The 261,069-nt window shown below is 45.1% G+C and overlaps 4 protein-coding genes and 1 non-coding gene across 9 annotated transcripts in view; 4 read left to right on the top strand and 1 right to left on the bottom strand.

The window, feature by feature from the left end:
* The first annotated feature begins 19,205 nt into the window (after positions 1–19,205).
* On the top strand, positions 19,206–140,676 carry LOC140722235 (uncharacterized). The gene is given in 12 exon segments (XM_073037022.1): positions 19,206–19,215; positions 22,365–23,014; positions 30,148–30,206; positions 30,345–31,268; positions 33,629–33,662; positions 36,043–36,273; positions 39,195–39,330; positions 49,361–49,497; positions 59,361–61,592; positions 61,650–61,816; positions 80,547–80,557; positions 138,395–140,676. Coding segments are annotated over 12 exon segments (6,051 nt in total). The 3' UTR covers positions 139,855–140,676.
* LOC140722268 (uncharacterized) lies at positions 73,575–98,983 on the top strand. Its single transcript, XM_073037070.1, has 4 exons — positions 73,575–73,930; positions 77,361–77,530; positions 82,613–82,669; positions 96,573–98,983. The coding sequence occupies exon 4, from the start codon at positions 97,415–97,417 to the stop codon at positions 98,315–98,317; it is 903 nt and encodes a 300-aa protein (XP_072893171.1). The 5' UTR covers positions 73,575–73,930; positions 77,361–77,530; positions 82,613–82,669; positions 96,573–97,414; the 3' UTR covers positions 98,318–98,983.
* Positions 140,677–173,211: 32,535 nt separating the features above from the next.
* On the top strand, positions 173,212–208,065 carry LOC140722259 (NACHT, LRR and PYD domains-containing protein 12-like). The gene is made up of 9 exons (XM_073037054.1): positions 173,212–173,237; positions 181,773–181,867; positions 186,556–186,722; positions 195,878–196,049; positions 196,144–196,209; positions 203,145–204,876; positions 206,789–206,875; positions 207,031–207,198; positions 207,358–208,065. The coding sequence occupies exons 2-9, from the start codon at positions 181,858–181,860 to the stop codon at positions 207,443–207,445; spliced, it is 2,490 nt and encodes an 829-aa protein (XP_072893155.1). The 5' UTR covers positions 173,212–173,237; positions 181,773–181,857; the 3' UTR covers positions 207,446–208,065.
* Positions 208,066–238,013: 29,948 nt separating this feature from the next.
* On the top strand, positions 238,014–238,101 carry trnap-ugg (transfer RNA proline (anticodon UGG)). Its single transcript is given in 2 exon segments — positions 238,014–238,049; positions 238,066–238,101. It is a non-coding gene; the product is annotated as a tRNA-Pro (tRNA).
* Positions 238,102–254,745: 16,644 nt separating this feature from the next.
* LOC140722258 (NACHT, LRR and PYD domains-containing protein 12-like) overlaps positions 254,746–261,069 on the bottom strand; it is a 17,776-nt gene continuing 11,452 nt past the window's right edge. For 4 of the 5 annotated variants that reach the window (XM_073037049.1, XM_073037050.1, XM_073037051.1 and 1 more), the window contains exons 6-9: positions 256,359–258,096; positions 255,688–255,774; positions 255,363–255,530; positions 254,746–255,203 (exon numbers count right to left, since the gene is read on the bottom strand). In XM_073037049.1, the coding sequence (XP_072893150.1) occupies positions 255,116–255,203; positions 255,363–255,530; positions 255,688–255,774; positions 256,359–258,096 (2,081 nt within the window). In that variant the 3' untranslated portion in view covers positions 254,746–255,115. Of the gene's footprint in view, positions 255,204–255,362; positions 255,531–255,687; positions 255,775–256,358; positions 258,097–261,069 lie in introns of those variants that run through there. The other variant, XR_012097569.1, reaches the window with a different exon arrangement.

The following is a 261,069-nucleotide window of genomic DNA, read 5'->3' as shown; positions in this document are numbered from 1 at the left end:
TGAGAAAGAGGGACGAGAGCAGGACTGTGCCGGGATTGAGGGTCGAGTGACTGGACTCACTGCAATTGTCCCTCAGTCGGTGTTGTAAAGGCTGACCCAGAAAATCGTTCTTACCTGCGCCGAGTTTCCGAGGCCTTTTGTAAACTGCGCATGCGCAACATTCGGGCACATCGGCATCTTTGACGCCTGCGCATTCAATCGGGCTTCAGCGCAGGCGTCAAAGATGCCGAATTTTTCAAACGCAGCGCTTTCTGGGTAATCACGGTGCCATTAAAAGTTTCTGCAGGCACCAGTTACATGTCCATATCAATTTTTTGGTGTATAGAAAACTCAGCAGCTCTTTTAACACAGAAAGCAGCCCCCATAATGAATACAATTAATATCAGCAAACTTTCTGCGCGTTTAATGCCAAAGTAGAATATTCTTAAAAATGCAGATATGAAACACAAGAGATTCTGCTGTTGCTGGAAATGTAGACACATACACATAAAATGCAGGAGGAACTCTGCAATGCATGCAGCAGCTAAGCAGAGGAGTACACAGTCCAGACATGCTGAAGGGGTTCGGCCTAAATGTTGTCTATTTATTCCTCTCCACATTTGCTTCCTGATCTGTTGATTTCCACCAGTATTTTGCAGAAATAAACCACCTTTTTTTTCGATCAACCAGTTTCCAAATGTTTCTGATCTTTCATTTGTAACGACATCCTGTTGGTCTGATTCCTCATCTTCCTCCTCCTTGTAAACTCCAGGCCCCATCTCTTTCTGGAGCCCCAAAGCCCTGACTCAGGCTGGCAACTCTTTGGTTTCTGACTCTGCTCCATCGAAGATTCACTCCTTACTCTGCTGTCAGACTTTAGAGATGCATTGCAACAGCCCAGCTGTCTGAGGCACAGTCCTTTGAAATTAGTGAAAATCACCCAAAACATTGAAAAGAGCAAGGCTGACAAGTGAATTCAGAGCCAAAGCAAAAGCAAAAGACGGTGTACAAGGAAGCCAGAGCTAATGGGAAGATAGAGGATTGCAGGCTTTTAAAAACTTGCAGAAGAAATCTAGGAAGGTCATTCAGAAGGAACTGATGAATGATGCGAGTAAGCATGGGACTAATATCCAAGAGGATACTAAAAGCTTTTTTAAGTATACAAAATGTAAAAGAGAGTCAAGGGTAGATATAGGACCAATACAGAATGATGCTGGAGATATTGTAATGAGAAATGCAGAGATGGCAGTGGAACTGAATGAGTAGTTTGCATCAGTCTTCACAGTGGAAGATGTCTGTAGTATATCAGACATTCAAGAGTATCAGGGAAGTGACAATTACGACTGAGGAGGTGCTTAGGAAGATAATGGTCTGAGTGTGGATAAATCTCCTGGACCTGATGGAATGCACCCTAGGGTTCTGAAGGAAGTAATTGGAGAGACTGCAGAGGCCTTGACGATGATCTTTCAGCAAACGACAGATTCTGGCATTGTACCAGATGACTGGTAAATTGCAAATGTTGCCCGCAATTTAAGAAGGGAGGGAGGAAGAAGAAAGGAAGCTATAGTCCTGTTAGCCCGGCAAAAGTGGTTGGGAAGTTGTTGGAAGCGATTTTTAGGGATGAGATTACGGAGTACCTGAGACACATGACAAGAGATGCCAAAGCCAGCATGGATTCCTGACATCAGTGGTTTGGGAAGTTGTTGGAATCGATTTTTAGGGATGAGATTACGGAGTACCTGAGACACATGCCAAAGCCAAAGAGATGCCAAAGCCAGCATGGATTCCTGAAAGGAAAACCCTGCCTGAGAAACCTACTGCAAATTTTAAAGGAAATTAAAAGCCAGGTGGACAAAAGACATGAAATAGATATAGTGTACTTGGATTTTCAGAAATCCTTTGACAAGGTGCCGCACATGGGGCTGCTTAGCAGGATAAGAGGTCATGGAATTACAGGAAGTTACTACCGTGGTTGAACATTGCTAGGTCAGCAGAAAACAGAGAGTGGGAATAAATGTATCGTATTCTGTCTGGCTGCCAGTTACCAGTGGAGTTCCACAGGGGTCAGTTTTGGGATCGCTACTTTTTACGATATATATCTATGATTTGGACTACAGCATTAATGGATTTGTGGCTAAAATTGCCGATGATACAAAGATAGGTGGAGGAGCGGGTAGTGTTGAGGAAACAGAAAGACTGCAGAGAGACTCAGATAATTTCAGGGAACGGGCAAAGAAATGGCAAATGAAATATAAAGTTGGAAAATGGATGGTCATGCACTTTGGTGGAAGAAATAAACGGGCAGAGTAATATTTAGATGGGGAGATCCTTCAAAATGCAGAGAGGCAAAAGGAATTGGGAGTCCTTGTGCAGGATACCCTTAAAGTTAACTTCCAGGTTGAGTCAGTGGTGAAGAAGGCAAATGCAATGTTGGCATTCATTACTCAACGTATAGGATATAAGAGCAGGGATGTGATGTTGAGGCTCTATAAGGCACTCGGGAGACCACACTTGGAGTACTGTGTGCAGTTTTGTGATCCTTATTTTAGAAACGATATACTGACATTGGAGAGGGTTCAGAGAAGATTCAGGAGAGTTATTCCAGGAATGAGAGGGTTACCGTATGAGGAATATCTGGCAGCACTTGGGCTGTATTCCCTGGAGTTCAGGAGAATGAGGGGGATTTATAGTAACATTTTGAATGTTAAAAGGCCTGAACAGATTAGATGTGGTAAAGTTAATAACCATAACCATATAACAATTACAGCACAGAAACAGGCCATCTTGGCCCTTCTAGTCCGTGCTAAACGCTTACTCTCACCTAGTCCCACTGGCCCGCACGCAGCACATAACCCTCCATTCCTTTCCTGTCCTTATACCTATCCAATTTTACTTTAAATGACAATACCGAACCTGCCTCTACCACTTCTACTGGAAGCTCGTTCCACACAGCTAGCACTCTCTGAGTAAAGAAATTCCCCTCGTGTTAACCTTAAATTTTTGCCCCCAACTCTCCCGTACTCTCAATGGAAAAGGCCTATCCATGTCAACCCGATCTATTCCCGTCACAATTTTAAATACCTCTATCAAGTCCCCCTCAACCTTCTATGGTTCAAAGAATAAAGACGTAACTTGTTCAACCTTTCCCTGTAACTTAGGTGCCGAAACCCAGGCAACATTCTAGTAAATCTTCTCTGTACTCTCTCTATTTTGTTGACATCTTTCCTATAATCGGTGACCAGAACTGTACACAATACTCCAAATTCAGCCTTACCAATGCCTTGTACAATTTTAACATTACATCACAACTCCTATACTCAATGCTCTGATTTATAAAGGCCGCATACCAAAAGCTTTCTTCGCCAGCCTATCCACATGAGATTCCACCTTCAGGGAACTATGCACCATTATTCCTATATCACTCTGTTCTACTGCATTCTTCAAAGCTCTACCATTTACCATGTATGTCCTATTTGGATTATTCCTACCAAAATATAGCACCTCACAATTATCAGCATTAAACACCATCTGTCATCATTCAGCCCACTCTTCTAACTGGCCTAAATCTCTCTGCAAGCTTTGAAAACCTACTTCATTTTCCACAACACCACCTACCTTAGTATCATCTGCATGGTCGGGGATTTATTAATTTCCCATGGTAGGGGATTCTTGGACAAGAGGGCACGACTTCAGAATTTAAGGACGTCCATTTAGAACTGAGATGCAGATAAATCACTCTAGTCAGAGTGTGGTAAATCTGTAGAATTTGTTGCTACGAGCAGCCGTGGAGGGCAAGTCATTGGGTGTATTTGAGGCAGAGATAGATAGGTTCTTGATTAGCCAGGGCATCGAAGGGTATGGGGTGATGGCAGGGAAGTGGAGATGACTGGAAGATTTTGATCAACCCACTATTGAATGGTGGAGCAGACTCGATGGGACAAATGGCCTACTTCTGCTCCTATATCTGATTGTCTTATGGATTCACTCATCCACGTGTCTCGATCCATTTCCAATTTTCAAAAAGTATGTACATTTCAATATCTTAAACACATGGATTTCTGTAGATGCTGGAAATTCAAAGAAACACACAGAAAATGCTGGAGATACTCAGCAGGTCGAGCAGCATTTATGAAATTAATCCAACAGTCGATATATCGGGCCGAGACCTTTCTTCAGTTCTGGAAAGTTACGGGGAAGGCGCCAGAATAAAATGACGTGGGGAGGGGAAAGTGACAGATGAAGCCCGGTGAGTATGAAAGGTAACGGGCTGGAGAGGAAGCAATCTGGTAAGAAGAGGCAGTGGAGCAATAGCGATACAGTTCCTCTTGTCCCGCCCTTCCAGATAATGACCCTCTGCAATCAACATATTCTGCTCATGTAAGCGGGCAGTTCGCTCCACCTTGTCCATGGAGTTTCACAGCATCGATGTGTGTAGTGAGGTCGACGATGTCCATGCCGGTGTTTCTGTCCACGCCGATCTCTTTAATTCTCTCATGTTACAGCAGTGAATTTTCCTGCAACGGGGAAATATCTCTGTCTATCTGTGCTTCTGTCCATCTATCTATTTTTCTATCTTCCATCTATGTTTCTGTCAATTTCTCCGTCACAAAAATACTTATGTTCACAGGATCTCACACACACACACACACACACACACACACACACACACACACACACACACACACACACACACACACACACACACACACACACACACACACACACACACACACACACACACACACACACACACACACACCACGGAATTTCAATTTCTTTGTCCCAATGGAACTTCATTTTTTCGGTCTTTTTCACCTTTCGATATATTCTGCGCTTATCTTTTCACTGCTCACCGCACTTCAGGTATTCAGGAGTATTTATTGAAATTCATGCAGAAGTGCCAAGTGAGAATTTCAATAACTTTCCCCAAATTAGGCCGGGTCAGGGTGTCAGGAAGCAGAGATCCAGGGGAACTTGGCTTTGTGGATACTGAAATGACTTGACCACAGAGACAGAGGGTGCTGGTAGAGTGAGAAGCGTATTCTCTCTGGAAGCCGGTGCCCAGGAATGTTCTGAACCGATCTTTTCCGACAACCCCGTTCGTTGTGATTTTTACTTCAGTTAGAAGGTGATGCGAACGTGGATGCGGGTTCAATTTCAGCATTGAGGAGAAGTTTGTCTGGGTACATGGTTGAGGGAGGTATTGACATCTAGAGTCTGGGTGTATGTGGATGGGTCCAGGCAGAAAATGGCACAGACCAGATGGGCCGAACCCATCAATGGATTGAGAAACACTCAATGGATGAAGAACATCTGTGGAGATGAACAAAGTTAGTGTTTCAGCTCCAACAGCTTGTGTCGGAATGGCTTCAAACAATTTCTGATGTGATTTCACGTCTCCAGCATCTTGAGTGTTTCTTTAATTTCCAGCTGCTCACAGACAGACGACAGTGAGTGGGAATTTCCAAACACAGTGAGGATACTGAACCCGAGGTAGATAACCAACGATGCAAACACTGATCAGCTCATTCCAGGTACTCTCTGCCTCTGTGTATTGAGATTACCCCGCAGGTCTATTCGATCTGTCTGCTCTTTTCTATCTGTGGCCATTCAGCCCCTCTAACCATCAACAAGATGGCGGCTCCTCTTCCATTTCATTGCATTCTCTATAGCAAATACTCTCTAACAGCTTTGTTAATCCTCTATGGAATTAATTTCCAAATTCTGCAGCCCGGTGTTGCCCCAAGCACTCACCTCCCCCCGTCACTATTTCCACCTTCTCACCTCCCCCTCACCTGGATCCACCTCTCACTCCCCAGCTCTTGCCCCATCCCCACCCCTCACCTCTTTTCTCTGACTATTTCCCGTCCACTCTCAGTCCAGAGGGAGGGTCTCGGCCCGAAATGTTGACGGTCCATTTCCCTCTACAGATGCTGCCCGACCCACTGAGTTCCTCCGGCAGTTTGTTCTTTGGTCTGTATAACCCGTGTTAGTATGGGGAGCGGGATTTTACCCCATATTCCAGGTACAGTCTCAACAAAACCCAAATAATTGTCACTTTGCCCGGACCATTGGCCCCGCTTGCAGGGCAACAGTCTGCCGGTGTTTGCCCTCCAATGTGGTGAATCCCTCTCCTCGCCACCACAGTGGGCTCAGACATTTCCACAGATGAGCCCCTCCTGTCCCCACCGGGACAAACATCCTGTCCGACCCGTCTCTCACCATCTTCATCCTTTCAATAAAATCCCCCTCTCCCTCCCTCACCACGGGGAGCCGGCATCAAACCGACGGGCCGAGCGGTCTCCTCCTACCTCTCAGTGATACATCAGACTCCGGCCGCAGGAGACGCTGCACAAACTCCCCAACTTCCCTCGGAGGGAAATAGAAATCAGAAAGCGGACGTTTACATTGAGATTTGTTCCGCTCTGTCCAGACTCCGGCACCGCAGCGAGAGACGAACTCAGCGGGGTAACGCCCTCTCGGCTTGTCCGCTTTCGCTATTGGGTGTAACCAGTGATTGACATTCCTGCGCACCAATGGAAAAAGCGAAGCTCTTGAAGCTGTGTTTTTCAGCTGTGGGGGAGGGGATGGTCACGTGATTGGTAGCTCAGCTGTTAAACCGATAAAGCTCGAGCACAGCAGCGCGTGGGTGACGTCGACACCGCGCACGTGAGGGCAGATCCCGGTGTGGGGAGCCCATATGTGACGTCAGTCTCGTGGGGGGCTGAGCTGTGTGACGTCACCTGTGGGAGAGCGCTCACATTTAAAACACCTGAATGGACGTTTGTGATGATTTCAGTGGGACAACAACATTAATCACGGGTTTCATCACTGAATCCAGTGTTGTCTGATGTAAACGCCCCTGTTATGTGTCCGGCTGTGCTGTGTTGTTGGTGGAGTGGGCAGCGTGGTGTTTGTCTCGATTCCGGTCACAACAATAGAATTACCAGCGCTGTCCACACACAGTGTATTAGTCAACAGAAAACCTCTCGTCCCTGCAGTCTTTGACTCCTGGTAAACTCAACATCCTGACAAACACGAGGAAATCTGCAGATGCTGGAAATTCAAACAACACACACAAAATGCTGGAAGAACACAGCAGGCCAGGCAGCATCTATAGGGAGAAGCACTGTCGACGTTTCGGGGACGATGTGGAACATAAATACTCCTTCCTTTTTAAAATCAGTTATACATTCAGTCAGCTGATCGCTGAGAGGAATTATATTTATTGGTCATTAAAGTTCGCCCAGATTCGTTTGGACGGATTTGATGTGGAGTTCGGGGTGTCACAGTGAAAGGGCCGGACGGCCGAACTCTCTCCGTTTTCCAAACATCCTTTCAGGTGAGGCGACACTTCACCTGTGAATCTTCCGGGGTCACCTATTGTGTCCGCTGCTCCCGATGCGGCCGCCTCTACACTGGTGACACCAGCTCCTCCGCAGTTGTGCGGGGTAGGGTTGTTTTTTTCGGGGGGCGGATCGATGTTATTGTTCCCTTTTGTGCGGGAGGGGTGGGTTTTGGGGGTCGATGATCGGGATGCCGTTCTTTTTGATGCGGGGGTGGGGTGGGAGTTTGATTTTTCTCTCTGAACGACTTTCATGCTCTTTCTTTGTTTTGTGGTTCTCTGGAGAAAAAAAACGCAAGAGTTGTTCATGGATACCTGCTTTGATAATAAACTGACTTTTCAACTTTCCGCTCCCAGCGGGACTTTGCGCTGTCCAAACATTTTCATTCCGATTCCCATTCCCATTTCGACGTGTCAACCCATCCCCTCCTCTTGTGCCAAGTTAAGGACACCCTCATGGTCCAGGATCTGCACCTTATATTCTGTCTGGGTAGCCCCTCCCCCCAACCCGATGGCATGAATATTGATTTCTCTTTCCGGTGAACAAATCTCCCTCCCTCCCACTCCCTCTCTTCCTCTCTGACTTCTCACGACTGTCGACTCTTTTCGATAGATGCTGCCGGATCTGCTGAGTCCCGCCAGCATTTTGTTTGTGTTGCTGTGGATTTCCTGCATTTGCAGACTTTAAAGAACAACCAGGAGAAAATCTGCAGATGCTGGAAATTAAAACAACACACACAAAATGCTGGTGGGACACAGCAGGCCAGGCAGCATCTATAAGAAGAAGCACTGTCGACGTTTCTGCCCGAAACATCGTCCTGACGAAGGGTCTTGGCCCGAAACGTCGACATCGCTTCTCCCTATAGATGCTGCCTAGCCTGCTGTGTTCTACCAGCATTTTGTGTGCGTTGTTGTTTGAATTTCCAGCATCTGCAGATTTCCTCGTATCTGCAGACTTTGCCGCGTTTGTGATTTGCTTCTCCGTTGTCCCTCCCGCCTCCGATCACAGGAGGCGCTGCAGGGACCTCTGGCCACTAGTGGCGATGTGCAGACCTCCGACCGCTGGTGTCGCTGTACGGACCTCCGGCCACCGGTGGTGCTGCGGAAACCCTCCTGTTAAACGCATGCGCAGTGCCGACTACAGCTGCTGTTGGAGGTTCTCAGACTAGAGCGGGGGTGAGTGGGGTCTGATCTCGGCGGATTTCTGTAAATTGGGGGCCGGTTGCATTGGGAAAGGGCCGGGCCCGTGCTCCGCCGGACAGCTGGAGCAGGGGTGCAATGCCAATTTTTTAGGTGCCGGAGCTGTACGAGCGGTGATTGATAAGTTCGTGGCCTGTGTTAGAAGGCCTAAAGTCATACAGCTCAAAGTTACATGCACTTGCAGTTCAACTCTTTGAGTGATTATGCAGAAAGTTTGAAATTAATAGCTCTTGCGGTATTTCTGTTTCAGATAATGGGAAATTGCTAGTTTTTCTAAAATCTGCTCCTTCCACCTTAGGCCACGAATTTATCAATTACCCCTCGTATGTCACACCTAATTTGTGTACCTGCTCATCTCATGTACTGGGCAACTTCCTTGCCCCATTCATGTGATGAGCAGGTACACAAATTGGGTGTATGTGTGTGTGTATGTATATATATATATATATATATATAGATATATATATATAGATATATGTATATATATAGATATATATATATATATATATGAATAGGGCTTTTTATAATGTCGAACACTAAACAAATATGAAAGAAATATATATGAATTCCAGAGCTCCACAGAAATACAGTGATAGTTAAGACATTAACAAGATTTTTGCCAATCACTGCATTTCAGTATATAACTGGTACAATATAACATATAACACTTAATTTAATAATGTGACAAAGTAATGCACGGTTGCATTCACTAATTATCATAAAATATAATTGTCAAGCAAGTGGAGTAATGTTGTTTGCTTAGAAGCCATAGGGTTGTTAGTGAGAATAATTTACTTTTGTATTAGCGAGTAATCCACGGACCACCACAGTCACAGCTCCAGGATTTCACCAAAAACGATCAAATATCTTATCTTAATGTTATTAGTGATATTTTCCTCACCAGCCACCAACCCCTCTCCCCAACCCCCGCTTCTGTAAAATTCCCTCAATTTAATATGCAGCAGCTGTTAAATTCCCCGCTTGTTTATTTTGATTTTTTTACAGAGGTGCTGGAGTGGTGCTCCGGTGAGCTCCGGCAGCACTGCACCCCTGTTTAGATCCAAGTAACATGGACCCGGGGATCAAGCTGCCCGGGTTTATGAGGTGTTGAGCGAGTATTTCTGCTCTGGGATCAAGTGTTTTTTTTGCTGGAGTTCCTTTGGAAGCAATGCTGCTAATCTGAGGAGAGAATGAGTTTGTATTGCATCCCTCACAAGGAGAGGCTGTGAGTAAATGGGCTGTTCTGTGTTTGAACCAGTAGAAATAGACCTGGGGGGGGTTCAGTGTTCGAACTGTTGTTTGGAAATTCCTCCTTGCTGTCACCTGTCTGTCAGACAGTGGAAATCAAACAGAAACTCAGTTTGTTGGAGATCTGCACTAAAAATGATAAATTCTGAATCCATTCTGACAAATGATTGTGAACCTGAATCGTTAAATTTGTTGCTCTCCCCACAGCAGTTCCATACCTGTTGAGCGACTCTGATGATTCCGGTTTCTTTTTATTCCATTCACTCTGGAATGGTTTAAATTTCCTGATTGTCTGTTATACTTGGGAATGTGTTCAGTGCAGTTGTTGGTAACAAGGTTCACGTGAATAATCTCAGGAATCATCGGCTTTATGTATGAGGAGCATTTGATGGTTATGGGGTTGTGCTCAATGGAGTTCAGACGGGTGTGAAAGGGGAGGGGGTGGTTAAGTAAACCTACCGAATGCTGAAAAGCCTGGATACAGTGGACATGGAGAGGATGTTTCCATCAGATGGATGCTTCCCTTCAAAATTGTGATGAGAAAAATTTATTCAGCCAAAAGATGACTGATTTGTGGAATTTGTTGCCGCAGAGGTTGGTTGAGGCTGCTATTTGGGTATATTTATGGCAGACATTAATATATTGATGATTGCTAAGTAGCTTCAGGGTTTCAGGAGGAAGGCAGGAATATGGTGTTGGAATAAATCTCAGCCATGGTTGAGTGGTGGAGCAGACTCGATGGATCGAATCACCTAATTCTGTCCCTGCATCTTATATCTGACCATGACTGAACGATGACTCCTTCCTATCCCATATCAGGTTTTGTGACGTGTCAGGGACAATTACAGATTTGTTCACTGAGGTCGTTATATTTGTTTTCACTGTTTAGATTTCAGTGAGCAGAAATGTTTTGTTCTCCTTTGTATTGTTAACATGCTTCATTATCTTTCGTGTTAAAGTTAAACCTGCGGTGAGAGATTTATTTGAAGAAAAGCCCACAACTGGAAGCAAACCACGATTGAAGACGAGGGAACAGCAGCAAGTGAACCAACCCGAGGATTGAGAGCACCAACTGGAGAGAAACCCTTCTGACTCAGGGTTTCCAGTGATTCAGTCAGGAGCAAGTTTGGTGAGTCTCATTTACTCAGACACTGGTCCTTTAGACATTACATGCCGTATATTCCGGAGTATAAGCCGACCCCCATTTTCAAGGTTAAAAAAATGACTTTTTCATGTTACCTTTGTATAAGCTGACCCCTTTTTTAGAGGTTTTTGATTTAACCAGAAACGATCACAAGATCTCACGTGCCTGTACTCAGCTTTGCCGGATCCGGAACCTGAAAATTTTGTGAACCATTGAAGAGCATTATGAGCAAATTCTTAATAAATAAATCAGGGAGGGAAATTTTGGATTAGGTCTCCAATGGTAAAGAAGCCTCTGAAATGTAACCCCCGTGAAACCATTTAGTGCCCATCGTAATCTTGTTAAAGCATAACACGGGGTGGCGGGATCAGTACGTGTACTCAGTATTGAGTTTGCGACTGCCATGTACAAAAGATTAAAACGAATGCGATATGATGCTGGCTTCAAACTGAAGGTTGTTGATTTTGCTAAAGGAACGAATAATTCTGCAGCTGCTAAGAAGTTTAGTGTAAATGAGAGAGAGTGAGAGAGTGGAGAAAGGCAGGGGACACGCTGAGGGAAATGCCAAAGATGAAATGTGAAAACCGTGGGAAAACATGCCAGTGGCCAGAACTGGAAGAAAAAGTTTTAGAGTGGGTGAATCACCAGCGATCATCCGGATACATTGTTAACAGAGAAATGATTCGAGTTCAAGCGTTGAAATGGGCCGAAAACCACCGTGGGGTCAGCGAAAATTTCAAAGCTACGCGAAGTTGGTGCACCCGATTTATGGATAGACGTGCTCTTGTGTTGAGACAAAAAACAAAGATTGCTTAGAAAATTCCCGCGAAGTGTTGTTGTTTACGTTCAAAATCGCTGCCGGTTGCTTGACGTGGGTTAAAGTGGTGTGGCGTCGATGTTCCGAGGGTTTCGGGAAGGAAAAGTTGCTACTTGTCTGGGACGTGTTCAAAGCGCACTTGTCAGGTCAGACAAAAGCAGCATTGAAAGCTGAAAACACGGACATTGCAGTCATCCCCGGTGGTTTGATTTCCGTGCTCCAGCCACTGGATGTTAGTTTAAACAAATCATTCAAAGAATTCATGCGACGACAGTGGAACAAATTAGACTCAAAAACAACCAATAAATACGACCTGTCTTCCCTGTATTCGTTTCTCCAAAGTTGGCACCCAAAGTATAAGCCGACCCCTAATTTTAGGACCAAAATTTGGGGCCAAATTCTCAGCTTATACACTGGAATTTATGGTATCTGTACAAAATAAAGTAGAGAATAGTTGAGGTGAGAATGAATGTATCAGTTAAGTCTGTCAGACCCAGTTGCAATCACTCCAGGTCTGGTAATGTACTGTCAGTGTCCCAGCTCTTTAAAGTCACTCACATTCCCTCAGTGTTTGCTCATTTGAAGAGCTTGCATCTTCTGAAGTAGCTTTTGGTCGGTTCTGAGTGTGGAGAGGGAAAGAGGGGTGTTTATATTTACTATCCTGCAAAAGGAGGTAATTGTTTGCAATTACTTGCTGCAAACTCACTACCCGTACCCTGTACATTCTCAACCAGATTATTGACATAGATGACAAGTAGCAATGGGTGTCACCCTGGGGAGCTCCACGCGGCACGGGCCTTGACTCCAATAAACAGCCTCCCATCATCACCATCTGCTTCCTACCATCGAGCTGTTTCCAGACTCTGGGCTCTGTGACAAACACAATGGTAGCAGCAAGATTAGACAGTGATTAATATAAAGAGAGATTTGTTGCTTCCTGAAAGCTGTCTGATGCAATGGACCAGATCCTCCCTTGCTCACAACGTGATCTGCCCTAGGACTCATCCGCCCGGGTCGCACTGTGTCCGATAACCCACATCCCCAACCTCCCTCCACCCCATCGGTAACCCCACAACATTCCCACCATTTACCCCACACCCGTACATGTAGACAGATCCTCGTCACCGACATCCACTCTCACAGCTTGGGGAACCAGAACTAACTGATCCTACATTCCCGGCCCAGACTATGCAGCCGTTTGGCTCGGTCCCAGCCCTTTCCCACTGCAACTGCCCTTCGATTTACACAAACCCGAGATCAGCTCCTTCCTCATCGCCGCCCAACCAGGCTCAGAGCTCGTTAAGAAGCCTCATGTGTGGCACTTTATCAAAGGTCTGAAATTCCACGTACACAATATCTACCAATTCTCCTTTGTCCACCCTGCTTATTATTTCAATCATAATTAAAGCAATCCACCAAATTTATCAGGCAATCCTTCATTGACTATTCCAGTGGGGGTGATCCTGAGGCTGAGCCAGGATCCTCAAGTGTGGCACAAGGTCGGCCAAGTAGCAACAACCACTCCAACTCTCGTCCCCCCTCGAGATCCCGTCTGGTAGGGTGTGGTTCCATGCCGCTGCCCTGTTCTTTCTCCCGACAACCAGGGAGAGGCCCTATTTCCACAAACTCAATAAGCTCCATTTCGTGGTTCAGGGGTATCATAAGTTTGATTCTTGGTACAGTTACTACTTCCCACTTGATAGGGTGCACTCTCATTCTGGTCACACCAACAAGTACTACTAGCCACTGCTGGAGATGTAACTCTTATCCCCGGCCATAGCTTGGAGAAGTCTTGTGGAGGAGATCTACGACTCCAACCCTCAAAGCAACACCATCCCCAGTCTCACCTTCCAGACCTGGATATGGTGCAATTGACAATGCTACCATTACGGCTATCAGAAAACACCATAACTGAATTTACTGCGCTAGTATTCAGGGGCACCAGTGACATAGGGATCATAGTCTGACCATGTTGGGGAATTTCATCACATACCCAACATGCTCCCCGCTCCACGTGCTTAGCCTTGGTGTGGCAGAGGGACAGTAAACTGTTAAACTGGGGGCCTCCCAAGACAGGGACAGGTTCCCTTAGGGTCATTAAAATCAGCATTAACCAGTACATTATTCAGTCCTTATCAGTTCTGCCAGTAACGTGTTTACAGTCCGTTCGATGTATCCGCCGGAGCTGCCCTTCCACCATCACTACAGGAGGTGTTGTCAGTAGCACTTGGTACAGTCCTCTCCACCTCGGTCCCAACTTCCTACCATCCCAGTTCTTGAGCAGAACAAAATCTCCAGTCTCGATGGTGGAGTGGTCACCTTTAGTTTGGGTTTTGTCCTCTCGATAGGCCTGTCGTACCTGTGAATGCAAGCTTTAGAGAGTTTTTGTTAATTTGCATAAGTATTTTCCCATCTCCTCCCCCAAGGTGTGCATATCCAATGTTGCAGGTAAGCTCTCAGGGAGGAGCGGCAAACAAGGTCGGGATCCCCATGGGGTTCTCATGGGCTTCCCGTAGATAATTTCTGCAGGTGACAGCCCTGTCTTACTTGATGGTGTGATTCCCATATGGAATAGGACTAAGGGTAAAACCTTCAACCAGGTCAATCCATTTTCTTGTCTAAGTTTTGCCAACTTATCTTTCAACTGGCTCCTTCCACTATGTCGCTGCATTCAGATGATGGGTGCAGTGGAACTGCTGTTTTATAGCAAGGAGTTTACAGATTTCCTCATTTATTTTGGCCCATTGTCCTAGCTGATCATTTCTGGAAGTCCATAGTGAGGAGTTATTTATTTTAGCAATATTTTCACAGCAGTCATAGTGGTGGTATTAGTTGTAGGAACAGCTTCAATCCATCTGCTAAATCCATCTACTATCACTGAGCAATACCTATAACAATGTACTCTAGGTAATTCTATAAACTCAAGTTGCAAACAAGAAAAAGGTCCACCAGGCAAGGGGGTATTTCCAGAACCACAAGGCATCCCCTTTCCAGCATTTGTTTTTTTTTACAATTTAAGCATGCTTTGGCTCATTTTTCAGCTGCTTTCTGGAAATCAAGGTTGTAATAATGTGTTAACCATTCCTTCCTTGCCCAAGTGTGTACAATTATGTACATAATCTATCAAAATAGGTAAGAACACAGAGGGAACACAGACCTGTCCCGCAGGGGTCTCCCATAAATCGGTCTGTTGTTCGAGGTGGCAACCCATTTGGGACCATAGTTTGTGCTCTCCTTCAGGGGTGTTCGTCCTCCAGTTAGTTACATATTTCACCCATGTCTGGCATATCCATCGTTAGATTTTGTCTAATTGCTCGCTGGGTTCCAGGGGACTAAACGTGTGGTATTCAAGGCTGTCTGTTTGGCAGCAGCATCAGCCCCAGCATTACCCTTAAATATGTCATCACACTCCCCAGTATGGGCAGCACATTTAATAATAGTCAAAACTCGAGGTAACTGTAGAGCGGTGAGTAAGTTGTCTACAAAGGTGGCATTACTAATGGGATGGCCAGAGGAAGTCAGGAATCCCCAAAGCCTCGTAGTCAGTTCAAAATGGGAGTCCGTGTAAAAGTCCGCACTTTAGTCTGTTGCTAGGATACAGGCAGGAGTCAGAGCAAACAGCTCAGCCTTCTGGGCAGAGACAGCCGATTCAAAGGAGGCCTGCTCAATTACACTGGCATGCAAAAGTTTGGGCACCCCTGGTCAAAGTTTCTGTTACTGTGAATAGTTAAACGAGTAAAAGTTGAACTGATTTCCAAAAGGCATAAGTTAAAGATGACACATTTCTTTAATATTTTAAACAAGAAAACTTTTTTATTTCCATCTTTTACAGTTTCAAAATAACAAAAAAGGAAAAGGGCCTGAAGCAAAAGTTTGGGCACCCTGCATGGTCAGTACTTAGTAACACCCCCTTTGGCAAGTATCACAGCTTGTAAATGCTTTTTGTAGCCAGCTAAGAGTCTTTCAATTCTTGTTTGGGGGATTTTCGCCCATTCTTCCTTGCAAAAGGGTTCTAGTTCTGTGGATTCTTGAGCTGTCTTGCATGCACTGATCTTCTGAGGTCTATCCACAGATTCTCGATGATGTTTAGGTCGGGGGACTGTGAGGGCCATGGCAAAACCTTTTGCTTGCACCTCATGAGGTAGTCCATTGTGGATTTTGAGGTGTGTTTAGGATCATTATCTTGTTGTAGAAGCCATCCTCTTTTCATGTTCGGCTTTTTTACAGACAGTGTGATGTTTGCTCACAGAATTTGCTAGTATTTAATTTAATTCATTATTTCCTCTACCAGTAATTGTTCCCCGTGTGACTGGCTGTAACACAAGCCAAAAGCATGATCGATCCACCCCCGTGCTTAACAGTTGGAGAGGGGTTCTTCTCATGAAATTCTGCACCCTTTTTCCCCCAAACAATCCTTTGCTCATTGCAGTCAAAAGGCTCTATTTTAACTTCATCGGTCCACACGACTTGTTTCCAAAATGCATCAGACTTGTTTAGATGTTCCTTTGAACCTTCTGAATAGAACTCTGGGCACCTTGGCTTTAACCCAGGGCAAACTGAAACAGTGACATGGGGAAGGACCAGTCCTGTCTGTCGCCAAAGGAAATCCGGAACTTCAGGCAGTAATGCGCTGCCCTCTTATCCTTTAATCTCTCCAATCACCATTACTGGGAACTTCTGTCCCTCAAGGGGGGCATAATACTGGCTTTCCTCAGTTGAGCACCCCGGAGGGTCATAGCACAGAGTCACATGAGGGTCGGCCGCTGGCAGAAGGGGTTCAAACACAGTGGAGTCCAGATTAAGTGCCCACTGGGGGGGTGTCAGCAACTGGGGAAGATGTCGGTTGTTCACTAGTCCCAGGGTGACACCCTTGTCCACACAGAGAATCTCGACTTCCAACGGACAGAGCAAGTCTCTCCCTGCTAGATTACACCCCGACTGGTGGTGACTGTAAATGAAACTTCACACTGGTTCCCCTGGAATTCCACCTGCTGTGGCTGAGTACGTGAATATGTACGTACCCTGCCTTTGAACCCAGACAGAGTGATTGTCTGATAGCTGTTTTCCCTTTTCCGATACCATTTCCTGATCGAGAGTGGTTGTGGTTGTCCCCATATAAATCAGAAATGGAACCGGAATTCGAGCAACTTGCAATATTACATTGGGCTCTTCCTGAGGGGTGGTACTCTTGGTTGGAAGCATACTTGTTTGTCAATTTCTAAATGGGCTGTTGTCCCCACCTGTCCCTTGGTATGTTTTTGTTCCCATTTCTGATCCCCACATATAGCCCTCTCCTGTCCTCCTTCCTGCTGAACAGATTCATCTTTAATAATAGTTCCCTTCGGGGTTGATCGGGATTTGACAGTTGGGTCAAAGCTCGTCACATTCCATTTCGGTCCTTGTCAGGCCAATCCATACTATTTGTTTTAATCATGTTGGCTAACTTAATTGGTAAGCATTGGAGCCGTTAGGGGTTAAACTGGGGGGATGGATTCCCATCTTTAAATGCTTGGTCTCCTGTGAAAGTGCCGTAGCAGGACATAAATCGCTCCTGATAGTCTGGTCCCGATTCCGCAGGCTTAGGTTTGCATTTCAGTACTTCAGTGATGTTTACAGGTTGCTGGAGAGCCCTTTCCAAGGCTTGAATAATCTGGTCTGTCTGTTCATTCTCATTATGGTTTCCCGTCTGTAACTCCTGATAGGTTTGGTATCTCAATTCTGCCTTCTATTTCCACCCCTCATCAGCTGAGAGAATCATGCAGCAGAGACCGAATAAATCTTGCGGGGTCGCCATTACAGTCACTGTCCCCAAACAGGGTCAGTATGCCAGACATGGGTTCAGGATCCATTGTTTCCCTATCAGTTCGAACTTCAGACTGACATTCCAGCCCTGCTGTCCTATCTAGGCCGGCCTTGGTTTGCTTACGTTGTTTTCCCTGCTCTCGTTTTCGGCGCCAATCCACCCTTTCACGCTCCGCTTTTAGCCTCTCCCAACCTTTGACTTTCCTTCTGTGGCACATACCTCTATCCCTTTGTCACATGCATTATTCCTCCAACTTGCTAATAATGTACCATTCCACTTTATATTTGGCTTTTCCTTCCTTTCCCTTTTCAGTAATTTCCACTTCTTTCCACAGTTCTTTCTCCATATCAAATTTACTGCTTGTTCTCATGAGGTAATATCCCAGGCTCCCCCCAGTGGCCATATTGGGTGCCCGGTCAGTCTCCGCAGTCCCCAGAGTGGTCCACCCACTTACTCAGCCCGTCTGCTTGGCACTCCCTATATTGGGATCCTGTTGGTGACGCCAAATGTTAAAGTTGAATCTGAATAAAACACGAGAGACCAGCTTCTTATCGTCACCACGGTTTATTGTGCATTCTCCTGTAGGAGTTTGAGACCCAGTTGTCAAAGGGAAGGCACGTAAGCACTGCCACCATCTGACAAGTGGACTGACTCTGTCAGGTTACAGCTGTGTATTTATACATGAACCCAGACATTTATACATAGTAACCCCAGACAGTACTATTGCAAGATGTTATTTGAACTGGTATGCCCACCGTCTGTTGGTGTAAAACTTAATTACTTAGATAAGAGAGTTCACTGAATCAAGGTCTTAATTACAGATGTATGTACTGTCCCGTCCTTATCAGTTATTCCCTTTGCAAAGCCCTGACTCAATTACAGACAGATGTTCATTCCTGTCCTTATGAGCAAGTCCTCCTCCCTTTACTCAAACGAGGGTACAATGTATAATGTTATCAGCTCTCAGTGTGTAATGAGCCTGTCTTAGTTAACCGCTGAAGATACAGTTTACATCAGTTCAGAAATTCCTATTCAGTCCCAATTATTCTTTTAGCCAGAGGTTACAGAGGTTCAAAATGATTTTTTTATATATCCTCAGTTCCTCAGGAGTGTTCAGGGGAAATATTTATACCAATATAGAAACTGGTGTTACCTGTGTCTTTTGTGGTGATGCAAAAGTTGCTGGAGAATTTACAAGTGGGAAGAAGTGGAGTGATATTTGGAAATCTGACATTTTAAAGTGCAATTTAGCAAGAAAACCACATATGGACAACGTGCAAAAGCTCTGGTGACAAAATCTTTCATTACCCGTTACAAGCCTGCTACATAGGTTGTGTGAGGGTACAGATGAACTCGATCGAACTCAGAGGAGAGTAAAGTTCTTATGGATAATGCTTTGCTAGCTCTTAAGATGAATACCTCTCTATATAAAATTCACTGTGCACATGTCACTCGGAAAAATGCACAGTACGAGATTTATGTGCACACTGGTCATTACAAATTGGAGGGGACATTGGTGGGAAGATGGGGAGACCTCCAGTGTCCCTGATGCCCTCACCTACAAGATGTACATCCAGCTGCAGCTTGTAACCCTGTAATTTAAGGAGTTGGAACTTGAAATGGATGAATTCCGGATCATCCAGGAGTTGGAGGGGGTGATAGATATGACATGCAAAGAGGTAAGTTACACCCAAGGTGCAGGACTCAGGAAACTGGATGAGATTCAGGAACAGGAATGAGGTTAAACAGCCACTGCGGAGTACTCTTGTGACCATTCCCCACAACAACAGGTGAACCACTTTAGAAACTGCTGGGGGGATTACCTGGCAGAGGAAAGTCAAAGGGGTGATAGGGGATTCATTAGTTAGGGGAACAGAACAAGAGGGGATGAATATCCTTGTGGTAAGGCTTGCTAATGCTAGTGTGAGGGGAAGGGTGATGTGGTTAAAATAAGTTGTAGGGGGATCGGGAGCCAGAATGACAGAACAGATAGTGGAGAGGGTGAATTGAATTGAATTGATTTTTTTACATACATCCTTCATGTACATGAGAAGTAGAAATGTTTTTGTTACATCTCCGTCTAAATGTGGAATATATAGTAATTTATAATAGTTCATACACGGGACAGTGAATATAACATAGAAATCAATGAATCAGTCTGATGGACTGGTGGAAGATGATGTCCCAGAGCCTGTTGGTCCCTTTGCTGTGGTACAGTTTCCTGGACCTAGCAGCAGGAACAGTTTGTGGTTGTGGTGAATAGAGTGTCCAATATCCTTCGGGCCCTTTTTACGCACCTGTCTCGGCAAATGTCCTGAATAGTGGAAAGTTCACTTCTACAGAGTCAGCAATCAAATGGTTAAGCATGGTGCGATGAATGTGCTGAGCTGTGTATATCATAATGCAGGAAGCCTCGTAGGAAAGCCAGATAAGCTGAGGACAGGGAATTATGATGTTGTAGCCATTACTGGGAGTTGGTTGCACCCAACAGTCTGAGGGATTTAGAGGAACAAATTTGTAGACAGATCGCAGACCATGCCAAGAAACAAAGTTTGATTCAGTTGGTGATTTTAAGTTTCCATATATTGACTGGGACTCCCATACTGTAAAAGGACTAGATGGGGTAGAGTTTGTCAAATGTGATCTTAATCAGTACATAGAATTCCCGATGTAGAAGTGTGCAATAAGCTGTTAGGAAATGATCCAGGGTTAGTGACAGATATTAGTGATCATAATGTCATGAGATTCAAAGTAAATATGGAAAAAGAGAGGTCTGGACCCACGGGTTGAGATTCTCAATTGGAGAAAGGTCAGTTTTGATGGTATCAGAAAGGATCTGTCAAGTGTGGTTTGGGACAGGCTGTTTTCTGGCAGAGGAGTACTTGTAAGTGGGAGGCCTTCAGAAGTGAAATTTTGAGGGTGTAGAGTTTGTATGTGCCTGTCAAAATAAAAGTTGAAAGATTACTGGTGCAGGGAACCTTGGTTTTCAGGAGATATTGAGGCCCCGGATATTTTGTTCCTGTAAATGCCTCAGACTGTTGGGTGCTGCCAAGACTCATTAACGACTGACTCATTAATCATCATTCCACATCCTGAACTCATCTGACTTTTTTTAAGTCGTCTTCTGTTGGTTTCTAAACGCTTCCCAATAGTTTTTGCTCTTTTATTTGCCCTCTCTTTGGCTTCTATGTTGGCTTTGGCTTCATATTTCAGCCATGGTTGTGTCCTCCTGCCTTTTCAATGCTTCCACTTCTTTGGGATGTATCGATAACTCAGCTCCCGAATTGCTCACAGAAACTCCAGCCATTGCTGCTCCGTTGTCACTCCTACCTTTCCCCGTCCAAACAAGTTTGTCCAGCTTCTCTGTCACAGAAACCTGGAGAAGTTCAGTACAGAAACAGGCTACTTGGCCCATCTAGTCAATGCTGAAAAAGCATTTAAGCTGTCTAATGCAACTACCTGCACTGGGACCATCACCCTCCATACCCCTACCATCCAGGCTCCCATCCAGACTTATAAATGGTGAAACCGAGCTCATATTCATCACTCGTGCTGACACCTCATTCCACAGTCTCACAACCATTTCAGTGAAGAGCTTTTCCACACGCTCCCGTTAAATTTTCACCTTCGCCACTTACCCATGATCCTCTGGTTATCATCCCACCCAACCTCAGTGGAACATGCTGCTTGCATTTACCCTATCTGTACCCTAATAATTTTGTATACTTCTATCAAAACCTCAAAGCAATGTATGATTCCCTTGTTTATGTTTAGAGCATATTTTAGGTGAAAAGATGATGAGAGGCTTTGATTGTGTGGATAGCCGGAGGCTTTTTACCAGGTCCAACATGGCTAAAATGAGGCTCATAGTTTTAAGGTGCTTGGAAATAGAGGGGATGTCGGGTATTTTTTTACACAGAGAGTGGTGGGTGCGTGGAATGCACTGCCGGCTATTTGTGTGAGAATATTTCAGTTACTGTGGGGCCAGGCACCCATGTAGCTCAGTGGGAACAGGGAATAATACCAATGGAGAGAGTCAAACTGAGCCAGGTAACAAATTGGAGATGACAGATATGCCCCATTCTTATAGAGACAGGAAGTGCATCAGAGAATTTGATGGTTATTCCAGATACCAGCACTGTGCCCAGTTAGAAGATGATTTCTCTCTCCAACTTGGGTTGAACTTCACTGTAACAGTGTGATGCCAGATCACACCTTAGCAAATCAAGTGATCTCATCTGAAATGTTGTCCTTCCCCCACTGATGGATTTTGTAAATCTTTTTCCAGGTTAAAAATGACGAGGAATTTGTCTACAGGAATCTCAAACAGATTACACCAGTTTTGCTGTCTCTGTCCAGATATTTAAGAAGTGCAGCAAGGGATTCACTCAATCATCCTTCCTGCTCAGACTGTGGAGAGGGATTCACTCGATCATATGACCAACTGGCATGCCCGTTATTTTACACAGGGGACAGATCATTCACCTGCTCAGACAGTGGGAATTGATTCACTCGGTCATTTCAACTGAATGTACATCAGCAAATTCACACTGGGACAAGGCCATTCACCTGTTCTGTGTGTGAGAACGGATCCAGTGGTCTTCCCACCTGTGGACACACCAGTCAGTTCACACTGGGCAGAAGTAGGTCATGTGCTGAATTTGTGGGGAAAGCTTCATTCGGTCATCTGACATAATGGCTCACCAGCGAGTTCACACCGGGGAGCGTCTGTTCACCTGCTCAGATTGTGGGAAGGGATCGACTTGCTCATCTAACCTGAAGGTACATCAGCGAGTTCACACTGGCGAGAGGCCTTTCACCTGCTAAGACTGCGGGAAGGGATTCACACAGTCCTCCTCCCTCGTGGCACACCAGGGAGTTCACACTGGTGAGCGGCCGTTCACCTGCTCGGACTGCGGGAAGGGATTCACTTGCTCATCTAACCTGAAGGTACATCAGCGAGTTCACACTGGAGAGAGGCCGTTCACCTGCTCAGACTGTGGGAAGGGATTCACTCGGTCAGCCGACCTAATGGCTCACCATCGAGTTCACACTGGGGAGAGGCCATTCACCTGCTCAGACTGTGGAAAAGGATTCACTCGGTCATCCACCCTAATGGCTCACCAGCGAGTTCACACCGGGGAGCGTCTGTTCACCTGCTCAGACTGTGGGAAGGGATTCAATTGCTCATCTAACCTGAAGGTACATCAGCGAGTTCACACTGGTGAGAGGCCTTTCACCTGCTCAGACTGTGGGAGGAGATTCACTCGATCATCTGACCTAATAGCTCACCATCGAGTTCACACTGGAGAGAGGCCGTTCACCTGCTCAGACTGTGGGAAGGGATTCACTTGCTCATCTAACCTGAAGGTACATCAGCGAGTTCACACTGGGGAGAGGCCATTCACCTGCTCAGTGTGTGGGAAGGGATTCACTCAGTCATCTCAACTACAGAAACACCAGCGAGTTCACACTGGGTAGAGGTCATTTACCTGCTCAGACATTGGGAAGAGTTTCTCACAGCCATCTCCATCAAATGTGCATCATTGAGTTCACACTGGGGAGAGGCCGTTCACCTGCTGTGATTGTGGGAAGCGATTCACTCAGTCATCTCGGCTTATGTAACTCTCGCTTCGGCTAGCAGCTTAATATAGGGGGTGATAGCCCCACAGCCCGGCCAAACTTGAGAAATCTTGTTTGGGTGAATGCTGTGTGATGTGTCCCCTGTTACAAATCAGTTCCCCGAAATAACAAACAGTACACAGTATCCGATTAAACTATTGAGCTTTATAATACTTACTTTGAATACAGGGTTAGCAAAGTAAACAAAAAAAGAAGAAAAAGAGCCCACTGTCTCCATTTGCATCTTTTCATCTCCCCCAGCAAAAGACCACAAAAATCTCTCTTCCAGACTCACAAGAAAGAACATTTCTATCATCGGAAAGTCCCGCACTCAAAAACCCGTATCTCTAGTCGTATTATAAACATTGCTGCTACAGAGAAACCATTACCTCAGCAGTGAAACATTGCAGAGAGGCCATTACATTAGCAGTCAAACCTTACGGCATGTTACACTTGTGACACACTGTTCACATTGAGGAGAAAGTTTCAATGAGCTGCATGCTGGATATTTGTCCGTCACCGTTGCTGAATGCAATTTTGAGAGTGACTGTCGGTGCTGAACTCTGCAATTATTGATGCGATTCACCACACCCAGTTCTGCACCCTGGTCACTGGTCATGGGAGGAGTTTCTTCTTTCACCTTTAATGGGACTGGTGTTTAATATTCTGGATCTGAGACAAATAAATCAGTTTATTTTAAACTCTGTCTCTGGTACTTAAGTGAATTTCTAACACACCTAGTGTACAGTAGAGAGTCAACTCTGGCCAGTTGGACCCTGCCAATGATTCTGTTCCATGACAGTCCTTTCAAATCCTCCCCTGTACGGCCAAAACGGCATGGTTTTCCTCTTCCCAGACAGATCTCTCGGAATTCTTTGGTGAAATGAGAAAGGTGGTGTGTGTTGTTTGTTTGGATTTTCAGATGGTTTTGAACAAGGTGCTGCACCTGAAGCTGCTTAACAAGACACCAGTTCATGGTATTTGATGTCTCTGTGCCTGTTCCCGCTGAAGTTTAGAATTATGGGCGGGGTGTGGAGTTGTGGGGGCGGGGTTCCCAAATACTGTAAAGCTGGGACAGAGAGGATATGGAGAGGATGTTTCCCATAATACGGAGCCCAGGTCCAGGGATACACCCTCAGACTACAGGGAAATCAATTCAGATGAGGAGGAAGTCTTACGATATCATGTTTATTCAGCATGACCGTGTCTGATCTATGCTTCTGTGCCCTTCCCCCTGTATCTCCAGCTCAAATGTACCCAGCCACCCGCCTACACTCAGATAGATAGACACTTCATTGATCCTAAAGGAATTTACATGGAAGATTTAGAATTTTAGAAAATTCCATATGTCTCCATTTAAAATGACTGGCCCTTTTCGATCCCTGTCAGTTTCTCTCTCACTGATCAACAGAGATATCAAAAGGCCCGTCCCTTTCCCTCGTATATCTCCACCGGCTCAATCCCTGGTTTCTATCCCAGTTTAACTCCTCATCTCTCTTCCCTCCCATATTCCCTCCAATCTCTCTCCTCCGTCATTCTCTCCCATGCCTCCTTCTGCCCCCTCACTCGCTCCCTGTTTATTTCTCACCCACATCCATCTCCCTGCCATTCTCTCCCCTCACTGGTTGTCACCACCATCTCTCTCCCCTGTTTCTTGCCTCCACCACTTCCCTCTCATCTCTCCTCAGTCTGTCTCGCTAACACTCCTACTGTCTCTCGATTCTCTCTCCCTCTCTTTCAATACCACCACTCAGCCTGTTCTCTCTTCTCTCTCTCTCCCCCCACTCTCTATCTCTCCCTTTCCCACTTTCCCTTCTCTCCTTCTCCTTCTTCCTCTGTCTCTCTGTCTCTTTCTTTCCCTCCTCTGCTTCATCCAACTCCAAATGCCAGTAAGTTCCGCTGTCACTTGCACATTGAAAGGTGCTATTATGGAGTGAACATGGGCTGAGGATCCGGGTCGGTCTGTAAAGGTGGGGTGTGGTTTGTAGACAGAAAGTGGAGTAGAGAAGTGAGAGTGAGAGGAAGTTGGGGTGAGCAGAGTAAGAGAGGGAGGTGAGGAAGTGGGAGAGGTATTAATAAGATAAGAGTGGAGAGGAGGAAAGGGAGAGTGGGAGTAGATGGAGGAGAGAAGCAGAGAGGAATGTGTGCTGAGGATTGAGAGGAGGGTGAGGGGTAGGGAGAAAGGGACTGTCAGATCTGGTGAGCACACTATGGAGAGAGGAAGGAGCAAGATGTTGAGGGAGCTGCACACACTCAGTGTTGAGGGAGTTGCATTTCCTCTGTCCCACTCACAGTAACTCTTCTAAGGATGTATTTGCATCAACAAAAGCAGGATTCAACACGCTGTGAGTGTGTGCTATTCTGAACTGAAATGAAAGCTCAACCCAGAAAGATGAAGGAATTATCACAATGGAACAGTGATTCCCTCTGGGGGCAGTTACGTGTCCTAAGATGGCTTTAGGAGCAAATAGCACTCGCCGGGGGTGGGGGGCATTCGAGATTCCTGGCGGGGCAATAAGCTGCCTCTAACTTGCGGCATCGGACCTGATCGACCGTTAGTAGAGCAGGTACTTCCAAAAAGGATGTGGCACTGGAATAAAAGAAGAAGCATCGCACTGCAGGCCTTGAGCATTCGTCGTCACAACGGGTCTGACACTTGGCGATCTCGTCCGACCGAACCAACCTAACAGACGTCGTTGGGGATTAGCAACGAGGGTGCTCGGCATTTCGCCTTGACTTGCGGCACTAGGGCTGGGAAACACTGCTATAGAAGAAAGAGTTAGCCAATAGATCAGCATAATCGTCCATGGATGAGATCCCCACGATGTGAGCAAAGGAGGAAAGCGTCCAACGTCAGACTCAAAGCTGGAGACCTCTTCCCAGAAACTGCGTGGTTCCTTGTGTCAATACAGGACCAGGCGGTTGACACAGAAATAACAAAAATGCACATTAAAAGAGTCACAAACTCAAGACGAAGTGTTGTGCTCTAAAGCAGAATATGCCGTTTGATTGCTGACAAAGACGCCATCAAGTGGCAAGCATCATTCACCAAAATCCTGCTTTATGAGACGATCATGAAAGATACTATCAATGACAATCAATACAAGCCTGATCCAGTTTTAGATTCGGAGTGAAACAATTGCATTACTACCGATCCGTTATTAGAGATAGGACGATACATGATCCCATCCGGATATAATATCACAGGATAAACATGCAAATTAGATTTACTGAATAGATACAGCCATTCCGACACACACAGCACGCTGAAATCAATAAGTGAAAAAACCTGAAATATCCCATGGCGTTGATAGCAGTGTGACGTCATTCACTGGCTCTCATTTTGGAAGGGAATCAATCGGCCATCGCAGATACATCAACAGCTTCGCACCCAGAAGCGGCCGTTCACCTGCTCCGTGTGTGTGAAGAGACTCATTCAGTTAACCCACCTTGTGATGCTCTAGTGAGTTCACAATAAATAGAGGCCACATTTCTGTCCGGAGTGAGCAAAAAGTTTTACTCAGTCATCCCAGCTGCTGCAACACCAGCAACTTCACATCAGGGAGGAAGTTCAAATCAGCTCTGTGTTAAATATTTAACCATCACGGTGACTGAAGGCCGCTGCAGGTTCATGAGGGACTGTTACTGTCAGATTCTGCAGTTCTTGCGGCTGCTCATCGCACCCAGGACTGAACCCTGGTCACTGATCATTGGAGGAGTCTGTTCTGCTGATGTTAGCCTTAAACTAGACTGGTGTTTAATATTACGTTCACTCTCTACTACACTCACAATGTACACTAGAGAGGCCACTCAATCCATCTGGTCCCAGTCCATGTTTCTGTTCCATATCAGTATCTTAAAGTGTATCTCTGCCGTTTATCTCTCATACTCTCTGTTGCAAATAGTCACTATTCCGTGGGAGAAGAGATTTCCCTTGAATTTCATGGAATCATAGAAATCTGCAGCAAATTACAGGCCCTTCAGCCAACAATGTTGTGCCGATCATGTACCCTACTCCAGACAACTGCCGAGAATTGCCCTACCACAGAGCCCTCTGATCTTCTAAGTTCCATGAACCTATCTAAGATTCTCTTAACAGACCCTATTGTATCTGCCTCTACCACTTCAAGCAACTTAAAATATTTTCACTCATTTCAAAGGACTGGGCCTCAGACAGCTGGGTTGCTGCAATGCATCTCTAAAGTCTGACAGCAGACTAGCGAGTGAATCTTCGATGGAGCAGAATCAGAAACCAAAGAGTTGCCAGCACCAGTCAGGGCTTTGGGGCTCCAGAAAAAGATGGGGTCTGGAGGTTTTGAGCAGGTGGAGGGAAGAGGAATCAGACCAGCAGGATCTGGCTATGGATAAAAGATGAGAAACATTTGGAAACTGGTTAATTGAAAAATTGGTTAATTTCTACAAAATATTGCAGGTAATCAGCAGATCAGGCAGCAAATGTGGAGAGGAATAAATGGACAGCATTTAGGCCGAACCCCTTCAGCATGTCTGGTCTGTGTACTCCTCTGCTTAGTTGCTGCCTGAACTGCAGAGTTCCTTCAGCATTGTGTGTGCTTGCGTTCCTCTTTTTCCAGCAACTGCAGAAACATGCCCACTCTGGGTGATCAGAATGGTAATCTATACGGGAGACAAAGTAGATGGGGGAGGTTTTAAATAGTAGTTTTACATCCATATTTACTCAGGAGATGGACACAGAGTCTGCAGAAGTGAGGCAAAGCAGCATCAACCTCATGGACCCTGTACAGATTACAGAGGTGGAGGTGTTTGCTGTCTTAAGGCAAATTGCCATGGATCAATCCCCAGGGCCTGAAAAGTTGTTCCCTGGGACCCTGTGGAAGACAAGTGCAGAAATTGTCGGAGCCCAAGCACAGATATTTAAATCATCCTTAGTGACAGGTGAGGTACTGGAGGATTGGAGGACAGCCAATGTTGTTCCGCTGTTCAAGAAAGCCTCTAAAATTAAACTAAGAAATTGTACATTGGTGAGCTTGTCATCAGTTGTGGGAAAGTTAATGGAACGTAAGTGCAGGAACTCGATATACAAGTTTTTGGATAGATGTGGACTGATTAAGGATAGATAGCATAGCTTTGTGCAGGGTAGGACATGTCTAACCAATCTTATAGAGTCTCTTGAGGAAGTTATCAGGAAAGTGGATGAAGGCAAGGCTGCTGATGTTGTCTACATGGACTTTAGCAAGCCACTTGGCAAAGTCTCACATTGGAGGTTGGTCAAGAAGTTTCAGACATTCAGCATTCAAGATAAGATAGTAAATTGGACGAGACACAGTCTTTGGGAGAAGCCAGAGTGTGGTAGCAGATGGTTGCCTCTCTGACCGGAGGCCTGTGACTAGTGGTGTGCCACAGGGATCAGTGCTTGATTTCTTGTTGTTTGTCATCTATATCAGTAATCTGGATGATAGTATGGTTAGCTGGATCAGCAAATATGTGGATCACACCAAGTCTGGGAGTTTAGCGGACTGTGAGCAGACTATCGTGGCTTGCAGTGCGAACTGTACCAGCTGGAAAGATGGTTTGAGAAATGGAAAATGGAATTTAATGCAGACAAGTGTGAGGTGTTGTACTTTGGCAGGACCTATTAGGGTAGGTCTTACACAGTGATTGGTCGGGAACTGAGAAGTGTTGTAGAGGAAAGGAATCTGGGAATACAGGTCTATATTTCACTGAAAGTGGTGTCATAGTTCAAAAGGTACAGAGAGAAAGATTTTGGCCCATTGGCCTTCATGAACTAAAGTACTGTCAACAATAGACGGATGTTATGTTGACGTTGGTGAGGCCTAATTTGGAATATTTTGTGCAGTTTTGGTCACCAACCTACAGGAAAGATGTAAAAGAGGTTGAAAGAGTTCAGAGAAAATTTACAAGGACGTTGTCAGGTCTGGAGGGCTTGGGTTAGAAGGAAACATTGAACTGGACTGGACTTTATTCCTTGGAAAGTAGAAGGGTGAGGGGAGATCTGATGGAGGTATTCCACAGTTTTGAGGGTCATAGATGGGGTAAATGCAAGCCAGATTTTTCCACTGAGATGGGGTGGGACCACAACCAGACGCCATGGATTAAGGGTGAAAGGTGAACTGTTAAGTGGATCAAGAGGGAAAACTTGTTCACTGAGATGGTCATCCAGGTGTGGAATGAGCAGCCAGCACAAGTGGTGCATGCGAGCACGATTGCAACGTGTTAGAGGTTGGTATAGGTACCTGGATGGTAGGGGTATGGGAGTGGAAAGCGTAAATAGCTTGGCACCAACGAGATGGGCCAATGTGTCTGAATCTTTCTATGACTGTGACAAGAATCTTAAACAATACTAATATTCACTCTAATTTCTTTTAACAGCTGTGCAGACCAACCATACACCTGAGCAGGAGATATTTACGTGGTGTTAAAACGGTGGTACTTTAAGTTAACAGTACATAAAATAAAATCCCAGCTGCACATCAACAAAGGGTATTTGCATGAGAGTGTTTCAGTTCCTGTGGGGCCAGGCTCCCATGCAGCTCAGTGGGAACAGGGAATAACACCAATGGAGAGAGTCAAACTGAGCCAATTCACAGATTGGAGAAGGTAGAAATGCCCAATTCTTATAGAGACTGGAAGAGTATCAGAGAATTTGATGGTCATTCCAGACACCAACCATGTGCCCAGTTACAAGATGATTTCTTTCTGCAACTTGGGTTGAACCTCACTGTAACAGTGTGATGTCAGATCACACCTTGGTAACTAATGTGATCTCATCTGAAATGTTGTCCTTCACCCACTGATGGATTTTGTAAATCTATTTACAGGTTAAAAATGACAAGGAAATTGCCTATGGGAATTCAAACCAGTCTTGCTGTCTCTGTCCAGATATTTAAGAAGTGGAGCAAGGGATTCCCTCAATCATCCTTCCTGCTCAGACTGTGGGAAGAGATTCACTCTATCATCTGACCGATTGGCATGCCCGTTATTTTACACAGGTAACATTCAGCTGTTCAGACTGGGAATGGAATCACTCGTTCATCTCAACTAAAGGTACGTCAGCAAGTTCACACTGGGACAAGGCTATTCACCTGTTCTGTGTGTGAGAAGGGATTCAGATGATCATTCCAGCTGTGGACACACCAGTCAATTCACATTGAGCAGAGGCTGGTCATCTGCTGAAATTGTGGGGAAGGATTCACTAGGCCATATCTGACCGAATGGCACACCAGCGAGTTCACACCGGGGAGCGGCCATTCACCTGCTCAGACTGCGGGAAGGGATTCACATGCTCATCTAAACTGAAGGAACATCAGCGAGTTCACACTGGAGAGAGGCCGTTCACCTGCTCAGACTGTGGGAAGGGATTCACTCAGTCATCCTCCCTATTGGCACACCAGTCAGTTCACACTGGGGAGTGGCCGTTCACCTGCTCAGTGTGTGGGAAAGGATTCACTCGATCATCCTCCCTATTGGCACACCAGTCAGTTCACACTGGAGTATGGCCATTCATTTGCTCAGACTGTGGGAAGGGATTCACTCGGTCATGTGATCTGCTGGCACACCAGCGAGTTCACACTGGGGAAAGGCCGTTCACCTGCTGTGAATGTGGGAGGGGATTCGCTCGGTCATCTGATCTACTGATACACCAGCGAGTTCACACTGGGGAGAGGCCGTTCACCTGCTGTGAATGTGGGAAAGGATTTGCTCGGTCATCTGATCTGCTGGCACACCAGCGAGTTCACACTGGGGAGAGACCATTCACCTGCTCAGTCTGTGGGAAGGGATTCCATCGATCATCCGACCTTCATAGACACCAGCGATTTCACACTGGGGAGAAGTCGTTCACCTGCTCAGACTGTGGGAAAGGATTCACTTTATTATTTCACCTACGGAGGCACCAGTCAGTTCATGCAAGGGAGAGGCTTTTCACCTGCTCAGTCTGTGGGAAGACTTTCTCTCAGTCGTCCACCCTACAGATTCACCAACGAGTTCACACTGGGGAGAGGCTGTTCACCTGCTCAGACTGTGGGAAGGGATTCACTCGGTCATCTCATCTACTGAGACACCAGCAAGTTCACACTGGGGAGAGGCCGTTCATCTGCTGTGAGTTTGGGAAGTGATTCATTCAGTCAGCTTATCAACTCAGACAGCAGCAAGTTCACACTGGGTAGAGGCCAATCAGGCTTTGGGAAAAGATTCTCTCAGTAATCTCCACCAAATGTGCATCATTGAGTTCACACTGTGGAGAGGCCGTTCACCTGCTGTGAATGTGGGAAGGGATTCACACAGTAATCTATCCTTGTGACACACTACCGGGTTCACACTGGGGAGAAAGTTTCAATAAGCTTCATGCTGGATATTTGTCCATCACCGTTGCAGAATGTAATTTCGAGAGTGACTGTCGGTGCTGAACTCTGCAATTATTGCTGCTGCTCACCACACCCAGTTCTGCACCCTGGTCACTGGACTTGGGGGGAGTTTCTTCTGCTGCACATTCACCTTTAATGGGACTGGAGCTTAATCTTCTGCATCTGAGACAAATAAATCAGCTCTATTTTAAACTTGGTTTCCAGTACTTAGTGAATTTATAACACACCTTGTGTACAGTAGAGACTCAACTCAGGCCTGCTGGACCCTGCCAGAGATCCTGCTCCAGACAGTCCTTTTAAATCCTCCCCTGTTGTTCATCTCTCTCTCTCTCTCTCTCCCTGTGGTGATGGGTTCCAAACAGTCACCACTCTAGGTGAAGAGGTTTCCGTTTTATTTTCTGCAGACTGAAGAAGTTGAGCTGACTGCAGTTCTGCTTGACATGTTCTTCACCCCTCAAATCTCTGCGCTGATAGAGAATGACATTGGTAGTTAACCTCCTTATTCAGGGCACATTCCACATTATGGGTCATTTTCCCTGCTTCTACAGGGTTGTTATAAAACACCACTCTCCTCTAAAGACTGAAATCAGAATGGAAACCATTAATTGGATGTTCAACTGAGCAAGGTCAGAAACCGGAGGCGGGTCCGCACAGGGCAGAGTTTGGTGTACTGGAGGATGGTCGGGGTAAGAATGTATGATGAGGAGAAGGGAATCAGCAGCGGGACGTGGCTACAAATGACAGAGTGGAAACATTTGGAAGCTGATTGACAGAGAAAATCTTTTGTTTGTCTGACTGATGGCACAAGCAACACCTGTGGTGAGGTGCTCTGCTGGTCGAAGAACATGTGTGTGTTGGGAAAAGTTTTATCTATTGAAGCAGTTGTTCCTGCTTGTTTATCTTGTAATGTTATATCCGGAAGTTTATTATAGATTGTCCTTTGTGAAATAATGTATTGATTATCATATAATTTGTAAGATTTTGACTCTAAAACTGTATCAGGCTGGAATTTATGGTGCCTTTATGAAGTGATGGAGGGCATTCGTGAGTTGGTATTTTAAAGCAAGATTTTGGTGAATGATATTTGCCAGTTGTTAGTAGCTTTGTAAGTAATCAGATTGAGTTAAACTGCTGCAGGATCCTGGACTGTGTTGGATTGTGTCTGGCTTCTCTTGGCATTTTCTGTACTTACTGCCTTGTTTGTTGTATTTAATGTATTTCTGATTTTTTTTTCTTTCTTTTGTTAACTACTTTGTCCTGTTTTTCTGCAAGGGACCCCTCTGTTTCTGGGAAGAGGTCTCCAACTCTCTGTCAGGTGCTCAATGCTTCATTGTCACCATCTCGTCTGCTGAGGTCATTGGGATGTCTCCCATGGAGGGTCATACTCATTCCAGTGGTTGATGTTTCCTTCCATAGTGATAATTAATTTTTCAGAGTGGGCCTCACATTGAAGTTTCCTGGTCTGTGTTACTTATCACAATTGCATATACACACATGGAGTACTGAATCCTGTTCATTTTTGATGAAAATATATACTTAGTTTTATCTGACTCTTGTGTGATTTTTTTTTCATGTGTGTTATTTCTCTTCCTCCTTCTGTCCAAGGTAGTGTTATTCTAGTGGGTTTGAGTGCCAATAGTCTTTTCTGAAGTTCTTATTTATCTTTGTAAATTTTACTGATTGAAATGGGACAAATATATTTTTATAAAAAAAGTTAATGTCGGTATTGATGAAAGTTCGTATTGCCTCTGTTGTATTTGTTAAGTATTGAGCTCCGTTTTGCATTTTTTTAAAGCCTTGAACTAAATTTTGTCAAAGGGTTTTTCTATTTCCACTACTTTCTATTCTTGTTGATTTTCCACATACGTGGGAATCAAGAGCCCCGATGAATGGTCTTGGCCCAAAATGTTGATTCCCATCCATAGATGATGCTTGACATGCTGAGCTCCTGCAGCACTTTGTGTAATGTTCTCTAGATTTCTAACATCTGTAGGTCCTCTTTTTGACTGCTTCTTTCAACGGATGCTGCTCGACCTGCTGAGTTCATCCAGCTTGTTTGTACGTCTTGATTTGACCACAGCATCCGCAGTGTACTTTGTGTTTGCAGGTCCTCTTGTTTCCCAGATCCCTACCTGTTTACTGTAAGAACAAGCTAAGAACAAGCTGGTAGTGGGGTTGTGTGGCTTTGTTGGTAAAATATTAAATAGAATCATTAGAAAGAGGCGGCATAGGGTTGGAAAGTGCAGAATCTGTGGGTAGAATTAAAGAACTGCAAATGTAAAAAAAAACCCTCATGGGAATTGTATAGAGACCTCCAAACAGTAGTAAGTATGTGGTCCACAAGTTACACTGGGAGATGGAAAATGCGTACCAAAAGGGCAATGTTACACTAGTCATGGGGGATTGTCATCCAGGTGATTAGGAAAATTAGGATGGTGTTGGTCTCAGAGGAGGAATTCCTTGAATCCCTACAAGATGCTTTTTTAGAGCAGTTCGTGCTTGAGCCCAGATGGGGATCAGCTATTCTGGATTGGGTGTTGTAATGAACCTGAATTAATTAGGTCACTGAAGTTGAAAGAGCTCTTAAAGACAAGTGATCTTAATATGATCAAATTCACCCTGACATTAGAGAAGGAGAAGCTAAAGTCAGATGTGGAATAAAGAGAATTAGAGAGGCATAAAAGAAAAAATTGGTCAAAACTGATTTGTAAAGAACTTGGGTACGGATGAAAACCGAGCAGCAGTGGCTGAAATTTCTGGAAGCAATTCGGAAGGCAGGGGATTTACACATCACAAAGAGGAAGTAGAATTGTAAAGGTAAGGTGACAAAACCGTGGCAGATAAGAGAAACCAGAGACTGCATAAAAAACAACGAAAAGGCATAGAGCAAAAATTACTAGGAAGTTAGTGGATTGGGAAGCTTTTAAAAACCAACACAATGCAACTAAAATAATTAAGAAGGAAAAGATGGAATACATAGGTGAGCTAGCCAGTAATAAAGAGGATACCAAATTTTTCTTCAGGTACATATAGTGTAAAAGAGAGGCGAAAGTGGATATCAAACCACTAAAAAATGATGCTGGAGAGGTAGTAATGTGGTGGGAGTGCAAGGTGATGGCAGGTGAACCGAATAAGTCTTGTACATCACTCTTATCTGTCGAAGATGCTGACAGGAATATGGAAGTCCCAGATGTCAGTGGTCAGAATGTGTAAAATCACGTTACTCGGGAGAAGGTTGTTGGGAAGCAAATGGTCTGAAGGTAAATAGGTCACCTGGACCAGATGATGTACACCCCAGAGACCTGAAAGAGGCAGCTGAAGTGATGTGGAGGCATTAGCAATGATCTTTCGAGAATCGTGAAGGAAATTCTATCCTAAGGAGTTTTATCCTTCACTAATCCCCCCTCCCAGTTTCACCTATCACTTACCGCTTCTTCCACCCCTTTCACCCCCACATTTCTTCCTCTGACGTCTCATCTTTATTTTTCCCCTGTCCTGATGAAGGGTCTTGGTCCGAAACGTCGACTGTTTACTATTTCCCTTATATGCTGCCTGGTCTCCTGGTTTCCTCCAGTGTTTTGTGAATGTGTTGCTTGGATTTCCAACATCGACAGATTTTCTGCTGTATTTGATCAAAGCAAAAGTGGGGTCATATAATATAGGAAGAAAACAGTGGGAAGTGAGAGGATTGGAAAGCTTTTACATAAACAACAGGAGACAACTAATAAAACACACAGGAGAGACAAGATTAAAAATTAAGGTAAGTTAGACAAAAATATCGTATAAAAAGTTGTTCAGATAGAGAAAGAGTGAAAGCGAGGCAAGAGTGTTACTCGGTGGATGAACCCAAGTGCAGAACACGGATGCGGAGGCAGAGTCGGGAGTCGTTATTAATGGAGTCGGTATCCAAGAGCGATGCTACACCTAGAACTGGTAGTCCTAAGAACCATGAAGCGAGGTTACTCACACCGGAGTTGACCAACGTACTGGCAGCTCCTTGTTGTGCTCACAGGGCTTTTAGACTGCATTTGCTGCTGGAAAGCAGGTGTTTGTAGTTAGTGGAACCTGGGAATGATTGGGAACTAAACGAGGTGACTGAGGCCCAATTCCTGAGGAAAATAGCCAGGTGGGCGATTGCCCGAAGGGACCATGACATCTCCCCTCCCTCAACGGGAGCTGCCAGGCGATGCTCCAGGCCGGTCTGGATGTTCCCGATGAAAATCTTGGATGAGGGATGGGTCTAGGATGAAGAACGCTCTTCTGGACCACACCCTTCCCAGTCTACCAGGTATTGGAGACCCCTGCCCCTACGGCGCACATCCAGTTGTCTTCGGACAGTGTATGCCGGATGGTCATCGATGATACGGGCAGGTGGGGGAGTCTCAGCCGGGGGACACAAGGGGCAGACGGAAACTCCGTTAACTGGGAAACATGAAAAGTTGGGTGGATGCGCATGGATCTTGGTAATTTTGGGCGAACCGCTGCGGGATTGATAACACTTTCGACCTTGAATGGTCACAGGAAGCAAGGGGCAAGTTTCCTATGCTCGTTCTTCAGCAGGATGTCCTGGATGAAAGCCACACCATCTGCCCTCGTTGGTTCTCGGACACCGAAGTCCAGTTTCGGTCGGCTGTCTTCTTATTACGTCTTGCTGATCTGAGTAGGGCCGTGCGTGTCTCCTCCCACACCTTAAAGGACCTGAACCGATGGTACCGCAATATCCTCTACCTGCGCGGGGGACAGCGTGGGTTGGTACCCCAGGGAACACTCAAATGGGGACCTTCCAATGGCTGAGCTTACTACAGAATTGTGGGTGTACTCAACCCACGGGTGGTGGTCTCTTCCAGTCGACGGATTGTTTGCCATTACACAACGTCGTGTCCAATGGCTGAGCTTACTAGAGAGTTGTGGGCGTACTCAACCCACGGGAGGTGGTCTCTTCCAGTCGACGGGTTGTTTGCCATTACACAACGTAGTGTCCAATGGCTGAGCTTACCACAGAGTTGTGGGCGTACTCAACCCACGGGAGGTGGTCTCTTCCAGTCGACGGGTTGTTTGCCATTACACAACGTCGTGTCCAATGGCTGAGCTTACTAGAGAGTTGTGGGTGTACTCAACCCACGGGAGGTGGTCGCTTCAAGTCGACGGGTTGTTTGCCATTACACAACGTCGTGTCTCCTCCAGGTCTTGGTTGACCCGTTCCATCTGCCTGTTGGTCTGGGAGTGGAAGCTGGATGACAGGCTGACCGTTGTACCCAAGGCTTGACAGAAAGCCTTCCATACCAGTGAGATGAACTGAGGACCTCGATCGGAGACGATGTCTGCGGGGATTCCGTGGAGGCGGAAGACGTGGCAGATGAGAAGGTCTGCGGTTTCTTAGGAGGAAGGGAGTTTAGGGAGGGCTACCAAGTGCCTTGGAGAATCGGTCTACCACGGTGAGTATGGTGGTGTTCTCATGTGAAGATGGTAGACCGGTGACCAAGTCTAGGGTGATGTGTGACCAGGGATGACCAGGGACAGGTAGAGGACGAAGTAAACCCGCAGGTGGCCGATGAGAGGCTTTTCGCCGGGCAGAGAAGGAACATGCCGAGACATAGGAGCGGGTATCCGCCTACATGGACGGCCACCAAAAGTGTTTTTTCAGGAGCGCTGGGGTCCGGTCACTTCTGGGGTGGCAGGTGAACTGAGACGTGTGCCCCCGTTGAAGAACCTGAGGCCTGACTGACACAAACAGGTGATCGCCGGGTCCATTGCCGGGGTCGGGGTCATCCGATTGGGCTTCTTTTACTTTCGACTTGATCTCCCAAGTGAGGGTGGCAACCACGCAGGATGGTGGGAGGACAGTCCCTGGGCTGGAAGTGTCCTCCTTGGAGTTGTATTGGCAGGAGAGCGCGTCCGGCTTCCCGTTCTTGGACCCTGGACAGTATGTGAGGGAAAACTTGAACTGTCGGAAAAATAATGCCCAACAGGCCTGCTGGGAGTTCAAATGTTTGGCGGTCTGAATATACCCCAGGTTTTTATGATCAGTCCATACCACAAACGTTTGTTCTGCCCCTTCCAGCCAGTGCCTCCATTCTTCCAGGACTAGTTTGACTGCCAGGAGTTCCGATTCCCCACATCGTCATTCCGCTCGGTGGGGGACAGTTGGCGAGAATCGAAGGTGCAGGGGTCCCAGGTCATGGTACTCTGTGGGGACTCGGGACAAATCGAGGGGTTCCGGAACAGGCGGGGTCGCGGTAGCTCCCCTGAGAGATGGGGCTGACCGCAGACAGTTGGCGTGAGAAGCCTGGCTCCACTTGGCTATCCTCCCGGCAGATCAGTCGATGAGAGATTTGTGTCAGCCATGGATACCTTAGAACTACCGGAGCTTGAGGTGAACGAATGAGACAGAATAGCACCTCCTCCCGATGGTTACCGGATAGGATCACGGTCAGGGGAGGTGTACGGTTGGTCACCCGAGCCAGCAGTCTTCCGTCCTAGGCCCGGGCCTTCAGGGGTGTAGTTAGCAGCTCGCGAGGTATTCCAGCCTGGGAGGCTAAGTCCTCATCCAGCAGGTTGCCCTCGGCACCGGAATCCACCAGAGTGGATTGGGACAGAGACTGTCGTTGGTAATTCACAGTAGCTGGAATCTGCATCCGAGTCTAAGGGGGCTGAAGGGAGTGTCGTCAAACGCACCGGAACAGTAGGAGCGGGAGCTCTGCGAGGAACGGAAGGGGGAGAGAGGTTAGGGCTGGTTGGAGAAGGTAAGGTGGACCGTGGGATGGTCCGAGGAACGGAAGTGGGAGAGAGGTTAGGGCTGGTTGGAGATGGTAAGGTGGACCGTGGGATAGCCCGAGGAACGGAAGTGGGAGAGAGGTTAGGGCTGGTTGGAGAAGGTAAGGTGGACCGTGGGATGGCCCGAGGAACGGAAGTGGGAGAGAGGTTAGGGCTGGTTGGAGAAGGTAAGGTGGACCCTGGGTTGGCCCGAGGAACGGAAGTGGGAGAGAGGTTAGGGCTGGTTGGAGAAGGTAAGGTGGACAGTGGGATGGCCCGAGGAACGGAAGTGGGAGAAAGGTTAGGGCTGGTTGGAGAAGGTAAGGTGGACAGTGGGATGGCCCGAGGAACGGAAGTGGGAGAGAGGTTAGGGCTGGTTGGAGAAGGTAAGGTGGACCCTGGGTTGGCCCGAGGAACTGAAGTGGGAGAGAGGTTAGGGCTGGTTGGAGAAGGTAAGGTGGACCGTGGGATGGCCCGAGGAACGGAGTAACGGGTCTTCTCTCTCAGACGTTCTCGAAGTCGATGATCTAACCGAATGACTAGCGAGATCAGAGAGTCCAGACAGTCAGTGTCGTCCCTCGCAGCATCCTTTATCTGGTCCGAGAGGCCCTGTCGGGACACCTCGCGTAGGGCCTTGTCATTCCACCCAGAGTCTGCGGCCAAGGTCCGGAACTCAATGGAATACCTGGCCACACTTCGCGAAGCCTCATGAAGAGTAAGCAGCCAGAGAAACAGAAGCGGAGACCCGGTCCGCTTGTTCACTGACCTCCTGCACATTCGTGGTTGGTGTCCGAAGGTTTTCCCTGATCTCCCGAAGTAGTTGGTCGTGGGTGCCCAATAGATAGCCCTGGCTGGCCAGGGCCTGGTGTACGGGATCAGTGTCCGCTGGGTTCATCGTGGTCAGTTCGTTCTGTTGCAAGGACGTGGCTCTGGAACGAACCCAAATGCTGAACACGGGCGCGGAGGCCATTTCGGGAGGCGTTACGGTCGTTGCGAGCGCGGAATTGGTGCCAAGGGAGTCTTTAACCGGAGTCTTGGTTTTAGTACAGAATTCAGGTACGATGTTTGACTTAGAACTGATAGTCCTAAGAACCTTGGAACGAGGTTACTCGTACACGAGTCGACCAATAAACTGGCAGCTCCTTGTGGTCACAGGGTTTTTATACTGCAGTTGCTGATAGAAAACACGTGTTTGTAGTTAGTGGAACCTGGGAATGATTGGGAACAAAAGGAGGTGATTAAGGCCCAATTCCTGAGGAAGATAGCCGGGTGCCAGAAGGGACCATGACACCCCTTGGGCAAGCATTTTGTTTCCCCCTTTGAAGTTTGGAAGCCAAATTCTTACCACCGTTTTGGAGTCTGTATTCAACTCCCATCACTGTCGTTTTACCCTTGCAGTTCCTCCCCTCTATTCGTAAAGAATCAGCGTCTTCCAACCGCATGTCTCCTCTTTCGAATAATTTGATTTATTTTTCACCAACAGAGCAACGCCGGCCACTCTACCTTCCTGCTTTGTTTTGATATAACGTGTATCCTTGGACATTAAGCACCAGGCTATTTTTTTCAGCCACTATTCAGTTCAGCCCTGTATCCACCCTTTTAGATTTTTCAGAGACGCCAATAACATCATTCCGATTGACAACTGTGCTGCAAGTTTATCTGCCTTAGTCTGTGTACCGCCTCATTCAAATATAACTTCTTCATTTCTGTATGCACGCTTTTCGATTTTGTCCACCATTTATGTTGCATCTTGTTGACTGCAATTTTGCCCTATCGACAGCCTCTCCTCACTACACGTTGCCTCTGTCTGCCCAACCAGCTCCCTCATCTCCAGCTCGTTACACAACTTGCCTCCGTTACTTCCTGTATTGAAATATATGCAGCTCGGGTCAGTAGTCGCACCATGCTCAACCTTTGATTCATTGCTCTGTCTGCAGTCTTCCCAACATCCGCCTCCACAGCTCAACATTAACTGTTCTGGCATTCTGGTTCCCATCTCCCTGCAATTTAATACAGTGTATTGTGGCTAAGGAAACCTTGGACAAGCCGCTCATCCGGGTCTTCCAACAAATACAGTTCTGTTGCGCCTTAGGGGCTGCGTCTAGCACTATGACAGAAAGAATTGAGTTAAATACTATCACAATGAAATAATAATTTTCTGACACGTGCATCCTCATGAGCGCAATTGCCGTATCTGCTGCGCTGCCGAATCCGTGGTCGTGACAGGACCCCTGGCTAATTATTATTTCAGTGTGATAGTACTAAAATCAATTATTTCTGTCATAGTGCTTGTCGAGACTTGAACCAAGCACAACAACGGATTTTTCACATTTCATATTTCACAACCAGGCGGATATTATGCTGATCCTGATTGTTGCAGGATGTTTATTCCCAGATGCGAGCTGACATTCCATGCCCAGCCTGGTTGTTTTGGTGACGGTGGGCAAAAACTGGCGTACATGGTCTATCTTCCAGATGGACCTCCACTCAGCCTGTTCGACATTTTACGGGGGCAGTTAAATTCCACACGCCTGCAGGAGAGAGGGGTTTGCATCAGAGATCTCTCATCACTGCCTTCCAGTGTGGACTGAATGCAGGGGTCCTACGGGAGATCGCAGTCCGGGACCAGCAGGATAGTCTGGATGAAATGATTAATCTGTCTGTTCCACTTGACGGCTGGATAACCGACTGGCTCCTCGCTCGCCACACGGCATCGAGTCCATGGAGGAGGTTATGCAAGTAGAGCGCGTGCGCCTGTCTCAAGAGGAATCAGAGTGATGCAGGAGAAAAGTTTCCTGACTCTATTGTGGTGATCCAGGACAATTCCGGGCGCATGTTCCAAGCGTTCTGTATAAGAGAATCCCCGTCAGCAGGGAGGGGAATCCTGACGGATTGTTTCTCTCAGCAGTCAGCTTCCTCTAGTTGTGTAATGCTGGCAGCTTCCTTTTCACCCATCGACTGTGGTGCAGATCGGAATCTCATAGACATCTCTCCAGCTCAAAGATGGGAAGTTCAGATTCAGGAATGAAGAGAAAGAAATCAACGTCGAGGCTCTGTACGGTTGATCTCTCTGCACCGGCCATATCCAGTCTTCCACCCAACCCCTCCAACTGAGAGGAAATTCATAAAAACGACAAAATCTGCAGATGCTGGAAATCACACAAAATGCTGGCGGAACTCAGGCAGCATCTATCGAAAAGAGTCAACAGTCGACGTTTCTAATTGAACCCTCCTTCAGGACTGAGATGGAATGGGGGAAATAACTGAATAAAATCGGGGCGGGCGAGGAAATGGCTGGCTGGATGATGACAGGTGAAGCCAGGTAGATGGGAAAGCTGAAGAGCAGAAGAAAATAGAATCTAATAGGAGAGGAGAGTGGCGAATAGGAGCAGTGGACCCAGAGAGACGTGCTAAGCACGTGAGAGGACGTGAAAAGTCAGAGAGGAAGAGAGGGAGTGGGAGGGAGGGAGATTTGTTCACCGGAAGTAGAAATCGATATTCATGCCATCAGTTTGGGGGGAGGGGCTACCCAGACGGAATATAAGGTGCAGCTGCTGTACCCTGAGGGTGGCCTTAACTTGGCAGAAGAGGAGGGGATGGTTGACACGCCGGGTCGGGAATGGGAAACGGAATGAAAATGTTTGGACACCGGGAAGTCCCGCTGGGAGCGGATAGTTCAAAGGTCAGTTTATTATCAAAGGAGGTATCCATGAACAACTCTTGCGTTTTTTTTCCCCCAGAGAACCACAAAACAAAGAAAGAGCATGAAAGTCTTTCAGAGAGAAAAATCAAACTCCCATCCCACCCCCGCATCAAAAACAACGGCATCCGGATCATCAAACCCCGAAAACCACACCTCCCGCACAAAAGGGAACAATAACATCGATCCGCTCCCCCCCAAAAAAAACAACCCTACCCCGCACAACTGCGGAGGAGCCGGTGTCACCAGTGTAGAGGCGGCCGCATCGGGAGCAGCGGACACAATAGGCGACCCCGGAAGATTCACAGGTGAAGTGTCGCCTCACCTGGAAGGATGTTTGGACAACGGAGAGAGTTCGGCCGTCCGGCCCTTTCACTGTGACACCCCGAACTCCACATCAAATCCATCCAAACGAATCTGGGCGAACTTTAATGACTAATAAATATAATTCCTCTCAGCGATCAGCTGTCTGAATGTATAACTGACTTTAAAGAGGAAGGGGTATCTATGGTCCATATTGTCAGGGTGTTGAGTTTACCAGGAGACAAAGACTACAGGGACGAGAGGTTTTCTGTTGACTAATACACTGTGTGTGGACCCCGCTGGCAATTCTGCTGTTGTGACCCGAATCGAGACAAACACCACGCTGCCCACTCCGCCAAAAACACGGCATACCCGTACACATAACCGGGGACTTTACATCTCACAACACTGGATTCAGTGATGAAACCCGTGATTAATGTTGTTGTCCCACTGAAATCATCAGAAACGTCCATTCAGGTGTTTTTAATTACAAGCGCTCCCCCACAGGTGACGTCACACAGGCGAATCCACGCGCCTTACGTCACACATGGGCTCCCCACACCAGGACCTGCCATCGCATGCGCGGTGTCTTACGTCATCCACGCGCTGGAGAGCTCGAGCTTTATCGGTTTAACGGCTGAACTATCAATCACGTGATCACCCCTCCCCACCGCTGAAAACCAAAGCTTCAGGGCCTGCTCTACTCCCATTGGTGCGATGCGATGTCAATCACTGGTTTCAACCAATAGCGGAAGCGTACCAGCTGTGAGGGCGTTACCCCGCTGAAACCGTTTCCCGCTCAAGTGTCGATCTCCCCTCAGAGCGGAACAGATCTCAAAGTAAATGTCCGCTTTCTGATTTATTTCCATTTCCCTCCGAGGGAAGTTGGGGAGTTTGTGAAGCGTCTCCTGCGCCCGGAATCTGATGTATCGCTGAGAGGTAGGAGGAGACCGCTCGGCCCATCGTTTTGATACCGTTTCCCCAGGGAGGGAGGGAGAGGGGGATTTTATTGAAAGGATGAAGATGGTGAGAGACGGGTCGGACAGGATGTTTGTCCCGGTGGGGACAGGAGGGGCTCATCTGTGGAAATGTCTGAGCCCACGGTGGTGGCAAGCAGAGGGATTCACCACATTGGGGGGCAAACACCGGCAGACTGTTGCCCTGCAAGCGGGGCCAGTGATCCGGGCAAAGTGACAATTATTTGGGATTTGTTGAGACTGTCCCTGGAATGTGGTGTAAAATCCCGCTCCCCATACTAACACGGGTTATACAGACCAAAGAACAAACTGCCGGAGGAACTCAGTGGGTCGGGCAGCATCTGTGGAGGGAAATGGACCGTCAACATTTCGGGCCGAGACCCTCCCTCTGGACTGAGAGTGGACGGGAAATAGTCAGAGAAAAGAGGTGAGGGGTGGGGATGGGGCAAGAGCTGGGGAGTGTGAGGTGGATCCAGGTGTGGGGGGAGGTGGGAAGGTGGAAATAGTGACAGGGGTGGGAGGTGAGTGGTTGGGGCAACACCGGGCTACAGAAGATAAATTAATTCCAGAGAGAATGAAAAAAGCGGTTAGAGAGTATTTGTTATAGAGAATGCAATGAAATGGAAGAGGAGCCGCCATCTTGTTGATGGTTAGAGGGGCTGAATGGCACAGATAGAAAAGAGCAGACAGATCGAATAGACCTGCGGGGCAATCTCAATACGCAGAGGCAGTGAGTACCTGGATTAAGCTGTTCGGTGTTTGCATCGTTGGTTATCTACCTCGGGTTCAGTATCCTCACCATGTTTGGGAATTCCCACTCACTGTCGTCTGTCTGTGAGCAGCTGGAAATTAAAGAAACACTCAAGATGCTGGAGACCTGAAATCACATCAGAAATTGTTTGAAGCCATTCCGACACAGGGTGTTGGAGCTGAAACTCTAACTTTGTTCGTCTCCACAGATGTTCTTCATCCATTGAGTGTTTCTTGTATTTGCAGGGTTTTTTTTAGAACGTTTCATTGGAATAATTTAAATCTCCTGCGAAATTGGACTGGTATAGGACGAACAATGTAATTCATTCTCTTACAGCAGAGAATCAGGGCTTTCAGCCCATCTGGTCTTTGCCATTCTCTGCCTGAGCCCAGCCATGTGCACCCAGAATCTAGATGTCAATACCTCTCTCATCCATGTACCCAGACAAACTTCTCCTCAATGCTGAAATTGAACCTGCATCCATGTTCGCATCACCTTCTGAGTGAAGTAAAAATCACAACGAACAGGGTTGTTGGAAAAGATCGGTTCAGAACACTCCTGGGTACCGGCTTCCAGAGAGAATACGCTTCTCACTCTACCAGCACCCTCTGCCTCTGTGGTCAGGTCATTTCAGTATCCACAAAGCCAAGTTCTCCTGGACCTCTGTTTCCTGCCACCCTGACCCGGACTAATTTGGGGAAAGTTATCAAAATTCTCACTAAAATCCAGTTTGTTCTTCTGCATGAATTTCAATAAATACTCCTGAATACCTGAAGTGCGGTGAGCAGTGAAAAGATAAGCACAGAATATATCGAAAAGTGAAAAAGACCAAAAAAATGAAGTTCCATTTGGACAAATAAATTGAAAAACGTGTGTGTGTGTGTGTGTGTGTGTGTGTGTGTGTGTGTGTGTGTGTGTGTGTGTGTGTGTGTGTGTGTGTGTGTGTGTGTGTGTGTGTGTGTGAGAGAGAGAGAGAGAGAGAGAGAGATCCTGTGAACGTATGTATTTTTGTGAGGGAGAAATTGACAGAAACATAGATGGAAGATAGAAAAATAGATAGATGGACAGAAGCACAGATAGACAGAGATATTTCCCCATTGCAGGAAAATTCACTGCTGTAACATGACAGAAAAAAAGAGATCGGTGTGGACAGAAACACCGGCATTGGACATCGTAGACCTCACTACACACATCGATGCTGTGAAACTCCATGGACAAGGTGGAGTGAACTGCCCGCTTACATGAGCAGAATATGTTGATTGCAGAGGGTCATTGTCTGGAAGGGCGGGACAAGAGGAACTGTATCGCTATTGCTCCACTGCCTTTTCTTACCAGATTACTCCCTCTCCAGCCCGTTACCTTTCATACTCACCGGGCTTCATCTGTCACTTTCCCCTCCCCATGATATTTTATTCTGGCGCCTTCCCCGTAACTTTCCAGAACTGAAGAAAGGTCTCGGCCCGATATGTCCACTGTTGATTAATTTCATAAATGCTGCTCGACCTGCTGAGTACCTCCAGCAATTTCTGTGTGTGTTTCTTTGGATTTCCAGCATCTACAGAAATCCACGTGTTTAGGATATTGAAATGTACATACCTTTTGAAAATTGGAAATGGATGGAGACACATGGATGAGTGAATCCATAAGACCATCAGATATAGGAGCAGAAGTAGGCCATTTGTCCCTTCGAGTCTGCTCCACCATTCAATAGTGAGCTGATCCAATTCTTCCAGTCATCTCCACTCCCCAGCCATCACCCCATACCCTTCAATGCCCTGGCTAATCAAGAACCTATCTATCTCTGCCTCAAATAAACCCAATGACTTGCCCTCCACGGCTGCTCGTAGCAACAAATTCCACAGATTCACCACCCTCTGACTAGAGTGATTTTTCCGCATCTCAGTTCTAAATGGATGTTCTTAAATTCTGAAGTCGTGCCCTCTTGTCCAAGAATCCCCTACCATGGGAAATTAATAAATCCCCTACCATGCAGATGATACTAAGGTAGGTGGTGTTGTGGATAATGAAGTAGGTTTTCAAAGCTTGCAGAGAGATTTAGGCCAGTTAGAAGAGTCGGCTGAATGATGACAGATGGAGTTTAATGCTAATAATTGTGAGGTGTTATATTTTGGTAGGAATAATCCAAATAGGACATACATTGTAAATGGTAGGGCATTGAGGAATGCAGTGGAACAGAGAGATCTAGGAATAATGGTGCATAGTTCCCTGAAGGTGGAATCTCATCTGGACAGGGGGGTGAGGAAAGCTTTTGGTATGCGGCCTTTATAAATCACAGCATTGAGTATAGGAGTTGTGATGTAATGTTAAAATTGTATAAGGCATTGGTAAGGCCGAATTTGGAGTATTGTGTACAGTTCTGGTCACCGATTATAGGAAAGATGTCAACAAAATAGAGAGAGTACAGAGAAGATTTACTAGAATGTTACCTGGGTTTCGGCACCTAAGTTACAGGGAAAGGTTGATCAAGTTACGTCTTTATTCTTTGGACTGTAGAAGGTTGAGGGGGACTTGATAGAGGTATTTAAAATTATGACGGGAATAGATCGGGTTGACATGGGTAGGCCTTTTCCATTGAGAGTATGGGAGAGTTGGGGGCAAAAATTTAAGGTTAACACTAGGGGAATTTCTTTACTCAGAGAGTGGTAGCTGTGTGGAACGAGCTTCCAGTAGAAGTGGTAGAGGCAGGTTCGGTATTGTCATTTAAAGTAAAATTGGATAGGTATATGGACAGGAAAGGAATGGAGGGTTATGTGCTGCGTGCGGGCCAGTGGGACTAGGTGAGAGTAAGCGTTTAGCATGGACTAGAAGGGCCAAGATGGCCTGTTTCTGTGCTGTAATTGTTATATGGTTATATGGTTATGGTTATTAACTTTACCATATCTAATCTGTTCAGGCCTTTTAACATTCAAAGTGTTAGTATAAATCCCCCTCATTCTCCTGAACTCCAGGGAATACAGCCCAAGTGTTGCCAGATATTCCTCATACGGTAACCCTCTCATTCCTGGAATAACTCTCCTGAATCTTCTCTGAACCCTCTCCAATGTCAGTATATCGTTTCTAAAATAAGGATCACAAAACCGCACACAGTACTCCAAGTGTGGTCTCCGGAGTGCCTTATAGAGCCTCAACATCAAATCCCTGCTCTTATATCCTATACGTTGAGTAATGAATGCCAACATTGCATTTGCTTTCTTCGCCACTGACTCAACCTGGAAGTTAACTTTAAGGGTATCCTGCACAAGGACTCCCAATTCCATTTGCCTCTCTGCATTTTGAAGGATCTCCCCATCTAAATAATACTCTGCCCGTTTATTTCTTCCACCAAGGTGCATGACCATCCATTTTCCAACTTTATATTTCATTTGCCATTTCTTTGCCCGTTCCCCGAAATTATCTGAGTCTCTCTGCAGTCTTTCTGTTTCCTAAACACTACCCGCTCCTCCACCTATCTTTGTATCATCGGCAATTTTAGCCACAAATCCATTAATGCTGTAGTCCAAATCATAGACATATATCGTAAAAAGTAGCGATCCCAAAACTGACCCCTGTGGAACTCCACTGGTAACTGGCAGCCAGACAGAATACGATACATTTATTCCCACTCTCTGTTTTCTGCTGACCTAGCAATGTTCAACCACGGTAGTAACTTCCTGTAATTCCATGACCTCTTATCCTGCTAAGCAGCCCCATGTGCGGCACCTTGTCAAAGGATTTCTGAAAATCCAAGTACACTATATCTATTTCATGTCTTTTGTCCACCTGGCTTTTAATTTCCTTTAAAATTTGCAGTAGGTTTCTCAGGCAGGGTTTTCCTTTCAGGAATCCATGCTGGCTTTGGCATCTCTTTGGCTTTGGCATGTGTCTCAGGTACTCCGTAATCTCATCCCTAAAAATCGATTCCAACAACTTCCCAAACCACTGATGTCAGGAATCCATGCTGGCTTTGGCATCTCTTGTCATGTGTCTCAGGTACTCCGTAATCTCATCCCTAAAAATCGCTTCCAACAACTTCCCAACCACTTTTGCCGGGCTAACAGGACTATAGCTTCCTTTCTTCTTCCTCCCTCCCTTCTTAAATTGCGGGTAACATTTGCAATTTACCAGTCATCTGGTACAATGCCAGAATCTGTCGTTTGCTGAAAGATCATCGTCAAGGCCTCTGCAGTCTCTCCAATTACTTCCTTCAGAACCCTAGGGTGCATTCCATCAGGTCCAGGAGATTTATCCACACTCAGACCATTATCTTCCTAAGCACCTCCTCAGTCATAATTGTCACTTCCCTGATACTCTTGAATGTCTGATATACTACAGACATCTTCCACTGTGAAGACTGATGCAAACTACTCATTCAGTTCCACTGCCATCTCTGCATTTCTCATTACAATATCTCCAGCATCATTCTGTATTGGTCCTATATCTACCCTTGACTCTCTTTTACATTTTGTATACTTAAAAAAGCTTTTAGTATCCTCTTGGATATTAGTCCCATGCTTACTCGCATCATTCATCAGTTCCTTCTGAATGACCTTCCTAGATTTCTTCTGCAAGTTTTTAAAAGCCTGCAATCCTCTATCTTCCCATTAGCTCTGGCTTCCTTGTACACCGTCTTTTGCTTTTGCTTTGGCTCTGAATTCACTTGTCAACCTTGCTCTTTTCAATGTTTTGGGTGATTTTCACTAATTTCAAAGGACTGTGCCTCAGACAGCTGGGCTGTTGCAATGCATCTCTAAAGTCTGACAGCAGAGTAAGGAGTGAATCTTCGATGGAGCAGAGTCAGAAACCAAAGAGTTGCCAGCCTGAGTCAGGGCTTTGGGGCTCCAGAAAGAGATGGGGCCTGGAGTTTACAAGGAGGAGGAAGATGAGGAATCAGACCAACAGGATGTCGTTACAAATGAAAGATCAGAAACATTTGGAAACTGGTTGATCGAAAAAAAAGGTGGTTTATTTCTGCAAAATACTGGTGGAAATCAACAGATCAGGAAGCAAATGTGGAGAGGAATAAATAGACAACATTTAGGCCGAACCCCTTCAGCATGTCTGGACTGTGTACTCCTCTGCTTAACTGCTGCATGCATTGCAGAGTTCCTCCTGCATTTTATGTGTATGTGTCTACATTTCCAGCAACAGCAGAATCTCTTGTGTTTCATATCTGCATTTTTAAGAATATTCTACTTTGGCATTAAACGCGCAGAAAGTTTGCTGATATTAATTGTATTCATTATGGGGGCTGCTTTCTGTGTTAAAAGAGCTGCTGAGTTTTCTATACACCAAAAAATTGATATGGACATGTAACTGGTGCCTGCAGAAACCTTTAATGGCACCTTGATTACCCAGAAAGCGCTGCATTTGAAAAATTCGGCATCTTTGACGCCTGCGCTGAAGCCCGATTGAATGCGCAGGCGTCAAAGATGCCGATGTGCCCGAATGTTGCGCATGCGCAGTTCACAAAAGGCCTCGGAAACTCGGCGCAGGTAAGAACGATTTTCTGGGTCAGCCTTTACAATACCGACTGAGGGACAATTGCAGTGAGTCCAGTCACTCGACCCTCAATCCCGGCACAGTCCTGCTCTCGTCCCTCTTTCTCAGCCCCACGATCCTTATTCGGGCCCCGGGGAGCTTCCGGCTGATGAGGGAATGGGAACCGATGTGTCTCTCAGACAGAGCTGAGCTCCAGCTATCTAAATGTAAGGATTGGGAACTCGGAGATAGGGCACAACAATCTTTTACATCAGCTGTTGAGAAAATCACATTTGTTTTAACTCCAATCCCAAACAGGAGAAAATCTGCAGATGCTGGAAATCCAAGCAACACACACAAACTGCCGGCGGAACTCAGCATTAGTACTCTTTTCCATAGATGCTGCCTGGCCTGCTGAGTTCCTCCAGTATTTTGTCTGTGTTGCTTTGTTCCACCTCCTCCTGGTCTGAACTTTTCTGCCCGTGAGAACATGTTTTGATTCATTCTCTCTGGGAAGGTAATTATATCAAACAGCTTTTTGCCCTGGGCAACGATTAGCTTTCACATCACAAATGTGCCAGATGTCTCCAATGAGACAGACTACTGCCCTTCCCTTCAGATTCATTGGCATTGCCATCAATGAGTTCACCTAGGGGAGGGTTCGGGGAAATATTTATGTACAATACAGAAACTGGTATTATCTGTGTCTATTGTGGAGATGCAAAAGTTGCTGGAGAATTTACAAGTGGGAAAAAGTGGAGTGATACTTGGATATGTGACTTTTTGAAGTGTAATTTAGCAAGAAAACCACATATGGACAAAGTGCAAAAGCTCTGGTGAGAAAATCCTTCATTACCCGTTACAGGCCTGTTACATAGGTTGTGTGAGAGTGCAGGTGAACTTGATCAGACCCAGAGGAGATCAAAGTTCCTATCGACAGTGATTTGCTATCTGTTAAAATGAATACCTCTCTATATAAAATTCACTGTGCACATGTTGACACTGGATTAAAAAAATGCACAATACAGGCTTCATGTGCACACTGGTCATTAGAAATTAGAGGGGACATTGGTGGGAAGATGGGGCGACCTCCATTGTCCCTGTTGCCCTCACCTACAAGATGTGCATCCAGATGCAGCTTGTAACCCTGCACTTAAGGAGTTGGAGCTGGAAATGGATGAATTCCGGATCATCCAAGGAGTTGGAGGAGGTGATAGATATGATATGAAGAGAGGTGAGTTACACCCAAGGTGCAGGACACAGGAAACTGGGTGAGAGTCAGGAAGGGGAATGAGGTTAAACAGCCCTCACAGAGTACTCTTGTGGTCAACCCCACAACAACAGGTAGACCACTTTAGAAACTGGTTGGGGGGGTGGATTACCTGGCAGAGGTCATTCAAGGGGTTGATAGAGGATTTGTTAGTTAGGGGAACAGAACAAGAGGGGACTAATACCTTTGTGGTAAGGCTTACTACAGCTAGTGTCGGGGGAGGGGGGGCTGATGTGGTTAAAATAAGTTGTAAGGGGAATGGGAGCCAGAATGAGAGCACAGATAGTGGAAAGGGTGAATTGAATTGAATTTATTACATACATCCTTCATATACATGAGGAGTAGAAATCTGTTGGTTATGTCTCCATCTAAATGTGCAATGTGTAATTTGTAGTAATTCATAATAAATAGTTTGCACTTAGGACAGTCAATATAACATAGAAATCAATTAATCAGTCTGATGGGCTGGTGGAAGATGATGTCCTGGAGCCTGTTGGTCCTTTTGCTGTGGTACTGTTTCCTGGATGGTAGCAGCAGGAACAGTTTGTGGTTGTGGTGAATTGGGTCCCCAGTATCCTTTGGGCCCTTCTTCCTCAGTACAGCTGTTCACCCTCTCAACAGCAAAGGGATTTACCCTGTCTCCATTCCTTCTGTAATCCACAACCAGCTCTTTAGTTTATATGACATTGAGGGAGAGGTTGTTTTCTTGACACCAGACAGATGTTGTTCAGACCTGTTAATTTGTAACAGCTTCCCAATATTTTTTGCTCTATTATTTACCCTCTCTTTAGCTTTTATGTTGGGTTTGGCTTCTCATTTCAGCCATGGTTGTGTCCTCCTGCCATTCTAATGCTTCACTGGGATGTATCTACCGCGCACCTCCCGAATTGTTCCCGGAAACTCCAGCCATTGCTGCTCCATCGACATTCCTACCAGTTTCCCCTTCCAATCAATTTTGTCCAGCTTCTCTGTCATAGAAACCTGGAGAAGTTCAGTGCAGAAACAGACCATTTGTCCATCTAGACAATGCTGAAAACATTTAGGCTGTCTGATGCAATGACCTGCACTGGGATGATAGCACTCCATACCCCTACCATCCAGCTGCCTATCCAAACTTCACTTAAATGGTGAAATCGAGCTCACATGCACCAGTGCTGGCATCTCATTCCACACTCTCACAGTCGATTCAGTGAAGAGCTTTCCCACATGTTCCCATTAAATTTTCACCTTCCTCACTTACCCATGACCTCTGGTTGTCATCCCACCCAACCTCAGTGGAAAAAACCTGCTGCATTTACCCTATCTGTACCTTCATAATTTTGCATACTTCCAACAAATCCTCAAAACAATGTATAGTTTCCTTGTTTATGCTTAGAGCCTTGTTTAGGTGCATAAGATGATGAGGGGCATTGATCAAGTGGATAGTCAGAGGCTTTTCCCAGGGCTGAAATGGCTAACAGGAGGGGGCATAGTTTTAAGGCGCTTGGAAATAGATACCGAGGGAAAGTCAGGGGTAAGTTTTTGCATAGAGAGTGGTGTGTGGGTGGAATGCACTGCCAGCAGCGGTGGTTGAGGCAGATACAATAGGGTCTTAGACAGGTACATGGAGCTTAGAAAATAGAGGGCTCTGCGCGAGGGAAACTCTAGGCAGTTTCTAGAGTAAGTTGCATGGTTGGCACAACATTGTGGGCTGAATGGTTTGGAATCTGCTGTGGATTTCAATGTTCTGTGTTGAACAGTGAAATAACTTTGGCTATCCTACAACCCTCTGATAACCACCCTCCCCCCACCCCCCATTCACTAAGGATGATTTGGTTATCTCTGCTAGGGGCCCGACAATTTCTGCACTTGCCTCCTGTAGGGTCCGAGGGAGCACCATGTCATGTCCTTTTCCACACTCCCATAGACCCTGTGTCCATCTCCTGAGAAAATAGAGATGAAAACATATTTAACATCTCCCCATCTGCTTTGGTTGCACACGTGGATTGCCATTCTGGTCTTCCAGAGGACCCACTTTGTGCCTTGTAATCCTTTTGCTCTTAATCTATCGCTGGAATCCCTGATGATTATCCTTCATCTTTTTTGCGACAGCAACCTCATGCCTTCTTTTAGTCATCCTGATTTATTTCTTATGTGTTCTCTTGCATTGCTTATACTCTGTAACAACCTACCTGCCTATCCCTGTTATACAACTCCATTTTGTGCTTCACCAGGGTCTCAATATTTCTTGAAATCCAAGGTTCCCTACAGTTTCTATCTTTACCTTTTATTCTGAGAAGCACATACCCACTTTGCACTTTCAAAATTTCACTTTGAAGGCCTGCCATTTACCAAGCACACCTTTGCCATAAAGGAGCCTGTCCCAGTCCACAGTTGCCAGATCCTAGTGTCATAATTCCAGGTGTTGATCCATGCCCTGAACACATCCGCCTTTCCTACGCTGCTCCTTACATTGAGATATGACAGTGAGAGTAGGAATGGAATTAGGTGGAGGATGAATGCGTGGTTGAGGGATTGGAGCAGGGGGCAGGGATTCAAGTTTCTGGATCATTGGGACCTCTTCTGGGGCAGGCGTGACCTGTTCAAGAAGGACGGGTTACACTTGAATCCTGGGGGGACCAATATCCTAGCGGGGAGGTTTGCTAGGGCTACAGGGCAGACTTTAAACTAGTAAGATGGGGGGGCGGAAATCAATTTGAGGAAACTATGGGAGAGGAGGTTAGTTCACCAGTAGAGCAAGTAAGTAGACAGTGTGTGAGGGAGGAAAGGCAGGTGATGGAGAAGGGATGCGCTCAGCCCGAAGTTGTAGGGGAGAAGAAAGAAAAGGATAATAAATTTGAATGCATTGCTAGGGATGAAAAGAGAGGAGGAGGTGGAGAGTATCTTAAATGTATCTATTTTAATGCTAGGAGCATTGTAAGAAAGGTGGATGAGCTTAAAGTGTGGATTGATAGCTGGAATTATGATGTTGTAGCTATTAGTGAAACATGGTTGCAGGAAGGGTGTGATTGGCAACTAAATATTCCTGGATTTAGTTGCTTCAGGTGTGATAGAGTAGGAGGGGCCAGAGGAGGAGGTGTTGCATTGCTTGTCCGAGAAAATCTTATGGCGGTGCTTTGGAAGGATAGATTACAGAGCTCCTCTAGGGAGGCTATTTGGGTGGAATTGAGGAATGGGAAAGGTGTAGTAACACTGATAGGAGTGTATTATAGGCCACCTAATGGGGAGCGTGAGTTGGAAGAGCAAATGTGTAAGGAGATAGCAGATATTTGTAGTAAACACAAGGTGGTGATTGTGGGAGATTTTAATTTTCCACACATAGATTGGGAAGCTCATTCAGTAAAAGGGCTGGATGGTTTAGAGTTTGTGAAATGTGTGCAGGATAGTTTTTTGCAACAATACATAGAAGTACCGACTAGAGATGGGGCAGTGTTGGATCTCCTGTTAGGGAATGCGATAGGTCAGCTGACAGATGTATGTGTTGGGGAGCACTTCGGGTCCAGTGATCACAATAGCATTAGCTTCAATATAATTATGGAGAAGGACAGGACTGGACCTAGAGTTGAGATTTTTGATTGGAGAAAGGCTAACTTTGAGGAGATGTGCAGGGATTTAGAGAGAGTGGATTGGGTCAAGTTGTTTTATGGGAAGGATGTAATAGAGAAATGGAGGTCATTTAAGGGTGAAATTATGAGGGTACAGAATCTTTATGTTCCTGTTCGGTTGAAAGGAAAGGTTAAAGGTTTGAAAGCGCCATGGTTTTCAAGGGATATTAGAAACTTGGTTTGAAAAAAGAGGGATGTCTACAATAGATATAGGCAGCATGGAGTAAAGGAATTGCTCGAGGAATATAAAGAATGTAAAAGGAAACTTAAGAAAGAGATTAGAAAAGCTAAAAGAAGTTACGAGTTTGGTTTGGCAAATAAGGTGGAAGTAAATCCGAAAGGCTTCTACAGTTATATTAAAAGCAAGAGGATAGTGAGGGATAAAATTGGTCCCTTAGAGAATCAGGGTGGTCAGCTATGTGTGGAGCCGAGGGAGATGGGAGAGATTTTGAATGATTTCTTCTCTTCGGTATTCACTAAGGAGAAGGATATTGAATGGTGTAAGGTGTGGGAAACAAGTAAGGAAGTTATGGAACTTATGACAATTAAAGAGGTGGAAGTACTGGCGCTTTTAAGAAATTTAAAAGTGGATCAATCTCCGGGTCCTGACCGGATATTCCCCAGGACCTTGAGGGAAGTTTGTGTAGAGATAGCAGGAGCTCTGACGGAGATCTTTCAGATGTCATTAGAAACGGGGATTGTGCCGGAGGATTGGCGTATTGCTCATGTGGTTCCATTGTTTAAAAAGGGTTCTAGAAGTAAGCCTGGCAATTATAGACCTGTCAGTTTGACATCAGTGGTGGGTAAATTAATGGAAAGTATTCTTAGAGATAGTATTTATAATTATCTGGATAGACAGGATCTGATTAGAGAGTAGCCAGCATGGATTTGTGCGTGGAAGGTCATGTTTGACAAACCTTATTGAATTTTTTGTAGTTACGAGGAATGTTGATGAGGGTAAGGCAGTGGATGTAGTCTATATGGACTTCAGCAAGGCCTTTGACAAAGTTCCACATGGAAGGTTAGTTAAGAAGGTTCAGTCGTTAGGTATTAATGCTGGAGTAATAAAATGGATTCAACAGTGGCTAGATGGGAGATGCCAGAGAGTAGTGGTGGATAATTGTTTATCGGGATGGAGGCCGGTGACTAGCGGGGTGCCTCAGGGATCTGTTTTGGGCCCAAATGTTGTTTGTAATATACATAAATGATCTGGATGATGGGGTGGTAAATTGGATTAGTAAGTATGCTGATGATACTAAGGTAGGAGGTGTTGTGGATAATGAGGTGGGTTTTCGAAGCTTGCAGGGAGATTTATGCCGGTTAGAAGAATGGGCTGAACGTTGGCAGATGGAGTTTAATGCTGAGAAGTGTGAGGTTCTACATTTTGGCAGGAATAATCCAAATAGAACATACAGGGTAAATGGTAGGGCATTGAGGAATGCAGTGGAACAGAGAGATCTAGGAATAACAGTGCATAGTTCCCTGAAGGTGGAGTCTCATGTAGATAGGGTGGTGAAGAAGGCTTTTGGAACGCTGGCCTTTATAAATCAGAGCATTGAGTACAGAAGTTGGGATGTAATGTTAAAATTGTACAAGGCATTGGTAAGGCCAAATTTGGAATATTGTGTACAGTTCTGGTCACCGAATTATAGGAAAGATAGCAATAAATTAGAGAGAGTGCAGAGACGATTTACTAGGATGTTACCTGGGTTTCAGCACTTAAGTTACAGAGAAAGGTTGAACAAGTTAGGTCTCTATTCATTGGAGCGTAGAAGGTTGAGGGGGGATTTGATCGAGGTACTTAAAATGTTGAGAGGGATAGATAGAGTTGACGTGAATAGGCTGTTTCCATTGAGAGTAGGGGAGATTCAAACGAGAGGACATGATTTGAGAGTTAGGGGGCAAAAGTTTAAGGGAAACATGAGGGGGTATTTCTTTACTCAGAGAGTGATAGCTGTGCGGAATGAGCTTCCTGTAGAAGTAGTAGAGGCCAGTTCAGTTGTGTCATTTAAGGTAAAATTGGATAGGTATATGGACAGGAAAGGAGTGGAGGGTTATGGGCTGAGTGCGGGTAGGTGGGACTAGGTGAGATTAAGAGTTAGGCACGGACTAGGAGGGCCGGAATGGCCTGTTTCCGTGCTGTGATTGTTATATGGTTATATACAGGGCTCAGCATATTCACTGCAACATGCTCAACGTTTTTCATTCCTGACCTTGTCTGAGGTCTGAACAACATCTGTCTCCACAACCTCTCCTCTATCTGTTCTGTCATTCCCCCTGCAACTTTAGTTTACCCACCCCCCCATGCCCCACCCCCCACCATGCAGCTCTATCACCCCTTTGGCTTTCATCTCCCAGATCAATAAAAAGGAGGTGCATACCAGGTACAGGCAGATAGGAACAAATGGGCTACTTATGAGATACAGGAAATTCAAGTGAACACTGATGAAAGAAGGCATGAGGTTGCCCCAGCAGACAAGGTGAAGGAGAATCCTCATGGATTCTGCAGATATGTTAAGTGGAAAAAGATTTCAAGGGAAAAAATTAATCCTTTGCAAAATTAGAATGGTAATCCGTATGAGGAGACAAAATAGATGGGGGAGATTTTTTCTGCATTCGTATTTACTCCGGAGGTGGACACAGAGTCTATAGAAGTGAGGCAAAGCAGCATCAACTTCATGGACCCTGTACAGATTACAGAGGTGGAGGTGTTTGCCGTCTGAAGGCAAATTGCCATGGATAAATCCCCAGGGCCTGACAAATTGTTCCCTCGGACCCTTTGGAAGACAAGTGCAGAAGTTGTCGGGGCCCAAGCACAGATATTTAAATCATCCTTAGTGACAGGTGAGGTACTGGAGGATTGGAGGACAACGAATGTTGTTCCGCTGTTCAAGAAAGGCTCTAAAAATAAACTAAGAAATTGTACATTGGTGTGCTTGACATCAGTAGGGGGAAAGTTATTGGAACTTATGTGCAGGAAATGGATATATAAGTATTTGGATAGATGTGAATTGATTAAGGATAGACAACATGGCTTTGTGCTTGGTAGTTCATGGCTCACCAATCTTATAGAGTTTCTCGAAGTTATCAGGAAATTGGATGAAGGCAAGTCAGTGGATGTTGTCTACATGGACTTCGGCAAGGCACTTGACAAAGTCTCATATGGGAGGTTGGTCAAGAAGGTTCAGTCACTCAGCATTCAAGATGAGATAGTAAATTGGACGAGACACTGGCTTTGGGAGAAGCCAGAGTATGGTAGCAGATGGTTGCCTCTCTGACTGGAGGTCTGTGACTAGTTGTGTGTCATAGGGATCAGTGCTTGATCTGTTGTTGTTTGTCTTCTATATCAGTAATCTGGATGATAGTGTGGTTAACTGGATCAGTAAATTTGTGGATGACACCAAGATTGGGGTGTAGTGGACAGCGAGGAAGACTATCATGGCTTACAGTGCGACCTGGACCAGCTGGAAAAATGGTTTGAGAAATGGAAAATGGAATTTAATTCAGACAAGTGTGAGGTGTTGCACTTTGGTAGGACCTACCACTGTAGGTCTTATACAGTGACTGGTTGGGCACTGAGGAGTGTTGTAGAGGAAAGGGACCTGGGAATACAAGTCTGTAATTCACTAAAAGTGGTATCACAGTTAGGTAGAGACGGAAAGAAAGATTTCAGCCCATTGGCCTTCATGAACCAAAGCACTGACAACAGTAGATAGATGAAAGTTGTAAAAGAGGTTCCGAGAGTTCAGAGAAAATTCACAAGGATTTTGCCAGGTCTGGAGGACTTGGGTTACAAGGAAAGATTGAACAGGTTAGGACTTTATTCCTTGGAATGTAGAAGATTGAGGGGAGATTTGATTGTGATAGAGGGGCATAGATAAAATGCAAGTTGGCTTTTACCACGGAGATGGTGTGGAACTACAACCAGAGGCCATGGGTTAAGGGTGAAAGGTGAAATGTTAAGGGGAACATGAGGGGAAACTTCTTCACACAGATGGTCATCTGGGTGTGGAATGAACAGCCAACACAAATGGTGAATGCGAGCTGGATTTCAACATTTAAGGAGTTTTGTGTAGGTACCTGAATGGTTGGGGTGTGGGAGTGGGGAGTTTAAATAGTTTAGCACAAGCTAGATAGCCCAAAGGGCCTGTTTCTTTGTTGGTACTTTTCTGCAAGAACCTTTAACAGCTGTGCGGACCAACCATTCATCTCAGCAAGAAATTTTTATAAGGCATTAAAATTGTGGCACTTTAAGTTAATAATACATATAAGAAAATCCCAGCTGCACGTCAAGAAAGACTATTTGTGTGAGAATTTTTCAGTTACTCTGTGGCCAGGCACCCATGCAGCTCAGCAGGAACAGGGAATAATACCAATGGAGGGAGCCAAACTGAGCCAAGGCACAAACTGGAGACCACAGAAATGCCCCATTCCTATAGAAACAAGAAGAGCATCAGGGAATTGATGGTTATTTCAGATACCAGCACTGTGCCCAGTTAGAAGATGATTTCTCTGTGCAACTTGGGTGGAACCTCACTGTAACAGTGTGATGCTGGATCAAACCTTGGCAACTCAAACCTTGGCAATCTCATCCGAAGTGTTGACCTACACCCATTGATGGATTTTGTAAATCTTTTTACAGGTTAAAAACGAGAAGGAATTTGTCTCCCGGAAGCTCAGACATGGCACACCAGTTTTCCTGTCTCTGTCTAGATATTTAAGAAGTGAAGCAAGGGATTCAATCGACCATCCTACCTGATCAGACTACGGGGCAGGATTCACTCAGTCATTTGACCAACTGGCACGCCCGTCATTTTACACAGGGGAGAGCCCATTCTTCTGCTCAGACATTGGGAATGGATTCAGACAGTCATCTCAACTGAAGGTACATCAGCAAGTTCACACTGAGCAAGGTCATTCACCTGTTCTGTGTGTAAGAAAGCACTTAGTCTGTCATCCCACATGTGGACACACCAGTCAGAAACTGGTCATCTGCTGATTTTCTGGGAAAGGATTCACTCTGTCATCTGACCTGATGGCACACCAGCGAGTTCAGACCGGGGTGCGGCCGTTCACTTGCTCGGACTGTGGGATGAGATTCACTCGGTCATCCACCCTACAGAGACACCAGAAAGTTCACACTGGGGAGAAGCCGTTCACCTGCTCAGTCTGTGGGAAGGGATTCACTGAATCATCTAAACTGAAGGTACATCAGCGAGTTCACACTGGGGAGAAACCGTTCACCTGCTCAGTCTGTGGGAAGGGATTCACTGAATCATCTAAACTGAAGGTACATCAGCGAGTTCACACTGGGGAGAAACCGTTCACCTGCTCAGTCTGTGGGAAGGGATTCACTGAATCATCTAAACTGAAGGTACATCAGCGAGTTCACACTGGGGAGAAACCGTTCACCTGCTCAGTCTGTGGGAAGGGATTCACTGAATCATCTAAACTGAAGGTACATCAGCGAGTTCACACTGGGGAGAAACCGTTCACCTGCTCAGTCTGTGGGAAGAAATTCACTTTGTCATCCAGCCTGCAGAGACATCAGTCAGTTCACACTGGGGAGAAACCGTTCACCTGCTCAGTCTGTGGGAAGGGATTCACTGAATCATCTAAACTGAAGGTACATCAGCGAGTTCACACTGGGGAGAAACCGTTCACCTGCTCAGTCTGTGGGAAGGGATTCACTGAATCATCTAAACTGAAGGTACATCAGCGAGTTCACACTGGGGAGAAACCGTTCACCTGCTCAGTCTGTGGGAAGAAATTCACTTTGTCATCCAGCCTGCAGAGACATCAGTCAGTTCACACTGGGGAGAAACCGTTCACCTGCTCAGTCTGTGGGAAGGGATTCACTTGGTCATCCCACCTACAGATACATCAGCGAGTTCACACTGGAGAGAGGCCGTTCACCTGCTCTGTCTGTGGGATCGGATTCACTCAGTCATCCACCCTGCAGAGACACCAGAAAGTTCACACTGGGGTGAAGCCATTCACCTGCTCAGTCTGTGGGAAGGGATTCACTGAATCATCTAAACTGAAGGTACATCAGCGAGTTCACACTGGGGAGAAGACGTTCATCTGCTCAGACTGTGGGAAGGGATTCACTCGGTCATTTGACCTAATGGCTCACCAGCGAGTTCACACCGGGGAGCGTCCGTTCACCTGCTCAGTCTGTGGGAAGGGATTCACTGAATCATCTAAACTGAAGGTACATCAGCGAGTTCACACTGGGGAGAAGACGTTCACCTGCTCAGTCTGTGGGAAGGGATTCACTGAATCATCTAAACTGAAGGTACATCATCGAGTTCACACTGGGGAGAAACCGTTCACCTGCTCAGTCTGTGGGAAGAAATTCACTTTGTCATTCAGCCTGCAGAGACATCAGTCAGTTCACACTGAGGAGAAACCGTTCACCTGCTCAGTCTGTGGGAAGGGATTCACTTTGTCATCCAGCCTGCAGAGACATCAGTCAGTTCACACCGGGGAGAAACCGTTCACCTGCTCAGTGTGTGGGAAGGGATTCACTCAGTCATCCAACCTGCTGAGTCATCAGTCAGTTCACACTGAGGAGAAACCGTTCACCTGCTCAGTCTGTGGGAAGGGATTCACTTTGTCATCCTACCTGCAGAGACATCAGTCAGTTCACACCGGGGAGAAACCGTTCACCTGCTCAGTGTGTGGGAAGGGATTCACTCAGTCATCCAACCTGCTGAGTCATCAGTCAGTTCACACTGGGGAGAAGCCGTTCACCTGCTCAGTCTGTGGGAAGGGATTCACTGAATCATCTAAACTGAAGGTACATCAGCGAGTTCACACTGGGGAGAAACCATTCACCTGCTCAGTCTGTGGGAAGGGATTCACTTACTCATCCAGCCTGCAGGGACATCAGTCAGTTCACACTGGGGAGAAACCGTTCACCTGCTCAGTGTGTGGGAAGAAATTCATTTTGTCATCCAGCCTGCAGAGACATCAGTCAGTTCACACCGGGGAGAAACCGTTCACCTGCTCAGTGTGTGGGAATGGATTCACTGAATCATCTAAACTGAAGGTACATCAGCGAGTTCACACTGGGGAGAAACCATTCACCTGCTCATTCTGTGGGAAGGGATTCACTCAGTCATCTAACCTACTGACACACCAGCGAGTTCACACTGGGGAGAAGCCATTCACCTGCTCAGAATGTGGGAAGGGATTCACTCAGCCATCTAACCTACTGATACACCAGCGAGTTCACACTGGGGAGAAGCCTTTCACCTGCTCAGAATGTGGGAAGGGATTCACTCAGTCATCCAGCCTGCAGAAACATCAGCGAGTTCACACTGGGGAGAAACCGTTCACCTGCTCAGTCTGTGGAAAGGGATTCACTTCGTCATCCAACCTGCAGAAACATCAGCGAGTTCACACTGGGGAGAAACCGTTCACCTGCTCAGTCTGTGGAAAGGGATTCACTTCGTCATCCAACCTGCTGAGTCATCAGTCAGTTCACACTGAGGAGAAACCGTTCACCTGCTCAGTCTGTGGAAAGGGATTCACTCGGTCATCTAAACTGAAGGTACATCATCGAGTTCACACTGGGGAGAAACTGTTCACCTGCTCAGTCTGTGGGAAGGGATTCACTCAGTCCTCCACCCTACAGAAACACCAGTCAGTTCACACATTCTGAACTATTCACCTGCTCAGAATGTTGGAAAGGATTCATTCAGTCATCCCAACTACTGGCACACCAGTCAGTTCACATTCTTATTAATTCCTTACTTTTGCTTGCTGAGGACATTCATTTTAAGAGAGAGAGTGATTAAGAAGGCAAATCAGTCGGGCTTGCAGCTTGTTTACATCGCTCACAGCTTGTTTAGTTTTAACCGAGGACTCAGACACTCAGAGTCAGATGGAGATGAAGGAGGAAAAATGGAAGGATCGAAACCAGGGAACTAGTAGCCAAGGGTCACTGTTTAGAGCTTTCCTATGCCCACAAGGGTGGGTTAAGTGTTGATTCACCATACATCGAATGTGTGGTTATCACCTCATTTGATCCATAGGTGTGGATCGGATTTGGGGTATCCTGTGAAGACTACTTATGTGTTAACGCTTGGCTGGGTGTGGTGTGATAATTCACTTGAAGGCGATACCCATTGTGACAAGTCACTTTCGGTGATAATTCGTATGTGGATTTGAAACGATGAAGCATAAAATCTACAGCAACTGTTCTCTCGTTTCACCACAATGGAACCTTTGGAAATCGACGTAATTGCCTTCTCTCGACATTTACCCTGGATTACAAATATCTCTCTCTCATCACCTATTCCGTGGATGAACTGAACTTCCATACTTTACCATCTCAAGACTCTAAGCCTTGTTTCCCCCGAGCTCAATAGTTTGGGAGTTATATTTTGTTACGCCTGTGCCCCAACTCTGAGGGGCTGAAGGGTACAAAGTAGCCCCCACCTTTTTGAGAATCGCAAGATCGCTATTAATTCAGGTCAGGAGACGCAGGAAATGAGAGAAAGACACGCAGAATCCACATGGGGTTTGGAACGTCCTGGCCCCTCAGCAATACAAAGCCACGGGAAATGGCCATTGTCTCTTGGAGACGGAATTGTGTATTGAGTGCTGTACTATTTATTTGAAGCCCTCAGGGAATGAGCCGAGGGGGCTGGCTGAGAGATTGCATCATCCCAACCTGATTGACATCTGAGACCCCATGAGTAAGGATAAAAGAGGGTCTGGGGAACAACCCCTTTAGACGCACCAGGAGAAACGATAGAAATCCCGTGACAGCGTTTAATAGTGACTGCCGGTGGTGACTTGTATGTGTGTCCATCCTTGCTCGGATGACGAGTTTTCCACGGAACGGCTTAGCTAAAGGACCGACTACAAAAACAGAACTCTCGAAGGATCGACATCATAAAAAGGAAAGCAGGCAAGTTTAAAACATCTGTCTCTCTTGACTCCAACAAAAGGCTGCAGCCTGCATGAACTTGAGTGACTTTTATATTTCCATCGGACAATACATTATCCCCTACACAACGATAGAGTTATTTCTTATTGATTATTATTATACCCGCGCTTTTAGATTTAGTATTGATGACGTATATATCTATGTTTGCATTGAGATTATTTTTGTGTATTTTTATCAATAAATACTGTTAAAAATAGTACCATCAGACTTCAACGGACCTCTCTATCTTTGCTGGTAAGTGACCCAGTTTTGGGGTACGTAACAATTTACACACATATATACACATAAAACTGTTAACTTTTGTTTATCTTGCTTAATTTACTTTATTATAAGTAAATACTAATAAAGATAGTGGTTTTAACATCAAAACTAGGCTCCAGGAGTAGTCTATTGTTGCTGGTTAATTTCTAAAGCTTTAGTTTCTAAATATTTGTTCATAACAAAATTGGGGCCTGCATCTGGGATATGAACAAATTTGAGGGCGTGTTGATTAATTAATTATTGATTTCATTGGGGAAATCCCTTTTGATTTATTTGTGTGTGCAAAATCAGCAGCAATGGATGTTGATAAATGTCTGGAAGCACCAACCTCTGAGGCATTAGAGGACGCCAGAAGGATCATGTTGTTGTGTATTGTGAAAAGGTTTAAACTTGCTAAGGTGAAATTGACAATCAGGAAGGCACAGATGCAGAGGATTAGATAGATAGATAGATAGATAGATACTTTATTCATCCCCATGGGGAAATTCAACATTTTTTCCAATGTCCCATACACTTGTTGTACATACAATACTTAACTCAGTAATAATATGATATGCATCTAAATCACTAACTCAAAAAGCATTAATAATAGCTTTAAAAAAAAAGTTCTTAAGTCCTGGCAGTTGAATTGTAAAGCCTAATGGCATTGGGGAGTATTGACCTCTTCATCCTGTCTGAGGAGCATTGCATCGACAGGAACCTGTCGCTGAAACTGCTTCTCTGTCTCTGGATGGTGCTATGTAGAGGATGTTCAGGGTTTTCCATAATTGACCGTAGCCTACTCAGCGCCCTTCGCTCAGCTACCGATGTTAAACTCTCCAGTACTTTGCCCACGACAGAGCCCGCCTTCCTTATCAGCTTATTAAGACGTGAGGAGTCCTTCTTCTTAATGCTTCCTCCCCAACACGCCACCACAAAGAAGAGGGCGCTCTCAACAACTGACCTATAGAACATCATCAGCATCTCACTGCAGACATTGAATGACGCCAACCTTCTAAGGAAGTACAGTCGACTCTGTGCCTTCCTGCACAAGGCATCTGTGTTGGCAGTCCAGTCTAGCTTCTCGTCCAACTGTACTCCCAGATACTTGTAGGTCTTAACCTGCTCCACACATTCTCCATTAATGATCACTGGCTCCATATGAGGCCTAGATCTCCTAAAGTCCACCACCATCTCCTTGGTCTTGGTGACATTGAGACGCAGGTAGTTTGAGTTGCACCATATCACAAAGTCCTGTATCAGTTTCCTATACTCCTCCTCCTGTCCATTCCTGACACACCCCACTATGGCCGTCTCATCAGCGAACTTCTGCACATGGCAGGACTCCGAGTTATATTGGAAGTCAGATGTGTACAGGGTGAACAGGACCGGAGAGAGTACGGTTCCCTGTGGCGCTCCTGTGCTGCTGACCACTGTGTCAGACCTACAGTCTCCCAACCGCACATACTGAGGTCTATCTCTCAAGTAGTCCACTATCCAATCCACCATGTGAGAGTCTACTCCCATCTCCGTTAGTTTGTGCTTTAAGATCTTGGGCTGGATGGTGTTAAAGGCACTAGAGAAGTCAAGGAATGTAATCCTCACAGCACAACTGACCCCATCTAGGTGAGAGAGTGATTTGTGCAGCAAATACGTGATAGCATCCTCCACTCCCACCTTCTCCTTATACGCAAACTGAAGCGGATCCCGGGCGTGCCTGGTTTGTGGCCTCAGATTCTGTATTATCAGCCGTTCCTTGGTCTTCATCACGTGCGACGTCAAGGCAACAGGTCTGAAGTCATTCAACTCCTTTGGTTGTGGTTTCTTCGGTACCGGGACAATACAAGATGTTTTCCACTGTCTGGGTACTCTTCTCTGATCTAGACTCATGTTGAAGATGCGCTGTAGTGGTTCTCCCAGTTCAGTTGCACAGGCCCTCAGTAATCGTGGGGAAACTCCATCCGGTCCAGCCGCCTTGCTGGTACAGATCTTCCTCAGTTGACCTTCCACCTGTGCAGCCGTAAACCTGGGCGTGGGCCAGGTCTCCTGTGAGTGGATATTTTCCTGTGAGGGAAGTAAGCCTGGTGTGGAGTTCTGCAGTGAGGGTGAGATTGTGCTGTCGAACCTATTGAAGAAGCTGAACATCATGTATCTGAGGTGTGTTTAAAGTGGAGGAGTTGGAGGTGTTTCCTGAAAGTAAACCTAGTGAGCTTGAGCTCCATTACAAGTTAGAAAAATTAAAGATGGAGCCTGCGGAAAGGCAGAGGCAGTTTGAGGCTAGAGAGGCAGAAAAACAGAGGGAGGAAGCAGAAAGACAGAGGGTGTTCGAGCTGGAAAACATAGAGAGATTGCAGAAAAGGGGTCTAGCGTTAGACTCTGGTGATAAGTTTGAGGACAGTCGGGAAGTTAAATTGGTACCTCCACTTGACGAGGCAGAGGTTGATAAATACTTTCAGCATTTTGAGATGGTTGCTCGGAGTTTAAAGTGGCCAAAAAAGGGTTGGCCTATTCTCTTACAATGTGTAATTGAGGGGAAGGCTCAGCAAGCCTATTCTGCTTTGACAGTTGATGAAGCAGCTGATTATGACATAGTGAAACAGGTTATGCTCAAACTTACAAGTTGGTCCCAGAATCATACAGGCAAAAGTTTAGAAATTCAAGGAAATCTGTGAACCAGACTTATATGGAATTTTCTTGTGAGAAGTTTGTGTTTTGGCTGGTGCAGATATAAAAATATAAATGATGATTTTAACAGCTTGAAAGAGTTGGTTGTAATTGAAGAATTCAAAAGGTGCGTCCCTGATGACATAAAGACGTATTTAGATGAAAAAGATGCTGCTACATTGCAGGAGTCTGCTAGATTAGCAGATGAGTTCGCTTTAACTCATAATGTTAAATTTACCCAGAATAAGAGTTTCCAAAAAGAGTAGCAGGGATCACTAGGGTAAACCAGAAATTAAAGCTGGGACTAGTGACACGAGTAAGGATGTAGGGAAGCAGTTGAAGGAGAAATATTCAGGTCTTACTTGTTACTATTGTAAGAAGTTGCTCATATGATGGCTAACTGTTCTATCCTGAAGAAGAAAAAGAAAAAGGAGGCAGTCCCAAATGCCTGTGTTCAGTATGTTGAAGCACCTATAACCCCACAGGGTTCTGAACATTCTGTTGAGACTCAGTTAAGGACTGAGAGGTCTGACCGAGTTAAGAAGGTATTTGATTATTTTATGTCTGATGAGTTTGTATTAGTAAAGGAAGGGTCTACGAAGGTACCAGTGAAAATTCTTCAAGATGCTGAGGCTTCTCAGTCACTTATATGAGACAGCGTTCTAAAGTTTGGTGATGAGACTGACACTGGTGAGGTAAATCTTATTAAATGTATTGGGGGCGGCGTGGTTTTTGTGCCATTGCCCAAGGTACCTTTACAGTCAGGGTTGGTTTCCAGACCTGTTAAGATCAGATTGTGCTCCAGTTTACTGGTGGAAGATGTTACTTTGCTGTTAGGGAATGACCTGGCAGATGGTAAAGTTGTTCCTGTAGTGCAGTTGACAACTAAACCAACCACTGACGACCCACAGATGGATGTTAACATTTATCCTTCCTGCGCAGTAACTCACAGTATGGCTAAAAAGTCTGCCGACGCAGACAGTTCTGTGCAGCATGATTCTGATACCAGTGATAGCCAAAATTGGGATTCAAATTATGCTGACTTGTCAGGGACTTTTCTGTCGTCATTGTTTCAACAGGATTCATGTAGACAGTCTGATGAGAAAGACTTATCCCTGTCTCGGAAGGAGTTTATAGCAGAACAGAACCGAGACCCTGAGATTGAAGCTTTAAAAGAAACAGCTCTCTCTGATGATGAGATTAAGAAAGTGCCAGTCGGGTATTATCCCAAGGATGGAGTGTTAATGAGGAAGTGGATGCCACCTGCTACACCTGTGAGTGAGAAATGGGCAATTGTTCACCAATTTGTAGTTCCTAAATTTTCAGTCCTGTAAACTTTAACTTCGCCCCACAGTATGTCCTTAGGTGGCCATTTTGGAGTGAATTAAACTGTAAAAAGGATTATGAACGAACTTTACTGGCCTAATTTGAGGAAAGATGTTGTGACCTTTTGCAGAGCCTGTCACACTTGTCAAGTTGTGGATAAACCTAATCAGGTCACCCCAGTGGCCCCACTCCGGCCTATACCTGCATTCAGTGAACCCTTTTCCAAAGTTATAGTGGATTGTATTGGCCCATTGGCAAAGACTAAAGCTGGCCATCGGTATTTGCTAACTATTATGAGTACCTCATCCAGATTCCCAGAGGCAAAACCTCTCAGGAATATTAAAGCTCAAACTGTGACAAAGGCTCTTACTAAGTTTTTTTACTCTATTTGGTTTGCCTAAAGCAATCCAGACTGATCAAGGAAGTAATTTTACATCTGGTTTATTCCAGCAGGTGGTTTATGAACTGGGAGCTAAATGAATTACATCATCTGCATACCATCCGGAATCACAAGGGGCTTTAGATAGATTTCATTCCACCCTCAAAACAATGAATAAGACATACTGTGTTGAAAATGGAAAATACTGGGATGAAGGAATATATTTGTTTTTGTTCACAGTAAGAGAGTCAGTACAGGAATCACTGGGCTTTAGTCCATTTGAATTTGTATTTGGTCACTGCGTGAGGGGACCTTTGACCTTGTTAAAGGAACAGTGGATTGATGGGATGTACATGTTAACTTCTTAGACTATGTTTTGAAGTTCAAAAACAAACTACACCAGTCCTGTAGCCTAGCAAGACAAAACTTATAGATTTCTCAAAGCAAAATGAAGTTTTGGTTTGATAAGCAGGCTTGTGAAAGAAAATACCAGGTGGGGGGTGAGGTGGTTGCCTTATTTCCAATGTGGATGAATCCAGTTAAGGCGAAATTCAGTGGACCGTATGAAATAGTCTCTTGTTAATGATGTGAATTATGTTATTAAGACACCCGACCGATGCAAACCAACACAGGTGCTACACATAAATATGATACAGACTTATTTTGACAAGCAGGCACCATCTGTGGGTTTTATTATCAAAACATATGAATCTGGCAACCCTGAGAATGAAACAATTAACTCATCTGAGACTTTTCACAAGCCAAACACGGTCCCAGTTAGGCTAATGAACTCGGTTGTTCAAGAAAACATTGATAATAAGTTGGCTCATCTGCAGCCAAAGCAACAACAACAGCTGAAGAAATTAATTCTGAAGTTTAAAGGTTTATTTCCCAATGTTCCCAAGCAAACCGCGGTCTCAGTACACGACGTAGATTTCGGACCAGCCAAACTGATTAAACAACACCCATATTGCATGAAGGTAGAAAAGTGTAAATTGGTTGAGCAAGAAATTGAATATATGCTGAACAATGATATTATTAGACCTGTGATTATGGACTGTGCCTCCAAGAACCATGTCTGTAAAAGAGAGAGAGAGAAGAGCACAAGCAGCTTGTTACAGAGACAGATAGAGCGGAGGGCCTGCATGATGGACAGCTGGTGTTCAGCACAATGGTATTTAAAGGAGTGTTGCTGTTTGTTTCATAGGACAGGCAGACACACAAAGGCTAGTGGGAAGAGTTGTCACTGAAGTTTTAAATGCCCACGGGGGGTGGGGGGAGGAGGTTGAGGATCAGTTAAGAGGAATCAGTATGTGACTATTAGTGCGTGTAAGAGCGGCCCTGTGAAATCTGCTAGAAACCCTTGCCTGGGTTGGTAGACTGTCACTTGAAGACGGTGCTCTTAAGTTGGTCATGTTTGGCTAACTTGGAAGATTTGGAGGACATCGGAAGAGGGTCGACAACACCTGTTTGGATGCCAGATCTCTCACTCACTTCAATCCCGTGAACTGAACTAAATATCCTTACCACACCAGCGTAAGACTGCATCATTTACCAGCTAAGTTTGGAAAATATATATTTACACCTATATATGCATAACACTGCTAGATTTTGCACTGATTATGGAAAGGTAAATGAAGTAACAAAAACAGATGCATATCCTATCCGTAGGTTGGACGATTACATCGATAAGGCTGGAAAAGCTAAATTTCTTACAAAGATTGATCTGTTGAAAGGGTATAGGTGTGTTCCATTGACAGACAAAGGTAGAGAAATTTCTGTGTTTGTGACACCTTCTGGGTTGTACGAATACAATGTTTTGCCCTTTGGAATGAAAAATGCTCTAGGAACATTCCGGAGAATGATTGATTCTGTAATTCGAGGGTTGGAACACACAGATACCTATACTAATGACGTAGTCACAGGGAGTGACACTTGGAATGACCGTATCTCTGCAGTAGAAAAGCTGTTTGACAGGCTTTCCCAGGCCAGACTTACAGTTAACTTACCTAAGAGTGAATTTGGCCATGTCACTGTGACATATCTCGGCAATGTTGTAGGTCAAGGCAAATTGGTTCCTGTTCAGGCAAAAGTCCAGGCAATTTTCTGAATTTTCTATTTCGACTGGTAACAAGGCTCTTGGAAGGTTTCTGGGAATGGTTGGATATTATTGTAAGTTCTTTAAGAACTTTGCTGGTATCGCTCTTCCGCTAACTAATCTCCTGAAGAAGGGTGAAAAGTTTGTTTGGACCGAGCCTTGTCAGAAGATTGATTGAAAGTTATTATTTGAGATTAGGCCAATCAGTGTAGTGTCGTTAACAAATTTAATTCGCAGATTGGAGCTGTGAGTGGCGACACAAGTCATGGGTGCACAGAGAGTAAAGGAGGAAGCCAGGGAGACAACCCTGTGGGGTATGTGTGCTGAGGGTCAGAGAGACAGAAGTGAGGGAGTCCACACTTAGCACCTGCTGGCGATCTGACAGGAAGACCAGGATCCAGCTACACAAGACAGGGTGAAGGCCGAGGTCTCTGAGCTTCTTGTTGAAACTTCACGCCTTGGTATGGCTACTGCTCTGCTCATGACTGCAAGGAACTGCAGAGAGCTTTGGAGAACAGAGAACATCAGAGAAACAAGCCTCCCCTCCATGGACTCTTCCTACACTTCCCCTGCCTCGGAAAAGCAGGATAAGAACTCAAAGATCCTCACAATCTGGACATTCTTGCAGCCAACCTGCTCTCCCTTCAAGGAAGCTATACAAAAGCCTTAAAGTGCATACCAGAAGGCTCAAGGTCGGCTTCCTGTCTGTGGTTATAAGCCAAATGTATGATAAAATGGACTCGAGCTCACAATGTAACTTGACATGACACTGCACCATATGTCTATCTGCACTGCAATTTCTCTGCAGCCATAATGCTTTGTTACAGTTATTGTCTTGTCGTATATCAACTCAATGTACTGTTGTATTGTATTGATCTGTGTGGATGGTACATCAGGCAAATTTTTCACTGTAGTTCAGTACATGATGATAATAACAATATCCCCATTTTAATTGTGTGGAAAGATTAGACAGACTGAGCTTCTGCTTTGGAATCACAGAAGGAAAATTAACTGTTGCCTTTTCTGAGGAATGCAAATAAATAGAAAAGGCTTCAATCTCGCATTACAATCTGCGGTAACTGGGATCAGGTGACCGGTGGTGGGTCTCCAATATCAGAATCAGGTTTAATAGCACCAGCATATGTCATGAAATTTGTTGTCTCTGCAGCAGCAGTAGAACCTAACTCATAACAATAGATATTGACAATTGTGAGTTAAAATAAGAATATACATATTAAAAGGTTAAATTATATAAGTAGTACAAAAAATGTAATAAACTATTTTAATAGTGTGGAACTATTTGACTGACTGGGTTGTTGCTTTGGAAATTCTGGAGTGAAGCTTCGCTGAACTGTACACATTTATGAGAAGCTGAGATAAATCAAAAGGCTAAATTCTCACATAAATGGGTCACACATCCAGAAACATCGGCTGCACTTCAGCAGGTAAAACAGTGGAATGAAACATGCTGAACGTATTGCAGAAAAAAACATTGTCCACCCACCATGAGAGGAAGTGACAGATCTGGATCTCACTGCCTTGTCTGTACGGGTGAAAGATGAAGCTACACATACACGTAGAGCAGTGACCCACAGATGCTGCAGAGAAACGTGAACAGGAAACGGGATCAGGTGGCGGTTGGAGGGTCAACCACCTGAACCAGTGACTCTGCTCCTCACCCTCACACGCTGCCCGACCCATTGGCCGCATTTCCCACATTATTTCATATTTACACCAGATACATATTTCGTTCTTCCCTCCATGTCTTCCCCATCCCTTTCCCTCCACCTCCAGGTCACAAAGTCATGGGCTCGATTCACATCCCAGTCCAAGACACAACTCAGACCCAAACAGGAAGTGCGCAGGTTTCATTTAAATCAGTTTATTCACATTCCTCCAGCCTCACTGGACAGGAACACTGAGACATCAAGTGAGAAACAGCAGGAAGAGGCCATTCAGCCCCTCTAACCATCAATGAGATGGTGTCTGCTCTCCCATCTCAGACAAATGTTTCTGCCCGATCCTCATTTCCTCGATCCCTTTGGTCTCCACACATCTGCTGGCTTCGGTTTTATGTGAGGACGGTCACTGAGGGTGGTAATTTACAGACAGTCGCCACCTTCAGAGGGGAGACATTTCCCCTCATCTCAGTCCCAGACAGTCCACCCCATTTTTCAGAGACTGGGATCCCTGGTTCAACTGGTAATGATGTTGTGCATTTCAATGTGATCACCTCTCAGTCCTCGATTCTCTAAATGAAAGGGTTATCACATTTGATCTTTCTCCATCTGATGATGACCCACCACTCCAGGGGCCAGTCTGGTAAATCTTCATTGCACTCTCTATAACAAATACTCTCTAACCTCTTTGTTAATCCTTTATGGAATTTATTTCCATCGTCTGCAGCAATGGACGATGTTGCCATGTTGCCCCAACCACTCACCTCCCACCCCTGTCACTATTTCCACCTTCCCACCTCCCCCCTCACCTGGAGCCACCTCTCACTCCCCAGTTCTTGCCCCATCCCCACCCCTCACCTCTTTTCTCTGACTATTTCCCGTCCACTCTCAGTCCAGAGGGAGGGTCTCGGCCCGAAATGTTGACGGTCCATTTCCCTCCACAGATGCTGCCCGACCCACTGAGTTCCTCCGGCAGTTTGTTCTTTGGTCTGTATAACCCGTGTTAGTATGGGGAGCGGGATTTTACACCATATTCCAGGTACAGTCTTAACAAATCCCAAATAATTGTCACTTTCCCCGGATCACTGGCCCCGCTTGCAGGGCAACAGTCTGCCGGTGTTTGCCTCCCCAATGTGGTGAATCCCTCTGGTCGCCACCACCGTGGTCTCAGACATTTCCACAGATGAGCCCCTCCTGTCCCCACCGGGACAAACATCCTGTCCGACCCGTCTCTCACCATCTTCATCCTTTCAGTAAAATCCCCCTCTCCCTCCCTCACCCCGGGGAGCCGGCATCAAACCGACGGGCCGAGCGGTCTCCTCCTACCTCTCAGTGATACATCAGACTCCGGCCGCAGGAGACGCTTCACAAACTCCCCAACTTCCCTCGGAGGGAAATAGAAATCAGAAAGCGGACATTTACATTGAGATTTGTTCCGCTCTGTCCAGACTCCGGCACCGCAGCGAGAGGAACGCCCTGTCGGCTTGTCCGCTTCCGCTATTGGGTGTAACCAGTGATTGACATTCCTGCGCACCAATGGAAAAAGCGAAGCTCTTGAAGCTTTGTTTTTCAGCGGTGGGGGAGGGGATGGTCACGTGATTGGTAGCTCAGCCGTTAAACAGATAAAGCTCGAGCTCTCCAGCGCGCGGGTGACGTAAACACCGCGCACGCGAGGGCAGGTCCCGGTGTGGGGACCTATGTGTGACGTCAGTCGTGTGGATTCACCTATGTGACGTCACCCGTGGGAGAGCGCTCCCATTTGAAAACACCTGAATGGACGTTTCTGATGATTTCAGTGGGACAACAACATTAATCACGGGTTTCATCAATGAATCCAGTGTTGTCTGATGTAAAGTTCCCTGTTATGTGTCCGGCTGTGCCGTGTTGATGGTGGAGTGGGCAGCGTGGTGTTTGTCTCGATTCGGGTCACACCACCAGAATTGCCAGCGGGGTCCACACACAGTGTATTAGTCAACAGAAAATCTCTCGTCCCTGCAGTCTTTGTCTCCTGGTAAACTCAACACCCTGACAATGTGGACCATAGACACCCCTTCCTCTTTAAAGTCAGTCATTCATTCAGACAGCTGATCGCTGAGAGGAATTATATTTATTGGTCATTAAATTTCGCCCAGATTCGTTTGGACGGATTTGATGTGGAGTTCGGGGTGTCACAGTGAAAGGGCCGGATGGCCGAACTCTCTCCGTTGTCCAAACATCCTTCCAGGTGAGGCGACACTTCACCTGTGAATCTTCCGGGGTCGCCTATTGTGTCCGCTGCTCCCGATGCGGCCGCCTCTACACTGGTGACACCAGCTCCTCCGCAGTTGTGCGGGGTAGGGTTGTTTTTTTGGGGGGCGGATCGATGTTATTGTTCCCTTTTGTGCGGGAGGGGTGGGTTTCGAGGGTCGATGATCGGGATGCCGTTCTTTTTGATGCGGGGGGTGGGATGGGAGTTTGATTTTTCTCTCTGAACGACTTTCATGCTTTTTTTGTTTTGTGGTTCTCTGGAGAAAAAAAAACGCAAGAGTTGTTTATGGATACTTGCTTTGATAATAAACTGACCTTTGAACTATCCGCTCCGAGCGGGACTTCCCTGTGTCCAAACATTTTCATTCGACACGTCGAATGACACCTGATTCCACGTGCCAACCCATCCCCTCCTCCTGTGCCAAGTTAAGGCCACCCTCTAGGTCCAGGATCTGCACCTTATATTCCGTCTGGGTAGCGCCCCCCCCCCCCATAACCTGATGGCATGAATATCGATTTCTCTTTCCGGTGAACAAATCTCCCTCCCTCCCACTCCCTCTCTTCCTCTCTGACTTTACACGACTGTCGACCCTTTTCGATAGATGCTGCCGGGACTGCTGAGTTCCGCCAGCATTTTGTTTGTGTTGCTCTGGATTTCCTGCATCTGCAGACTTTAAAGAGCAACCACAAAGAAATCTGCAGATGCTGGAAATTCAAACAACACACACAAAATGCTGGCGGAACTCAGCAGTCCCGGCAGCATCTATCGAAAAGGGTCGACAGTCCTGTAATGTCAGAGAGGAAGAGACATTCGGCCCGAAATGTCGACAGTGCTTCTCCTTATAGATGCTGTCTGGCCTGCTGTGTCCCACCAGCATTTTGTGTGTATTATCTGCAGACTTTGCCGCGTTTGTGATTTGCCTCTCCGTTGTCCCTCACGCCTCCGATCACAGGAGGCGCTGCAGTGACCGCTGGCCACTAGTGGCGATGTGCAGACCTTCGGCCGCTGGTGTCGCTGTACGGACCTCCGGCCGCTGGTGTCGCTGTACGGACCTCCGGCCACTGGCGACGATGTGCAGACCTCCGGCCGCTGGTGTCGCTGTACGGACCTCCGGCCGCTGGTGTCGCTGTACGGACCTCCGGCCACTGGCGACGATGTGCAGACCTCCGGCCACCGGTGGTGCTGCGGAAAAACCTCCTGTTAAACGCATGCGCAGTGCCGACTGCGGCTGTTGGGGGTTTCTTCGACTGGAGTGGGGTCTGATCTCGGCGGATTTCTGTAAATTGGGGGCCGGTTGCATTGGGAAAGGGCCGGGCCCGAGCTCTGCCGGACGGCTGGAGCAGTGGTACAATGCCAATCTTTTAGCTGCCGGAGCTGTACGAGCGGTGATTGATAAGTTAGTGGCCTATGTTAGAATGGCTAAAGTTATACAGCTCACGGTACATGCACTTGCAGTTCAACTCTTTGAGTGATTATGCAGAAAGTTTGAAGTTAGTAACTTTTGCGGTATTTCTGTTTCAGATAATGGAAAATTGCTAGGTTTTCTAAAATCGACTCCTTCCACCTTAGGCCACGAATCTATCAATCGCCCCTTGTCTGTCACACCCAGTTGTGTACCTGCTCATTTCATGTACTGGGCAACTTCCTTGACTCCTTGCCCCATTCATGTGATGAGCACGTACACAAATTGGGCTTTTTATAATGTCAAACACTAAACAAACATGAAAGAAATATATATGAATTCCAGAGCTCCACAGAAATACGGTGATAGTTAAGACATTAAGAAGATTATAGCCAATCACTGCATTTCAGTAAATGGTGGTACAATAAAACATATAACACTTAATTTAATAATATGACAAAGTATTGCACAGTTGCATTCACTAATAATCATATAATATATTTACCAAGCAAGTGGAGTAACGTTGTTTGCTTAGCAGCCATAGGGTTGTTAGTGAGGAAAAAATTACTTTTGTATTAGCGAATAATCCACAGACCACCACAGTCACAGCTCCAGGATTTCACCAAAAACGATCTTATCTTAATGTTATTAGTGGCATTCCCCCCCCCATCCACCAACCCCTATCCCCAACCCCCGCTTCCATAAAATTCCCTCTATTTAATATGCAGCCGCTGTTAAATTCCCCGCTTGTTTTGATTTTTTTTTTACAGAGGTGCTGGGGTGGTGCTCCGGTGAGCTCCAGCAGCACTGCACCCCTGTTTAGATCCAAGTAACATGGACCCGGGGATCAAGCTGCCCGGGTTTACGAGGTGTTGAGCGAGTATTTCTGGTCTGGGATCAAGTGTTTTTTTTTCTGGAGTTCCTTTGGAAGCAGTGCTGCTAATCTTAGGAGAGAATGAGTTTATATTCCATCCCTCTCAAGGGGAGGCTGTGAGTAAATGGGCTGTTCTGTGTTTGAACAAGTAGAAATAGACCTGGGGGGTTCAGTGTTTGAACTGTGTTTGGAAATTCCTCCTCGCTGTCACCTGTCTGTCAGACAGTGGAAATCAAACAGAAACTCAAGTTGCTGGAGATCTGCACTAAAAATGAAAAATTCTGAATCCATTCTGACAAAAGATTGTGAACCTGAATCGTCAAATTTTTTGTTCTCTCCACAGCAGTTCCTTACCTGTTGAGCGACTCTGATGATTCCGGTTTCTTTTTATTCCATTCACTCTGGAGTGGTTTAAATTTCCTGATTTTCTGTTATACTTGGGAATGTGTTCAGTGCAGTTGTTGGTAACAAGGTTCACATGAATAATCTCAGGAATGATCGGCTTTATGTATGAGGAGCATTTGATGGTTATGGACCTGTGCTCAATGGAGTTCAGACGGGGGTGAAAGGGGAGGGGGTGGTTAAGTAAACCTACCGAATGCTGAAAAGCCTGGATACAGTGGACATGGAGAGGATGTTTCCATTAGATGGAGAGTCTGGGTTCTGAGAGCACAGTCTCAGAATAAAGACGCTTCCCTTTAAAACAGATGAGAAAAATTTCTTCGGCCAAAAGATGGCTTATCAGTGGAATTTGTTGCCACAGAGGTTGGTTGAGGCTGCCATTTGGGTATGTTTATGACAGAGATTAATATACTCATGATTGCTAAGTAGCTTCAGGGTTGCAGCAGGAAGGCAGGAATATGGTGTTGGAATAAATCTCAGCCATGGTTGAGTGGTGGAGCAGACTCGATGGATCGAATCACCTAATTATGTTCCTACATCTTATATCTGACCATGACTGAACGATGACTCCTTCCTATCCCATATCAGGTTTTGTGATGTGTCAGGGACAATTACAGATTTGTTCACTGAGATCGTTATATTTGTCTTCACTGTTTAGATTTCAGTGAGCAGAAATATTTTGTTCTCCTTTGTATTGTTAACGTGCTTCATTATCTCTCATGTTAAAGTTATACCTGCAGTGAGAGATTTATTGGAAGAAAAGCCCACAACTGGAAGAAAACCACGACTGAAGATGAGGGAACAGCAGCAAGTGAACCAGCCCGAGGACTGAGAGCACCGACTGGAGAGAAACCCTTCTGACTCAGGGTTTCCAGTGATTCAGTCAGGAGAAAGTTTGGTGAGTCTCATTTACTCAGACACTGGTCCTTTAGACATTACATGCCGTATATTCCGGAGTATAAGCCGACCCCCATTTTCAAGGTTAAAAAAGGGACTTTTTCATGTTACCTTTGTATAAGCCGACCCCTTTTATAAAGGTTTTTGATTTAACCAGAAACAATCACAAGATCTCACATGCCTGTACTCAGCTTTGCCGGATCCGGAACCTGAAAATTTTGTGAACCTGCTAAGAAAACAGGCTTACACATTGAAGAGCATTATAAGCAAATTCTTAATAAATAAATCAGGGAGGAAAGTTTTGGATTAGGTCTCCAATGGTGAAGAAGCCTCTGAAATATTACCCCCGCAAAACCATTTATCACCCATCGTAATCTCGTTAAAACAACACGGGGTGGCGGGATCAGTACGTGTACTCAGTATTGAGATTGCGACCACCATGTACAAAAGATTAAAACGAATGCGATGTGATGCTGGCTTCAAGCTGAAGGTTGTTGATTTTGCTAAAGGAACAAATAATTCTGCAGCGGCTAAGAAGTTTAGTGTAAACGAGAGAGTGTGAGAGAGCGGAGAAAGGCAGAGGACACGCTGAGGGAAATGCCAAAGAAGAAATGTGCAAACCGTGGGAAGACATGCCAGTGGCCAGAACTGGAAGAAAAAGTTTTAGAGTGAGTGAATCACCAGCGATCATCCGGATACATTGTTACTAGAGAAATGATTTAAGTTCAAGCATTGAAATGGGCCGAAAACACCGTGAGGTCAGTGAAAATTTCAAAGCTACGCGAAGTTGGTGCACCCGATTTATGAATAGATGTGATCTTGTGTTGAGACAGAAAACAAAGATTGCTCAGAAAATTCCCGCGGGGTGTTGTTTATGTTCAAGAATGCTGCTGGATGGACGAAGCGGGTTGCTTGACGTGGGTTAAAGAGGCGTGGCATAGACATCCTGAAGATTTTGGGAAGGAAAAGTCGCTACTTGTCTGGGACGTGTTCAAAGCGCAGTTGTCGGGTGAGACAAAAGCAGCACTGAAAGCTGAAAACACGGACATTGAAGTCATCCCCGGTGGTTTGATCTCCGTGCTCCAGCCACTAGATGTGATATTAAACAAACCAAAGAATTAATGCGTTGAGAGTGGAACGAATTTGACTCAAAAACAACCAATAAATACAACCTGTCTTCCCTGTATTCATTTTTCCAAAGTTGGCACCCTCTGTATCTGCCGACCCCCTAATTTTAGGACCAAAATTTGGGGCCAAATTCTCGGCTTCTACACTGGAATTTATGGTATCTGTACAAAATGAAGTAGGGAATAGTTGAGGTGAGAATGAATGTATCAGTTAAGTCTGTCAGACCCAGTCGCAATAATGTACTGTCAGTGTCCCAGCTCTTTAAACTCACACACATTCCCTCAGTGTTTGCTGATTTGAAGAGCTTGCATCTTCTGAAGTAGCTTTTGGTCGGTTCTGAGTGTGGAGAGGGAAAGAGGGGTGTTTATATTTACTATCCTGCAAAAGGAGGTAGTTGTTTGCAATTACTTGCTGCAAACTCACTCCCCGTACCCCGTACATTCTCAACCAGATTATTGACATCGATGACAAGTAGCAATGGGTGTCACCCTGGGGAGCTCCACGCGGCACGGGCCTTGACTCCAATAAACAGCCTCCCATCATCACCAACACCCACAAAATGCTGGTGGAACACAGCAGGCCAGGCAGCATCTATAAGGAGAAACACTGTCGACCTCTGGTGCTTCCCCCCTCCCCCTTTCTTTCTCCCGAGGCCTCCCGTCCCATGATCCTTTCCCTTCTCCAGCTCTGTATCACTTTCGCCAATCACCTTTCCAGCTTTTAGCTTTATCCCACCCCCTCCGGTCTACTCCTATCATTTCGCATTTCCCCCTCCCCCCGCTACTTTCAAATCTCTTAGTATCTTTCCTTTCAGTTAGTCCTGACGAAGGGTCTCAGCCCAAAATGTCGACAGTGCTTCACCTTAGAGATGCTGCCTGGCCTGCTGTGTTCCACCAGCATTTTGTGTGTGTTGTTTGAATTTCCAGCATCTGCAGATTTCCTCATGTTTGCTCCCATCATCACTATCTGCTTCCTACCATTGAGCTGTTCCCAGACTCTGGGCTCTGTGACAAACACAATGGTAGCAGCAGGATTAGACAGTGATTAATATAAAGAGAGATTTGTTGCTTCCTGAAAGCTGTCTGATGCAATGGACCAGATCCGCCCTTGCTCACAACTAAATCTGCCCTAGGACTCATCCGCCCGGGTCGCACTGTGTCTGATAACCCACATCCCCAACCTCCCTCCACCCCATCGGTAACCCCACAACATTCCCACCATTTACCCCACACCCGTACATGTAGACAGATCCTCGTCACCGACATCCACTCTCACAGCTTGGGGAACCAGAACTAACTGATCCTACATTCCCGGCCCAGACTATGCAGCCGTTTGGCTCGGACCCAGCCCTTTCCCACTGCAACTGCCCTTCGATTTACACAAACCCGAGATCAGCTCCTTCCTCATCGCCGCCCAACCAGGCTCAGAGCTCGTTAAGAAGCCTCATGTGTGGCACTTTGTCAAAGGTCTGAAATTCCACGTACACAATATCTACCAATTCTCCTTTGTCCACCCTGCTTATTATTTCAATCATAATTAAAGCAATCCACCAAATTTATCAGGCAATCCTTCATTGCCTATTCCAGTGGGGGTGATCCTGAGGCTGAGCCAGGATCCTCAAGTGTGGCACAAGGTCGGCCAAGTAGCAACAACCACTCCAACCCTCATCCCCCCTCGAGAACCCGTCTGGTAGGGTGTGGTTCCATGCCGCTGCCCTGTTCTTTCTCCCGGCGGCCAGGGGTAGGCCCTATTTCCCCAAACTCAATAAGTTCCATTTAGTGGTCCAGGGGTATCATAAGTTTGACTCTTGGTACAGTTACTACTTCCCACTTGATAGGGTGCACTCTCATTCTGGTTACACCAACAAGTAGTACTGGCCACTGCTGGAGATGTAACTCTTATCCCCGGCCATAGCTTGGAGGGGTCTTGTGGAGGAGATCTACGTCTCCAACCCTCAAAGCAACACCATCCCCAGTCTCACCTTCTAGACCTGGATATGGTGCAATTGACAATGCTACCATTACGGCTATCAGAAAACACCATAACTGAATTTACTGCGCTAGTATTCAGGGGCACCAGTGACATGGGGATCGTAGTCTGACCATGTTGGGGAATTTCATCACATACCCAACATGCTCCCCGCTCCACGTGCTTAGCCTTGGTGTGGCAGAGGGACAGTAAACTGTTAAACTGGGGGCCTCCCAAGACAGGGACAGGTTCCCTTAGGGTCATTAAAATCAGCATTAACCAGTACATTATTCAGTCCTTATCAGTTCTGCCAGTAACGTGTTTACAGTCCGTTCGATGTATCCGCCGGACCTGCCCTTCCACCATCACTACAAGAGGTGTTGTCAGTAGCACTTGGTACAGTCCTCTCCACCTCGGTCCCAACTTCTTACCATCCCAGTTCCTGAGCAGGACAAAATCTCCAGTCTTGATGGTGGAGTGGTGACCTTTAGTTTGGGTTTTGTCCTCTCGATAGGCCTGTCATACCTGTGAATGCAAGCCTTGGAGAGTTTTAGTTAATTTTCCCATCTCCTCCCCCAAGGTGTGCATATCCAATGTTGCAGGTAAGCTCTGAGGGAGGAGCGGCAAACAAGGTCGGGATCCCCATGGGGTTCTCATGGGCTTCCCGTAGATAATTTCTGCAGGTGACAGCCCTGTCTTACTTGATGGCGTGATTCTCATATGGAATAGGACTAAGGGTAAAACCTTCAACCAGGTCAATCCATTTTCTTGTCTAAGTTTTGCCAACTTATCTTTCAACTGGCTCCTTCCACTATGTCGCTGCATTCAGATGATGGGTGCAGTGGAACTGCTGTTTTATAGCAAGTTCTTTACAGATTTCCTCATTTATTTTGGCCCATTGTCCTAGCTGATCATTTCTGGAAGTCCATAGTGAGGAGTTATTTATTTTAGCAATATTTTCACAGCAGTCATAGTGGTGGTATTAGTTGTAGGAACAGCTTCAATCCATCTGCTAAATCCATCTACTATCACTGAGCAATACCTATAACAATGTACTCTAGGTAATTCTATAAACTCAAGTTGCAAACAAGAAAAAGGTCCACCAGGCAAGGGGGTATTTCCAGAACCACAAGGCATCCCCTTTCCAGCATTTGTTTTTTTTTACAATTTAAGCATGCTTTGGCTCATTTTTCAGCTGCTTTCTGGAAATCAAGGTTGTAATAATGTGTTAACCATTCCTTCCTTGCCCAAGTGTGTACAATTATGTACATAATCTATCAAAATTGGTAAGAACACGGAGGGAACACAGACCTTTCACGCAGGGGTCACCCATAAATCGGTCTGAGGTTCGAGGTGGCAACCCATTTGGGACCATAGTTTGTGCTCTCCTTCAGGGGTGTTCGTCCTCCAGTTAGTTACATATTTCACCGATGTCTGGCATATCCATCGTTAGATTTTGTCTAATTGCTCGCTGGGTTCCCGAGGGGACTAAACGTGTGGTATTCAAGGCTGTCTGTTTGGCAGCAGCATCAGCCCCAGCATTACCTTTAAATATGTCATCACATTCCCCAGTATGGGCAGCACATTTAATAATAGTCAAAACTCGAGGTAGCTGTAGAGCGGTGAGTAAGTTGTCTACAAAGGTGGCATTACTAATGGGGTGGCCAGAGGAAGTCAGGAATCCCCAAAGCCCCGTAGTCAGTTCATAACTGGAGTCCGTGTAAAAGTCCGCACTTTAGTCTGTTGCTAGGATACAGGCAGGAGTCAGAGCAAACAGCTCAGCCTTCTGGGCAGAGACAGCTGATTCAAAAGAGGCCTGCTCAATTACACTGGCATGCAAAAGCTTGGGCACCCCGGTTAAAGTTTCTGTTACTGTGAATAGTTAAACGAGTAAAAGTTGAACTGATTTCCAAAAGGCATAAGTTAAAGATGACACATTTCTTTAATATTTTAAACAAGAAAACTTTTTTATTTCCATCTTTTACAGTTTCAAAATAACAAAAAAGGAAAAGGGCCTGAAGCAAAAGTTTGGGCACCCTGCATGGTCAGTACTTAGTAACACCCCCTTTGGCAAGTATCACAGCTTGTAAATGCTTTTTGTAGCCAGCTAAGAGTCTTTCAATTCTTGTTTGGGGGATTTTCGCCCATTCTTCCTTGCAAAAGGGTTCTAGTTCTGTGGATTCTTGAGCTGTCTTGCATGCACTGATCTTCTGAGGTCTATCCACAGATTCTCGATGATGTTTAGGTCGGGGGACTGTGAGGGCCATGGCAAAACCTTTTGCTTGCACCTCATGAGGTAGTCCATTGTGGATTTTGAGGTGTGTTTAGGGTCATTATCTTGTTGTAGAAGCCATCCTCTTTTCATGTTCAGCTTTTTTACAGACAGTGTGATGTTTGCTCACAGAATTTGCTAGTATTTAATTTAATTCATTATTTCCTCTACCAGTAATTGTTCCCCGTGTGACTGGCTGTAACACAAGCCAAAAGCATGATCGATCCACCCCCGTGCTTAACAGTTGGAGAGGGGTTCTTCTCATGAAATTCTGCACCCTTTTTTCTCCAAACAATCCTTTGCTCATTGCAGTCAAAAGGCTCTATTTTAACTTCATCGGTCCACACGACTTGTTTCCAAAATGCATCAGACTTGTTTAGATGTTCCTTTGAACCTTCTGAATAGAACTCTGGGCACCTTGGCTTTAACCCAGGGCAAACTGAAACAGTGATATGGGGAAGGACCAGTCCTGTCTGTTGCCAAAGCAAATCAGGAACTTCAGGCAGTAATGCGCTGCCCTCTTATCCTTTAATCTCTCCAATCACCATTACTGGGAACTTCTGTCCCTCAAGGGGGGCATAATACTGGCTTTCCTCAGTTGAGCACCCCGGAGGGTCATAGCACAGAGTCACATGAGGGTCGGCCGCTGGCAGAAGGGGTTCAAACACAGTGGAGTCCAGATTAAGTGCCCACTGGGGGGGTGTCAGCAACTGGGGAAGATGTCGGTTGTTCACTAGTCCCAGGGTGACACCCTTGTCCACACAGAGAATCTCGACTTCCAACGGACAGAGCAAGTCTCTCCCTGCTAGATTACACCCCGACTGGTGGTGACTGTAAATGAAACTTCACACTGGTTCCCCTGGAATTCCACCTGCTGTGGCTGAGTACGTGAATATGTACGTACCCTGCCTTTGAACCCAGACAGAGTGATTGTCTGATAGCTGTTTTCCCTTTTCCGATACCATTTCCTGATCGAGAGTGGTTGTGGTTGTCCCCATATAAATCAGAAATGGAACCGGAATTCGAGCAACTTGCAATATTACATTGGGCTCTTCCTGAGGGGTGGTACTCTTGGTTGGAAGCATACTTGTTTGTCAATTTCTAAATGGGCTGTTGTCCCCACCTGTCCCTTGGTATGTTTTTGTTCCCATTTCTGATCCCCACATATAGCCCTCTCGTGTCCTCCTTCCTGCTGAACAGATTCATCTTTAATAATAGTTCCCTTCGGGGTTGATCGGGATTTGACAGTTGGGTCAAAGCTCGTCACATTCCATTTCGGTCCTTGTCAGGCCAATCCATATTAATTGTTTTAATCATGTTGGCTAACTTAATTGGTAAGCATTGGAGCCGTTAGGGGTTAAACTGGGGGGATGGATTCCCATCTTTAAATGCTTGGTCTCCTGTGAAAGTGCCGTAGCAGGACATAAATCGCTCCCGATAGTCTGGTCCCGATTCCGCAGGCTTCGGTTTGCATTTAAGTACTTCAGTGATGTTTACAGGTTGCTGGAGAGCCCTTTCCAAGGCTTGGATAATCTGGTCTGTCTGTTCATTCTCATTATGGTTTCCCGTCTGTAACTCCTGATAGGTTTGGTATCTCAATTCTGCCTTCCATTTCCACCCCTCATCAGCTGAGAGAATCATGCAGCAGAGACCGAATAAATCTTGCCAGGTCGTCATCACGGTCACTGTCCCCAAACAGGGTCAGTGTGCCAGACATGTGTTCAGGATCCATTGTTTCCCTATCAGTTCGAACGTCAGACTGACATTCCAGCCCTGCTGTCCTATCTACGCCGGCCTTGGTTTGCTTACGTTGTTCTCCCTGCTCTCGTTTTCGGCGCCAATCCACCCTTTCACGCTAAAAGCCTCTCCCAACCTTTGACTTTCCTTCTGCGGCACATACCTCTATCCCTTTGTCACATGCATTATTCCTCCAACTTGCTAATAATGTACCATTCCACTTTATATTTGGCTTTTCCTTCCTTTCCCTTTTCAGTAATTTCCACTTCTTTCCACAGTTCTTTCTCCATATCAAATTTACTGCTTGTTCTCATGAGGTAATATCCCAGGCTCCCCCCAGTGGCCATATTGGGTGCCCGGTCAGTCTCCGCAGTCCCCAGAGTGGTCCACCCACTTACTCAGCCCGTCTGCTTGGCACTCCCTATATTGGGATCCTGTTGGTGACGCCAAATGTTAAAGTTGAATCTGAATAAAACACGAGAGACCAGCTTCTTATCGTCACCACGGTTTATTGTGCATTCTCCTGTAGGAGTTTGAGACCCAGTTGTCAAAGGGAAGGCACGTAAGCACTGCCACCATCTGACAAGTGGACTGACTCTGTCAGGTTACAGCTGTGTATTTATACATGAACCCAGACATTTATACATAGTAACCCCAGACAGTACTATTGCAAGATGTTATTTGAACTGGTATGCCCACCGTCTGTTGGTGTAAAACTTAATTACTTAGATAAGAGAGTTCACTGAATCAAGGTCTTAATTACAGATGTATGTACTGTCCCGTCCTTATCAGTTATTCCCTTTGCAAAGCCCTGACTCAATTACAGACAGATGTTCATTCCTGTCCTTATGAGCAAGTCCTCCTCCCTTTACTCAAACGAGGGTACAATGTATAATGTTATCAGCTCTCAGTGTGTAATGAGCCTGTCTTAGTTAACCGCTGAAGATACAGTTTACATCAGTTCAGAAATTCCTATTCAGTCCCAATTATTCTTTTAGCCAGAGGTTACAGAGGTTCAAAATGATTTTTTTATATATCCTCAGTTCCTCAGGAGTGTTCAGGGGAAATATTTATACCAATATAGAAACTGGTGTTACCTGTGTCTTTTGTGGTGATGCAAAAGTTGCTGGAGAATTTACAAGTGGGAAGAAGTGGAGTGATATTTGGAAATCTGACATTTTAAAGTGCAATTTAGCAAGAAAACCACATATGGACAACGTGCAAAAGCTCTGGTGACAAAATCTTTCATTACCCGTTACAAGCCTGCTACATAGGTTGTGTGAGGGTACAGATGAACTCGATCGAACTCAGAGGAGAGTAAAGTTCTTATGGATAATGCTTTGCTAGCTCTTAAGATGAATACCTCTCTATATAAAATTCACTGTGCACATGTCACTCGGAAAAATGCACAGTACGAGATTTATGTGCACACTGGTCATTACAAATTGGAGGGGACATTGGTGGGAAGATGGGGAGACCTCCAGTGTCCCTGATGCCCTCACCTACAAGATGTACATCCAGCTGCAGCTTGTAACCCTGTAATTTAAGGAGTTGGAACTTGAAATGGATGAATTCCGGATCATCCAGGAGTTGGAGGGGGTGATAGATATGACATGCAAAGAGGTAAGTTACACCCAAGGTGCAGGACTCAGGAAACTGGATGAGATTCAGGAACAGGAATGAGGTTAAACAGCCACTGCGGAGTACTCTTGTGACCATTCCCCACAACAACAGGTGAACCACTTTAGAAACTGCTGGGGGGATTACCTGGCAGAGGAAAGTCAAAGGGGTGATAGGGGATTCGTTAGTTAGGGGAACAGAACAAGAGGGGATGAATATCCTTGTGGTAAGGCTTGCTAATGCTAGTGTGAGGGGAAGGGTGATGTGGTTAAAATAAGTTGTAGGGGGATCGGGAGCCAGAATGACAGAACAGATAGTGGAGAGGGTGAATTGAATTGAATTGATTTTTTTACATACATCCTTCATGTACATGAGAAGTAGAAATGTTTTTGTTACATCTCCGTCTAAATGTGGAATATATAGTAATTTATAATAGTTCATACACGGGACAGTGAATATAACATAGAAATCAATGAATCAGTCTGATGGACTGGTGGAAGATGATGTCCCAGAGCCTGTTGGTCCCTTTGCTGTGGTACAGTTTCCTGGACCTAGCAGCAGGAACAGTTTGTGGTTGTGGTGAATAGAGTGTCCAATATCCTTCGGGCCCTTTTTACGCACCTGTCTCGGCAAATGTCCTGAATAGTGGAAAGTTCACTTCTACAGAGTCAGCAATCAAATGGTTAAGCATGGTGCGATGAATGTGCTGAGCTGTGTATATCATAATGCAGGAAGCATCGTAGAAAAGCCAGATAAGCTGAGGACAGGGAATTATGATGTTGTAGCCATTACTGGGAGTTGGTTGCACCCAACAGTCTGAGGGATTTAGAGGAACAAATTTGTAGACAGATCGCAGACCATGCCAAGAAACAAAGTTTGATTCAGTTGGTGATTTTAAGTTTCCATATATTGACTGGGACTCCTGTACTGTAAAAGGACTAGATGGGGTAGAGTTTGTCAAATGTGCCCTTAATCAGTGCATAGATTTCCCGATGTAGAAGTGTGCAATAAGCTGTTAGGAAATGATCCAGGGCTGGTGACAGAAATTAGTGATCATAATGCCATGAGATTCAAAGTAAATATGGAAAAAGAGAGGTCTGGACCCACGGGTTGAGATTCTCAATTGGAGAAAGGTCAGTTTTGATGGTATCAGAAAGGATCTGTCAAGTGTGGTTTGGGACAGGCTGTTTTCTGGCAGAGGAGTACTTGTAAGTGGGAGGCCTTCAGAAGTGAAATTTTGAGGGTGTAGAGTTTGTATGTGCCTGTCAAAATAAAAGTTGAAAGATTACTGGTGCAGGGAACCTTGGTTTTCAGGAGATATTGAGGCCCCGGATATTTTGTTCCTGTAAATGCCTCAGACTGTTGGGTGCTGCCAAGACTCATTAACGACTGACTCATTAATCATCATTCCACATCCTGAACTCATCTGACTTTTTTTAAGTCGTCTTCTGTTGGTTTCTAAACGCTTCCCAATAGTTTTTGCTCTTTTATTTGCCCTCTCTTTGGCTTCTATGTTGGCTTTGGCTTCATATTTCAGCCATGGTTGTGTCCTCCTGCCTTTTCAATGCTTCCACTTCTTTGGGATGTATCGATAACTCAGCTCCCGAATTGCTCACAGAAACTCCAGCCATTGCTGCTCCGTTGTCACTCCTACCTTTCCCCGTCCAAACAAGTTTGTCCAGCTTCTCTGTCACAGAAACCTGGAGAAGTTCAGTACAGAAACAGGCTACTTGGCCCATCTAGTCAATGCTGAAAAAGCATTTAAGCTGTCTAATGCAACTACCTGCACTGGGACCATCACCCTCCATACCCCTACCATCCAGGCTCCCATCCAGACTTATAAATGGTGAAACCGAGCTCATATTCATCACTCGTGCTGACACCTCATTCCACAGTCTCACAACCATTTCAGTGAAGAGCTTTTCTACACGCTCCCGTTAAATTTTCACCTTCGCCACTTACCCATGATCCTCTGGTTATCATCGCATCCAACCTCAGTGGAAAATGCTGCTTGCATTTACCCTATCTGCACCTTAATAATTTTGTATACTTCTAACAAAACCTCAAAGCAATGTATGATTCCCTTGTTTATGTTTAGAGCATATTTTAGGTGAAAAGATGATGAGAGGCTTTGATTGTGTGGATAGCCGGAGGCTTTTTACCAGGTCCAACATGGCTAAAATGAGGCTCATAGTTTTAAGGTGCTTGGAAATAGAGGGGATGTCGGGTATTTTTTTACACAGAGAGTGGTGGGTGCGTGGAATGCACTGCCGGCTATTTGTGTGAGAATATTTCAGTTACTGTGGGGCCAGGCACCCATGTAGCTCAGTGGGAACAGGGAATAATACCAATGGAGAGAGTCAAACTGAGCCAGGTAACAAATTGGAGATGACAGATATGCCCCATTCTTATAGAGACAGGAAGTGCATCAGAGAATTTGATGGTTATTCCAGATACCAGCACTGTGCCCAGTTAGAAGATGATTTCTCTCTCCAACTTGGGTTGAACTTCACTGTAACAGTGTGATGCCAGATCACACCTTAGCAAATCAAGTGATCTCATCTGAAATGTTGTCCTTCCCCCACTGATGGATTTTGTAAATCTTTTTCCAGGTTAAAAATGACGAGGAATTTGTCTACAGGAATCTCAAACAGATTACACCAGTTTTGCTGTCTCTGTCCAGATATTTAAGAAGTGCAGCAAGGGATTCACTCAATCATCCTTCCTGCTCAGACTGTGGAGAGGGATTCACTCGATCATATGACCAACTGGCATGCCCGTTATTTTACACAGGGGACAGATCATTCACCTGCTCAGACAGTGGGAATTGATTCACTCGGTCATTTCAACTGAATGTACATCAGCAAATTCACACTGGGACAAGGCCATTCACCTGTTCTGTGTGTGAGAACGGATCCAGTGGTCTTCCCACCTGTGGACACACCAGTCAGTTCACACTGGGCAGAAGTAGGTCATGTGCTGAATTTGTGGGGAAAGCTTCATTCGGTCATCTGACATAATGGCTCACCAGCGAGTTCACACCGGGGAGCGTCTGTTCACCTGCTCAGACTGTGGGAAGGGATCGACTTGCTCATCTAACCTGAAGGTACATCAGCGAGTTCACACTGGCGAGAGGCCTTTCACCTGCTAAGACTGCGGGAAGGGATTCACACAGTCCTCCTCCCTCGTGGCACACCAGGGAGTTCACACTGGTGAGCGGCCGTTCACCTGCTCGGACTGCGGGAAGGGATTCACTTGCTCATCTAACCTGAAGGTACATCAGCGAGTTCACACTGGAGAGAGGCCGTTCACCTGCTCAGACTGTGGGAAGGGATTCACTCGGTCAGCCGACCTAATGGCTCACCATCGAGTTCACACTGGGGAGAGGCCATTCACCTGCTCAGACTGTGGAAAAGGATTCACTCGGTCATCCACCCTAATGGCTCACCAGCGAGTTCACACCGGGGAGCGTCTGTTCACCTGCTCAGACTGTGGGAAGGGATTCAATTGCTCATCTAACCTGAAGGTACATCAGCGAGTTCACACTGGTGAGAGGCCTTTCACCTGCTCAGACTGTGGGAGGAGATTCACTCGATCATCTGACCTAATAGCTCACCATCGAGTTCACACTGGAGAGAGGCCGTTCACCTGCTCAGACTGTGGGAAGGGATTCACTTGCTCATCTAACCTGAAGGTACATCAGCGAGTTCACACTGGGGAGAGGCCATTCACCTGCTCAGTGTGTGGGAAGGGATTCACTCAGTCATCTCAACTACAGAAACACCAGCGAGTTCACACTGGGTAGAGGTCATTTACCTGCTCAGACATTGGGAAGAGTTTCTCACAGCCATCTCCATCAAATGTGCATCATTGAGTTCACACTGGGGAGAGGCCGTTCACCTGCTGTGATTGTGGGAAGCGATTCACTCAGTCATCTCGGCTTATGTAACTCTCGCTTCGGCTAGCAGCTTAATATAGGGGGTGATAGCCCCACAGCCCGGCCAAACTTGAGAAATCTTGTTTGGGTGAATGCTGTGTGATGTGTCCCCTGTTACAAATCAGTTCCCCGAAATAACAAACAGTACACAGTATCCGATTAAACTATTGAGCTTTATAATACTTACTTTGAATACAGGGTTAGCAAAGTAAACAAAAAAAGAAGAAAAAGAGCCCACTGTCTCCATTTGCATCTTTTCATCTCCCCCAGCAAAAGACCACAAAAATCTCTCTTCCAGACTCACAAGAAAGAACATTTCTATCATCGGCACTCAAAAACCCGTATCTCTAGTCGTATTATAAACATTGCTGCTACAGAGAAACCATTACCTCAGCAGTGAAACATTGCAGAGAGGCCATTACATTAGCAGTCAAACCTTACGGCATGTTACACTTGTGACACACTGTTCACATTGAGGAGAAAGTTTCAATGAGCTGCATGCTGGATATTTGTCCGTCACCGTTGCTGAATGCAATTTTGAGAGTGACTGTCGGTGCTGAACTCTGCAATTATTGATGCGATTCACCACACCCAGTTCTGCACCCTGGTCACTGGTCATGGGAGGAGTTTCTTCTTTCACCTTTAATGGGACTGGTGTTTAATATTCTGGATCTGAGACAAATAAATCAGTTTATTTTAAACTCTGTCTCTGGTACTTAAGTGAATTTCTAACACACCTAGTGTACAGTAGAGAGTCAACTCTGGCCAGTTGGACCCTGCCAATGATTCTGTTCCATGACAGTCCTTTCAAATCCTCCCCTGTACGGCCAAAACGGCATGGTTTTCCTCTTCCCAGACAGATCTCTCGGAATTTTTTGGTGAAATGAGAAAGGTGGTGTGTGTTGTTTGTTTGGATTTTCAGATGGTTTTGAACAAGGTGCTGCACCTGAAGCTGCTTAACAAGACACCAGTTCATGGTATTTGATGTCTCTGTGCCTGTTCCCGCTGAAGTTTAGAATTATGGGCGGGGTGTGGAGTTGTGGGGGCGGGGTTCCCAAATACTGTAAAGCTGGGACAGAGAGGATATGGAGAGGATGTTTCCCATAATACGGAGCCCAGGTCCAGGGATACACCCTCAGACTACAGGGAAATCAATTCAGATGAGGAGGAAGTCTTACGATATCATGTTTATTCAGCATGACCGTGTCTGATCTATGCTTCTGTGCCCTTCCCCCTGTATCTCCAGCTCAAATGTACCCAGCCACCCGCCTACACTCAGATAGATAGACACTTCATTGATCCTAAAGGAATTTACATGGAAGATTTAGAATTTTAGAAAATTCCATATGTCTCCATTTAAAATGACTGGCCCTTTTCGATCCCTGTCAGTTTCTCTCTCACTGATCAACAGAGATATCAAAAGGCCCGTCCCTTTCCCTCGTATATCTCCACCGGCTCAATCCCTGGTTTCTATCCCAGTTTAACTCCTCATCTCTCTTCCCTCCCATATTCCCTCCAATCTCTCTCCTCCGTCATTCTCTCCCATGCCTCCTTCTGCCCCCTCACTCGATCCCTGTTTATTTCTCACCCACATCCATCTCCCTGCCATTCTCTCCCCTCACTGGTTGTCACCACCATCTCTCTCCCCTGTTTCTTGCCTCCACCACTTCCCTCTCATCTCTCCTCAGTCTGTCTCGCTAACACTCCTACTGTCTCTCGATTCTCTCTCCCTCTCTTTCAATACCACCACTCAGCCTGTTCTCTCTTCTCTCTCTCTCCCCCCACTCTCTATCTCTCCCTTTCCCACTTTCCCTTCTCTCCTTCTCCTTCTTCCTCTGTCTCTCTGTCTCTTTCTTTCCCTCCTCTGCTTCATCCAACTCCAAATGCCAGTAAGTTCCGCTGTCACTTGCACATTGAAAGGTGCTATTATGGAGTGAACATGGGCTGAGGATCCGGGTCGGTCTGTAAAGGTGGGGTGTGGTTTGTAGACAGAAAGTGGAGTAGAGAAGTGAGAGTGAGAGGAAGTTGGGGTGAGCAGAGTAAGAGAGGGAGGTGAGGAAGTGGGAGAGGTATTAATAAGATAAGAGTGGAGAGGAGGAAAGGGAGAGTGGGAGTAGATGGAGGAGAGAAGCAGAGAGGAATGTGTGCTGAGGATTGAGAGGAGGGTGAGGGGTAGGGAGAAAGGGACTGTCAGATCTGGTGAGCACACTATGGAGAGAGGAAGGAGCAAGATGTTGAGGGAGCTGCACACACTCAGTGTTGAGGGAGTTGCATTTCCTCTGTCCCACTCACAGTAACTCTTCTAAGGATGTATTTGCATCAACAAAAGCAGGATTCAACACGCTGTGAGTGTGTGCTATTCTGAACTGAAATGAAAGCTCAACCCAGAAAGATGAAGGAATTATCACAATGGAACAGTGATTCCCTCTGGGGGCAGTTACGTGTCCTAAGATGGCTTTAGGAGCAAATAGCACTCGCCGGGGGTGGGGGGCATTCGAGATTCCTGGCGGGGCAATAAGCTGCCTCTAACTTGCGGCATCGGACCTGATCGACCGTTAGTAGAGCAGGTACTTCCAAAAAGGATGTGGCACTGGAATAAAGGAAGAAGCATCGCACTGCAGGCCTTGAGCATTCGTCGTCACAACGGGTCTGACACTTGGCGATCTCGTCCGACCGAACCAACCTAACAGACGTCGTTGGGGATTAGCAACGAGGGTGCTCGGCATTTCGCCTTGACTTGCGGCACTAGGGCTGGGAAACACTGCTATAGAAGAAAGAGTTAGCCAATAGATCAGCATAATCGTCCATGGATGAGATCCCCACGATGTGAGCAAAGGAGGAAAGCGTCCAACGTCAGGCTCAAAGCTGGAGACCTCTTCCCAGAAACTGCGTGGTTCCTTGTGTCAATACAGGAACAGGCGGTTGACACAGAAATAACAAAAATGCACATTAAAAGAGTCACAAACTCAAGACGAAGTGTTGTGCCTCTCTCGGGCTCTGAAGCAGAATATGCCGTTTGATTGCTTGCACAGCGCCATCAAGTGGCAAGCAGCATTCACCAAAATCCTGCTTTAAGAGACGATCATGAAAGATACTATCAATGACAATCAATACAAACCTGATCCAGTTTTAGATTCGGAGTGAAACAATTGCATTACTACCGATCCGTTATCAGAGATAGGACGATACATGATCCCGTCCGGATATAATGTCACAGGATAAACATGCAAATTAGATTTACTGAATAGATACGGGCATTCCGACACACACAGCACGCTGAAATCAATGTGAAAAAACCTGAAATATCCCATGGCGTTGATAGCAGTGTGACGTCATTCACTAACGCTCATTTTGGAAGGGATTCAATTGGCCATCGCAGATACATCAACAGCTTCGCACCCGGAAGCGACCGTTCACCTGCTCCGTGTGTGCGAAGAGACTCATTCAGTTAACCCACCTTGTGATGCTCCGGTGAGTTCATAATAAATAGAGGCCACATTTCTGTCCGGAGTGAGCAAAGAGATTTACTCAATCATCCCAGCTACGGCAACACCAGCAACTTCACATCAGGGAGGAAGTTCTAATCAGCTCCGTGTTAAATGTTTAACCTTCACGGTGACTGAAGGCAGCTGCAGGATCATGAGGGACTGTTACTGTCAGATTCTGCAGTTCTTGCGGCTGCTCATCGCACCCAGGACTGAACCCTGGTCACTGAGCATTGGGGGAGTCTGTTCTGCTGATGTTAGGCTTAAACTAGACTGGTGTTTAATATTACGCTCACTCTCTACTACTCTCACAATGTACACTAGAGAGGCCACTCAATCCATCTGGTCCTAGCCCATATTTCTGTTCCATATCAGTATTTTAAAGTGTATCTCTGCCGTTTATCTCTCATACTCTCTGTTGCAAATAGTCACTATTCCGTGGGAGAAGAGATTTCCCTTGAATTTCATGGAATCATAGAAATCTGCAGCAAATTACAGGCCCTTCAGCCAACAATGTTGTGCCGACCATGTACCCTACTCCAGACAACTGCCGAGAATTGCCCTACCGCAGAGCCCTCTGATCTTCTAAGTTCCATGAACCTATCTAAGATTCTCTTAACAGACCCTATTGTATCTGCCTCTACCACTTCAAGCAACTTAAAATATTTTCACTCATTTCAAAGGACTGGGCCTCAGACAGCTGGGTTGCTGCAATGCATCTCTAAAGTCTGACAGCAGACTAGCGAGTGAATCTTCGATGGAGCAGAGTCAGAAACCAAAGAGTTGCCAGCACCAGTCAGGGCTTTGGGGCTCCAGAAAAAGATGGGGTCTGGAGGTTTTGAGCGGGTGGAGGGAAGAGGAATCAGACCAGCAGGATCTGGCTATGAATAAAAGATGAGAAACATTTGGAAATTGGTTAATTGAAAAACAAATTGGTTAATTTCTACAAAATATTGCAGGTAATCAGCAGACCAGGCAGCAAATGTGGAGAGGAATAAATGGACAGCATTTTAGCCGAGCCCCTTCAGTATGCCTAGACTGTGTACTCCTCTGCTTAGTTGCTGCCTGAACTACAGAGTTCCTTCAGCATTGTGTGTGTTTGTGTTCCTCTTTTTCCAGCAACTGCAGAAACATGCCCACTCTGGGTGATCAGAATGGTAATCTATACGGGAGACAAAGTAGATGGGGGAGGTTTTAAATAGTAGTTTTACATCCGTATTTACTCAGGAGATGGACACAGAGTCTGCAGAAGTGAGGCAAAGCAGCATCAACCTCATGGACCCTGTACAGATTACAGAGGTGGAGGTGTTTGCTGTCTTAAGGCAAATTGCCATGGATCAATCCCCAGGGCCTGAAAAGTTGTTCCCCGGGACCCTGTGGAAGACAAGTGCAGAAATTGTCGGAGCCCAAGCACAGATATTTAAATCATCCTTAGTGACAGGTGAGGTACTGGAGGATTGGAGGACAGCCAATGTTGTTCCGCTGTTCAAGAAAGCCTCTAAAATTAAACTAAGAAATTGTACATTGGTGAGCTTGTCATCAGTTGTGGGAAAGTTAATGGAACGTAAGTGCAGGAACTCGATATACAAGTTTTTGGATAGATGTGGACTGATTAAGGATAGATAGCATAGCTTTGTGCAGGGTAGGACATGTCTAACCAATCTTATAGAGTCTCACGAGGAAGTTATCAGGAAAGTGGATGAAGGCAAGGCTGCTGATGTTGTCTACATGGACTTTAGCAAGCCACTTGGCAAAGTCTCACATTGGAGGTTGGTCAAGAAGTTTCAGACATTCAGCATTCAAGATGAGATAGTAAATTGGATGAGACACTGTCTTTGGGAGAAGCCAGAGTGTGGTAGCAGATGGTTGCCTATCTGAATGGAGGCCTGTGACTAGTGGTGTGGCACAGGGATCAGTACTGGATCTGTTGTTGTTTGTCATCTATATCAGTAATCTGGATGATAGTATGGTTAGCTGGATCAGCAAATATGTGGATCACACCAAGTCTGGGAGTTTAGCGGACTGTGAGCAGACTATCATGGCTTGCAGTGCCAACTGGACCAGCTGGAAAGATGGTTTGAGAAATGGAAAATGGAACTTAATGCAGACAAGTGTGAGGTGTTGCACTTTGGCAGGACCTATTAGGGTAGGTCTTACACAGTGATTGGTCGGGAACTGAGAAGTGTTGTAGAGGAAAGGAATCTGGGAATACCGGTCTATATTTCACTGAAAGTGGTGTCACAGTTCAAAAGGTATAGAGAGAAAGATTTTGGCCCACTGGCCTTCATGAACTAAAGTACTATCAACAATAGATGGATGTTATGTTGACGTTGGTGAGGCCTAATTTGGAATATTTTGTGCAGTTTTGGTCACCAACCTACAGGAAAGATGTAAAAGAGGTTGAAAGAGTTCAGAGAAAATTTACAAGGATGTTGTCAGGTCTGGAGGGCTTGGGTTAGAAGGAAACATTGAACTGGACTGGACTTTATTCCTTGGAAAGTAGAAGAGTGAGGGGAGATCTGATGGAGGTATTCCACAGTTTTGAGGGTCATAGATGGGGTAAATGCAAGCCGGATTTTTCCACTGAGATGGGGTGGGACCACAACCAGACGCCATGGATTAAGGGCGAAAGGTGAACTGTTAAGTGGATCAAGAGGGAAAACTTGTTCACTGAGATGGTCATCCAGGTGTGGAATGAGCAGCCAGCACAAGTGGTGCATGCGAGCACGATTACAATGTGTTAGAGGTTGATATAGGTACCTGGATGGTAGGGGTATGGGAGTGGAAAGCATAAATAGCTTGGCACTAACGAGATGGGCCAATGTGTCTGAATCTTTCTATGACTGTGACAAGAATCTTAAACAATACTAATATTCACTCTAATTTCTTTTAACAGCTGTGCAGACCAACCATACACCTGAGCAGGAGATATTTACGTGGCGTTAAAACTGTGGTACTTTAAGTTAACAGTACATAAAATAAAATCCCAGCTGCACATCAACAAAGGGTATTTGCATGAGAGTGTTTCAGTTACTGTGGGGCCAGGCTCCCATGCAGCTCAGTGGGAACAGGGAATAACACCAATGGAGAGAGTCAAACTGAGCCAATTCACAGATTGGAGAAGGTAGAAATGTCCCATTCTTATAGAGACTGGAAGAGTATCAGAGAATTTGATGGTCATTCCAGACACCAACCATGTGCCCAGTTACAAGATGATTTCTTTCTGCAACTTGGGTTGAACCTCACTGTAACAGTGTGATGTCAGATCACACCTTGGTAACTAATGTGATCTCATCTGAAATGTTGTCCTTCACCCACTGATGGATTTTGTAAATCTATTTACAGGTTAAAAATGACAAGGAAATTGCCTATGGGAATTCAAAGCAGTCTTGCTGTCTCTGTCCAGATATTTAAGAATTGGAGCAAGGGATTCCCTCAATCATCCTTCCTGCTCAGACTGTGGGAAGGGATTCACTCTATCATCTGACCGATTGGCATGCCCGTTATTTTACACAGGTAACATTCAGCTGTTCAGACTGGGAATGGAATCACTCGTTCATCTCAACTAAAGGTACGTCAGCAAGTTCACACTGGGACAAGGCTATTCACCTGTTCTGTGTGTGAGAAGGGATTCAGACGATCATTCCAGCTGTGGACACACCAGTCAGTTCACATTGAGCAGAGGCTGGTCATCTGTTGAAATTGTGGGGAAGGATTCACTAGGCCATATCTGACCGAATGGCACACCAGCGAGTTCACACTGGGGAGCGGCCGTTCACCTGCTCAGACTGCGGGAAGGGATTCACATGCTCATCTAAACTGAAGGAACATCAGCGAGTTCACACTGGAGAGAGGCCGTTCACCTGCTCAGACTGTGGGAAGGGATTCACTCAGTCATCCTCCCTATTGGCACACCAGTCAGTTCACACTGGGGAGTGGCCGTTCACCTGCTCAGTGTGTGGGAAAGGATTCACTCGATCATCCTCCCTATTGGCACACCAGTCAGTTCACACTGGAGTATGGCCATTCATTTGCTCAGACTGTGGGAAGGGATTCACTCGGTCATGTGATCTGCTGGCACACCAGCGAGTTCACACTGGGGAAAGGCCGTTCACCTGCTGTGAATGTGGGAGGGGATTCGCTCGGTCATCTGATCTACTGATACACCAGCGAGTTCACACTGGGGAGAGGCCGTTCACCTGCTGTGAATGTGGGAAAGGATTTGCTCGGTCATCTGATCTGCTGGCACACCAGTCAGTTCACACTGGGGAGAGACCATTCACATGCTCAGTCTGTGGGAAGGGATTCCATCGATCATCCGACCTTCATAGACACCAGCGATTTCACACTGGGGAGAAGTCGTTCACCTGCTCAGACTGTGGGAAAGGATTCACTTTATTATTTCACCTACGGAGGCACCAGTCAGTTCATGCAAGGGAGAGGCTTTTCACCTGCTCAGTCTGTGGGAAGACTTTCTCTCAGTCGTCCACCCTACAGATTCACCAACGAGTTCACACTGGGGAGAGGCTGTTCACCTGCTCAGACTGTGGGAAGGGATTCACTCGGTCATCTCATCTACTGAGACACCAGCAAGTTCACACTGGGGAGAGGCCGTTCATCTGCTGTGAGTTTGGGAAGTGATTCATTCAGTCAGCTTATCTACTCAGACAGCAGCAAGTTCACACTGGGTAGAGGCCAATCAGGCTTTGGGAAAAGATTCTCTCAGTAATCTCCACCAAATGTGCATCATTGAGTTCACACTGTGGAGAGGCCGTTCACCTGCTGTGAATGTGGGAAGGGATTCACACAGTAATCTATCCTTGTGACACACTACCGGGTTCACACTGGGGAGAAAGTTTCAATAAGCTTCATGCTGGATATTTGTCCATCACCGTTGCAGAATGTAATTTCGAGAGTGACTGTCGGTGCTGAACTCTGCAATTATTGCTGCTGCTCACCACACCCAGTTCTGCACCCTGGTCACTGGACTTGGGGGGAGTTTCTTCTGCTGCACATTCACCTTTAATGGGACTGGAGCTTAATCTTCTGCATCTGAGACAAATAAATCAGCTCTATTTTAAACTTGGTTTCCGGTACTTAGTGAATTTATAACACACCTTGTGTACAGTAGAGACTCAACTCAGGTCTGCTGGACCCTGCCAGAGATCCTGCTCCAGACAGTCCTTTTACATCCTACCCTGTTGTTCATCTCTCTCTCTCTCTCCCTGTGGTGATGGGTTCCAAACAGTCACCACTCTAGGTGAAGAGGTTTCCGTTTTATTTTCTGCAGACTGAAGAAGTTGAGCTGACTGCAGTTCTGCTTGACATGTTCTTCACCCCTCAAATCTCTGTGCTGATAGAGAATGACATTGGTAGTTAACCTCCTTATTCAGGGCACATTCCACATTATGGGTCATTTTCCCTGCTTCTACAGGGTTGTTATAAAACACCACTCTCCTCTAAAGACTGAAATCAGAATGGAAACCATTAATTGGATGTTCAACTGAGCAAGGTCAGAAACCGGAGGCGGGTCCGCACAGGGCAGAGTTTGGTGTACTGGAGGATGGTCGGGGTAAGAACGTATGATGAGGAGAAGGGAATCAGCAGCGGGACGTGGCTACAAATGACAGAGTGGAAACATTTGGAAGCTGATTGACAGAGAAAATCTTTTGTTTGTCTGACTGATGGCACAAGCAACACCTGTGGTGAGGTGCTCTGCTGGTCGAAGAACATGTGTGTGTTGGGAAAAGTTTTATTTATTGAAGCAGTTGTTCCTGCTTGTTTATCTTGTAATGTTATATCCAGAAGTTTATTATAGATTGTCCTTTGTGAAATAATGTATTGATTATCATATAATTTGTAAGATTTTGACTCTAAAACTGTATCAGGCTGGAATTTATGGTGCCTTTATGAAGTGATGGAGGGCATTCGTGAGTTGGTATTTTAAAGCAAGATTTTGGTGAATGATATTTGCCAGTTGTTTGTAGCTTTGTAAGTAATCAGATTGAGTTAAACTACTGCAGGATCCTGGAATGTATTGGATTGTGTCTGGTTTCTCTTGGCATTTTCTGTACTTACTGCCTTGTTTGTTGTATTTAATGTATTTCTGATTTTTTTTCTTTCTTTTGTTAACTACTTTGTCCTGTATTTCTGCAAGGGGCCCCTCTGTTTCTGGGAAGAGGTCTCCAACTCTCTGTCAGGTGCTCGATGCTTCATTGTCACCATCTCGTCTGCTCAGATCATTGGGATGTCTCCCATGGAGAGTCATTCTCATTCCAGTGGTTGATGTTTCCTTCCATAGTGATAATTAATTTTTCTGAGTGGGCCTCACATTGAAGTTTCCTGGTCTGTGTTACTTATCACAATTGCATATACACACATGGAGTACTGAATCCTGTTCATTTTTGATGAAAATATATACTTAGTTTTATCTGACTCTTGTGTGATTTTTTTTTTTCATGTGTGTTATTTCTCTTCCTCCTTCTGTCCAAGGTAGTGTTATTCTAGTGGGTTTGAGTGCCAATAGTCTTTTCTGAAGTTCTTATTTATCTTTGTAAATTTTACTGATTGAAATGGGACAAATATATTTTTATTAAAAAAGTTAATGTCGGTATTGATGAAAGTTCGTATTGCCTCTGTTGTATTTGTTAAGTATTGAGCTCTGTTTTGCAGTTTTTTTAAGCCTTGAACTAAATTTTGTCAAAGGGTTTTTCTATTTCCACTACTTTCTATTCTTGTTGGTTTTCCACATACGTGGGAATCAAGAGCCCCGATGAATGGTCTTGGCCCAAAGTGTTGATTCCCATCCATAGATGCTGCCTGACATGCGGAGCTCCTCCAGCACTTTGTGTGATGTTCTCAGATTTCTAACATCTGCAGGTCCTCTTTTTGACTGCTTCTTTCAACGGATGCTGCTCGACCTGCTGAGTTCATCCAGCTTGTTTGTACGTCTTGATTTGACCACAGCATCCGCAGTGCACTTTGTGTTTGCAGGTCCTCTTGTTTCCCAGATACCTACCTGTTTATTGTAAGAACAAGCCAAGGACAAGCTGGTAGTGGGGTTGTGTGGCTTTGTTGGTAAAATATTAAATAAAATCATTAGAAAGAGGTGGCATAGGGTTGGAAAGTGCAGAATCTGTGGGTAGAATTAAAGAACTGCAAATGTAAAAAAAAAACCCTGATGGGAATTGTATAGAGACCTCCAAACAGTAGTAAGTATGTGGTCCACAAGTTACACTGGGAGATGGAAAATGCGTACCAAAAGGGCAATGTTACAATAGTCATGGGGGATTGTCATCCAGGTGATTAGGAAAATTAGGATGGTGTTGGTCTCAGAGGAGGAATTCCTTGAATCCCTACAAGATGCTTTTTTAGAGCAGCTAATGGTTGAGCCCAGATGGGGATCAGCTATTCTGGATTGGGTGTTGTAATGAACCTGAATTAATTAGGTCACTGAAGTTGAAAGAACTCTTAAAGACAAGTGATCTTAATATGATCAAATTCACCCTGACATTAAAGAAGGAGAAGCTAAAATCAGATGTGGAATAAAGAGAATTAGAGAGGCGTAAAATAAAAATTGGTCAAAAGTGATTTGTAAAGTACTTGGGTACGGATGAAAACCAAGCAGCAGTGGTTGAAATTTCTGGAAGCAATTCGGAAGGCACGGGATTTACACATCACAAAGAGGAAGTAGAATTATAAAGGTAAGGTGACAAAACCTTGGCAGATAAGAGAAACCAGAGACAGCATAAAAAACAACGAAAAGGCATAGAGCAAAAATTACTAGGAAGTTAGTGGATTGGGAAGCTTTTAAAAACCAACACAATGCAACTAAAATAATTAAGGAAAAGATGGAATACATAGGTGAGCTAGCCAGTAATAAAGAGGATACCAAATTTTTCTTCAGGTACATATAGTGTAAAAGAGAGGCGGAAGTGGATATCAAACCACTGAAAAATGATGCTGGAGAGGTAGTAATGTGGTGGGAGTGCAAGGTGATGGCAGGTGAACCGAATAAGTCTTGTACATCACTCTTATCTGTCGAAGATGCTGACAGGAATATGGAAGTCCCAGATGTCAGTGGTTAGAATGTGTAAAGTCACGATACTCGGAAGAAGATTCTTGGGAAAGAGATGGTCTGAAGGTAAATAGGTCACCTGGACCAGATGATGTACACCCCAGAGATCTGAAAGAGGCATCTGTAGAAATGTGGAGGCATTAGCAATGATCTTTCGAGAATCGTGAAGGAAATTCTATCCTAAGGAGTTTTATCCTTCACTACTCCCCCCTCCCAGTTTCACCTATCACTTACCACTTCTTCCACCCCTTTCACCCCCACACTTGTTCCTCTGACGTCTCATCTTTATTTTCCCCCAGTCCTGATGAAGGGTCTTGGCCGGAAACGTCGACTGTTTACTATTTCCCTTATTTGCTGCCTGGCCTCCTAGTTTCCTCCAGTGTTTTGTGTATCTGTTGCTTGGATTTCCAGCATCCACAGATTTTCTCCTGTATTTGATCAAAGCAAAGGTGGGGTCATATAATATAGCAAGAAAATAGTGGGAAGTTAGAGGATTGGAAAGCGTTTACATAACCAACAGGTGACAACTAATAAAACACACTGGAGAGACAAGATTAAAAATTAAGGTAAGTTTGACAAAAATATCAGGTATCAAAAGTTGTTCAGATATAGAAAGAGTGAAAGCGAGGCAAGAGTGTTACTCGGGCGTGGCGGTGGATGAACCCAAGTGCAGAACACGGATGCGGAGGCAGAGTCGGGAGTCGTTATTAATGGAGTCGGTATCCAGAAGCGATGCTAGACCAGTGTAACGGGGGGTTTCTTTTTCTTTGTTACTGTGTATGTAATCAAAATGGCGTCTTTGTTTTGTTAAAAGTAGGAATGCTGGCGCCTGTGTTAATAGTAGGAATGCTAGCGTCTTTGTTATGATAAGTGCTGGAAGCTTGTTTGGGACTGTAAACTGATTGTTGGCGGGGATTTTGGGGAGTCGGCGCGATGGAGTGAGAGAGAGAGAGAGAGAGGACGGGATGCTGGAAGATGGGCGACAGAACGGACCCCGAGCGGGGGGGGGGGGGGGGTCCCCGGCCCAAAGTTTTCGGTGATGAGAGGAGACAGAGACAGAGGAGTGTGGAGCGTCTGGTCGACCACCGTGGGGGTCCCAGGAGGCGGGTCGAGGAAGTCGGAGGGGATCGAATGGTGGCCAGAAGACTTCAGTAATTGAGCTCCAACGATTGTGCACGAAGTGGTTTGGACTTTGATAAGTTTGGCGCCTTTTCTTTTTTTTCTTCTTCATATATACTGTATCGTTAGTAATCGCTTAGTTATAGTAATCTTTATAAATTGTACTCATTTAATCGCATAAGGTGTACTGTCTGTTTTTTGGGCGAGGTGGGGACATCACACAGCACCCACACCAGCTGATTACCCAGTTTGGCGGGGCCGAAGGCTGCTCCCCCTAGACGAGAACGAGCTGAGCGATGCCTGAGGCGACCCAGGGGTTACATTGTGGGGTGTTCGTCCGGGATTGATTTGTGTGGAAGCTGTGTGATCGCCCTCTTTAAATTATGTCTGCGGCGAAGAGCTGGGGTGTCTTTGTGGGTGTGCGATTGCCGGTTATCACTGCATGTGTGTTGGGTGGGGTGGCTGCTGTTGGTAGCCCGGGGGTCGTTGTTCGAGTTCCGACTAGCGCTGACGAAAAGGTGGTGGGGCCATGGGCTGTCCATGCTGTTAAGCGAGCGAGGAAGGTCTGGTTGGAATGTTTCAGCAGTGGTAGGCTCCGCCCGGCTGTTGGAATAATGTCCAGCCCTAAAGGGGCGGAGCAGACCTCTCAGTTGTTGGGTGAGTGGCAGTGCTTGGCTGAGGGAAAGCGACAGGGATTGGTTGAAAGTTTGAGTAGGCGGGCTGGTAGCATTGTTAGAACTGTCGGGCGCAATTACCTCTAAGTGACAGCTGCCAGTTCTGGGAAAGTGTGGGAAAATGCGTGTGGTTCGACTGGCAGTCAAATGCCGCAGCTGGGGGGCTTATCATATCCGTGGCAGGAGATTGGTGGGAAGTTTTTAGGGTATCCCTTTTGGATGGGGGGGCAGATAAATTGCTTGCGGAGCCAGGGGGATCTGTCAAGGGGATCAGTTGTTCCGTTGATCCGAGAGGTGTCGGGAAACTTAGAGGAGGCCCAGTGGGGGAACGGCTTGGGGTCTCTGGGGGAGCACGTTCCCAGCAATGTACCAAGGAACTCCCGCAAGGAGCAGACCCTATTCCTGAAGGCTTAGAGGGACCACGCACTCAGGTGTTGTTACGGATGGATGGAAGTCAAGTTAAAGCCATCCTCGGCACTGGGGCACCGGTTAAGTTGCTGTACAGTTTGTTTTATAACCGTTTTTGGAAGCCTTTACCCTTGACGACATTGACGGCACTGGAGATTTGGGGTACCAGTGCCGGTGATTATAAAGACGACGGTTGTTGGTCAGTGAAAATGGAGTTCTTAGAGGCAAATGTGGAGGTGACTGAGGTTCGTGAATCGTTAATGCTGATGTGTCCGGACACTGTTGAGACGGGCAGCGTTTCGGTTCTGGAGAGAACCAATATCCTGTTGGTGCGCTTGGGGGCCTGCCCGGAGGAGGCGGGTGAGAGCTGTTTGGAGGCATTATCGATGCACCCAGAGTTTCGAGCTGCTTGTGCGGACGTGTGTAGCAGCATTGAGCTGATACCGAATTCAAACAAGAGCCGGTGGTGGTATGGCCTGGAGGAGTATCTGAGGGTGAGACCCTCTTAGTGGACGCTGCGAAATACCACCAGGGAGGGGAGTTGACTGCTGAAGACACCTCGGTGAGGCAGAGGTTGCGGCGACTGGCCCCTACAGCCGTGGCAGACGTAGGCAGCATGTGTGTGGATTATATTGGGCCGTAGAGGCGATGGCCTATCTGACTGGTGCGAAGAGGTTTAAGGTGCTGGATCTGAGGAGTGGATGTTGCCAGATCCCGATGAGTGAGGCCGACAAGGAGAAGACGGCGGTTATAAGTTCCCTAGGAGTCTTCCGGTCCGAAAAGATACCACAGGGTATCTCTGGAGCCCTTGCAACCTTCCTGCAGGGCATGTGGAAGACCATGGGGGTGTGGAGGCGTTTGGAATTTTGACGTATGTGGATGATCTCTTGGTATTTGGATTTGCCTCAGGAGAATATGAAGTGAGGGCATTGCAGGAGCAGCTGAGAACTACAGAGTTAAAGTGTTTTCTGGACATGTGCCAGGGCTGGCGAAGGTCGCAGCTCGTGTCTGTCTGTCTCTACGGAATCAAGTTGGAAATGGAGACTGAGAGACCGGAGAGAGTGATCTGGAACCATTTGAAAGACTTACAAGTTGGAGAGAACGAAGAAAGTTGTTTGACTGAGGGCCACAGCAAACTGAGAGCCTGGAGAAGGGAGTTTGCGGAGGTGAAGAAATTGCGGACAAATCTCGGAAGGGGGAAGCGGTAGCTTGAAGGGAACCTGAAGATGACCATCGACAGTTCAAATGAAGTGCAAAACCTGAAGGTTGATCTGGAAGAAGTCATGAGGAGAAAAAAAGCTGGAGAGAAGTGCAGTGAATACTGAACTGGAGGGTGACCAATCTTTAACTGCTGCTTTTCAGGTTGGGGTGGAAGAAGCTGTTGGAGTAACTGCATTCCAGATTGAGATGGCCGGGATGCGGGAGTCAGAACTGCTGAGCCAGGGGCCAGAGAAGATGATAATCTCAATTGCAGGAGGCTGAAGAGACTGCAGGAGCAGTGCAGGCCACGTGTTTCCGTTTGGAGAAGATCAAACAGCAGCTACCGATCAAAGAAATGAGGAAGAATACGGATTCAAAGACTGATGTGCTGGATGTGTGGTACATGCTACCTTTTGCTGACTTTCCCTCGATTGAGGAAGAGACCTTTGGCCATTCTTCCACTGAGTCAGGTGTAGTGGGGAGGGTTAGCTGTGTGCAGAGTGGGGCATGAGTGAGAGGTTGAAAGAGGAGTTGGTAGTGGACCCAAGGTATCCCCAGCTATGTCCTAGCCTAAGGGTTTAGGTGAGGGGGGTACGGAGGTCTCAGAAGGGTTAGGGAACGCCCAGATAGTTGGCCTATATAGCGCCTAAGAAACAGAGCGTGAGGTTTACTGTGTGGGGAGGAGATGTCACTGCTTGTGCTTGGGTTACGGTGTGTTGGCAGGAAAGGTGACGAGTTATCTAATAGTCATGAGGACATGACTTTTATTTGGTGGGGGGAGAGTGTAAAGGGGGTTTCTTCTTTTTCTTTGTTACTGTGTATATAATCAAAATGGCGCCTTTGTTTTGTTAAAAGTAGGAATGCTGGCGCCTGTGTTAATAGTAGGAATGCTAGCGTCTTTGTTATGATAAGTGCTGGAAGCTTGTTTGGGACTGTAAACTGATTGTTGGCAGGGATTTTGGGGAGTCGGCACGATGGAGTGAGAGAGAGGACGGGATGCTGGAAGCTGGGTGACGGAACGGACCCCGAGCGGGGGTCCCCGGCCCAAGGTTTTCGTTGAGGCGAGGAGACAGAGACAGAGGAGTGTGGAGTGGGTGGTCCCAGGAGGCAGGTCGAGGAAGTCGGAGGGGATCGAATGCCAGAAGACTTCAGTAATTGAGCTCCAACGGTTGTGCACGAAGTGGTTTGGACTTTGATAAGTTTGGCGCCTTTTCTTTTTTTTTCTTCTTCATATATAACCGCATCGTTAGTAATCGCTTAGTTATAGTAATCTTTATAAATTGTACTCATTTAATCGCATAAGGTGTACTGTCTGTTTTTTGGGCGAGGCGGGGACATCACACAGCATCCACACCAGCTGATTACCCAGTTTGGCGGGGCCAAAGGCTGCTCCCCCTAGACTAGAACGAGTTTGAGCGATGCCTGAGGCGACCCAGGGGTTACACTCAGATCCCTCTAAACCTCTTCATCCTCTGCTTAAATCTCTGATCCTGGTGACACCTCTGTCCCAGGATCGAGGCTGATACGGGCATCAATGAGGCCTCTGCTAAGGTTCAGCATGGGAAGTTGCTGTGGAAAGTTAGATCACATGGGATCCAGGGAGAGCTGGCTCACTGGATGCACAGTTGGCTTGATGGTAGGAAGCAGAGAGTGATGGTGGGAGGCTGTTTATTGGACTCGTCCAGCCTAGTGAGGTTCCCTTTTCATTATTCATTGATATTTAATTATATTTGCATTTGCACAGTTTGTTGAATTCTATGCTCTACTTGATCTTTCATTGTGTCATCCTGTTACTATTCTATAGATTTGCCAAGTGTTCCTGTAGGAAAAAAAATCTCAGGGTCGTATGTGGTGACAAATGTGTACGCTGATAATGAAATGTAATTTGAACTTTGAACATTGCTACTTGTCATCTAGATCAAAAATTAGGTTGAGAACGTACAGGGCATGGATAGTAGGTTTACAGCCAGTAAGTTCAAACAATTAGTTTTTCTGGAAGATATTATGTATAAATTCTCCGCTCTGTTTCCCTCTCCGCACTTGACCAACCCCTGCCCTTACTGTCTGCCCTCTCACCCTGACATTGGACATCAGTTCATGGTGAAAGTGAATTATTTTCGGGGAACCTGAAGGGGAATTCTTCACTCACAGTTTGGTCAGAGTGGAATGAGCTGCCAGTGGAAGTGTTGGATGTGGGTTCGATTTAGACATGAAAGAGAATTTGAGTGAGAACATGGATGGGAGGTGTATGTAGGCTCTGGGGCAGATAGTTGGAACCAGGCAGTAACAACAAAAAACAGGTCAGCATTGACTAGAAGGGCCAAAGGGCCTGTTTTGGTACTGCTGGGCTCTGTGACTCTTATAATATTCTGATCTGTAATTTCTGCTGTCAGTGTTTTGCTGCTAATGACTGAACCCAGAAATTCACACAAACGAATTGAAAGACACTTAGCTGGCTACAGAAAGCACTTACACACTATAAAACTCGCTAAAGTGGGTGTTACTAAGTACTGACCATGAGGGTTCCCAAACATTTGCTTCAGGCCCTTTTCCTTTTTTGTTATTTTGAAACTGTAAAAGATGGAAAATAGAAAAGCAATCTTGCTTAAACCATTAAAGAGATGTGTCATCTTTAACTTTATGCCTTTTGGAAATCAGGTCATCTTTTACTCACTTAACTATTCACAGTAACAGAAATTTTGACCAGGGGTGCCCAAACTTCAGCATGCCACTGTGTATATCCTGTGCCTTCCGAATTACTTCCAGAAATTCCAGCCATTGCTGCTCTGTTTTCATCCTTGCCTGCGTTCTTCTCAAATCAATGTTGACCATTTTTTCTCTCAAGTCTCTCTAATTCTCTGAATACCACATCTGACTTTAACTTCTCCTTCTCTTATGTCAGGGGAAATTTCATCACATTAAGATCACTTGCCCCTAAGTGTTCTTTGAACTTAAGTGCCCTGAGAATTTCCAGATCATTACAACACCCAATCCAGAATAGCTGATCCCCAAGTAGGCTCAACCACGAGCTGCTCAAAAAGCATCCTGTGGGCATTCTAGGAATTCCTCCTCTTGAAACCAACACCATCCTAATTTTCCTAATCACCTGCATGACAGTCCCCCATGACTATTGTATCATTGCCCTTTTGGCACGCATTTTCTATCTCCCATTGTAATTTGTGGACCACATACTTGCTACTGTTCGGAGGTCTCTATACAATTCCCATTAGGGACTTTTTTTTTACATTTGCAGTTCCTTTATTCTACCCACAGATTCTACACCTGCCAACACTATGCCACCTCTTTCTTTGATTTTATTTAATATTTTACCAACACAGCCACTACCAGCTTGTTCTTTCAAGAAACATATACCGGTAATTATCTGTGAAACAAGAGGACCCGCAGATGCTGGAAATCTAGAGAACTACACACAAAGTGTTGGAGGAGCTCAGCATGTCAGGCAACATCTATGGATGGGAATCGACATTTCGGGCCAGGACCCTTTATCGAGACTCTTGATACCCAAATATCTGGAATACCAACATGCAAAGACAATAGAAAGTAGTGCGAAATAGGGAAACCCTTTGACAGAATGTAGTTCAAGACTTAAAAATTCTGCCAAACAGAGCTCAATAGTTACCAAATACAACAAAGGCAATAAACACTTTCATCAATACCGACATTGACATTTTTAAATAAAAATATTTTGGTCCCATTTCAATCAGTAGAATTTACAAAGATAAATAAGAACTTTAGAAAAGTCTATTCACACTCAGATACGGGTGAATCTGCAGATGCTGGAAATAAATAAAAACACAAAATGCTGGCAGAACTCAGTAGGCCAGACAGCATCTATGGGAGGAGGTAGTGACGACGTTTCGGGCTGAAACCCTTCATCAGGAGTGATACATTTAGATTAACACTACCTTGGATACAAGGAGGAAGAGGAACAACACACATGAAAAAAATCAGACAACAGTCAGATAAAACTTCTAAGTATATATTTTCATCAAAAATGAACAGGATTCAGCACTCCATGTGTGTATATGCAATCGTGATAAGAAATACAGACCAGAAAACTTAAATGAGAGGCCAAACCAGAAAAATAAATCACCACTCTGGAAGAAAACATTAACCAGTGGAATGAGTATGACCTTCCATGGGAGACATCTCAACGATCTGAGCAAATGAGATGGTGACAAGGAAGCACCATGCACCTGACTGAGTGTTGGAGACCTCGTCCCAGAAACCCAGGGGTTTCTTGCAGAAATACAGGACAAGGTGTTTAACAAAAGGGAAAAAAAAACGAAAATACATGAAATACAAACAAACAAGGCAGTAAGTGCAGAAAATGCCAAGAGAAACCAGACACAATCCAACACATTCCAGGATCCTACAGCAGTTTAACTCAATCTGATTACTTACAAAGGTACAATCAAGTGGCAAATACCATTCACCAAAACATTGTTTAAAAATAAAAACTCATGAATGCCCTCCATAACTGAATAAAGGCACCATAAATTCAAGCCTGACCCAGTTTTAGAGTCAAGATCATACAAATTATATGATAATCAATACATTATTTCAAATAGGACAGTCCATAATAACCATCCAGATATCATATTGCAGGATAAACAAACAGGAACAACTCCCTCAATAGACAAAACCATTCCCAACACACACATGTTCCTCAACCTGTGGAGAACCTCACCACAGGCATTGTTTGTTTCATCAGTCAGACAATCGACTGATTGTCTCTGTCAATCAGCTTCCAAATGTTGTTACTCTGACATTTGTTGCCACACCCCGCTGCTGATACCCTTCTCCTCATCATACGTTCGTACCCCGACCATTGCCCAGAGCCCCAAACTCTGCCCTGTGCAGACCTGCCTCTGGTTTCTGACCCTGCTCAATTGAACATACAAGTGATGGTTTCCCATTCTGTTTTCAGACTTTAGAGGACATTGATGTTCTCTAACAACCCTTTAGAAGCAGGGAAAATGACCCGTAATGTGGAAATTAGTTGTGATTAAGGAGGTTAACTACCAATGTCATTCTTCCTCAGCCCAGAGATTTGAGGGGCGAAGAACATTTCAGACAGAACTGCAATCAGCTCGACTTCTTCAGTTTGCAGAAAATTCAAGGAAAACCTCTTCACCCACAGATGATGACTGTTTGTACCCATCACCAGAGTGAGAGTGAGAGATGAACAAAAGGGGAGGATTTAAATTGACTGTCATGGGACTGAATCACTGGTAGGGTCCAGCTGGGCTGAGTTGACTCTCTACTGTACACTAGGTGTGTTATAAATGCACTAAGTACCGGAGACAGAGTTTAAAATAGAACTGATTTATTTGTCTCAGATCCAGTCCCATTAAAGGTGAATTTGCAGCAGAAGGAACTCCTCTCATGCCCAGTGACCAGGGTGCAGAACTGGATGTGGTGAGCAGCAGCAATAATTGCAGAGTTCAGCACCGACAGTCACTCTCGAAATTACATTCTGCAACGGTGATGGACAAATATCCAGCATGAAGCTTATTGAAACTTTCTCCCCAGTGTGAACCCAGTAGTGTGTCACAAGGTTAGATTACTGAGTGAATCCCTTTCCACATTCACAGCAGGTAAACAGCCTCTCCCCAGTGTGAACCCAATGACGCACATTTGATGGAGATGGATGAGAAAAACTCTTCCCAGTGTCTCAGCAGGAGATCGTCCTTTACCCAAAGTGAACTTGCTGGTGTCTTTGTAGATTGGATGACTGAGTGAATCCCTTCCCACAGTCTGAGCAGGTGAACGGCTTCACCCCAGTGTGAACTAACTGGTGTCTATGAAGGTTGGATGATTGATGGAACCCCTTCCCACAGACTAAGCAGGTGAATGGTCTCTCCCCAGTGTGAACTCGCTGGTGACTCAGTAGATCAGATGACCGAGCAAATCCCTTCTCACATTCAAAGCAGGTGAATGGCCTCTCCCCGGTGTGAACTCGCTCGTGAGTCAGCAGATCAGATGACCGAGTGAATCCCTTTCCACAGTCTGAGCAGGTGAACGGCCTCTCCCTGGTGTGAACTGACTGGTGTCTCTGCAGAGTGGAAGAGCGAGTGAATCTCTTCCCACAATCTGAGCAGGTGAAATCCCTCTCTGCAGTGTGAACTAACTGATGTCGCAGTAGGTGAGATGACCGAGTGAATCCCTTCCCACAGTCTGAGCAGGTGAAAGGCTTTTCCCTAGTGTGAACTTGCTGGTGTCTCTGCAGGTGGAATGACTGAGTGAATCTCTTCCCACAGACTGAGCAGGTGAACGGCCTCTCCCTGGTGTGAACTGACTGGTGTGTCTGTAGGGTGGAAGAGTGACTGAATCTCTTCCCACAATCTGAGCAGGTGAAATCCCTCTCTGCAGTGTGAACTAACTGATGTTGCAGTAGGTGAGATGATCGAGTGAATCCCTTCCCACAGTCTGAGCAGGTGAATGGCCTCTCCCCGGTGTGAACTCGTTGATGTACCTTCAATTTAGATGATTCAGTGAATCTCTTCCCACAGTCCGAGCAGGTGAATGGCCACTCCCCGGTGTGAACTCGTTGCTGAGCCATTAGGTCAGATGACCGAGAGAATCCTTCCCCACAGATTCAGCAGATGACCAGACCAATGTGAACTGTCTGGTGTGTCCACAAGTGGGATGACCGACTGAATCCCTTCTCACCCACAGAACAGGTGAATGGCCTTGTCCCAGTGTGAACTTGCTGATGTACCTTCAGTTGAGATGTCCGACTGAATCCATTCCCACTGTCTGAGCAGGTGAATGACCTCTCCCCTTGTAAAATAACAGGCGTGCCAGTCGGTCAGATGACTGAGTGAATCCCTCCCCACAGTCTGAGCAGGAAGGATGGTTGATTGAATCCCTTGTTCCACTGCTTAAATATCTAGACAGAGACAGCGAAACTGGTGTGTTGTGTTTGAGATTCCCGTAGACAAACTCCTTGTCATTTTTAACCTGTAAAAAAATTTACAAAATCCATCAATGGGTGAAGTACAACATTTCAGATGAGATCATTTTAGTTGCTCACGTGTGATCGGATAATCACACTGTTACAGTGAAGTTCAACCCAAGTTGGAGAGAGAAATCATCTTCTAACTGGGCACAGTGCTGGTATCTGGAATGACCAGCCCTTCCTGTCTCTATAAGAATGGGGCATTTCTGCCGTCTCCAATCTGTGACCTGGCTCAGTTTGACTCTCTCCACTGGTATTATTCCCTGTTCCCACTGAGCTGTATGGGTGCCTGGCCCCACAGTAACTGAAACACTCTCACACAAATAGCCTTGTCAAAGTGCAGCTGGGATTTTTTTTAATGTACTTTTAATTTAAAGTGCCACAGTTTTAATGCCATGTAAATATCTCCTACTCAGATGTATGGTTGGTCTGCACAGCTGTTAAAAGGAATTAGAGTAAATATTAGTATTATTTCAGGTTCTTGTCACAGTCATAGAAAAGTACAACACAGAAACAGACTTTTTGGCCCATCCAGTTTGTGTTGAACTATATAAACTGCCCACTCCTGTACACCTGGCCTCCAGGTACCTATACAAACCTCTTAAATGTTGAAATCGAGCTTGCATGCACCAGTTGGGCTGTTGGCTCATTCCACACCCGGATGACAGTCTGCGTGAAGAAGTTTCCCCTCATGTTCCCCTTAACGTTTCACCTTTCACCCTTAACCCATGGCCTCTAGTTGTAGTCCCACCCCATCTCAGTGGTAAAAGCCAGCTTGTATTTACCCTATTTATACCCCTCATAATTTTGGTATACCTTTATCAAATCTCCCCTCAATCTTCTCCGTTTCAAGGAATAAAGCACAGACCTGTTCAATCGCTCCTTATAACCCAAGTCCTCCAGACCTGGCAACATCCTTGTGAATTTTCTCTCAACTCTTTTAACCTCTTTTACACCTTCCTGTAGATTGGTGACCAAAACTGCACACAATACTCCAAATTAGGCCTCACCAATGTCAACATAACATCCGTCTACTGTACTCAGTACTTTGGTTTATGAAGGCCAATGTGGCAAAATCTTTCTTTCTATTCCCATTGAACTGTGACACCATTTTCAGTGAATTATGGACCTGTATTCCCAAATCACTTTCGTCTGGAGCACTCCTCAGAGCCCTACCAGTCACTGTGTAAGACATAGGTCCTACCAAATACAACACCTCACACTTGTCTCCATTAAATTCCATTTTCCGTTTCTCAACCCATTTTTCCGAGCTGGTCCAGATCACACGGCAAGCCATGACAGTCTTCCTCGCTGTCCACTACACCCCCAGTCTTGGTGTCATCCACAAATTTGCTGATTCAGCTAACCATGTTATCATCCAGATTACTGATATAGATGACAAACAACAACAGATCCAGCACTGATCCCTATGGCACACCACTCGGCACAAGCCTCCAGTCAGAGAGGCAACCATCTGCTACCACACTCTGGCTTCTCCCAAAGACAGTGTCTCATCCAATTTACTATCTTAACTTGAATGCTGAGTGACTGAACCTTTCTGACTCACCCCCATATAAGACTTTGTCAAGTGCCTTGCTAAAGTCCAAGTAGGCAACATCCACTGCCTTGCCTTCATCCACTTTCCTGATAACTTCCTTGAGAGACTCTATAAGATTGGTTAGACATGACCTACCATGCACAAAGCTATGCTATCTATCCTTAATCTGTCCACATCTATCCAAATACTTATATATCTGGTTCCTGCACATACGTTCCAATAACTTTCCTATTACTGATGTCAAGGTCACCAATGTACAATTTTCTCGTTTATTTTTAGAGCCTTTCTGGAACAGCAGAACAACATTGGCTGTCCTCCAATCCTCCAGTACCTCACCCGTCACTAAGGATGATTCAAATATCTGTGCTTGAGCCCTGACAATTTCTGTACTTGTCTTCCACAGAGTCCCAGGGAACAACTTGTCAGACCCTGGGGATTTATCCATGGTAATTTGCCTTTAGACGGCAAACATCTCCACCTCTGTGATCTGTACAGGGTCCATGGAGTTGATGCTGGTTTGCCTCACTTCTATAGACTGTGTCCATCTCCTGAGTAAATACAAATGCAAAAAAATCGAAAATCTCCCCCATATATTTTGTCTCTTCATATGGATTACCATTCTGAACTTCCGGAGGATTATATTTTTTTCCTTTGCAATCTTTTTGCTCTTAACGTATTTGCAAAATCCCCCCGGATTCTCCTTCACCTTGTCTGCTGGGACAACCTCATACCTTCTTTTATTTCTTTCATAAGTGTTCACTTGAATTTCCTGTACCCCATTTGTTCCTATTTGCCTGTACCTGGTATACACCTCCTTTTTATTGATCTGGGATAGGAAAGCCAAAGGGGTGTTAATGATGCATGGTGGGAGGTGGGGGTAGGGGATGGATGTTTAAACTAAAGTCTCAGGGGGAATAGGAGCCTGAATAACAGAACAGATAGTGGAGGTGTTGTGGAGACAGGTGTTGCTCAAACCTCAGACAAAGTCAGGAATGAAAAACATTGAGCATGATGCAGTGAATATGCTGAACCCTGTATATCTCAATACAAGGAGCATTGTAGGAAAGGTGGATGTGTTGAGGGCATGGATCAACATAGGAATTATGACACTAGGATCTGGCAACTGTGGACTGGGACAGGCTGCTTTATGGCAAAGGTGTGCTTGGTAAATGGGAGTCCTTCAAAGTGAAATTTTGAAAGTACAAAGTGGGTATGTGCTTGTCAGAATAAAAGGTAAAGATAGAAACTGTAGAGAACCTTGGATTTCAAGAGATATTGAGAGCCTGGTGAAGCACAAAATGGAGTTGCATAACAGGGATATCAGGTAGGTTTTTAAGGAGTTTAAGGAATGCAAGAGAACACATAAGAAATAAATCAGGATGGATAAAAGAAGGCATGAATGAGGTTGCCCTCACAGAAAAGATGAAGGATAATCCTCAGGGATTCTAGAGATAGATTAAGACCCAAGAGATTGCAAGGCACAAAGTTGGTCCTCTGGAAGACCGGAATGGCAATCCACGTGTGGAACCAAAGCAGATGGGGGAGATGTTAAATATCTTTTTCATCTCCATTTACTCAGGATATGGACACAGGGTCTATGTGAGTGTGGGAAAGTGGCATTAAAATTGTGGACCCTGTATAGATAAAAGGAGATGTTTGCTATCCTGAGGCAGATTAGGGTGGATAAATCTCCAAAGTATGACAAGGTGCTCCCTCGGAATCTATGGGAGGCAAGTGCAGAAATTGTTGGGGCCCGAGCAGAGACAATTAAATCATCCTTGGTGACAGGGGGAGGTACCAAAGGACTGAAGAACAGACAATGATTTTTCGCTGTTTAACATAGAACATAGAAGTCTACAACGTATTACAATGAATGACACAAGGCAAAGAGTGGTTGTAGATGAGTCATATTCTGCATGGAGGTCGGTGACCAGTGGAGTAACTCAGGTATCTGTTTGGACTCTTACTCTTAGTGATTTTTATAAATGACCTGGATGATGGTGGAGGAATGGGTTAGTAAGTTTGCTGATGACACAAAGGTTGGAGGTGTTGTGGATAGTGTGGAGGGCTGTCAGAGGTTACAGCGGGACATTGATAGGATACAAACTGGGCTGAGAAGTGGTAGATGGAGTTCAACCCAGAAAAGTGTGAAGTGATTCATTTTTTCAGGTCCAATATGATGGCAGGATATAGTATTAATGGTAAGACTCTTGGCAGTGTGGAGGATCAGAGGGATCTTGGGGTCCGAGTCCATAGGACGCTCAAAGCAGCTGCACAGGTTGTCTCTGTGGTTAAGAAGGCATATGGTGTATTGGCCTTCATCAATCGTGGGATTGAATTTAGGAGCCGAGAGGTAATGTTACAGCTATATAGGACTCTGGTCAGACCCTACTTGGAGTACTGTGCTCAGTTCTGGTCACCTCACTACAGGAAGGATGTGGAAACCATAGAAAGGGTGCAGAGGAGATTTACAAGGATGTTGCCTGGATTGGAGAGCATGCCTTATGAAATATATGTCAAACTCAAGGCCCGCGGGCCAAATCCGGCCCACGGTGGAATTATCTTTGGCCCGCGAGATAATATCTAATTACTATTAAAGCTGGCCCCAGTAATCGAAGCGCCTATGGTGTATGATATGGCTAATGCTGAGTTTATTCAGGTACCAGGTTTTCAGGGTTTTTAGTGTTTATTCGGCAGTCTTCTTCATAAGAAATGGAATTTGTAAAGTGAAACACTTTGTAGTTATAGCAGAGACTGAGACACACGAGAGCAGGCTGAAAAAACGGAGGCAACGAAAGCTGCGTTCGCACGCGTCCGACTGATCCGGCCCGCATGAAGCTGCATTTTGCTCAATCGGGCCCGTGACCTACAATGAGTTTGACACCCCTGCCTTATGAGAATAGGCTGAGTGAACTCGGCCTTTTCTCCTTGGAGTGAAGATGACCTAATAGAGGTGTACAAGATGATGAGAGGAATTGATCATGTGGATAGTCAGAGGCTTTTTTCCCAGGGCTGAAATGGTTGCCACAAGAGGACACAGGTTTAAGGTTCTGGGGAGTAGGTACAGAGGAGATATCAGGGGTAAATTTTTTACTCAGAGAGTAGTGACTGCGTGGAATGGGCTGACGGCAACAGTGGAGGAAGAAGATATGATAGGGTCTTTTAAGAGGCTTTTAGATTGGTACATGGAGCTTAGTAAAATAGAGGGCTATAGCTAAGCCTAAGAATTTCTAAGGGAGGGACATGTACAGCACAACTTTGTGGGCCAAGGGGTCTGTATTGTGCTGTAGGTTTTCTATGTTTCTCTGTATCGCTGTTTAACATAGAACAGAGAAATCTACAACATATTACAGACCCTTCAGCCCACAAAGTTGTGCCGACCATGTAACCTACTCTGGAAACTGCCTGGAATTTCCCCAACGCATAGCCCTCAATTTTTCTAAGCTCCATGTACCTGTATAAGAGCCTGTTAAAAGAACCTATTGTATCCACCTCCACCACCGACGCTGGCAGTGCATTCCACTCTGTGTGTGGAAAAACTTACCCCTGACATCCCCTCGGTACACATTTTCAAGCAACCTAAAACTCTGTCCCCTTGTGTTAGCCATTCCAGCCCTGGGAAAAAGCCTCTGCCTATCTACATGATCAATGCCCCTCATCATCTTATGCACCTAAACAAGGCTCTAAACGTAAATAAGGAAATTATACAGTGCTTTGAGGATTTGTTAGAGGCATAGAATATTATGAGGGTATACATAGGGTAAATACAAGCAGGCTTTTTGCACTGAGGTTGGGTAGGATGACAACCAGAGGTCATTGGTAAGTGGGGAAAGTGAAAAGTCACGGGGAACATGTGGAAAATCTCTTCACTGAAATGGTCGTGACAGCACAAGTGGTTCATGCCAGCTCAATTTCACTATTTAAGAGAAGTTTGGATAGGTACCTGGACGGTAAGGGTACGGAGGGCTGTGGTCCCGGTGCAGGACGTTGCATTAGAGATTTTAAATATTTTCAGCACTTTCTGGATGGGCCGAATGGCCTGTTTCATGGAACTTCTCCATGTCCCTATGACAGAGAAACTGGCCAAACTTGATTGGAAGGGGAAACTGGTAGGAATAACGGGTGGCTGGAGTTTCTGGGAGCAATTCGGGAGCTGAGTGATCGATACATCCCAATCTTTAAAGACTTTATCAGTCATGGAAGGGATAAAAAAATAATTAAGGAGAATGGGAGATGATAATGAAAAATTTGTTAAACCAAAAAATTTTCTAAATTGAGACCATATCCTTAAAGTTTGCTTAACAATTATGTTACCTGTTGTTTTATTTGCTGAAAAAGAAGAATATGATCCAAGAAGAGAGACAATAGAGGAATTTTTTACAGAATTAACTTCTAAAGAGACCCATGATGGGCAATCTTTATGATAAATATAATAGGACCAGAAAGTAATATTCCTTATATTAGTAGCCCAATAGTAAAACCTAAAGTTGGGTAGGGCTAATCCACCCATCTCTTTATATCTTTGTAAATAAACTTTACTTAAACGAGCTTGTTTATTATTCCAAATATAAGAGGTTAAATCTGCATCTAAAGAATCAAAGTAAGTCTTAGGAACAAAAATAGGTAAGGCCTGAAAAAGATATAAAAAATTTAGGAAGGATCTTCATTTTAATCAAATTAATTTGGCCAATTAGGAATAAAGAAAGCGTCTTTTTCACATAATTCAATGAGGGGTTTAAGTTTTCTTTGAATAAATTCTTGAAGTTTTTAGTAATTGTTACACCTCGATATGTAAATTGACTTGTAACAACTTTAAACGGAAATTTGGCATTTGATGATATTAGGTCATTTAAAGGAAATAACTCACTTTTATGTAGGTGCAGCTTATATCCTGAAAAAGAACTAAACTGGGAAATTAAAGAAAGAACTAAATGTAAAGAAGTTTCAGTGCTAGAGATAAAAAGTAAAATATAATCAGCGTATAATGAAATTTTATGAGACATACCTTCCCTTAGATTGTTCTTCTGGTCTAAGGACCAGAAATGTCCTTAGATTCTCGAAGTGCTATTGCTAAGGGTTCGACAGCTAAAGCAAAAAGTAAAGGACAAAGAGGACATACTTGTCTAGTTCCCCGCTGTAATTTAAAGGTCTTAGAAATTTGGGAGTTAGTAATAACCTGAGTGGTAGGAGACAAGTAAATTAATTTAACCCAACGAATAAAATTAGGCCCAAAATTAAACTTTTCTAAGGTCTGAAAAAGATAATTCCACTCAGTCCTGTCAAAGACTTTTTCTGCATCCAAGGATAATATACACTCTGGAATTTTTTTGGATGGTGTGTATATAACATTCAATAACCGACGTATATTAAAATGTGAGTAACGATTTTTAATAAATCCTGTCTGGGCATGTGATATAATAGATGGTAGAATATTTTCAAGTCTTCGAGTTAAGATTTTGGATAAAATTTTTGCATCAACATTTAATAAAGAAATTGGTCCTTATTAAGAACATCCAGCTGGATTTTCATTTTTTTTTTAAGAATAAGAGAAATAAAAGCTTCATAGAAAGATTGTGGGAGTTTACCTGATTTAAAGGACTCTGATAAAACAGAGGACAAAAATAAGGTGTAAGTAACATAGTGAAAGTTTTATAAAACTCCCCAGGAAAGCCATCAGGTCCTGGGGTCTTACCAGAATGTAAAGCACGTATAGCCTCACCCACTTCCAAAGAAGTGGAAGCATTGGACAGGTGGGAGGACACAACCATGGCAGAAATGAGAAGCCAAAGCCAATACAAAAGCCAAAGAGAGGGCAAATAATAGAACAACAACTATTGGAAAGTTTTTAGAAACCAACAGAAGACAACTGAAAAAAGATCAGGTATGCTCAGGGCATTGAATTATGATTTGTAGTCATTACTGAGTCTTGGTTGCACCTAATGATCTGAGACATTTAGAGGAATAAAATATCCAGGGCCTCAATAATTCTTGAATATCTTCTACGAGTCTGTGATTGCCAGTGCTATCATGTTTGCTGTTGTCTGCTGGAGGGAACAGGCTGAGGGTAGCAGACACCAACAGAATCAACAAACTCATTCGCAAGGCCAGTGAAGGAAGTCATTCCTGCCTGTGGCCATCAAACTTTACAACTCCTCCCTCGGAGTGTTAGACACTCTGAGCCAATACGCTGGTCCTAGACTTATTTCCACTTGGCATAATTTACTTATTAATATTTAATTATTTCTGGTTTTACTTTGCTATATGTCTACTCTATTCTTGGTTGGTGCAACTGTAACAAAACCCAATTTCCGTTGGGATCAATAAAGTATGTTTGTCTGTCTGTCTGAAAAACGATATTCCCTGCACCAGTTAGCTTTCAACTTTTAACTTGGCAAGCTCATACAAACTCCACACCTTGAAAATTCCACTACTGAAGGACGCCCATTTCCCAAGTACTCCTTCCACAGAAAACATCCTGTCCCAGTCCACACTTCTTAGACCCGTTCTGATACCATCAAAATTGACCTTGCTCCAATTTAGAATTTTAGCCTGTGTTCCAGACCTCTCTTTTTCTATATTTACTTGGAATCTGATGGCATTATGATCACTAGATACAAAGTGTTCCCATACGCTAATTGCTGTCACTAGCCCTGGATCATTCCCTAATAGCTTATGGCAAACTTCTATGCTGGGAATTCTACGTGCTGATTAAGGACACATTTGACAAATTCTACCCCAGCTAGTCCTTTTACAGTATGGGAGTCCCAGTCAATATTTGTTAAGTTAAAATTGCTTACCATGTCAAAATTTGTTTCTTGGCACCGTCTGCAATCTCTCTACACATTTGTTTCTCTAAATCCCTCAGACTGTTACATGCAACCAAGTCCCAGTAATGGCGACAACATCATAATTCCCTGTCCTGAGCTCATCTAGCTTTCCTATGATGCTTCTTGCATTGTGATATACACAGCTCAGCACATTCATCGCACCATGCTCAGCCACTTGATTGCTGACTTTGTCTGAACAACATCTGACTGGTGTCAAGAAAGCAACCTCTCCCTCAATGTCACAAAAACAAGGGAACTGGTTGTGGACGACAGAAGGAATGGAGACAGGCTAACCCCTATTGACATCAATGGATCCGGGGTTGAGAGGGTGAACAGCTTTAAGTTCCTTGGCATAAACATCACCGAGGGTCTCATGTGGTCTGTACATACTGGCCGTGTGGTATGTGGCTGTGCGCCTCTTTCACCTCAGAGGGTTTGGTATGGAGTCCCATAACCTAAAAACTTTCTACAGGGGCACAATTGAGAGCATCCTGACTGCCTGCTATAGTAACTGTACTTCCCTCAATCACAGGACTCTGCAGAGAATGGTACGGACAGCCCAGCACATCTGTGGATGTGGATTTCCCACTGTTCAGACATTTACAAAGACAGGTGTGCATAAAGGCCCGAAGGATCACTGGGGTCACAAGTCGCCCCAACTACAAACTGTTCCAGCTGCTACCATCTGAGAAACGGTACCACAGCATAAAAACCAGGTTCAACAGGCTCCAAGTCAGCTCCTTCCACCAGCTCATCAGACTGATTGATTCGTGCTGATACAATTGTATTGACTGTCCTTACTATAATTACTATATATTACACATTTAGATGGAGAAGTAATGTACAGATTTCCACTCCCCATGTATATGAAGGATATAAATCAATTCAATACTCCCTCTCCACTATCTGTTCTGGCATTCTGACTCCAATCCCTCTGCAACTTTAGATTAACCACACAACCTCCCCCACCACACACTGGCACTAGCAAGCTTTACCACGAGGATATTAGACCTCTGCTGGTTTTAATTCCCAAACTAACTAATCCCCTATCAGTCCTTTGACATTCCTCTGCAAGGTAATCCCCCCTTACCGTTTTTAATGTGGTCTATTTGGTGTTGTTTGTGATGACCAGAACAGCACTCTGTGATGGCTATTTAACCTCATTCACCTTCCTAACTCTCACCCAGTTTCCTGAGTCCTGCACCTTGGGTGCAACTCACCTCTCTTCATGTCTTGTCTAAAACCCCCTTCGACTTCCATATGACCTGGAATTCATCCATATTCAGCTCCCTAACGTGCAGGGCTACAAGCTACAGTTGGATGCACATCTTGTAGGTGAGGGTGTCAAGGACACTGGAAGTCTCCCCACTTTCCCACCAATGTCCCATCTAATTTGTAATGACCAGTGTGCCAAAAAATATTGTGCTGTGCAATTTTTACCCAGTGACAACAACATGTGTACACTGAATTTAAAATAGAGAGGGATTTATTTTAAATGCTAGCAAATCACAGTTAATGAGAACTTTGATATCCTTTGGGTTTGATCAAGTTCATCTTCACTCTCACACAACCTATGTAGCAGGACTGTAGAGGGTTATGAAGGATTTTCTCACTCCAGCTTATGCACACCATTTATATCTGATTTGCTTGCTAAATGCTTTAAAAAGTCAGATTTCCAAATATCACTCCACTTCTTGCCACTTAGCAAATTCTCCAGCAACTTTTGCATTGCCATAATACACACAGGTAACAACAATTTCTGTACTGTACATAAATATTTCCCCTGAACCCTCGGCCTAACGGTGGTGAACTCATTGATGGCAATGCCAATGAATATGAAGGGAAGGGCAGTTTTCTATCTCATTGAAGTCTGGCACATTCGTGATGTGGAAGCTAGTTCTTGCCCAGGGCAAAGGTGTTTGATATCATTTTGTACCCAGAGAGAATGGGTCAAAACATGTTCTCACCGGCAGAAAAGTTCAGAACAAAAGGAGGTAGACCAAGCAACACAGACAAAATGCTGGAGGAACTCAGCAGGCCAGGCAGCATCTATGGAAAAGAGTACTAATGCTGAGTTCTTCCAGCATTTTGTCTGTGTTGCTTGGGTTTTCAATTTCTGCACATTTTCTCTTGTTTGTGATTGGAGGTCCCTTTCTCCGAGTTCCTAATCCTTGCACTCAGATAACTGGAGATCAACTCTGTCTTCCCTCATCAGCGAGAAGCTCCCCGGGGCCCGTGTGGGGATCGTGGGGCTGAGAGAGAGAGGCGGTCAAGAGCAGGACTGTCCCGGGATAACGGACCTCAGTGTCCGGAGGTCACAGCAATAGCCCCGAATTCGGTGTTGAAAAAATCTAGACCGTAAACCCTCTCTTACCTGGAGCCGGTTAACCGAGGCCTTTGTTTACAGCGCGCATGCGTAATAATCGGGAGCATCCATATCCCTGACGCCTGCGCATTCGATCGGTGCTTCAGCGATTGCGAAAACTGCAACGCAGCGCATTCTGGGTGATCACGGTTCCATTAAAAGTTTCTGCAAGCTCTGGTTCCATGTTCATACCTCAGTTATTATTTTGTGTAGAAAACTCTGCAGCTCTTTTAACGTAGAAAGCAGCTCCCAGAAACAATAATTTAATATCAGTAACCTTCCTGCGTGTCAAATGCCAAAAAGCAGAACCTACTTACAAATGCAGATTGAAAACACAAGAGATTCTGCTGTTGCTGGAAATAAAGAGAGGCACACACACAAAATGCTGGAGGAACTCTGCAGTTCAGGAAGCAGCTAAAACAGAGGAGTACACAGTCTAGACATGCTGAAGGGGGTCTGCCTAAACATCTATTTATTCCTCTCCACATTTGCTGCCTGATCTGTTAATTTCCACCAGTATTTTGCAAAATTAACCAACTTTTTTTTATCTATCAACCAGTTTTCAAATGTTTCTGATCTTTCATTTGTAGCCACATCCTGCTGGTGTGATTCCAATTCTTCCCCTTCCTTGTAAACTCTAGGCCCCATCTCTGAGCCCCAAAGCCCAACTCTTTAGATGCTGACTCTGCTCCATCGAAGATTCACTCGCTAATCTGCTGTCAGACTTTAGAGGTGCATTGCAACAACCCAGCTGTCTGAGGCACAGTCCATTGAGATTAGTGAAAATGACCCAAAACTTTGAAAAAAGCGGGGAAGAATGAGTTTAACCACCTTAGTCCTGAGCCCTGGGGAACGTCAAAACCACAGTGAGCTCATCGTCTTATTCAGTCTGGAGAAAATCATGCAGGGAATTCATGCAGGTGTATAAGATGATGAGAGTCATTGATCGTGTGGATAGCCACAGGCTTTTTCCCGGGACGGAAATGGCTAACACGAGTGGGCATGGTTTTAAGGTGCTTGGAAGTCGTTGCACGGGAGAAGTCAGGTAATTTTTTTTTACACAAAGAGTGGTGGGTGTGCGGAATGCACTGCCAGCGACGGTGGTAGAGGCGAATAAAATAGGGTCTTTTAAGAGATTCTAAGATTGGTACATAGAGCCTAGAAAAATAGATGGGAATGCAGCAGGGTAATTCTAGGCAGTTTCTAGAGTAGGGTAAATGGTTGGCACAACATTGTGGGTCGAAGGGCATGTAGTGTGTTGTAGATTTATGCGATTCTCTGAAAGTCAAGGAACATCTCTTTGATGGAGTGGTGACTAGTTGTAACCTGTTATCACAGGGAGAGAGAGAGGTGAACGGCAGGAATAGATTTGGATATAGTGATAAGGAACAGAAACATGGGCAGGGACCAGATGGGCCGAGAGGCCTCTCTAGAGTACATTGTGAGTGTGGTAGAGACATAAAGTACCTGAGACACATGATTTGATACAGAACCGATTTATCATTCACAGATCCACAATATTAAACACCAGTCTAGTTTAAGGCTAACATCAGCAGAACAGACTCCTCCAATGCTCAGTGACCAGGGTTCAGTCCTGGGTGCGATGAGCAGCCGCAAGAACTGCAGAATCTGACAGTAACAGTCCCTCATGAACCTGCAGCTGCCTTCAGTCACCGTGAAGGTTAAACATTTAACACGGAGCTGATTAGAACTTCCTCCCTGATGTGAAGTTGCTGGTGTTGCCGCAGCTGGGATGATTGAGTAAAACTCTTTGCTCACTCCGGACAGAAATGTGGCCTCTATTTATTATGAACTCACCGGAGCATCACAAGGTGGGTTAACTGAATGAGTCTCTTCGCACACACGGAGCAGGTGAACGGCCGCTTCCCAGTGCGAGGCTGTTAGTGAATCTGAGATGGCCGACTGAATCGCTTCCAAAATGAAAGCCGGCGAATAGCTTCTCACTGCTATCAACGCCATGGCAATGTATCAGATCAGATCACGGACATGGACACGTGTTCGGGCTCTCCTTCGGGGCGCTGTTCTCCAACATCTCCGCCTCCGCATTCAAGGATCGGTGGCATTCAAGTGCTGGTGAACTGACGTGCTGTTGTGTTTGTGATTCCCATACAGAATTCCTTAGAGATTTCCACACTGTTAAAAGTTTACAAAGCACGTCAGTCGGTGGACATTTCAACTCAGATAATTTTAGTCCCAATGGTGCGTTCTGGTAAAAACACTGTCACAGCTGAAAACAATTTGGAGGAACAAGACTTCATCTTCTAACTGATCACAGTTCCGGCATCAGGGTCAATATCAAACTCTCTGCTTCCCTCTCTGTATCAAAATGGATCATTGCTCCCCTTCATCAGTCTGTGACTTGGCTCAGTTTGTCTGCTTCCTTCGCATTCTGAGCATGCGCCGCACACCGACTGAGATCACATTTTATTTACATGGATGCGACTAGAGACTTTCTGATTATTATGTACCTCCTGGTATCTGTCGGTGGTAAATTCAGAGTCAGCAATGGTATTGATCCTCAGGAGTATGTGATTAGGCTTTTTCGTTGGAGATTGATAAACTGCCGGTGGTGTGTGGCTGGATGAGTGGGTCGTTTTCAGACTGGAAGGAGGTAGCGTTTGCAGTTCCCCAGAGATCAGTCCCTGACCACAGTTGTTCACAGTTTAATGGCCTGGCGGAGGCAGCGAGATGTGAGATGTCCCAGTCTGCTGGTGACGCAGAAAGAGTGGAGTTGGGGTAGGGGAGGCTATTCATATGAAATTTCGTAGCTTTGCAATCAGTACATAGTGCACTGTGGGGCTGCAGTGGCGGGTTCCATTGCTGGGATCAGTGCACAGTCACTGTGGGCTATGAGGATTTTGTGAATAAAGCACCATTCTCCAATTTAGAATCTCAAGCCGCGGAGCAAGCCTACCGTTTGTATACTTAAGTTGTATTTATGGCATTGTGATAACCAGATACCATAGCCCTCCACGAGCTCTCTATCCAGTCCTTTCAATATCCGACTTCATACGTAAATTTGGCCACAGAGCCATCAATACTGTCATCCGATGAATTGACATAGAACGTAAACAGAAACGTTGCCAACTCAGATTCCTGTGGGCCTCTGGGGTAGTAATCTCAGGATTGCTGCCTGCGCCACGTGCTAGCGATGAAAGAATAGCATGATCAGGCGTATTAATGTGTGGCTGAGAGACTTGTGTAGGGGGCAGGGCTTCAGATTCCTGGATCATTGGAGCCTCTTCCGGGGGAGGTACAACCGGTACAAAAAGGACGGGTTACACCTGAATACAAAGGGGCGCAATATCCTAGCAGCCATATTGAATAAAGCTGTTAGTGAGGGTTCAAACGAATTTGGCAGATGGATGGGAACCGGAGTGATTGGGCTAAATCAAAGATAACGTGCAACAGAGTTTAGAGAAAGAACAGGCAGGAGATAAAGTTTAATCAAAACCAGTGGCACGAGTTACAGGGCAATAGAGTCGTGGTGCAATTAAAACAGAAAGCAGCAAATACTGGACTGAGAGTATTGTATTTCAATGCACGCAGCATAAGGAATAAAATGGACACTCTTGAAATCCAGCTACAGATTGGCAAACATGACGTTGTGGTCATCTGTGAAACTTGGCTAAAGAATGGCTGCCATTGGGAGCTGATTGTCCAAGGATACAAGGTGCATCAGAAAGATAGGTGAGTGGGCACAGGAAGTGGTGTGGCCCTGTGTACAAGAAATAATATTAAATCATTGGAAAGAGATGACATAGGATTGGCAGGTGTAGAGTCTTTAGGGGTTGAATTAAGAAATTTACGATGTATGTCAATGATTTGGACGACGGCATTAAAGGATTGTGGCTAAATTTGTCGATGGTACAAAGATAGGTGCAGGAGCGGGTAGTGTTGAGGAAACAAAGAGCCTGTAGAGAGACTTAGATGGTTTAGGTTAATCGGCAAAGAAGTGGCAAATGAAATACAAAGTTGTAAGGTGTATGGTCATGCACTTTGGTGGAAGAAATAAACGGGCAGACTATTGTTTAGATGGGGAGAAAATACAAAATGCAGAAATGCAAATGGATTTGGGAGTTCTTGTGCAGGGTACCCTAAATGTTAATTTTCGGGATGAGTCGGTGGTGAAGAAGGCAAATGCAATGTTGGCATTCATTTCTAGCGGTATAAAATATAGGAACAGAGATGAAATGGTGAGGCTCTGTAAGGCCCTCGTGAGATCACACAGACTATTGTGTGCAGTTTTGTGATCATTATTTTAGAAATGATATACTGACGTTGGAGACGGTTCAGAGAAGATTCACGAGAATGATTCCAGGAATGAAAGGTTTACCGTATGAAGAACATCTGGCATCTCTTGGGCTGTAATTTCTGGAGTTCAGGAGAGTAATGGGGATCTCATAGAAACATTCTCAATGTTAGAAGTCCTGAACAGATCAGCTATGGCAAAGTTAATTTCCCCTGGTAGGGGATTCTAGGACGAGAGCATGACTTCAGAATTAAAGGACGTCCATTTAGAACAGAGATGCGGATAAAGTACTTAAGTCAGTCGGTGGTGAATCTGTGGAATTTGTTGTCATGAGTGGCTGTGGAGCCAAGTCATTGGGTGTATTTAAGGCAGAGATAGATAGTTTCTTGATTAGCCAGCGCATCAAAGGGTATGGGGTGAAGGCAGGGGAGTGGGGGTGACTGGAAGAATTGGATCAGCCCTTATTGAATGGCGGAGCGGACTCGATGGGCCGAATGTCCGACTTCTGCTCCAATATTTTATGATCTTATGGTTTATTCCACTGTTTCGACCTGCCAAAATGAGCCAATATTTCTGGGCATATGGCCCATTCATATGAGAATTTAGCCTTTACTATTTTTCTGAGCTTCTCATCAATGTGGACAGTTCAGTTAAGCTTTGCTCCAGAATTTCCACACAATTAAAACATTAAAAATATTTCATTTTTATAATTTTTATTTTTGCACTACTTATAAACTTAACGATTTAATGTGTATATTTTTGTAATTCATATTTGTTATGAATTAGTTTCTAATGCTACCGCAAAGACAACGGATTTCATGACATATGCCGGTGCTATTAAACCTGATTCTGATATTGATATGGGAGATCCACCACCGGTCACCTGATCCCAGTTACCGCAGATCGTAATGCGAGATTGAAGCCTTTTCTATTTATTTGCATTCCTCAGAAATGACAACAGTTCAGTTTCCTTCTGAGGTTCCAAAGCAGAAGCTCAGTCTGTCTAATATTTCCACGCAATTAAAATGGGGAATTTGTTTATTTTTATCACGTACTGAGCGACAGTGAAAATCTTGCCTGACATACCAGCCACACAGATCAATACATTACAACAGTACCTTGTGCTGATATACGACAAAACAATAACTGTAACTGATGCACCATCAATAACTCTCGGAGACGTGAGGCGAGATATAGGCTTTTATTGGCTGGAAGAAAGAACAAGCAGCAATTGACCACCACACTGCATCCTGGAGACTGAGGCCGGGGCGGTGTCTCCAATCGCCTTTATACCGGGGTCCGTGGGAGGAGCCACAGGAGCAGTCAGCGGGCGGGGGGGGGGGGGCGTCCAGACAGGTATATGTAGTTCACCACAGGAACAAAGCATTATGGCTGCAGAGAAAGTGCAGTGCAGATAGAGATATGGTGAAGGGTCACGTCGAGTTACGTTATGAAGTCGTTACATTTTATCATTCATTTGGCTTATAACCGCAGACAGTAAACTGTCCTTGAGCCTGGTGGTACACGCTTTAAGCCTTTGTATCTCTTCCCCGATGGGGGAGCGGGTTTGCAGCAAGAATGTCCAGGTTGTGAGGATCTTTGAGTACATGGCCTGCTTTTCCGAGGCAGGGGAAGTGTAGGAAGAGTTCATGGAGGGGAAGCTTGTTTCTCTGATGTTCTCTGTTCTCCAAAGTTCTCTGCAGTTCCTTGCAGTCATGGGCAGAGCAGTAGCCATACGAAGGCGAGAAGTATCGACAAGAAGCTCAGAGACCTCGGCCTTCACCCTGCCTTGTGTAGCTGGATCCTGCACTTCCTGTCAGATCGCCGGCAGGTAAGAGTGGGCTCCCTCACCTCTGTCTCTCTGACCCTCAGCACACATACCCCACAGGGTTGTCTCCTTGCCCCCTCCTTTACTCTCTGTATCGCCACCCTCTGTATATTTGTGTATACTTGTATCGCCATTCTTTGTATACTTGTGTCGCCAACCACAGCTCCAATCTGCTAATTAAATTTGCTGATGACACTACACTGACTGGTCTAATTCCAAATAATAACGAGGCAGCCAACAGAGAAGAAGTTATCACCCCAACACGGTAGTGTCAAGAAAACAACCTCTCCCTCATTGTGTCAAAAACAAAGGAGCTGGTTGTGGATTACAGGAGGAATGGAGACAGGAACCAAATTCAACATTTCCAAGTCTGTTATTGCACATTTTAATATTGATCATGACAGAATGCACTGTATTTTATATACGGTTAATGACATATTTATAGATTATGGATTGTTACTGACAGAGAATCATATAATTGGAGATCCGTGTGTTATCCGAATGTACTTGCCTGTGATGCTGCCACAAGTCAGTGTTTCTCTGTACCTGTACCTTCCCGTACTAGCGCACTTGGCAATAAATTCAACAGGACCTGAGAAATCTCAGTGAGATTTGATCAGTGATGATCATCTTGGCAGCTCGGTAGGTCAAATGTATGAGATAGTACACTGTTAAATGCAAACCCCTGAGCAGTGTTGATGATCAGAGGGATCTCAGACTTCAAGTTCATCGCTCCCTGAAAGAGAGTGCACAGATTGATCGGGTGGTTAAGAAGGAAAATGGCATGGTTGTCTTTATTAGTTGAAGCAGTGAGTTCAAAAGTCGGGAAGTTGTGTAGCAGCTGTTACGAGCCTGCAGTCGTACTGTGACTGTTTCTTTAAGAGCGCCGGCGGGAGGAGGGGACTATGACGTCAGTCACAAGCTGACGGCGCTAACTGTGGATTAACCATAAGAGAGAGAGAGAGAGAGAGAGAGAGCGATCTGCAGACAGGCAGTCGGCCATTCTAAAGAGAGAGAGAGAGTGGAAAAGCTGATAGCTTCAGTTTGTCGCAGCTGAGGCTTGGAACTCTCCTCTGCCCACAAGAGTGGGTTGATCATCGGTACACGGAACCACCCACGAATGTGTGTGGCTGTCACTTAGTATAATCCATTGGAATGGATTGTGGAATATCTTGGCGGACCGCTTGTGATAACCATTGCCAGGGTATGTTGTGTGGCAACACCGGGTAGACTGTATTCCTGTGACAGGTCACTTTCGCTGATAACTCGTAAGTGGACAGATTCAAAGGATAAGATCTTCGACGGCGGTTATTTTGAAGTAACGGCCTTTTCTCTACGTTTCACCCTGGATTACAAATATCTCTCTTCCACCATTTATTCCGTGGATTACTGAACTTTCCTACTTTACCATCACAAGACTCTGAGCTTTGTTGCCTCAGGCTCGATAGATTGGGAGTTATATTTACACAAAACACAGTTACCTTTCCTTTATTTCGTTAAGTTACTGTAAGTAGATACTAATAAAGAAGTGGTTTTAACATCAAAACCAGACTCCAGTGTGAACTCTATTGCAGCTGGTTCGTTTCTCAAACGTTACAGTTCGTGACACAGCTTTATAAAACTAGTTAGACCACATCTGGAGTATTTCATACAGTTCTGGTCGCCCCCATTCTTGGAAGGATGTCGGGGCTTTGGAGAGGGTGTGGAAGAGGTTTACCAGGATATTGCCTGGATTAGAGGGCATGAGCTATAACGAGAGGTTGGACAAACTTGTGTTGTTTTCTCCAGAGCGGCGCAGGCTGGGGTGAGACTGGATGGACATTTATAAGATTACGAGAGGAGTAGATACAGTGAACAGACGATATAATTTTCCTGCGGGTTGAAATGTCTGACACATTTAGGGTGAGAGGCGATGTGAACGGCAAGTTTGCTTCTTTACAGAGTGATGGGGAGCTGGATTTTTCTCTGGGGGTGTGAGACCCCACGCGTCACGTGATATCGTCTGCCCCTCCCATTTAACCGCAGATGGGCAGTATCTGGGCGTCTGTGTCCGAGGCCCCGCCCTCCGGATGATGCAACAATTACTTCGCGCATGCTCACAGTCTACAGGCGGGCGGTGTGCTCGCTTTCACAGCGCTGAAGTTCATCTGCTCCCGGATCGGCAAAGGGTTCCCGCCTCCTGGGTGGGGGGCCGGGGGTCGGGATCACTGTCTGCGGGCCGAAGATATCACTTTCCCATCGGTGAGTACTGAGAGCGATCCCGAGCGGGGAGATCCGATGTTGGCCAAGAGCTCCGAACCGAGGGCCAATTTCTCATTTAGTACCCAGTTATCTGGGCTCGTCAGAAATGTGTCGGCTTCACTGAATCTGCATTGAGCGATCCAAACCAGGAGCCCAGGCTGTCTATTTCCACAGAATTGAAACGGACGTCCCGCGAACAGGTCACGTGAGGCTGGGCGCCGCAGATGTGCTCCGCCCTCCGCTTTGTGACGCACGGTCACGTGGTGTGTGCCCACAGTCTCCGGATGAATGGTGATGCGGGATGGTGGGGGAAGTGGAGGGATGTGTGGTGAAGTAAACCTACCGAATGCTGAAAAGCCTGGATACAGTGGACATGGAAAGTTTGCGATTGACAGCACAGTGTCAGAGTAAAGATGCTTCCCTTTAAAACTGAGATGAGAAAAATTTCTTCAGCCAAAAGATGGCTGATTTGTGGAATTTGTTGCCACAGAGGTTGGTTGAGGCTGCCATTTGGGTATATTTATGACAGAGATTAATATACTCATGATTGCTAAGTAGCTTCAGGGTACCAGGAGCAAGGCAGGAATATGGTGTTGGAATAAATCTCAGCCATGGTTGAGTGGTGGAGCAGACTCGATGGATCGAATCACCTAATTCTGTCCCTACATCTTATGTCTTACAATGACTGAATGATGACTCCTTCCTATCCCATATCAGGTTTTGTGACGTGTCAGGGACAGATTTGTTCACTGAGATCGTTATATTTGTCTTCAATGTTTAGATTTCAGTGAGCAGAAATATTTTGTTCTCCTTTGTATTGTTAACATGCTTCATTATCTTTCATGTTAAAGTTATACCTGCGGTGAGAGATTTATCGGAAGAAAAACCCACAAATGGAAGCAAACCACAACTGAAGACGAGGGAACAGCAACACGTGAACCAGCCCGAGGACTGAGAGAACCAACTGGAGAGAAACCTTCTGACTCAGGGTTTCCAGTGATTCAGTCAGGAGAAAGTTTGGTGAGTCTCATTTACTCAAATACTGGTCCTTTAGACATCACAGAACTGTACAAAGGAAGGTAGGGAATAATTGGAGTGAGACTGAATGTGCCCAGAAATACCAGTTATGCCTCTATCAGACCCAGTTGCAATCACTCCAGATCTGCTAATGTTCTGTCAGTAGCACAGCTCTTTAAACTCACACACATTCCCTCAGTGTTTGCTCATTCGAAGAGCTTGCATCTTCTGAAGTAGCTTTTGGTTGGTTCTGAGTGTGGAGAGGGAAAGAGGGGTGTTTATATTTATTATCTTGCAAAAAGAAGTAATTGTTTGCAATTACTTGCTGCAAACTCACTACCCATACCCCGTACATTCTCAACCAGATTATTGACATAGATGACAAGTAGCAATGGGTGTTACCCTGGGGAGCTCCAGGAGGCACGGGCCTTGACTCCAATAAACAGCCTCCCATCATCTCCATCTGCTTCCTACCATCGAGCTGTTCCCAGACTCTGGGCTCTGTGACAAACACAATGTTAGCAGCAAGATTAGACAGTGATTAATATAAAGAGAGATTTGTTGCTTCCTGAAAGCTGTCTGATGCAATGGACCAGATCCTCCCTTGCTCACAACGTGATCTGCCCTAGGACCCATCCTCCCAGGTCACACTGTGTCCGATAACCCACATCCCCAACCTCCCTCCACCAGCCAGTAGCCCCACAACTTTCCCACCATTTACCCCACACCCGTACACACAAACAGATTCATGTCACCAACATCCTCTCTCACTGCTTGGGGAACCACAACCAACTGATCCTACATTCCAGGCCCAGACTGTCCAGCCGTCTGGCTCCTTCCCGGCCCTTTCCCACACAATCGACCTTCGATTTATGTTGTCATGTACCCAGTAACCGGGTAACCAAACCAGCAGAAATGGAATGATACGTTGGAGTCTGGTGGTACTGTAACTAAAGGTGTTTATTAGTAAACTAAGTAATACAGTATCCAAAATGCAAATATACATATACGACAGGTTAGCAATGATAAATATAGAAGTGTAGGAATAAGAATCAAAACCAAGTTCTATCATAGTCAAGGGGTAAATGAATAGTCCTCAGATAATGCAGAGTTCAGTTCAGTTTGGGTTAAGGTAGTTGCTGTTGTGACGTTGGAGAGAGAGAGAGAGCGAACGAGAGATGAGCGGAATCAGCAGGTAAACCTTCCGTTGTCTTCTTGTTCCTTTGTACTGTTGTGGTCATCGATTATGACCCTTCCGTTCCCGGCTAGACCGTTCTTCGGTGCTGGACTTGTCACCCAGGCGAGGACAGACACACACACAAGCCCCTACCGGCCTGCCTTCACACACTGTGAGCTTCAGACTGATTCCCCCGAATCGACCCTCCAAGCCCCCACCTTCCTGTGGGTGCACAACACTCATTCAGTGTCCAGTGGCGTGTCTGCCTGTGTCTCAGCAGACTCGTCTTTTATCTCCCCAGCCGGGGTTCCAGCCATCCATCAGCTGATCATGTCCATCAAACTGGCCACTCCCTCCTGTCTCAGCAGGCACCTGGCATCACTCTGCTGTGTCAGCAAGGATTCACTCAAGCAGGCAAAGTCCTTGGGAGTAAAGTCAACAATCAGCGAAGAAGCCATAATTTTAAATCCTTGTGTCTCTCTCATTATCAGCATGTGCAGCATGGCGCCTCTCCCCATCTTTATCCCTCCCTCTCGTTAGCAGCATAGTTCACGGGGGGCCAACTCTGGACCCCATCTCCCCATGGTTTTCTCATCACACATAACAATGTAAACCCGAGATCCGCTCCTTCCTCATCGCCGCCCAACCAGGCTCAGAGCTCGTTAAGGAGCCTCGTGTGTGGTACCTTGTAAAACATATATGTCAAACTCAAGGCCCGCGAGCCAAATCCGGCCCGCAGTGGAATTATCTTTGGCCCGTGAGATAATATCTAATTACTATTAAAGCTGGCCCCAGTAATCGAAGCGCCTATGGCGTATGATATAGCTAATGCTGAGTTTATTCAGGTACCAGGTTTTCAGGGCTTTTAGAGTTTATTCGGCAGTCTTCTTCATAAGAAACGGAATTTATAAAGTGATACACTTTGCAGTTATAGCAGAGACTGAGACACATGAGAGCAGGCTGAAAAAAATGGATGCAACGAAAGCTGCGTTCGCACGCGACCGACTGATCCGGCCCGCATGAAGCTGCATTTTGCTCAATCCGGCCCGTGACCTAAAATGAGTTTGGCACCCCTGTTAAAAGGTCTGAAAATCCAAGTGCAAAATATCAACCAACTCTCATTTGTCTACCCTGCTTATTATTTCTCAAAGCATTCCACCAAATTCATCGGGCAAGATTTTCCCTTGCGGAAACAATGCTGACTCTGGCCTATTTTATCTTGTGCCTCCAAGTACCCCAAACTCACATCCTTAACAATCAACTCCAACATCTTTCAAACCACTGTCAGTCTAAGTGGCCTATAGTTTCCTTTCTTCTCCCTCTCTCCCTTCTTGAAGAGTGGAGTGGCTTTTGCAATGTTCCAGTCTTTCAGAACCATTCCTGAATTTAGTGATTCTTGAAGGATCATTAGTAATGCCTCCACAATCTCTCCCGCCACCTCTTTCAGAACTGTGTGTGGAAACCATCTGGTCCAGGTGACTTATCTGCCTTCAGATCTTCAGTTTCCAAAGAACCTTCTCTCTCCTTGTGGTCCCTTCTGTACAGGTCCCACCTTCCCTGGAAGAGAGCCATGGAACCAAAAATCCTATCCCCCGCCCCCCCCCCACATGCCTGATGTCATGCATGGGTTTGCTACACCGGGGACTAACATCATGTGTGTGGTACCTTACATATGTGGGTTATTCTCGTGGTTGTGCAGTTTAATCTTTATTCCGTTCAGACAAGGGAGTGAGATCCAAATATATCCCTATTAATGCAAGAAGGAAGCTGAGGAATTCCTGAGGAATAATCAGTTTGCTTATAACAGCAGAATGGAAAATGTCCCTAGGCCTGGTGGTACGTTTTCTGTTTTTGTGTTTTCATTTATCTTCGACCCGATGGGTGGTTGAGAATTGAGAATGTCTGGTCTGGAGTTCTGGGAATCTTTAATTATGTTGCCTGATTTACTGAGGCAGCAGGAAGTATAGAGTGAGTCCATGGAGGGGAGGCTTGTTTCCATGATGTGCTCAGCGAAGTCCACAGTTCTCTGCTATTTCTTGAAGTCAGCAGAAGAGAGTAGCCACACAAAGGTGTGATGTATCCGGATGGGAAACTTTTTATGGTGTAAACTTCAATTCGCCGGATCAATAACCACACCACAATCAGTTCATTATATTTTTCACGAGTTCACTTTATTCTTTTCCATGAATCATGGGAAGTTCACATCTGCAGATGTACCAGGCTGTCCACACCACTTTCTACAGGGTCCTGCGATTGAGGGAAGTACAGTTCCCGTACCAGGCAGTGATGCAGCCAGTCAAGATGCTCTCAATTGTCTCCCTGTAGAAATCTCTTAGGATTTGGGGCCCATACCAAACTTCTTCAACCATCTGAGGTGAAAAACACAGCTGGTATGTACAGACCATTTGAGATCCTTGGTGATGTTTATGTTGAGGAACTTAAAGCTGTTCACCATTTTAACCCCAGGTCCATTGACGTCAATAGGGGTTAGTCTGTGTCCATTCCTCCTGTCCTCCACAATCAGCTCCATTGTTTTTGTGCCAATGAGGGAGAGTTTGTTCAGACCAGTCAGATGTTGTTCAGACCTCAGATAGAGTCAGCAATCAAATGGTTGAGCATGGTGCGATGAATGTGCTGAGCTGTGTATATCACAATGCAAGAAGCATCGTAGGAAAGCCAGATGAGCTCAGGACAGGGCATTATGATATTGTAACCATTCTTGGGACTTGGTTGCACCCAACAGTCTGAGGGATTTAGAGGAACAAATTTCCAGAGAGATCGCAGACCATGCCAAGAAACAAAGGTTGATTCAGTAAGTGATTTTAACTTTCCAGATATTGTCTGTGACTTCCATACTGTAAAAAGACTAGATGGGGTAGAGTTTGTCAAATGTGCCCTTACTCAGTAGGTAGGATTCCCGACGTAGAAGTGTGCAGGAAGCTGTTAGGAAATGATCCAGGGCTGGTGACAGAAATTAGTGATCATAATGCCAGGAGATTCAAAGAAAATATGGAAAAAGAGAGGTCTGGATCATGGGTTGAGATTCTCAATTGGAGAAAGGTCAATTCTGTGGTATCAGAAAGGATCTGACAAGTGTGGTTTGGGACAGGCTGTTTTCTGGAAAAGGAGTACTTGGTAAGTGGGAGGCCTTCAGAAGTGAAATTTTGAGGGTGTAGAGTTTGTACATGCCTGCCAAAATAAAGGTTGCATGGTAACTGGTGCAGGGAACCTGGGTTTTTAAGAGATATTGAGGCCCTGGATATGTTGTTCCTCTAAATGCCTCAGACTGTTGGGTGCTACCAAGACTCATTAATGACTACAATATCATGATTCCACGCACTGAGCTCATCTGACTTTTTTTAGTTGTCTTCTGTTGGTTTCCAAAAGCTTCCCAATAATTTTTCTCTTTTGTTTGCCCTCTCTTTGGCTTTTATGTTGGCTTTGGCTCCTCATTTTAGCCACAGTTGTGTCCTACTGCCTTTCCAATGCTTTCACTTCCTCGGATGTATCGATCACTCAGCTCCCGAATTGCTCCCAGAAACTCCAGCCATTGCTGCTCCGTTGTCCCTCCTACCTTTTCCCTTCCAAACAAGTTTGTCCAGCTTCTCTGTCACAGAAACCTACAGAAGTTCAGTATGGAAACAGGCTACTTGGCCCATCTAGTCAATGCTGAAAAAGCATTTAAGCTGTCTAATGCTTAAATGGTGAAACTGAGCTCATATTCATCACTCATGCTGACATCTCATTCCACACTCTCACAACTATTTCAGTGAAGAGCTTTTCTACACGCTCCCGTTAAATTTTCACCTTCGCCACTTACCCATGATCCTCTGGTTATCATCCCACCCAACCTCAGTGGAAAATGCTGCTTGCATTTACCCTATCTGTACACTAATAATTTTGTATACTTGTAACAAAACCTCAAAGCAATGTCTGATTCCCTTGTTTATGTTTAGAGCATATTTTAGGTGAAAAGATGATGAGGGGCATTCATCGTGTGTATCGCCAGAGGCTTTTTCCCCCAGGTCTAAAGTGGCTAACATGAGGGGCATAGTTTTAAGGTGCTTGGAAATAGATACCGAGAGTATGTCAGGGGTTAGTTTTTTTACACAGAGAGTGGTGGGTGCTTGGAATGAGTACCGGCTATTTGTGTGAGAGTGTTTCAGTTACTGTGGGGCCAGGCACCCATGCAGCTCAGTGGGAGCAGGGAATAACACCAATGGAGAGAGTCAAAGTGAGCCAGGTCACAGATTGGAGATGTTAGAAATGCCCCATTCTCATAGAGACAGGAGGAGCATCAGAGAATTTGATGGTCATTCTAGATACCAGCACTGTGCCCAGTTAGAAGATGACTTCTCTCTCCAACTTGTGTTGAAATTCACTGAAACGTTGTGAAGCCATATCACACCTTGACGAGTCAAGTGATCTCATCTGAAATGTTGTCTGACACCCATTGATGGACTTAGTAAATCTTTTTACAGGTTGAAAATGATGAGGAATTTGTCAACTGGAATCTCAAACATATCATGCCAGTTTTGCTGTCTCTGACCAGATATTTACGAAGTGGAGCAAGGGATTCACTTCATCTTCCTTCCTGTTCAGACTGTGGGGAGGGATTCACTTGATCATCTGACTGACTTCTACGCCCGTTATTTTACTTGGGGGAACCCATTCACCTGCCCAGACTGTGGGAATGGGTTCAGTTGGTCGTCTCAACTGAAGGTACATCAGCAAGTTCATACTGGGACAAGGCCATTCACCTGTTCTGTGTGAGAGAAGGGATCCAGTCGGTCTTCCCACCTGTGGACACACCAGTCGGTTCACACTGGGCAGAGGCTGGTCATCTGCTGAATTTGTGGGGAAGGATTCATTCAGTCATCTGACCTAATGGCTCACCGGAGAGTTCACACTGGGGAGAGGCCGTTCACCTGCTCGGACTGTGGGAAGGGATTCAATTCCTCATCCCAACTGAAGGTACATCAGCGAGTTCACACTGGCGAGAGGCCATTCACCTGCTCAGACTGTGGGAAGGGATTCACTTGCTCATCCCATCTGAAGGTACATCAGAGAGTTCACACTGGGGAGAGGCCATTCACCTGCTCAGACTGTGGGAAGGGATTCACTTGCTCATCCCAACTGAGGGTACATCAGAGAGTTCACACTGGGGAGAGGCCATTTACCTGCTCAGACTGTGGGAAGGGATTCACTCAGTCATCTCAACTGAAGGTACATCAGCGAGTTCACACTGGAGAGAAGCCGTTCACCTGCTCAGACTGTGGAAAGGGATTCACTCGGTCATCTGACTTAATGGTACACCAGCTAGTTCACACTGGGGAGAAGCCGTTCTCCTGCTCAGACTGTGGGAAGGGATTCACTCGGTCATCTCAACTGAAGGTACATCAGAGAGTTCACACTGGAGAGAGGCCATTCACCTGCTCATACTGTGGGACAGGATTCACTCAGTCATCCTCCCTAATGAAACACCAGCGAGTTCACACCGGGGAGCGGCCATTCACCTGCTCGGACTGTGGGAAGGGATTCATTTGCTCATCTAACCTGAAGTCACATCAGCAAGTTCACACTGGTGAGAGGCCATTCACCTGTTCAGACTGTGGGAAGGGATTCATTCGGTCGTCGTACCTGATGGCTCACCAACGAGTTCACATAAGGGAGCGGCCGTTCACCTGCTCAGACTGTGGGAAGGGATTCCCCTGCTCATCCCAACTGAAGGTACATCAACGAGTTCACACTGGGGAGAGGCCATTCACCTGCTCAGACTGTGGGAAGGGATTCCCTTACTCATCCCAACTGAGGGTACATCAGCGAGGTCACACTGGCGAGAGGCCGTTCACCTGCTCAGACTGTGGGAAGAGATTCACTCAGTCATCTGAACTGAAAGTACATCAGCGAGTTCACACTGGCGAGAGGCCATTCACCTGCTCAGACTGTGGGAAGGGATTCCCTTACTCATCCCAACTGAAGGTACATCAGCGAGGTCACACTGGCGAGAGGCCGTTCACCTGCCCAGACTGTGGGAAGGGATTCACTCAGTCATCTCAACTGAACGTACATCAGAGAGTTCACACTGGTGAGCGGCCGTTCACCTGCTCAGACTGTGGGAAGGGATTCACTTGCTCATCCCAACTGAGGGTACATCAGCGAGTTCACACTGGGGAGAGGCCGTTCACCTGCTCAGACTGTGGGAAGGGATTCACTTGCTCATCCCAACTGAGGGTACATCAGAGAGTTCACACTGGGGAGAGGCCGTTCACCTGCTCAGACTGTGGGAAGGGATTCACTTGCTCATCTCAACTGAAGGTACATCAGCGAGTTCACACTGGGGAGAAGCCGTTCACCTGCCCAGACTGCGGGAAGGAATTCACTTGGTCATCTCAACTACAGAGACACCAGCGAGTTCACAGTGGGTAGAGGCTGATCACCTGCTCAGACCTTGGGAAGCGATTCACTCAGTCATCTAGGCGTATGTAACTCTTGCTTCGGCTAGCAGCTTAATGTAGGGGTGATAGCCCCCAGCCCGGCCAAACTTGTGAAATCTCGTTTGGGTGGATGCTGTGTGATGTGTCCCCTGTTACAAATCAGTCCCCCAAAATTACAAACAGTACACAATATGCGATTAAACGATTGAGCTTTATAATTCTTACTTTGATTATAGGGTTAGTAAAATAAACAAAGAAAAAGGGCCCGCTCTCTCCATTCACGTCTTCTCATCTCTCCCTAGCGAAAGACCACAAATTCTCTCTTCCAGACTCACAAGAAAGAATGTTTCTCTCATTGGATAGCCCCGCACTCCAAAACCCTGTTATCTCTAGTCTTAACCTAAACATTGCTGCTGCAGAGAAACCATTACATCAGCAGTGAAACATTACAGAAAGGCCATTACATTAGCAGTGAAACATTACAGAGAGGCCATTACATGAGCAGTGAAACCTTGCAGAGAGGCCATTACATGAGCAGTGAAACCTTGCAGCATGTTACACTTGTGACACACTACCAGGTTCACACTGGGGAGAAAGTTTCAATGAGCTGCATGCTGGATATTTGTCCATCACCGTTGCTGAATGCAATTTCGAGAGTGACTGTCGGTGCTGAACTCTGCAATTATTGCTGCTGCTCACCACACCCAGTTCTGCACCCTGGTCACTGGGAATGGGAGGAGTTTCTTCTTTCACCTTTAATGGGACTGGTGTTTAATATTCTGAATCTGAAACAAATAAATCAGTTTATTTTAAACTCTGTCTCTGGTACTTAAGTGAATTTATAACACACCTAGTGAACAGTAGAGAGTCAACTCTGGCCAGCTGTATCCTGCCAGTGATTCTGTTCCATGACAGTCCTTTTAAATCCTCCCCTGTACGGCCAAAACAGCATGGTTTTCCTCTTCCCAGACAGATCTCTTGGAATTTTTTGGTGAAATGAGAAAGGTGGTGGGTGTTGTTTGTTTGGATTTTCAGATGGTTCTGAACAAGGTGCTGCAGCTGAAGCTGCTTAACAAGACACCAGTTCATGGTATTTGATGTCTCTGTGCTGATCCCGCTGGAGTTTAGAATTATGGGCGGGTTTCCTGACTACTGTAGAGCCAAGATAGAGAGGATGTTTCCCATAATGCGTAGCCCAGGACCAGGGGTACACCCTCAGACTACAGGGAAATCAATTCATAAGAAAGAGGAAGTCTTATGATATTATGTTTATTCAACATGGCCATGACTGATCTATGCTTCTGTGTCTATCCCCCTCTATCTCCACCTAAAATGTACCCAGTCAGCCGCCTACACTCAGCTAGATAGACACTTCACTGATACTAAAGGAATTTACATGGAAGATTTAGAATTTTAGAAATTTCCATACGTCTCCATTTAAAATGAGTGGCCCTTTTCGATCCCTGTCAGTTTCTCTCTCACTGATCAATATGTCTCTTTCCCTCGTATATCTCCCCCGTCTCAATCCCTGGTTTCTATCCCAGCTTAACTCCCCATCTCTCTTCCCTTTCATATTCCCTCCAATCTCTCTCCTCCGTCATTCTCTCCCATGCCTCTTTCTGCCCCTCACTTGCTCCCCGTTTATTTCTTACCCACATCCATCTCACTCTTCCCGCAATTCTCTCCCCTCACTGGTTGTTGCCACCATCTCTCTCCCCTCTGTTTCTCACCTCTAACACTTCCCTGCCTGCTCTCCTCAGTCTTGCTCACTAACACTCCTAGTCTCTCGATTCTCTCTCCCTCTTTTTCACAACCACCACTCAGCCTGTTCTCTCCTCCCTCCCCCTCTTTCTCTATCTCTTCCTCCCCCTTCTCTCTTTCTCCCTCTTCCTCTATCTCTCTGTCACTTTCTCTCCCTCCTCTGCTTCATCCAACTCCAAACGCCAGTATGTTCCGATGTCACCAAGGCTACTTATCTTGTCGATGTCACTGTTGCATATTGAAAGGGATGGGTTGCTATCCTGCAGTGAGCACGGGCTGAGATTCAGTGTCGGGGTGGGGGTGTGGTTTGTAGACAGAAAGGGGAGAAGAGAGGTGAGAATCAGCGGAAGTTGGGGTGACTGGAGTAGGAGAGGGAGGTGAGGAAGTGGGAGAGGATGTATTAGGATAAGAGGGGAGAGGAGGAAATGGAGAGTGAGAGAAGATGGAGGAGAAGCAGAGAGGAAGGTGTGCTGAGAATTGAGAGGAGGGTGAAGGGTAGGGAGAAAGGGAGTGGAAGATAAAGTGAGTGCACTATGGAGAGGAGCAAGCAAGATGTTGAGGGAGCTGCACACACAGTGTTGAGGGAGTCCCATTCCCTCTGTCCTACTCACTGTAACTCTTCTAAGGATGTATTTTCATCAATGAAAACAGGATTCAACATGCTGCGAGCATGTACTATTCTGAACTGAAATGAAAGCTCAGACCAGAAAGATGAAGAAATGATCACAATCGAGCAGTTATTCCCTCTGGGGTGGTTACATGTCCTAAGATGGCTTTAGGAGCAAATAACACTCGCTAGTGGGACATTAAAGAATCTTGGTGGGGCGATAAGCCATCAGATCTGACCGACCATTAGTAGAGCAGGCACTTCCAAAAAAGGTGGTGGTGCTGGGACACAGGAAGAAGCATCGCACTGCAGGCCTTGAGCATTCGTCATCACAACGCGTCTGACACTTGGCGATCTCGTCCGACCTAACCACCCTAGCAGACGTTGTTGCAGATGCATAAGTTAGTGACGGGGGTACTGGACTGTTCTCAACTCGCGGCACTGGGGCTAAAGTAGGTTGGGAAACTCTGCTAAAGAGGATTGAGTTAACCAATGGATGAGCATAACCATCCACGGGTGAGATCCACCATCTGAGCAGACAAGGTGTCAATGTGAAGCGTCTGAGGACAGGCTCAAAACTGGAGATCTCTTCTCAGAAGTTGAGTGGTTCCTTGTGTCAATAGAGGACCAGGCGGTTGACACAAATATAACAAACATGCACTTTGAAAGAGTAACAAATTCAAGACGAAGTGTTGTTCCTTTCTCAGGCTCTAAAGCAGAATATGCCATTTGATTGCTCACACAGTCACCATCAAGTGGCAAGCATCATTATTTCAAAATCAGGAAGGAAGGTGACATTTCTCCCTGGAGTAGGAATTTGGGTATTCCATGGAAATTTGCACAATTATGAACCAAATCCAGGAGTTCTGTAGTGTTAATCATTTCTCCACAACAGCTTTATCTGATACCAAGGACAAGTGCGAGATTTACTGTAAGCTCCTTAGACTGGTGACTTTCTTTTTCATTTCATCCTGACGCAAAAGACTGAAGTAACAAATGAGATGCAATTTTGCTGATTAGGTTTTAAATACCCTTGGATGCTCTCCTGCTTTATCATTAATGACAGGGTTGTGACGGTGACAGGGCTGGAATATGCTGGGCAAATAAACAGAAAAGGTAAGGTGAGATAGAAGGTGGATGTTGCGGGCTGAAGGTGTGAATATGTGTTTGCCTGTGTTGTCCTCTCTCGGGCTCTAAACCAGTTTTATTCTCTCCGCTGTCATGTTCTTCGGTGACCGTCCATTCTGCAGTGTCCAGATGAAAATCACGGCAACCGCCTCTGAGAAGAGGTTAGATATTTTGTTTGTTAATTAGTTGAATGGGAGTAATGACGTTAGAACAGTAGTAAGACAGTCATATCCCACCCACCCGGGATCCGTATAGTATCCCGTCTTTGGAACGCAGTCTCCAGGTATATTGTCAATCACTTTCACAGGTTGCAATATAAGAAGTAGGGCAAATGATTCAAACAGACCAGAACACTGGTTGTTATCAGAACCACAGGCGCAGTTTTCCCGGTGCAATACTTTACTCTCCACCTCTGGCAACAGATGACGACAAACCGATCAAAGGGAAAGCTGACAGTGGACCAGACAGAGGAGTCTGTGGCTGTCTCTGTCAGGGCAGCAATCACACTGCATACGGGGGTGATGGCCAGGAAAGTCCCAGGGAAGTAATAATAACTGAGCGGCCACAGTATCACCACAAAGACAACGGTCAATAGATACACCGTTGTCATGGCCACCAGGTAGCGAGTGGTGCGGGTGGAGAGGCCGCACATTCCCCGGGACAGGATCACAATCGCCACTAAATTCAGGAATCAATGAATTACTCTCACGTTCGGTGGGGCAGAGATAAGCTGTAAAGAGAGAACAGTCAAACCTGGCGGGCGCTCAATACTGGAGGTTTAAAAGGTTTAAATCGTGCTTCGCAGACTCCGCAATGGCGCGCAAGCAGGGAGAAAGGTTACATACTCGGTACTGCAAGAGGAGCAAGATTTGGGAATGAGGCACTGTCAACTGATCGCCAAGAGAGCTTTACGACCGATGTGTAAAGTTTGGATACCTCTGCACTTCCTTGATATCCTGGCACTCATCGCATGTCGCTACGCCCCGCTGCCTCTGAGGTTGTCCATTTACAATGTTCAAAGTTCGTAGCACATTCACTTCCTCTGTTCGCAGGCGTCCATCTCCTTTTCGACTCCCGTTTGTCACCTGCCCCCATGGGCCCAGCTGGGTTCGCTGCTTTTAAATTCTGCAAATACACTGGGATGCGGTTCCTTCAAACTATGACAAGGGATCAGATCAGGAAGTTCCCATTTTCTTTTTATTTGCACATTCTTCCTGACCTGCTCCAAATTACAGAAGCATTATTCCAAATGGTTCAATGTTTATATTTCCAGACCAAAGTATTGCATGTACTTTACCCCATCAGGCATCTAACAGACACCTCTGGTTGGCGAAACCCCTCTTCACTGATAATAAGGCGTGGAAACAAACCCTTGTAAACAAAAACGCACAGCGACACGATTTGAATTTTCAAAACTCCCGATGGTCCGAGATTGAACACACAAGTGAATCTCATCAGAGTTTCGCTTTCCGCGTTCTCTTCAACCTTGCAGCATTTTTTCAAACACAGCACAATTACGTTCAATTTTAAATTAAAGCATCTTGAACTATTGGTGCGGGAAAAAAAACCGCCGTAGCCCTGGATGGTGCCGACCGTGCTGGAGAATTGGAGTTTATTTTGATAGCGGTTTTACCTTGATAAATCAAAGCTGCCTGTCATGTCCACAAACTATATCCATCTCCCCGATCTTCCACTCTACACCTGTTTCAGTTAATGTTTGTTTTTTTTTCTTTTCAGCCTTGTCTACTGACTAAACTGCAAGGAAACTTCTGATGGAACACAAGAGTTCTGTCACAATGACTGCACTACACTCACTAATACACCGGCATCACAACGCTGTTGGTGACTGAATGGGTCCAAAGACCGCGCACATTGAACTGCAAATATTAGTTTGCGTCTGTTCCTACCAGGGACACCAATAACGGCAACGATCAAGTAATATATCTTTCTCATACTGTAGATAGTTTCAGGCATTCCATGTGTGATTCACCCTGTATTCGAGCTGCCCGCGATCTCGCTGAAGAAACTCTGAGCTGATGTATCTCCACGATCATTCATTTATACTCACTCTAGCATGCTAAGTGTTCAATTGTACACAAGGCTGACGTGTTTTCCAACAGCTGGGGTAAAAATAAGCATGATTTCATTCAGGTAAAATCTCAAATATGATGAGGTATGGAGAGCTTCACACGAAATTGCAAAATCCCAAAGACGAAGAAATGATGAATCGAGAATTCAGTGAATGCTGCCGTGAAAGTCTCTCAGTCTCACCTCTCGGTTTCATGATTCTTATTGTTGATCTTGTCCATTCCCAGACTCCTTAGACTTTGTCTCGATTATAGATCCGCTCTGGGAAATTGTCTCAGTTATCGATCTTCCAATAGAAATATAAATAAATATATGTTGTTTGTATGCTCCTGTAATATATTGAAGAACCTTAACCTTAACCTGATATCGCGTCCAGACTTACGAAGATAATGGACGCACGAAAACCGTTAACAACAATAATCACAACACATACAAAATGCTGAAAGAACTCAGCGGATAAGGCAAATTCTATGGAGATGAATAATGTCGAAGTTTCATACAGATGTGCCTTCTTCAGATTAATCAACGTTTAGTCCAGCATCTCAGCTCCAACAACAAAAAGCAGAATTTCCCAGTGGCCAAACATCGTCTCCTTTGCTGCCACATGAGCAGCCTCAGGTTGGAGGAGTAAACTGCAATTAAATTCTGTCTATGGAACCTCCAATTTTATGACATGAACACAGATATCTCGGCTTTCCGGTATTTCCCCTCTCCCTTTTCCCTCTTCTTCATTTCACCACTCTGGCCTACTCTTCTCTTCACTTGCCAATCACCTCACTTCGGTCCCCTTCTGCTTCCCTTTCTCCAATGATCCACTCTCTCCTATCAGATTCCTTCTTCTCCAGCTCTTTGCTTTTTCCCATTATCACCCAAGCTACATTTCGCCCACTATCCCACGCATCCAGTTTCATCTACTACCTTCTAGCTTGTGCTCTTTCCAGCTCCTCCCAATTTTCTTATTTTGGCATCTTCCCCCGTTTTACTCCATCCTGAAAATTCTTATTGTTGATCTTGTCCATAATTGTCAGACCATTATGCTCCCTGAGCACCTTCACAGTCGTAATTTTCACTGCACATACTTCCCTGATACTCTTGAATGTCCGGTGTACTGCAGATGTCTTCCATTGTGAAGACATGCAAAATTCACATTCGGTTCTTCTGCCATCTCTGCGTCTGTCATTACATTATCTCCAGCGTCTTTTTCTATCAGTCCTCTATCTACCCTCAATTCTCTTGTTCTCTTTAGTCGCCAGCTAACTTTCATAATTAATCTTTTCCTTCCTAATGACCTTTTTAGTTTCCTTCTGTAAGTTTTTAAAAGCTTCGCAATCATCTACCTTCCACTAGATCTGGCTTCCTTGTATGCTCTCCATTTTACTTTTATTTTATCTCTGAATTTACTTGTCAGTAACGGTAGTGTCCATCTTCCATTTGAAAATGTTTTCTTATTTGAAATATATTTGTCTCACAATTCCCTAATTTTTCGCAGAAACTCCAGACATTGCTGCTCTGCTGTCCTTCCTGCTAGTGTCTCTGTCCAGTCAACTTTAGCCCGTTTCCCTCTCATGCCATTAAAATTTCCTTTTTTTCCACTGAAATACCGACACATTGACATTTAGTTTCTCCTTCTCAAATTTCAAAGTGAACTCGATCATATTGTGATCACACTTCCCTAAGGGTTCCTTAACCTTAATCTCTTTTATCACCCCCGATCATTACACAAAACCCAATCCAGCACAGCCGACCCCGTATTGGGTTCAACAACAAGCTGTTCTCTTAGACATTCTTCAGTTTTTCTCTCTTGAGGTCCAGTACTGGCCTAGCTTTCCCAATCGAATTTCATGTTAAAATCCCCAACGATTATCATGACATTGCCCTCTTGACACACCTTTTCTATCTCCTGGTGTAATTTGTAATCCAAATCCGGGGTGTTGTTTAGAGGCCCGTATACAATTGCCATTAGGGTTCTTTTACCGTTGCCATTTCTTATCTCAACCCATAGAGACCCTACACCTTCCAATCCCTATGTCATCTCTTTCCAATGATTTAATATCATTTTTTATATATAGGGCTACACCAGCACTCTCCCACCCCTTGCATCTTTCTGATGCACCGTATATCCTTGGGCGTTCAGCTCTCAATGGCAGCCATTCTTTAGCTAAGTTTCAGAGATGGCCACATCCTCATATTTGCCAATTAGTAGCTGAATTTAAAGATCGTCCGTTTTATTTCTTATGTTGCGTGCATTCTACTGCAACACTTTAATTCCAGTATTTGTTGCTTTCTGATTTAACTGCACCACGCCTCTATTGCCCTGTAACTCATCCCACTGGCTGTGATTATGCCTCATCTCCTGCCTTTCATTTCTATCATCTCTGTTGCACGCTATCTGTGACTTATTTCTGTTTTCCCCTTCCTAACGCCTATCACTCCGGTTCCCATCCACCCCCCCCCCCCCCACCCCTTACAGCTCAATTAAGTGCGCCCGCGATGGTATTGGACCTCTTTGGGTTCAGGTGTAATCCGTCCTTTTCGTACAGATTGTACCCCCCGCAGAACATGTCCCAATGATCCAGGAACCGGAAACCCTGCCCTGTACACCAGTCTCAGCTACTCATTATGCCTGATTGTGCTATTCTCGAATCGTTAGCACGAGGTACAGGCGGCAATCTCGAGGATACTACGCTGCAGATCCTGCTTTCCAACTTCCTACCCAACTCCATGTATTCTCTCGTCAGGACCTCCTCCCTATTTCTACCTATGCCATTGGTACCAACGTGTACCAAGACTTCTAGCTGTTCACCCTCTCCCTTCAGAATACCCTGCACCCGATCGAAGACAACCCGTACCCTGGCACCTGGATGGCAACACAGTATGCGGGTGCCTCTATCAGGTTGACAGAATCCCCTGTCTGTTCCCTCACTATGGAATCCCCTGTGAATGCCGCATTCCTCATATTCCTCTTTCCCTTCTGCACCACGGGACCACGCTCAGTGCCAGATCGCAGTGATCGTCCTCTGTCAGGTCACTTCCTCCAGCCGCATGCAAAACAAGATAACGATTACTGAGGGGGGTGGCCACAGGGGTGCTCTCTACTATCTGAGCACTTTCCCTCGCTCACCTAATTATCTAACTCCTGGAGCCTCAGGGTGACAAATAGCTCTTCTCTATCTCCTGTTCACTCTCCCTAATAAGCTGTAGTTCATCGAGCCGCAGCTCCAGATCCCTAACACAGACTCTCGGTGCACCTGGCGTAGATGTGGCCATCTGTGAGACTGGAAGATTCCCAGTATTCTCCCATCCGACACGCAGAGAGAAATACTACCCTTACCGCCATGCTCTCTATTCCTCAAAAACAAAAATCATGTCTGGGTTTATCTGTAACCGCTTCACGCTCCGCCCCTGTTTCTCCTTCTATGACATCCATCTCACACTCCTCCCGCGGTGCTCCACCCTAGGCATTCCCAAAATCCTTTCCTCCCGCCATTTTCAATGGGTCACTATTACGAACACGTCTTCCCCCCGCCATCCGATTCCTAAATAGGCATTAAACCCATGAAACCACCTCACTTTTTAAATAAAAACACAAAATTCTGGCAGAACTCAGCACGCCAGATAGCATCTATGGGAGGAGGTAGTGACGACGTGTTCCTTCACTCCTGATGAAGGGTTTCGGCCCGAAACGTCGTCACTACTTTCTCCCATTGATGCTGTCTGGCCTGCTGAGTTCTGCCAGCATTTTGCGTTTTTATTTATTTTCAGCATCTGCAGATTCACTTGTGTTCACCTTTAAAATATATATTATTTCTGTTTTTGCACTTTTTATCTGTTCAATACCGATATACCATTATTGATTTACTTACTTATTGTTTTTTTTTACCTTTTCTATATTATGCTTTGCATTGAACTGTTGCTGCTAAGTTAACAAATTTCACGACAGATGCCAGTGTTAATAAACCGGATTCTAATTCTGATATTGAATGGAATTTAAGTTCTGTGGTGTTTGTATTTGATGCCCCATTGACCACCTTTCCCTCACCATTTATGAAATTGCCTACTCATCAGTGATCTTTATCTGAGTTATTCACTGCTGATGAAAACCAGGAATAAGCTCTTATCTCGGGTATATGTGTTTCCCTGTTGTCAAACTTTCCATCCCAGGAACATACTGGTGAGAGTCTTCAGCACATTTGTGCAGGGGATCTTCCTCCCGATAGTGCGTTGTTGAAAGCTGTGACTAGCTCTTCAGTCAGAGCTGAAATGAGCCAAGTACATTTGTAATAACATATCTCTGTTCTTGTACATTGTGCCTCATGAAATTAAAGGAACACGTTTCCGGATGTGTAACTACTAAGATTTCATGTTCCTCGTAACGACCTCGTGTGGAATTTAATCTTGCGCTGATTGCGTATGAGCATAAGACCATAAGATAAAGAAGCAGGTGCAGGCCATTCGGCCCAGCGAGTCTGTCCCGCCATTCAATCGTGGGCTGATCCAGTTCTTCCGGTCATCCCTACTCAGCTATCTCCTCCCCTACCTGTTGATGACCTGACTAATCAAGAAAATATCTATCTCTTCCTTAAATACACCCAACGACCTGTCAACAAATTCCACAGATTTACCATGCTCTGACTACAGTAATATCTCCCCATCTCTTTTCTAAATGGACGTCATTCAATCCTGAAGTCGTGCCCTCTTGTCCTAGACTCCTCTACCATGGGAAATAACTTTGCCATATCTAATCTGTTCAGGCCTCTTAACATTCGGAAAGTTTCTATGAGATCCCCTCTCATTATCCTGAACTCCATGGAATACAGCCCACGAGATGTCAGACGTTTCTCATAAGGTAGCCTTTTCATTCCTGAATCATTCTCCTGGATCTTTTGTGAACACTCTCCAAAGTCAGTATATCTTTTCTAAAATAAGGAGCCCAAAAGTGCACACAATACTCCAAGTGTGGTCTCATGAGCCCTTATAGAGCCTCACAATCACATCATTGCTCTTGTATTCTATACCGCCAGAAATGAATGCCAACGTTGCATTCGCCTACTTCACCACCGACTCAACCTTGGAGGGTAAACTTTAGGGTATCCTGCAGAAGGACCCGAAGTCACTTTGCATATCTGTATTTTGAATTCTCTCCGGAGTTCTCACTCGCTAACTGGTTGCATTGGAAGCGAGGGATCTGCTGATCGTTACTGATACCAGATACTGAGCAGGATTCCGAATGCTCACATGCTAACTGGAATTTTCTTCTTGTCTGAGTGTGCATCGGTGTTTAACATCCACGCTGTTCCTCTTTGTTCTGTCAGGTACTTAGTCTCCTTCACTTTTGATCGATCCGTGGCCATTTGTTGCCAAAAAAATATTGCACCACGAAAACCGGGGCAATCACTCTGGGGACAGTGACAGTGATCAGCTGGTTTAGAAACATTTACTGGTACTTTCGTTTCTCACAGTATTATACAATGTTAAATTACTCCATTTATTTGTTCGCCGTCTGTATATTATTTGTTCTTGTCTTTTGCAATGCCAATGAAGTTATTTAATTGCATCCTCACTTCTGTAAATCCCATTCCTGTTGGTTCCCCAGGCGCGTGAATTAACCATCAAGCACGTTTTAGTCACCAGGAGACTCCGGTGCGCTGACGTGGGGCAGGATGACAGAGGATCGCAGATGGTGAATCGCAGGAAATCCCTTGTGCAACGAGGTGCTTAAGGACCGTAAGAAATGCAAGATAACACTTATGAAGGAAAGCAGAAGGGTCAGGAGATTGCATGATGTTCCCTTAGCAGACAAGAGGAAGAAGATTCCTCAGGGTTGCTGCAGAGATGTTAAGAGCTAAGGGATTGCCAAAATCAGACTTGGTCCTCTGGGAGAATAGAATGGTAAACCGTGTGTGCAGCCAAAGGGATGAGCTTAATGTGAATCTGTATTTACCTGGAAGACGGAGAGAGAGTCTGTAGAGTTAAGACAAAACGTCATCAACTTCATGGACTATATAAATTACAGAGGAGTTGTTGGCTGCCCTGAGGGATAATTCTCTGCTGTTTTCAACTAAATCAACGATCTGAATGATAAAATGGTTAAATGCATCAGGACATTTTCGGATGACGCCGAAGTGCGTTCTGCAGCAAGGAATACTACACCGGCTTGCAGCGGACTGATGGCGTCACTGATCAGTGGGGTGGTAAAGCAAGCTGCTGGCACACAGGCCAGAGTACCGAGTACACGCGGTGGGATGCTAAGCTGAAGTTGTACAGGACACTGTCAGAGTCTAATCTGAAGGGTTGAGCTCAGCTTTGGTCAGCTACCCACAGGGAAAATGTAAGTAAGGTTGAAAGAGGACAGAGAAAGTTTACAAAGAAATCCTGAATAATATGGAAAGATTGAATAGATGAAAACTGGTTCTTTAGAATATAGAAGATTGAGAGGAGATTTCACAGAGGTATACAATGATATGAGGGATTGTAGAGAGGGTAAATGCAAGCAGGCTTCAGTCGGTCGTGAGAGCGTGGAACGACCTACCAGCACCAGTGGTGCATGCGAACTGGATTTCAACGATTCGGAGATAGTTTAGAAGGTATGGGTATGGCAGATACCGCCCCGGTGCAGGTGGATGGGAGTAGGCAGTTTAAATAGCTCAGCCGAAGGGCCTGTTTCTGTGCTGTACTTTTCTCTGACACTTTGACTCTGTGACTCTGTGACTCCTGGTGGCTGATTCATAACAGTCCACGGGTTGATTGTACAAAGATCCGAAGTATATATCAGAAGTTGTAATATTCCCTCTTAAATTCGCCAAGTATATCCGCGGATATTCTTGGATATGTTTTGAGGTGATTGAAACTGCCCCACCACTACACCAAACTCTCACCAATCTGGGGAGAGGCCGGATTACTGATTCATTCTGAGGGTTCGGGTGGTTGTTCTGAGAGATATCGGTCTCAGATATGTGTGTGACCAGCGGCCTGTCCGCCCACATTCCTCAGAACAGGGAGCGGCCCTCTGCTGAAATCAAATCCAACCGGTTTGACGATTCACTCTCATTCAGGTGTGAACAAAGTCACTTTAATATTGTATTTAACCATTTCTGCTGCAGGGAGGAGTGATAGGATATTTAACGTGATTCAAGGAAAACGACCTTTGGGTCCCGAACACACAACTTTACCAGTCATAGTTGCTGCCCTGTTTACAGCGAGTTTCCAGCATTTTATCTTTACTCCAGACTCACGTCATCTGCAGTTTTTAAAATATATTTTAAATATAAAAATATAGAAAAAATGAGTTTTAAGGAAAGATTGAATAGGTTCTAAATTGATTCCTTTGAACGAAGAGGATGGAGAGGAGATATGACAGAGGTAGACAAAACTATGGGGGGTATAGATAGGGTAAACGCAAGCAGTCGTTTTCCACCGAGGTCATGTATTAAGGATTGCAGCTGAAAAGTATAAGGGGAACACGAGGGGAACATTTTGACTCAGGGGGTTGTGAGAGTGCGGAACGAGCTGCCGGCTACACACATTACAAGCGAGTTCTATTTCAACCACTAAGAGATAGTTTGGATGGGAGGGGTGTGGCGGGCTTTGGCCCCAATACAGCTCGAAGGGATTAGTCAGTTTAAATGGCTCAGCCGAAGGGCCTGTTTTTGTGTTGTACTTTTCTGTGTCACCCAATCTCTGATTCATAACAGAGACAACGGGCTGATTAAACAAAGATCAGAAGTAAATTTCGGAAGTTTATTTTTTCACAGCTTAATTTCCCAAGAATTTTCTGACAAGGAGGATATGTTCCAAAGACTTTTCAAACTGCCCCTGCTCTCTGCCCGACCCGCTGATCTTTCGTAACCATGGTAACACACAAAATGCTGGAGGAACTCAGCAGGGCCGGTAGCATCTATGGAACGGAGAAATAAGTCGAGCTTTCGCCCAAAGCCCGTCAGTGGAACTGGAACTGAAGGGTAAAGAGGGCAGACCATGGATGCAGGTGGTTGTTCTGTGAAACTCGGAGCTCAGGGTCTGTGTGGAAGCATCTGCTGCACCCGCACTTTCCTCGGAACAGGGGACGGCCTTTCTGCTGAAATCAAATCCAACCGGCTCGACAATTCACTGTCATTCAGGTTTGAAATCATTCACCTTCATAATGTAGTTAACCATTTCTGCTGCAGAAAAGACCGATAGAACCATCAATGTATCTTTACGAAATTTACCTGGGGTCTCCAACCCGCAACATTACCCGATACAGTACGGCGAGGGTTTACTGCGATTTTTCAGCATTTTATGGTCCCCTCGGACTCGCATCATCTGCAATTATTCTGCAGGTATTTTCAGGATTCCTTCAAATATTCAGTCCGTGGCATTCCTAACTGCAACATTAACTTGGCTAAGTTCCCAGTTAAGTTGCCAGTATTTTTAAATGTTTGCTGTAACCGTGATGGTGAGGGAGGAGGGGGGAGAGGCTGATGGAAAGAAGAGAGTGGGGTTTGAAGGGTGAGGAGGCAGGATGATTGTGTGGAATTTGGAGAGGAGGAAGATGAAGTTACGTCGAGAGCCGGCGGAGTGGGAGAGAGTTAAAGAGATGGGAGACATGGAGAGCACGAGAGAGAGGGGAAAGACAGAGAAAGAGGGGGAGTGAAACAGCTGGAGAGAGGGAGAGAAAGGAAAGGACAGATAAAAGGTGGAGAGAGGGAGAGTGAGATAAAGGGTGTGAAGCATCGGGAGGGGTTAAGTGAGAGGGGTAGCGAGCGCGTCTGGGAGAGATGAGAAAGAGTTGGAGAGAGGGCAAGTCACGGGTAAGGAGGGGCAATAGGATAGGAGAGAGAAAGGTGGGAATCAGGAGAAAGGGAGAGGGTTCAGCAGAATGGGAGAGGCGATAATGGAAAGGGTGCGAGGAGGGTTGGGTGAGAGAGAGGAAGGGGTGTGCACGAGTAGGCGAGTGGGAGGTTTGTCAGCAAGAAGGGTGAGTGACCGGGAAGCACAGGAGAGAGGAATGAGTGAGGTGGGCGGCGAGGAGAGAGGGGGGTGTAAGGAGGGAGGGGTGTGCACGAGTAGGCGAGTGGGAGGTGTGAGAGACGTGCAGTCAGCAAGAAGGTTGAGTGACCGGGAAGCACAGGAGAGAGGAATGAGTGAGGTGGGCGGCGAGGAGAGAGGGAGGTGTAAGGAGGGAGGGGTGTGTAGTACTACTCCTTTCATCTTGTGATTCGAAGGAAATATGGAAAAGGGTATCTGCATGGGTTGAGATTAAAATTTGGAAATGACAATTTTGATGGTGGTAGAAATGACCTGGCCAGTGCGGAATGGGACAGCCTTTTTCTGGCAAATGCGTTCTAGTCAGCGAGAGTCTTTCAAAGGTGAAATTTTGAGAGTATAACGTTTGTATGTGACTGTCAGAATAAAAGACAAGGATAACAGGTTTAGGAAACTTTTTTTTTAGATATGTTGAGGCTCTGGTTACGAGATAAAATGAGTTCCACGGTAGGTACAGGCAGGTCGGTAATGATTGAGTACACGGAATGCAAGGTAACACTTCGAAAGGAATCAAGTGTGCTAAATGAATGCGTTGGGTGAAGACCAGTACTAATGGGTTATACAGATTAGAACAAAAGGACTGGAAAGGATAACACTGGTCCTCTGAAAGATGAGAACAATAAACCATACGTGGAGCCAAAGGGGATGGGGGCGATGACGAGATAGAAGAGATGGGTTTTCTGCATCTGAATTTACTCAGGAGATGGACACAGAGTCGGTATAAGTAGTGAGGTCCTGGATCCTATGTTGATTAGAGAGGATGCTTTCTTTAAGAAAGTGTCTAAAGCTCTGTGAGAATGTTATAGGCAGGTGAGTCTGTTATCAGTAGTGGGAAAGATATTGGGAGCTGTACTAAGGGATAGGATATATGAATTATTTGATGGACATTGACTGATTATGAATAGTCAGCATGGCGTCGTACGTGGTCGGTCTTGTCTCAGCAAACTTACAGATATTTTTGAGAATGTTACCACGAAAGTTGATGCAGACAAGGCAGTGGATATAGTCTTCATGGACTTTAGAAGGGAATTGCCATGGTCTCGCATGGAGGATAGTCAAAGATGTCCAGTCACGCGACATTCAATAAACTGAATAAGACGTTGTCTTCGTGGGAGAAACCAGAAAGTAGCAGTAGATTGTTACCTCTCTGACTGGAGGCCTGTGGCTAGTAAAAAACTGCAGAATCAGTGATGGCTCGATTGCTCTTTGTCACCGAAAGCAACAATCTACATGATAATGTAGTTAACTGGACCAGCAAAGTTGCGGAGAATGCTAAGATAGAGGTGTATTTGACAGTGAGGAAGGTTATCAAGACTTGCAGGGGGAATGGTACCAGCTACAAAAATGGGCTGAAAACCGTGAAATGTAATTTAACGCAGACAATTGTGAGGTGTTATACTTCCGTAGGAACAGCCAGGGTAGGACTTAAGCAGTGAAGTGAGGAGTGTGAGAGAACGAAGTGATCTGGGGTTACAGTTCCATAATTCATTGAAAGTAATGTGACAGATAGATATGGTCGTAAATAAAACATTTTCAAGCATTCGCCTTCATAAATCTATGTATTGAGTACAGGAGATGGAATGTTATGCTGAATTTGTATAAGACTTTGGAGTACAGTGTGAAGGATTAATCACCTACCTGCAGTAAATATGTGAATAAGGTTGTAGGAGTACTTATTTTTTTCAAGGATGTTGGTGGGTCTGGATGACCTGAGTTATAAGGACAGATTTCAAAGGTTGGAAGATTGAGAGGAGATTTGATCGAGGTATACACAGTTATGAGGCATATAAGTAGGGTAAGAGCAAGCAAGCTTTTTTCACTGAGGGTGAGTGGGAATGCAACCAAAGGTCGTGGGTGAAGGGTGAAAGATAAAAAGTTTAAGAGTAACTTGAGTGGAGACTTCTTCGCTCAGAGGGCCGTCGAATGAGTGGACAGCAAAAGTAGTGCAAGCGAACACGGTGTCACTGTTTAAGCATCACACACAAAATGCTGGTGGAACACAGCAGGCCAGGCAGCATCTATAAGGAGAAGTGCTGTCGACTTTTTGGGCCAATACCCTTCGTCAGGACTAACCGAAATGAAAGATAGTAAGAGATTTGAAAATAGGAGGGGGAGGGGAAAATGCGAAATGATAAGAGAAGACCGGAGGGGGTGGGGTGAAGCTGAGAGCCGGAAAGGTGACTGGCAAAAGGGATACAGAGCTGGAGACGGGAAAGGTTCATGGAACGGGAGGCCTAAGGAGGAAGAAAGTTGTCCCCCCCCCCCCCCCCCCACCATCCCTTCCCACCGATCTCCCTCCTGGCACTTATCCTTGCAAGTGGAACAAGTGTTACATCTGCCCTTAGACTTCCTCCCTCACCACCATTCAGGGCCCAAACAGTCCTTCCAAGTGAGGTGACACTTCACCTGTGAGTCGGCTGGTGTGGTATACTGCGTCCGGTTCTGCCAATGTGGCCTTTTATAGATTGGTGAGACACGATGCAGACTGGGAGACAGTTTCGCTGAACACCTACGCTCCGTCCGCCAGAGAAAGCAGGATCTCCCACTGGGCACACATTTTAATTCCACGTCCCATTCCCATTCTGATATGTCTATCGATGGCCTCCTCTACTATCAAGATGAAGCCACAACCACGTTGGAAGAACAACACATTATATACCGGCTGGGTAGCCTCCAACCTCATGGCATGAACATTGACTTCTCTAACTTCTGTTAATGCCCCTCCTCCCCTTTTTACCCCATCCCTGATATATTTAGTTTTTTTTTCTCTCTCTCCTTCTGCCCATCACTGCCAGTTCTCCATCTCCCGCTGGTGCTCCCCTCCCCCTTTCTTTCTCACTGGGCCTCCGGTCCCATGAACCTTTCCCTTCTCCAGCTCTGTATCCCTTTTACCAATCACCTTTCTGGCTCTCAGCACCCCATCCCCTCCGGTCTTCTCCTATCATTTCGCATTGCCCCTCCTCCTCCTACTTTCAAATCTCTTACTATCTTTTCTCTCAGTTAGTCCTGACGAAGGGTCTCGGCCCAAAATGTCGACACTGCTTCTCCTTATAGATGCTGCCTGGCCTGCTATGGTCCACCAGTGTGTGTTGTTTGAATTTCCAGCATCTGCAGATTTCCTCGTGGTCACTGTTTAAGCGATCTTTTGGATGGAAGGGGTATGGTGGACTGTGGCCCCAGCGCAGGCCGATGAGATTAGCCAGTTCAAATTCCTCGGCCAAAGGGCCAGCTTCTGTGCTGTACATTTCTATGACTTTATGACTCCTTGATCTCTGATCCATAATAAAGACAACGGGCTGATTAAATGATAGTCCAAAATAAATATCAGAAGTTGAATTATTCATACCTAATTCCCCAAAAATATTCCAACAGTATGTCTGTGTTTTGAAGTTGTTTAACATTGCCTTGCTCACTGTCCCACACGCTCCCTCTCGCAGATCTTTGTAACCACGGTAGTACACAAGATGCTGGTGGAATACAGCAGTTCCAGCAACATCTATGGAACTGAATATTAAATCTCTGTTTCGAGTCGAGACCCCTCAGTGGAATTGGAAAGGAAGGGGGAAAAGGCCAGATCATTGATTTTGAAGATGCGGGTTGTTGTTCTGTTTGACTTTGAGCTCAGGGTATACGTGTCAACAGCTGCTGGTCCGAGCACGTTCCTCAGAACAGGGAGAGGCTGAAAACAAATCTAATCGCTTTGACAATTCTCTCTCATTCGGGTGTGAACAGAATTTCTTTAGTATTGTATTTAACCATTTCAGCTGCAGGGTAGAGTGACCGATTCTTTAACATGATTTAAAGAAAATTGCCTTGTGTCTCGATCCTGCAACATTACCATTTACAGTTGCTGCCCTGTTTGCTGAGAGTTATTACCATCTTGTGTTTACCTCAGACACGTATCATCTGCAGTTGGGTTAAAAATAAATTTCAAAGATCTTTTAAATAAATCAGTCCATGGCATTCCCAAACTCCCTTGATTACCTAGGAACTGGAACCTGCAGAGTTCCCAGTTACACTTCCCACGAAACTTTTAATTGCCATTGAGCTAATGGGGAGGGTGAGGGTCAGGAGAAGAGTGAAGGGTGAACAAGATCAGCAGAAAGCTGAAGATGAAGGTGAGTGTAAGGGGAGGTAGTGGGTAGGGACATGCAGAGAGGAATGGTTAGATAGAACGGGGAGAGAGATAAAGAGAGGGAGCGAGATAAACAGAGACGGAGAGAAATGGAGTAGGACTTTCGGAGAGTGGTTGAGTGAGAGGTGTAGAGAGGTTTGAAAATTGAAAGAAATGGGAGGGGGGATACAAGACAGGGATTGCGGGGATGTGAGCATAAGTGAGAGTGTGACGGATAGGAGTAGATTGGGAGTGACAGCGTCTGAGTTAGGGAGAGTGACAGGGAGACCGGATGAGGATTCAGAGAGTTGAAGGAGGAGTGTTGAGTACGTCTGGGCATGGTGGAATGGGTGACCGAGAGGAGCAGCGAGCAAGAGTGATAGGGGAGGCAGGGAGAGAGGAACAAGAGAGATGGGTGGCAAGAGGGAGGGGTGGGCTATACAGCGAGGAGGAAGGGTGACTGAGTTGGGTGGCGAGGAAAGACGGGTAAGTGAGAATGGTGTCAATGAGAGAGAGGTGAAGGAGCCGGTTTGATGCCGGAGTGAAAGTATGTGTTGCAGAGAGTGGTGTGACTACGAAGGGGCAGTGAGAATGGAGGGATGAGGATGATGGGTGGCGAGGAGAGTGGGGCGAATTGGGAGGGGAGAGTGAGAACAATAGAGAAGGGAGCAGAGTGAAGGAGCCATGGATGCGTGAGGCGCTGTGTCTGGCCAGAATTATGAGACTAACTAACTATTCAACCACAGTGGCAAGGATGTTAATTATGGCTGATCACACATCACTGCACAAATCCACAGTGAGATGTGGTTCCCCGTCCACTATTCCACACGGGGAGTTTTGCCACACTCTCTTCCCCGTCTCCAACCCAGAGCGTGTTTTACCACGCACGGTTCTCGAATTCCGTAACCCACATGGGGAGTATTTCCAGACACGATTCCCAGTCTCCATATCTCATCCTCACCATTACCAATCACCATACCCCATATCGGGTGTTGTACCTTGCATGATTCCCAGTCACCGTATCCTGAACCATGTGTTTTACTGTGCACGGCTCCCGGTCTTCATGTAGAACTGTTAATCTGTCAAATCCCAGTAAGCTGTCCTCCATCTACTCCCATCCATCTAGTTATCCAAGTTTCCCAACTGATGTTGCTAAGACCTTAGACACAGTCCGGAATTGCAGGTTAGTCATGCTGTGACTGATGTTCTGAGCTGCGTGTATTTCAACGCAAGTAGTATTGAAGGAATGGCAGATGTGCTCGGGTCATGGATCAACACAGGGAAGTATGACCACCTAACAGTCGTGGGATTTACAGGAGCAAATTGTAGACTGTTGCAACAAACAGAATTTGTGATGGTAGGTGATTTTAACATTACTCATATGGACAGGGACGTCCATACTGTAAAATGACTCGATGTGATAGTGTGTGTCTGATGTGTTTAGGGATGTTTCCTTCATCTGCAAATTTAATTCCCAATTAGAGAACGTGTGATACGTGATCTCCTGTCACGGGATGAGTCCGGACATGTGCCAGAAGTTTGTGCATGCACACTCTTTTAAAAATCATTAGATTCAAGGGAAATATGAACAAGGATATCTCTGCTCTGTCGGTTGGTATTAAACATTGGATAGTATCAGAAATGATCTGGCAAATGTGCAGTGGGACAGGCAGTTTTTTTTGGAATAAACCCAGAAATTAGAGGCCGGGAATCCTGGTATTAGTAGTGGGAAAGTTATTGAAAGTTGTTCTAAGGGACTGGACGTATGACTAGTTAGATAAACTTTGACTGATTAAGATAGTTATCCGCTTGGTCTTCACATACCTGTAGAATGCCTTGGGGTTTGCTTAATCCTGTCCGCCAAGGCCTTCTCATGGCCCCTTCTGGCTCTCCTAATTTCCTCCTTAAGCTCCTGCCTGCTAGCCTTATAATCTTCTGGATCTCTATCATTAGGGGTGAACAGGATGCGGGGAAGCTGAAGATGAAGGTTAGTATGAATTGAAGTAGATTGGGTGAGAGAGAAGAAGGGAGAGAAGGCGATATAGAGATGATGGGAAAGAGAAGGAGAGAACGCTTAAGTGAGAGGAACAGGCTGAGAAAATTGGTGTGGAAGAGATGGTTAATGGTCAATTGAGTGGGGTACAGAAAATGGAGAGAGGCAGAGGAGAGTGGGAGGTTGTAAGGGGAAGTTCGAGGGTGAGAGGGATTGTGAGGTAAGAGCAGAGAGTGAGTGAGAGGGTGTGTGTTGGGGAGAGTTGTGGAGAGGGGGAAGGAAATTTGGCGAGGTTTGTAGGGTGAGGGATGAGGGTGAAGAAGAAGGTGTGTGCAGAGGTGAGAAGGGGGAGCAAGATTTATGCGAGTAGGAGGTCTGAGTGACCGGATATGCGACGAGTGAGTGAGGAGTGAGATGGGCGTCAATGAGAGGGGTGAGCGAGACGTATTTGATGCAGAAATACTGAAGTTGTGGGGAGCAGAGTCTGGGGTGAGTACAACGTTGTGCTGAGAAAGGAGAGGTGAGGTTGATGGGTGGCGAGGAGAGAGGGGCGTGGGAGGGATGGAGAAGACAGCAAGTTGAAGGAGTGCACCGGTGAGGAGGAGTGGATGAGGGACAGAGACGGTGTGTCTGCTCCACAGTGAAAAGGCTACTCACGTCACAGAAAAACAATCGGTGAGATTATTGTTCCACGTCTCCGATACCACAGTGAGGGTTTTCTCATGCACGTTTCCCGATCCCTGTATCCCACTCGGGAACTTTTATCTCATCCGATTCATAGTCCCCTTATCCCACACCTGGAGTTTTACTGTGCACGGTTTTGGGTCTCCGTGTCGAAATGTTAATCAGCCGAATCCCACTGACCAGTCCTCCATCCCCTCCCATCCATGTACCTATCCAAGTTTCTCAAACAGATTTTGTAAAGACCATAGACAAAGTCAGGAATCGCAGGTTAACCATGATGCCATTAATGTTCTCAGCTGCGTATTCTTCAATGTAAGAAGTGTTGAAGGAAAGGCAGATGTGCTCACATGGAAACATGGCTTTGTGGTACTTTAAGGCACATCGTCAGTATAGTCTCCTCAAAAAGAATCTTGCCTGAAAGGTCTGTTGGAATTTTTTGCAGTGATAACAAGCAGGACAGATAAAGGAGAATCGGTTGATGTTGTCTAATTGGATTTTCAAGAGGCCTTTGACAAGGTACCGCACATGAGACTGCTTAACATGTTAAGCCCACAAGTTCATACGACGTGAGCAAAATTAGGCCTCCCTGCACCTCTGCTGATTTCCCCATTCAGATAATAGTCTGCACTATTGCTCCTCTTACCCAAATGTATTATCATACGTTTCCCAACACTTCATTCAATCTGCCACTTTACTGTCCACTCTTCCAACTTAAGACCATAAGATCATTAGATATTAAAGCAGAAATAGGCCATTCGGCCATCTTGTCTGCTCCTCCATTCTATCACGGGCTGATCCAATTCTTCCAGTCATCCGCAATCCCCTGCATTCACCTCATACCCTTTGATGACCTGGCTAATCAAGACCCTATCTATCTCTATACACCCAATGACTTGGCCTCCACAGCCGCTCCTGCTGTTGTTTAAGTTCTGCTGCAATTGTATTGCTTCCTCAGCACTACCTACCCCTCCACCTACCTTCTTATCATCCACAAACTTTGCCACAAAGCCATCAGTTCCATTACAATCAATGTGAAAAGCAGCTGTCCCAATGCTGACCCGTGGGGAACACCACTAGTCAACGGCAGCCCACCAGACAAGGCCCCATTATTCCCACCCACTACCTCCTGTCTGTCAAACTTTCCACTATCCATGCCAGTATCTTTCCTGTAAAACCATAGTATTTTATCTTGTTAAGCAACTTCATGTATGACACCTGATAAAACTCTTGAAAGTCCAAGTAAATGACGTCCACTTCCTCTTTTGTTGTCTACCCTGCTTGTTAGCTCCTTGGAGAACTCTAACAGATTTGTCAGGCAATGTTTTCATTTACAGAAACCATGCTAACTCTGATTTATTTTATCATTCGTCTCCAAACCTCATCCTTAATAATACACAAACACTTTGTCAACCACGGAGGTTAGGCTAACTGGCCTATAATTTCCTTTATGTTGTCTTCATCATTTAAAGAGTGGACTGACCTTTGCAATCTTCCAGTCTCCTTGGACCATGCCGGAATGAAGCTATACTTGAAAGATCATGACTAATTCGTCCGTTATCTCCTCAGAAACCTGTCTCAGGGCTCTAGGATGGAATCCATCTGATCCAGGTGACTTATCCACCTTAAGTCCTTGCAGTTTGTCTAGAACATTTTCCTTTGCAATACAATTGACACTCTCGTGCTCCCTGTGTTACGGATTCAGCAACAATAAATATATGAGTGAGGCAAGGGTTTTTATAACAAATAACACGTTTATTAAACACTGAAAAACAAACCCCCAAAAGTAAACAAATCACTAACGTAACCGGAAATCGGCTGCTGTGCGGCAGCTTAAACAGTTCTTAAAGCGATGTTGCAAAAACAGTTCTTCAAAGTAGTGTTGCAAAAGTTCAAAATGCTTACAGTCCATTTAAGGGAGAGACTTTTTAAGACGATTTAAATTCTCTTTCACGTCGGGTTGTTGCAGTTCCCAGTCGAACTACTTTTCCCACGAAGAATTTACGAAGGTGAAAAATGAAACGACTTAAAGGCACTGACATTTCCTTTACAAAACTGTTCCAAATCCTTTCTGCTATTCACAGGGATTAACACGGGCACAGTCAACGAATTCCTTCCGAATGAGGATCAAACAAAGTCGAACCCGTTTCACCGTCGAAATAGACGTTCCTCGATCTTTTAACTCCCAAACTCCGATCTTCACTCTCCACTAATTCTCAACTAGCAGTAATATAAAGAAACTGCTGGCAATGACCTTTTAAACTTTAGGCATTAAATAAAACTCCATCTTTCAACCACACTGCGTCATGATATTAAATCATGCAGTGGCATGAAGTCAACATGGCAAATCCAGCCACGAACTGCCCGTCTTCACAGGGAGGTGTCCTCCTTTTATACCCTGTAAAAAAAAAGCCTGTCACCTGACCTCTACTGGCGGGAAAATGACGTCACTCCACCATCACAAGACCATTACCTCAAATCCAGTATAGCTTCAACACCTGTCACGTGACACTCAAGAACCACTGGCACAATGCTAGTTTCTTCCACAGTGAAGACAAATGCAAAGCACTAATTAAGTTAATCTGCCATTTCTTTGTCCCCCAGTACTACCTCACCAGCATTACTTTCTGCTGGTCGATAATCAACTCTCACTGCCCTTTTACTCTTCACATAACTAAGACTAACTGCTATATATTATTGGCTTAAGTGCCCATGGTATTACAGGACCGACACTAACATGGATAAAGCAGTGGCTGATTGACAGGAAAAAAAGAGCGGGAATAAACGGGGCCTTATCGGGCTGGCTGCCAATATCTAGTGGTGTCTCACAGCAGTCCAGGTTGGGAGTGCTTCCTTTTATATTATATGTTAAGGACTTGGATGACGAATTGATAACTTCGTTGCAAAGTTTGCAGACGATCGGGACATAAGTGGAGGGGAAGTTAGTTTTTAAGAAGTCGACAGGGTATAAAAGGACAGACAGGTTAGGCGAATGGGCAAAGAAATGGCAGATGGAATATTGTGTTGTCAAGGGTATGGTTATGCACTTTGGAAGAAGAAATAAAACGGTAGACTATTTTCTAAATGGAGTGAAAATTCAAGAATCTGAGGCAAATGTGGGTGTCCCTGTGCAGTATTCTCTAAATGATAATTTGCTGTTTGAGTGTATGGCGAGGAAAGGCTTTTCATATGAATGGCATTTGATGACACTGTGCCTGTATTCACTAGATTTCAGAAGAATGAGGGGTGACCTAATTGAAACCTATGGAATGCTGAAAGGTCTTGATGGAATGGATGCAGAGAGTATACTTCCTGTGGTGGGACAGTCTAGGACTACAGAGCACAGCCTCAGAATAGAGGGGCGTCCATTTAGAACAGAGGTGAGGAGGAATGTCTTTCGCCAGAGAGTTGTGGATCAGTGGACGTCTTTGCCAACAGGCAGCGATTTCTTTATATATTTTTTAAGCAGAGATTGGTAGATTACTGAGTGATCTGGGCATTACGGGGTGCACAGTAGATTGAGGCTGATAGGAAAAATGGACCAGCCATAATGAAATGATGGAACAGACTTGATGGGCCAAATGGCCTAAGTCTGCTCCTATATCTCATGGTCTTTTCACACATGATAGAAGTATTGTGTAGGGAAACTCTTTGCATCCAGTGATAACAATGCCATTAGATTCAAAGGAAATATGGAAAAACATAACTGTCTCATGGGTTAAGATGGTAAACTAGAAGAAGACCAATGTTCATGATATCAGAAAGTATCTGACAAGTATGGATTGGCACAGGCTGTTTTCTGGCAAAGGTGTACTTGGTAAATGGGAGACCTTCAAAGGGGAAATTATCAGAGTTCAAAGCTTGTACGGGCCTCTCGGAATGAAAGGTAACCTTTTTAGGAACCTTGGATTTCAATAGATACTGCGGCTCTAGTAAAGAAAAACATAGCAGGTATAGATCGGTGGGAGAAAATGATGTACTTATGGAGTCGATGAAATGCAAGAGAACACTTAAGAGAGAAACCAGGATGGTTATAAGAAGGCATCGGGTTGCTCTAGCAAACAAGTTGACGGAGAGTCTATGACATAACACAGATATTTTAAGAAAATCAAAATCAAAATCAGATTTATTATCACAAACATACGACGTGAAATCTGTTAACTTAGCAGCAGTTCAATGCAATGCTTAATCTAGCAGTGGAAAAATAATACATAAAATAAAAATAATAATAAATGAACAAGCATTGTAATTACAGTATAATATATTGAAAAAGATTTTAAAGACGTGGAAATTCTGAAATACTCTGCAAACTGAGGTAGCGTCCGAAGATACAGTGTCCAAAGATTCAATGTCCATTTAGGAATCGGATGGCAGAGGGGAATAAGCTGTTTCTGAATTGCTGAGTGTGTGCCTTCAGGCTTCCGTACCTCCTACCTGATAGTAACAGTGGGAAAAGGGCATTCCCTGGTTACTGGAGGTCCTTAATAATGGACGCTGCCTTTCTGAGACACCGCTACCTGAAGATGTCCTGGGTACTTTGTAGGCAGGTACCCAGGTTAGAGTTGACTAGATTTACAACTTTCTGCAGGTTTTTTTCAGTCCTGTGCACGAGCCCCTCCACACCAGACAGTGATGCAGACTGTCAAAATGTTCTCCAGGGTACAACTATAGAAGTTTTTGAGTAGAGAAAAAGGATTGAAAGGGACAGAATTTGCCCTCTGGATTATCAGAATGGTCATTTATGATGGTAGTGTTTTTAAATGGATTGTTTGCTATTGCATCTGTGTTTACAAACCCAGAATCTATTGAAGTGAACCGAACTAGAATTAAGGTCAAGGAGCCAGTCCAGGTTACAGAGGAGGAGGTGTTTACTGACTTGATGGAAATTAGGGTAGATAAATCTCCAGTGGCTGACAGTTCGTTCCCACGGACCGAGAGAGAGAGGCCATTGCGGAAATTGCAGGAGTCGTAGCAGTTATATTTCAAAAATTTTTAGCGTCAGGTCAAGTACCAGAGAATTATAGGATAGCTAGTGTTCTTCCACTGTTTAAGAAATGCAATTCACTGTTGATGAATGCAAGGCAGTAGATGCTGTCCACATGAAGCTCAGCAAAGCAGTTGCCAAGGTTCCACGTGCGAGGATGATCAGAAAAACAAAACAATTGCTTGACGTACAAAATTGGAGTAGTCATTGGCGCAGTGGGAGAACACAGTGCATGGGAGCGCATGGTTGCCTCTCTGGAAGGAGGCTTATGACTGTTGGAGAGCCGCAGAGATCGGTGCTGGATCCGTTATTGTTGGTCACCTATATCAATGTTCTGGATGGTAATGTGGTTTAGGAAATTTGCGGATGACACCAAGACTGTGAGGAAAACTATCAGATCCTGCAGTGGAATCTGGACCAGCTGGAAAAATGGGCTTCAGATGACTGATTGAATTTAATGCAGTCAGGCATGATATGGTGCAGTTCGGTGGGACACAACATGGCAAATCTTCCACAGTGAAAAATAGGGCACTGAGGAGTGCGGTACAGCAAGAGGGTCCGAGGAATACAGATCAGCTATTTATTGAATCTAGCAGCACAGATTGATGGGGTAGTAAAGGAGTACAGGAGATTGGATGTAACTCTGAAGTTGCATAAGACATTGGATAGGCCGAGTTTGGCCGAGTTCCTGCAACAGTGTGTTACTGTTTCTATGATTCTATGACTTATTCATCACTGATTCCTAACACTGACAACGGGTTGATTAAATAAAGATCCGAAATAAATATCAGTTGAATTATTCACACCTTAATTCCCCAAGAATATTCCAACAGTGTAGATATGTTTATAGTAGTTTCATACTGCCTTGCCCACTGCCCCACACGCTCCCTCTTGCAGATCTTTCGTAACCATGGTAACACACAAGATACTGTGGAACTCAGCAGTTCCGGCAGCATCTATGGAACTGAATAATATATTGATTTTTCGGGCTGAGATCCCTCAGTGGAATTGGAAAGGATAGAGGAAGAGGCCAGATCATTGATTTGGAAGATGCTGGTTATTGTTCTGTTTGACTCTGAGCTCAGGTTTTGTGTGTAAGCAGCTGCCTGTCAGCGCACATTCCTCAGAAAAGGGAGCGGCCTTTCTGCTGAAAGCTTTGACGTCATAGCAGTATATTTGGTACTGAGTTTATCAGTAATTGCTGAGATGGAAACTGATTCGCTTCTGCACGAGTGACGCTGTCAACTATGCATCCGCTGTGCAGCAAACTGTTTAACCGAGCTTGAAAGAGTCGCAGTAAGGTCGTGAGAAATGATGAAAGGCAAAGGATCAACTGAATTTTCCCTTTCAATGCTTCATTCAGTATTATGTTTATTATCATCGGCATGTTTCACGGAATCACTGTCCATTTAGAAACCGGATGGCAGAGGGAACAAAGGTGATCCCTATTCATTGACAGTGTACTTTCAGGCTTCTATACCTCCTAACTGATGGTAAAAGTGTGAAAAGAGGATTTGTTTGATGTTAGAGGTCCTTAATAATGGACACTGCCTCTCTGAAACACCGCTCCTTTAAGGTGTCCTGGGTAATATATAGGTTAGCACACAAGATGGAGCCGAATAAATTTTCGGCCCTCTGCAGCTTCTTTCGTCCTGTGCAGTAGCCCCATCCCCGTATAGCAGATAGTGATGCAGCCTGTTACAATGCTCTCCACGGTACTTCTACAGAAGTTATTAATTTTTTTTGACATAGCAAATCTCTTCAAGGTTCTAATGAAGTATAGACGCTGTCTTCCTTCGTTATAGTTGAATTGGTTTACTGGGACCAGGTTAGGTCCTCAGATCTGGGACTCCACCATTAGCGCTAATCTGGCATCCGTATCAAGAATATAAGTAACACAGAATCCATGAGCCAATCGTAATAAGCTAAGCAAACTTAACAGATGGCACCAGGAGATCGCTGTACACAGTGCTCCAGATAAAGCACAAGTAACTCTAAAGCAACGGGGGTATTGGAAGGTTCCTTTCAGGGCCAGAGGCCCATGACTAGACGTGTGACAAAACGACCAATGTTGTTGGCTCGTTGGTGTTTCTGATTTATATGTAACGTGTGTGAAGGATGAGAAGTGGTTGCATTTACTGTTATAAGGGAGGAGGTGCTCAAAAAGCTGAAAGGCCTGAATGTACATGATATATAAACAGAGAAATCCTACATCACAACACAGAGCTTTAGGCCCACTATGCTGTGCTTAAGTTTTACGTACTTTAGAAGTTACCTTGTTTACCCATAAACCTCTGTTTTTTTGAAGCTCCATGTACCTATCCAGGGGTCTCTTAATAGACCCTATCATATCTGTCCCTACCACCATTTCCGGCTGCCCATTCCACACACTCACCTGTCTCTGTGGGAAAAAAAACATTTCAGCCCTGGGGGGAAAAAAACCTCTTATTCTCCACACCATCAATGCCTCTCATCAACTTATACACCTCTCCAGGTTTTTTGCATCTTCATTCATTTCAAGGAGAAAAAGCCGCGTTCACTCAAATTGTTCTCACAAGGCATGGTGCACAACCAAGCAACATCCTTGTAAGTCTCCTATGATTTCCACATCCTTCCTGTAGTGAGGCGACCAGAATTGAGCACAGTACTCAAAGTGTGTTGTAACCAGCGTCCTATACAGCTGCAACATTACCTCTCGGCACTTAAACTCAATTCCACGGTTGATGAAGGCCAATGTATCGTTTGCCTTTATAACCAGGGAGTCAACCTGCACAGCAACTTTGCCTATCCTATCTACTCGAACCCCAAGATCACACTGATTCTCCACACTGCCAAGAGTCTTATCATCAATACTATATTTAGCCATCATAATTTACTTACCAAAATGAAGCACCTCACACTTACCTGGGTTAGAAGTTTTTGTTTTTTTTTCATATGGAGTGGCAGATGGACTTCAACCCAGAAGTTATCTGGACAAGAGGAACTACAGCATAGGGTTATCAATGAGGTAGCCTTAGAGATTGCTGAGGCACTAGAAATGATTTATTCAAAACATTAGACTCTGGCATGGTGACAGAGGACTGAGAAATTGCAAATGTCACTCCACATTTTGAGAAGGGAGGATGGCAGCAGAAAGAAAATTATTGACCAGTTACCCTGACGTCAGTGTTTGCGAAGATGTTAGAGTCAGTTGTTAAGGATGAAGTGATGGAGTACTTCGTTACACAGGACAAGATCGTACAAGGTCAGCATGATTCCCTTCAAGGAAAATCCTGATTGACAGACGTGTTTGATTGCTTTGAGGACACTGCAAGTAGTTTAGATAAAGGGGAGGCAATTGGAGTTGCATATTGGACTTTAAGTAGGTCTTTGACACAGTGACGCTCATGAGGCTGCTCACCAAATTAAGAGCCCATAGTATTACAGGAAAGTTAACATGGTTAGATAATTGGCTGATTGGAAGCAGGTAGCGAATGGGAATAAAGTGATCCTTTTCTGGCTGGCTGCCCCCTGTCTAGTGGTGTTCCGCAGTGGTCGGTGTTTAGACCATTACTCTTTATGCTGTATATAAATGATTTAGATGCTGAAATAGATGGCTTACTTGCCACATTTTGAGATGATACGAAAATTAATGGAGGGGCAAGTAGCGTCGAGATAACTGGTAGGGTGTAGAAGGACTTAAAATGATTAAGAGAATGGGCAAGAAAGCATCAAAGAAATGCAATGTTGGAAACAAAATAAGGGTAATGCATTTTGAAAGTAGAATAAATGTGCGGACTATTTTCTAAACGGGGAGAAAATCCATGAAATGTGATGTGGAGGGACTTGGATTTCTTGTGCGGAACACCCTGAACACCCTGAACTTGCAGGATAAGTCGGTGTTGAGGAAGGCAACTTTGCATTTATTTCAAGAGTTCTAAAACACACGATCAAGGACGTGATGCTGAGGATTTATAAGGCACTGGTGAGGCCGCACCTTGAATGTTGTAAACATTTTTGGCCCTCTCCTCTGAGAAAAGATGTGCTGACTTTGTAGAGTATCCAAAGAAGTTTCAGAAGGATGATTCCAGGAACGAGGGAGCTATCATACGAGAAAGATTTGATGGTTCTGGGTCCGTGCTCACTGTAATTAAGATGGATGAGGGGGAAATCTCACTGAAACGCCTCGATGGCAAGTTGAGTATTGTGTGCAGTTTTGGCCCCCTGATTTTAGAAAAGATATACTGATATTGGAGAGAGTTCAGCGAAGATTCACAAGAATGTTTCCAGGAATGGAAGGGTTACCGTATGAGGAACGTCTGGCAATTCTTGGGCTGTAGTTTCTGGAGTTCAGCAGAATGAAGGCGGATCTCATAGGAACATTCCGAAAGTTTTAAAGTCCTGGACATATTAGATATGTCAAAGTTGTTTCTCATAGTAGGGGGTTCTAGGACAAGAGGGCACGACTTCAGGATGGAAGGACGTCCATTTGCAACTGAGATGCGAAGAAATTACTTTAGTCAGAGTGTGGTAAATCAGTGGAAGTTGTTGCCACAAGCATTTGTGGAGCCTTTGAGATTGGGTGCAATTAAGGCAGAGATCGATAGGCACTTGATTAGCCAGGGCATCAAAGGTTATGGGGTGCAGGCAGGGTCGTGGGAATGACTGGAAGAATTGGATCAGCACATGATTGAACGGCCTACTTCTGCCCCTATATGTTGTGGTGTTATTGTCTTATGCTGAAAGGCAAAGGCAGAAAAGCTGTGGGAAGGATGTTTCCCGTGGTGGGAGAGTCTAGGACAAGTGGGCACAGCCACAGGATAGAGGGGCGCCCTTTCAAGAGGGAGATGCGGAGAAATTTCTTTAGACAAAGCGCTGTGAATTTGTTGAATTTTGCAGCCATGTTTTATTTAAGGCAGACATTGATACGATCTTTGTTGGATATGGCATCAAAGGTTACGCGGAGAAGGCTGGGAACTGGGGTTGAGGAAAATATTGAAAAGAAAGATCAGCCGTGATTGAATCGTGGAGCAGTCTCGATGGGCCATATGGACTAATTTTGTTGATATGTCTTATGGTAATTGGATGGAGGAAGAAGCCGTTGACTTGCGATTTGTTCCAGTCCACAGGGCTTGAGTCCAGGAGTTGCAGCACCGGAGATGCTTGCAGCACAGTTCCCACTGCATGTACCTGTTCAGGTTAGTGGGGGCAGCTCTGCTCAGTAAGACTCAGCTATCTCTGTGAACACCGTCTCCGACCGGCAACACCCAGAGTTTGTCTTGGGGGAAGAGAAAGTGAGGAGCAGGTTTCCCAACACTAGAGAGCAGAGTAGCTGCATCATTCCCCTATTGTTGCGTCCATGGGGCCATCCGACTGTCTCTCTCCACAAATTACTGTCGGGTAAAATGGAGCATAGAACAGCACAGGAGCAGGCCCTTCGGCCCGCTGTCTGCGAGGCAGCCTGGTGCCAACTGTAACTAAACCTACGGCAGGTATATAGTCTACATCGGTCTATTCCTGTCTGTTCCAGCACTTCTGGCAGCCTTTAGGAGGCACCGACAACCCATTGTATTCGAGATCTTCGCTCTCATTTCCCTTAAACATTCGCCTGCCATTTAAAGCAGTTGTCTCCTGATTTCTGAATGTTCCTCCCTCGGAATATTACTCTGAGATTCTACTCGATCTGCTCCTTTTGAATTGGTATCAGATACTCCACGTGTTCTGAAACAATCTAAATGTTCTGAACGCTCCATGCTGCTAATGCGTTCTGATCGAGGATACAGCACGTGAACCACTTCTACATCTTCTCTAAAGCCTCTTCCTGCCATGTGACAACCGGAACTGCAAACAAACTCCAGACGTAGCCCAGAGAGGATTTTATACAGCTGCAGCATGGCTTGCAGGCATTTCTATCCAATACATCGAACAACTGCTACAAGTATGTGTGCGTTTCCTTTAACTCTCTGCCTACCTGCGTTGCCACTTTCACTGAGCTATGGACGTGCAAGAGGAATTACCCCTGCATAGCCATGCCTCTCAAGGTCCTGCCGTCGGCTGTATCATCTTCTCTGAAATGTAATCTTCCGAAGTGCACAATCTCACACTTGTGTGGGTTAAAATCGAAATGACATCTCTTTGCCCATTTTGGCAACTTTTCTATATCCTATTGAATCCTATGATGGCCTCCTTCACAACCCATAACTCTGCCATATTTTATGTCAGCCACACGCTCATCAATCCGCCCACCAAATTATCAATCGCCAACTTCAGAAGACTACTCTGGCACTGAAACGTTCGGGATTAGAGTGACTACTGACCTCAAGTCAGTGTAGCATGCCCCTGACACTGCCTTCTTTCTTCAATGGCTAAGCCGTATCAGAATCCAAGTATCTATTTCTCCATAGATTCCATGGTCTTTAATCTCCTTTATGAGCCCACCATGAGGCGATACTTTCCAGACCGTTGGCAAACGCCATGTAAAAGCCATCCATCGCACTACCCCCGTCAGTTATGTTTGCCGTTTCCAAAAATATCTTAACTATGTCTGTTAGACTGGACCTGTCCGCTACAGACCTACGGACAAGTGGTGGCTCTTCCAGATGCTGGTGGATACTCTCCGAAAAAAAAAAAAATCCCGACTAATTCATGTCGGGATATGTCTGCAATCCCCTTTCAGAAACAGGGTACCAACATTGACATGTTGTGACAAGTATAACCAACTGGACACAGCTGTAGTCACGGTATTTTCCATGGTAAGGAAGTTTAATGACAGTATTCTTGTTGTTACCGAAGTTAACTTGTCCTAAAATTTGGTTTGTGCATCACAGTGCCTACGTGACTCAGAACATACGCTTTACACGTCTACGGGGAGACCGCTGATAATGTTGTGTGTTTAGTTAGCGATTACCGTTAAGGCCTGACTGATCTTGAACCAGGGTGTGTTCGTTCAACTGCAGAATCGATAACGCAGCCTTACTGGGACGGAATGCGAACAGGATCCAAAGCAGCTGTACAAGGTAAGAGCCAGTATGTACTGAAAATTAAAATCAAAAAGGGAATGTTTATGACCATTTAAATGAGATTGAGAAAACATTGGGTTATTGAACAGAGGAACTTTAATGAATTCATTCTGAAAGGACAAAAAAATTGGGCTAGTTCAGCACGGTAACATAATGTCTAACACAAAGCTTTACAGCACCAGCGACCAGGCGACACGCGTTGAATTCTCCCCGCTGTCTCGAAGGAGCTTGCACATTTTGCAGGGCCACGTGGGTTTTCACCGGGCGATGGTGGACGTCGACAGTGTCGACGTTTCAGGCTGAGTCCCACTGCCCTGACGAAGGGTCTCGGCCCGAAACGTCTACAGTGCTTCTTCCTATAGATGCTGCCTGGCCTGCTGCGTTCCACTAGCATTTTGTGTGTATTGAACAAACACATGGCTTATTTTTCCTTCGCTGGCGGGATCTACCCATTTTCGACTACATTTCAGTAGGTAGGTACGGGGTGTCGAGGGAGGGTGGAGTTAATTAGAAATACATACCTATGTTACAGGTTATAGTGTGTGTGCAGGGGGAGTGGTGATGCATTATAGGATCAATATAGGATGTTTGTGAGTCTTTTTGTGGATATCTAAAAGTGAGTAGGTGGAAGTTGATAGGAATTCAGCAGAGAGATGGCTGGAACATGTGACTTGTCGGATAAGGAAACGTCTGTGATCTTGGCTTGTTTTCAGATATTTAGAGCAAGTCGTAATGATCTGATTTTATGCAGTGACATTAGATGAATAAATGAAGAATTGATTATATGCACTACACTTTTTTTTTAGAAACAGCGCAGGTGATTGCATCCGCAGCAGATTGGTAAAGTGAGTGTGAACTTGTATGAAACATAAAAGATCCCGTCGAGTTTTTATAGGGATGTGATGAAAAATAGTGCCTGTTGTGGGAGAAACTGAACCAGGAACGCGAGTTGAACACTGATGCATGTTCTTTTCTCTTTTGCTGTGGGTCCAGTTTGTCATTGGAATTACCGCCTCAAAAATCAGGAAAATACAAACCCTTTCAACGTATTTTCTCATCCTTCTGTGTTATGATTCTTAATGCAGAAGTGAGTGCGATGCTGCAGACCTGAGGCAGAATTAATGCGCTGAACTCACAGACAGGCCGACATTGGTCATGATGAATGCAGGAATTTTATTAAATCTTTCATCACCAAGATCTGTCCGACAGCGAATTTCATGTTAAGGTGTTTTTCACCACTCAATAAGGAGACTTATTTCAGCTGTCTGTAAAGTAAATGTGATAGCGGAGAAACACGCCAACGAGAGGAAAACTCAATAGACTCATTAGTTATAATTTTATCTGATTTATGAATGATCAGGTTATTTATTTCCTGTAAGGGAACACTAATCTGAAGGTGCAAAATATTAGTATCTTTCTGTACTCTTTAGAACGTAGTTATATGTAGATTGTAATCTGCACGCAGTTGCTATGGTACCACTGGGGACAAATGTTGAACATTGCTCTACAAACCGGCTAACCTTGTGATCAGTGTAGCTGCAGGCAATTGAGGCATAGTCAAATCTGGAATACTGGAATATCCTGTGTTCAAAAGCGAAAATTATTCTAAATGGATAACTTTCGCAGTGCCCTTCCGTCATCTCCGCATTTCCCCCATCTCCCCATCTCCCCCATCTCCCCATCTTCGGTCTGATCTGATGCAGCACAGCATTAGGGCAGTTGCTTGAATATGTTGTTGTCTTGTTCAGTTCAGGCGCAGGGGAGCAGGGTGTGGTGTTATGTGTTGAACAGGCCGAAGTCCAAGTTAACGTGTGTGTTATCAACTGAAAAGGGCTCAGCTGTGTTGACTTACTGTGTGGACCCATAAAATTTATATGATCCGATTCGTGGGAAACAGAGCAGGGAGATCAACGCAAGGTAAGGACAGACACTGTACTGGTTAGGAAAGGTTATGGTATTTTAATACGCCCACTGCTCACGGCAAGATTTCCAGAGTTTATATCTGTTCGATATTGTCTTTAAAATTGTGCGGCTCTACGGATCTATGCGTTTATTTTGTTTATGTAATTTTGTGGCAAAGGTAGGTCACATCACCCAGTGATGTTCAAATTTAAACTTTCTAAAATAAAACTAACTGACAGTTAATAAATAATAATAAAAAAACCCGTTGAAATATTCACTCAGTCGGCATTGGTCTACCTCCTGTACCTAATAATGTGGAGACTGTGTAAGTGTTCGGGTTCTTCTGCCCGTCACTTCAATATTCGACATGCTACATATTCAGCGATGCTCTTCTGCACACTACAGCTGTGGATGTTCGAGTTCCTGTCGCTTTCCTGTCAGATTCAATTACTTTGGCCTTTCCCCTCAGGTAACTCTCATAAACTAAAGGTTAGTAAACACAAAGTACACTGCAGATGCGGTGGTCAAATCAAGACGTACAAAAAACCTGGATGAACTCAGCAGGTCAGGCAGCATCCGTTGAAAGAAGCAGTCATCGTTTCGGGTCGAGACCCTTCGTCAGGACTAAAGAAGGAAGGGGGCAGGTGTCCCATAAAGAAGGTGGGGGGAGCGTGGAAAACCAATCAGCGAAATGATCAAGGAGTGGGGTAGGGGAAGCAGGGAGGGGATAGGCAGAAGAGGTGAAGAAGGAATCTAAGGGGAAAGCACTATGGGTAGTAGAAGAAGGCAGAGTCATGAGAGGTGATAGACAACTAGAAGAGGACACAGAGTGAAGGTGGGATGGGGGAAGGGAGAGGGAGGGAATTACTGGAAGTTGGAGAATTTGATGTTCATACCAAGGGGCTGGAGACTACCCAGACGGTATATGAGATGTTGTTCCTGCAATGGAAGTTTGCCTCATTATGGCAGTAGAGGAGGCCATGTGTGGACATATCCGAATGGGAATGTGAAGGAGAGTTGAAGTGAGTGTCAACCGGGAGAAAGTGGCGATTACAGGCGCAGATTTAGTATGTTAACTGCGCCAGCAGAATCGAGTGAAACTGCTGACAATTCCCTACAAAATTAGTTTATAATGGTAACAGAAAAAAGGAAAGTAATTGTTACTTCAATATTAACCTGCAGGAAGTGTCGACCTTTAGGCTCGATTGAAATTGGGTGGGTATATGGACAGGAAAGGAATGGAGGGTTATGAGCTGAGTACAGGTAGTTGGGACTAGATGAGAGTAAGCGTTCGGCACGGACAAGAAGGGCTGCGATGGCCTGTTTCTCTGCTGTAATTGTTATATGGTCATATGGAGATCATGGAAAGTAGTTCCTCACTCCTCACAGCACTCTCAGGGAAAAACGTCAGGGAAGGCTGATGCTTTTCTGAACTCTAAATAATCTCAGCGTGTAGGCATGTCAAGTTTGGAGATTCGGCCAACAGAAGTCTACTTCTAGTTGATGGCAGTGAAGCAACGACAGTGACGCCTGTGAAGATATGTGCGACTCCAGCAATTCTGCTAAAGACTGGCATGTGGCAAATTTCTTTCTGTGGCCTAGGAAGAGTAGTCAAGACAGACCAGTCAGTCTGACAGTCAGAAGAGGAAATTTACTGGAAGATTTTCTGATGGACAGGGTCCACGAACATTGGGATCGATAGTCTGAGTAGGAGACGCAAGGCATTTTGCATCGAAAATTGTGTTGATCAAAATTTCTTAGGGTTTCTTGAAGAGTTAACTAAATGAGGGCATGGCAGTTGATGCTATTGTTTGGACTTTGCAGAGCCTTTGACAAGATTCCATGTGGCCGGCTGCTCTGAAAAGTTATTTCCCATGCAGTCCAGAGAGAGCTACTAATGCGGTTTCAAATTAGCTTGAACAAAGGAAGGAAACTGTGATGGTTAAAACCTTCACCTCTGAAATGAGACAGGAAAGTAGCAGAGAGCCTTAGGGGTAACAGTTAGAATGGTTGATATTCTTTATTTTATAGCTTTGATTTTGATATGAATAGGCAAGGCTTGATCAGTAAAGATTGCAAATGACACAATGTAATGCCCCGGGAAGCATTGATTAGCTTTCTGTAGCAAGAGTATATCTTGCCGATAGCTTGTTTAGGCTTTAGGTAAAGATAAGGGGCTGTAATGTCCCAGTCGGAATGCTGTGTCAGCTAAACAGGATGGTGGAATTGTGAGAAGGTTCTAGAGAAAGCACGGGAGGGGTTCGTGGTCACTTTGCTCGGAGCTGCAGAGAGGACAGGAGGGAAGCTGTTGTAAGTAACGTCCCTGTTGCACATCGTGCTTTGCATATATGACTGACTCCAAGGTGGAAGGGCCAGTACTTCAGAGACGGCGCCCTTTTGTTCAAGATGTGTTTTGAGAGACTTTCAGGTTGTGTGTGTTTCACTCAGACCGTAGGTGAAGCATTAGTGAAAGACAACGTCAAGATGAGTTCCACTGATGTGCACACTTAGACGAGTTTATTTGTATTGGGCCCATTTATATTTTCCTTACTAAATGTTCGATAAAGCGGAAATGTGTAAACATACTTGCTTTATAATTTAATGCGGTATACGATCTATTACATTTTTTGCCGACTGACAATTGTGCATTCGCAGTATTTAGGCAGCATTCGCTCACATCGGGGCTTCTTTACTCGAATCATGACTACGATCCTGTTTGGTTGAACCACACTTCATGGTGGACGCGTATTGTTTATGAGTGGTGATCTTCTCACCAGTGAGTCCCGTGGCTGTTAGAGTGACCGTAACGAGCCTGGTTTCTACATGAGCCCGAGAGGCTGCTACACAAAATTAGGAGGTGCTGTTGATTGTGAAGTTTATTTTAGATTTAGGGGATTTCAAAAGGCTGATATCTAGTTAATAGATTGTAGTACAAACATACCTCGGAAATCATACCAACATATAAGCACAGAGTGGCCTTCATCGGTCAAGATATTGAATACAGAAGTCGGGACGTAATGTGCAGCTGCATATGGTAAGGTTGTGCGTGGAGAACTACAGGCAGATTTTGCCACATATAAGGTCGCTGTGATAAGGAAAAATGGAGATTAAGCTGCAGAGAACGTAGGCAATAAGCAGCAACTTTATCCAAATGGTTAAATCTATGAGAGGCATAGTTAGGGGCAATGTTAACAGTCTTTTCCCAAGGCCAGAGACGACCAAAGCTAAGGAAATAGATTCTGTCTGTGGGAGAAAGTTTGAAAAGGAACACGAACAGCAACGTTTTCATGCAGAGTTTGGTGATTATGTGGCTAACGAATCACGTGCAATAGCATAATTTAAGATACAGTTGGAGTAAAGTGGCCTGGAGGGTAATACATCATTCCAGTGATTACTGTGGTCAGCCTGGTCTCATTAGGCTGAACAGTCTGTGTACACTGCATATACAGAGGAATCATGTGGGCTGCTTTTATGACTATCGCCCGGTAGCACTCACATCGACAGTGATGAAATATTCTCATATGTTGGTAATGACTAGACTGAATTCCTGCCTCAGCACGGAACTGGACCCATTAAAATTTGCCTATCGCCACAATAGGTCTACAGCAGACGCAATCTCAATAGCTTTTAACACAACTTTATGCCACCTGGACAACAGAAAGACATACGTCATCGACTATAGCTCACCATTTAATGTCACTATTCTCACAATCGTGATTGAAAAGTTGCAGAAACCGAGTCTTTCTACCTCCCTGCAATTGAATCTTCCACTTCCTGATCGGAAAACCACACTCTGTGAGGATTCTGATATCATGTTCTCCTCGCTAACGATCAACAGTGGCGCACCTCAGGGGTATGTGCTTAGCCCACTGTTGAACTCTCAATACACAAATACAATCAATAAATTTGCTTACGGTAGAACTATCGATGGCAGAATCTCAGGTGGTGACGAAAGGACCTATCGGACTGAGATACGTCAACCAGTGGAGTGGTGCCGCAGCAACAACCGGACACTCAGCGTCTGTAAGACGAAAAAGCTGATTGTGGACTTCAGGAAGGGTATGATGAATGAACACATACCGATCCTCATAGAGGATCAGAGGTGGAGAGAGCGAGCAGCTTCAAATTACTGAGTGTCAATATGTCTGGGATCTAACCTGGTCCCAATATTTGGATATAGTTATAAAGAGGACAGGACAGTGGCTATACTTTATTAGATAGATAGATAGATAGATAGATAGATAGATAGATAGATAGATAGATAGATAGATAGATAGATAGATAGATAGATAGATAGATAGATAGATAGATAGATAGATAGATAGTTTATTCATCCCCATGGGGAAATTCAACATTTTTTTCCAGTGTCCCATACACTTATTGTAGCAAAACTACTTACATACAATACATTAACTCAGTATAAGTATGATATGCATCTAAAATCACGCTCTCAAGAAAAAAAACATTAATAAATAGCTTTTAAAAAGTTCTTAATAGTTTACTAAAATACATTGAATGGTGTCTTAAGCTCAGTCCTAACCCCGGCACTTTAACATATCTTGCCCCTGGCAGTTGAATTGTAAAGCCGAATGGCATTGGGGAGTAATGATCTCTTCATCCTGTCTGAGGAGCATTGCATCGATAGCAACCTGCCGCTGAAGCTGCTTCTCTGTCTCTGGAGTTAGAAAAGATTTGACATTTCAACAAATACACTCAAAAGCTTCTAAAGTTGTACCGTAGGGAGCATTCTGACAGGACTGAAAGAAGCTACAGAAGGTTGTAAATCTAGTCAGCTCCATCTTGGGTACTAGCTTACAAAGTACCCAGGGTATATATATTTAGGGAGCAGTGTGTCAGAAAGGGAGCGTTTATTATTAAGAACCTGCAGCAGCCAGAGCATTACTTTTTCTCACTGTTACCATCAGGTAGAAAGTTCAGAAGCCTGAAGGCACACGCTATTTGATTCAGTAACAAGTTCTTCCCCTCTGACATCCGATTCCTAAATGAATATTGAATCTTTGGATCCAACCTCACTTTAAAAAAAAACCGCATTTCTGTTTTTGATTTTTTTTAAAAAAATGTATTCAATATACACAACTGATTTACTTGTTTATTTATTATGATTAATGTTCTTTTATTTTATTTATTATTTTTTTGCTGGATTATGCATTACATTGAACTGCTGCTGCTTCTATGTTAACAAATTTCTCGTCACCGGTCCGTGATTCTGAATCCGATCTATTTCTCTCTGACTCTATCATTGGTATGCGACAGATATCACTGGACAAACATACGGACAGTCCCTACCACTACCTCTTTCAGAACACTCGGGTCAGTTCTTATGATCCGGTTGTCTTATATACCGGTAGGTCTTTCAGATCTTTAATCAACTTCTGCCTTGTAATAGTGACTTCACTCACATCTCTTCCTTCACACACTACAACATCTGGCACACTGCTAGTGTCTTCCATAGTGAAGATTGAAGCATAATTCCAATTTAGTTCATCTGCCATCTCCTTGTCCCTCGTTATTATTTCTCCCTTCTCAATTGCTTTATTTCCTATATCAACTCTCATCTCTCTTATATTTTACATGTTTAAACAAGCCTTTACTATCCACTTTGATATTGCTGGCTAGCTTGATTTCATATTTTGTGTTTTCCCTTCTAATGATATTCTAGTTTTTTCTCTTTAGGATTTGAACAACTTCCCAATCCTCCATCTTCAATCAAATTTTTGTTTTGTTGTATGCCCTCTCTTTTGTTTTTATATGAGCTTTGGCGTCCTTTGACAGCGACAGTTATACTATTTTGCCATTTGCGTATTTCTCTGTTTTTTGGAATATATATGGCTTGCACCTTCCTCATTTTTTCTCAGAAGTTTGGGCCATTGTTGTTCTGCTGTCATCTCTGCCACTCCTGCCGATTTATGTTGGCCAATTCCTACTACCATTGTAATTTACATTACTCCACAGAAATACTGCAACATTAGACTTTACTTACTCCATACCAAGTTTCCAGTTGAATTCAATCATATTGTGATCATAGGCTTCTCTGTGATATTTTACCTTTATCTTCCTAATCACCTCAGGTAACGTTAGAGAAGTGTTTAAAATTATGAGAGACAAAGATAAAGTCAATGCTAACAGACTTTTTTGAGGTCTGGAGAGACTCACTTTGAGACGTGAATGAACGTTTTAAAAGGGGCATAGCCAGCAATCCATGCAAAGGTCTGTGATTATGTGATATGAGCTGCTGGAGGGAGTGGATGTACAGAATGTAAGAGTATAATTTAAGAACAGTTCAAATGGGGAAATGGAGTGAAGAGGTTTGGAAGGAAATGGGCCCCTCGCATAAAATTGGGACCATCTCAGTGTGCATTGTGTACAGCATGGTCTTGTTGGTATAGCATAGGTACATAGATACAGCATAGGTCTGTGTCTATGCTCTGTTGCTCTATCAGTGGGATGCAACTGATATTACAAACATTTAGACATGGTGTTGACGTTGATGTTAACTGGCAATGCTAGATCTCCATCCATAAGCTGCTCTGATACAAGGGATGAAGGTACTGTTAAATTTGGAAAACAATTTTCCTCTCTCTGACTAAATGTTTACTTCTTATTTCAAAGCAGCGCAAGCAGGTTGCGGGTAACTGTACCTGGACCAAAGTGCAATCGAGAGGAGGACATTACACAATCATCAGTCAGAATCACAATGGACACAGGTATGAACACTGAAATCGTTATAATTAAACTTCCGTCCTGTTGCTCACACTAGTTTAGATGAAAAAAACAACTTACACAGGCATTAACGGAACACGGATAAGTTTAATCAAATATGATCATTGACCCACATGTAAATCGGCCTTGAGAAATGTATCAATCCAATAATCCCTGTGCAGGGATCTGACACTAATAATGGTCGAATCACTCCGCTCAGCATAAAAAACTCCACCTGATTGAAAGGAGCTGAAGCACTTGCATCAGGGGCTTGTGAGTGAAACACATACATGAATTCAATAGCAGCCTTACCATAAGATCACAAGATATACGAGCAGAATTAGGCTAGTTGACCCTTCAAGTCTACTCGCCATTTTATCATGGCTGATCCCAGTTTCCTCTCTCCCCTGGTTCCCTCCCTTTTCCCGTTTCCCTTCCTCCCTGATGAATCTAAAAACGATCAAACTCTGACGAATATACATAAAAGCTTGATATCCACAGCTACCCGTGGTAAAATAATTCCACGGAGTTACCGCTCTCGTGGCTAAAGAAAATCCTGCTCACCTATATAGTAAAAAGAACGCCACTCTCTTCTGAGGTTTGTCTTAGACTCTCCCGACATAACAACTATCCTCTCTATTACCAGTCTAAAAGTCCTTTCAGCATTCGATAGGTTTCAATGATGTCACAGTCATTTTTATAAACTCTGGTGAATACATGCCCAGGGACATCAAACGCTCTTCGTGTGACAAGCCGTTCAATCTGTTGAACCCTCTCCAGTTTCAGCATAGCATTTCTAAGATAAGGAGCCAAACACTGCTCACAATATTCCTAGTGAGGCTTCACCAGTTTTTTTTTAAATATATAAATAACCTCCGTTACATTCTTGATTCGATATGCTAGTCCACTTGACGTGAATTGCCTACATTGTGCTTGCTTTCTTCACCATAAACTCAATCTGCAAATTAACTGTTAGCGAATCCTGAATAAGGACTCCCGATTATTTTATACCTCAGGTTTTTGTATTTTTTCTCCATTTAGAAAATAGTCAACACTTTTTTTTCTTTTATTAATTGCATTACCATACACTTCCTAACACTGTATTCCATCTGCCATTTATTAGCCCATTATCCTTATGGGTCAAAGCCCTTCTGTATACATCTCAATTCCTCGAAACCTTTGTCCCCACAACAGTCTTCACATCATCTGCAAATTTGCAGCAAATCCGAAATTCAGTCATGCAATTTAATGACGTATAACATAAAAAGAACCGGACCGAAACGAGACCCCCGGGGAACGCCACTAGCCACGCAGCCAGCCAGAAAATGCTCCCTTCATTGCACCTTGCCAAACCGCTACTGTTTTATCCATGCTCGATTTGTTCCTGTAATACAATGTGCTCGTAACTGGTTATGCATTTTTTTAAAATGCCTTGTGAAAATCCAACTGCAGAATATCAACCGATTCACCATTTTTCATTTGTTGTTTCTTCAAATACTTACAACTGATTTGTTAGGAAAGATTTTTTGTTGATAAAGCTATGACATAAGACCTACTGGATCATGTGCCACCAAGTATTTTGAGACAACCTTCTTAATAGACTGCAATAATTTCCTACCAACTGAGGTCAGAGAAACTACCATATAGTTTCCTTTCATCTGCCTCTCACCCATCTTGAAACGTGGAATGGACATTTGGGATTTTACAAACTTCTAGAAACATTCCAGAATCTAGTGATTCTTGAAAAATCATTCTTAATACCTGTACGATTACTTCAGCCACTTCTTTCAGAACTCAGAGGAGTGCAACATCTGGTCCAGGTGACTTTTGTACTATCAAACCTTTCATTTACTCAAGACCCTTTTCCCTAGTAATGGTTACTTCGCACACATAATGTCACCTGACACCTGGAACTTCCAACATATTGCTGGTATTTCCACTGTGAAAACTGATGCACACTACGTATTGACTTCCCTATCCACTCTTGGCTCTCTTTTACCCTTTTTGTATCTAATCCACTTATAACATTATTGGCTTACTTAGCTCTTGCGAGTAATGGAAGTGCAGGGAACAGTTAAGTCTGATTCACTGCTAGACAGGCCCTGCTGTTGAAGACACTCCAAACTTCATTTCTGAATCTCATCGCCAGATAATTGCAGTATTTCTGGGGTTTCAAAGATTGCGTGATAACAGAGAATTTCGGGTTTTAGAAGGACAGCCATCAATTTTCAACTGGTTTTCTGGTCTGAAGAGCAATGGAGATGAAGGGTGTGTCCAAAATCTGTTTTCGATAGCCGAGCGCAGAACATTACCAGTATTGAGAATGGCCCTGCAGCAGGAGACAGCTCATTGTGAAGAAAATTGTGGTCTGTTTGGACTAATCAAAGTCTGGGCTGTGGACAAATGGTGAATTTCGTTTTCCAGAAGTATGCTTTAGCTCCTTCTTTGTGGAGATGGCGCAGAGTCTTTCAGGAATATAAACGAACAGGAGACAAACACGGATGGAAAGAAGGCTATTAGGAGTATGATTAATGTGAATCCCAAGGCATTTCAACACGGTGACGAGAACACACTAATCCGGAAGCGTTTCAGCAGGTCTGGTAGCATCCAGGGAGGGAAATGAATAATCAATGTCTGGGCCGAGTCTCTGAATCAGAAAATGTGCTCATCGATACAATCTCTTGCAATCGAGGTATTCAATCACAAGCAATACCCTGCTGAATCTTTTCTGCACCCTCTTCAGGACAAATGCATCCATCCGTTTGTATTGATACAAGAACTGCACACGCTATTCTATCCGGCCCAACCAGCTTATAAAGTTGTCAAAAGACCTCCCTGAAAGTGTATTCTGTGCTGCAGGAAATGACATCGAAATGTTAACAATTGCCTTCACACATTGCCTACCTATGTCGCTACATTCACTGACCTTCGGATTTATTAAAAGTTGAAAATTCACTGTCAATTTATTATCAAAGTACACACTGTCACCATATACAAGTCTAGGATTCAATTCCTTGCGAACTATCTGGACAACTGGTTAGAACAATGACCAGGTGCAATGAATCAGATAGTTAATAATAGAGTGCTTCTCTGCTTGTCGACTTGTGAACAGTGGGATCTACGGATGCAGGATCCACTGATTATTATCTGTATTAATAGTTTGGCAGATAAGGTTGTCAATGTTCGTACGTTTGCAAATGCTACCGGAATTGCTGGTACATTGGACAATGAAAGGGATCATAAGATATAGGAGCAGAAATAGGCCATCTGCCCATTGGGTGTGCTCCAGCATTCAATCATTTCGGATCCTTTTTTTTCTGCTCCACCACCACAGTTCTCGATCTTCCCTCCGTAACCTTTGATGCCATGTCCAATCAAGAACCTATCACTCTCTACCTTAAATACAACTAACGACCTGGTCTCCACAGTTGCATGTGGCAACAAATTCCACAAATTCAGCATACTTCGGCGTCCCTTTATCCTGAGGCCGTACCCGTTTGTCCTAGACTCTCCTAACATGGTAAATATTCTTTGAACATCTACTCTGTCAAGGACATTTAAACTTATTATAAAATTACAATGGTACCGAGATGAGCGTGGCAAATGTGCCAAGGAATAAACACACTTGGATGGTTGGTCAGAATAATTTCGGTTTGCTGTCCATAACTGAACTGGATGAGAGGGTGGTTTGGGAGTAGGACTCTGGGGATTTGTCCTTCTGGAAAACTAATGTCCAGAGCATTGTTGTGTCGGTTTTAAAAGATTCAGATTAAGTTTATTGTCATTTCGAAACCACAAATGCAATGCAGTTAAAAATGAGACAACGTTTTCAAGAATGATGTCACAAATGCACGTGACAAAACTGACTACACAAGAATATACACATAACGTATGGCAATCCCCAATCCAGTGTCCGGAGAGGCTGCTGCATATTAATATCACTCTACCATCTTAGCGCGTCACCGGAAAGGACAAAACATGTTACAACATATAGTTACAGCAGTGCAAACAATAGCATAACTTATAAAAAAGTAAAAATAGTCCAAAGATGTTAAAAGACTATAAGTTCAAAAGAAACCACCACACATTATCCACAAGTCCTCAGGGTCCCCGATAGATTCGTCACCCCACGCCGGCGGCAGTAGGGAATAACCCCGCTGTGGACTTCCATGGCGCCGCCCGACTCAGCCTCGCAGACACAGCACACACTGAAAGCTCCGTCGAACCCAGCCTCGCAGACATAGTACACACTGAAAGCGATCTGACTGCAGCGGAGTCCGAGTCCGTCGAACCTCCGAGCCTCCTACCATCCCCTCCGGCACAGCTTCTCCGAGCATCATCCTCTGCCGAGCGTATTAAGACGCCCCCGCCAACGGCCATCGGCAACGCGACCTGTTCTTCCCAGCAGAGACTCGGACCTCACAGCAGCAGTAGCAACGAAGGTGGCCTTCATGGAGATTTCCAGATATTCCTCCGTGCTCCCACGTCCGTTTTTCATCCGATTATGATTGCGCACGGCACCTATTACTAGGGAAAAGTGTCTTGAGATCGCGAGAAAATCCGTGTTTTGTAGCTAAAGGTCGTTGAACACTAAGATTCGAGACATGATTGGTTTGCTGCGTAAAGTGACAGCAGTGGAGACGAGGCATATTCGAGTTAGTCTCTTACTTATCCTTTTTTTTTATATTCACAGCTACAGGATCTGCAATCTCTGATTTCCTGGCACAGTGGGAAGAATATCGTCTGTACCAACTGACGAAGTTCTACAGGGACAGACTGAAACAGACGATTGAAGGGAGGGTTGAAAGACTGGGTTGGATTTTGACAAAGGAGGGACATTTCAGTGCACAAGAAAATGAGGTCAGTATTTAATGTATTGTCACATAACTGTTGATATCAGAGGGAACAGTGATAATCGCCTGCATGTTCTATAATTTCTACGTGACTCTGAGAATTATATCTCTGGCTTGTCTCAAGCAGATCTGGTTTGAGCTGTAAAAACCTGTTAAGGTGGGGAGCACTGGGAACTGCAGGTTTAGCGTACCCTTTTCCTCTCGTGTCTGCTGTATTTATCGTTGTGATAGAAGAGCAGGACTGCGTACCTAGACTGTAGAGCATGCATTCGGTCAAAAATAAACCACATCTTATCAGGGCCATCCATCAAATTCAGCTGAGCTCATTACCCCACTGATAAGGAGACTACCCACTGAATCTTGGACCTGCGTTAAGGCAAAGGGACGGTGAGAGCCTGTGCAGTCAAATTCTGCATTCTTGCAGGCGAGACAGGTTAGAATGAGTAATCTCACATCACTCTTTTCCAGCGTAGACAGAACACGGTGGTTCCAAAAGGACGCGTAGGACAGTCTGCATAACCCAGCTAACCCGGATATTCGGTTTGACGATGGGTAACTGAATGACGCACAGAAACTGTGTTTCAGGCTTCCTACGCACTCTCTGATCACCGCCTTTCACCGCACTCCCGCTGGTCCCCCTCCGTCATCACCCAGCACCCAGTTAAGGGAGGAGCCTATGCATGTGTGGCGCATGCGCCTGTGCCAGAAAGAGCAAGAGCGGCGCAGAGGATCAGGTTTCTGCTTCTGGTGAGGCTATACAGGACGTTTCGAGGCAGTATGTCCCAACCGTCCAGTAAATCAGGACACCCGTCAGCAGAGAGGCAAGTCCTGACGGGTCCTATATGTATTTCGTCAACTTCCTCTAATTGTGTAATGGTCGCTGCCTCCTTATCTTGGGGGTCTTGAACCCATGACTTCAAGGAGTTTAACAACTCCGCTGCATTAAAATCCTAGACATCTTCAAAGCTCAAGACTAACGACCAGGGACTGGACGGTCGACATCTGCGCTTCAGCAACAAACCAGCATTCTAACAAAACCCATAAACTTGTGCTCGAAGGCGACCATCGTGAAGAACTCTTGTTTCTACCTGGCTAGGTCGCCTGAACAGCCACTGGTACTTCGTCTTCGCTGGTAATCCCGGCATAAAGTACGAATCAATTAGTCTCTGAAAGCACTCAAAGAGTGGGAACTGGCATCCCTGTGTATCAATCAGCTCAAGCTCCGTTCCATGAATCCTTTCCTGTGTCAGCTGAAGATATGAACCTGTCTGTGAATAAGTATGGGGAAATTCTTCACTTTTTCAGTAAATAAAGTAAGGCTAATTCCATACCCCCACACCGGACACAGGACTGTGCCACGGTCCTGCTACCTGGGAAGTCGCCCTCTCCAGGGCCGGCGCTTTACACTTTTTCGTGTGGGCACAGAGCAATACGTCAGGGAGGCATTATCCAAGGTTTTTTTTTTTTGCGTCTGTCAACCTGGTCAGCAGAATATTCTTCTCTGGGAGCAGGAAAGATGACAACTATTGTCGTTGCATCGATTATCGGTGCCTGAACAACACTGAAGAACAGCTACTCTTTTCCCCGGCTGGCTATATACTGAACGCATCCAATGTTAAAAAAGACCAGAGTAAAGATCAGACAGTTATAGAGTTTCCAAGACCAGCTACAATCAAACAGGTGCGGCACTTTATGCGGGTTGCAAACCTTTATAGTCTCTTCTTCCGGAATTTTGGCTGTATTGCGGCTCCCATAAAGGCACTCACCAGGCACATCACAGTTATTCATAGCCATTGTCGGCATTGGAACTGTACTCTCTCAGCGCTCTTTTGCGGATAGCCTGCTCCACCCGTGTGTATCTCCTTTTCGTCGCTTGACTCCAGCTCCGAGAATCTACGATGTTGAAATCGGGAACCTCTGGTTGTCAGGGAATAACGGCGACACTGCCTGGAAGGGGCAGAACATGCTTTCTTGGTCTGCACAGATCGTAAGGATCTCTTCTAAACTTAGGATGCAAAGAGACTCATCTATCTTCAAGGCCGGTGAACTCACTTCTTCGCACAGATCAATTCCAGCCTCTGCTATACTCTGGGTAGCCAAAATACACTCTTTCCCGGCAGTTCGTACATAGGCGATATCTAAATCAAGTGACATCTTGTCAAAATGTGCGCTTAAGTCCAGGTGGATCACAGCCATCATCAACATTTCCTGGAAACATTCTCGAAAAAACTCTATAAGACACGACTTACCATGCAGGAATCTGACAACTCATGACACCAGAAATCACTAGATTGTCCTAAAAGGGCAGATAAAGAACAGACCGGAAAAAATGAAAACTGTTGACTTGCTAAATATCTACCTAATGATAACCACGAACATGGTATTTCCCGCTACTCTCAATGGACCTCACGAACACTGATGGTCATATCCAAGATCTGACCTGTTCAGCCAGGAATGGTATTAGAAAATTAAATGAGCTACAACCGAGAGAGACTCTGTTCTCTTTGGGACTCACTGCAGCTGTTTATAATAGACAGGTATTATCTCAGCAAAGAGGAGTCGTCTGTAAATATGTATGCTCATCCATAAATTCATCATCTGAAGTCTTCGAATTTAGTGTTACGGAAATTATATCTTTAAATCTCTTTCACGACTGTAACTCCTCAGACCTAGTTGTAGTGAAACAGGGATTATTTCCCTTTATTTAATTTTTTTGTGATTTATTTTTTATTGAAGTTCATCATGAAACAAACAGTTCCATTAGCTGTATTTCAGACATTGTACATATATATCATATAATCATATATATCACAAATCTCCACAAAGTATTTTTCTGAGGTATACACTTATAGAAAAGAGCGGAAAGAAAAAAAAACAAGCAAAAGGAAAAAAAAAAACTATGTTCAGGTAGGGAGTGATCTTTTTTTTTACAACATATTCATTGATTTGTGAGAATAAAATCAGGCCTATGAAGCATTATGTAGGTAAACCATTTTTCCCAGTATGAGTCAAATTGTCCCAGCTTATGATTAACAGATGCTGTTATCTTCTCCATTTTTGTAAATGTCCATTGTAATTTCCATCCATGCATTAAAAGTTGGGCTCTTCTGTGATAACCATTTCCTAGTAAGAGTCTTTTTACCAGCCACCAACAGTATATTCATTAAATATTTATCTCTTTTCAAACATTCCTGAGGTATATATCCAAAATATATGGTTTACTCTCTAAGGGTATTTCAAAATAAAGATGTTTTGTAGGGCATTGTGTATCCCCCTCCAATAGTTTTTGATAACAGGGCTGTCCCAAAAAATAGAATAATGATTTGCATTTTGATTTCCACAATTTCTCCAGCAAACAGGGAGAATACGATCATAATGGGATTTCTGCGCGGGTGTAATAAAATATCTTATCAAGTTTTTCCATTCAAACTCCCTCCATTTCTGTGAACTGGTACACTTCCATTGATACCTCCGTATTGTTGTCCATTCTTCCTCAGATATAATTATCCCTCCTTCCTTCTCCCATTTTGTTTTAATGTAGAAGTCGAATGTGTTTTAAGATTTGATAACTCCTTATGCATGCTTGAAATGATTCTACTACCATTATCTGAATTATATGCTTTTCTAAATAGCCCTATCAAGCATGTACTTGCCTTGGTTACATTTTTTAACGTCTTATTCACATATTGTCGCATCTGTAAATACCGATAAACATCTTGTTTTTCTAATAAGTGTTTCTCTTTCAGCATTTCAAAACAGAAGAGTGTTCCTTCTTTCATTATGTTGCAAAGAACTGTCATTCATTTAGCTGTCCAGTCCTTAAATCTAGCATCCAATTTATTTGGTGTAAAATCCGAGTCATATGCACACCATTTAAAAATTGCAATATCTCCCTCTAGATTATATTCTTTTATAGTAGTTGTCCATATTTTAAGAGTCAATTTCACCCATGGATTATCAATAGTATTTATATACCTTCGCAGGTTGTAATCAGCCATAATTGCTTGTATGGGGATAGAAAGTACCCGCTCCTCAATGTTTTTCCATTGAGCGCCATATGATGGGTTGCAACAACGTATGGCAGCTCTCAACTGAGCTGCAAAATAATAATATCTAAGAGAAAGTAGGCCCCATCCCCAGTTTTCCTTTGCTAATTGCAAAGTTTTGAGACGAACTCTAGGCCGTTTGCCCTGCCAAATATACCTCGATAACATCTTGTTCGATTCATTGAATTGATTTTGATTAATTTCTATTGGTAGGGTCTGAAAGAGATATAAGAGCCGGGGCAGTACATTCATTTTAATAGAATCAATCCTTGAACTGAGACTGATAAATAAATGAGTCAGGTTCCATCTTGCCATATCTTCCTTAATTCTTTTTATATAAAGGCTGATAATTACATTCTGATAATTTTGCCAAATCTTTTGACATAATGATGCCCAAATATTTGAAAGACTCTGTGTGCAATGCCCAGAGGTATCTACTTTCAATTTCTCTTGCTGGGCTATAGTAATATTAAAGTAATTGGGTTTTTATCTATGTTGATCTTGTATCCTGATAATTGACCGTATTGTTCAAAGGATTGCATCAATTTAGGTAAAGAGTATGTTGGTTGCTCTAGATTCTCAACATTTTTAAAGTTACCCAGGCCTTATGGCTCTTCTGAAGGGGGCGAGGACAGTATTTGGGAAACGCCCGGTATCCTTCTACTATACTTCTCTCGGCCTCCTTCCGTCTCCTACCTTCTCGATTTTTGCACTATTTCCCAAGCGAAGCGGGATAATTCCTCTGCCAAGCTTTTCCTCGGTTTGATCACGCTGATGGGCAACCCTCTGGCCTCTTCCACTGTCTGGTACAACCGCGTCCCGTCGTCATAAATGACTCGAAGTTTAGCAGGGTACGGAGTTAGAAATCTAATCCTTTTGTTTGCTTTAGTACTTGCTTTACTTCAGAGTTTTCTTTACGTTTCTGCAGGACCGCGGGAGGGGGGTAATCTTGGTTGAAATATATTAATTCTGTCGCATAGAAACACCCTCTTCTTACCCCAGGCCCTTCGTAGAATTTCCGCCTTGGTACTGTACCGAGAGAATTTAATTATTATTGAGCGTGGCCTATCTTGGGTAGACTTCGGGGCTAACGCGCGATGCGTTCTTTCGATTTCCAGCTCCATAGTCGAGGGAAGCTCCAACGCGTCCCGCAGCAACTTTCCGAAAAACTCCGTCATAGACGAGCACTCCACTCCTTCGGGAACGTTGTATATTCTGATAATTTTCCTCCGTGATCTTCCCTCCAGGTCAAACAGATTACCTTCTTGGTGATACAATATCTTTATTGTCTTACTCCGTATCCGTTCCACGTTTTGAACGCGATCTTCCACCTTCTCAATTCGAGTCTGTGCCACCGCTATTTTTTGATTGACGATGGTGAGCTCTGACTTAATATCATGTAGCTGCTGCTTTATTATTTTCTGGAACTTCCTTATCTCTTTCAGAATTTCGATCATATTCGCAGCTTCGCCTGAACGAGGCCCAGCGTCCGCCTCGCTCGGACTCGGTCGGGTAGGAGAGCCGCTCGCTGCACTCCACTGGGCCGCAGAGTCAGCAGTGTCGTTCTTTTTTTAAAATTTCCATTCCTTTTCCTCATTCTTGCCCCTCTTTTCAGTTCAGTATTTGATGGGTTAACGGGGCTTAATATGCGTTTTTCCGGAGGAGCTAGTGACTTAAGTTGTCATTCCCGACGATGACGTCTTCGGAACCCCGGGATAATTTTCCAATGCAGTGGAGCCTCAGGAAATTATGAAGCTTCGTTCCATGATTATTGTCCATTATTCCTATTATGGAATATCTTTCCATTTCTCTTCTGATAACCTAGCTTGAAGGTCAATCATTCTAACTCCAGAATATCATGGCAGTTTTATTTTCTTTTTTGTTCTCAGAACACAATTTCTAAGACCCATCCATTTTTAGTTGCATATTCGATGGCATTCCATTCATCGTACGATAATATAGTTGAAGCTGTCTAATTTAGAATTCCTCAGCTGATCAAAAAGCCAATTCCTGCATTGAGGAAGTGACATAGTTCTAGAGCATTAGTGACAGGCAGTAAACATCTGAATCCCGGGACAGTTACATGGACATTGTGTTGTTTTCACACGTCAGTCATAAGACCAGAAGGCATAGAGGCATGACTGGTCCAGTCGGCCTATCCTCCATTCCATCATTGGTGATTTATTATCTCTCTCATCCACATTATCCTGCTTTCTCCCGGTAAACGTTGCCGACCTACTAACCCCTTTTTTAAAATATACACAATTATTCGATGCCCACAGCAATCTATGTAAATAAATGCTACAGATCGCTACCCTCGGGTAAGGGCGTTCCTCCTCATCTGTTCTAAACGGGCCTCACTGGCTCTGTCTTCCGGTTCTAGAGTCCCCATTATATTAAACGTCCCCATTGTAGTCAACGTCGTCTCACATCTGTTCTGCCTGCATCTTTCAACATTCCGTCGGTTTCAATGACGTTCGCCCTATATCTTCTAAACTCCACTGAGTACAGACGTAGAGACACACATCGCTCCTCATATATATTTTACTTCAGGCATTATTCTCTTGATTCCCTTCAGAACGTTCTCCAATAGCATCATATTTTTTCATAGATAAGGCTACCAAAACTGATCACAATACGAAATTGAGTTTCGGAGAATGCCAGAATATTACAACATTTGTCTAATATTCTAATACTCACAAAATAATTGCTAACTCTGTATTTGCCATTCTCAACACCGACTGAATCTATAGGGACCGCTGCACTCGGTCTCCCGAGACACTTTGCAAATCTGAGTTCTGAATTTTCTGCCAGCTTTGAAAATACTCTACGTCGTTATTACTTCTATGGAATTCCATGTCCATATATTTCCTTATACTGTCTTCTAACTGGCACTGCTTTGTCCATTTTTTCAATCAGTCATTGTGTTTCTATGATCTCCCGACATTCTCAATGCGTCCTGATCCTCTATTTACCTTCGGATTTTCCGCAAACTTGGCCTCAAAGCCATCATTCTGTGGACAAAATCGTTGACATACAATGCGAGAAGAAATGGCTCCAAAACCTACCCCTGCAGAATACAACTAATCATCGGCATCCAAGAAGAAAAAAAAATCTCTTTATTCCCACTCTTTGCTTCCTTTCAGTCAGCCAAATTTCTAACTCGAAATAAACACGGACTCTTTATCCTTGCTCATAGCTTTCCTGTTACACGATTGGTTTTTAATCTTGTTAAGCAGCCTTGTGTGTGGCAGCTATACAAAGGTCCCATGAAAATCCAAGTAAACAACCCCCTCCGACTCTCCAATGTCAATCCTCCTTTCTATTCCCTCAAATATTTTCCAATAGATTTCTCAGTCAAGATTACTCCTAAAAGATTTTGCCCTATTTTGTCATATGCCTCCAAATACCCTGAATTTTTACACTCAATAATTGACTACAAGCATCTTCCTAATCATTGATAAGGCTAATTTGCCTATTTTTCTTTACTTCTCTCTCCTTCCTTCCTAAAGGCGTCAGGTGAAATTTAAAATTTCCAGCCATCCAGAACGATTCCAAAATCTAGTGATTCTTGAACGATCATTACTAATATCTCCACAATGGACCTTCATCTACCTCTTTCAGAGCCAATATGGTGTCGTCCATTTGGATTACGTGGCACGTCATTCTTTAGTACCTTCTGCTTCCCAAGCACCTTCTCCTTAATAATTGAAATTACATTACAACTGCGCCCCCCTCTGCTAGCTCCTCCCCTCCACCGACATTCACAAATTTCTGATACATTTTTAATGTCTTCTGCAATGAAAACTGATGCAAAATACTTGCCGTACTAATATCTTCTGCCAATTCCTTGTCACTCGTTACTACCACACGATCCATATTTCCCAGCAGTCCGATACCTACAATAGCCTCGGTTTCACTTCTTACATATCTGAAAAGCATTTTGAGAAGTTCCTTTATATTATTGGGAACCTTACATTCATATTTCTTGTTTTACCGCGTTGCGACATTTTTGTTGCCTTCAGTTGATCTATAAATCTTCAACCTCCTCCAGCTTTCCACTGCTTTTGCTATATTTGATGCCCTTTACTGTGTTTTTTTTTGCTGGCTTACTCGCTAACCATGGATGTTCATCCACCCATTCGAACAAACCTTCATCTTTGGGATGATCTATCCTAAGACTCCAGAAGTGCTCCAAGAAACTCCAACCATTCCTGCCCTTCCGTCAGCCCTATCGTCTTCCAAATTAACTTTGACCAGGTCCTTTCCACGCCTTTTTAAAAAAAATTCTATTTATGTACGATATATCTAACTTAACATTCTCCCTCTCGAACTGCAGGGTGTGCTCTATCATATTATGCCTACCTTAAGCTCCCGAATCAAATACAGTATAGCTAACAACTCAGAATACAGATCCACCTTTCCCATAGTGGCCTCAATCAAAAACCGCCCTGCATGTCGTAGGCTACTAAAAAATCCCTCTCTTAGAATTCAGCACCGATCTAATTTTCCAGATTGAAATCCGCCGTGACTATTTTAACGTTGATCTTTTTGCGTGCATTTCCCACCTACGGTTGTAATTTGTAACCCGCGTCCAATCTACAGCTCAGAGGCCTGTATATAATTTCCATCCTGGTCATTTCACCTTTGTACTTTCTACCCACCCGCAAGGTTTTTAAATCGTGCGATCTGTCACCGGTAGAGTCAACCTAAACCAACCTACTATCTGCCTAACATTTCGATAATATATGTAATCCTTGGATGTAAGCACACAACTATTGTCTCATTTCAGCCACGATTCAGTGATGCCCGCCTCATTCGCTTTCCGCTGCCTTGCGTTGTTGTTGTCACATGTTGTTGCTGTAATGTTGAACGTTGAAAGATCAAGGAGATTAATCACGTTGTATCTACTGCACAAGGCTTGTAAAGCCCTATTCTTATACCATATTCATTTCGAATTTCTTTCAGTCAATGACAAAATCCAGAGAATTACTGTATGAGGCGGCTGCCCAGTGACTGCACCTGGTCTGCAGCTTTACGGCCAGTGAACATGTACTTTCCCCGCATGCTCCATTTGTCTGTCTGCTACAATAAATTCATTGTTTCTCTTTTATAGAAAGTCACTGAGCTGACAGAGAAGGGAAACCGGACAGAGAGTTCCAGTCTCTTCCTCAGTTTGGTGATGGGAAAAGGCTCCCAGACCTGGAGGGTCATGTGGGAATCCTTTGTGAAAATGAGGACAGAGTTACCGGAGTTGGATAAAATACTGAAGGAAGTACAGGAGCTCGGTACGTTAAAGCCACACACTGGTCCCAGTCACATTGAGATTTGTACTTTTAATTGTATTAGGTCTGTTTTCATGAAAGCTTTTGATTTAAACAGGCTCTGATCCACAGGAATACATGAACATCGCCCAAGGTTCATCTGAGTTACCCACTCAACTGATAGGTGAGTGATGAAATGCACAGTTCAAACCACCTCTTAAATGTTAAACTGTGACTTGACAGAACCTGGGAATCAAAATTAGTCAGAATCAGATCTAATATCACTACCGAATGACGTGAATTTTTTTAACATTGAGGCAGCAGTACAATGCAATGCGTGATAGTAAGAAATAATGAATTACAGTAAATAATTCTACAGTTAAATATATAACTGAATAATTAAATTAAAGATAATCCAACAAAAGAAATCTTATTAAAAAGTGGGGTAGTGTCCATGGGTTCAATGTCCATTTAGGAATCGGATGGCATAGGAGAAGAAGCTGTTTCTGAACCATTGAATGTGCACCTCATGGCTTCTGTACCCCGTCCCTGACGGTAACATTGAGGAGAGGGCATGTGCTGAGTGATGGCGGCCTTTCATAATGGTCGCTGAATTTCTGAGACATCTTTCCTTGAAGATATTTGGATAGAACGGCAGCTAGCACTCATGGTGAAGCTGAATGATTTTACATCACTTTATATCTCCAGTTAAACAAAAAAAAAACAACAACTCTGGGTATCCTCTTTTATATTATTGATCATATCCTTTGTTTTCATGTGCATATCTAAGAGCACCTTCAACACGGCTATCATATTTGCCTGAGTAACCATCCAGTCAGTACAATCCGGGTACACACCATGCTATGAACAAAACCAGCTAACCAACAAATACATAAATCTAAGATAAACACAAAGTACACTGCAGATGCTGCGGTCAAATCTGGGAATGAAATGTCGAATACTAGAGGGCATTTGGTTAAGGTGAGAAGGGTACATTGAAAGAACCTGCAGGAATTTATAGATTTATGTACAAACAAGCTGGAGGAACTCAACATGTCGGGCAGCATCTGCGGAAACGATCAGTCAACGTTTAAGGCCGAGACCCTTCGTCAGGACTGAAGGATGGGGCAGGGGCCCTATAAAGAAGGTGGGGGAGGGTGGGAAGGAGGAGGCTGGTAGGTGCCAGGTGAAAAACCAATCAGATGAAAGATCAAGGGGTGGGGTGGGGGAAGCAGGATGCAGATAGGCAGGAAAGGTGAAGAAGGTATGTATGGGGCAAGCACTGTGGGTAGTAGAAGAAGGCAGAATCATGAGAGAGGTGATAGGCAGCTGGAAGAGGAGGCAGAGTGAAAGTACGTTGGGGAAAGGGAGCGTGCTCAACTTCCGGTAATTCCCTCCCCCCTCACTTTCTCCATCCCACTTTCACTCTACCTCCTCTTCCAGTTGCCTATTACCTCTCATGATTCTGCCTTCTTCTACTTTCGCCTTACATTCCTTCTTCACCTTTCCTGCCTATCACCTCGCTGCTTCCCCTCTCCCAACCCTTGATCTTTCCTCTGATTGGTTTTCCACCCTCCCCCACCTTCTTTATGGGGCCCCTACCCCCTCCTTCTTCAGTCCTGACGAAGCGTCTCAGCGCGAAACTTTGACAGCTCGTTTCCACCGATGCTGCCCGACATGCTGAGTTCCTCCAGCTTGTTTGTACATAAATCTATAAATTCCTGCAGGTTCTTTCAATGTACCCTTCTCACCTTAACCAAATGCCCTCCAGTATTCGACATTTCATTCCCAGATAATAAGTACTGGCTCTGTACTCTAACTTCCCCTCTCTCAATCTGATACACCTCTATCAGATCTCTCAAAACATCCACAGTGAACAAACCCAGTTTGTTTAACATCTCCTTGTTGCACATGCACTCGAATCCAGGCACAGACTGGTGAACATTTTCTTCATCCTTCCGGCAGTTTGAGATTAGATGTGAAATCAATACTCCATGTGTAGCCTACGGCCATACGACCTAGGAGCAGAATTGGGCTATGCGGCTCATCGAATTTCCTCTACAAATCCTCTCAACCCTATTGTTAACCCTTTTCCCAGAATTTTACATTCTTACAGGTCCTGAGTCAATCAACGTCTGCTTTAAATATATCCATTCACGTCCTCCACAGCCGACATCGGCAATAATTTCACATATTCACCACTCGACAGCAAAGAAATGTTTCATTATTTCTGTTGAGACCGGGCGCATTTCTATTCTAAGAATGTGCCCCCGGTCCGAAATTCCTGGATTATACGATACACCATTTGTGCCCACTATATATCTGACTTTCAATATTATATGGGTTTCAATGGGATATATCTTATTCTTGTAAACTCCTGCAGTAAAATTCTCCTTATTGGTTAACACTCTCATTTATGGGATCATTTCTGTAAGTCTGCTCTCTAATGATAGCAATCCATTTTTAATTTTTTTTTTAGAAATTGAATCCAGACCTGCTGAAAGATGCACTCATACACATCATCGTGATGTTACCGCGGTCAAGGGGTATTTCGGGTCCTTTAACATCCCACACGCTTGATCAACCCAGTCGTAATTGAAGAAGCCCCAATTTGTGTCTGAGTAATATTCTGTCTCGGAACACATCGCCTAATCCACAGCCATATCGAGGCTCACTTTGAAGCCGCTCTGTGCAATCCTGATAACATTCCTTTTCTTGGATCCTGAGAAGCCTATGCGGCTGTAGGCTATGCAAACACGCTGCAGCCTACCTCTGTGCGCATATAGAGTGCCTACCACTCTATGCTGCAGCACCCCACTAAGTAGTACTGGTACTTTGTCTTTTTCCTCCCATGGGCCTCCGCAGTCTGAAGCATCAGTTCCAACATGACCACCAGTCTAGTTGACTGACAGTAGCACTATGTCTGGCCTAAACAAGGTCGAACAGATGTGCTCAGGGAATGAGAACTGTTTTCCTTATTCTACTTTCAAATGCCAGTCCTTTGGTGTTCCCAGAAGGTCGGCAGACGCCTTAGGTTGGTAGCGAATCTTAACCCTCAGTAAAAACTTTGTTCAACGATGGCGTTTCGCCTGGGCGATGACTATGCGCAAGGTATCTTCCAATGTATTCAGCAGCAGATTGACGACAACTATGTTCGCCCTGTCCCAGGGCTTTTGAGCAGCAGCTGGTGTTTCGGACTTCGCCCAGCAGCCAAGTTTGTCTGGGCTTGTCAAGACGAAATAGACCGACTGATTCCAGAACCTGATCCGGTCAGTTTCAGCTCGCAAAATTTCCCCTAACAACATGTTACACTCCATTACTTGGTCCAACTTCTCCACGTATGCCATCAATCTTGTTGGTACGTCGCTCCTCTTCCTGCTGGAACAACTGGAGCCTCGCTCTTCCATGCACTTTACCATAGCGGACTGTTGGGAAGCAAACCAAGCTCACCAGCCCCGCATCCCACTGAGCCCACCAGCACCCACTGGCGCACCGTGTTTCGGCTTGTTCAAGATTATCCTACCCCTCCTTAGCTCAATGCCAGTATGTGAGACCTTCGGGTAATTGGGCTCTCTGTATCGCACCAATAAAACTTCGCTCACATTGTTCATGGAGAGTTTCAGTTTATTTTGCTTCCCCTAAAGGCGATGCTGGTTAGGTACCGAGGCAGATATAACTGTCATCCTAGGTACCAGCTGATATTTCCCCCTGTTGACAGTGGGATGTTAGAGACTAGCAGAGCCCACTGGATCAGAGGGAAGTTATCATGCTGGTAAATCCAAGCCTTGAATTTGTTTGGCAGCCCTGACTTATTAACAGCAGTCAACCGTTGCTGCAGCTCTTCTCCAGCTGCTTTGATGGACGCGGATGCTTGAATGCTGTAGTCTTCAATGGATGCTGGTAAACGCCTTGACTGAGTTTTTCACCGGCTTCTCATATAGGCTTAGAATTTGGGCACCTCCCAGATTAAAGCTGACTTTGTCAACCACCTGTCCTGTATTAAGTACTAAAAATCTTGGCTTCTTAGGATTGAAAGTCATCCTTACCCAAGCGTGAGCTTCTCCAGACCCTGGCATCCTGCATCCTGGCACTGACCCTGTTCTTACAGTCAGGTCATCCGTCAATGGACTTTTCGATGATTGACGGACGCCAGACGCGACTAAGTGTCCTGGACCTCTGTTCTGTACTTCTTCTGAGTTGGGGAACATGGTCGTCGCCAAGGGGAAGAGTACCACAGACACTGTACATCCTTCTCCAGTCGATGCCAATCAATTGTGACCGTCCCAGAGCTGACTCATAGACTCATAGACTGCAATTACTGTAATAGTCCAGAAAGAGTTCCCAGTCCTGAATATGACATGGTTGTACATGGAGACTTTAACTATCTAATGCGGTAACTGCTTAGTTAAGAGATACTCCATTCGGCTTTGGGCAACCACGCTGAAAAATTCCTCCATTCAACGGGTAAAATTACTCGAAACTGCTCCATGCTCTTGATGTTCCCCTATTTGGAAATCGAGTTACTTTCTGTGAATCTGCATTGGTAGGCCATTCTCAGATTACTACGAATATGATCGAAAGAGTTTTTTTTAAAGCTTCAATCTTACATCCTTTTTTATTGTCTTCCCAATATGAATACTAAAATTACACATGCCAATTATAACTTTAATTCCCTGGGTGTCTCTATCTCAGAGGACCTGTCCTGGACACGTCGTATAAATATATTTCCGAAGAAAGCACAATAGCGCGTATGCTTCTTCAGGAATATATGGAGATTCAGCATGTCATTGAATACCCTGGGAAACTTCTATAGATGAGTGATTGAAAGTATATTGACTAGCTGCATTACGGTCATCTTTTCTTACCGTAATTCACAGTTTAATTATTACGTACTACAAAGTGCCGGTACTGCAGAACAAGTACACTCACTCTGAAAGAACCTTTGCCCTATTATCCCCTGTGTGGTTGAATGAAATATATCTTGAAATATATTCATTCGTGGGCAATGTGCATTTTACGCTCCTTCAGCAGTAAAGTCACAACAATTAATTCAAATATTCAGAATGTTTTCAAAAGGTTTAGACATGAAAATTAAACATAATGAAAGGTTCCATAGAGTTTGTACAACATAAAACAGAGCGGGATACTCTCGCCAACCAGTGAATGAACGTGAAACATATACGTACATGTGTTCAAAACAAGCACAGCAAATATATCATAGGTGATAAAGGGAAAGCATTCACGAGAATACAACAAAAGCAATATATATTGCCGCTATACCCATATTAACATATTCTGCTGTTATAAAATCTTGGCTGGAAATGGATAAGGAAATTTACAAACAAAAAATAAGAACTGAAATGACAAACTTTATAAAATCCGATGTACACTTGATCGCACTTAGATTAACACTACCAATGACAAAAAGAGGCAGTGGATTAATAGGAATTAAACTTACACAAACGCCAGATAAAACTCCTGAGGATATAATTTCATCAGCGAAAACAGGACTCGGCACTCAATACAAGCATATGCAATTCCGATATTAACACAATACGCATAGCAGATTGAAATCTATCAATGAAAATGATCGGAAATACGATGAACAAGAAATTCTCTAGAACACCAACAGGGTATACATTGTCCCAATAGTAATATCTTCCGCTGGCATCATGCCAAAGTGACTGTATTACACGATTCAACAATTAGGCCTACAAAGCAATAATTATGCACGTCACAAAAAAAGTCCGGAAGTTCCGAGCAATTGAGAAATGAGTATTCTTGTCAATATTTGTACCTGAGGGTGTAGCAGCTAGAGCTGAGAGAAAAAAAAAGTATTTTACTTCTAATGCACTTTTCACACAGACGATGTTGCTGAAACTACATCGCATTTGGATATTCTGCAACCGAAAAATGAAAGACAAAACGATGTTAGCATTAAGCAAAGTTCAATTAAAAAAGATTTCGAGCTGTCGTTTTAGAGACAACTGAGTTTGTATCGCTTACAGAGTACTTTGAAACCTTTTAGTCATCCTATAAATACTTGTTTGTGTGTGTGTGTGTGTGTGTGTGTGTGTGTGTGTGTGTGTGTGTGTGTGTGTGTGTGTGTGTGTGTGTGTGTGTGTGTGTGTGTGTTTATGTGTGCCTTCTCATAAGACTTGTGCACCATAATGTAACTTTAGGTATTGAAATTTGCCGTTCAGGCCGTTGTTCAGATAACAGCGGACCTGGCATTTATATTTTAGATGTATACCTTATTGTCAATGCTGTTTCCATGGACTCATATGCTTTGTGTTTCCTTGTACAATTTCAATGTATCGATGTGATTGATCGATAAGGATAGCGGGAAAAAAATATTTTTCATTGTATCTCTGTACATGTAAAACAATTTACCGATTTATTGTCAATAATATCATGCCCCACAACTCCGTTTCTCGACTAGTCAGTATCAGTTACCAAGACTTTACCACTCTCTCCCTCAAACACGCATCACTGAGACACCGTGTGGACTCTCCCATTCATGATGATACACTTTCATCTTTCCATCCTTTCATCATCCCAGCAATTAAATTCTACCAATTATCTGACCTGCCCTTCCCATGGGTTATCGATCGGAAACCTCCGTAAAGCTCTCCACAGACACTGCCCTTCTTGACAACTTCACACATATTCTGCTCCTGCTTTCATGCCCTAAGCCGTGGGCATCCGCAAATTCCAAGTGTGCAGCTTTGCCAAAATACACGGAGCTTTCTCGCAATCTTTCCACACCAGATCAAAAATAACATAATCTTTTAATGATAGAAGCAATGATTGAAACAATGGTAACATGTTGTTGCAAATAAAAACGTCCACAGCAGCGCAGGCGGGATTGCAATGGGATATCAGGGGAATATTCACCTTCACAACAAATTAGTAGAAGATTATGAGGAATCGATATTTGCTGGGAGCAATCGCTGCTGTTTCAGGTGTCTCTGAAAATACTACTTTCTGACCTAATTTCCATGGAAACATTGAGTTAATTAATGTAATCTCAAACACTGAATGTTGAAATGCAGTTATGAAGTTCCTTGTCAGATTAGCCATTTAACATTTTGACTATGTCCTCTGTTCCCATGGAAGATGTTCAGCAGAAACACAGAGAGACTCTGCAGGAGCAGACTGAAACACTGAGAGTCAATGCGATCCTGACGAGGGAGAGGATTTTCCAACTGGTTGATCGATACGCTGAGCTCACAGTCATTTCCACTGTTGGAGATCGGAGACTACTGGACAATGAGCTGCTGGCAAGAGGTAGAGCCCACAAGGAGTGGAGAGGGAACCGCGTCCGAGAAGAGATGGAAAAGATCCGGACTGATCAGTTATTCCAAAGCAGCTTTTTCCGGAGTAAATCGAAAGCTGGGAGTTCAGCAGCGGTGGCCGGAGTCGCGGGAATCGGGAAAACAACAATGGTACAAAAGCTTGTCTATGACTGGGCCACAGAGAAAATATACCACAAATTCCAATTTGTCTTCAGTTTCAAATTCCGGAATTTGAACTCAATTAACTGCAAAATGAACCTGAGGGAATTGATTCTGCATCAGTATCCTTACTTTGGAAAGATCATGAGAGAGGTCTGGAAAAATCCAAAGGGACTGCTGTTTATATTTGATGGTTTGGATGAATTCAAACACAGGATCGACTTTGCTGACAGTCGAAGATACACTGAACCTCAGCACCAGTGCCCAGATCCCGAGTGCCGGTGTGAAGTGACCGACATTGTGTGCAGTTTAATCCAGGGCAACCTGCTCCCAGGGTGTTCAGTGCTGGTGACCACCCGCCCCACAGCGTTACATTTATTGGAAAAGACAGAGATCAGTCTCTGGGCTGAAATCAAGGGATTTGTTGGTGAGGAAAGAAACAGATACTTCATGCGACATTTTGAAGATCAGTCGGTGGCAACAGCTGTTTTCAAACACGTGGAGGAGAACGAGATCCTGAACACCATGGGCTACAACGCTTCCTGCTGCGGTATCCTTGCTCTAGCACTGGCGCCCTTCTTTACAGAAGGATACATAGATCCGCACCAAGTTCCCAAGACCATTACTCAGTTGTATTCAAGCTATATTTACAACATCCTGAGAAAGTACAGTGGTGCGAATGAAAACGCCCGTGATGTATTACTTCGAGTTGGTCAGTTGGCCTTCACAGGAGTGTCCAAGAGGAAGACTGTGTTTACAGATGGAGATTTGATAACTAACAATCTGCTGCCTTCCCAGTTTCTCTCTGGATTTTTAATGGAGCTTTTTGAGAGAGAGGATTCTGCCGGGAGCGTGGTGTATACATTCCAACACATCGGCATCCAAGAGTTTATGGCTGCACTCGCACAATTCCTGAATCCATATCGCGGGGACATTCTGAAATTCCTCACGAAAGCGCACAATACGACACCTGGGCGATTTGAGGTGTTTCTCCGTTTTGTTGCTGGTCTCTCCGCCCCAGTGACAGCTCAGAGCCTGCTGGAGTTTCTGGGTCCATTTCCCCAGCAGACAACTAACCGGGTGATTGACTGGTTGAAGGAGGAGGTTAAACGCCAAAGTGGAAACACGGAGAGTGAAGCTGGTAAAAGGAGCCTCCTGACAACATTGAACTATCTACTTGAGTCTCAAAATCGTAAACTGACTCGGTCCACACTGAGATCTGTGCAAAAGTTTTCATTCAGTGAAATGCATCTTACCCCGATTGACTGTACGGTCCTGTCTCATCTCATTGGCATGTGTGGTACAATAAAATACCTCGACCTCACTCGCTGCCAGATTCAATGTGATGGAATGCAACGCCTGGCACCTGTGCTGCATAAATGCCAGAAGTTGAGGTAACTTGACTTATGTGTCATTATGGACTTATGGAACGTACCTTATGGAACGTTCCATTGTGTTGCTTCAATGTAAAGGAATTTGGGTAAAACTATAGTAAAACAGATTGTGAAGAATTGTGATAAATGGCCCGGGATCGTTCAGTAATTCCCCCGATGAGAGTGTTCTGTGGTTCTTTGTGATGGTTTGTTGGAGAATTCATCTGATCAGCGAAAAATGGCCGTTGGTTTAATGGTAGTAAATGACAGGAATGGCCGTGTTTCTCGATGCCTGAGACATCCATTCACAATGCTCCTTCTCAATTACTGACACCCAGACCGAGACTGACTGCAGCAGCTTGGTCGGAGCTTCTTGCCTTCATTGAGAAGAGTGGCAAGAGACTTCCCGAGTGAGAGAGAGGGATATACCTCTGTGAGATCGCCGTCCCCCTGGGCTTCCCCGTGTGCTCAGTGGGATCTGTCTTCCCCATCAGAGCTGCCTGTAAGAAACATTCTTTCCCATCGAACTTCCTTCTGGGGCATCGCTCTTCACCATCCCGCCTTCTATGGGGTCCCTCTTCCCCTTTTCCATTTTAGTGTGAGTTCTTGCATGCCCACCCCACTTCCTCCTGTGGGAGCTCTCCTCCATCCCTCCCCCTACTGTTTGGCCGTACTTCCCTGTCTTTCTATCTCATATTGGATCTCCCGCCCTGTCCCTATTGCTCCTGTAGTGATCACTATTCACCACCCACCTTCCTACTGTGTGGCTCTATCTTCCTCCTTTCTCCTGTGAGCTGCCTCTTACCCATTTTCTCTCTCGTGAGTGAAGTCTGCTTGATAACCCACTTCCTCCTGTTAGAATTTTCATCATCCCCCTTCCTCCTGTTAGAATTTTCATCATCCCCCTTCCTCCTGTTAGAATTTTCATCATCCCCCTTCCCCCTGTTAGAATTTTCATCATCCCCCTTCCTCCTGTTAGATCTGTCTTCCTCAGCCCCTTCCTTCTGTGGGGTCTCTCTTCCCCTTCCCATTATGCATCATCCTGTTCGCAATGCTGCCTCCTTTTAGGCGATCAGTCTTCCCACCAGTGTCCTCTTTTCGCCGTTGATTACGTGGAATCACTCTTCCCCATCCCCTTTTTCTGTGGAATCTCACTACCCCATCCGACTTCCTCCTGTTGGATCTCTTTTTCCCATCCCTCTTCCTCCTGTATGATCTCTCAACCCCTTTCCCTATTCCTCCTCTGGGATCTCTCATCTCATCCCCATTCCTTATTTGGGATCTCTCTTTCCCATTCTCTTCCTCCTGTGGTATCTTTCTTCCCCACTGCTCCTTTCCTTCTGTTGGCTCTCTGATCCCCAGTCCCCTTCCATCTGCAGGATCTCTTTCCCCATGCCCCCTGCCTCGTGTGCGATCTCTGTTCCCATTCCTCCTTCCTGTTGGAAACTCCCTTTCCCATCCCATTTTGACCCGAGAGTTTTCTGCTCCACATCCACCTTTCTACTGTCGGATCTCTCTGCCCCATTTCCCTTCATCATATTGGATCTTCATCCCCATCACTTCCCTCCTGTGTGGATCTCCCTTCCTATTTAGTTTTTTTTTCTGTTTGGGATCTGTTTCTCCATAACCCAAGAATATTGTCTCACTCTTTACCCTTGACACTTCTGACCCTCTCAAATGGGGCAGAGAGGGAAGAAGAGTTCCCACAGAGTGAAGGAAATGTGGTAGGCAGACCCAATATTAGCAATTGGCTCATTTGCATGTTTACACACATTATTGCTCTGGAGCTGGACAGTCAGGGATAATGAGGGTGAGGGAATTCATCAGTGATTTTCTGATAGTTTTGGTGTTTCCTGAAGTGTCCGAGTTCTGAATTCCTCTTAATGCCCACGTTTCAATCACTTAGTTCACCGATTTCTCCGATTATATTTAGACTTGGGGAGAATACTCTGGGAGATTCAGGAGTGAAACTGCTGTCTACGGCTCTGAGGCACCGGAAGTGTAAAGTACAGAAGTTGTGGTGAGTACCAGACTCCGGGAGATCGTGTTTCCAGTCATCCTGTGTCAGCCACTGAACATGAATGTGATCAGTAATTGCATTACGGACAAACAATAGATATCTTTGCCGTCTCTTGTCTTTCTGTGTCCTTCACCATCATTCTCTCTCATCTCCAGGCTGTACAATGTCGGTCTCAGAGATTCTGGTGCCGAGGATCTTGTCTCCGCTCTCAGTACAATCCGATCACTGAATGTGCTGAACTTGAGTTTCAACTGGCTCACAGACCGATCTGTCCCCGCTCTCCGTCGTCTCATACTGACCCTCCCGAGTCTGAAGTGGATCGGGTGAGTGCTTGCATTAATGCCCAATGTGATAAAATATCAGTAGAACCGCGTGGTTTCTTCTGATATTTGACTGTGACTGTTGCTGAAGTGTTAACCCAGTTCCCTGTTATTGAAACTGTTCTGTAGTATGTTTATTTCCTCTTTAATCCTCCGTTTCAGGCTTTGGAGAAATCAGTTCAGTGAGACGGGGAAGCAGCAACTGATGTCTCTGCAGGATCCCAGACCCGGACTGAGAGTAACCATGTGAACAAATGAATGCGTCAACATCACCGTCCGCAGGATGGGAGCATTTTGGCCGATATCGAACTCCCTCAGCCATTTCACAGATTTAATTCCTTCGATCCTGTCTCTTGGTTTCTTCTGGGGAGGGGGGGCGTGGCGGTGGTCTGGGGTTGCTGTATAATTACACAAACATGAAGAGCCCTGGTCGGAGCTCAGCTTAGTCCACCTAGACCTCCAGTGTCCCGTGCTGGAAATATCCTGGGGAGAATTAGTTTGCTCACTTTGGAGAGGACAGTACAATCTGTAGTCTTTAACAATCACTTACAATGATGATAAATTGACAAGTACCTCGGGTGCGACCCTGGATCTGCAGTGTCCTCGGAGACTGCACTAAAATGGAATTTTGAGATCATCAGTTCCCTGATGCAGAGTGACGGTGAGAAGCAGGAGTGATTATTCAACCTGTCAGTGGTTATCGTCTCTCAGTTAATTGTATATGCCTGTGAGTGAATCGGGAGCAGATTATTTATTCCTGCACGTTAGCAGGTCAGACGTTGTTGAGTTTACATTTGTCATGATGAAATCAATAAACCGCTGTAACATCCTTTGTATCCTCTGTATTTCCCTATATTCTGCAGCATCGATACATTCGAGTGTATCATGTCCCTCCCAAAATAAATCATTTCTTCCTCTTCATCGTCTTTATCTGCCGTGTGGTATCACGTGGGCTGTCATGGTCTATGACCATTATTCTTCTTGACAATTTTTTCTGCAGAAGTGTTTTGCCATTTCAATCTTCTGGGCAGTATCGTTGCAGGACTGGTGACCCTACCCATCATCAACACTCTGAAATTATCCGCCTGGTGCCAGTATTTGCATATCCGATTATTTTAATATGCACCAGCTGCTGACAAGACAATCCAGGTCCTCTACTAATGACTTCATGTAACACTGAGTAGCGGAGGGGGGGATGAACAGGCGCCACAACTTGCCCAAGGATGATCTGCAGGTTAGCGGAAGAAAGATGGAATTTTAACAGTTTTAAGGCGCTCCTTCTTTCCACTAAACACCGCTTATATCTCTTTAACTTATAACTCTCCATGTACCGTTTTAAATGTTCCTTAAGTATCCCTAATGCTTCTGTCTAAACTAACACCCTCAGCACGCATTACGTAATCATAAAACCTGCCTCTGACATTTCCCCTAAACCTTCCTACAATCACCTTTAAAATATGCCTATCTTAAAATCTTTTAAAAGTCCATAGTGCATTCTCCTCTTTCAATCGCCCTAGGAAGAGCATTCCAGGGAACCATTACTCTGGAAATGAAAGTTGCACCTCACTTTAAATATATACGCAATGTTAATTGAAAATTTTAACCTGGGAAAAATATACACTCTGTCTACTCCATGTCTCTTGTAATCGTATAAACATTTATCATGTCTACTATCAACCTTCACTGCTGCAGAAAAAATAACACAAGTTTCTCCAACCATTCGCTATAGCACATGCCCTCGGCTGCAGACAAATTTCTGGTAAACCTCATCTGCACACTCTCCAAAGCCTCGGCGTACATCCTGTGATGAGACAACCCCATCCTGCTCGGATACCAAATGCTCCATTCGCAGTCCAATCACTCATTTTCCATCACACCTGCCAAATGAGTTCTAAACGCTCGATAACTGCTCCAGCAAAACTGCCCACAAGGATATTCTTCCGATTCCAGTTCCGGTGGAGCTAGTCCTGTATCACAGTTCAAAATGGGCGAAACCTATCCCAATGAGCAAGAAAACTGAACCCTTACCTTTGCACCCGTTCCTCAGTCAATTGTTTATTTTGTTTGACCATCCTATTTTTGGCCTTATCGGCGCCTGTCACTTGCAGGAATCAAAAAAGTGACTAGCCTGGTCCTCTTTTTGTCTATCTACATACCTCACAAATTCTCTCTTTAGGACCTCCTGTTCTTCCACAACTATGTCAGTGATGCCTAGATGTACCAAGACATTCCGCCTTTAGAGTGCTGTGCACTCGACCGAGATATCCCTGATCCTAGGAACTGGCAGGTAACAATAGACAATAGATGCAGGAGTGGGCTATTCAGCCCTTCGAGCCAGCTCCGTAATTCAATGCGATCATGGCTGATCATCCACAATCAGTATTCCGTTCCTCCCATCAACCCCTCTCACTTGAATCCACTAACTTTAAGAGCTCTATTTAACTTTCTTGAAAGCATCTAGAGAATTGGCCTCTACTGCCTTCTGAGGTAGAGCATTCCATAGATGCACAACGCTCTGGGTGAAAGGGTTTTTCCTGAACTCTGTTCTAAATGGCGTACCCCTTATTCTTAAACTGTGGCCTCTGGTTCTGGACTCCCCAAACATAGGGAACATGTTTCCTGCCTCTAGCGTGTCCAATCCCTTAATAATCTTATATTTTTCAATCAGATCCCCTCTCATCCTTCTAAATTCCAGTGTTGATAAACCCAGTCGCTCCAATCTTTCAACATATGACAGTCCCGCCATCCCGGGAATCAACCTCGTGAACTCACGCTGCACACTCTCAATAGCAAAAATGTCCTTCCTCAAATTTGGAGGCCAAAACTGAACACAATATTCTAGCTGTTGTTTCACCAGGGCCCTGTACAACTGCACATGTTCCTCTTTGCTCCTATACTCAACTCCCCTTGTTATAAGGCCAACATGCCATTAGCTTTCTTCACTGCCTGCTGTACCTGCATGCTTACTTTCAGTGACTGATGAACAACGACATCTAGATCTCTTTGTACTTCCCCTTTTCCTAACTTGACACCATTCAGATAGTAATCTGTTCTTGTCACCAAAATGGATAACCTCACATTTATCCACTGCATCTGCCATGCATCTGCTCAGTTACACAACCTTGCCAAGTCACCCTGTATTTTCCTAACCTCCTCGTAATATTTCACACTGCCACCCAGCTTTGTGTCATCTGCAAATTTGCTAATGTTACTTTTAATCCCTTCATCTAAATTATTATTGTATATTGTAAACAGCTGCGGTCCCAGCACCGAGCCCTGCGGTACCCCACTATTCACTGCACCCCTCTGCATTTATCGCACACATGAACCTTGCGTCTACACCTCTATCTATGGAGTCCCATATCAATACTGCAGTCCACTTCTCTTACTGCCTTCGCTCCCTGCTGAGCCACTTAGGCTAGACTCAGTCGCAGTGACTCGCTCGCTGCGGCTTCCGCCTTGTAGTTCTGCCCAGACATCAACAGAGTATAAAGTGGTACAGAGAGGAACGACCAGTGGGGTACTATGAACTGGCTTCCCAATTGCTTTTCTGTTCCTTGCATTCACTCAGGCACATCACTCCTGCAACCTCGGGGTGACTACCTCCCTACAGCTCCGATCACTCACATTCTCTAGTTAATGTAAGTGCCGAAGCCCATTGAGTTGCAGCTCCAGTTTCTTAACACGTTGTCTAAAGAGCTTCACCTGGTACAAACGTGGTTATCAGGAAAGATGGAGGTCTCCCGGAATTCCCACATCACTGCCAAAGGACGCAGCACAGTTCCTTGGCCAGTCAGACTGTCTTTACTGTGTACGAACTGATGAAAAATGGAGAGGAGACTTACTAGATACTGCACTCGCCCAAGAACATTGTCACTGACGCACAAGGAGCGAAAACGTTCCCACATCTCCACTCACACAACGGCCACTCCACTTGTCCCTATTTCATTTTTATTTGACCTTTCCAATGAATCGCGATTTAATTGAGCCGGTTGACAGTGCCGAAAGTTCGAGAATATCACTTACGGACCGGTTAGCTGCATCGTCTGACATAGCGGATTCGATTGGTTCGGTGGAATACCAACAAGTGCTCACAATATCCCGTGCGTGGTTGCACAATATCTTATCAATCATTCGCATTATATCATTGTTTCAATATTCTGGTCCTCTTGAAATGAATGTTAATATTGCATGTCCATTTGTCCCCCCTCCACCCCCATCCCTTCCCACCTATCTCCCTCCTGGCACTTACCCTTGTAAGCGGAACAAGTGCAACACCTGAGCTTATAGAAGACATCAGTAGATAAGCTGTCTCCAGAAATAGAGACAGAGAGATCAAGAAAGAGGGGGGAGGTGTCGAAAATGGACCAGGTAAATTTGAGGGGAGGATAGAAGATGGACGCAAAGTCGATGAAGTCTGGCACTTGAGGAAGCCATGGATTGATATATCGGAATGGGAATGGGACATGGAGTTAAAATGTGTGGCCACTGGGAGATTCTGCTTCCTCTGGCGGACAGAGCGTTGCTCCTCAGCAGACTCACAGGTGAAGTGTCGCCTCACCTGGAAGGACTGTCTGGGGCACTGAATAGTGGTGAGGGAGGAAGTGTAAGGGCAGGTGTAGCACTTGTTCCGTTTACAAGGATAAGTGCCGGGAGTGAGATTGGTGAGAAGGGGATGAACAGACAAGGGAGTCGAGTAGGGAACGACCCCTGCGGAGAGCAGAAAGGTGGGCGGGCGGAGGGAAAGCAGTGCTTGGTGGTGGGATCCCGTTGCAAATGGCGAAGTTACGGAGAATTATACGTTGGACCTGGACGCTGGTGTTGTGGTAGGTGAGGACAAGAGGAAAACTATCCCTAGTGGGGTGGCGGGAGGATGGGGTGAGACCAGATGTGCGTGAAATGGGAGAGATGCGTTTGAGAGCAGAGTTGATGGTGGAAGAAGGGAAGCCCCTTTGCTTAAAAAAGGAAGACATTTCCTTCGTCCTGGAATGAAAAGCCTCATTCTGAGAGCAGAATAAACGGAGACGGAGGAATTGATAGATGAGAATGGCATTTTTACAATTAACAGGGTGGGGAGAGGAATAGTCCAGGTGGCTGTGAGAGTCCGTGGGCTTATAGTAGACATATAAGCTGTCTCCAGAGACAGCGACCCAGAGATCAAGGAAGGGGAGGGAGGTGTCGGAAATGGATCAGTTAAATTTGAGGGCTGCAGAGATTGTATCTCATGAAGGGATTGAGCCAAACTGGACTTCACATCAGCAGGCACGAATTTCTATTCATTCGCAATTGAAAGAATACTTCTATTCTGTATCTCTGAATGGTAGGGAAACTGCTCCACTGAAACAGGCGGGCTCCACAGTAGTGAGACAACTCCAGTATCAGCCTAACCCATAAAGAACATATGCAAATACCGGTGCCAGAAAATGGCCAGCAAAATCAAGAGTGATATCGATTTGCTTAGCGACTTTTGTCCCACTTACAACAGGGAGGAGGCCAACCATCATTCACTTCTCGAAATAGCTACTTCCAGAAACAGCCACGCTGAGTAATACTTCCTTCCAATTAACTCACACCACCACACTCTCCCTGCTAACGTCATTGTTTCTCTTATGAGTAGGAAAATGAATAGATACTGTCGTGCCTAGTGTCACGTAATACACATACAATCAGCCTGATGATCAGCTAATCTCACGTAGTTATTTAGGTTGTATGATTAATATATTTACTTGAAATGTGGCATCAGATCGGGAGCAACAAACACTTCATTCGCTTGAACAATTGATTACTAAAGAATAAAAGTTTGCAAACTTTAACTTGAACTTAAAATGGACCCTTAAATCGTGTTTAACTCAGATAGGATTACGAAAATGCACTTTGAAATACCAAATCAAGGAAAGACTCAAAATATACTGCTGATCAGTAGGGAATTCTTACAGACAATATACTTTTCTAAATTGCTTCTTCTTTTTCTGAACTACAATGGATTGCAGCCTGCATTTAGCCTTTTATAAATGCACTTTTGGGCCGTTTCAATAACCGGACGTATCTGTGTTCCCCTGCGGAATTCAGTTTGGAAGATATTCTGAGTCGACTCCTTGTGGTACAACAAGCTCTGTTTGCTGCATTACGCTTCACAGATTAAAGAGTGGGACAACGTCGGGCAAATTGAGGACCAAACGTTCAGACCGTAGAGGAATTCAGAGCCGTCTGCCTACGTTTAACCAGTCTCTTCTCACTGTTGCTGGCCGGTGGAAGGTGCACGATTATCACGCCCCACGACACTGAGTTTCGGGACGGTGATTGCCTTGAAACCTTCAAATATCTGCACGGGATCAACTCGTCCTAGCGCTGTACGCGTACCACAGCTCTTAACCCTCACTTTTGGGGACTCCGTCTATCACTGTCCTAGAGTTTGTGTTTACTTCATTTTGATATATTTGCGATTTGTCAGGGCGAATCAGTTGAACGGCCTGTGCAGTCACTGGGAACGAGCTTAGGACTCACCTTCGGAGAATCTGCATTTACGATTTATGTGTTTTACTTGTTATTTTACTATTCGCACGATTTGTACACCACCCACCGCCCCCCCCCCCCCCCACACACACGAACACCTTGGGTATTTATTTTATCTGTGCTTTGTTTCTGTTCTTTGAAGGAGTTCTTTTGCAATTTATTGATTCTGTGCATGTCTTGGAGAAGACGAATCTCAAGACGAAATGCTGTATATTGCACTTCAGTTGATACTAAATGGACGTTGAATTTTGAATTTTGATGAACTTTAAACTTTATGTTTTGAACGTGGACATTCAGTGTGACCCTGTGGTCTGCTGTAGAACAGAGGGTGTTCAAGTGCATAATCCCTTAACATTGAAGTCATACGTACATTGACATACAAAGAAGGCTTTATCGAAGTAAATGTTCAGAATTCAACATGGATTCTTCCCTCAGGCCTGTACAGATGTTCAACGCGCTAGTAAGACCGTGTGTGGAGTATTCTATTCAGATTTGATCAGCTAGATGTAGGAACGATGCCTTGAAACTGCATATAGTGCATATTCCTCGGAATTACGGAGATACGCTGTGGAGGAAGTCTTCATTCGTTGGAGCGTGGTCCAATTATAAGTGGCATTGTCAAATGTTTCTGGCCACTGGGACTAGTTACAATGGATGCAAGGTCGTTCTCATGACTCCTGCTGCTGCAGACAGTGGTTGCCCACAGGAAGGCGCTGTTTTAGAGATTCACTGCTACATTCGACGCTATTTTGCCTCGCGTCTTAAATAATGCCCCTGATGCCCGTTGTCAGAAAGGTGTTCCTGATTTTTGAATTTGTACCTAGACGGTCTCTGCCTGCCTGCTACTCTGAGAGCTACTTTGAATTCAGCGTCCCGGGATTTTAACCTGGAGTGTGACTGTGCCTTCTGCCTGGGATTCTGGCTGGAAAATAAGATGACCATGCTGCAAGTTGCGATTTATTCGACGCATTTAAAGAGGAAGAAGGTAACAGGTGAGAAAAATTACACAAGGGGTATCTGTTTGTATAAACATAGCCCAGTGTATGTGTCCCATGGTGGTCTTGGTGATCTGTGAGTAGAATGTGTGTAAATAATCCCGCAGATTAAACTGTGTAAAGTCTCCTGCATTTATGACGAAACTGCATGGATGTTTGCTTTGTAAAGAGTTGGTGGTGCTGTAATTTTTTTTCCCGATGTGGAGTTGGCACTAATGGGCCTCCATACAGTGGTGATGAAAACAACTGAAAATTCGCTGAGCAAATATTGTGGCCGCATTTAATTGCACGCTCTGGAGTATGGGCGTATCTGTTAAATGTGATGGGTAAACAGTGACCAGTAACCTTGTGCGTGAGGAAGAAGATTCGGGTCAGCAAGCATCAGCGAAGTGGCTACGTTATAACTGCACCATATATTACAATATTGGTAAAAGAAAGTGATATCAAAGGTACTGGTCGGCGAGGAAGAAGTACCCGATCTGGTGTTGAGTCGACCCGCAAATAATGGTGGGCAGCAGGAAGAGCAGAATACCAAGACTTACATAGATTAGAAGAATGGACAAGAGAGTGGCAAATGAAATAAAATGTTGGAAAATGCATGCACGATGTTAGTAGAGATAAATGTGCAGACTCTTTTCTAAATGGGAAGAACATCCAAACTCTGAGTTGCAAAGAGACTTGGGAGTCCTTGTGCAAAACACTCTAAATGTTAACTTTCAGGTGGAATCGGTGGTGAGGAGGGCAAATGCAATGTTAGCATTCATTTCATGTGGTCTAAAATACAGGAGCCGTGTTCTGATGCTGAGACTTTATAAGGCAACGGTTGACGTTGTTGTACTCCACATCTAAGAAGAGATGTGCTGGCAGTGGAGAAGGTCCAGAGGCGATTCACGAGGATTAGTCTGGGATAAAAAGCGCTGTCATACGAGGGGTGTGTTAATAGCTCTGGTTCTGTACTCGCTAGAAGTTAGAACAGAGAGGGGATTTCATGGAAACCTTTCGAATGCTGAAAGGTCTAGACAGAATAGATGTGAAAAGGATGTTTCCTATGGTGGGCAGAGTCTGGCATAAGGGGACACAGCCTCAGGATAGAGGGGCGGCCCTTCATCACAGCTTCCGTTCTCCGTTATCCAAACCGATCCGTTCCTTTCATTGTTGATGTAAACGCATCTGACGTGACGGCCGATGCCGACCTTTACCAGCGCGGACCCGATGGGTAGGCCGTCTTCACGTATAGTTTCAACTCGACACAATTCCGCTAAGGAGTGGGAGATAAGGAGATACTCATCATTAAATGGGCCTGAATGGATTCCGACATCGGCTGAAACATCGAGCACTTCTGATCTAAACTGACCTCCAGTACCTTATGTCCTTTCAACAGACACGTCATCTCACTCAACGTCAGGCTCGGACGGCCCTGTTCTTCGATCATTTCAACTTCACAATCACCGCCCGACTCTGCTCGAAGAACGCGAATTCGGACGCCTTCGCACAACGTCTCAGCCCTGTTGGAACGGAGTTTGAACCTCATCCCATCATTTGAACTTCGCCGAACATTGAGTTAACATTGATAACCTGGTCTGCGAGACCCTACAGCACGACTCCACAAAAGAGTGACACCTCTGACAACCGCAAGTACAAGCTGGTGGACCTGCGTTCTGATGCACTTCAGTTGGGCTAATCCTCGCCTGTCTCCAGAAACCCAGCAGCAGGACTGACTGCATTTTCTGCGAGGACAGAAATACATCAGTTAATCGATGCCTCCCATATGCGTTCATATACTAATCTGTCCAGCCTGCGGCCCTTCGGTTTCCTGCGTCCCGAGACAGTCCCCACACGTCCGTAGTCGCACATCGCCATGGGTTTCATCATGGGTTTGCCGTCATCTTGAGAGTGGCAGTTCATCAAACACGCCAATGTCATTGCCTACTCCAGGTATACGTCAGCCGTTGAGAGGGACCTGGTTCTGCAACTTACAGTTCGCCTCCACGCATTATTAAGGACATTATCCCGGACAGGATCTCTGAAATCTTCATCCGCTTCTGGCGAACCGCCTGCCCCGATCCTGTCTTCATGGCTCGCTGTGGAGAAGCCCTCCTTTCAGGTTTCGCAGCCAGGGCTTGTAGTGCACGGAGGACGTTCTAGCTGCCATCCACGCCTACTCTCGCCATGCTATCCACCTTCGGCCCACAGCGGGACTACGTAAGTCTTGAGAATTTGTCAGGTTGTCCATTTGAGATCCAGACCTGTGCATAGAATCCCCTGCCGCAGGTCATAGGCTATTTGAAGGGCATCTATGCAATCGCTTACCTGCTGCACCATCTCACCTGACTTTGACGTGTCCTGTCCCAATGTCAGGTGGTCTACGGAGCAATCAATCTATCTGACTCTGCACCTCCGGAATCAAGGATAGTGGAGGGTTGAGCAGTGTACGCGGCTTTCCAGTTGGTGGATTCATGTTGCCTTGGACACGGAGTCCAGGTGCATCTTGCATCCATCGCACATCAATGACTTTAATTGAACCCAGCCCCATTGTCTCATGGGCGTCAGGGGATGGGCTCCCTGCAGGTCTGCTGCTGCTGACACCCCTCAGCGTGCACATGCAGGCATATCCATATCCACCCATTTAATAGAATTCATCTGCCATCTGTTCCTTACTCACCACAATAGCATATGGACTAATTCCCCATCTGCGTTGTGATTTGCGCTATTGTTTGGTGTATCAATGCCAAAACCGGAGCCCGCACGTAACAGACGAAGGCAGTAATATACTGTATATTTTATTGCTTTGATCCCGCTCTGACTGCGGTGATTATACAAGGAGTTGGATAAATCACCAGCTGAAGTTTGTACATCGAGGAGAGATTTTAAATATGGATGTCTGAGGAGTGCATTTCAGTGAATAAACAGGAAACAATGCGACACCTTCGGTTTGGTCAATTGACTCTGTAGAGTCAACAGCATTATCACCATGGGGGCAGATTGGTAATGACTCTGTCACCGTGGCCAGAGTGGATGCATCGTCGCACATCATTGATGTTTCTGGAGAAGCAATGATAACATCAGCGTTGGAGACGTGATAATAAAAGTGCAGACGAACGGAGAGCTTCTTTGAACAATAAACCCGTGCAGCAAACATTCTGATGCTCGGACATTACATCGGCTTCAGGACTGCTATCGAATAAACCTAATCCGGCTAGTGGCTGTCCAGGAGCAGAGGCAGATGAAAGTGAATTTTATCAAGCAGTGTTTTGCATTAGAACACGAGAAAGATTTCTGACAACAGCAGGAGATTCGGTCGAAAAACAGCTTGACAGTACGACTCTCCAGATTGATTCTGCAATTTGTCCACAATTCTCTGTCAAAGAAAGTCTGAAATGTCCCGTAAGCACTCTCCACCTATAGCCCAGTGACCTGGATGATGTATTGTCTTTGAAATGGCAGCTGGCCTCCACCTTACTTATACCCTCAATGACCTTGAACACCTTTGTTGTGTCCCTTCTCACTCTACGTCGAATTAGTCTAAAGAAATAATTATTTCAATCTTTCGTCAGAGCGCATGCCCCAAGAAACTGAAATGTGTCCAGTCTCCCTCCTCCAGTGCCTTCACATCCCTCACACAATATGGAGACTACAACTGTAGACAACACTCAACGTGTGGGTTCACAAGCGTGTTATGCAGCGTATGGAGAACGGTTCTTACTTTGAACTTCATTGAGCATATTATATAGCCCAACGTTATATTCGCCTTCAGAATCTTTTCTGTGTGTTCGCCAGATGTGGATCGTGATACAGCAACAGTACCAGGGCGCACAAATACGTCTTATACAACGCGCTTTATAACTCAATACCCCTCATTGTATATTAATATCTCATATTTCTATTACCTATATGTAATAAATTCCATTTATTTCCATTAAATTTCATCTGACATTTATCTATCCACATCCGGAATTTGTTTTGATCGGACTGTATTGACCCTGCTACCTTAATGTTATCAGCCCGTTCCGTTAATTTTGTATTATCGGCAAACTTTATGTGTTTATTAGTTACATGCTTATCCAAATCATTAATGTAAATTAAATACAGCAGCAGCCCCAAAACCGATCCCTGTGGAACTACACTTTCAACATCTTCTAGGTGTGAAAAATGATGCTCTCACTACAGCTCGTTTTCAGTGAATTCAGTACCATTGCACACCTTACTCTCAATCACTACCTCCTGTAATTTAGTTATTCACCTCTTGAGAGATACCTTGTCAAAAATCCTCTGAAAGTCCAAGTAATTGATATAAAGCATTGTCAATTGATATCTGGCTTCTGTGGGAGGCGAGGGAAGAGATTCCCGGGCCTCTGTCGCTGATCCTTGAATCATCAGTGGGGAGGGGAGAGATTCCGGAGGACTGGAGGGTTGTGGATGTTGTTCCTTGATCCAAGAAAGGGAATAGAGATGAGCCAGAAAAATATAGACCTGTGAGTCTTACTTAAGTGGACCGTAATTTGATCGAGAATATCCTGAGAGGCAAGATTTATAAACATTTAGAGAGACATAATATGATTAGGAATAGTCAGCATGGCTTTGACAAGGGCAGATCGAGCCTTACGAGCCTGATTGAAATTTTCGAGGATGTGACTAAACACGTTGATGAAGGAAGAGCAGTAGATATGGTGTTTATGGATTTCAGAAAGGAATTCGATAAGGTACCTCATGCAAGGCTTATGGAGAAAGTAAGGAGGCATGTGATCCAAGTGGATATTGCTGTATGGATTCAGAACTGCCTTGCCCACAGAAGGCAAATAGTCGTTGTAGATGGGTGATAGTCTGCAGAGAGGTCGGTGACCAGTGGTGTGCATCACGGATCTGTTCCTGTGACCGTTACTCTTCGTGATTTTTATAACAGACCTGGATGAGGAAGTTGAGGGATGGGTTAGTAAGTTCGCTGATGACACAAAGGTTACAGGTTTCGTGGAGGGCTGTCAGAGGTTACAGCGAGATATTGAGAAGATACAAAACTGGGCTGTGAAATGGCAGATGGAGTTCATTCCATATAGTGTGAAGTGGTTCATTTTGGTAGTCAAATATGATGGCAGAATATAGAATTAATTGTAAGACTCTTAGCAGTGTGGGGGATTAGAGGGATCTTCTGGTCCGAGTCCATAGGACGTTCAACGCTGCTGCGCAGGTTGACTCTGTGGTTAAGAAGGCTCTGTGGCCTTCATCAATCGTGGAATTGAATTTAGGACACTGGTCAGACCGCACTTGGAGTACTGTACTCAGTTCTGGTCGCCTCACTAGAGGAAAAATATGGAAGCCATAGAAAGGGTGCAGAGGATATTTACAGGGATGTTACCTGGATTGGGGAACAGGTTCTATGAAAACAGTTTGAGTGAACTTGGCCTTTACTCCTTGGAGCGACAGAGGATAAGAGGTGACTTGACAGATTTGTATAAGATGATGAGAGGCATTGATCGTGTGGATATTCAGATACTTTTTCCCAGGACTGAAATGGTTACCACAAGGGTACACAGGTTTAAGGTGCTGGAGAGTAGGTACAGAGGAGATGTCAGGGGTAGGTGTTTTGTTTATGCAGAAACTGGTGAGTGCGTGGAATGGGCTGACGACTTTTGGATAGGTACATGGAGCTTAGAAAATTAGAGGCTATGAGTAAGCCTGGTAATTTCTAAGGCAAGGGCATGCTTGGCAAAACTTTGTTGGCCAAAGGGCCTGTACTTTGCTGTTTATTTTCTATGTTTCTATGTTTGTAACCACTCTATTGTTGTCATAACTTCCAATTCCCTCTTCATAACGTCTATCACGTCAAGTAAAACATGATATCCAATTTCATGCATTTCTTCAGATATTTCTGTTCTTATCAGCTGTTCTTCCGTCTGATTCTCTATTATTGTTTCCATAATCTTGGCTGTGACACACGTTAAGTTTATTGGTTTATAGTTACCAGGGTCAGTGCATACTGGAATCATCATACATACTGGAATCACCGTACCTGTTTCCAGTCTTTAGAGATCTCACCAGTCATCAATGACCTTCACAAAATGTATGTTTTGGGGGTTATAGATGCCATCATATTCCTTTTTTATGTAGCTTGGATATACAGAGGCATACAAAAGTGTGCCCCCCCCCCCCCGGCAAAACTTCTGTTACTGTGTGAACAGAACAGAAGATGAACTGATTTCCAAAGGTCATAAAGTTAAAGATGAAACATTATTTTCAAGATTTTAAGCAAGATTAGTGTATCATTCTTGTTTTGTACAATTTTACATGTCGCTGGTAGAGGGGAGAATGAATTCAATTAAATACCAGCAAATTCGGGAAACAAACATCACACGATCCGTAAACAAAAAAAAAACAGATGTAGATGAAAAGAGGATGGCTTCTACAACACTGGATGGCATCCGTTATCCTCCCAAGACCATGGCCGTGAGCCTGGAAAGTCTTGCTTCAGTCTGTATTGGTAGACCAGCGTCTGTTGTGGCTGTAAATGCCCACACGGCCGTGACAGTCTCAGCTACAGCGACGGCACTTGAAGGCGCTGTCCTCCGGTGTGGCCTTGGTGCTGCTTTTTTGGCGAGTGCACTTTTCTTCAGCAGCTCGCCTCAGCTTCTCTTCTCCTCTCTTTAGACCTTTGTATAAATACAGCCTCCAGCGAGAACGATCGCTTCCAATATCCTACCAGCTCTCGACGTTCGTGTTCAGTGACCTCATGTCTCTCTTGCAGACATCTTTGAAACGAAGATGGGGTCCGCCTTTGTGCTCTCTTGCGGAGGCCAGTTCCCCGTACATCAGGTCTTTCGGGATCCTCCCGTCTGACATGCAGTGCATGTGGCCCAGCCAGCGGAGACCGCGTTATTGGAGAAAGAGTCTCGCTGCCGTGAAGAAGAGTGCTGAGGACTCAGGACCTGTAGACTGCAACCTTGGTGGGCGTCGACAGCTTTCTGTTCTCCCAGACTCTCTTTGTCAGCCTGGCGAATGTTGAGGTTGTCCTTAGCGCTTGCAGCTTTGCCTGGGTGGGGTGGCGTTTGTGCTCTATTAGTGCAACACGCTGTCGCTCAATGATAGCGGTGAGCTTACTTGAGCTCGCTTCAAACCAGTCCAGTGTCTTGCGCCATTGTTTTTTTTTTCCCGAAGACCTTGCGTGCAATGCTGTGGATACTGTCCCTGGTAGAGTCCCATCTCTGCTGAGCATCTCCTCCTGGTGGGTCTGCAAGGAGAGCGTCTCTGCTGATCATCTCCTCCTGGTGGGTCTGCAAGTAGAGTGTCTCTGCTGATCATATCCTGCTGGTGGGTCTGCAAGGAGAGCGTCTCTGCTGAGCATCTCCTCCTGGTGGGTCTGCAAGGAGAGCATCTCTGCTGAGCATCTCCTCCTGCTGGGTCTACAAGGAGAGCATCCTCCAGTGACTTTATAGATTCCCCCGCTTTGTGCGGGTGTTGTGTCTTACCGGCATGGATGCTCTGTTTGCCTGGAGGTTTGGCGTAGTGCGTCTTCTTTGCCCGAGAGTGATCCGTGTCGCAGTCAGCACTCTGAAAGGAGCGAGTCATGAGCACGTTTCTTAGGTGACGGCGTCTTGTGATTATCAGGTCGAGCTGGTGCCAGTTTTTGGAGTGGGATGTCGCCAAGACACTTCGAGCTGAGCTTTGGTCTTTCAGTAGGTGTTGGTGACACACAATTCGTGGAGCATGCAAAGCTGGAGGAGTCGTTGCCGGTTGTCATTCATGCTGCCAATCCCATCCGCCCCAGGCAGCTTGGCCAGGAGTTCGTGGTTGGCGCCCACTCCGGCGTTGAAGTCGCCAAGCAGCAGCAACTGTTCCTGACTTGGGATCTCCTGTATCACCACTGAGAGCTGGTTGTAGAACTCGTCCTTTGCGTCTTGTGCTGGGAAGAGGGTTGGAGCATAGACACTGACAAGGTTGACAAGCCCGTCGGATGAGCGGAGTGGAAGCGAGAAAATCCGCTCCGTCCCTTTCTCGCTCGGGTCTACCATCTTCAGCAGCGAGTTCTTCACGGCAAAGTCGACACCATGCTCTCTGGTCTCGTCTGAGTCCTCCCCTGCCAGAAGAGTGTATTAGCCTACAAAGTGCCCATGACATCTTGTTGGAGCGTCTATTATTCTGGATCACTATCACCCAGGTCATGCCCTTTTCTCACGGTTACCATTAGGTGGGGGGTCTTCTCCTTCTTCGGAATTCGACGACGACACCCACTCCATTAACGGTGAGATCTTTGATGACTATACAGTCCGACGCTGGACTCACAAGTTCTATTGCAGGTGGGACATGTATATATGGTATTGGTGGTAGTGATGGCAACCATGGCTGCATTTCTCCTGGCTCTCTTCTATTTTGTCCTGTTGTTTTTTCCATCTAAAGAATGCGAACCCCGTCCCTACAGAGCTGTCGCCAAGTGATACGGTCAGCAGCAACTTCATCCAGGTACTCAGGTCTGATCTTGCACTTCCTTCTGATCCTTATTGCGCTTCATCCGTTCTCCAGCTGAGCATCGACCATGATGTAGCTGGCCATATAACACTCTGCGGGGTAGCCGACATGGGGCATCCTTATCACGTGCCCCAGCCACTGCAACTGACGCTGGGTGATCATGGTCTCAATATTTCTGCAGTTGGTCTTTACAAATATTTCAGTATGAGGCACCCGCTCACGACAAGTAATTCCCAGGATGCGCTGAAGGCAGCTTGTGTGGAAGCGCTCCAAGGACTTGATGTGACGGCTGTAGGTTACCCAAGCTTCACAGCCATAAAGGAAGGTGGTGACACAGGACGCTTTGTATTCGGTGACCTTTGTGGAGGAACGAAGGTTCCTGTTCTGAAAGACTCTACGCCGAAGTCTCCCAAAGGCAGTAGATGCCTGTTTAATGCGGCTCTAGATGTCGTTGTCAATGCCGCTATCCTCTGAGAGAGTGCTCTCCAGATATTTGAAAGATGGCACTACTGACATCTTTTCATCACCGACAGTGAAGGCAGGTAGGGTGGGTGGGACACTGGTACTCCACTGGCAAACCACTTCTGTCTTGGTGGCATTGACAGTCAGCTCCATTCTGCTGTACGCTCTCACCGCCACTGCAAGGACAGTCTGAAGATCCTCCGGAGCACGAGCCACAAGAGCACAGTCGTTTGCATACTGCAGCTCCAGGACCCGCTTTCTAGGAGTTTGGTGGTTGTGCGGAGCCTCCTGATGTCAAAGAGGTTGCCATCTAATCTGACGTCCACTGCCACACCACTGCTATCCTCAATGTCGTTGTGGAGAAGCTTGGTAACACACAGGAGAAAGATGTTAGAGAACACTGGTGCTAGCACACACAGCCGTGCCTCACCCCAGTGCGTACAAGAAAGGGCTCAGACATCCTTGTACAGAAGGACGGAGGATGATAACAAATTTATTGGAACAGCCAAACCTGAGGATGGCATCCCATAAGAGCTCTCTTTGCACAGTGTCAAATGCTTTGCAGAGGTCGACAAAGGCCATAAACAGGTATTGATGTTGCTCCCGGCACTTTTCCTGAAGCAGCCGGGCTGTGAAGATCATGTCGATCGTACTCCTGTTCTTCTTAAATCCACACTGCGATTCAGCAGCATTGATTTGGTGATCACCTTAGCCAGGACCTTTCCAGCAGGAAATTAGTGACAAGCCCCTACTATTGCTGCAGATGGCCTTGTCACCCTCGTGCTTATGAATTACAACGACGTTTGCATTTCTTCGTTGCTGTGGGATGTTCTCGTCAGTCCAGGCCTTGGTGATGTACTGATAGAAGGTGCGCATATACATGTACCCTCTGTTTTACAGTAACTCAGCAGGGATATTGTTAGTGCCAAGTAGCGGCTACAGAAGCCTAAAGGCACACACTTAGCGATTCAAGAACAGCTTCTTCCCCTCTGCCATCCGATTCCCAAATGGACTTTGATCCCGTGCTTACTAGTTAACATTTTTAACATGTATTACCTGACGTCCCGCTCACCCAGAGAAAGTGTACGCGCAATACACCGCCTCTCCTTTCCCGGTGTAGTGATTGCAGCGTGGTCACTGTCCGGCCTGCTGGACAGGCGGCCACTGCAAATGGCTTCTCCCACATTACTGCGTCCGTAGCAACACCTTCTCGTCGGTGTCTCCCGTTTCCACCGAGCTTGCTACGTCATGGCGCAACTGAGTGTCTGACGGTATAACTGGATGTGTAGGCTGGGCTCGTTAGCCTTGGTTGGCAGCCAGCCTAAGAGAAAGAGAATTTTCAATCCTAACCCGGGCAGGTGGGGCAGGTTAGCCTTGGAGACGAACACTCTGACGTAACTCCTACGACTCAAGAACTTCGCTGTCACCGTCCCAGCTTTCTACGTTATTGCAGATGAACCCCGGGTGTAAAGGGTGGTGCCGGTATGCGTTCACTGCACAACACCTAAAAAAAAACTTTGCGCAAGCCGAAGGACACGCCCACGTCTATCAGACATGGGCAGCCCCCTTCCTAAATCTTCGTTCGTGAAGCTCAGCCATGATGACTAGAGTTTTGCACGATTTTTTAAAAATTCAGTATGCATCCAATGTAATTAGTTTACTTATTTACCTACTTTTTCTATGTTATGCATTGCATTGAATTGCAGCTGCTAAGTTAACAAATATCACGACACATGCCAGTGATAATAAACGTGATTATGATTAAGAAATTATCTGTTTGTTTTCGGTACTGCAACGCTCTGCAGAGAGCGAAGGGCATGTCAAGACACAGATGAACTCATGGTATTTCACTGGAAGCAAGAAAGAGGTCAGTTTATGACGGCTGTCTTTGCCACTGGACACGGAATTCTGAGGTCACGAGAGTGGAACTGACCCAGTGCAAAAAGGCTTTACTGCAACTGTGATTTAATTAATTGCCAATATCGTCATTTCTACTGAGGGTTTTAGCGTCACAAGGGAGTTTCCCTCTCCTATGAATAAGCATCGGAATCACTGAGCTCTCACTGAGCAGCCGTTCCGGCACTCACAGTGATTTGCCGATTCACAAAGCGGGACTGAGAGAGCACACTCTGCGGTAGGAAGGTTTACCGGTTCCGTAATGGATCAGAATCAGGGAACCACAATGTGGAATATGGCAGAAATTCCAAAGAATGCCTTCTGTGCTGCGCAATTTATCTTTGAAAATTATGAATGGATGGCCTTAGATCTTCGAATTGCGTATGCATTAATAATCATTCAAGTGATTTACTTCCCCGTCCTCGATATCATTGCTCTTCTGGGGGAGTCTCTCTCCAAAGCTCAACTACACAACAATATTTAACTGTTTTCTAATGTTTATCATCCAAATGAAATTATTGCTGTTGTCGCACACTTCGTATAAGAAATGTTCAAAGTTTCAAATTCTGCAACAATGTTGTTCACTGTGACTCATAGCGCTGCGTAGGTCAGTGATCTAACTGATGAACTCTGTCCAGCCGTTGCACACAGCATTGCATGACCTAGACTTTGATATTTTACCCCTGGAAATGTTGCTTCTTTTCTGTCACTTCATCTCCCCCGGAGAACATCAGTTGCCAATTTAAGTTTCTTCTAGACCATGTGTTTACAAAGCAAATTAATTTTCTACATCCAGATATTTGGAAATATAATCCAAACACGTAGTATTCTCGCAGCCAACCGCTCTGCCCACACAGCGCCAGCATCACTGCACACCAGCCACAAATCGGATAAATTCTTAACAGAAAACGCTCCCTGATGTGTGTCACTTGATTATTCTTTTTTCTCCTCCTCGCAGTGAACCTGGTGACGATTTTAATCCTGTCCAGAGGAAAGTGCGGTCTCTCCAATAGTTGTCACTCGCTACCTGGTTGCCATGGCAGTGGCGGATCTTATGGTCGTTGTCCTAGATCTGATATTGAGCAAGATTCCGGATACTTACGCGCCAGTCAACTTTTCCTCTGGGATCGGGATATACCAGTGTTTAAAATCCACGTCGTCTTGCTTTACCGATTGTTCGGTCTGGTTCACCGTCACGTTCACATTCGGCCGGTTTGTGGCCATTTGTTGCCAGAAGCTGAAAACAAAATATTGCTCCGGGAAAACTGCAGCTGTGATTCTGGGAACAGTGACTGTGATCAGCTGTTTAAGAAACACTTACTGGTATTTTCGGCTCTCAGGGCGATATGCACTGCTAATTGCTCCATTTATATGTAGGCACACCGCATATTATGTGTCTTCATCTGTTGCAATACCAATGGACTTATTTAATTACTTTCTCACTCCCGTAATCCCATTCCTATTAGTTCTGCTAACGAATGCATTAACCGTCCGGCACGTTTTAGTCACCAGCAGAGGGCGCAGGAGACTCCTGTGTGCTGACAAGGGACAGGATGCCAGGGACCCTCAGATGGAGAGCCGCAGGAAGTCCCTCGTTTTACTGCTGATCATCTCTGGTAAATTTGTCCTGCTGTGGGGACCGTCCACTCTGTATTCTGCGTGGAGCTGACTGTCTGCTTTGTCTGCGGTGACGCTGCCTCCTGATTCTGTGCGAGAACTGGGCTTCATGCTGCAGCTTCTGAGCTGCTGTACAAACACGGCTCTTTACACCGTCACCCAGACCAAGTTCAGGAAGCAACTGAAGGACGCGATAAAATATCCCATGATTCTCATTGCTGCGAGGATGTCATGAATTAGTGATGTTTCCCAGCGTGGCCCAACTAATTCACCACTCATTGCAGGCAAGCTCTGCATTAATAGAGTCCTTGTTCTACCTGTTCGTCTCATTACTCACCCGCTTTACCATCGCGAATGATTCCTCGCTGTGACTCAATGACGATCATTTTAATCGTTTTTTTTCCCGAATTCGCCGGTTTCTATCCCCCTCTCTTTTCACTGGGGAAGAGCGCCATCGTTGTGACCCACAGTTCTGCCGTCAAAGTCCCACTGTTCGCCTGTTCCAGCCGCACTGCTCCGCTGCAGCGTGAAATGTCTCCTGTGTTCCCGAAACCTCTCCCGTTTAACAGTGACTGCGAACGGTCCGGTTCACCCAGTCCGCACGTCGATGCTGGAAATTGACTCTTTTCCCGGGTACCGCTTTTATAAGTTCTATTCTCCCAGAAACATGTTAAATGACGTTTGAAAACTCGGTGTTAGTGCTGAGGAAATGCGGATGTCAGTTTGCAAAGTGGGTAGGGGGATGTAGAATTGCTCTATTTTTTTCTTAGGCTCTACTTGGTCGATAGGACCCGGTAGAATAATTCAGCATGACTACACGGGCCGAAGGGCCTATTCCCTGCTGTATTTCTCCGTGTCTTTAGAAATTACCACCCAACCTACCACACAACGCCATGGGATAAGATCCCTCTCAACCCCGGACATTTGTTCTTACTTACGGACGTGAGAATGTCGATAATTACTTCTGGAGAACAGCAGCTGAATTTCCCCTTCCTTTTATTGGGCACTGAAACCTAGAGACGCTTTCCAGACGAATATCGACGGGAAGTAATATTTTTGTTCCCTCTCCCTTAACTTCTACTCTACGTTTAGGTTGCACGTGGAGTCCCCCTGCAGTTACCAGCACTTTCCACCAGCGCTTGTCCGTGTTATGCTGAAAATAAAAGAACTCTGGAGACCTGCTATTCACGGCCACGGAATTCATATTCCTCTTACCGAGCTTCTACGCCCTACCTAAAATCCTCAAACCTATCTGTCCGGGTAGCCTTACTGTCTGTGCCTGTATCTGCCCCACTTATCTCGTGTCCTCATAATTTGACTATATTCGATCCCTTTGGGTTCATTCCCTGCCCAATTGTATCAGTGGCGCATCTCATCCTTTGCCTGCCTCATCTTTCAGTACCTGGGTGCTGGCCGCCACATTTTCAGCATAGATTTCCAGTCCGTAAGCATTTCTATCCCCCATTAAGTTGTCCTTTCAGTTCTACACTTCTTTCAAAATAAAAGAAACAAAGAGTTGCCCTCTCCCGTCACCCTGCTTGTCGAGCAGAACTGGACCTCACTATCAATATTTCTTCTCCGTCTTCTTCCGCTTTATCCAGAATCAATGGGGACCGGCTTAATCCACAACTATGCCTGCTGATGGCTCCATTGAATATTCCATGTTCAAAACCTTCCCCGGTAATGTTCCCAAACGTTTCTCCGCTGCATTGACGACTGTATTGACTCTGCCTCAGACACCCATGTTGAAGTTGTAAACTTCTTTAACTTTGTTCTAAATTCTACTCTGTCATAAATTCACTTGGTCTATTTCTAACCCTGACCCTAAACTCCCTCCTCTTTCTCAATCTCTGTATCTCCATCCCTGGAGACAAATTCTCGACCGATGTTTTTGTTGAACCTACCGATTGGCATGGGTATCTTGACTGTAGCTCTTCTGACTATGTGGCTTGTAAAAATGCTCTTTTTTTCTGTACATTCGTCTCCGCCGCATCTGTTCCCATGATGCGGCGTTTCTTTCCAGGAGATCAGAGATTCTCTTCGTGACATAACTGGGCTTCCCTTCCAACAGCATTGATGGAACCCGCAGTCTTATCTCCACCCATCCCCAACATCACTACTCACCGCATTTTCTCGCTGTCTGAACAGTAATCGATTTCCTCTTGTCCTTAGTACCACCCTGCGAGCCTCTGAAGCTGAAGCATGATCCTCCTGAGCATCAGTCGTCTCGAAAGGGACGCTACAATCATACATGTTCTTACCTCCGTCCCCTCTCCATTTTCGGCAGGGATCTCTCCCTCCGTGATTCCCGTTTCCCTGAATGAGACCAAATTACTACATCTGGCATTTAACTCCTTCTTCACCTCCATGCCTAGTCCCATTAGTCCTTCCAGGTGACGAAAGGCTTCCTCTCCGAATCTGCTGCGGTCGTATATTATGTGCTGTTTGCGGTCTCCTCTGTCATGCTGATATACTCCGTAAATTGGGGATCGCGTCGTCAAGCTCCATTCGCAAAAGTGGAACTTCCCTGTAACTGAACTGCATTCCCGATGATCTTTCCTGTTGTCACATGCCGGTCCCTGGTGCCCTCTTGTACCACCTCAGGGTGGAAGAGCAAGAAATTAAATTCCGTCGGAGTAGCCTCCAACCTGATGGCGTGAATATTGATTCCTCCGTAAGGTAAAAAAACAAAGACAAGCATCCCTGTACCTCTCCTCTTCTTCAATTTCCTTCTCTGTCCACTTACCTCTTCTCAGCAGCAGATCAACTCTGTCTATTCCCCCCGTCCCCGTCCCTGTCTCCTAAGGCCCAATCTCTTCTCAGATTCCTTCCTTTCCAGTTCTTTATCTTTCCTAACAATCTGGCGTCACCTATCACCTTCCATCTATCCTCCTTCCCTTCCCATCGCCTTTTTCATTTTGTCGTCGTCCCGCTTTGTTCCCAGTGTAAGAAGGCACTCGGCTCGAAACGTCGACTGTCTATTCATGTTCATAGACACTGCCGGACTTGGCGATTTCCTCAAAAATGAACTTTAAATCAACAGTAATGGAAAAGTTCCTGTAAATAGAATGCTTAAGATAGATTTTAGATCGCAAGTGTCAGGACCTCAGCGGATCAGTCAGCAACTGCGGAAGGAAATGGGCAGTCGACATGTGGGGTGGAAGCTCGTAATTAGACTGAGAGTTAAAGGATCAGTGTAAAGATATGGAGCAGGAGCTGGCATGTGATAAGCGTTGACGCAGATGGGGGAGCAGCGGGTGGAAATAGAATCATAGATTATGGAGATGTTATTGGTAGCGACCAAAGGCTGGAAATAATTTAACGTGAATGGACAGGAATGTGGAGCATGGACCTGTGCAAGGGATGTGGGGAGGCTGGATCAGAACAGTGGAGTGAGGGAAGGTAGTGGGAGACATGACGGTTGTTTGGCAGTCGAGGTAGATAAGGTCATGAACAAAGGAGCAAGCTGAAGTCATCCCGCCCATAGAGTCCGTAATTAGACTTGGGAAATATAGGTGGTTCAAGGGGTGCGGATCGTTATGATGGAAGGATCTGTTGGGCGTGACACCTCAGAATGTCAATTTAAAAAGCCATCTCCTGCCTTCTCCCCGTAACCTTGGACACCCTTACTAGTCAACAAAATATCAAAATACAATTTAAATATACACAGTGTCTTCCTCTACAACTGTAAGTAGTAATGAATTCCACCTATACATCATCGATGTGCTACAGCTTTTGAAAAACATTCCTAGATAAGTCACCCGGACTGGATACCATGTACCACAGGCTACTCCGGAAAGGGTAGGAGATTTCTGAACATCTCGCAAAGATCTTTGATCATCAATAGGGATGGGAGATGTTCTGGAGCATTGGAGGGTTGCAGATGTTGATCCCATATTGAAGAAAGGGAGTCGAGATAGGTCAGGAAATTATAGACCATTCAGTCCTACTTCAGTGATTGATAAATTGATGGAGAACATTTTGAGAGACAGGATTTTTGAACAGTTGCAGGGATGTAATGTGATTAGGGAAAGTTAACGTGGCTTTGTCAAGGGCAGGTCGTGCCTAACAAGCCTGATTGAATTTTTTGAGAATGTGACTATTTAGTTGATGAATGTAGAGCAGTAGATGTAGTGTATATGCTTTTCAACGAGACATTTGATAAGGTAGCCATGCAAGGCCTATTGAGAAATTAAGGAGGCATGATGTCCACGGATCTTGCTTTGTTGATCCAGAATTGGCTTGCCCACAGAAAGCAAAGAGTGGTTGCAGATGGGTCATGTTCTGCATGGAGGTCGGTGACCAGCGGTGTGCCTCAGGGATCTGTTCTGGAACCCCTTCTCGTCGTAATAATTCTAAATTTCCTGGATGAAGAAGTGGAAGGATGTGTTAGTAAATTTGCTAATATAAAAGTTGGGGGTGTTTTGGATAGACTGGACTGCTCTCAGGGTTTACAGCGGGAAGTCGAAGAACAGTATATGGAGTGCATATGGATTTCTCTAAGGCTTTTGATAAGGTACCTCATGCAAAGCTTATTGAGAAAGTAAGGAGGTATACTATCCTAGGGGGCATTGCTTTGTGGATATAGAACTGGCTTGCCCACAGAAGGGAAAGAGAATTTGTAGACGGGTCATATTCTGCATGGAGGTCCGTCACCAGTGGATTGCCTCAGGGATGTGTCCCTTACTCTTCGTGATATTTATAAATGACATGGATGAGGATGGGGTGGGATGGGTTAGTAAGTTTGCTGATGACACAAAGTTTGGAGGTGTTCTGGATAGTGTGAATAGTTGTCAGAGGTTACAAAGGGACATTGATGGGATGCTAAACCAGACTGAGTAGTGGCAGATGGTGTTCAGCGCAGATAAGTGTGAGGTGGCTTATCTTAGTTCAAATGTGATTGCAGAATACAGTATTAATTGTAAGACTCCTGGCAGTGTAGAGGATCAGAGGGTTCTTTGCTCCGAGTCCATAGGACATTCAAAGCTTCTGCGTAGGTTGAATGTGTGGTTAAGTAGGCATACGATGTATTAACTTTCATCAATCGTGGGATTGAGCTAAACAGACAAGAGATAATGTTACAGCAAATGTTGCAGAATGTTTAGGGAGGGGTCAGATGTAAGTTTTTTTTCTTACACAGTATGGTAAGTTTTTGGAACATTGTAGTAGTGTCTGGTTCAACAGACACTTAGGTAGACAAGTGGGCGTAGATAAATGTCGGGTTAAGTACTGTATAAGAGGGAAGAGCTATAGTCGGTTTATATAGGAGGAGAAAACTTTGAGATCCGAAGGGTCGCTAGTGCGCTGAACAATATATTTGTTCTACTGTGGTCATATCTTCCAAGGTCGGGCATGAAATGCCGATACCAGATGTGTTGAGGAAGGAGGATGAGAAAGTGAAATAAAAGGGTTTTACCACCGAACCATTGAATGGGCTAAATAGTCAAGAGATATGATTCTCGCTTTGGGCCCGAATTTACGAATATCAGAGAGGTCCCGGGTTCAAACTCCAGATGGGCTCTCTAATTCATTTTGGGATTTCATTCAGTGGAGCACAGGGGAATGAAGGGAGATGCTCAGAAGTACACAAAATTATGAGGGATATGGACAAGGTCAATATCTGCAGGCTTTCCACCCTCAGTTTTAATGAGATGAGAACTAAAGATCAAGGTTCAGTATGAGAAGTTATATATTAAATGGGAATCTGACGGGGAACGACTTCACTCAAAGGATATCGCGAGAGTGGAACGAGATGTAGGTTGAATTGATACAATTAAGAGAAGTTTGGCTATATACATGTATTGGGGCCAGGACTGAAATTGAATAACTGGGAAGTGTAGTGAAGCTGCTGGCCAACTCCTGCCTCGTATTCTTTTGTTATTTTATTACTGAAATTCAGCTTATTCTGTAGTAACATATGTAATGAGTGTCATAGTCTGAACATAGAAATGAAATTAAGATAGTGGACATGTAAAATACTATTTGAGTAGATATTCGTCTGCCAAAAATCCTCTGACGTCTGGAGACATTCTAGCCGAGCAGAGCTTGGAAAATGTAACCTCGCACTTTCACAAAGAAACTGAGAATCACAGGAAATTAGAGCAAACCAGATATCTAAATTAGGAGTAAAACCAGGGTGAAAGCATTCAGGACTTCCCCACTGAAGTTGGAGCTGAATGTCTTAGGTTTATGGTGATTTTTGAACGATCATTATGACGGACTCTAAAATACTTTCAGATACGTCTTTCAGAAAACTGGGGTGTAATCCATCAGGTCCGTGTGTCTTGTTAAATTCAGAATGTTCAGCTTCCTGCGCAGCTCCTCCTTAGTAATGGAAACCTGATTCACTTCTTACCCCGAACACTCTAGAATATCTGGCATACTGCTAGTATCTTCCACTGTGGACTGGTGCACGATAGCTATTAGTTCGTCTGCTGGTTCTTTGTTCCCCCATTTCTAACATTCAACTGTCATTTTCCAGCGCTCCGATGTATATACTCTCGCTTCTTTGTAACATTTTATATATCTGAAAATAAAATGCATTTGATATTATTGCATGTTTTCTATTTCTCATTTCTAACGTTTGCTATTTTTAACAGCTTCCCAATCAGGTAACTACCCATTAATTGTTGTTATATTATATGTGACATATAAAGCTAATCTGTATCGTTTATCTTTAAGGGCGAATGCATTGCAGAGTCAATAAGAGATCATTTTACGACCCGTGACCATAATTCCATCAGCTTGAAAATAGGTCTGCAGAAAGTTAGGACTGGTCGCTCGACAGTTGAGGTGTTAATTTACTGCAGGCTACTTTGAGGGCGATTAGCCGGGGATTTGCAAGGGTTTACGGTTGAGAAGAGGCTAATTTTAAATTGTGGTGAAGAGACACTTTGTTTTTCAGAGTGAGATATCCGGAGTTCAGGTATTTCGTGTTCCAAACAGAGTGATGGACATAGCTGACAACAGTACGGAACATTGGTTGAGGAGAGATATTGAGACCCTGGTCTGGATAAAAAGGATAATGAGTAACAAATAACAAATGCTGGAGAAACTCAGAAAGTCTGACGGCATGTCGGGAAAGGAGGATAAAGCACAGTCGACGTTTCCGCCCGATAGTTCAGAGTCCCCTGTGTTTAACAGGAAACGTAGTTCAGCTTGAGGTATTCAGGAACAAGTGGATCCTTCGGCGAGGACACTTAACAGGAAAAGCCGGAGGGCAAAAAGAGGGTACGGTATCGATCTATCTGGAACGGCAGAGGAAAATCCTCCGGGATTATATAAATATATTGCTGGAAATGCATGATCAAGGAGTGAATGGATCAGCGCCGTCATCTGTGTGGAGCCAGAGAGGATGGATCCTCTCAGAGACGGTCCTGCCCTGAACCATGTGCTCATTGCAAAAGATGAGGGCTGGCCGCCTTAAAGGCAAAAACAAGATGTATAATGTATATGCCAGAGTGCGACCAAATGCATCTAGAGCATTCCGGGAACCTAAAGAAGAAATGAATGGAACAAAGGCGGAGGTAATTGTATTATCGCCAAATACATGGGGTACTGGAGACCGGAGAGTGCCCAAAGTTCTGTTTTCAGTTACGATAGGCTACAGGAAAAACACAATGTTCAATAAGTCATTAATCCTAACATTACTGATTGGAAACTACCTACAGCTGATTCTCAGAGACACGATCAACCTGAATTTAGAGAGGCGAACTCTTTTTGGGAATGGTCGGCATGAATTTCGAGCGGAAAAAAGCCTCTCGTGAATTCCGTTGGTTGTTCGAAAAAGGTGACGAAGAGGATGGACGATTTAAGAGGGTCTCAAGTCATATAGAAATGATCTCATTCATCGCCCTAGGAAAATTACCCGGCTATCCAGAGATCTATACATCTTACCATCTTGTACAGCGACATCAACTGGCCTCACATCCTCTTTCTCTCCAAACAGCTCGCTTAGACTAATCCTCATAAGCTGGGCAGCATCCCGATAAATCTCCTCTCTAAAACTTCTACATGCTTCCTATAGTGAACCCTACATTGTGTCACATACTCGCATGTCCTGACCCGATGCATCTTCTGATCTTGTGAGAAGACGGGGGTAAAAAAACGAATTGACTTGCGGCCACATTTGCTTCATCTTTAGGCCAAGGTATGTACCAGAGGCCTGCAGAACGGCTCATGTCGTACCATTTACGGGTAGCACAGGTACACCAAGGAAATTCAAGCCAGTGAGCCTGACATTCGTGATGGATAAGTTACTGGAGGGGGTTAATATGGTCAGCACCTTCGTGTTCTCGGTAAATCAGCTCTCACAAAGCTGTTAGACTTCTTTGGAGAGATGCCCTCGAGGATCGATGTGTGTAGGGCAGTATACGGACTGAAGCATGTCTTTTAACGTGGCGCTGCATGGACGGCTACTGCGGATATGTAGAGAGCTTCAGGTTTAGGACGCACTAGCCAAGTGGACACGACACCGGCTTTATGGATGATGGTGGAAGATTGTTTTCAGGACGGGAGGCTCACGAATTGTGGTGTACTACGTGGATCTCTGCTGTGTTTATTATGTTTGTATCTTAGTTCAGATAAATGATTTTGATGAAAATGTACAAGGCACGGATATTAAATATACCGACGAGTCTAAACTAGGTGGTAATGTAAGCAGACAGGAAGGCAGAACATTGTGTTGGTTGACAATAAATTCATTTGAAGATTAGCAACATTTGTAGGTTAGTCCTGAGCAGCTGGGTTCACGTACCGAGGAATGTGAAATGGCCTTCTATGTAGATAAGGGAGAGCTGTAATGCTGTGAAAAATCAAAGCTGTGCTGGAAGTTTTCACAAAACGCTTTGGTGCTCCAGCATCTTGCGTGTATTCCGCTGTCTCATTCAGCTTTGACACTGAAGTGAAAGCAGCAGAAGCACTTGAGTTGGCTCAAACGTGAATGGTAGAGGAACGGTGCGACATAGGTAGGAGCGGGCACAGTAACATAGAACATTGAATAGTACAGCACAGAGCACGTCATCAACCCAATGATGTTATGTCGACGTTTTAACGTAGTCCAAGATCGATCAATCTCTTCCTTGATATATAACTCTACATTTTCCTATCTAAAAGTACCTTAAGTTACCTTAACCTGTCTGTGTCTATCAGGATCCCGACAGAGCGGTCCAGGAGTCTACCACTCTCTCCGTAAAATACTTCCTTCTGACATCCCCTATACAGTCTCCCATTTCATATATTCATTTCCGGAATATACATTTCCGCCTGTGAAGCAGGTCTCAGCTCTCGATTTCTCCCTCTTATCATCTAAAACACATCTATCAAGTAGCTGTTCATCCAAAGAGGCGACATCAAATTACCAGCAAGAATAAAAAATCGATCCTGAGGGTTGCCAGGAAATGAAATTCTAGAGAGAAGGTTTGAAAGTTCCACGGAGGTTGCATGGGTTGGATGCTGGATGGCAGAGTGAGCAACTCGCTGAACACAGGAAAGTTTAGACGGAATGTTGGAGAAGGCAGATACTGGAGCCTGCCGGAAAGACAAGCTACCGGATGGACTCAGCAGATTAGGCAATATATGGAATGGCCGATATGCATGTGCAGGATCTCGATCCTCAACGTTAACCATTCTCTTTTCTCCAGATCCCCACCTCTTTGTTTTCCCTGTTTGCTTTAAGGGAACGGTGCAGTCTTGTAAAAACCCGCTGGACAGATAACAAACGAAGTATTAACCGTTAGGTCTCGACCACCAGTAATAAGTCAATTATATTTGACATACAGAACAACATTAGACTCATGTCACGGCGCAAGTTGAGAGAGTGGTTCTGAAATCTCGTTGTGCGCTGACCTTCATTCGTCAGAGATTTAGTTCAAGTGCCGCAAGGTTAAGTAACTCTCTCAGACTCTGGTTAGACCACGCCTGGAGGATCGTGTCCAGTTCAGCTCGTCTCAGAATAGGGAAGATCAGGGATGAAGGATCAATGATTAACGTTTTCGCCTATACATTTACGTGTATTCGGCAATTGACGTAGAGTGTTGGGACGATATCCAACTGAAAAAAAAAATTCCCGATGATAAATCATAAATATATATAAATGCCATGGTTCCAGTACGGATATAGAACAGAATGTGCATAAATAACACAGAAACTAGCGTGTACTTACAATGTTAACACTTTGATAGAAATGTGGTTTAAATAGTTTACATCGTGTGTCAGTGACTGGGGTGATAGATAGAATGGACTTGGGGGAGTGGTGGTGCTGCTAAATAGAATGATTGATCGGAGCCACTGTCTGGGGCGAAAAAGTCCTTTAGAGAAGGTGCACCGCAGGTTCAGCAGAACGTTTCCGCGATTAGAACACGTCTTGTGGAGGAAGATTGAAAAAGCTGGAACTTTTCTGTTCGAAGCTACAGAGCGTGGTGGAGGTGTATAAGATTACAAGAGACACAGACAGGCTGGACAACAGCACCTTTTCCCCAGCGTGACAACGTCCAACAGAAGAAGGCATACGTTGAAGTTAAGTGGAGGAAAGGTTAGGTCAGAGGTAGGTAGTTTTTTTTTGTACACAGTGTGGTGGGTTCTGGGAACGCACTGTCGTGGTGCTGTTCGTCATTTGCACAATAGGGATATTAAGAAGATACTTGGATAGACAGATGGCTGCGTGAAAATAGCGGATTATGGTCTCTGTAGGAGGGAATAGTTATAATGTCAACAGAGTAGAGCTACAGTGGTGAACTGAGCTTCCTGGGCCGAAGATCCTGCACTGCCTTTTACTGACCTTTGCTCCTTGATCTACCTTAGACGTAAAATTACCACCAGATGCGATGACAAAGGAGACTAAGAAAGTGAAAGGCAGCAGTGTTATGACATAAACACAGAACGGGCTCGTTGGTCTAGTGCTATGATTCTCGCTTTGGGCCTGAATTTGCGAGCATGCGAGAGGTCCCGGGTTCAAATCCCGGACGAGCCCTTTGATTGATACATTTTAGAACTTCTGACATTGGAGGGCAGAAGAATGAGGGAAGATATTTAGATGTACAGAAAATTATGAGGGCTGTATATATGTAGGTCACTGCCTGCAAGGATTCCCCCCTCAGGTTTGGACAGACGACGACTACAGATCACAGCTTTAGAGCGGACGGTGAAAGATTTGGTTTGGCGTAGAAATTGAATGGATAAGGAGTGATGATAAACTGAGTGGCTAATCCCTTTTTCTCCAATCTTGTGTTTCTGTATGACTGAATTTCAGCTCTATCAATAGGATTTTGTACTGAGATACGAAAAATGACCATGAATAATTGGGTTTGAGTAGATGAACATTTTCCAAATATTTTCGCTTTTGCCGACGTTCTTGCAGAACTGAGTGTGCCAAGCGTAATCTCATAGTTTCACAAAGGAACTGAGAAACCCAGCGAATTAGAGCAAACCAGCGATACGAAATTATGAGGGGTATAAACCGTGTTAGTGCAAGCAAGCCTTTTCCATTGAGGTTGAAGCCACAGGTCATAGGTAAAGGGTGAAATATTAAAGAGTTAAATGGGAACTTCTTCACTCAAAAGGTGTGACTCAAAAGGATTTTGGAAAGTTTCCGTAAATAGAGTATAGCATGGACTGTGGGAATGAATACGAACCCACACGTGGCATTTTTAGATCAATGAGCCGAATGAAGCAGGGAAGAGGAAAATGAGGGCTTTTTGCTGGATGGAAGGAAGTGACAAGTTCGGTTTTGCGGAGTTCAGTACCCAGCATAGATTTTTGCAGGGTACAGCGATAACTTTGAAGCTGAACTACAGTATTTAAAGATTAGATTTATATTGTTACATGTACATATAAACATCAAGTGAAATTCGCTGTTTGCGTCAAGTCAAATCAGCGAACATTGTGCCGGGGCAGCCCGCAAGTGTCCTTAACCAACAGAGCATGCCAACAACTCATTAACCCGAACCCGTACGACTTTCGACTGCGGGTGGAATTCGGAGTACCCGGGGGAAACCCACGCGGTCAGGGGTAGAACGAACAGATACTTTGCCGTTAGCTGTGGGAATTGAATCCCGATCTTGCAGCGGCATATTTGTTAGTCTGACGCAAACCGCTACACTACCATATCTTGGTGTGGACACATTCCCCGTTTGCAGACGTCATGAAACTGCACTGTTGCTAGTGGGATGGAGAATAGTGAGCAGGACGCAAAGCGCCTACGATAAGGCCCATTCAGTATTGTTGATCTGCCAGATGCGTGCCAGATCTGGACATGATAATTGAGAGGTTACTCTCCATTCTTAAAAAACAAAAATCAGATTAGAAATAACGTGAGAGTAATGGTCTGCAAGGTTTCACTGTTAATGTAATGGTCTCTCTGTTTTGTTTCTCTGCTACTGTAATGGTTTCACTGTAGCAGCAGAGGTTGGGTTAAGACTAGAGATAATGGGGGCTTTGGAATGTGTGTCATCCAATGAGCGGCGTGTTGTATTTCTTTTTTCCAGCGCGTCTGACAGATGGTATTCTCGGGCTTTTTGTCAGCAAGAGATGAAGGCAGATGATGCGATTGGAGAGAGTCGGTAGTCCGCAGGACGGAGTGGACTTGGAGTGAGAGTCCATGAGCCGATAACGCACGGAGGAGTTCGATGGGGAACGAATGGATGGGCAGCCGTGAGATCCAACGTGCACATTAGACTGTTTCATTAAAAAGGGCCCTTTTTATTTTTCTTTTCTTTACTAACTACAGATTAAGAATTATAAAGCTAAATTGCATATGGTGTACCGTTTGATATATTGCGATTCGGATTTGTAACCCGACAACACATCACGCATCGTCCACAGAAACGAAATTTCTCAGCTTGTCACGGCCAGAGACTGTCTGTCCCTAGACAAACGCATGCTGGAAGATAAATGGGTCACGATAAAGAAAGGTGGAAGGAGACCCGCGTGTCTGTGTACACGAAACAAGGATTCAGATCACACAGGATATTCTGCAGCTACTGGAAATTGAGAGTAACACACATAACATGCTGGAGGAACTCAGCCGGTCAGACAGCATCGATGTAAATGCAGCAATAGTCAACACCTCGGACACTAATCCTTCCTCAGGACTGATAGAACTGAAGCATCGAGCTACGCCATGCTTTATTGAAAGTGAGGGTAAGTACAGGAGTGCCCCAATGCAGCCGTACAGGGCATTTATGAGTCGCGGCTGCGGCCATTTTATCGAAGGATATGTGTTGATTTGACGTAGAGAGCGCGTGCCGGTCTGATATCCGCGTGGCACAGCGAAGGGAGAATAGAGACTGGGCTGATGGTTCAATGATGTACACAGCACCAGATGGGATCTCAATGGGCAGATACTATGGATGGAATGAGGACCGATGTTAAAACGGAGTGTTGATAGGTTCTTGATTAGATGGAACTTGATAGGGTAAAACGGGAATGACATTGAGATTAATCAAGCACGATGGAATGGAGGAGATTAATTGATAGACCGAACGGCTTAGTTCTGCACCCATGTCTTATCGCCTGATGTCGTGCACTCCACACCCAGGGATTGCGTCATCAAGGTATTTAGAAACTTCACATCCAATGGAGATTAAGATTTATCTCTCCACCAGGACAGCGGCGAAAATATTCGTTCTTTTACATAGATGGCACCCGTCTCCAAGGAGCGGATCGTACTTCAGATATAAGTATATTACATTTATTAATTCTAAAAGAATCAGCTGATAGGGGAGTGGCTGTTGTTCCTGTGTGTGCACCGATGTTCAAAGGCAACGACAAAATGCTGCAGCTCTGTAAAACCCCGGTTAGTCAGATACCTGGAAAAATAGAAAACATAGAAATCCGACAGCACAATACAGGCCTTCAGGCCCACAAAGCTGTGCGGAGCATGTCCCTAACTCAGAACTACATAGGCTTACCAATATGTCTCTACTTTTTCGAAGCTCCATGTATTCATCCAGGAGACTCTTAGAAGACCCTATAATTTCCACCTCCACCACTACATCCGGCAGCCCATTCCACGCACTCACCATTCTCTACATTAAAAAAAAACTTATCCCTGACATCTCACCTGTACCTTCTTCCAGGCACCTTAAAACTGTGCCCTCTCGTGCTAGCCATTTCACCCTGGGAAACAGCCTCTGACTATCCAGATGATCAATGTCTCTCATCATCTTATACATCTCTGTCAGGTCACCTCTCATCCTCTGTCGCTCCAAGGAGAAAAGCCTATTTCATTCAACCTATTCTCATAAGGCAGGCTCCCCAATCCAGGCAACATCCTTATAAATCTCCTCCGCACCCTTTCTATGGGCTCCACGTACTTCGTGCATTGAGGCAACCAGAACAGTGCTCCAGGTGGGGTCCGACAAGTGTCCCTCATAGCTGAAACATTACCTCTCAGCTCTTGAACTCAATCCCACGCTTGATGAAGGCCAATGCACCGTATACCTTCTTAACCACAGAGTCAACCTCCGTAGCAATTTTGAGTGTCCCATGGACTCGGACCACAGAATCCGTATGAGGTGTTAACATTCTGCAAATAATCTTACCATTAGTACTATATTCTGCCATCATATTAATCACTTCACACTTATCTGGGTTGAACTCTATCTGCCACTTCTCAGCCCTGTATTGCACCCTCTGAATGCCCTGCTGTAACCTCTGACAGCCCTCCACGCTATCCACAACAACGTAATCTTTGTGTCATCAGTAAAGTTACGAACCCAATCTTCCACTTCGTCATCCAGGTCATTTATCAAATTCGCGAAGCTCTCGGTATTCTGGGGAACGAGGGGTGAGCAGCCAGATGTCGTGGTCCACGTGCGGACCAATGACATTGATAAGAGTAGGGATGATGTCCTGAAGAAGGAATATAGTGAGTTAGGAATGAAGTTAAAATGCAGGACCTCAAGGCTGGTAATCTCGGGATTGCTGCCTGTGCCACGAGACAGAGAGGGTAGGAACAGGAAGTCATGGCGGATGAATGCGTGGCTGAAGAGTTGGTGCAGGAGGCAGGGGTTCAGATTACTGGAACATTGGGTTCTCTGCTGCGGAAGGTCTGACCTATGCAAAAAGGACGGGCAGCACCTGAACTGGAAAGGGACCAGTATCCTGGGGGGGGGGGGGGGGGGGTAGATTTGCTAGAGATGTTGGGGAGGGTTTAACCTAGTTTAGCAGAGGGTGGGAATCAGAATCTAAGTGCAAAGATTAGGGTAGAAGGACAAGGGCATGATGCTATGTGTTCTGAGCTGGTGAGGAAGGACAGGTGGACAAAACATGTAGCCAGTTAGAGTGTTTGAAATGCGTCTCTTTCAACGCTAGGAGTATTAGGAAAAATTTGAATGAACGTAGAGCATGGATCTGTACGTGGGACTATGATGCTGGTGCCGTTACTAAAACTTGGCTGGTGGAAGGTACCAGGGTTTAGGTGTTTCAAAGGAATAGGACGGGAGGTAAAGCGGGAGAGGGGTAGCTTTACTGGTCAAGATAGCATCAGGTCTGTCAAAGGGAGGACGCTGCAGAGATAGTGTCCACTGAGTCGGTGTGAGTGTAAGTCGTAAATAGGAAAAAAAAATAGTGCTGTGCTGTGAATAGTCCCTAGGACCCGAAGTAGCCTTCAGGAACAGAGCAACAGACAACCAGGCAGATTTTAGAATGGTGCAGGCAATACATGGTTGTAGTTATGGGTGATTTCAACTTATACTGGCACCTCCTGACTGCAAGTGGCGTAGATGGGGCTGAATTTGTCAGGTGTGTTTAAGAAGAATTCCTGACACAGTATGTGGACCGGCCGACGAGAAGAGAGGCCATACATGGTCTAGTTCTGTGTAATGGATCTGTTCAGGTGGCAGGCCTCTTGCTCGGGGAGCATTTTGCTGCCACAACTCCCCTAGCATCAGCATTGCTATGGAAAAGGATAAAAAGAGACAAAAAGGGAAAATGCTTAACTGGAGAAGGGCTAACTATGAAGGGATGAGGCAGGACCTAGTGACAGTAAATTAGAAACAGATGTTCAAGGGGGAAAACTCAGAAGTAATGTGGAAGAAGTTTAGAGACCACCTCTGCTGGGTTCAGGATAGGTTTGTCCCACTGAAACAAGGAAACAATGGTAGGAAAAGGGAACTGTGGTTAAGGAAACACATGAGACAACTCGTCAAGCTGAAGAAGGAAGCATACGTTAGATATAAGAAGCAGGAAGCAGGAAGCAGGAGGGGCACAATAGAAATATAGGGTAGCCAGGAAGGAGCTTGAGAAAGGACTTAGGAGAGCTGGAAAGGGGCATGAGATGGCCTTGGCATGTAGGATTACGGAGAACCCCAAGGTGAACTATGCGTACGTGAAGAACGGAAAGAAGACAAATATGAAGCTGGGGCCTGTAAAGGATAAAGAATGCAACATGTGCCTAGAGGCGGAGGAGGTTGGGGAAGTCCTAAATGAGTACTTTGCTTCAGTAATCACAAGTGAAAAGGGCCTTGATCAGGGTGACTTCTAAATAGAACAGGCCGGTGTCTTGGACAATATGGATATTAAGGAAAAAGAGGTGTCGAATCTTCTTAAAAACATCAAGATTGATAAGTCCCCAGAGCCGGACGTGATATACCCCAGGTTGCTATGGGAAGTGAGAGAAGAGATCGCTGAAGCAGTAGCTATGAACTTTGAATCCTTTTTGGCCAGGGGAGGTGCCAGAGGATCGGGAAATAGCAACTATAGCTCCCTTGTTTAAAAAAGAAGGAAGTAGGGAGAATCCAGGGAACTATAGACCGGTGAGTCTTACGTTGGTAGTCTGCAAACCTTTGGAATGGATTCTCAAGGAAACGATCTACGAGCATTTGGGGAAGTACAGTCTACTCAACGATAGTGAACATGGTTTTGTGACGGAATATTTTTGCCTTACGAGCCTAATTGAGTTTTTTGAAGAGATAACAAAATACAGTGATGGGCGTAGGGCGGTAGATGTGGTGTACATGGATTTTAGCAAGGCATTTTACAAGATCCCCCACGAGAAACTCATCGAGAAAGTCATAAGGCATGGGATCAGTGGATCATTGGCAGTTGGGATAAAAAATTGGCTTACTGGAAGAAAGCAGAGAGTAGAAGTGGAAGGAAAGTATTCTACCTGGAGGTCCGTGACTAGTGGAGTGCCACAAGGATTGGTCCTGGGACCCCAGCTCTTTGTGATTTTTATAAATGACCTGGATGAAGAGCCGGAAGTATGGGTGAGTAGGTTTGTGGATGACACGAAGATTGGAGGAGTTGTGGATGGAGCTGTAGGTGTCGAAGGTTACAAGAGGATATACACAGGATGCAGAGTTGGGCAGAAAAGTGGCAGATGGAGTTCAATCCGGTAGACTGTGAGGTGTTGCATTTTGGAAGGACAAACCAGAAGGCTAAGTACACGGTTAATGGTCACTTACTTAAGAGTGTGGATGAACAAAGGGACCTTGGCCTTCAAATCCATACATCCCTCAAGTTCGCTGTGAAGGCAGGTAGGGTAGGTAAGAAGGCCTATGGGATGCTAGGCTTAATTAACAGGGGGATTGAGCTCAAGAGTAGAGAGGTCATGTTGCAACTCTACAAATCTCTGGTGAGACTGCACTTAGAGTGTTGTGTTCAGTTCTGGTTACCTCATTATAGGAAGGATGTGGAAGCTATGGAGAGGGTGCAGAGGAGATTTACCACGATGTTACCTGGATTGAAAAACAAGAGGCAAGTTTAGCAGAGCTGGGAACGTTCTCTTTGGAGCTTAAAAGCATGAGAGGACACTTGAGAGAAGTCTACAAGATTATGAGTGGCATAGATAAGGTGGATAGCAAGTATCTGTTTCCCAGGGCAGGGATACCACACGCCAGAGGGCATATGCACAAAGATAGGGGAGGAAAGTTGAGGGGAGACATCAGGGGTATTCTTTTTTACACTGAGGGTTATGGGTGCCTCGAATGTCTTGGCAGGTATGGTGGTTGAGGCTAAAACATTAGGGGTGTTTAGGAGCCTCTTGGACAGGCACATGGATGAAAGAAAAATAGAGGGTTTTGGGGTAGTGTGGGTTCAGAACTTTTTTAAAGCAAAATATGGGTCGGCACAACATCGAGGGCTGAAGGGCTTGTACTGTGCGGTTGTATTCTAGTGTCTAGTGTCTTCTGGATGGTGACGAGGAGCAGGACAGAAGTGGGGTAGTTTGGCATGTAGAGTGGTGTCACAACAGCCTTGCACTCAACATTATGAAACCAATGAATTTATTGTGGTCTCAGGAAGTATAAGTGGGGAGAGGCGGAAATGCTTCCGGTGTAAGGTGGTGCTGGTGAAGCTCGGTGACCACTTATCGACGGCAAACTAAACAAAGAAAACAACTTAATATGTTATTAATAACTTATTTTATTCTGATAAACGATCGCTGTAAACGAAAGCCTCTAACTTTCCATTCGGTGTTGAGCTTTTGAACCGCCTATATGAACTGGCATTTTTGCGGTGTGAACTGAAAGCTCGAAAGCGCTAGATAGTGCTGCCTTGAAGGCCGAAGCAAACCGCCGGGGTCTGGGTCGAAAAACCGAGAACGAGCCAACGTATAATAGCGATTGCAGGCGCGGACTTAGAGGCGATTCGATGTGGCAGAACAGAGGCTAGCGGAGGCGAGGCAGATTTCGGCTCCATGCCCGACAGCGAGGACATATCGGGAATTTGATCCATTTTAAAGTGGGCCCGAATTGGAAAGTTCGGAACGAGCAGAATCGAGGCGGTGAGGCCAGACCCGAGAGAATAACAAAGCAGCAGGGCCCGGGTCCGAAAGCGAGGAACGACGCGATGTTTGGACTTTTAAAATGACGGACCAGTTTGGACGATGGGCGGGACGCTTCGGCTCGGTGCTCCGCGACGTTTACTCTGCGCTGCTTTGAACAGAGACAGGGGCATGTTCTTGAATCGGTTGTTGCAACGTCTGGCTTCCTATCCGTGGAGGACTCACTTTCCTGAACTTCAGTTCGGAATGTTATTTGGTTAAGTTTATCGTTTGCAGCATTGGTCTTTTTGTTATGTTATTTTTCTCTGCGTATCGGGTGTTTGACTGTTTTCTGACTTAACCGGCTCTATTGGCTTTTTTTTTTGGTTTGTGGTTAATTGTGAGGAGACGAATCAAAATGCTGAAAAAGTATACCTTGATAATAAACGCACTTTGAATTTTGAACTGTAAACAGGTACGTCTTCATCGATGGGTCAGCAGTGGAAAGGCTGAGCAGATTCCATTTCCCCTGGGTCCACGGCTCCAGATGATGAGTTGGAGATGAAGAATTGATGAAATTACGAAAGACTTTGAGAAGATCCGTTATGTCAAAGTTTGAGAAGATTTATGATATGCAAAAGACTCCAGAAAATTTCTAGAGATGTACCCTGGACTGTATGCGGGCTGTCACATTCCGTCAGGTGTGGAGGCGCTAATGCAGAAGATCGGAAAAAGCCACAACGTGTTGTAAACTCAGTCAGCTCCAGCAATGGCATCAGGCTCCCACCAGATTCAAAAAGCAATGTCTCAGCAAGACGGCATCCATCATTAAGGACCCTCCGTTAAGTTATGTCTCCATGTATTCGCCATTTCTGCCTGGGAAACGTGCAGTATCTCTTGCTGTACAATCAACCTCTGCCTCTTATCATTTTGTACACATTCCCAAAGTCACAGCTCATGTTCTGTTCCCCTAAAGCAAACCCTCGCTCAACCTCGCTTCTTAATCCTTGCGTCATCACAGTAAATCTCCTCTGCTCCATCTCTAACGATTTGACATGCTTGCTATAATATGACGACTGGAACGGAAAAGGACAGAAAGTGCGGATTCAGCAGGGTTTCATAGGGCTACAAAATTATCTCACGGATCTGACACTCATTCCTCCATCTAATGAAGGCCACTGCAGCCTCTGCCTTTTGCGGCCAAACCAGTTTTGAATCCAGACAGGTAACAGTCCCTGTAGCTGATACCTCCTACCTTCCTCAATGATCGTATCATTGAGCGAACATACCATAGTAAAATCAATATTTAATAAATATGTCTTGCCAATTTCTCACGGTATTCAATCATGTTCGTGAGACATGTTCTGTTCTTCAGAATGTCCTGTCGACTGTCCCTGATCAGACTGTGCTTAAGCAAATGAAGAGAACACAATGGAACGTTATTGTCATGGCAGAAGACAACAAAATTGCGGCGCTGCTCCAGACCGGGCAAAGCAGGTATTTGCAATGCGTGCGGTTCGGATTCATTAAAACAAATGCACTCAAAGAGCATTGGCAAGGCAGTGTGTGGCATTATTCAGCAGAACAATGGCTCCCGGGATGATGTTATTTCCGTCTAATGCCGTGGAGAAGATGTTTCTCTATCTCCTACCAGATTACAGGAAATTAAACAGACAATGCCAGTGATCGGATGAGTCTTTACTGTTGCCGTAGGCATCTAGAGTTCGATTGTCTCCCAGTCCGGTAGTTGAGCCTCAGTGATGTTCGGAGCTGTCTTGATCAACCATCTGAGTAGTTTGCAATCTGTTTCGCTGCATTTAGAGTACAGTACTGCTATTCCGTGTGTCAGTATGCTTTCTATCGCACATAAAATGTTGACCTGATATTTTTGAGACAGATTAGCTCTCACTAATCACCTCATATAGTATAGTCACTGTTGTGCTTTGGGTGCTAACGAGATTTCGCTGATGCACCGTGAGAGCTCCTCGCTGATATTCATCCCCAAACACATGAAGCTCTGAACACTCCCCATTACGACACCATTAGAGATAGTGGGGCCTATTCGAGACTACTTGCATTTTTTGAAGTCGATTACCATTTCTGTTGTCTTGTTAATGCTGGTCGAAGTTTCAGGTTAATTCGCTCTACATGCAGATTCATTAGTTTCTGTTATTAGGCCAATCACTGTTGTGTCCTCTGCGACTATGATGGCGGAGTTTGTTGCAAGAGCGTGTGTGCAGTCATGGGCGAGGAGAGAGAGAGAGTAGAGACGTGGACTCTGTACGCACCACCGCGGGCACCTGTGTTGAAGTTTTGGGGAATTGATGCGCACTTGCTTAGTTTCCCCGTTTCGGTACGATTAGTGAGGACGTCTAAGTTCCAGTTACAGGTTGGAACCTGAATTACTTGAGGCAATTCCAGAAATTCTCCCTGATTTTACCCGTCACTGAAGTAAAAGTAATTGGTCTATCATTCCAGGGTTAATCCTGCTGCCTTTCTTGGAAAAAAATAAAGATGTTTGTCAGAACCTCCCACCATGTTTCGCACCTATTCCTGTGGCCAGTGGGGACGCACATATCATCACCAAAGCCGGAGCAATCTCTTCCCACGCATCCATTAGTAACATGTGCTGTATTCCTTTCCCTATCGGGGACATATCGATCCTCATGCTCTTCAGAATATCCAATGCATCTTCCTTCGAAACCTTGACATATTCCAGCATATCAGCCTGTTCACGCAGCCACCACATTCATCAAGGTCCCTCTGGGATTCCTAATCTGTGTTCAACGGAGTACTTGCTTAATAGTACTATTCCACGGCATAAAATCTGTTGGGAACCTCTGTACTGGCTAAGACTGAAGCACGTCATTCATTAACGACCTCCCCTACCGCCTCCGACTCCAGGCGCATGTTTCTTTACTCTTGTATCCTTCATCGCTTCGACGCTCTTGTCCTCTTGTTCTCCTCCTCGCCAATGCACTTATGTCCATTGTTTGGCTCCTTCTTGGCGACTTTATAACTCTCCAGAACCATTTCTGATAATCTCTGCTTCGTTGGTCTTAAGCCTGTTTCTTTCTTCCTCGGGAATGGATATTCCAGATCTCGTCACAGCCGTAACTCCTTCGAGTTACCATCCTTTCCCTACCTCAGTGGGTCAAACCTTCCTACAACGCTAAGCAAGGGTACCCTAAACCACCTTGACAATCCTGTTGGGCTTTTCCCTAAACACATCCGTTCCTAGTTCACATCCCCAGGTTCCTGCCTCATAGCATCATATTGAGTACTCCCCCAAATTAAACACTTCCCAATATATTCTGCTCATATCCTTGTCCATGGCTATGTAAGAGTTCAGGGGGTTATCGTCAGTATCTCCAAAATGTCCGCTAAGCCTCGTATATCTTAGTTGAGTTCATTCTCTTCAAGCATCGGCTTTTTAAATTATTTCTAAACTTTTCTAAATAAAAAAAACGATGGCACTGTTTGAATTCTTTTTGCCCTACCTCTCTTGTTTAATTATTTTTTATTGTTTATTTTAGCTCTTTTGGACGTATTGACTATACAGACATTTCACGACATTTACTGGAGAGAGTAAACGTGATGCTGGTTCCGATTCTGATGACGGAAATGAGGAGCCAATGATGATCCGTAATATGCACCGCCATTTATTGAGACATAATTCGGAGCCAGAAAAGCCGATGCCCATTCGGCATTGGTAATATCTGTAACAGAAGTCATTATATAGATCTTTAGTCTTCAATATTAACAAGCAGGGGATACTTCATTACATTTCGTGCTGTCGTTGTCAATCATGCCTGCGCAATGGGCTTCTGAGTTCATTGTGACTAAAGAAGTAAGGACAAAGTTGGAATAAGGTGATGAAATCCGTACGGTCAACATTTATATTGGGCAAATAACGCAGAATGTGCAAGCTCGCTGTAATGTTCATATGATGTGGGATTGGTTTCAGGATAAATCGTGAGCGAACTCAAAGCTAACACAAAGTGCACTGCAGATGCTGTGGTCAAAGCTACAGGTACAACAAGCTGGAGGAACTCAGCAGTCAACGTTTGACTCCGTGGAAACGAGCAATCAACGTTTCGGGTCGAGACCCTTCGTCAAGACTGAAGAGGAAGAGGGGAGGGGCCCCATAAATAAGGTGGGTAGGGTGGGTAGGAGAAGGCTGGTAGGTGCCAGGTGAAAAGACAATCAGAAGAAAGATGAAGGGGTGGGGGAGGCGAAGCGGAGGGGGGGACATCGGCAGGAAAGGTGAAGAAGGAATGAAAGTGCGAAGCACTGTGTAGTAGAAGTAGGCAGAATCATGACAGAGGTGATAGTCAGCTGGGGAAGGAGGCAGATTGAAACTGGGATGGGGAAAGGGGAAGGCGAGGGGATTACTGGAAGCTGGAGAATTCAGTGTTCATACCAAAGGACTGGAGACTACCCAGACGGTATATGAGGTGTTGCTCCTCCAATCTGAGTTTGCCCTCATCATGGCGGTAGAGGAGGCCATGTATGGACATATCCGAAAGGGAATATGAAGCAGATTTGACATTTGCTAACAAAAGTTAACATTTGCTTTGAGAGATATGAAGCGAGATGTAATACAATTAATAACAAATAAAATGAATGTGAAGGCAACAGTAAAAGCAGGTCATAGATCATGATTGGCATTTGAAGCCATAATGCGACGGACAGCTTTAAAAAGTTTCCGATTGTCTACTTTACTAGACGGTTTTATGGACTGAGCTTTAAGTACTCCCTGTGGTGCACAGAGAATGCAGAATTAGAAACGGCGCCTTGTTTGTTAACTAACTGTAACTAACTCATGTTATGTGCAACTTCTGCTACTGTTGTTTTTGGGTTTTTTTTAAACCGGAGAATAGATTAAAGTATATAAAGGGCAGCGAGATCAGAACGCAGGCGAGTGGCGCTTAGTGCAAGGAGTGCGGTACATTTTGTACAATATCCGAGAAATGGCTCTACCGACAATCCGGCATGTAAGGATTGTATTTTACCCTATTCTCGCAGCTTTCGGTGTTCCGGGTAAGTCGACACATCCTCTGTCCGGAATGTTATGGACGGTCGTCTATTAACAGACATTTCACTGGGTATTCTTTATCGGCGAAACCAACCCATTGCGGAAACACGGCGGACTACTGCTGCTGAACATTTTGTCATCGCTCTCTACGGTGATGCAGGATCGAGTTCACTGCCACCCCGCCGCCCGGCGCCTCCAAAGTTCATGCTGCTCAAATTCAGGGAGATCAATCCTCGCTCTTGCTGACCACTGTCAGTGTAAATTTGATACCACGGATCGTTGCGGATTGAAACATACTTTGTGACCTAACTTTTGGTGAAGGAGCAGTAGAACAGTACGAATTGTGCGAGCGTTTGGGATTGTACCAACTGCCGCCGTAGCTGAACAATCTCTCCCCCTCTCTCTCTCTCTCTCTCTCTCTCTCTCTCTCTCTCTCTCTCTCTCTCTCTCTCTCTCTCTCTCTCTCTCTCTCTCTCTCTCTCTCTCTCTCTCTCTCTCTCTCTCTCTCTCTCTCTCTCTCCTCTCTCTCTCTCTCTCTCACACACACACACACTATCTCTCTCGTTCTTTCTTTCTGTGTCTCTCTTTCTCTATCTATCTCCCTGTCTCTCTCACTTTCTGTCCTTTTTTCTCTCTCTCTCCCTTTCTCGCTCTCTTTCTCCCCGTCTCTCTGTCTGTCTCCCAGTCTCTGTCCTCTCTCTCACTCTCCGCCCTCTCTCTCTCTGTCTGTTCCTCGCTCACTCGCTCTCTCCAACTCCTTCCATCCCCCTTTTGTGGATTTCCGATCAAACCTTTGATTATATGTCTTAGCAGTACCAGTTGGGAATTATAGTAAATATAGCTAGCACAAGAATGGGCTGTCCAGCTGGAGATTTGAATTAATTTGTCCCTATCGCGCCTTTAAGATGATAATGAATGTGATGAAAAATGGCAGATATATCCAAGTGAAAGAGCTTATTTATTTTTAGATGTTTCTGGAACTATTCGAGTGTAAGCTAGATTGTGCACAAGCGACAATCAGTGAATTCCGATCCTGTTAACGGGTCCTGTCCTCATTCATTGATTAAACGGAGGGAACGAGTGCATCGGTTTCACCCTGGGTCTGGTGACCGACAGCGAGCGCGACCCCACTTACTCCGGGCCAGTAATGGCTCAATAGTAATGAGAGTTCCGTTGAGTGAAATCTGTCGGCTGCACATCAGCCGACCCTCCTATAGCTACTGTGTTCAGCTCCGTCACCGCTTTCATTCCCTACGGCTGGTGCCTGAATGGAGCTTGGAGGATAAGAGCTATTGAAATGATGATCCCACGGGTAGGGAATGTAGGGCGCAAGGAAGGAATGGGAGAAGATGGTGATCTCCACTATTTGTCTGGGTTGTGATGGTTAATAGGCGGCAGTGCTGCCCCCTCTCGGTTACATCGCCAAAGAGAAATCGAGAGCATGTCACCAGCAACTTAACCAGGAACAAATGCACGTTCAGCTCCGATCACTTTTAGTTCACTGGATGAGGAGTTTTTTTTTTCTCGTTTGGAAATATATTTCCCTGGTAATTTTGCCGATCACTGTCGGAATATTATTTTCACACTGGATTCCGAGAACACTTCTCCTCGCCCTGTTTCTAACTCATAATTTGTGTCTCTTCCCCTAGCGAACCTATTGACAATGGTGGTCCTCTTCCGTGGGAATTGCGGCCTTTCCAAATGTATATCCCACTACATGTTTGCCATGGCAATGGCAGATCTCCTGGTGATGATGTTCTGTGTAATCGGGTATCATATTGTCATGTACGAGTTTCCAACATCCTTCCTGTCCTACACATCCGCCTGTAAGGCTGTTGTGTACTTCAATTCAACCAGCCTGCAAACCTCGGTCTGGTTCACTGTCCTGTTCACAGTCGATCGGTTTGTAGCGATCTGTTGTCAGAAGCTTAAAGCGAAATATTGCACAGTGAGGACAGCTGTTGCCGGCATTATAACCGTGGCGCTCCTGGTGCATTTACAGAGCGTCCCGTTTCTATTTGAGTATAAACCTGTGCGTATAGATAACGGTATTCAATGGGGCTGTCAGCCGAGCTCATGGTTCATGACGTCTCCTGTGGGAGTCGCATTCTCCTTTCTGCAGAGTATTTTAACAGTTATAATACCTTTTGTACTGATAGCTCTGTTTAACTGTCTGACAGTGAAGCGCATTTTATTAGCCAGTAAAGTGCGCCGCGGACTGCGCGGTCACAGCAGTCAAACACAGAACGATCCGGAGATGGAAAGCCGTCGGAAATCCATCGTTTTACTCTTTAGTGTGTCCGGTAGTTTCATTCTCTTGTGGCTGACAGTATGTATGAGCTCTCTGATCACCGGACCCGCAGGAACCGCGCATTACGACGGCGATTACACCGACTCTGCCTATGTCGCCACTGAAGCCGGCTACATGCTCATGTACTTGAGTTCCTGCACGAACACCTGCATTTATACAGCGACCCAGGCTAAGTTTAGAGAAGAAATGCTGCTTGTGCTAAAATCTCCTTGGACTTTGTTTTTAGTATTGATTAAAAAGCACAGGTAAAGCAAAGTACATGTTCCTAAAGGTCAAACGTTCATTAACCACTAATTCTCCGCATTGGGCACAAACACATTAATACCATTGGCATTAGCTCACTTAGATCCTTCTGCGTAATTTTACCAAAATGTGCAACGAGACCAGTAAGTGAGCAGTCAGCGGCTCTATTTACAACTTTTCCACAGTTGTATTGTCAGCGGTCACGACTGTTCCCATTTTCCAAACTGAAACTTTCACTGTGGCTCTCTTCCCGCAAGCATTCCGGATCGATGTTTCCAGCATTTTCGGCACTTTTCACAGTCACGCCTGTTGTTTCCTCTGCAAGTAGAACCGGTTTCCCCTCAGTGTGGACGTGATCCAGGGACACATGAAAACCTTCCCAGTTTCCTTCTGCAGACTTTCAATTAACGTCACTGATTTTTTTTTAATATATTCAGCGGATCCACTTTGGTTGGTCAGACACCAAAACCACCCCAACTCGTCCCACTATGTGCCACCAGATATGAAATATACTCGCTGTACAGACAAGCTGTGTAGTTCTTCATCAGCCCTGGACCACATCAGTGTTTACCTCATTTTGATCAGCTTCCCAGTATAATGTTTATTTCCAATAACATGAAGCTCAGAGCTATCCACGGTTCCGTTCATCTCTTAAACCATCTTCCCACATCTGTTGTGTGTGTGTTTGTGTGTGCGCGCGCGCGTGCGCGCCTGTGTGTGTGTGTGTGTGTGTGTGCGCGCGCGTGTGTGTGTGTGTATGCGCGCGAGCATAAATGTCCGTATTACATTTCTTCAAATATATATGAATTTAATTTCCTGCCCTTGCTGTGGACTTTTAAACCTTAGTGACGGACAGAGCCGCTGTTGAATCCACCTGAGGAACAGTTAGATTCTGAAATATTGTGGAGTTCAATTAGCTGTAGGAATACAATTGGCTGATAAGGCTGCCACTCGCTGTTCTGTGGGTTATGAGCGCAACCACCAACACGTTTGTCTCTGGGAAATACTGGCATGATTTAACAGAATATATTCTGCCATGTACGGAATCCGCTCCGTATACTGACGTTTTCAACTCCTGCTCTGTCCTTAAGATATCCGTGTCGTTAGCATTCCCCTCGCAGTGTCATGGTAGAAAGAAATGCAGGACCGCCAAATAAGGGCAGCTCTCTCTCTCTGCCCCCCCCCCCCCACTCCCTTTCTTTGTGGAGTGTAAGGAGGGGGTGAGTTACCAAGGAAGGAGATGAGATCCTGGGCACCCAGGGTGCGGGGGGCAACAGAAACCTCAAATAAAACTCGTCCGAAACGAAGACAGGACGTTACAGTGGTTTATTGATTTCATCGACAAATGTAAATTAAACGATTTGTGAGCTGCTGACGTGCGGGAATAAATAAGTTGCTCCCGACTCACTCACAGTCACACACAATTAACTGACCGGCAACAACCAGTGCCAGTTTGAATAATCAGTCCCGTTTCTCACTGTCACTCTGCATCACGGAACTGATGATTATCTAATCACACTTCAGGGCCGTGTCCCAGATCACCGCAGATCCAGGGTCATTTCCGAGCCTTCGCGAATTGCTTCTGGAGTGCGGAAAGATAAGGGCGGGAGTTAAGGGGGTGGGGGGGGGGGGGAAATCGGCCAAATTGTCTCCATCCTGCGGGCGGGTATGTTCACACATTCAGACGTTTACAGGTACACTCTCAGTCCGGGTCTGGACTCCTGTAGAGACTCCAGTTCATTCAACCCAGTCCCACTGAAATTATTCACCGCCAGCCTGAAACGGATGGAAAAATAAAGATGAAAAAAAAAACAGATTATATAATCGTGTCAGTAACAGGCTTAATGTTTCAACAATAATCACAGACAAACATCACCAGAAAACCCGCGGATCTGCTGAAATTTTATCACATTGAACACTAACACAGACACTCACATGATCTGCTCCAGACTCGGGTGGGTCAGTATGAGCCGGCGGAGAGCGGGGACAGACTGGTCTGTGAGCGGGTTCCATCCCAGGTCCAGCTCCATCAGTGTTTGGTTTGTACTGAGAGCGGAGGCGAGATCCTCAGCACCAGAATCTGTAAGTTCGACATGGTTCAGACTGGAAATGAGAGAGAGATTGAGGGTGAAGGACACAGAGAGACAGGGGACGGTACAAATTCCCAGAATTTACCAGTAACACAATTACTGATCACATTAATGTTCAGTCTCAGACACCCAGTGTCTGTAAATACAATCTCCCACAGTCTGGTACTTACTTCAGTGTCTGTATTTTACACTCCGGGTTTCTCAGAGCAGCACACACCAGTTTCACTCCTGAATCTCCCAGGTCATTCCGCCCAAGACTAAACAGAAACAGACAAATTAATGAACAAAGTGATTCAAACCATGGGTCTGAAGGAATCTCTCTGACTCGGTTATTTCAGGAAACATTAAACCCTTCAGTAAATCACTGATAGGTGTTCCCATCACTGTCAATGTCCCTCACTGACCAGTTACAGGGGATTCACTGAACGTCAGTAATTTAGTCTGACGGTGTGACCCTGTAAACTCCTCATATTCTAACTCATTGCGCGATGGTTAGAAAAGTGTTCCTGACCTGTGAGTGGATCGGAAGGGATAGGGTTGAAGGGGAGAAAGTCCCACAGTGAGGAAGATTTGTGAATAGAGAAATGTCGGTGGGAAATGACACCATCTGAGGAAAAGGATGGAAAGACGGGAACTGAAAGAGGAAGGAGGGTGGGAAAGAGAAGAGAGATCCCACAGCAGGAACGGAGTTGGGGAAGAGACATCTCACAGGAGGAAGGGGGATCGCATTTGTCACAATTCTTCACAATCATATTCACTATAGTTTTACCCAAATCCCTTTACATTGAAACAACACAATGGAACAGTTTCACAGTTCAGAGTGAGAGAAAAATTAAGTTACCTCAATACCTGGAACTTGTGCAGCCAGGGTCCCAGCCGCTGGATTCCTTCACACAAAATGTGGCAGTACGACAGGTCGAGACATTTTATTGTATCACAGAGTCTGACAACATGAGACAGGACCGCGCAGTCAACCGGGATCAGTGTCATTCCACTGAATGAAAGTTCTTCCACAGATCCCAGTGCGGTCTGAGCCAGTTCACGATTCTGAGACTCAAACAGGTAGTGAAATGTGTTCAGGAGCCTCCTTTTACCAGCTTCACTCGTCGTGTTTTCACTCTGGCGTTTAACCTCCTCCTTCACCCAATCAATCACCCGACAGGTTGTTTCATGAGGAAATGGACCCAGAAACTCCTCCAGGCCCTGAGCTGTCATTGGGGAGGAGAGACCCGCAACAAAACGGAGGAATACCTCAAATCGCCCATCGGTCGTGTTATGGACTTCAGTGAGGAATTTCAGGATATCCTCGGGATGTAGAGTCAGGAACTGTGCGACTGCAGCTACAAACTCTTGGATGGTGAGGTGTGGGAATGTGTACACCACGCTCTGGGCAGAATCCTCTCTCCCCAAAAGCTCCATCAGGAACCCGGACAGGAACTGGGAAGGCTGCAGATTGTAGTTGTTCAAATCTCCATCTGTAAACACAGTTTTCTTATCGGACACTCCTCTGAAGGCCATCTGACCAACCCTGAGTAACACATCATGGGGGTTCTCAATCTCACGGCTGTGGTTTTTCAGGATGCTGTAAATATAGTAGGAATACAGTTGGGTGATGGTCTTGGGAATTCGCTGTGGGTCCCTGTCTCTTTGTGTGAAGAAAGGACCCAGTGCAAGAGCGAGGATCCAGCAGTAGGAGGGGTTGTAGCTCATGGCGTACAGGATCTCGTTCTCCTTCACGTGTTTGAAAACAGCTGTTGCCACCGTCTGATCTTCAAAATGCTTCATGAAATATTCCTTCCGTTCCTCATCAACAAATCCCAGGATTTCTGCCCAGACCCTGATATCTGCCTTTTCCAATAAATGTAACGCAGTGGGGCGGGTGGTCACCAGCACTGAACACCCTGGGAGCAGTTTGCCCTGGATTAAACTGTACACAATGTCCGACACTGCACACCAGCACTCGGGATCTGGGCACTGGTGCTTAGGTTCTGTATCTCTCCAACTGTCTGCAAAATAGATTCTGTGTTTGAATTCATCCAAACCATCGAATATGAACAACAATCCCTGTGGGTTCTTCCAGACATCTCTCAGGAAATTCCCAAAGTAAGGATACTGATCCAGAATCAGTTCCCTCAGGTTTGTTCTGCAGTTAATGGAGTTTAAATCCCGGAATTTGAAACTAAAGACAAACTGGAATTGTTGGAATATTTTCCCCGTGGCCCAGTCATAAACAATCTTTTGTACCATTGTTGTTTTCCCAATCCCCGCGACTCCGGCCACTGCTGCTGATCTCCCAGATTTGGATTTACTTCGGGAAAAGCTGCTCTGGAATAACTGATCAGTCTGGATTTTTTCCATCTCTCCGTGGAGATGTTTCTCTCTCCAACGCTCGTGGTCTCTGCCTCTTGCCAGCAGTTCATGTTCAACCAGTCTCCGATCTCGAACAGCAGAAATGACGATGAGCTCAGCGTATCGAACAACCAGCTGGAAAACCTTCACCTTCTCCCTCATCAGGACCGTGTTGACTCTCAGTGTTTCAGTTTGTGCCCGCAGAGTATCCATGTGTTTCTGTTGAACATCTTCAATGGGAACAGACAGCGTTCAAACTGTTAGATGTCTCAACTCAGAACTCAGTATTTAAGGACACAAGAGTTAGCCCAAAGCTATTGCATTAATTGAATTAATCAATGAATGTCCGTACAGTAAAGTAAATTTGCTTGCCTGGTCTGGATAAACACATGGTCATCATATTTTCATATTAACTGTGCTGTGAAGATGAGTCTTTCCCTGGTAGTTTACTGACCCCTGACGGTCCCGTACTGGATACCCTCTCACTACAGCCACAGATATCACTGTTCATGTGGAAGAAACTTTTAATCCCCATTGTTGATGAGGTGTGTGTGGAGATAGAGAAAAGGGAAGTTGGCATTCTGTCAAAGGAACAGGTCGGGGAATCACAGCTCCCCCCCCCCTCCCCTCTCAACATCACTGATTCAAAACGCAAAGAAGTATATTCGTTGATCAGCACCTGCTCTGTGGCTGGGTAGCTGGGGGAGAAAATGTCAATGACTTGTTCTGGAGATTGAGACAGTCAGCATTTTGACACAAACCACAGACAATCCACCCACCCCCCACTTCCATCATCACAGATGCTGCTCAGCTCACTGAGTTCCTTCAGAAAATGGTTCGAGACAGCAGATCTGCAGTACCGTGTCTCTTAAAGAGTCTGTGTTGTAAATACTCAACAGATCCAAGATTAAATATACACGAGTGTAAAGGAGAAGGAAATAATTGTTATTCCGGATCTGGTGAAGCACAAACTCAGATAGTGTATGCAAAGGAAAACTCGGTATTTTTTTTCAATCGTTCTGGTGGTGGGGTGCGGTTGTTAGTTGTGGATGTGTTGATCTGTCTTACTGCTTGAGGAAAGTAACTGATTTTGAGTCTGGTGGTCCTGCTGTGGATGCTACGTAGCTTCCTCCCTCACGGGGCGGGGCAAGCAGCCCGTAGGCAGGATAGGTGGGATCCTTCCTAACGCTGCTGGCCCTTGTCCGGAGCCTTTCTGTATATACGTCCCTGATGGGAGGTGGGATGGGGGTGCCGGTGATATGTTTGGGCAGTTTTGACTACCCGTTGTAGAGCCTTCCAGTTGGCCACAGTTATGCAGCATGTTGGCCTGTCCTCTGCAGCACAGCTGTAGAAGGACGCGAGTGTAGATGTGAGTACAGGTCAGACAACGTCTGTCAAAACGGGAGATACCACTGGTCTATGGCTTTAAATACAAGTTTGAAAACCATGTTATTTACAGGTCGGGAGTTAAAGAGAGCAGAGACCAAGGAACTTTGGTAGCAGCCAGCATGAAGTCTCATTGCACTGTGATGTTTAAGCATTCTCCCCATTTAGGTAATAGTCCACCCTATTGTTTCTCTTGCCAAAATGCATTACCATTCATTCCCCAACATTGTAGTCCATCTGCCACAATTGGCCTACTCTTCCAATTTGTCGAAGTTTTGCTGCAATCGCATTGCTTCTTCAGCACCACCCACCCCTTCGCCGATCTTCGTATCATCAACAAATGCGGTCAGTAAAGGAGCCCAGCAGAAAGCAGCTGATTGGGCAACCAACGTCAAGTGACCTTGGAAAAACTCATACCAATAAATAGAGGGGTAGCTCAAGTGGAGCGGCCAGTAAAGGAGTGGAACTTTGCGGCTTTGACTTGGGGAGCAGCCTTGTTGAGGAAAGGTCCTTGTGAGGAAAGAGCGAGTCTTTGGCGAGGAAGCTGAGGGAGGAGACTACTCCACAGTTGGTGAGGGGGAGAGGTGGTGAAGAGATGACAGGTAGACTGATTCAGTGTGATGCTTGCCTGATATGGGAGGTCAGGGACACTGATGGTGCTTCCGGCTGCTACAACTGTGAAAAGTGTGTCCAGGTTCAGCTCCTGAAGGACCGTGTTGGGGCACCGGAGAGGCAACTGGATGACCTCAGGTTCATCCGGGAAAAACGGGAGTTTTCTGGATAGTACCTACAGTGAAATCGTTACACCGAAGATAACAGAGGAGAGAACGGGGGTGACAATGAGGAAGAGATGGAAGCTTGAAGTACAGGAGACCCCGGGGGATGGGCCTCTTGAAAACATGTTCACCCTCTTGGAAGCTTGGGACAGAAGACACTGTCAGTCTGAGAGGTGAACGGGTCTGCGAGTCAAAAATTGGCACTGAAGCAAAGCCAAAGAGACAGACGACTGGCAGAGCTGTGGGTTTTAGATTCTTAGACCACTGGGATCGGTTTTGGGGTAAGGATGAATTGAACAAAAGGGACGGGTTGCACCTTAGCAGTCGGGGGACCAGCATTCTGGCCGGCAGGTTTGCCACTGCAACACGGGTGTGTTTAAACTAATAAGTGTGGGGAGGAGACGAACTGGAAATAGAAGGATGGAGTTAAAGGGAAAGACTGAATAAGAAAAGTTAAGAAAGACATCAGAATTTATGGGGCAGAAAGCTCCGGAAGGGATCGGAGAGTATGGCCAAGTACAATAGGACCAATGAGACAAGCTAGGGGAATAATGGATTAAAAGTATTATATATGAATGAGCTTGAAGCTCAGTTGGAAATTGGCAAGTATGATGTTGTAGGAATAACAGAGACATGGCTGCAAGAGGACCAGGGCTGGGAAATGAATATTCAAGGATACACATCCTATCGAAAGGACAGACAGGTGGGCAGACGGGGTGGGGTGGCTCTACTGGTGAGGAATGAAATACAGTCCCTTGCAAGGGGTGACATACATTTAGGAGATGCAGAGTCAGTATGGATAGAACTGAGAAATTGTAAGGGCAAAAAGACCCTAATGGGAGTTATCTACAGACCCCCAAATAGTAGCCTGGCTATAGGGTGCAAGTTGAATAAAGATCTAAAATTAGCATGTTGCAAAGGTAATGCTACAGTTGTAATGGGGGATTTCAACGTGCAGGTAGACTGGGAAAATCAGACTGATACTGGACCCCAAGAAAGGGAGTTTGTGGAGTGCCTCCGAGATGGATTCTCAGAGCAGCT

The sequence above is a fragment of the Hemitrygon akajei genome, unplaced genomic scaffold, assembly GCF_048418815.1.
Source record: "Hemitrygon akajei unplaced genomic scaffold, sHemAka1.3 Scf000073, whole genome shotgun sequence".
Taxonomy (NCBI): Eukaryota; Metazoa; Chordata; class Chondrichthyes; order Myliobatiformes; family Dasyatidae; genus Hemitrygon; species Hemitrygon akajei.
The sequence above is the reverse complement of the archived record's forward strand: the minus strand, read 5'-3'. Positions and strand labels throughout refer to the sequence as shown.

Excerpts from the sequence above, each read along its gene's own strand:
- LOC140722268 (XM_073037070.1), top strand. The coding sequence starts at position 97,415 with ATGGCACACCAGCGAGTTCACACTGGGGAGCGGCCGTTCACCTGCTCA.
- LOC140722259 (XM_073037054.1), top strand. Across the intron at positions 186,723-195,877 it reads TCAGTGCACAAGAAAATGAG|AAAGTCACTGAGCTGACAGA; the intron begins GTCAGTATTTAA and ends TCTCTTTTATAG. Across the intron at positions 206,876-207,030 it reads TGTAAAGTACAGAAGTTGTG|GCTGTACAATGTCGGTCTCA; the intron begins GTGAGTACCAGA and ends TCTCATCTCCAG.